The sequence below is a fragment of the Cupressus sempervirens genome, chromosome 6 (assembly GCF_028749045.1).
Source record: "Cupressus sempervirens isolate cs-2001-9-10 chromosome 6, ASM2874904v1, whole genome shotgun sequence".
NCBI lineage: Eukaryota > Viridiplantae > Streptophyta > Pinopsida > Cupressales > Cupressaceae > Cupressus > Cupressus sempervirens.
In genome coordinates this window covers 477,297,206-477,585,563 of record NC_143123.1, presented here as the reverse complement: position 1 = coordinate 477,585,563, position 288,358 = coordinate 477,297,206, and the positions used below count along the sequence as shown (strand labels likewise).

Below are 288,358 nucleotides of genomic sequence, written 5' to 3'. Positions count from 1 at the left end.
CCTCTCAAAGGAGCTTCTCTTAGGTGGTTATAGATGAGGTTTTTGGACCTTATATTGATGCCAATTTGAAGTAGGTATATGGTACAAACATTAGGAATGTTGAGGTTGTTGCTTGTAACTCGATGGTGTCTCATATTTATTGTGATAAAGATCCTATTGATTGTGTTGTTGGTGTTTTCCCTTTGGAAATCACTAGCCTTATTTCCCATGGTAATTCTCTTTCTATTTCCTCTATTGATGGTGTTGTCTCCTTGGAGGTTTTTCTCTTTGTGTCTTTGGCAAATGTTGGTCCTATCTTTGGCTAAACTCAATGTGCCCCCATAGTTGGGTCGTTTGAGTTGGATTCTTTGGATTGGCAAAATGTGACTTCTATAATGGAAGAGGGTTGAATTATAGTGAAATTTAAAAATTCTAAGAGGTCTTCACCATATTTTGACATGACACTTAGATCCCACAATAAAGGGGGTAAATGAAAAATCTTACTGATTATTGTTGGTATGTTTTCTTTTCATGTTGTATTAGTCCCAAGTTAGGGGAGCTTGATACCAAAATCCTCTTTATGGTCTTGGCTTATTTCATGTAGTGGGATTTCTTTGATTATATATAGTGACTTTGGAAAGGCCTTTTGGATCCCTTCAAAACATATTTTCACTTAATCAAAAAATTTGATTATTTTCCTCAAATGCTATCCTAGGTCGATCTCATGCATCTTTGGTTGTGGATGAGTCTAGATAAAATATTAAAGTTCTTAAAATATTCTAAACATGATGCTGAATTTAGTCATTTTGTTAGCTTCATCAAATTTTATTCATCCATCACCACTTTCATCTCACATAGTAGTACAATCACCCACTGCTAAACTTCTTCAAATTCAAAGAATTTTGAACTTGGTTTTTAAAGTGAACTATTTATTCTTATGCAAAAAATTAACATCAAGAAGGAGAAATATTGGAGGATTATTGGTCATTTTATTAACAAATAATTATCCAATTTCTTATAAAGTATGTTTGCAATTTTCCACAAAGGTAAGCATATTTTATGAAAAATAAATTAGAGATATTTGTTTGCAAAATATAATCTTGCAATGACTCATATTGAAGTTTCATGAGCATAGTTTTAAATAGTATTAAGAATAAATTAAAATTAATTCTTTAGAAGGATGTTCCTAATTAAATGCAAGTATGTAGGATTGGGTCATATGTTGGATAAAGCTATATCTCTTGGAGATGATGTCCTCTTAACTTTAGGTTGTGTTTACATGAGAAATAATGACCTTGGAATTTTTTAATTAAAGAAACAAGGTACTACACACTTTAAATAGGGCTCTCATGAAGCCAAAAAGGTCACCAATATTTGTAACCATAATTATTAATTTTTGTCTTCCTGACAATCATATTAACTAATTAATTTTTTCCATCCAATGGTTGTTCCTACAATATAATACTTAGTGCCAAAGGGGTATAGCTTAATTGGTTGGGATAAAAATGATGATGATGCTAATGATGGTACATGATATATAAGCCATTCACCAAGGTTCAAAACTTTAGAGGCCTATTGGGTTTATGTTTGAGCCCTACGTGAATTTGATAGACTAGATCCATGTGCATGTGGCTCCTTAGCCAAAGGAGGTTTGTAGTTTAGATGCATTCTTAATCAAATCATTGAATATGTTATATAAAGGAATATATGCTAACATATATGTATATTGATACATTTTCATTAAAAAATGAATAATTTTTTTATTTGGGTGGAGGGATCTTAAGATTTCTAAGGTACATGCTTTCTTTTCAAGACCAATAGGAATGGATCCTTTTAGACTTTAATTTCTTCAATGTTCAATTTGGTGGGAACCTAACAATCTACCTAGTTTATACTATTTGTTTTCTTTATGTAGGAGTAACAAAGGAATTGAATGCAACCAAATTCTTTTGGTCATCGTATCTAGGAGATGAGAATATGATATATATCATATTCATCAACTCTACAAGAAGAAGATCAATCTCTAAATTCTCTAATATTGTAATAAAAATGATTGCACTATGGATTAGAGGTGTCAATAGACAAATATAATCAAAATAACTCACACAAAACTATCAAAAGTCAAATGAATTCTCACATGACTACATGAAAATTTTAAATAATAAAAATGAAAAATGTACTCTATACCATATTAAACACATAAAACTCAATCAAATAATTTTTCATTCAAAACCTGTGTGTGTGTGTGTGTGTGTGTGTGTGTGTGTGTGTGTGTGTGTGTGTGTGTGTGTGTGTGCGCGCGCGCACATGTACGTGCATGCATGCATGTATATATCTATATCTATATGCATATATGTATATTTCTATATCTATGTGTGTCTATGTTTCTATGCATATACATTTATATAAATAGACAAAATTTACTTTAGTGGTGAATATTTTCCAATCAACAAATTTTACACATTGACCTACGTCGATTTGGAAAATTATTTCCACATGTGTGGTAGGGTGTGTTGCCCCAAATTTACCAAAAATGGGTCACACCCCTAGGCCCATCATCGTACGATTTATGCCATCATCTCTCTTTTTAATGCAATATAGACAATACAATTTTTTTTTGCACAAGACAAATTAAACACATTTGCCTACGATTTTTGAAGGGAAATTTTCAGACGACCTAAATTTGCCCATGATTTTAAAATATTGTGTTAGGAGAGGGACAATATTTGACCCAAAATTATGTGGATGTGTATCCCACACTAATGCAATCTCACCAACTATATTATGCATGGAGATATACTAGACATACCATAATCACCTTGGAAATTATATTAGTCATGTTTATATTACGCAAGCTTCACCAAATATTTTATATGTGCTATAAGATTCCTATCAAATTCAACAAAAAAAGATTGGTATAAATAAATCATAGATCAGTAGGTTTTGTTATTTCCTCAGATTGTCGAGAGCATTAGTGAGTGATGATTGCAATTTAGGAAAAGGTGAGTAACTCATACCCCTATTTGTCTGCAATTTTAGTTCAATCTTATTTAGTTGGTACAATTCAGACTGTTAGTGGTCAATTATCACCTAGGACTAGTGACCTAGTGACTAGGGAGACCTAAACTTCTATATTTTATAGTATAGGTCATATCACCAATGAATCTTATTTAGATAAATATATACAATAGTTGACTACCACTTTTCAACAAGTTAGTTTTTTGGTAGCCAATGAATCCAACAGAACATACTTGTAGAACCTTGTCATCATATTTTAGTGGCAAAAAGGTTGGTGGCCAAAATCAGGAAGCTACAACATCACAAGTACATTTATAATGTTTTAAACCATAAGATTACCTACCAAAAGATTCCCAAAAACTTCTAGTGCCAAAATCACATATTGAAGATGTTGGCGAACCCTTGTCACATTTGAGCAACACAATTTATGGCACTAGTATTTTCGAGATGACTTCCTACTAGCACTAAGTTGCAACACAAATGCAACCCATTTTCCCAACTATACAACATGATCATATAGTATATCCACACACTAACCTTGATTATAGTTTTTTTTTTAAATTCTGGTTTGTGGGGTTTTGATTTATAAAGCTAGGTGGGATTTGTTGAGAAATAGATGGGAATTTTTCAAGGTGGGTAATAATATAAACCAAAACCTCCCCTCTCCCTTCTATAATGGTAATTATATATATATAAATACACTTATGACACCAAGAAAGTCTGTCTAAGGTGATGATTTTCTTACATATGTACACACCAGACTAACGTAATCCATTTCAGACTAGCAATAGGATTCAATTGTATTCATCTTTTATCTGTGCCTCTCCACACATCATATCCCATCCCATTTTCCCACCTCTCCTAATAACCATATAAGAAGTCAATACAAAATCTCCCCATAACCTACATATCATATTTTGTAAAAGGCTAAGTGGGCATTTGGCAAATTGGGCAAGATTGCCTTAACCTATATAGTGGAGGAAAATTAAAACAATCCATTTTTTTCTTGTGTTTCTCTAAGTAGATTAGGAAGAGAATTCAATAATGGAGGCACTTAACTTTGGTTATAGTCATGATAAGGGTGATGTAAACATATCTTCTAGAATCAGGTTCCATCCCACAGATGAAGAGCTCATAACACATTATCTCATTAGAAAGGTTATATATATATATATATATATATATGAGTGACTCAAAGCTACAAACCAACATAACATTGACACTACCCAGGTAAGGACATGTGATGCTTTAAGTTTATGTGATTTAAAATTGTGTAAGAATTTGCCTTAGGGAAAAATCACCCAAGACCAAGAAGCACAATAACTAACACAAAATAGACCAATAGAGTATGATCAGAATAACAATATGATATTCAATTCATTGTATAGTACAGTAATAGTGCCTATATATAAAGGCCTCTAAAATGCTTCTAGAATGTCTAGGAGTTAGCAATATGATAAGTCTCACAACTAAACACATGTCCACCAGGAGTGGATTATCCTCCATTAAGCATAGGAGTTAGTGTGATGATGAGAGGATAAGCCTACAAAGGTGTGTCACATAAAATTATGTTGTAGACACCATGTACTTAATTAAGAGTATGAACAACTATGTTGTCAACATGACAACTCATATAAGTACACCAACTCCTAGGTGTCTAACCTAATAAATACTAAAATAATTCATTTATGCTAAGTAAACTTAAGTAACATGTAAATAATAATTATTTACACTAACACCCCCCCTTAAGTGCAACTTAGGGGAACACACTTAAGCTCACAAAAGCTATGATGAAATGCATAATGGGTCCCGACTTATAGGCCATGTTAGGTACCCAAGTACAAATGCAATGCTAAAATGTAATGAAATTTCTTTGCAAATAGAGAAAGAGGGAAAACCTCATGGGAAAAACCTACCCCCAAAAAGAGAGATATGTACAATATAGAAGAGAAGGATCATGTGACCCCCCTGGTGAAAAATCCCTCACCCCTAAGAGATCTCGTAAATGAAGATACTTGACCTTCATGAAGGGCTTGGTGAAGATGTCGGCTACTTGCTTCTTAGTAGGATAGTATTGCAATGCGATGACCTTCTCATGAATAAGCTCTCTGATGTAGTGCACATGAACCTCAATATGTTTGGTAAACTAATGTTGCATTGGATGTTTTGAAATCTCAATAGCACTCTAGTTATCACAATGGATGATTGTGGGTCTGGGTAGATCAAAACCAAACTCTTTTAGGATCTTTTGTAGCCAAATAGCCTCTGTTGCTACATTCACAGCTCCTCGATACTCAACCTCGATCGATGAGAGAGAAATGGTCTTTTTCTTTTTACTTTGCCAATAAATGGGGCTAGAACCAAGATGAAACATACATCCTAAAGTAGACTTGCAAGAATAAGGTCCCCTGCATAGTTTGAGATTGTATATCCCACTAACTAAAGTTCAATACCATTTGCATAGTGTATCCCATGTGTATGTGTACCCTAGATATAGTGCAAGATTCATTTGGTTGCCTTCCAATGAAGTTCATGTGGCTCTTGCATGAAGTGCGAAACCATGCCAACTACAAATGAGATGTTAGGGTGTGTATGTGTCAAGTATATAAGGCTTCCAACCAATTGTCTATACAAAGTCACATCAACAAGTGGAGTGGAACACTTTGCTTCCAACTTAACACCTAAAAGGAATGGGATAGATGCAACCTTTCAGTCATTCATGCAAAACTAAGCAAGAAGATCAAGAGCATACTTTGGCTATGATAAAGTGATCCTTGATGAAGACTAATATATTTCGATACCAAGGAAATAGTGTAGTAGTCCCAAATATATCATCAAAAACCTATCCTACAAAGTAGCCTTAACGCTATCAATAATGGATGATGTGTTCCCTATAATGATCAAGTCATCAACATAAAGTACAAGAAGAAAATGCAAATCACCCCTCTAAAGAATGTAGACATTTGGATCAGAATGAGATCTGATGAACCCTTTGGAGAGAAGGAAAGAATCCATCTTGGCATACCAAGCTCTTGGAGCTTGTCTAAGTCCATAGATAGACTTTTTCAATTTACAAACCAAGGAAGCATCCTGTATGAACCCCTGTGGTTGCTCCATATATATCTCCTCATGAAGATCCCCATTAAAAAATGCATTTTTCACATTCATCTAATGAACAACCCATTTCTGATTTGTTGCTATAGCTAGTGTCAAATGAATGGAATTTATTTTTGCCACTGGTGCAAAGGTCTCAGTGTAATCAATGCCAGGTACCTAAGAAAACCCTTTTGCAACAAGTCAAGCCTTATGTTTATCAACACTTCCATCCATTACAAATTTGCTCCAATAGATCCACTTACATCAAACCAATTTTCTTCCCGTAGGAAGAGAGACTAAGTCCCATGTATCATTTCTCATAAGAGAGTTATATTCTTCCTCCATTGCTCTATCCCATTATGGAATACCTGACGTTTCTTTAAAGGATTGTAGATCTAAAGCAACTGCAATATACGCATGTGGGAGTGAGTTGTGTTGTGATCTTGTACTCCTATTATCTGAAGGATTCCCTACCAATGGTCTTGTCACATCCAATGTCTACCTAGCCCATCTAGGTATATTGGAAGAAGATGTAGTAGGTGTATCCTCAATCTCAATTAGTTGATGCTTCTATGTTGGTCAGGGATGAACATCTTCCAAGTCATTGGTTTCACTATCACTCTCTTCAATGAAGGAGGAAGAAGGAGGAGTTGAAGAAGTAAAGCTTGGACAACTTTCTTCAAAACATACACTCCTCTCATAGAATATATCATGTGTCTCTAGATCCATCAACTTAGAGGCTTTATGTGAGTCTGAATTTACAAAAAAGATACAAGGTTTTCTTTGTGCTTCTAATGTTTTGCATTTTTGTGGAGGTATTCATGCCCATGTTGGAAAACCAAAGACTTTGAAGTGCTTAACCATAGGTTTCCTGTCTATCAATGCTTCAAAAGGAGTTACACCATCCAAAGCTTTGTGATGACTCCTACTCTGAATATAGTTAGCACAATTCATTGCTTCAACTCAAAAGACTTGATCAAGAGACTTGTTTAGTAGCATGCAAGTGGTCATCTCTTTGAGAGTTCTATTTTTCCTTTCAACAACACCATTTTCCTATGGTTTACATGTGGTATTGAATTCTAAAGGTCAATTCCCTCTTGAGTGCAAAATTCTATTAGTCTTGTGTTCACATACTCCACCCCATTATCTGTTCGAAGAACTTTGATGACTTTTCCTGACTTCTTTTCCACTTGAGCCTCGAAGCTAAGAATTTTTTCAAACACTTCACTCTTATGAGCCATGAAGAACACCCAAGTAAAGTGAGAAAAGTCATCTATGAAGGTGAGTGCATAATGAGAGTTACCAAATGATGGTACTAAAAATGGTCCCGACACATCACTATGAACTAATTCAGGAACACATTGTGCTATTGAAGACTTCCCCTTTTCATACATTTTTTGGGATGTTTTCCAAGTGTGCAACCTAAACAAATTCCTTCTAAAAATTGTACTTGAGGTAGACCATTGACCATTTTGTTTTTGCTAAGCTACTGAAGATATATGTAGTTGAGATGTCCAAATATCTCATGCCACAGTTTACTTTCTACATTTGAATGTAGCAATAAGGCTTGTGCATTTAATTTTGGCATAAAGGAGGAGAAAGTGCAAAGCTTTGAATCATGATTGGTTTCACCTATTGCGATCATATAGTCATCCTTAATGTTTTTCACTACCACTAAATCTAGAAGAAATTCCACTTTTTTTCCACCTACATGGTCCATCCTTTGGTAGACTGAAAGAAGCTAGGAGGTAATATTAGGAACATATAGAACATCCTTGAATGCTCCATTATTCATCTCAACTTCACCTTTACCTTCAACTTCCACCTTAGTACCATCAGCTACAAAGATGTGTGGTACCTCTAAATGTGTCATGGAAGAAAAATCTTGCTTTGACGCACCCATATGATGTGTGGCACTTGAATCAATGATCCATTCTCCCTGACTAACAATGTCTATGAGTAAAGCATGCCCTTTGCCCTTATAATTTGAAGATGAAAATCCTTTCTCCTTATAAGCATTAGGTAGTGGAACATTGTGTTTCTTCATAATGTTCTTCAACTCATCAATCTGCTTATAAAAACATTGATGTTCATCATGACCCATCCTTTTACAATAGGCACACTTTTTCTTGTCCTGATTAGTGTCCCCCTTCATGTTGTTATTTGAGGAAGACTTGCATTGTTGGTTTGATGTTGGTGTTGTCTTTTATGTATCCTCTTGTTTATTTTTCTTCCAATTCTTCTTCTTGCCCTTTCCTTTATTTGAACTTTGAACAACTGAATTTTGAGAACCCTCATTATTAGCCACCAATGCCTTAGACTTTGATGACTTAAGAATCCCCATTGTTTACAACTTAGTTTCTTCATCCTCTAATAGTTGAGTATAATCATCAAATGTTATTTTATTATAGGCATCCCATAATGTAGTATTTGTGATGTTGAAAGAAGAAACAAATGTGGAGTACTCAAATGGTAGCTTATTATGAATGAGATAGATTAACATATCATCTTTCATAGGACTACCACTATCATCAAGCTTTGTTCTTAATTCATTCACCTTAACAATAAAATCATGTATTGAATCAAATGTCTTAGCATCTAGGGAGACAAGCTCATCTTCAATTTTGTAAACATCCTCCTCAATTACTTTACCATATAGGTTTTTGAGGGCATCCCAAGTTTCCTTGGATGTATTATACTTCATCATCTAATAGAAAATATTGTCTACAACCCACATCTTAATATCACTTAGGGATATCCTATCTACCTTTTCCCAAGCATGGATATCACTTTGAAATACTTTATCACCTATTGGTTTAGGAAGGGTACCGTCTACATATTGAGAAACTTCATCATGCATCAATTTACACCATAGTTTAATAGAACATGTGGCATAGTTATGTGGTGTTAATTTTAAAATGTTAAGATTTCCCATGATGCAAGAAATGAAAAATAACAGTAGGAAAAGAGGAACACAACACCAAGAGACATCCCCCTTGTTCACTCAATCAAGAAACCCCCCCAAATGAAAGATTTTGGCACTTTATACTTAGTGCAATTACAATAGCCACTTGCTAATTTTGGCCTTAATGGTCTTCTAATTTGTAGTTTACAACCTCCTTTTGGAGTTCAAATTTGGAACTTTACAATGTATCTCAGATATACAACTATTCTGAAGTTATATCAAAGCATTACAATGAAAAAAAGGACCTAGTTCTAAAAGTGGTATTTCTATCCACACAAGCCTATAATCTAATTGCATATTTGGAAAGTAGATAAAAAATTATTCACTTTCAAAAAATGTGGAACCTAATTTGGAGTCCAGATGAGCCTGTACGGAGCAATTGAAGTTGCAAAATGTAGGATTGGACAGGTACAATCACCAAAAACTACAATTTCTAACAAATATATGCACCAAAACTAGAAAATAATAGTACAAATAATTTTTTTAGGAAATTCTACCCAAAATATTTAAAAAAATTGCACTTGATTTGGAGCCTGGATAACTGAGATATGGCCTCTCAAAGTCAAATTGTCAAATCAAAACTAAATCTAGAGAGGGATCTGATCAACAAACTGTGAGATTAAATTTGACATCCAAATGACTATTATAGAAGTTCAATTTTGCCTCTAGATGATGCTCATATGACCATCAAATTTAATGATGAGGTTCACTAACATCAACAAAAAATTGGCCCTCCTAATGATGTGGTAGTGACATGTTCTATATGGATTGTTGATGTCACTATATGGATCATACAAACATGTGATGTGGCACCTGCATGGGTGTATGGTCATTGTCTGGGACACACGCTAATGTGGTAGCTAAGGTGTCAATGTGGCAGGCTGACTGGGCAAGGTCTGCATGGCAAAAGCTCCATGTGTCATAGTGTAGTGGTGCCATGTGGTGTTGTTGGTGCTGGCGTGGCCATGTTGGAAATCAGCACAGAGGTCAAAATTTTGTTGCTGTCGATGGACTTTAAGCTACCAAATATCCTTTGTCACTGGCAAGGAAATTCAACTTGATCAACAGGGGGTGTTTGTGGGTCGGTGCCAAGAAATTGAGAAGGCAGTGCTAGGATTGGCTTTGCCTCTATGGGTTTAATCCCATATGCACTATGTGATCAAGATGTGGAGTATTTAAAATCAAATTGCTGCAAGAGCTGATCTGAAGTTGAGGCCACTGGAGGTCCAAGCAATTTGGTTGCCAATTGTAGGAAATTTTGTGCTTAGCCAAAAAATGAAATAACCACTAGACTATGTGTGCTATGGCCATAATTTGTAATATGAATGGAATATTTGAAAATTAGAGAGAGTATTCTACCTATGGGGGTTGGGGTTTCACCACTCGATTCTTGCAACAACAAAAAATCTCTGCAACCCCAGTAGGCCTAATTTTTATTTGAAAAAATACTTCAAAAATGCAGAGAAAACAAAATTAATAGATCCAAAATAAATTAAGCAGATCTGAAAATGATCATACCGTACTTGCAAATTGGGCCCTTGGGCGCCAGTTTGCAATAAAAAATTTCCTTAAATTTGACTCTGGCCCAATATATACAAATTTATAGTTAGTTTTTACCAAATCAATGCTTTGGACACAATGGTGAGGTTCACTTTGGCTCTAGACACTCCCAATAGTTATGGATACTCCGGATATGAATCAAGGTGTCCTTAGAAAGGTGAAGCAAAAATGGTCTCCAATGGTTATGAAATGACTCTCCTATGGCTCTGATACCATGTAAGAATTTATCTTAGGGAAAAATCACCCAAGACCAAGAAGCACAATAACTAGCACAAAATAGACCAATAGAATATGATCATAATAACAATATGATATTCAATTCATTATATAGTACACTAAGAGTGTCTGTATATAAAGGCCTCTAGAAGGTTCTAGAATGCCTAGGAGTTAGCAATATGATAAGCCTCACAAATAAGCACATGTCCACCAGGAGTGGATTATCCTCCATTAAGCACACAAGTTAGTGCAATGATGAGAGGATAAGCCTACAAAGGTGTCATGTAAAATTATGTTGTAGACACCATGTGCTTAATTAAGAGTATGAACAATTGTGTTGTCAACATGACAACTCAATTGATTATGAAAAATCCAATGATGTAGACACCATGTGCTAAATTAGAGTTCCTTACTCCTATGTTGTCAACATGATAACTCATATAAGTACACAAAATCCTATGTTTCTAACCTAATAAATAATAAAATAATACATTTATTCTAAGTAAACTTAAGTAAAGTGTAAATAGTAATTATTTACACTAACAAAATGAAGTTTTTTGAAACCTGATTTATGTGATTTGAAAATTAAATTTATTGAAACTACAAGAAAATTGTGCAAAAGAATCATCATGTGCCCTTGATTTATTTTTCACCTATGTTTTACTTTTCAACATTTTGAAATCAATTGCAAACACCTTATAATGAATATACAATAACATAAATGTGTTGGACTTGATTAATGAATTTTCCACGCATTTCCTTCTGGTATCCTAAATTTTCCATGAATTTCCCTTTGTTATTTTGACTACATTGGAATGCCATATAATTTATGTGTCAATGATCTTAGAATCATTTGTCTACAAAGAAATGACAGTCAATTGTACATCAGTATCTCATTTGGTTATTCTACCTTACATTAGCTCAATGGCTTGTAATTTTGGAACACCATAAAATTCATTATCTACTTTTCCTATACTGATCAATGAGTTGTAACAAATGTAGTTTTGATGTTGTAGGGTTGAAGACTTTCATAAATGTTCCAAAATATTGATGTGGTGTTGGCCCATGTTTGTTGCAGACCTCAAACACACATACTAATTCTGGGCATCAATTTTGATGTTTCCTGAATAGGAAAAGGGTTGTTAATATAATTCTTAATTTTTTAAAAAAAATAGAATAATTAGTAATTATTATAGAAGGAACTAAAGAAGATTTGATATTGTAGGGAAATAATGGGTGTGGATACTTTAGTTGAGTTGACAAAGATGCACAATCAACAACTATAACATGTGATGAAGGAATAGAGTGCAAGTGTTTAAGACCTAAGAGGCTGAAATTTTCTTTTTATGATGTCTTCTTTTCATTATATATGCACTTATTTTTTGGGACCATATGTGAAAAAGTGCATAGCTAAAATTGTATAAGGATTGATTTCTTTGTTTGGACCATACCTGTACCATAGTTGGATCATAGTTGAAAATTCTATATACACATACTTTTGAATGCTTATTTTGAAAAGATACATTTCACCATCAAGATGCATGTGTATATAATAACACATTATCTAATGAGAAAGGTCTTTGTCAACAGTCTCGCAAAAGACTTCATTAACTATGCACATCATGAGACTTAAATGTCTTATGTTTAATGGCCTTGTAGTACTAAATAGTCCCAAGGATCTAGACATGGAGATTAGCTCCTCAACACAACATCCCACCACAACCCACATATAAAATTTTGCAAAGGAAAAGTAGATACATACCATATTATATAGTCCTCCTTTTAGAAAACATAAATTTAGAAATTGTAAATACATAAAATTTCAAATGTGAATTAAAGTAAATTAAATAAAATCTATGAAAAGGACATGTACTAGAAAAATATTACACAAATATCAATGCCACAAGTAGCATAAATATATTCTTTTGAGAAAATTAAGAAGATAAGCTCTTTTGTGACCAAAAACTATGATCAATGCAAGATTTTTTTGAATTACACTACTGATTTGAAAACTACAAATGATATGCATAGTGTGGCAATTGATTCAATGATGTAGAGACATACATCTAAACATTGGTAGTGTGGCATATTTTCTATTGAATCCTTGGTATGTCTCGACACATCATTGAATTAGTTGTCGCACTATGCATACCATTTTTAGCATTTTAAAGTAGTAGTGCGAATTTTTAAAAAAGCTTCAAGAGTTCATCTTTATTTTCTTGAAAAAAAATTATTTATTCTACTTGTGACATTGATATTTGTGTCATCATTTTTCTAGTATGTGGTTTTTTGATAGATTTAATTTAATTGACTTTAATTCACATTTTAGATTTTATGTAATTACAATTTCTAAATTTATGTATTAAATGGAGGACTATATATTATGGTTTGAATCATGTTTAGGCTTTAGGATTTTCATCATGGTTCAAAGGTTAAGCCTAGGACCTTATAGAAAAAATTACCTATTGTATGGCACCTTTATGATGTATAAGGAGTCCTAATATATCACATTGGGTCATAATGGATCCTAAGTGGTCCTACTACCCATTAGGACCTCTTACAACCTAGTAAGACCATTATGATAGCTAATGGGTCAGAGTGAAACCTAATGCATAATAGTGGTGCTAAGGACTCCTAATGGGCCCTAAATGATCCTAGGACTCATTAAAAACCATTAAAAAAAATTAAAACCCGATACAAAAAAATAAGAACCATTAAAATTAATTGCAAGAAATTAAGAGTCATTAGGATGCATTAGGTTTGATTAGAACACCATGCAACCCTGTAGAACACATTATTTATTGTATGACATATTTATGATGTATAAGCTATCCTAACATGTCATAAGGGTCATAGTGTGTTCTAATTCCTTCTAAGACCCATTAGGGCCCCTTATGATGCATTGTGGTCCTCTTATGACACCTAACTAGTCCTAATGGAACCTAATGCAAATAAGGGTTGGAGACATTTCAAATCAAAAGACATAGAACAAAAGAATGTTGTGTATATTCCTAATGGGACCTTATTTTAAATGTCCTAAATGAAAAATGGTGCATATTTTTGATGAATATTAATGAATGTAATTGGGAAGAGAATTCAATAATGGAGGCTCTTAACTTTGGTTACATGCATGATAAGGTTGATGCATGACTCCCTCATGGATTTAGATTCCATCACACTGATGAATAGCTCATAACACATTATCTCATGTATATGTGTATGTATATGTATGTGTATATATATGTATGTATATGTATGCATATGCATATGTATATGTACATGTATTGCTTCAATTTTATGTGATTTTAAGAAATTTCATTTTCAAATAAAATCAAGTTTCAAGCTAGATAATTTCATTTTCAAATCACATAAATCATGTTTCAAGAAATATCATTTTCAAATCAAATAAGTTTGAATAATTACATATCCTTACCCAGGTAGTGTCACTAGTGAGTTTGCAACATTCAGTGGTCCTCACATTTTTTTGCTTGAATGAGTATCATGCCTTTCACACATAGTCTTAGGCAAAAATGATTTGGTGTTTTTCTTTTTTTTTTATGATATCTCATATACATATACCTATATGTATCTATATGTATATGTATATTCATATGTACGTAAATTGTTTCAAGTTTATGTTGTTTCAAGCAATTTAATTTTCAAATAAAATTAGGTTTCAAGCTAGGCAATTTTTATTTCAAATCATACAAACTAGGTTTCAAACAATTTCATTTTTCCACCTCTCCTAACACTCATTTAAGAAGTCAATAGAACATCCCCCCACAACCCACTTATTAGATTTTGCAAAAGGCTAAGTGAGCCTCCCATACACATTTTCAATGTGTCTATAATCCCACACGCCCATTTGATCTTGAATGATGATATGTGCATACTGAATGCTGAGTGTCTATTTTGAGTACTCCAAAATAATCCATTTCATACCTTTATCTATACACAATGTCTTTCTAGTTTTTTTGTACTCACACGCCCATTTTATTTCATATGATCATCTAAAAATTGTGTCAATCTAAGCTCTCAACTATTTTCTCTCATTTGATCATATCTTAACTGTTAAATGGTGATGCACTGGTAGATACATATGAAAAATAAAAATGAATAGACAAGGCACATTATTCTTTCACATAATTCTTTAAAGATATTCCATCTCATGGAAATCCACAATTATGGGTTATGAAGTATATATATTATAGTTCATAATAATCTAAATTATACATTAGGCTAAAATTTTATAATTAGAATAGTTCATAAGAAAATTGGGATGAACTTGTATAATTAGAATAGTTCATAATAATTGAAGTACTCTTAGTATGATTTTCAACCTTTAACTATTCCAATTGTGAACTAATAGTTCATAGCACAAGTGCAATGTATGAACAAAAGTATGATTGCCAACCTTTAATTATTCAAATTAAGAACTAACAGTTCATAAAAAAAAATTGTTATTAACTTTTATGGATCTAATGTAATTGGGATGAACTTTATTATAATCTATTATAATAATCAGCTTTATGTAATTGGGTTGAACTTTATTATGAACTATTCTAATCATTCTTTAGTTTGTACATTGCAATATTGTTATGAACTATTTTAATAGTCATCCTAATGTAATTGAGATTATACTGTCTTAAAATTGACCTACATAACCTTGAAGATCTTCTATTGCACATATATATCTTCTTCACTTTTTTCCTTCTATAAATTTAAATCCTTTATTTAGATTGCATAAGGATATAAAGAGGCTTCAACATAGATTATGATGTTATTATCACATAATCTACTGACCCATTGTGTAGTAATGAAATCTTTAATTATAAATAAAGTTTAATAATGGATTTTTTTAATACTCATTTACGCCATTAACTAAAATATGGATGTGTTATTTTTACAACTATTTTTGCGTAATCATGAGCCTTGTCGCCTTGATTGGGATATTTTAGGTGGACCAGGTGATGCCCATGTTCTATCCCCCACTTGTATTTTCCACTAAATATATATGAATGAATGTTAGATGTTAACAAGGAATTTAGACTTATGTTAGGGGGGAGTTGAGCTTTCGCCTTCATGTGGTTGACAATGTTAAGTAGAGAATTGATATAGGAGCATCTTGGATTTACTTGGTGACTACTTTGAAGTTCATGGGAGGAGGCTCAGTAGTTGTTTTGGAGGGTTTTTGGATTGGTACTCGGTCAAAGAAGGATTGGAGCTTGGCATGGTCTTGGTTACTCGACATGGTCTTGGTTACTCAACATGGTCTTTGGTTGCTTGGTATGGTCTATGGGACTCAGCATGGTCTTTGGAGCTCGGCATTGTCTTGGAGCTCAGCATGGTCTTGGTTACTTGGCATGGTCTTTGGTTGCGCGGCATGGTCTGGGAGGATTTTGGCCTTGCTTATAAATTTTATGCTTGTTGCAGGCCAAATAAATAATTTTTTATAATGAAATAAAGGATGAAAATTTTAGGGATTGAAGAGAGCCTAGATTTCTAACTATGGTTCAAAGCACGAGTTCTAATTCATTCAGAGATAGGAGATATCATGATTTTACTAAGACATCAATTTTGGAAATTTAATTGTTGTAGGAGGCCAACTTTGGCATTTAATTTATGTATTTGCATTTAATTTGTGCATTGGGCCGACTTGTGGCTTAGATTGGTATAAGTAGGGGTTGTGGGGAAGTCTTTAGTCATTATTCATTCACTTAGAAGAGGAGTGGGTGTGGGAAGTAGCTAAAGAGCAAGTTTTCCTGAGTCTGTGAATAGAGCGCCGAATGTGAGGCAATTTACAATAGGATTGTGATGGATTTGTGAATGTGTGGACAGAGTGCCGAATGTTCGGTAGTTTACACTTGGATGAAGTTGGAATCGAGCTAGTAGTTGTGGCTTGGAAAATAAGGAGATAGCTTGGTGGACTTGCGAGCACAAGTTGAGATCTTCCTTGTGGATTTCTACCAGAGTGTGGATCTAGACTAGCTAGGGTTTGGGTTTGGATCTTGAGGGATCTTGCAAAACTATTACTTGCTTTATATCTGGCCGTAACCAGGGAGGCCTTACAGCCTAGCACATTGCATGTAATCAGTTATATTTTATGAATATATTATTATTATTTGGTATCAGATCTTGCATTGTTGCTTCTTGTTGTTTTGTTTTCATTACATGGTTTTATAGCAAGGGGCTAGGACATCTCCTTTAGGGATTCTCCTACCTTGCACTATGTCAGGTGGTATCAGAGCAAAGGTTGTTCTTCAGTGTGTAGATAGATCACTGAAGCTGAGGCAATTTATACCAGGACCTTGGGAGGACATGTAAATTGATCGATGGATGTGAAGATGGAAGTTTGATCTTGTTGAGGCATGATCATAGAGAGTTTTTGGATTACAGATCCATGGTCCTAGACTTGTGATGTGGTTCCTGATTGTTCATGCAAGGTGGCAGGTTGTGATCTGACTTGCAAACAATTCAAGGTTGTCACAAGGAGCGTGGGAAGGATTTTTTGCAGAGGGTTTTTGAACATCTTCGGAGATGGCTCTAAGAGGATTGGACCCTAAGATGCTTGCAAATATCTGTCATGTGGTGGAGATGAGGTTTGATGTGGTGGAGAGGAGGTTTTTTGAGATGACTACTCAATTTGAAGCTAGCTTGGTTGATCATATTAAGGATGGGGGTAAGGAAGGAATTTCATAGCTATTTGTGGATTTGGAGTCTACCGATCTGAAAGAGAGTCATTTGGCCAGTTAAGAGACTTGTTTGTGAGAGAAAATGGCATAACAAGTTTGAGGTGGAAGAGTTTGGTTTTGTTGATCAGTTTGTGGAGTCTGATACAAAACCTGCAGAACAACTAGAAGTTGTTGCTGAAGATATTCCTAAACTTGTTGATGCTGGGATAGAGGTTGGTTTTCATGATTAGTTGGTTGAGTCTGACATGGAAATTGTAGAGTACTTGGTTGTGGATGATCTAGTTGTTGTTGGTTGTGAGTTTTATATTGCAGAGCATCTTGTTGTGAGCAATGAGATGGTTGGTGTTGAGAGTTTGGCATGTGTTGATGGAGATCTTCATATTGTCACTGATGTGGAGTTGGTTGTTGTTGGTATGGATTCACTAGTTGTTGATATGGATGGGGGTTCTCTGATGAAGCATTATGTTCAGTTTGTTCCTACGAGTGAGCATGATGATTGGTTGGATGAGATTTTGGTGTTTGATAGAATGATGTGGATGTGGATGATGTGTAGATTGGTTTTCTTATCCTTTTTGGAGTGGAAGCCTTTGGAGAAGATGAACTTGGTTGTTGCTCTTTCTTTGGGCATCAAAGTGTGGGACACACTTTTCTATTTACCTGGGGAGTCTGATGTAGGAGCATCTTGGATTTACTTGGTGACTACTTTGGAGTTCATGGGAGGAGGCTCAGTAGTTGATTTAGAGGGTTTTTGGATTGGTATTCGGTCAAAGAAGGATTGGCGCTCGGCATGGTCTTGGAGCTCGACATGGTCTTGGTTGCTCGACATGGTCTTGGTTACTCAGCATGGTCTTTAGGTATAGTCTCGGCATGGTCTTTGGAGCTTATCATGGTCTTTGGAGCTTGGCATGATCTTGGAGCTTAGCATGGTCTTGGAGCTCGGTATGGTCTTGGTTGCTCGGTATGGTCTTGGTCACTCGGCATGGTCTTTGGTTTCTCAGCATGGTCTAGGAGGAGTTTGGCCTTGCTTAGGATTTTGGTGCTTTTTTTAGGTTAGCCAAATAATTTTCTATAATGAAATAAAGGATTTAAATTTTAGGGATTGAAGAGAGCCTATATTTATAACTATGGTTTGAAGCACGAGTTCTAATTCATCCGGAGCTAGGAGATATCATGATTTTACTAAGACATCAATTTTGGGAATTTAATTGTTGTAGGAGGCTGACTTTGGCATTTAATTTATGTATTTGCATTTAATTTGTGTTTTGGGCCAACTTTTGGATTAGATTGGTATAAGTAGGGGTTGTGGGGAAGTCTTTAGTCATTATTTATTCACTCAGAAGACGAGTGGGTGTGGGAAGTAGCTGAAGAGCGAGTTTTCTTGAGTCTATGAACAGAGCACCGAATGTGAGGTAGTTTATAGCAAGATTGTGATGGAGTTGTGAATGTGTGGATAGAGTGCCAAATGTGAGGCATTTTACACTTGGATGAAGTTGGAGTAGAGCTAGTAGTTGTGGCTTGGAAAATAAGGAGATAGCTTGGTGGGCTTGCGAGCACAAGTTGAGATCTTCCTTGTGGGTTTCTACCAGAGTGTGGATCTAGACTAGCTAGGGTTTAGGTTTGGATCCTTAGGGATCTTGCAGAACTATTACTTGCTTTGTGTCTAGCCGTAACTAGGAAGGCCTTATAGCCTAACACATTGCATGTAATTAGTTATATTTTATGAATATATTATTATTATTTGGTATTAGATCTTGCATTGTTGCTTCTTGTTGTTGTGTTTTCGTTGCATGGTTTTATAGTAGGGGGCTAGGACATCTCCTTCGGGGATTCTCTTGCCTTGTACTGCATCAAGAATAGTAAACTATTCTTGAAACAAAGCAAAGCTCAATACCAATCACCTTCTCAAACTATGATTGTACCAAAAATACTTCACAATCAATAGCCCTATTAATGGTCAAAATCCACCTTGGGATCCAATACTCTCCACATATCTCTTACCTTCAAACTTCCCTTTGTAATCCTATGATTTAATGACTTTGATCAACTTTTCCATCCTCATATCATCCAAATCCATCTCTTCTCTAGGTACCCTTTCCCTTTCTCCTTCAATCTTCACTTCCTACTCTTCATCTTCATTTTGATTCTCTTGATCAATCCCTTGCTTCTTCTAATTTACTTGCTGCAATTGCTTCTCCATTCTTCTCATCTTTTCCATCACCTTCTTTTACTCCTCTACCTATTGTGCCACTCATTTGGAAAGTTTTATGTTGGTCATCCTTAGAAGCATATTTGGAGCCCCTCCAAAGTTCACCCCTTCTAACATGTATACCCTCTCCTTCTCCCCTTGTTTTTTTGGACAAAACCCCTCAACTAGGCTGTTGTACTAGTTCTTAAGCCCAAAATAGATAAATTGTGATTTAATCTATAAATTTCTATTCAATACTTCATTTCCATTGTTTGTGCACCCAAAATTAATTTAAGGTATTTTTATCTCCTCATCATTTCTATTTTACATCTCCTTCTTAGTCATTTTAGACTTTCTTGGTTTATCATTTAATGCAATTTATCTTTTGTATGGATGACTATCATAGAGTAACATTTATGTTGGCTTCAACATTTGCACTATCCTAGTCAATCAATTATTTGTGTCCTTTTTTTGTGCACCCACAATCAAAGATATGTAACTTTATCACCAGTAACTGTAATACACAAACATTATAAACCTCAATAGTTTCTTCTAATTATATGGTTGTCTTTGTAAGTTTATCAAACTGAAGTTTAAAAATTAATTACATTTACGTACATCTTTTTCAAGTTTGATATTTCTCTTTTTTCTAGGTTACAATCTACCAATAATTTTTCAAAGCACATGCTAACTAGTTGGAGATTTTGCCAAAATAATATGAGAAAAATTGTGCCAAAAGAGCATAATAACCAGCAATGCACAATCAACATATTTTTTTGCTTCTTTTGTCACAATTGTTCTTGCATTTTATGATTTCTAGTGAGAACCAAATTCCAAACTAATCAAGTTAATGACATAAAACCGATTAATTGGTTGAGATATATTTAAATGCCTTATTCCACATGTTATTGAATGCTATGTGTTTATGTACCAGTGTTAATGAATGAATGTTACATGTTAGCTTTGGATATTATGATATTACTTTATGAATGGTCATAATTTTTTTTACTCCATGAAATAATAAATGAATGTTATATTTTATTAATGGATGAAAGAATGAAAGAATGTTAGATGTTAATGGGGAATTTAGAGTTATGTTAAAGGGGGAGGTTGGGGTATGGAACCTTATCAGTTTAAGTTATGTTTATCTCCTTTCCATTGATATTTTATATCTATTTGTTATGCATTTTAGACTTTCTTGGTTTATCAATATATATATTCATTCGTTAGTCTTATAAGATATTGTTGTTCTTATCAAATTAGCTTACATATGTTGCTTTACTTGACATAGTGCTCGAAATGAAATAGATGCATAACATGAGATAATAATTTAGAAATTTACATGGAAAGAAACTATTTTAAGAACATCACCTCAAAATTATGTTTATGTTAGAAACCCATTGTGGGAGAAAACTTCCACAAGTGAATTAAGTAAGTATAGTTCAAACTCTCCAATGCCTTGTTATAAGGAAAGCAAGCTTAAAATTCTACTAGTGAAAATATACAATGAAGTAAACTATGAATGCTTCTCCAAGGATCCAAGTTTACTCTTTTTCTATGAATTGGTTTAGATTCCATATTCTAAAACTCTCATAGAACTTATTAGGGGAATTTTTTTTATGCATTATTTTGGCATAGTTATAGTAACTTTGATGAGTACTATATTTTAAGATCGGGAAAATACTTGTTTTAAAGGTTCTATGCAACTTTTGGCAACTGACTAGTTCTTGCGTCAGATTTCTCTTGGGAAACCATTTACATACATCATTGTAGTTGGTAATACAATGTAAATGCTATTATGTCTTATGAAAGCATCACAACTGGAACATAATAGCAACACCTTTTTGGTATATATAACTGGAACATAATTAACATTGACCTCATTTTCTATGATGAAAATGTTAATAAATCATAATGTACTTTCATATTTCTTATTATTCTATATTTGTTGAACTTGCAAATCATGTTAGTGCTCTTTGTTCAAAGTTTGACAACCTATGTTTGCCTAGCTAACGATTTCCATTTTGGTAGTCTTATAATATTCTCCCACAACAAACTTGTTTTTTTACAATTTGACTCAAAAATTGCACAAATATTCTAAAATAATTCATAAATAGACATATGAGGAGTGTTGATTGTACAACTAGTAAATATCAAGCTTAAGGTCCCTTTATTGGAATGAGAAACAACTTAAAGATATTTATTTAAGAGATTGGCAAAATTGCATAAATATCTTTAAGTTGATTTTCCTTCCAATACTGTAACTTTAAGCTTGATATATGCCACTTTTATAATAAACAATCCTCATTTAATCATTTGTGTGTTATTTTAGAATTTTTTTTTACAATTTTTAAGTCAAATTTAAAAAATGGTTTATGGTGAAAAAATAATATATCACTACTAAAATGGAACTTATTAATCAAAAATTATTTTTCCTGACACAATTATCCTATAAGTATATCATTGGATTTGTAATGTCAAACAATTTTTTTTAATGTAATATATGATAAGGATGTCATACATTTGACGACATCCTCATTGTTAAATGTAACTAGATATCGTCTAACAACCATCAACATCACCTTTTACCATCGACGATAATGTTAACAATCAAGTTTCTTTCATGGATTACTTGATTGTAACCTACTAATGACACATGGCATCAATATTGTGATGACTTTTGAGTTTGTCACAAAATTTGATACCTGCTCAACAACAACTTGTTTAGTTGGGTGTCTAACATTTTTCGTCACTTGGTGCAACAAACTAGCATCAGAAAATGAATCCAAATGCAGTAATGTGTGGAGGAGAAAATGTCATAGAAGAGGGTTTGACACTATTTCAAATAATAGAATTAGTAACTCAAGTAATGCTATTACTAGTGTTGATGTTGAAGCTATGTATCTTGACATGTAGAAAAGCAGAGGTATGCAGACTATAGTAAACATAGAGCATAATGAAGGAAACTTTGAACTTTATGGTGAGAAATCAAAAAATTTGAATGAAGATATGTGGCAACTCTGAATTTATTATCTGTATCTCGTCATCTTCATGCATAATAAGTTATATCATATTTTGAATGTCTAATGTCAAACAAACATGTACATTCTATGTTAGATAATGCCATCAATCATTCAACTTCTACCAAAACTATTATTTTTATTTGCATTATTATGCTCATATGTTACATTGTTATGATACAATCCTTGAAGATTATCATTAAATTTAATGAAAATATAACAATTGCTATGATAAAAGTTATATTTATTATCATTACTTTATTTAAACATAATAATTGATACAATTCATTGATTTCATTTTGCTAAAGTTAAATTTCAATGACCAACTTCATAATAATAAGTTTTCAACCATTAGATTTAAAAAATATCCTCAATTCCCTTCTGTGGAAATAAGGGAGCAACAAAAAATTCAGGTCGATTTGCCTCATGAGAAGAGTAGCATCATATTCAATATTAAAAACATTTTTGGCATTTGCATTTGATAGGCCTATTCAACAAATTAGCATTTGGATCCTGTTATGATTATCATGTTCAAGAAACAAAGTACAAAATTTAAACTCATACCAAAACATTAGAAATAGAAATAAAATATACACTATAAAGATAATTAAAAGTAATTTCCAAGTTTCACATAGTTTTATTGATCATTTATGAGATGATTGAAGATCCTCTCATCTTTTTTAGGATGTTCAATTATGCTTCATTTGGAATTTGAAGATTTGTTATGTTATAGTAAATAACCCACAACTTTTTCAAACATCCATATTTGGACAATATACTTGAAATAAATGCTACATCCAATAGTACATTCAAATTGGCCAATGGTTTGATGCAATTCACAATGCGTGGATGAGTTGTGTCTTGAAGAAACTTGACTACTTCAGACCTCATTTTTCCTCCAAATCTTTTAGGTAAGCTTTCTTTCCAAAAAACTTTTTGATGAGTTACTAGGGAAAGGATTCAACAAATTGAGACTTATCATTAATTTATCTTTTTCATTCATCTTGGCAAGATTTGTCACAAAAGAGTTCAAATATTCCTCTCCTTCCTGTTGTGGTCTCACAAAACATACCCCATTTTGAGTCACAAAATGGGGACACCCTAGTTTCAAAATCCTCTAAGAGACACCTAGTTAGGTGCCTTAGTTATCTAAGACCCTCATCTAGGTCTAGGTTAAACTTTGGTCTTCGATCAAGTAGAGTTAGGCAGAAGAAATGGGAAAAAAATCAAGCTTCCAGGATCCTTAGTGCATAAAGTGCACACATGCAGCTAAGTGCATAGATGCACACTTGCCTCTCTCCAAGGATGTGCACATGTGCATGTACGAACCTTCGGAGGTACACACCCATGGAGGTGTGAACTAGGGAAGGTCAGGGCCTATATAAACCCCACCCCTACCCTCTTCTCCTCATCTCCCCCTCACAACCACACATTTGCACCTATTTAAGGTCTGTAGCTTCACATCTGCTCCTCCACAAAGACCAACCTTGTAAAGGTAAAACACCTATAAAGGTGTGCACCCTCAATAGATATGCACCTTAAAATAAATAAATAAACAAACCCTCTAAGAAAAAACCAAGATCTGCATGTGATAGTTGTGCACATTCACACATGTGCAATGTGTGTAACTGCACACATTATTTTCAAGTGCACATCTTAGGCACTTGAGGGGGTTTTAGTCAAATTTTGGTCAATTTAGTTGGTTTTTGCTTAGTTTTTTCATTAGTCTGGGTCCTGACTGAGTGTCATAATGGTCTTCTAACATCAGAATACTAATGTTTCTCCCCTTTTATGCATATATAATGGTATCATCATCATCTTCTATGGCATAAAAGATGGCACCAAATCCTATGGATTTAAAATACCAAGGAGCACTAAGGAAGTCTAGATTCCAAGACAAACACACATAGATTTGAGACATAGAACTAGGCCACATTGATTGGAACATCTTCCTCACCTTGTGCAACAAATTGAAAGAGAGATCAATGATGGTATTAGTTGTGATCTGAAGTGGGTTAGTGAACATATCTTCACACCCTACATCAAAACAATATTTCAATCAAGTTGATCATGACATTATCTCAACACTATGTACGTGAGGAAAAGGTCATGAAGAGTGTGACAAGAGAGATCCTTCTAGATCTCAGGCCATGAAACATTGAAAAGGTCTTCCACCTTCCACATGCAGACCAATACCTCTAGATATCTTATGAAGATGCAAACATGTGGTATAGAGAAAATGAAATAGAGGCCAAGGAATTGGTACAATCTAAGTGCCTAATTGATGGGACACCTTTGGGCCAAAGAGAAAGAAAGGTGGATATGATGCAGGGATATATGATAAATGATATTAGATAATCAATTATTCTCCTCAACCGAGGCATGGGCCTTCCCACAATAAGTCACTGAGAGACATGGATGGTACACTTCATTGAAACCATGAGAACAACAAATATGCCTATTGATTGGGTTACTATCCTTAGTGACAACTTGGATGAGAAATTGATCATGGTGAAGAATGACCCCCCCTTTTACATGACTTCTTATATGGTGTATCTATTTGTAGCAAGGACCATAGACTACCCAGGGTTTAATAAGGGAAGCATGCAAGATTCAAATGCTTAGCCCTATGTAGTATGTCCACATCTTGTGAAGAAGAAGCTCCCACTAAAAAGTGTAGAGTATAGGGTGGTAAATTATGGTTTTATATTTACCACCCTTAGGTTCATCAAGGGGGATTATGAAAAAAGGATCACAATAGAAGCTGCAATGTGGATAACTGAAGTTGCCACTTACTACATCTAGTTTAAGACCTTTACCTATCTCTACATAATTGGTACTCTTTTGTGTCCTAAAAATATCCTAAGCTACCCATCAAACAAGCTCATACTACTTGAGATAGTTCTCTAACTCACTTTTTCATATAACAGAGTGAGAAAATAACAAAATAAAATGTGGGTATGGCCAATAACAATTGGAGTATTCAAAGTAAAGTAGAACCAAGATATTGCTACATTTAACTCATAATGAGATCAATATCCCCTGGAGGATTTTTAGGCTCCACACCCATATTTTGATAATATTGGGATGGTACAACATCTAGTAGGGAAGAAATTTGTACATGAGGAAACATTGAAAGCTCATTGGATGAATGTAGTAGATGACTATGATATCTATATTAGGGATTATTGTAGAATGATTCTACACCTAGAAGAAAAGGTGTTAAACATGGAGATACCCCTAAAGGTCTAAGACAAATATGTAGGAACATGATTAGATCATTATCATGATGATATGTTACATTCATGACTGTGTTTGTCATTGATGTCAACATAGCAGTTTTCTGTGGTATCTAACAAAAGAAAAATGACAAAGATCAAGTCGGTATGGATAGTTCATCGAGTACTTTCACTAGCAAGGTTAAAAGGATATTATTTGTGTCTAGTATATGTAGCTAACTTCGAAAGTATAAGATATTAAGTATAGAAGAAGTTATGCAAGTTTCGGTGAGGATTATTCTGAGATATAGTTTATAGAGGCATATTCTGGTAAGTTGTTATTTTGAGAAGCTAAAGTTAAAAATGTAAAGAAGACATGTTGGTGATGACATGAACAATCTCATTTGTCATAATGTTATGTGTATGAAAAGTTATTCAAGTTGCAAGGGGAAAGATTAATGTTATTGCTAAGTGTAATATGTTCTTAATGTGGTCCTATAATAATTAATTGAGAAGGTGTAGCAACCAACTTAGGGAATTGTTTTATGGATTTGGTATGAAGGAAGGATATTTTCCTTTATCATATATGAGATGGATGAAGTAATTCTAAGTATTACAAAGAGTGGAATGTGAAGTTGAGCAATGTAGAGCAAAAGTGAAGGAACCTTCATTATCGAGGTTTTATTATGTGATCCAAATTTGGATACTTGGATCCAAAGTTTGTGATCTAGTCTAAAAGGTCTGATAGTGATTGGTTTGGTTGACAGGACAAAAGAAAGAAGTTAAAGTATAGTACGCACAATTATTCTGCAAGGAATAGTTGAGAGATTAGTTGGACAGTGAGTTTGATGATCTTGCCCTAGAAGCTATTTGGACAGTGAGTCCTTTCTTCTACAACTCCTAGTAGGGTTGGCACAACTCCTAAAAGGGCTGGAATCTTCTAACGAGGAATCAAAGTCTCCTAATAGGGACTCATATGTACTAAATATTGTAATAGAATCCTAATAAGGTCCATCCTCTAACAAGGAATATTTATATTAGTACATCATCTTGTAGGCATCATTCCACCACTATGGTTTTCCCTCTATATAAGGGTTTCCTAGTTAACATATCTAGTGTAATTGTCTATGTGCATCTTGTTATGGTTTTTGCTTACTTTGGTTGAATGGATAAGATTTTTTAAGGTTGATAGATATTTTAATTATTGGATAACTAATTCTCCCCCCTGCCCCCCCAAGTTATCTTGGTGGACTATTGTTTCTAACAATTGGTATCAGAGCATCAAGTCCTTAAAGATAAAGTTTAACAACTTTGGGAGATCCATGGAAAGCATGTTTAGAAAAGATAGTTCAAAGTTTGATGGAACAAATTATGATAGCTAGAAGGAAAATATGAAAACACATATGTTGTGTATGGGTCCAGGATATTGGATCTTGATGTAAAATAATCAAAGACAATCATTATTAAAAAATATTTGGAAACTTGTACTGAGAAAGAAAGAGATATTTTCATCTGTGACATGAGAGCTAGAGAAGCGCTATTTTCTACACTTCCTAAAATTGAATAAAATCAGGTAAAATCACTTGATATTTCACATTTGATTTGGAAATCTTTGGAAACTAGTTTTGAAGGTGATGAAAATTCTAAGAAATTGAGGTTACAAAATTGGATTTGTGCATTTCAAGATGCTAAAATGATGGAAGATGAAACTATAAGAACATATGTAGGTAGAAGATCAAAAATCACTATAGGCATTAGATCTCAAGGAGGAACCAAAGAAGATGATGAGGTTATATGAAAAATATTAAAGAGCTTAACACCACCATTTAAGTCAGTAGTTCAAATGATATAGTTGTTGATATCTTGTACCAAATATTTCACAAAGGAGACATTGCTTGGGAGATTTGAAGCAGTTGAGAATGAGCTTAGATAGTCTAGAGAATTAACCAGAACATAAACAACTTTCAGTGCCTTGAATATTTGACCTAGTTTATCAAGGAGCACAAGTGCTAAAGGAGACTTTGCTACTAGTAGCAGATCTAATGAGGATATAAAGATTGAGGGAGTAATCCTTTTGGTAAGTGTTGGTGTTTGAAAACGTTACTCATTTCCAATTACCTTGATGAGAAAAAAACATATCTAGGGGCAGCTAACTCCCATTATCAACACATCCATTCAGACACCAGGCCAACTATAAGGCATGACCCTTCTTCTTCTTCAAGCTCTACAAAACCTAGGTGGGTAGACCTAAGATTCAATTCATACCGTACCAGTGCAAAACATATCCCTGAATCTATTTAATGCAAATAAAAACCCTTAATTCTTCTATGCTTAACTAGGAGATCACAAGCATGAAATAGCTAAGGACATGACTCATGAAATTGGAAAGCTAAGTGCAAGTTATACTTTGAATACCTTTCAACATAAAATGAAAATCATTTAATAGATTGATGAAAGAAAGACCTAGGTATGAGCAAAAAAATTTAATGATCCTATCTGTGATCAATGCCTTATCTATTGGGCAATTAAATGAATTATTACCATACATCTCCTGGAAATCTTAGACATATCTCTACATAAAGATCCCTGATCTATCCTTCACTTTGTGAACTGACATCTGCATCAAAATGAATCTCATACTTAGAATATCCCATCATGAAATCAGTAAACCCTGTGATAAACACCAAGTGGTTACATGGCTCTTGGTTCCATAAGCAAGGTATTTCAATCACATACATCACTAAATGAGATGCAACCTAATCTATGGTCTTTGATCATAAACTAGAAAAGATTACAAATCCACAAACAGGAGACAAGATTCAGGCTGAATTTGAAACCATTACCGCTCTTTATTTGCTTTCTTTGAAATCAAATACATGAAATATGTACAAAATACTTCATAAATCACCTAACAGACATGAACTATTTGCATAAAACTCAAAATGTTGTTCAATACAAGAAGAAATGCTGAAGAATGGTTTCTCAGTGCAATAACTAGAACCCCTACTAAGAATGAAAGATAGAAAGATATAGAAGAGAAAGAATTTTTGGATCTGATCTTTACTTGACAAGTGTCCACTTGAAATTCAATCTTCCAGCAACTAAAAACTTATTCCTTCCTTCTCCTATCTGATCTGATTTGATTTCATCATTAATCTGTAACAAACTTGCAAAATATCCTTGCCTAATGATGAAATCCCTTTACTTGCCAAATATCTAAAATCTTCATGAAATGCTAAAGGAATCAAACTTTAACTAATTTGAAATTAATTCAATTCAACCCCGACTGTATTTTTATTGTCTTTTAACCATACCCATGTCATCATTATGTTAGGAATCAATTTTGAACCTCCATACCTGAATATGGTTGAAAAAAATGAACCTGATAGAAAATCTCATACTACTCAAACAGACAAATTCCTGTGTAGAAACTAACCATAGAATCAAAAAATTTAGACTTTCATGATTCTGACGGTATATGATAAGGCATACTTTTCCTTCCAGAAATGCCCAGAATCTCGATTTGAAAAACACTCCTCTGATAGAACACTCAGGGTTTGCACATTTGGATTTTAAATTTCAAAAATTTAAAATATCAAATTTTCAAACTTTATAATATGCATCCTTTTGAATTAAAACTCAATCACGTGCATTAAAAATGATTAAAAATCATTTTGTTTAAAAGCTTTTAGTTTTTTTAGCACCCTTGAATTTTGGGGTCAAACCCTCGTTGACCGAGTGACACGTGTCATTCACTGATTTGTCCACCTTTGATTCACCTGCCACATGTCATCTTCTCGCTACTTCACCATATTATCTTTCCTGCAACTTTTGATTGGCCAAATAGCGAGGACGTGCCACGTGGCACGAACTCGACAACCCTCACCACCTCGTTATGGTGCATCATCATGCAAGTCCCGTTTGGCGAAATGGTGACGACCATCCACATGTCACATTCTCGTTCCTTTTCTTGCACTCAGCTTGTATTCGTCAAATTTTTGAATTTCTTGACAACCTCGCTACTTCGCTAGCCGGAGTTGCCAAGATTTTTTGGCTAGCGAAGTAGTGAGGCACCGAATTTTTGGTTTTTCGGTCGCCTTCTAGCTCGCTGACATTATCAACTTTGACTGCGCACTTGTTCAAAATTCAACCTTTGTCATCATCCAACTGGCTGGATGAATGGGACCCACCTATGAGCTAACAACTTTCCCAAAAGCCTCTAACTTCAATTTGTTTGACTTAAACTATTGTGTTGTATTTAAACAACTCTAAAATAGCATCCGCCAAGAATGTGGGATAATGAGTTTCAATTGTCTTCAGATTTGTTCTCCATTTTTGTGTCGTCTTAGATTGTTTTGTGCACCTATGTGGTGAGCTTGGTGCCTCTGCCCTCTCACTTGACTGCATGGAGCTCTTTGTATGGAGTAGACTTCAAAGTGTAGGTTCCTCCAAGCTTGGGTGCAGGTGTTTTTCTTGTCTTCTACAATGCGCAAGCTTCCTTTTCGGTGTGTGAGCTCTTCTTTATCTAGCGCTTGCTTGCACAGGGTCTCCATTTTAATTTTTTGTAGGGTTCTCTTTGCTAGCATTGACTACCTATGATATTGTATGAGTTCTTCTTGCCTTTTCTTGGCAGCTTTCCTTGTCTCTATGGCTCCTTCCTAATGCTGGATGCTTTGCATTGAGGCATCGGCTTCCTTTGATGCATGGAGGTTCTATTCTTTCTTCAATTACGATAATAAACTGAGTTGTAACTTTTACTTCAACTTCGGCTCCTCCTGTACCTTGGAGGAGTTTTGCCTCGAGGCAGATGTCTATAGTGCCTTTGAGGAGAGTGCTCAGGGTAACTTCGGTAACTTGCATATCTTTCCCTATTTGGAATTCTGGTGGTAAATCGAGACCTTGGAGGAGAACGCTCTGGAGATGGAGTGTGATATCGTCGAGCATAATAATAGTGCTAGCTAAAACCACGACCCCTCCTCACACGTTTAGGTGTTTCCTCTGCACTAGGACTCCTTGTTGTACTCTGACTTCAATTGGGAGGAGGTGTTGTGCTCTTTTCTCCCAAAGGGCTGTGGCTTAGGCCTTTGACAGTCTTCTACTAGGGGTCCTGCTTTGACTTCTCAGAGGATTTAGAGGTGGATTTTGCCTTGAATGTCTGCTCAAACTTCTGGGTGGGCTCTTGCTCTGGCTCCTTCAAGGGCTCGCACTAGGGCTTTTGCTCATACTCCTTAGAGGACCTCTACTAGGGCTCCTACTTGAGCTCCGATGATGTATGATACTTGGACTCCTGCTCAAGTTCCTATGAGGGCTTACACTTGGGCTCCCACTCAGAAGAGGACTTAAGCTCCTACTTAACCTTTTTGGTGGTACAATGTTGGGGCTCCTAGATCTGCTTAGAGTATCACTCTGATCAATCTGAGTTCAAATCATACGTTCTTCAAAAAGGTAAGCCCTCTCAAGTATTCCAATCTTGTGTTTCCAATTTTACATGAATCCAAGTTTAAACTCTCCAAATTTGTCAACCTATTAATTTGAGCATTGCTATACAACCCATAATCTTATGAGATGATGAAATTGCAACATTTGCATCCTCATGTGTCTCTATAAGGAAAAAATCACAAATTTCATCAACCTTGCAAATATCACTTATAACTATTCCATATTTGAAAACATCTGGGAGTCATAACTGCTTGTTGAACTTAGTCGAGCTCCAAATGGGTCTAGCTTAAAAAATTATTTTCAAACAACTGATATGCTGAATTGATCCAATAATCTCCTTGAACTGTTTGGAACCAAATTTGAATACAAACACACCACAAAAACTCATTTTAAATCATTTTCGCATCACTATGAAATCTTTGTCAGGAGGCTTGTTGCCTGGCTTTAAAAACTGATTCAAACACCTGACCAAGTTCTAGAACTCAGGATCTCTGTTCTCTCTGACATGTTCAACAGGCTTGCCAGATCTCGTTCCATGATGACATTAGGGTCAAAAGATATTGATCTCTGAAGTTGCCAACTTAAACTCACCTGCAGATAAACATGTTAGAAAATTGGAAAGTGCGTTTGAAAATGGCCTGGAAAATTGGACATATGGGCACTTGGGGATCTGGAAACTGGGACACTGATTCTATGTCATGAGGACAATGTACTTTTGTGATTTAGGCTCATGAAAAATCATGCGGCGCAAATGGCGATCAGTCAAAGTGGGCTACTCAGAATTCTGCAAACTAGACATGTTGACAGAAAGCATTTTTTGTGAATGGAATTGATCTAGAAAAGTGTGCAAATGGATTCGTCAAGTTCTAAAAATTGGCACACTTGTAATATTTTTAGTGGACAATATAGGGGAACAAACCATTTGACTTGACCAATCACGAGTTAGGAGTTAAGACGCCACAAAGAGGGTTGCTAATCAATCTGCAAATACTGACACCAGCAAAAAGTCAGAAATTCCATTTGGAATCACGCTTGAAAACTGATCAAACTGATTAGTCATGATATGAAACTTGAAATATAACAAGTCTCTGATGCCTACAATGCAATGCAACAGGAATTCAACATTTGGATCAACTGGTCAAAAGTTATTACTTGTCAAACAGGGCCTCCTAGAATTATGCGCAATGTGCATCAGCATGAAAATATTAAATTGTCAACTTTGAGGGATTCAAAACCTAGTCAAATGGACTCAAAATGACTCAAAATCTAAAACATAGGTTCTTAGGTATGGACACTAGATACTCCCAAAGTGGAAAGTCACAAAACCTTTCTGGGTGCGAGATATTCATTGGCAAACATAGCCTCCTATTGTTGTTTGACACTTAGGATAGAATTGCAAATTTGACAAATGCTTGAAACAGGACTTCGCCAAATGGTTTGAAATGTCAGTTTAACTTCATAGAACACAAAGACACACTAAAAGAAAGGTGTTAGAAATATTAAACACCTCTTAGGCCTCAGACCGACAACCAGGTACAATCTCATTTAAAAGCATTTATAGGACCAAACTTTCAATGATGCTCAAAATTAAGGCTACAATTTTGAGTGTCAACAATAAGAAGAGAAAAGGATGGTAAGAAAATCCTTAAATGTTGGACTTGAAATGAATTTGGTCATTATGCATCTAAGTTTCCTAAAAGAGAGAAAAAGTATAAAGGAAATTTCAAACCTAGAAGAGATAAAGAGTGTCTATATGCAAATGAAGAAGATGAGTGTGAAGCAGTATGTGCTAGTGATGATGAAATAGGATTTGTAGTAATCAAAGAAGAAAGTATAGAGAAAGTAGCTTTGGTATCATAGGTTGAAAAGAAATCTGATTGGATAATTGATAGTGGTTTGTTCACATCATATGACTAGTGATATGAACAAGTTTGTTGACTTCAAATTTTAGGATGAAGGCATTGTTAGAGTTGGAAACAATGCAACATGCCATGTTAAAGGTATTGGATCTATAAGTCTTGATGGTAAGACTAACACTGAGGATGTAATGGTTTGAAGCACAATCTCCTAAGTGTTGGACAACTAGTGGATTAAGATTATTAGTTGCAGTTCACAGAAAAGACATGCATGATGAAAGACAAAAATGGAAAGATAATTGGAACAAGAACTAGATCTAGAGGTACTGTATTTCAGTTGAATCATACTGAAATGACATGTTTGGTTATGAAGGTAGATAACAGTTGGTTATGGAATAAGAGATTTTTTCATATAAACTTTGACAACATTGTGAAGACTAGTAGTATGTTTACAGTTAGAGATTTGCCTAAGATTATAAAACCTACTAACACAATGTGCAAGGAGTGTGTTTTGGTAAAGCATAACATAACTTCTTTTCCAAGCAAGAAGTTACTACTACAAAAAAAATGGAGATTGTACACATAGATCTCAGTGGTCCTATGAAGACTAGAGGATTCTATGGTGAAAGGTATTTCATGATTTTAGTTGATGATTTTTCTAGAATGTTGTGGGTTGCATTTCTTAAAGAAAAATTTGAGGCATTTGATAAGTTCCAAATATTCAAGAATAGAGTTGAGAATGAATCGGGCATGAATATTAAATTTTTAAGATCAGATAGAGGAGTTTTTACTTCAAATAAGTTTAACATCTTTTGTGAAGCTAATAGAATCAAAAGATAGTTATCAACTCAAAGAACCCCTAAACAAAATGGTATAGAAGAGAGAAGAAACAAGTCAGTAACAAAAGCAGCAAGAGCTATGTTAGCTGAGAATGATGTATCCAAAATGTTTTAGACAAAAGCTATGAATACAATGGGCATATGCACTGAGTTGTGGTGCCAAAAAGATGACGAGGTTTTTTTTTTTTTTTCTAATTTTCAATAGCGCGTACGCGCTATGGCTTGGGTCACCCAAGCCATAATGCGTACGCGCTATAGTGCGTACGCACTATAGCACATACGCACTATTTTAATATCCAAAAAAGTTATATGATGGGCTGCAAACCCACGACCCATCATTTTATTTTTGCTTTTTGGCTCTCCAACAGCGCGTACGCAGGTTTGATAGCAAAAATTCACCACCATTTGCCAAAATGCCTCCTCGCTGATGAAATCCAAGACAACGAGCACACCGACAATGACGAGGTAAGTGATATAAACTTAACTTTGCATTGTTTAATATGTTTTCCATATTGTTTTATTGGTTTTTGATATTCTTTTGTAGGGTTTTTACAAATTTCATTTAGATTTTTTTATTTAGTTGGATTTCAATTGATTTTTTATTAGGAAATGTCCATAATCAACCAAAAAATTCACAAAACCCTCAAGAACCTCAAAATCAAAACCCTCCTCAAGAAGAACAACAAATTCCACAACCTGAACCAATTGCAAGACCTCCACCAGGTACACAAGAAAATATAAGAAATGAAATACAGAGAGGCAAAACCAAATTAGAAAGACTCATTGCTCGATTGAAAGAATCCAGACAAACCAATCCAATGAGGGCTCAATTGGCATCATCCCTCGAATCCATTAAGACTCAGATCGCCTCAGTTAGTGGTCAGTTAGATATTTGGTGGGCTAAGAGGGATGAACAAAAAAGATTTTATGCAAATAAATTGTCATATGAAGATGTTAAAAAAAAAGAAATATCAAAAGGTAGTATATGTGCATTATTTAGAAAACTTGGTGAGCCAAATACTGTTAGAGAGGGTACTAAATGATTCCCCATCCATTGGTGTATACATGATGCTATTAGAAATAATTTTTGGGATAGATGGTGGATGGTTTTTGATGCCCCTCCTTGCAACAATCACGAGGTCCCCATGTATTTTTTGAAGAAATTATATTGTGAGTTTGTCCTTGGGGAGATCCCCTATTATTTTGATACGTTAGAATCCTAGGGTAGAGGTGGGGGGTCATCATTTGAGAGGCCAGGAGCACATCATGACCCTAATGTAGTTAGGGCACCTGTGGTCCATCCACAGCACGAGCATGTGATTATTCCTTTAGTTGTGAAGGAACATATAGAGGCCAGCACTCTAGGGATCATTAATGCTTTGACGCAAACCCTCATCCATTCCATGAGCCCATTAGTTGAGGGGGAGCCTTCTATGCGTCGTGGTCACATGTGCAATTCATGCGGATCCCTATGCACATTTGGCACTCATGTCGGAGATGCTGCGGATGATGGGCTTGTCATGAATGAGTTCCTGAATGAGACATTTGGCATTGACACATAGGTAAATTACTAATTTGATCACATTTCATATGTATAGTGAATGATTAATTAATTAGCATTTATTGACATTGTTCAAAATTTAGGGTCAAAGTGTTGTTGGGCCTAGCAGCGATCCTTCAGGCCCATTTTTTGTCCCTTCGACGAGTCCTGAGGTATGTATCAATTTAATCATTTTAATTAATACATATATTTATTACGTAATCATATTAAGGATTGAAAAAAAAAATTATGCATGTGCATTAGTTCTCCACGGGACCCTCAACCTTTACCACAGACACAGAGCAGAGACATCATACGAGCTTCACACAGGTACAATTGTTTCATGTTAATTTAATTCATTTGATTATATTTATTCCATGTTTCATGTTAGATATAACGTGTATTGTATGAGATGCAGCTCATGATGTCAAACACACCTCCTCATCTACGACAGTCTGTTGATAGTGGAGTGGCCGTAGCTGTGGCTAGCTCACAGCCACTGACGAAGGTATGAAATAATTTTCTTCATTTTAGTTGTTGTTTATAATAGTTAATCTCAAAATTTCTAATGTTATTTATAATTGATTATATTTATTGAATTGTTGTAGGGTCTTGTCACACCTGATCGTCCACGAGCATTTGAGGTGGACTTATAGAGTAACTATTTGTTGGCGGTAAGAAAATAATTGATTTTGTTTGTACATATATTTGATTTCAACGTATAATAAATATTGATTCATATCTACTTTCTTTGTATCAGTTGGACCTAGAGAAGAGCCTCAACAAGAGGTCAAGTGAGCATGTCAGGAGGGCCCCGTCATCTCCACTGTCTCCCTCCACACAACGGCAGAGGACGTCGAGAGACTTGTTTCCTTCCCCTCATGGGAAGGAAAAGATGTAGTTGAGATATTTGATACATATATATATATATATATATATATATATATATATATATATATATATATATATATATATATATATATATAGACTTTTTTCCTTCCCCATGTATATATAAGCATCAGAGAGACATATTTGACATACATTTGATGTACATATGACATTCTATATTTGATGTATGACATTATTGGTTAATATATGATATGTTTGTTCATATACGACATTATTGGTTATCATAATATATTATGTGTTTGCTAATGCATATTACATTATTGGTTATCATTTTATATTATATGTTTGTTCTTGTATGACGTTAAATTAGATATGTTCGTGTATGACATTAAATTAGATATGTGCATGTATGAAATTAAATTCAATTTCTAGAGAGTTTCCATTATGTCTACCAACTAGTAGATGTTATTTTTTGCTTTATTAGTATTTCTCCAAAACTGCAAAGAAGTTGTTTCTGGTGAATAGTTGTAAACAATTGTGATCATTGACTTCATGTACTCATGGCTTTGGCTGCAAACACTTGTAACTTTGGCTATAAGCATCCATGGCTTTGGCTATGTGCACTAGTAGCTTTGGTTGTGAGCATTTATGGCTTTTGTTGTAGGCACAATATAGCCTTGGCTGTAGGTTGTCTTTCTTGTTGCATGTCAAAGTTACCTTCAAGAATATCATTACTCTAAGATCATTACAATTAAAATACTATGACATAATACCTTGGAAATAATAGTCTTTAACCCATTACTTTATTTGTTAAAACATCATGTAGTATCTACTATAGTGCTTCTACTCAAATATGTTTTCAAAAACACTTAGTATGGCAAAGAAATGTCTATGGAAAGCTTGTCAAATAGGATATTGAAGAACTAAATGTGGACAGTCATTAGTACCCATCAATAAGAACATGGACATCTTTCTCAAGCAAGCCATATGACATTAGCTTAATTTATAAATTTCCTTTGCAAATAACTAGAAGATGCTATGAATCTTAATACAGAGTTAATCACGAACTCATTATTCCATCCAAGAAGCATATATCACCCTAAGCCAATTAACCAACAGGATAAAAATTAATTCAATTTCAACAAAATTTTGAGTATAAAAAGCATCTTAGGGATTCTTACAAGAATTAACACGATGTTCACAAGAGCATTACAAGTTCTCGTAATGCTATTTCACATATTGTAATCATATTCAATTTTGAATGGCCATTTGTGTTACAAGCATAAATTTTCTTTAAGGTCTTGTAATTCTAGACATGAATTTTATTCTGAAGCTTTTCTATGACAACCCACTCAATGCATATATTGTTGTTCCACATTATGCTGATTTGACTTTCATTGGTTGATTTGGGTCTAGACATGACATTATTCACTACCTTTTATATATATTATTTTTTTGTAGTGAGCTTCTAGCCTGAATGAATGTATTAATCATTGAAGTTGTGAACCTTGGTCGAGATCCTTACAAATATATTTTCAAATTGGACCTCAAATAGTTTTCTCAGTCACCCCCTGTACACAGATACTAAAATTGTAGTTAATTACAAAATTAATACTGAATTAACACAAGTTTAATTAAGAAGTATTTTGTACCTCAATAGGCTAGATTATTATTGACTGGGAAGCTTTATCTTAGAGCAGTTGGTTTCCTAAATCTTTAGCGCAATGACACTCTTATGGAATGTGGAATTAGATATGCTAGCTAAGGAACGTTCTTTAAAAAGTAGAGGAAACTCAAGACTCACATGTTTCCAATCAATATAAATGTTTAAATCGCTTCTCTAATTTTTTCTATTTATGATCTTCTTAAAACTTAACTTTCTAAATTCATTGATGGGGAAATAAAGATCTTCTAGGAACTAAAGGCTAATCATGTTTAATACTTACAATTATTTGTTTTTATCTAATAATTTAAAAAAGATTGTACAAGTGTTTTCAAAGAGCAACACTTGTCACTAACATCATAAGAAGGAATATCCAAGGAGAATTACCATTGATCCCCCACCACCAAATTCAAGAGAAAACAAAAATCCACTACTAAAGAGATAGTAACAACGATCATCCCTAGTCTCTCCCTTATCACAAAATGATTACCATCAAAATTTGCATTTCCAATTGAGTCATGTGCGTTGAAGTGATAGTAACATTTTCACTCTCTTACCTAATGTCTGCCATTTCTAAAACTCCTGGGGAAGAGCAAGGCCATCTTCTCAATACTTCAAAATACAACGAGTTCCATTTTTTCCCATATTGATAATCGTTGACTTAAAGTATAGTCAAAGTATTGATAGCCCATAGGAACTCAACCTTTGAACATCCCATCTGTAAATGACCTCATAAAGAAAGTTCAATAAACCCGCATGAAATAGTGAAACAAAAGTTGCATACTTGTGAAGATGATCAAACTGCAGGTGATCAATATGTCTCAAATCTATATTCAGTTCTTTTACTATGCATATAAATGGTTTGTTAAATAAAAGACTTATATCCACCAGATAAATAATCATTTTCTTACTATGTTATCTTTATCCTTTTCTGATCTCTGGTCTCTGCAACATAGTCCTATAGGAATTGGAATCTCATCCATATCTCACACGAGCTCCGAGATATGCCCCATCAAAGATTGTAACCCTATGGCATTTAGTGACCCTTAGGGACATTCTGATTGAGCGTGCCTGAGAACATTCGAGCACTGAAGGGGACAAGATGAGGTTGGGGATAGGGTTTACCTGGCCACCCAGAGCTAATGGAGCAGATAGTTTGATACCATGACGAAAGATGAGAGAGATTTGGCAGTTGGCAACTTTGTACTGGCCAACACTGCAAGTTTCAACATCACCCGAGATGGCATTGTAGAATGAAAATGGAATGTGATCTCCAAAAAGTGAGCGAGGTTATTGTAAGTCTCTACAATACAGTCCTATAGGAACTAGAATCTCATCCATATCTCACACGAGCTTTGAGATATGCCCCGTCAAAGATTGCAGCCCTGTGGCATTTAGTGACCCTTAGGGACATTCCAATTTAGCGTGCCTGAGAACGTTTGAGCACTGAAGGGGACAAGATGAGGTTGGGGATAGGGTTTACCCATCCACCCAGAGCTAATGGAGTAGACAGTTTGATCCCACGATGAAAGATGAGAGAGATTTGGCAGTTGGCAACTTTGTACTGGCCAACACTGCAAGTTTTAGCATCACCCGAGATGGCATTGTAGAATGAAAATGGAATGCGATATCCAAAAAGTGAGAGAGGTTATTGTAGGTCTTTGCAACATGGTCCTGTAAGAATTGGAATCTCATCCATATCTCCCACAAGCTCCGAGATATACCCCATCAAAGATTGCAGCCCTGTGGCATTTAGTGACCCTTAGGGACATTCTGGTTCAGCGTGCCTGAGAACGTTCAAGCACTGAATGGGACAAGATGAGGTTGGGGATAGGGTTTACCCGACCACCTGGAGCTAATGGAGTAGACAGTTTGATCCCACGATGAAAGATGAGAGAGATTTGGCAGTTGGCAACTTTGTACTGACCAACACTACAAGTTTCAACATCACCCGAGATGGCATTATAGAATGAAAATGGAATGTGATCTCCAAAAAGTGAGAGAGGTTATTGTAGTTCTCTACAACATGGTCCTGTAGGAATTGGAATCTCATCCATATCTCGCATGAGCTCCGAGATATGCCCCGTCAAAGATTGCAGCCCTGTGGGATTTAGTGACCCTTAGGGACATTCTGGTTCAGCGTGCCTGAGAACGTTCAAGCACTGAAGGGGACAAGACAAGGTTGGGGATAGGGTTTACCTAGCCACCTGGAGCTAATGGAGCAGACAGTTTGATCCCACGATGAAAGATGAGAGAGATTTGGCAGTTGGCAACTTTGTACTGGTTAACACTGCAAGTTTTAACATCACACGAGATGGCATTGTAGAATGAAAATGGAATGCGATCTCCAAAAAGTGAGAGATTTTGTTGTAGGTATCTATAACATGGTCTTGTAGGAACTAGAATCTCATCCATATCTCACACGAGCTCCGAGATATGCCCCGTCAAAGATTGCAGCCCTGTGGCATTTACTGACCCTTAGGGACATTCTGATTCAGCGTGCCTGAGAATGTTAGAGCACTAAAGGGGACAAGAAGAGGTTGGGGATATTGTTTACCCGGCCACCTGGAGCTAATGGAGTAGACAGTTTGATCCCACGATGAAAGATGAGAGAGATTTGGCAGTTGGCAACTTTGTACTGGCCAACACTGCAAGTTTCAGCATCACCTAAGATGGCGTTGTAGAATGAAAATAGAATGTGATCTCCAAAAAGTGAGAGAGTTTATTGTAGGTCTCTGTAACATGGTCCTGTAGGAACTAAAATCTCATCCATATCTCACATGAGCTCCAAGATATGCCCCGTCAAAGATTGCAGCCCTGTGTCATTTAGTGACCCTTAGGGACATTCTGGTTCAGCATGCCTGAGAACGTTCGAGCACTAAAGGGGACAAGATGAGGTTGAGGATAGGGTTTACCCAGCCACCTAGAGCTAATGGAGTAGATAGTTTGATCTCATGATGAAAGATGAGAGAGATTTGGCAGTTGGCAACTTTGTACTGGCCAACACTGCAAGTTTCAACATCACCCGAGATGGCATTGTAGAATGAAAATGGAATGTGATCTCCAAAAAGTGAGAGAGGTTATTGTAGGTCTCTCCAACACGGTCCTGTAGGAACTAGAAACTCATCCATATCTTGCATGAGCTTCGAGATATGCATTGCCAAAGATATTTGAATTCACAGTGTTTAATGAGAATATAGTTGAGGCTTGCTTTACTTTTCTATGTTAAGTTTGGCTTTCAATTTTGGTTTCCCTACTTATCTATGTGAAAGTTCCACTTTCATAAGTAACATGGATACAATAATACTAAATTAAGTATAGGTCCATGGTTCTAGAAGCTTCACATAGCTTCTCTTCAACTATGGATCTTGTAAGCATTGTACCATGACTATTGGTGTTGTGAGAATATACAAAGCATATATATTGTTTGACCAAATGTCTTCAATGAACATGAACTATATGGAAGAAGAGAAGACATGTTGCAAAGTCTTTGAAAATTTTCTTCAAGAAATGTAAGGAGCCATGGGCGATTCATCCAAATTATTTGGTAAAATAAGAGGAGGAATGAATCAACCTTGATGATAGAGGTAAATGTTGAATAATATTTATTTAATCACATTGTTTGAAAAAAATTGAATAACCTTTAAATACAATTGAAAGAAATGGAATTGATCTCCCTTGCTCATGTAGATGAATAAAATTGGAATTTAAAAAAGAGAGGGAAATCCACCATAAAACCATGCAATCATGCACTTCTTGATGGGAGTATCATAAGTTCATTGTTAGATGGATATGCCAAATGTGGAAGAATTAAAAGGAAAATATGTTGATTGATTGAATACAAGCATCAAACCAATGTGATAACAAAAAATCAAAGTTGATTCCATAAGGTCTAACAATATCATATAATTCATTTATCAATAATTTGAAACATAATAAGCATATGTCTAATAATGTCATACATGAAATATATGTAAAAAATGACATACATAGAAAAAATTATACAAAACATATGCCCAATAATGCCATATAGGTGTAAAATGTACATCATTAGATATATACTCTTTCCAACTAGGGGAACAAAATAAATCCCTAATTGTCTTTAATTGCCAACAAGTGGGAGATGACCAGTGTATATAACAAGGTCTTCCTAACATGCTCACTAGTCCATTAGTCTAGAATCTTCTGTAACTCGACATGTTACAATGAAAATTATATATGAATAAATAACTATTTTATATAAAAAAATAAAATATATTTACACATAAAACTTAATATTTTCTTACAGCTAGTTGATAATTCCTCTATATATAAACCTTAGGGAGACACTGATGGTCAGGAATAATAAGACCCTACAAAAACTATCAAAGTTACCACTCGATTGTGCCTATGAATTTTATATTGAATTTTAATACAAATTAAATTTTAATGTAAACTCTTTCATACCTTAGTCATTGGCTTAGAACTAGTGAGTGCAATAAGGACTCGTTGATCAATACAATGATGAAGATGTAAAGGTATCTCTGATGTCAATAGCTGAAAATGATAATACATGAGACTCAAATGCAGTTATGAAGAATACACATTTTCTTTTTTCTCCATATCAAATAAATTATTTTGGTACCTCTATGAATGTAGTATGACATCCTTCATTTTATAGTGTTGATCCCAAAGCTACAACACTTATTATTTATTACACATGTATGTAAATCTATTAAGCATCAAATTCAACACCTTTGTCTGCAATATAATGTACTATATGTTAGAGTAATAAATTCATTTCCTTAGTAATTAAATTATATTGATATAATTACTAAGTTACTTATTATATTGATATAGTTTACTTATAATTCCTTTTGATTTACAACTAATTGAAATGATTTCCCCAATTTTCCATCTAGTCAGTAGAAAATTGGATTTGTTGTCTCTTTCTCTTAAAGAACTGGATCTACTAGTTCCTTTGGTCTAGAAGCCTTCCATTGAGATTGGGGTTTTGAAATGTTCAAGGGTTGAGGAACTTTTTATAGAATATCTTGAAGAAGGAGAGGTCATGTATAATGGTTTTGAGGAAGGCTAGAGTTCCATCCAGATGGTGTTGCAAAATGGCCAAGTGGAGGAGGAGGTAGAAGAATAAATAGAATAAAAACATGAGAAGGAGGGTCATGGGGGCAATGGATTCAAACCCACAACCAAGCTTTTATACCATTATACAAATTACAAATTATAAGACTATGCCTTTCATGATAGTCGCATTTTCCTATTGGCAAATGAAGAATGACTTTTGGAACAAACATAATAAATACTTCCAAATAAAAATGAAGCCAATGTATTGTATTATACACTCGAATGGTAAAGACCAAGCCCAAACATTTATTAAGGTGTAGCATTTATAATTGCCAGGTTCATGTGAAGAAGTCATCGTTCATATTCTCATTGTTGTGTAATTTGATGATAAGAAGAATACAATGATATAGAGGTTGAGAGTGACTTAAAACTTTACAAAATGCAATCAATGAGAATTTTACATTGAGGGGGGAGTAATAATCAATGTTTCATTCTCATTGTTTGACAAACTCTTATATAAAGAGGGAGTAGATAGATGATATGGTTTAGTCTTCTTTCGAGAATCTTAGTCATATTGGTTCAAAAGGATTCATGATACAACTACTATACTTAGTGTGACCAATTGATGCTAAAAACCTTAGTATTGATGCTACAAACCTTAGTATTGACATAATTTAACCTCTGCAATTCCAAGCATAAGATGATTATCATACAATGGTACTTGAACAAAGAACACTAATAAATATTGAGGATGTGAATTGATAATACCATTTCGCAGATGATTTTGGCATCTCACCCTTTATCACTTGTGCGTCAACTTTATTAGCCCTCTTCTTTGGTGACCTACAAATGAAGAATTAGCACAGTAACAAATCTAAGATAAGATTAAGAAAATGGGTCCTATTAAAGAATCTAATATAAATTCAAATAATGTATCTATATTCTAAACAAATCAAGACTAAATCTCATCACTTACACATCATAACAATACGGTCCACCTTAGTCATGTGATAGTCTTGGGGAAGAGGTTGTAACATTGTATTTGGATCCAATTGATCACTTTTTCTCTCTCTCTCCCAATTCAATCTAATGAGCCAACTGGATCTGCTCGATATTTTAATGTCTCAAGTATTGCCTCATGGTCTGACTCACGAACTTTCCAAAGAATCTTATTATGTGGTTTTCCACCATATTTTATCAAGTGGACATTTGATGCAACAACAAGGTTTGAATAATGAAGAATCTTCCTCTCTATTTTCCAATCCTCAAATAACCACAAGTTAGGATTCTTCATAGGATATCGTCTAAGCCATGTGTCTGTTACAACCACCGCACTGACATGGTACTCTAAACCTTCAAAATCTATAACCGAGTGATCCAATTTTTATTTGGCTTCAACACAGAGACATAAATAATAATTTGTCCCTTCTTCATTGTCTTCAGGTGCAATAACAGCAAAAACATGGCCTACAATGACAAATGTACAAAATGCAGTCATTAATTCAGAAAATACTTGGGTAAAAGCTATAAAGTTACATATTGAAATTACAAAGATATATATATATATATATATATATATATATATATTACCAAGTTGCACTAAATCTGAGAAGTGGTCAAAGTCAATAGATAAATCCATCTCTACCATTTCCAGTGCTTGTGGGGGACAATAGGTGTCAATTGGATCCAAAACCCGTATATCCCATTTGTCCACCCATTCAGTTGACTCACAATCATCCCAATTTTCCTCTGCACATGACGGACAATAGCATGCCATTTTTTGTGTGTGGATACTCCATGAACCTACACCAGGGCTTCTAAAAGAGTGTAACTCACTAGATCCTGTTAGTGTGCAACAATCTTGATATGGTGCAATGTTAGTATTATCTATCAACCAAAAAAATCTATGAACTATAGACTCAACTTCCTTACCTGGACCCATTGTAGCATTAGACCATTGGACGATGGATTTTGCATCTATCAATATTGCTCCATCTTTGTACTTTAGTTCTTCACGAGCCAAGGCTCTTTTAATGCATGTGCTTGCACCATCGTGCTCTCCCTTACCATGACTAGCATCTGTGAAATTCTACATATATTGAATTCTACACAACCTGTGCATCCTGCTCAACCAATAGAACATCCATGCATTCTTGAATTGAGATGCACAATTATCTGACCAAATAATGTGTTGACGATATGATATGCCCCTGTTAGCCAAATCTCCATAAAATAGTTGAAAACAACCATGTACAAACTCTGTAGAATGTTATCGATCATCGCTGATGTAAAAATGGTACTCCCTCAAAATCTTCCTGTCATCCTCTGTACTTGTAGGTGAATGCATGAATGTTATGTGAACAAATATAGAAACCTATTAAGATGTATAATACTTTTCTTGCACCTCATTTTGTGGTTGTAGTGTGTAGTTCTCTACAAAATCTACAACCGAAACAATGGTATCCAATGGAAATGTATCCTTACACAACTTGAATTGCAAATCCAAACATCGAGCTCTATGGGTATGCCTTGCATACTCGTACATAATCTTTTCACAAAAAATCTTCATGAACTCATACACTGGAATCTTTTCAATAACTGGATCACATCTTTTACCATGTTTCCCAACTTTTAGAGCATATGTCACTGTCTTGAATTTTTCATAATCTACTATTTCATTTCCAATTGCATGTGTACTATCCATATGTTGACAAGTTGATAAAAGTTGCAAAGAACCACAAAATAAGCACGTACCATCCAAGCATGATGTCTTGTAAAATTGTTGGCCGTCCCCTATTTCACATAAAATGTTGGATATGAATTCCCTTGAAGATCTTGGTGGCTCTTTTATGTCACAATCCTGCAAAACAAACTGAGAATGCAAAACTATGCATATGTGCCTAAAAACATCAAAATGGTTAGAAAATTCAATATGTATCCTACAACAACAAGTTGTGCATGTGTGATTTATTTTCAGATAAAAAGGTTTACCCATCTCAAAAAATCTTTGACTTATTCGAATTTGAGGATACATACCAATAAATTTTGCAAAAAATTGTGTCTGAGTTGAGTCCTAAAAATGTTTTGCATGTGGCTCGCGATTTCGACTACCAATCCTCCTTCTTACAACATCTCTTTAATTAGGAGAAACACGTGTGTTATTTTTTCAAAAATTTGCGATCAATGATTTCAAGGCTTCACTAATTTCTTTATCCTTTCGTGGTAGTCTACCGCTAAATGTCCATAACTCATTTTTTTTTGGATCTTCTAATCTCCCACGCCTTAGCATGGCTCTCCTTAAGGTACCTCTACCAATTTTTAATGTTTTGCTTGTCTTTCTCATGAGTCGAGCTTTCTTCATTTGGCTACTTACTATTGTCGATGTGATTACTTGTCTTGTGATATTACTATCTTTGGTGCATGATTTAGAAGCCACTTTGTCATAAGCACTCATTAGATTCTTTACAATATTTCTTTCATTTGAATCATCCATCGTTCTTAGCCCAAGAATCTTCATGATAGGCCTAAATTTCAAATTCCTCATCATTTTAACAAATAATTGGCATTGACCTATAATATTTAATTCTTCTAAAAATAATCTCCACATATAATTAATTTTTATTTGACAAGTACGCTTGCTAATCTTGTCAGGCGTTGATTTCAAAATGTTAGTATCAATATCAATCAAATATTTTGGTTTTCTAAAACGAATTCTAGAAGGTGTTTTAATCTCTTCAATTCTCTCAACATTTTGAACATCAATATAAGGTTGAGTGTATTGCGTACCTTGAACTGAAGATGATGTGCCTTGGCAATACGATGTAAAAGATGGAATATCACCTACTTGATGTGTTGATGTTGTGCTTTCAACATGACATGATGGAGTGTGTATATCGTCAGATCTATAAATCAGTGTCTCTTCAACATGAGAGGATGATATGACTTCAACATTGGAAGATGGTGTAGTGGATGATATGACTCCAACATTCGAAGATGGTGTAGTGGATGATATGACTCCAACATTGGAGGATGGTGTAGCTTCACAATTCAATTGTCTTCTTGAGCGTAACAATCTCATTCATTCTCTTTGTCTTTCTAATTCTTCCTCCTTGTTTCTTTGTACTCATGGTTCTTGATCCTCTTCAAAAGTTAATTCTTCATCATTGATTTGCAATTTTCTTTGCTCACATAGTAATTTCATTTTATCTCTTTTAATTGTCAAATCTCTCTCCCTATCTGCATTTGTTTAAATCTTTGGTTTCTTCCTTGGCATGATGATGATTTCTACATGTCAAATTATTCAAACATCTAAATTACTTAAAATGTGTAAATTACAAATTATTCAATTACATATAAAAATTATAATTATTTGAATGAATACACAATATATATCAAATGACTTGTCAAATTTCTAACCATTTCGAAATAACATTTCATTCAAACATACAATTTTTAATGAATTCACTATATATTACATAACATATCAAATTATAATCAAATTTGTATCTATATATCGACAAAAAATATTTAAAATGGATTGCACTAACCTTTTCTATTAAAATAATATTCAAAAATTCTTCAAATCACGTATCCAATGATTGAATTTGGTGTTTGCTAGCTTCCAAAAGTGTTGAAATAGTGTTTGCTAGATGTTGAAACCCATGTTTTCTGTCGATATAACAGAGAGCATAACAGACCAAAAGTTAAAAATGGATGAAATGGGCCCCAAGGTTTGTTTTTGACCATTTTTTGGTGATTTGAGATAGCGCGTATGCACTATAAAGTGCGCACACACTATAAAGCGCATACGCACTATAGTGCGTACGCACTATTTCAAAACACATCACTCCCCATCCTCCCTACTCTCTCTCCCATCCCCTCCCTCTCTCTCTTCCTACTCTCTCCCATCCTTTACTCTCTCTCACCCTCCCTCTCCCACCACCTACTCTCTCTACCTCTCTCACCCCCTCTCCTCTCCTATCCCTGACTCTTTAGATCTCTTACACACACTCTTATCCCCCTATCTCTCTCCCTCTCCCTCTCCTACCACCTAATTTCTCTTCCCCCATCCCCTACTCTCTCTCTTCTCTCCCATCCCCTACTTTGTCTCTCTTACACACATTCCCATTCCCCCTCTCTCTCCCTCTCCCACCACCTACTTTCTCTCCCCCATTGTCATACTCTCTCTACCACCCCCTACTCTCTCTCACCCTCACACTACTACTACCTACTATCTCTCTCTTTCAAGATCTCTCTCTCCCTCTCTACTCTCTCTCCCCCATCTTGTACAAGCTCTCTCTGCCTCTCCCACTCTCTCTCCCATTGCCTACTTTCTCTCCCCCATCTCCTGCTCTCTCTCTCGTCTCCCATCCCCTACTCTCTCACACTCTCACAGTCTCCCCCATCCCCTACTCTCTCTCTTCTCTCCCATACCCTACTCTCTCACACTCTCACTCTCTCCCATCCCCTACTCTATCTCTCTTACACATACACCCCCATCCCCCCTCTCTCTTTCCCTCTCCCATCGCCTACTTTCTCTCCCCCATCGTCGTACTCTCTCTCTCTCTCTTCCACCCCCTACTCTCACACTCTCACACTCTGTCCCATCCCCTGCTCTGTCTCTCTTACACACACACTCCCATCCCCGCTCTCTCTTTTCCTCTCCCACCGCCTACTTTCTCTCCCCCGTCATCGTACTCTCTCTCTGCCACCCCCTACTTTATTAAAACACATCACTCCCCATCCTCTCTACTCTCTATCCTCCCTACTCTCTCTCCCATCCCCTCCCTCTCTCTTCCTACTCTCTCCCATCCTTTACTCTCTCTCACTCTCCCTCTCCCACCACCTACTCTCTCTACCTCTCTCACCCCCTCTCCTCTCCCATCCTCAGCTCTTTAGATCTCCCACACACACTCTTATCCCCCCTATCTCTCTCCCTCTCCTACCACCTAATTTCTCTCCCCCATCCCCTACTCTCTCTCTTCTCTTCCATCCCCTAATTTGTCACTCTTACACACATTCCCATTCCCCCTCTCTCTCCCTCTCTCACTGCCTACTTTCTCTCCCCCATTTTCGTACTCTCTCTACCACCCCGTAATCTCTCTCACACTCACACTACTACTACCTACTATCTCTCTCTCTCAAGTTCTCTCTCTCCCTCTCTACTCTCTCTCTCTCTCACATCTTGTACAAGCTCTCTCTGCCTCTTCCATTCTCTCTCCCACTGCCTACTTTCTCTCCCCCATCCCTTGCTCTCTCTCTCATCTCCCATCCCCTACTCTCTCACACTCTCACACTCTCCCCATCCCCTACTCTCTCTCTCCTCTCCCATCCCCTACTCTCTCACATTCTCACTCTCTCCAATCCCCTACTCTATCTCTCTTACACATACACCCCCATCCCCCCTCTCTCTTTCCCTCTCCCACCGCCTACTTTCTCTCCCCATCGTCGTACTCTCTCTCTCATCCACCCCCTACTCTCACACTCTCACACTCTCTCCCATCACCTTCTCTATCTCTCTTACACACACACACACTCCCATCCCCCCTCTCTCTTTTCCTCTCCCATCACCTACTTTCTCTCCCCCATCATCGTACTCTCTCTCTGCCACCCCCTACTTTCACACTTTCACACTCTCTCCCATCCCCTACTCTCTCACTTTCATAGATACACACACTCTTATCCCCCCACTCTTCTTCTTCTCTACCATCCCCTACTCTCTACATCTATCACACACACTGCCATCCCCCCTATTTCTCTCCCTCTCCCTCTCCCTCTCCCACTCTCTCTCCTACTGCCTACTGTCTATCTCTCTCAAGTTCTCTTTCTTCCTCTCTACTCTCTCTCTCTCTCTCTCTCTCTCTCTCGCTCTCTCTCTCTCTCTCTCTCTCTCTCTCTCTCTCTCTCTCTCTCTCTCTCTCTCTCTCCCTCTCTCCCATCCCTTACTCTCACTCTCTCTCCCATCCCCTACTACTTTCTCTCAAACTCTCACACTCTCTCCCATCCTTTACTCTATCTCTCTTATTCCCATTCCCCCCCTCTCTCTCTCTCGCAGTCCTTGTCCCACTGCCTACTCTCTCCCATCCCCTACTTTATCTCTCTTAAATGCTTCCATTCCACCTCTCTCTCCCTCCCACTCCCTCTCCCACCACCTACTCTCTCTCTCTCCCTCTCTCTCCCATCCCTCTACCATTTCCTACTCTCTTTATCTCTCTCTCCCCTCTCTCATTCTTGACTCTCTCTCTTTGACACACACACACCCATCCCCCTCTCTCCTCTTCCATCCCCTACTTTTTCTCTCACTTGCTCTCCCTCTCCCACTCACTCTCCCACTGCCTACTCTCTCTCTCACTCTTACTCTCTCCCTCTCCACTCTCTCTCTCTCTGCTACCCTCTAGTCTCTCTTAAATTTTCACACTCTCTCCTATCCCCCTCCTCTCTCTCTCTCTCTCTCTCTCTCTCTCTCTCTCTCTCTCTCTCTCTCTCTCTCTCTCTCACACACACACACACACACACACACATTTCTATTCCCCTCTGTCTCCCCCTCTCGCACTCCCTCTCCCATCGCCTACTCTCTCTTCCATCCCATACTCTCTCTTGAGCTACTTTATCTTCCCCCTCTCCCATTCCATACTCTCTCTCTTTCACACACATGCACTCCCATCCTCCTCTCTCTCAAGTTCTTCCTCTCCCATCACCTACTCTCTCTCTCCTCCATCCCCTACTCTTAATCTCTCTCTCCCAACCTGTACTCTCTCACACTTCCTCTCTCTCCCATCCCCTAATTTAAATCTCTTTCCCCCATTCCGCACTCTCTCTTTTCCACCCGTACTCTCTCTCACACTTCCTCTCTTTGCCACCCCTACTCTCTCTCTCTCATCCTATACTCTCTTTTCCACCCCTACTCTTTCTCACTTTCTCTCTCCCATCCTGTACTCTCTCCCCTCTCCTATCCCCTACTTTCTCTCTATCTCTTTCATGCACACACATAGCCATTCCCCTATCCCCCCCACCTAGTTCTCTTTTGCAACTTACATCTTAATAGTGCATGTGCACTATAGTGCTTATGCCCTATAGCGTGCACATGCTATTTAGAGCTGAGGTTTAAATAGCGCGTGCACGCTATAGGGTGCATGCGCTATTTAAACCTTAATCAAACCCAAGCCTAAGGCTTGGTTTTTCCTTGGAGATCCAACCAAAAGGTTTGGATTTGATGAACAGGGCTGAGACATGTTTTCTAGCAAACATACAAAAAATGATTGTTTTTTCTTCTGTGCTCCCCTTCAAGATTTCTCGTGGTTGGGTATCGATAAGATCAGGTTACATAGCATTATAGGTCTCTGTGTTAGCTATCTAACCATATAATTTATTTTTAATTTGAACTATTTCAAGCCTTTCATCTATAATTTCTTTTGAATGTATGTTCATTTTTTGTCAAAAACCACCACATACTAATTGGGCTATAGATTTTAGCTCATTCATCGAATTTTGTAACAACTTAGTTTTTTAGAAACTAGACTCCATTCTACACACTTCAAAAAAAAAAGTTTTGATTTTAGATTAGTTTTCAATTATTTCTAGGGGGAGCACATAGATAATTCACGTTTTTGGGATGTGTCTAGTTAAAAAATTCATTAAAAAAAAATAGACATTATTAAATTATTCGAAAAATCAAGGATAAACTACATAGTGTTAAGTAACTTTTGACTAGAGCGATTAAAAAATTTCAAAAAAAAAGTTAAAATTTTAGGGGGGCCACACATTGTATTGTGCTATGTTTTTTTGGAATAAACAATACCACTTTTTGTGGCCCCCTTTTTTGAGGACCTAAAACTAAACCATTTTGAAAAAAAATTAGTAGTTTAGAAACTAGATTCAAAGGACTACGACTTTTTTTTTTGTCATATCTGAAAATTTTGAGCGTAACTATCTTCAAATATTTGTTGAAGTTCAAAATTTGCAAATTTTAGGAAAAAGGTGTCCACTTATACCCCCCTTTTGGCACCACAACTTTGTGCACTTACCCCAATAGCTTACACTATGAATAGAGTGCAGGTTAGGAAAGACACAAACAATGTTGAAGTTGATGAAAGATGAACCCCACAGCTCCCAAGAATCACCTGCATGCAAACACTTGTTACAAAAAGAGAGAAGCAAAAACTATGGAGGCTGAAATTGTTAGATCCATAGATGAGACATTCTTGATGAGAAAAAAAAGTGATTGCTATTATCAAAATTGAATGAATGAAATTACAAAGAGATCAATCCTTATAAAACGAAATCAAAACCCTAATAGGGTAAAACCTAGGTTGCATGATAATAATTAATAAAAGAATTATTTATTATATACCTAAAGTTTAGCTTAAGTAAAATAGAGATAATAAGTGACATAATAATTAAATCAAAAGGATTTAATTAATAAGAAAATATCTTATTACTCTAACACCCCCCCTTAAGATAAAATTAGGGAGTAGCTAAAAATCTAGAAACTACTGTTGAAAGAAAATTTGGGTCCTGGCAACAAGGCCTGATGAGTATCCAAGCACAACTAAATCTCTGTAAAGAGGAGAAACAAAGAAAACCACATGGAAAAAACCATACTCCAAAAAGAGATCAAAAGAATGTTCTAGAAGATAGGAACAAATGGATGATCATGAAGAACATCACTGAAGCATGAAGCTACAAACACTGCCAAATTGATGATCTGAAAAAACTCCACTATTTAGAATATGACTAGGTAGAGAAGACTAAGTTCGAAGAGATGATCAATATAAGATGAAAGATATCTTCATGGCCTCCAAAAATAGAAAAGAAAGAATGTTTATATGGTAAGTGATCCATCTCACCAAAATGCATAGGTATCCAACCATTGCAATCACCTAGTACATAGGATCAACTACTTAATACATAGCTCATGCCATCAAATCGAGAAAGAAATAGAACCAACATAACCCCCCACTAATGCTGAAAGGTAAGACATGAACACTGAAACTGAATGCAATATCTCCTATAGAAAGAAGAATCAGGAACATCGAGAGTGCAAAAGAAGTACAAACACCTATAATGACACGTGTCATTGACACATCATGAAGCTAATGTCATGAAAGGAACACTCACTTGACAAAGGAAGATGATGAATATGGTCAGCAAAAAACCCACCAAGGAACTTTATAATGTAGTGCTTGTACAACAAAACACAATGATGTGCAGGATCCTTAAATGCAATATAGTGGCACTTTATCTCAGTGCATTTGCAAAAATACTACAAAAGGATGTCAACAAAGATCAAAAGAGACATAAGGCTGATACAATAGATAGTACAACCCATGAAAATTTACCTGAAACAATAAAATTGATCCCTAGACCTTGAGAAACATGCCAAACTATACCAAAATTGTCTCGATTTGCATGCCCCAAAATCTTGATTTTTTGTGTAAAAAATCCTCAATTTTTGTGTCAAAAAATTATAAAATCGTTGTCTCAAGAAACATGCCAAAAAGCTTGATTTTTAAAAATATTGATTTGCATTCCCAAAAATCTCAATTTTTGTGCCAAAAATAACAAAATCAACGTCATAGGAAACATGCCAAAAAATCTTGATTTATGTGCAAAATTTAGAAAATCACCACCTCGAGCATGTACGAAAATTTTCAATTTTGAAATAAAAAATCTCGATTTGCGTGCCAAAAAATTTGAAAATCAATATCTTAAGAAATATGCTAAAAAATTAGAAAATTGTTGCCTCGATAAATGTATCCAATTTGGGGGCAAAATGTTTAGCCTCAAATTCCAACTGTATCCAAATTGGATAAATTTTATATGAATATAGGGGTTTTTGGATGCTCTAAGCTCAACGGTGATGTCCATTTGGGCTCAAATTACACCAAAAATGGTGACCCCTAGATTCAATACAAGAAAACTCTAAAAAATGAAAACCTCTGAAGAAAAAAGCATAGATCTAAAAGCCAAGATAAACTTCTCATAAACAGAACAGGGGCATGAAGATCTGGAGCTCTAATACCATGTTGAAGTTGACAAAAGAACAACCCCATAGCTCTCAATATCACTTGCATGCAAACTCCTATCACAGAAAGAGAGAAGCAAAAGCTATGGAGGCTGAAATAGCCAGATCCGTAGATGAGACATTCTTGATGAGAAGAAAAAGTGATTGCTATTATCAAAAGTGAATGAATAAAATTACAAAGAGATCAATCCTTACAAAAGGAGATCAAAACTCTAACAAGGTAAAACCTAGGTTGCATGATAATAATCAATAAAAGGATCATTTATTATATGTCTAAAGTTTAGCTTAAGTAAACTAGAGATAATAAGTGACTTAATAATTAAATCAAAAGGATTTAATTAATAAGACAATATCTTATTACTCTAACAAACAAAGCCCCTTATGAATTGTGGTTTGATCACTCACCTATAGTTAAGTATTTTGGAATTTTGATAGTAAGTGTTATATCAAAAGAGATAATGATATTGATAAGTTTGATGCTAAAAGTGATGAAGGTATGATTCTTGGTTATTCATTGAAAAGAAAGGCTTATAGATATTATAATCTAAGAACTAAGACTATTATGGAAAGTGCAAATGTGAGAGTTGATGAGAAATTCAAGATACAAGAAAGAGTAGTTGACTACAATTCAAATGATGATGTTGTTACTAAATCAAGGAATGATGAAGTATTTCTTCAGACTAACAATGATTTGCAGAATGAAGGAGAACTAAGATAGGAACATTGCTTGGAACCTTCAACAGACCCAAGAGTTGAGATAACAACTCCTACTTTGGGTAAGAATATGACAAAGAATCATCCACCTGAGAAAATCATCAAAAGTAGAGATAAAGGTGTGATACAAGAAGTGGAATCAATGAAGAACTATATTTGATATCTCAATTCAAACCTAAGTATGTAGATGAAGCATGTAAAAATGACTATTGGAAGCAAGTTATGATAGAGGAATTGGATCAATAGTAAAGAATGAGACATGGGAATTGGTCCCCAAACCAACAACTAAGAATGTGATAGGAAATAAATGGGTTTTCAAGAACAAGATGAATGAACAAGGAAAATTTATAAGGAATAAGGAAAGATTGATATGTAAAGGTTACTCACAACAAGAGGCAAAAGACTATGATGAAACCTATGCTCTTGTGGAAAGAAGTGAAGTAGTAAGGTTACTTTTAGCATATGCAACATATAAGAAATTCAAAGTATATCAGATGGATGTCAAGTCAACATTTCTAAATGGAAAACTTGAAGAAGAGGTGTACATTGAACAAACTAAAGGTTGTCCTTTAATAGATGATAAGGACATAGTATGAAAAATGAAGAAATTATTGTATGGCTTGAAGCAAGCACCAAAAACATGGTATGCAAGGTTAGATAAGCATTTGACAAAGCTTGGATATAGCAAAGGTATGGCAGATAACAATCTCTATTGGAAAGAAATTGATGATGGATTAATGATTTTGGCAATATCTGTTGATGATATCATATTTGGAAGAAACTATGATTAAAGTGACAAATTTGCAGAAGAAATGAAGAAGGAATTTGAAATGAGTATGATAGGAGAAATGAAATTTTTATAGGATTAAAAATTATGCAAGATAAAGAAGGAATCTTTATTTCTCAGACTACATATTTGAAAGATTTACTAAAAGGGTTTGGTTTGGAAACATGTAAACCCGTTGGAACACCTATGATAATTGGACACAAGTTATCTACAAAGGATGAGACACCTAATGTTGAGCAGAAGAAGCACAAATCTATGATAAAAGGTTTGCAACATCTAACTCACACAAGTCTAGATATAGAAAATGTAGTTGGAATTTTTGCAAGATTCCAAGATAATCCTGGAGAAGCACATTATGGAATAGTGAAAAGGATATTTAGATACCTAAAAGGAACACCTAAGTTTGGATTGTGGTATGATAAATCTAATGATTTCACTCTATATGCTTATACTAATGTTGATTTGGTAGGTGGTATGGATGACAAAATGAGCATTAGTGGTGGAGCCTTCTTTCTTGGAGGAAGATTAGTTTCTTAGCTAAGAAAGAAGTAGAATTATACCTCACAAAGTACAGTAGAAGTAGAATATGTTACAATAGCAAACAATTGTAATCAAGTTGTTTGGATGAAGTAGATGCTGAAGGATATAAGGATAGAATTCAGTGAACTTTTTGTCATACATTGTGATGACAAAAGCGTAATAAATGTCTAAGAATCTAGTGTTACATTCTAAGATCAAGCACATTTATATCAAGTATTACATATTCAGAGAGAAATTTTTAGAAAAGAAAATTAGATTGGAGTATGTGAGCACTAAAGAGAATATTGTAGATATTTTCACTAAGCCTATTCTTAAAGAGACTTTTGAGTATTTGTGAGGTATGCTAGAGGTTATGTCTCTTCCTACATCAGAGTAGAAGATGCAAGAATGCATCAGTCCAGTGTAACAAAGAACTACTATTTATCTTGACTGAATGCTGATGCTTCTTGTATGGGGGAGTATCTATGATCGAAAGAGTCAACTATGACTCTTGTTGGACATTTCTTTTGAACAGTGTCTTTGGACACTTGAGCTAAGTTAGAAATAGTTGTTGTAGAGTTTGATGATTTTTGAAACCTTTGACATTGATATCAATGGGGGAGAAGTATTGCATGAAAAAAAATTGAGTACATTGAAGGGAGAATTTTAGCATGGAAAATAGTTTGGGAGAAGTAAAACATGAGAGAATGATTGATGAAGAGGATTTGAAAAGAAATATTAATAAACTTTTGTAGTTGGTATTCTTGGAACTAGATGTTTTTCATCTATATTTCTATCAATGCCAAAGGGGGAGATTGTTGGAAGCATGAATGTTGATGATATTTCTATGGGGGATTATTGTAGAAACATGATTAGATCATTATCATTATGATATGTTACATTCATGAATGTGTTTTTCATTGATGTCAACATAGCAATTTTTTGTGGTATCTGACAAAAGAACAACAACAAAAATCAAGTTGGTATGGACAGTTTATTGAGTAATTTCACTAGTAGGCTTAAAGGGAGAATATTTTATGTGTCTAGTATACATAGCTAACCTCAAAAGCATAAGATATTAAGTCTAGAATAAGTTATGCAAGTTTCAGTGAAGACTATTCTAAGATAGAGTTTACAGAAGCATGTTTTGGTAAACTTGTTATATCTCTTAGCATGGTTGTTATTCTAAGAATTCAAAGTTAAAGATATAAAGAAGACATGTTGGTGATGATGTGGAAATATTTCTCATCATAATGTTATGTGTATGAAAAGTTATTCAAGTTGCAAGGTGAAAGATTAATGTTATCACTAAGTGTAATGTGTTCTTAATGTGGTCCTATAATAATTAGTTGAGAAGGTGTAGCAGACGACTCAGGGAATTGTTTTATGGATTTTCTATAAAGAAAAGATATTTTATTTTATCATATATGATATGGATGAAGTAATTTTAAGCAACATGAAGAGTAGAATGCAAAGTTGAGTAGTGCAGAGCGGAAGTGAAGTAAAATTCATTGCCAAGGTTTTATTGTGTGATCCAAAGTTGGATACTTGGATCCAAGGTTTGTGACCTGGTCTACAAGGTTTGATGGTGATTGGTCCAATTGATAGGATAGAGGAAAGAAGTTAAAGTATAGTACAGACAATTATTCTACAAGGAATGGTTGAGAGATCAGTTGGATAGTGAGTTCGGTGATCTTGCCCCATAAGCTATTTGGAGAGTGGGTCCTTCTATCTTCTACAACTCATAATAGGGTTGGAATCTTCTAACAAGGATTCAAAGTCTCCTAATAGGGACTCATATGTACTAAATGTTGTAATAGACTCCTAACAAGATCTATCCTTTAACAAGGAATATTTATATTAGTACATCATCTTGTGGGCATCATTCCCCCTAAGGTTTTCCCTCTGATCAAGGGTTTCCCTAGTAAACATATCTGGTGTAATCTATGTGCATCTTGTTATGGTTGCTATTTACTTTGGTGTAATGGATAAGATTATTTAAGGTTGATAAAACATTTAATTTTTGGGTAATTGAATCACCACACCCCCCCCCCCCCCCGTTATCTTGATGGACTATTGTTTCTAAAAAATTGGGCATGAGGAGGATGATGATATGGTTCATCGAGGTTTGATATGTGGTAAAAAATATAAGGGAATGGATCAATAAACCTTTTTGAATGTATCCAATTCCCCAGGCCATACCTCTTTAGGGTACAACTATTAGAAATAGTAGTCCACCAAGTTAACAATCTCTCCCTTTAACATCAATGGCAACATAGATGAAAAATATTTAGTTCCAAGAATACCAACTGGAAAAGACTATTAACCTTTCTTTTCAAATCCTCTTCATCAGTCATTCTCCCCCATTTGTATACCTCAATGTACTTTACATGAAACTATTTTTTCATGTTGTACTTCTTTCCAACTAATTTTATGAACATAATATACTTTTTTTCCATGCTTTCCAATTTTTTTTTTCCATGCTATACTTGTTTTTCATGTTGTACTTCTCCCTAATTGACATCAATGTCAAAGGTTTCAGCAACCATCAAACTCTACAATAACTATTTCTGACTAGCTCAAGTGTCCAAAGACACTAATCAAAAACAACATCTAACAAGAGTCTTAGATGACTTTGTTCATCACAAATACTCCCCCTTATAGGAAGCATCATCATTCAATCCAGACAAAATAATAGTGCTCTATTACAGTAGACTAATGCACTCTTGCATCATCTACTCTAATGTAGGAAGGGGCATAAACTTTAGCATTCCTTGCAAATACTCAAAAATCTCTTTGGGAAGAGGCTTAGTGAAAATATCTACAATATTCTCTTTAGTGCTCACATACTACAATCTAATTTCCTTTTTTGCAACTTTCTCTCTCAACATGTGATACTTAATAGAAATGTGCTTGGTTTTAGAATGCAATACTAGATTCTTAGACATATTTACTATGCTTGTGTTGTCACAATGTATGACAACTTGTTTTCTTCTGCAACATATTCTTCTTCCACTGTACTTTTTGAGGTACAATCCTACTTTTTTCTTAGCCAAGAAACCAATCTTCCTTCAAGAAAGAAGGCTCCACCACTAGTGCTCTTTCTGTCATCCATACTACCTACCCAATCAACATTAGTATAAGCATATAGAGTGAAATCATTAGATCTATGATACCATAATCTAAACTCTAGTGTTTCTTTTAGATATCTAATTATACTTTTGACTGTTTCTTAATGTGTTTCTCTAGAACTGGCTTAGAATCTTAAAACCATTCGAACTGCATTTTCTATATCTGGCCTTGTGTGAGTCAAATATTGCAATCCCCCGATCATAGATCTGTACTTCTTCCACTCAACAATAGGTGTCTCATCCTTTGTAGATAACTTGTGTCCAGTTACCATAGGTGTTCCAATGGGTTTACATGTTTCCAAACCAAACCTTTTCATTAAATATTTCAAATACTTAGTCTGGGAAATAAAGATTCCTTCTTTGTTCTACACAATCAGTAATCCTAGAAAATATTTCATTTCTCCTATCATGCTCATTTCAATTTCCTTCTTCATTTCTTCTAAAAACTTATCACTTTCATCACCATTTCCTCCAAATATGATATCATCAACAAATATTACCAAAATAATTAATCCATCATCAATTTCTTTCCAATAGAGATTACTATTAGCCATACCTTTACTATATCCAAGCTTTGTCAAATACTTGTCCAACCTTTCATACCAAGTTCTAGGTGCTTGCTTCAAGCCATACAATACTTTCTTCAATCTGCACTTAGGTTCAATTTGAGATATCATACATAGTGATTTTGCTTCTTATCATCACACCTTTATCTTTGCTTTTGATGATTTGTTCGAGTGGATGATTCTTTGTCATATTCTTACCTAAAGTAGGAGTTGTTATCTCAACTCTTAGCTCTCCTTCATTCTAAAAATCATTATTAGTCTCAAAGAATACTTCATCATTCCTTGGTTTAGTAAAAAAATCATCATCTAAATTGTAATCAACTACTCTTTCTTGTATCCTAAATTTCTCATCAACTCTTACATTTACACTTTCCATAATAGTTACAAAAGTTGTCTCTTCTATTACTTCCTCTTTATTAACCAATCTAGGCTCATTATCATAGTCATTCAAGAATTTTTTCATACTTGCTTTAAATTCTTCAAATTGATTAGAAAGTAAACTCTTTCTAGTTTTCCACAATCTCTTAGGACATCTAGATGAAAAATGACCAAACTCTTTACATTTCCAACAAACAAAAATTTGCATACCTTCTGGCTCTCTTTTTGTAAGTAGATCAATACCTTCCTATATCTTTATGTCTTCTTCAAATTTAGACTTATCCTTTCTTGTGCTTCGATTCTTTTGAATACAACTAAAGGATTCTAGATCTAAAAACTCAATACTCTATTCTTTACACAAATTTGATAACTCACCAAGAATTTCCACCATTTAGGTATCAAAATTTCCTCTACCATACTTAGGACTATCTTTCCTAAACATGTTCACCATGGATCTCCCAAAGTTGTTAAACTTTATCTTCAAGGACCTAAAGTTGTGATACCAATTGTTAAAAATAATAGTAACCAAGATAACTAAGGGGCAGGGGGGTGAATTAGCCATCCAAAAATTAAAAAAATTATCAACCTTAAACAATCTTATCCATTCAACCAAAGTAAAAAACAATCATAACATGATGCACATAGACAATTACACTAGATATGTTAACTAGGGAAACCTTTGATTAGAGGGAAAACCCTAGTGGTAATGATGCCCAGAAGATAATGTACTAACATAAATATTCCTTGTTAGAGGATGGACCCTGTTAGGACTCTATTACAAAATTTAGTACATACGAGTCCCTGTTAGGAGACTTTGAATCCTTGTTAGAGGATTCCAACCCAATTAGAAGAATCTTCTTATCTCCTTCTTTTATTGTTTTAAGAGGCTCATGCACCCTTTAATTGATATAAGCAAGGGTGAATACCTACTTAGCACCATTTATAGAGTTAGTTTGTATGTAAATAGCATTATTTTATTAGTTTTTTAGCATGAGTTTGCATTATTTTAGCTCTCACTCCTAACAAAAAGGAAGGAGATTATTTCTTTAAATACATGGATGTAATATGTACCTCAGGCCATTGTTTTGATGCAATAATATATGCTTTTGGTGCTCTCATTCTGAGTGTAGTTATTCTTTCCGAAGTGTGTTATTTTTGTGAATGCATGCTCATGAATAATAATCGACCTAATGGTTTTATTGTTTTTTTATTATTGTGTGATCTTTTAGTTCTAGTGTTTTCCTTGTGTTAATAAGTTTTGTTGTTGTGACAAATTGGAGAAAGGATCGCTATTGTTCTTACATAGTGTTTTGTCTTGGGTGAGCACACTTTTTGTGGCCTCTTGATTTGATGAAAAGAAAAACATGTTTTGGTTATTATTGAAGTTCCCATTAACAATTGGATCATTCAATTTGAGGAAGCATTGATCCTAATTTCATTGGTTCCCTACCATATCCTTTTGATAATTTAATTCGTAGACGTGTTTTTACTTTGGCGTATGTCTATTAGGAGTTTCTCTTTTAGTAATTTGCTTCAAATCTCTCATTACTCTATCTTTGTTATTTTATTTTTCAACACTTGGTTAAAATAAGAATTCATATAGTTGCATTGATAAATTGCATTCATCATAAAATGAAATACAAAAACAAAAATCTTCCTTTGTGGTTGCATTTTCAACAAAGTTGTGTAGATTGGTTGGTACTAGTAAAAGCCTCCTTGTGAACATACACATTTATATTCAATTGAGTTACACATTAGGTTGAAAAAAAACCATCTAGAACCTTGGAGTTGGTCATTGATAAGTTTTTCAAGAGAGAGATTCAAAAGAATTTCTTCCATCAAGCATCATTCAAAATGACCACTCAAAAGTAACTTCCCTATTTCCTTATATTTCCTTCTATATCCCTTTTTTCTCTTTGCAGGAAAGTCTCATAGTTGAGTGCAAGTCTCACGGTTGAGTGGGAGTGATGACAGATGAGGGTAAGCTAAGGGTTGACAGGTTTAATGGGAAAAAATTTCAGTTATGGAAGATGCAAATGGAAGACTATCTTTATCATAATGATTTATGGAAGTCATTGGAAGGCAAAGCCAAGAATCAGGGATCTATGTCAAATGATGAATGAGATCTTTTAGACAGAAAGACACTTGAACTAATTCAATTATTTCTGGCACCATTGATGGTATTTAATATTACAAAAGAGAAGATAACAGAAGAGTTGATGAAAACCCTAGCGACACTGTATGAAAAGCCCTCAGCTTCAAACAAGGTATTTATCATGAAGCATTTATTTAATATGAAAATGGTAGAAGGTGGATTTGTTGTGGATCATTTAAATGAGTTTAATACTATTACTAGTTAGTTATCTTCTATGGGAATTAATTTTGATGAATAAATTAGGGCTCTTTTGATTTTGTGTTCTTTGCCTGAAAGTTGGAATGGCTTGGTAATGGCTATGAATAATTCTGTTCTTGGATCTAGTACCCTAAAATATGATGATGTGATCAGTGTTATTTTGAGTGAGGAAACTTGTAGGAAATCCTCGGGTGGATCTACATCAGGAAGTGCTTTGAATGCACAAAGTAGGGGTAGAACGACTGAAAGAGGAACTAATTCCAAAAATTGTGAGAAATCAAGAGTCAAAGGGGAGAAGATCTCAATCGAGAGGATCAAATGAATGCTATTATTGTGGGAAACTAGGGCATAAAAAGAAAGATTATTAGAATTGAAAGAAAAAATGAAGGAGATAAACCATATGGAGACAAGGAGGCAAATGTGGTAAGTAATAAATTTGAAGAGGATGCTTTGTTTCTATTTTTAGAAAGTGTTGATGATTCATGGGTTTTAGATTCTGGTACTTCATTTCATGCTACACCTCATAGAGTTTATTTCATTGATTATGTCCAAGGGGATTTTGGACTTGTTTATTTGGGGGATAATAAACCCTATCAAATTGTTGGAAAGGGAAAAGTTAAGATTAAGTTGCAGAATGGGAATCATTGGCTACTACATGAGGTAAGACATGTTCCAAGGCTGAGTAGGAATTTAATTTCAGTAAGGCAACTCAATGATGAGGATTGTGTAGTTACTTTTAATGATAAAAATTGGAAGGTTTCAAAAGGTTCCCTTGTAGTAGTAAAAGCTGTGAAGTAGGCACCTTATATCTTTGTACAGGTCATATTGTTCCTTCTACTTTAATTGTTTCAGAGAAAAATTAATATTCAGAAACAATTGTTGTAGTTTAGCAGGGACAAAAAATAGTTGTTGTAGATTCTAATACAAGACTATGGCACAAAAAACTTGGACACATGAGTGAGAAAGGTATTCAAGTACTTCATTCAAAGAAAGCTTTACCAGGTCTAAAATAAATATGAATATCTATGAAAGTTGTGTGTATGGAAAACAAAAGAGAGTGAGTTTTCTAAAGACTGGGAAGGAAAACAAAAAGGAGAAGTTAGAGCTTGTGTATACAAATGTATGGGAACTAGATTAGGTATCTTCCCTTAGTGGCTATCATTATTATGTTACATTTATTGATGACACAACTAGAAAAGTATGGGTTTATTTCCTTAGACAAAAATCTGATGTATTTCAAACTTTTAAGAAATGGAAATGCTTGGTTGAAAATGAGACTAGTAAGAAATTAAAATGTCTTAGATTTGATAATCGTGGTGAGTATTGTATTCATGAATCTAAAGATTATTGCTCCACTAATGGTATTCATAGATAGAAAACTATTCCAAGGACTCCACTAGAAAATGGTGTGGTTGAACGCATGAACAGGACTATAATGGAGCGCGTAAGGAGCATGAGGTTGCATGTTGGGTTTCCCTTACACATGTGGGTGGAGGTTGTCAATACTACAGTATATTTGATTAATAAAGGTCATTCTACTCCTTTGGGCTATAGTATTCCAGAGGAAGCATGGACTGGTAAGAAGGTGAGTTATTCTTTTCTCAAGACCAAACACATTCAATTGTGGTACCATTTCATTTGGTCAGTTTTGGAGGATGGACATTTAAAGCTAAACAAGATACATACATATGACAATCCAATAGATATGTTTATGAAAGTAGTAACAAGGGATAATTTGAACTCCTCTTCAGCTTTGGTTGATCTTATAGACTGCACATGAATAAAAGAACAACAAAGTCCAAGGTGGTTTGATCCTTGGGAGCCTCATGGAGTAGTGGCACAGCTATAAGATCAGTCTCCAAGTGGGAGATTGTTGTTTAAAGTGGACCTTGATCAGTCCCCAAGTGGGAGATTGTTAGTTTGTGGTGATTGATCAAGAAACTATTGTACATACTTCATAAATTCTTTGGGGCATGGGGCATCACCCCAAAAAATAAAAATTGGGCCCTATTTTATCAAGATTTTGGGTTGACATGTAATTATTAATTATAACACTAAAGCGGTAAAAATAGTTGTATAAAAGGGCTTAGAGTTAGGGATTGTTTCATAAGCTGATGTGAAAATTGGTTCTTGTGACGGTACTGAGCTATAAGGGATTACAAATTGTAATCAAGTTGTAATCACTGGATCAAAAAAATATTGGACTGTTATTTGGTGGATGTAGCCCAGGAATTGGGTGAACCATGTTAAATCTAGGTGCCTTGTGTTCTTTTCTGTGTGATCTATTATTTTTTGATATTGGTTATATTTGCATGTAATTGTTATTTATGTTTGTGGCTTAATCCTAACAATAGAGTTAGTAGTTTTTTTCCATGTTAACTTTGTCCACATTTTAAATTTTGAATAAAGCCATTGATAGGGTGCTAACATGAAAATTTGGAGGATTTATCTCTCTTTGGTGGATTATTATGTATCTTTGGGGTCAAAATAACCATGAACTTTAACATTTTATTATTTGGGCCCAACCCATTATCACCTAAATAACCCATTTTTTCTATTATCACTACCCATTTTCCATAATTTTCCCTTGTATGTTGATTGCATACAAAAAATGGTGAAGGAAATTTACTTGTAGTAGTTTGGAGAGTGGAACTAGTGCCTGTGGATTTAGAAACCTCATAGTGATTATTTTTATCTGCATCATCATGTTGTGATGCTACTTCATCTAGATGCTCATTATTCCATAATTTCTTAAATATTTTGTCCTCATCCAAGTCCTCAAAATCTATAGAGGTATTACACTTGCCAAGATTCTTCCTCATTTCCCAATAACCAATATTTTTTCCTCAAGGCCAATGTCCATCTTCATAGTCTTTATTTATGGCATCTAGAATAGATTTTTTATTTGGACAATCTACTTTCTAGTAGAAATTTTAGGATGTCCTTGGCTACACTTTTTGATTTTGTTTGTGTAGTTGTTTAATTTGTGTTGATAAACCTATTTCTTATTTTTGTGCCCTGCGAAAATTGGAATTTTAAATGCTTACCCGACCTACCCAATGGCTACCTACCAAATTTATGATATTTTAATGCCCAAGGTATTTAATGTTTTGCCTCACCGGTGTACAACTTTCCTCGCCTTCAGGTCTTCCCAGATAAACGGTCGATGCATTCTCACATTATGAAGATGCGAGATGTTTAAATAATGCGAGAATCCCCCTTTCTGACACGTGGACAGGTGACATCACATGAGATCTTCGTCAGGCTTCAATGGCAAAATATGACACTAAAGGGTGCTATGGTGCTATCGAGAAATTGGTTCTTCTTGCCATTAGTGACATAGCGCCCAATCAAAAAATGATACTGCGGCGACATCAGGCAAGTGCAAGACCTGCTTCCCTCAGTGGACCAAAAATGAAGATTTTTTAGATAGCTAGCACATGGTCAATTCTTATTGGTTGGTATGCTGAGAAGTTAGATCCATTTTTCTCACCTTCTAATCTTAGACACATCTATGGTAGGTGTTATGGCACTATCGAGAAATTGGTTCTTCTTGCCCATAGTGACATAATGCCTCGGTGATGCATGGAAAGTGGATCTTTGTTTCTTCTGTGGGTTGTAGGATGAATAGGTGGTGGTTCAGCTGGAAGATTGGTTGGTGCTTGCTTCCCCACATTCTGAGCTTTGTCAGACCTTCTGACAATGCGAGAAAGTGGGCTATGGATGCATGTCCCAAGTGATGTCATGGTAGATGGTCGTGCAGGTCCAAAAGGTACAAGTGATAGGCACCATTAGATCTAAGAAGATCAAGGGTTGGCACTTCCCCGCATTATGGAGATGCAAGGAAGTTTAAAAATGCAGGGAAGCAGTTTGGCGACACCTATCTCATTGACGTCATGGGTCCACTTTCTCATAAGATATCAATAGGTGGCTTGTCTTCTATGGCAGCTGTCAGGCAAGTCACAGTACAAAGGCAAATCTTATTGGCCCGTCCAATTGACCAAACATGCAGTTCTAAAGATCTTTGTGCACTGTCAGATCTTCACAGATCAAGGGTTGAGGCTTTCCCACATTATGGAGGTGAAAAAAAGTTAAATAATGTAGGAAAGTAGGTAGCCACCACATGTCTCTATGGGACCAATTTCTTCGTGAATCGCCAGTTAGATACCAGATGTTGTCCAGTGTGGTACAGTTGCTAAGATGGATGTCAGGTGTTTCATGGGCCCTAAAGGTTAAGGACAAAGTGTAGTATTTTGGTGAGTCCTCACAATCGTCAGATCAATTTAAATCTATGGTGGGCACTATCTTTCTATAGAAAAGTGCCTGAAAGATATGCATAGCGACATAGTGCCTAGGTGACATGTGTCCTAGTGGGTCCAGTACGGACAGTAATAGTTAGCGGCTAGCAGTTAATGTGATTGTTATGGTCAGGGGTTAAGAGGTTGGCACAGTTAGTAAAGGAAGGAGATGGTCAACTCAGAGAGACTTTGCAGGGTGGCAAAAAGATAAAAGGTTGTTGGACTACGTGGCTCATTCTAGTGCCAAGGTTTGGTTGATTGGCTGACCTTGCTGATTCATGAGACAGAAATAGGGGAGATTAGGTTTTGCCATGCATTTTAATCTGTGTAATCAATCCCAACCACCTAGAAGTGGATGCTAAATGCAAAGGAACACTCTACCACCCTGATCCAATCTATCTACTTGGTTAGGGCACAGTTATGGTGTCGTTTCTATCTTCTCAAGGTACTTTTTTACAACAAAGATCAGATTTTCTTCAGATCCCCATTATTGTTCCCCGCAGGACTTGATGGCAGTGGTTGTAGGATAGTTTTGGAGGGAAAATCTTAGTTATGCCTACACTATAAAGGTAAATTTTGTAGATTTTGTTAAGGTCGATCCTTCTCTGACTTTTCTATGCTATTGCTCTGCAATTTCAGTGTACAAAATTCCCTTTGCCTCTGAACTAAATGATATTCTACCTTATCTCCTTCAGCTATTGGTATGAAAGTGCAAGAACTCTTTGCCTCTTACTGGTGTTTTGTGGAAAACAGTAATCTGCATGACTGTATCTCCTTGGATCCATGAATGATAATATAAGTGAATATCCATTTCCTTGTGTCATTCATCTTGGTCTTCTGATCTGCATGTGATTATTTGATTAAAATAAGTCTGAGTGTGTAATATCCTTAGTTTCATTCTGGTTTAATAGTGCATATATGGGCAGGGATTGGTCTGAACACTCTATTTTGGTGTAGCACCTCTTTAGATTAGATTTGGTAGATTTTCTTCTATGCTCTCCTTCTCTCTTTTCCTCTCCAAGAGTAGTTAGGTGCATCTTGATAGTAAGAGGAAGTTAGCCTTCTCCAGAGACTCAACCTCACAGTTCAAGTCCCACATCTTGGAGGTTGTTTCCATGTTTCACTAGGTTGTCCTCGTGCATAAGCTTTGGACAAGGGTGCAATCCTAAGTGACAACAATTTTTGGCACGCCTAGTGGGACAAACTTTTCAGAAAATTCCAAGCCTACTGGTGTCAAAAGGGAATATTTCAAGGTCAATACCGAGGAGATAGTATTGGCTTTGGTATTCAAGCCTTCAAGAGGCTCAATCTTCAAAGTACTTGGTGACTCTAAGCTTCAATACATATCTGGTTCCAGACCAAAGTTGCAGTGATTCATGCCTAGTGCTGAAATAAGGGCATCTTCTAGAGGTAAGTTCCAATATCAAGAGCTATCATTTTCAAACCCTAGAAGAAGGAAGACTAGAATATCTTTATCACTAGTTCGGAATGCAGTAGTAACAAATACACCTACAAGATCTATCTCTACCCCTCCTGCTGTTAGATCTTAGCCTAGACTACCATCAATACATATCAATAGATCACTTGTCTATATGGCATTGCCTAGAGCTCATAATTTTTCCACTTTTAATGGTGGGAGCCTTCTCTTATTAGCCCAAGGACATGACATACCAGTAGATGCCCTCAAAAGTCTACCAAAGTTTACTAGTGAAACTTATATCTCTCCCTCAGAACACATTCAAGAGGTTGTAAATGTCTGTAATATTCATGGTATTATAGAGGATGATGTTGTAGTTAGACTCCTAGCCTCATCCTTGAAAGGAAAAGCACTACAATGGTATAGAGGTTTAGCTCATGGTTCTATAACAGATTGGGATGGATTAGGAGTAGGATTGTGCAAAAATTTTGAGGATAAAAGTGACTATTTGTCACTTCTAGAGCAGTTGACTACTATAAAAAGAGCCCCCCATGAATGTATGACTGATTTTAATTATAGATTTCAAAATACATGGGATAGAATACCTACTTCAGTGAAGCCTACCCCTGGTAATGCCTTCTTGCATTATCTTAGAGCTTTTAACAGTGATATTGCCACTACAATCCAAACTATGGGAGGAGATACCTTGCCTAATGCTTATGACATAGAAATAAAGGCAGAAAATATATTGATACAAGGAGGTAAACTAGCTCCAAGACCTCCTATGCCCTTCTTCCCTGATGTTCCAAACCATCAACCAGCAATGGCTCCCCTTCCCACAACTTCTACATCTCAATCCCTTGTCCCAGTCCCTCAAGCTTCTACATCTTCAAATGGGATAGATGAAGTTAAAGAGATGATGCAATCTCTAATGCAAAACATGGAAAAAAGAGAGAAGAACCTAGAGAAAAAATTGCAAGATCATGCGAAAAGGCTAGAGGATAATTTCTGTATGATGCAAAAAATGAGGAACAAGGTGATGACTTTAGAAAGACAACAAGATCAAGGTAGTAAACCTCATCAATTGCAATATCAAGCTCCCAACAGTGGTAGACCTCCAAATCCTAATCATTGGAACAATTCTTTTGATCAGAGTAGGCAGGGTGGCCATGCTTCGACCTCAAATGTAAATCAAAGTATGGCCATAGTCCCTCAAAACAACATGGCCTAAGATTAGGATTTTGATTGATCCTGCAATTACTCCTATGCCTTTTGCATGTGTCAAAAGGCTAAATCTTTTATGGCTTTGATAGTCCAAGAACTTGCAGCAAAACAATCATACGAGGAGGACCAATTCAGAGATGCCTCAGATATGCAAAGACAAGGTGATTGCTCTTTTATGAATCATCAGATGGAGGAGCATTGTAATGTAAACCAAGATTCCATTTCTCATAACACAAGAAGAAAAAGGAGAGCTATGCAAGATGTTGTCCCTCCTCCTCCCAATTAGGCCTCAACTTCAAATGCAGTATCTCATGAGCAAGCAGTGAATAATCAATCAAGTACCTTTCAGCAGCAAAGACAAAATCATGGTAGAAAGGATGCAAGTGATCCTCAGGCTATTCCATCTCAACCTCATACAATTCAAGCTTCCAAGGTTTCTACCCAAGCACCTGCTATGCCATTTAGTGTGGTAGAGCAAATGAAGAAGACAAATGTGAATATCTTCATGTGGGATGCTATTGCTACTATACCCATGCAAAAGAGGTTGTTGTAGCAAGAATTGGAAAGAATTGAACCAAAGGACCAAACACTCAGCATGGAAAGTGTCGCAAGCCTAGTACAACCGTCAAGGGAGATAAAAACAAGTAAAAAGGTTAGACCTCCTCCATTCTATGTTTCTCTAATTATAGGGGGTAAACTAGTCCATAATTGCATGATTGATTCAGGGGCTAGCAATTCAGTGATGCCTAGGTGTGTTGTTGATGCTTTAGGAATGAAATATAAGCCCATTGTTAGTGATGTATTACAGTTGGATGGTAGTATTGTCAAGACTGTAGTGATCCTTAGGAATGTGGAGATGGCCTTACATGCATGCCCTAGTTGTATTGTAACCCAAGATATCTCCGTTGCTGAGGTCAAGCCATATTTTGCCATCTATCTATCAAGGGACTTCACTACTCAAATAGGTGGTTACATATCCTCTAACTAGTCATATATGTTTTTTAAGATGAGATATGGAGCCAATGCTTCAATTAGAGTAGAGCCTCAAGCCCTCCATCATACTGAAACCTACACCCCTAATTCCATCAACATGAATTGTCCTATCCTAGAGATGAGTGAGAATGACATAATGAATGAGCCCACTACTTCCCTAGCAAAGATACCCAATTTTTTCCTGGATGAATGGGCTAATGCATATCAATTTGACCCTATGTGAGAGGCCCTTGAGATAGGTCTTAGTACATATTGTATATTGGAAAAAGATGCCCTAGTCCCCAATCTTGTGGGTACTAAAGAAGATATAAGTAGGATATGGAGTATCTACTTTGATGGCTCAATGGATCAGGGGCTGGTGTGATGTTAATTTCTCCTGCACAAGTAAGGTACTACTTCTCCTTTAGGCTCTAGTTCAATTGCACTAATAATGTAGCCGAATATGAATCCTTGATTCAAGGTCTCCTACTTGCTCAAAAAAGAGGAATCCAAGCCTTAAGGATGTATGGAGACAGTGAGTTGGTGGTTAATCAAGTGATAAATCAGAATATCACTAAGAATGGTTTGCTCAAGTCTTATAAACATAGAGTATGGGATTTTCTTGAAGGTTTCAATGCATTTAATATTCAAAGCATCCCTAGAAAAGAAAATAGACATGTTGATAGACTTGCAGCAATAGGTGCATCTTATGACATGCCAGGAAATCTTGAGGAGGAGAAGAAGCAACAAATCAGAGTGGTAGTAAGGCCTTCCATCCCTGATAACAACATCCATTGGCAAGTGTTTTGAGTCTGATGAGAAAATTGTGAGCTTCTTGCAGAATGAGGCAGAGTTTTCAAATAGGAACTAGTTGAGACTACAGGATCAGTATGGTGATCAGATTATTCATCTCAGTTCTAACAAGCTGCCTAAGGGTCTCATTACCTTAGAGAGTGGCTTTAATACTAATGACCAAACAAGAGGCAAAGGCATGAACCTAGCTACTAATGAAGATGATCATATTCCAGTCATGGTTGTTGATGGGAAATCCTTAAACATGGGTAAGGTATGTTCTAAAATTGAACAAGAAAATTTTATTCATCTATGTCAAGAATTTAATGATGTTTTTGCTTGGACATATGATTATTTAAAGGGTTTTGACCCAAGGTTATTTCAGCATACTATAGATCTAGTTGATAATGTAAAATCAATAAGACAAAAATAGAGGCTAGTGAATCCCAAAATTGAACCCTTAATGAGAAAGGAGCTATCCAAATTGATTGAGGCCAATATAATTTTTCCCATCAAGCATTCATCATGGGTAGAAAACCTTGTCCCTGTTAGGAAGAAGAATGGAGAAATTAGATTGTGTGTGGACTTTAGGGACCTTAACCAAGCTTCCCTTAAAGATCACCATCCTTTCCCTTCTATGGAGCAGATTTTGTCCAAGGTCAGTGGTTCAAAGACGTTTTCATTTCTTGATGGATTCTCTGGTTAAAAGAGTCTGATAGATACAAGACTACATTTACCACTAAATGGGGTACCTATGCTTATTGTAAGATGCCATTTGGGCTAACCAATGCAGGTGCTACATTTCAGAAGGCAATGGAGATGGCCTTCAAAAAATTGATTGACAAGTTTGTCTTGGTTTACCTTGATGATATCACTATGTATTCAAAGAATGTAGATCATTTTGATCATCTAAGGAAAGTATTCCTAAGATGTAGAGAGTTTGGGGTTTCCCTTAACCCAAGAAAGTGTGTATTTGCTACTAACCAAGGAAAATTATTAGGACATATTGTATCTGATGATGGCTTAACTATTGATCCAGAGAGAACAAAAGCAATACTTGCCCTCCCCCTTCCTAAACACAAGAAAGGGTTGCAAATTTTCTTAGGTCGGATAAATTTTGTGAGAAGATTTATTCCAAATCTTGCTACCATGGTGAAACCCCTTACAGCTATGCTAAAGAAGGGTATGGCCTTTGCATGGACCAAGGAAGGGAAGGAAAGTTTTGAAAAAATCAAGGCAACCATAGCCTTAGCCCCTACTCTCATGAATCCAAATTTTGAGAAGGATTTTATTCTTTATACCTTAGGTGGTGAGTCAATTATCTCTGCTGTCCTGACTCAAGAAAATGACAAGAGTGAAGAGTAGCCCATAGCCTTCTTTAGTGAAGGGCTTAAGGAATATGAAGATAAATATAGCTATGTAGAGAAGCAAGCCCTTGTAGTCATCAAGGCTTGGAATAAATTCAAACACCTCTTGTCTCATAATAAGATTCATTTGTTAGTACCCCATGCCAGTGTGAAGGATTTCCTTTTGAGTAAATATGTTAGTGAGAAAAGAGCTGGCTGGATTACTAAGGTAATGGAATATGATGTTGACATTCAGATTACCAAGCTGGTAAGAGGGAGGGGGTTGTGTAAATAGATGTTATCATCTCAGGAACCTGATGAGGAGGCTACTATGATACTGATAGAGCAACAAGAGGTGAGAAATGGTGACCCAAGGAATTGGATGGATGACATGAAGAATTTCTTATTAGGCAATGGATGCCCTCAAGGATTGGATAGAACTAAAAGGAGATAGTATAGATTATAGTCAATCCCTTATGTTATAGTTGATGGTATCCTTTTTAGAAAATATTTTAATGGAGCCCTATTAAGATGCCTTGATACAGACCAGGCTAAAAGAATGATCAAAGAACTTCATGATGGTCCTGATGGTGGCCACTTCTCAGCTAAAACAACTACAATGAAGATCATGAGGGCAGGTTATTACTAGCCATCTCTGTTCCATGACTATCATAGGTATGCAAGGAAGTGTAAAAAATGTGCCTTCTTCTCTGGAAAATAAAGACTTGTAGCCCTTCCCCTTCATTCTATTCAGGTGGACCAGCCTTTTGCTCAATGGGGATTGGATTTTATAGGCCCCATTAATCCTCCTTCTAGTTCAGGTCACAAATGGATTCTAGTTGCTATAGATTAATTTACTAGATGGACAGAGGATGTTACATTGAAGGATGCCACTGAATCTTCAGTTGTTGAGTTGCTTGATGGAATTGTGACTAGGTTTGGTGCCCCTTCAACCATTATTTTAGATAATGCAAAGTCTTTTGTTGGAGCTCAGATTTGTGCATGGGTAGTTGATCATAATATCTATTTAAGCACATCCTCAAATTATTATCCTCAGGGTAATGGCTTGGTTGAGTCCTCCAACAAGAACCTGATCAGAATCATGAAAAGGACAATAGAGGATAACCAAAGGTGTTAGCATAAAAGGCTAAGGACAACACTGTGGGCTGATAGGATAACACCTAAGAGATCATTAGGGAACTCTCCATTCATGTTAGTATATGGTAGAGAGGCAAGGCTTCCAATTTCATTGGAATTCCCATCCCTAGAGCTACCTCATCGATTGGAACTAATTGAAGATGATGCCATGATAGTGAGAGTGGCAGAGCTGATGGAGCTGGAAGAGAAGAGGAATAAAGCCATGCAGACCCTAGAGACACACCAGCAATAGGTGAAAAGGAGCTTTGACAAAAGGGCTAGGGTCAGGATCTTCAGGGAGGGATATTTGGTTCTAAAATGGGTTGCAGATAGGGCAAACCCAGGAAGAAACTCAAAGTTTGATGCATTATGAAGTGGTCCCTATCTAATTGTTAGTTGCAAGCAGGCCAATCCTTTCCAGCTAAGCAGGCCTGATGGTGAAATTCTGCCTATCCTAGTCAATGGGATTTATCTTAAGCCATGTTTCTGATAGGGTTTGAGGTTCCATGTATATAGTTAGTTTAGTTTTTTTTTCCCATTTTTTCTCTATTTTTTCCAAGAAGTGCATGAGCACAGGCTGTCTCTCTATTAGATAGCCAATTTTTGAAATTTTGAAGGTTGCAAAAGGAAGTTTTGGTCTCTGATTCCAGTTGCAGAGATAGGGTTTCTAGGTTTTTCTCCTCAAAGGTAGGGTTAGGGTTTCATAGTACACTAATTCACATTTTATGACTATATAGCCCAATAGATTCTTTAGGCCACTGGTCATATGCGTAGCAAGCTCACATCCCCTGTGAGTTGTCAGAAATGTTGCTTATTTTTGTGCCTCGCCAAAATTTGAATTTTAAATGCTTACCCAGCCTACCCAATAGCTACCTGCCAAATTTATGATATTTTAATGCCCAAGGTATTTAATTTTTTTCCTCATCAGTGTGCACTTTCCTCACCTTCAGATCTTCCCAGATCGACGGTCGACGCATTCTTGAATTATCAAGATGCCAGATGTTTAAATAATTTATAAATCCCCCTTTCTGATGCATGGACAGGTGACATCACACAAGATCTTCATCAGGCCTCAACAAAAAAATACGACACTGGAGGGTGCTATGGAACTATTAGGAAATTGGTTCTTCTCACCATTAGCGACATAGCACCCAATCAAAAAATGATACTATGGTGACATCAGGTAAGTGTGGGTCCTACTTCCCTTGGTGGACCACAAAAAAACATTTGTCAGATAGTTGGCATGTGGTCAGTTCTTATTGGTTGGTACGCTAAGAAGTTAGATCCATTTTTCTCGTTGTCTGATCTCAGACACATCTACGGTAGGTGCTATGGCACTATCGAGAAATTGGTTCTTCTCGCCCATAGTGACATAATGCCTCGGTGATGCATGATAGGTGGGTCTGTGTTTCTTCTATGGACCGCAAGATGAACAGGTGGTGGCTGAGCTGGTAGATCGGTTGGTGTTTGCTTCCCTGCATTCTGAGCTTTGTTAGACCTTCTAACAATGTAGGAAAGCGGGTTGTTGACGCGTGTCCCAGGTGATGTCACAGTAGATGGTTGTGCAGGTCCAGAAGGTACAAGTGACAAGCACTGCCAAATCTAAGAAGATCAAGGGTTGGTGCTTCCCTACGTCATGGAGATGTAAGGAAGCTAAAAATTGCGGGGAAGTGATTTGGCGACACCTATCTCATTGACATCATGGGCCCACTTTCTCATAAGATATCAACAGGTGGCTTGTCTTCCGTGGTAGCTGTCAAGTAGGTTAGAGTAGAAAGGTGAATCTTATTGGCCCATCCAATTGACTAGACATGTAGTTCTATAGATCTCTGTGCACCGTCAGATCTTCACAGATCAAGGGTTGAGGCTTTCCCACATTATGGAGGTGCAATGAAGTTAAATAATGGGGGAAAGCAAGTAGCCACCACGTGTCTCTGCAGGACCAGTTTCTTCATGAATTGCCAGTTAGATGCCAGATGTTGCCCAGTGTGGTACGATTACTGAGATGGATGCCAAGTGTTTCATGGGCCCTAAAGGTTAAGGACAAAGTGCAATATTTTGGCAAGTCCTCATGATTGTCAGATCAATTTAAATCTATAGTGGGTGCTATCTTGCTATGGGAAAGTTCTTGGAAGATACACATAGCGACATAGCACCTAGGTGATATGTGTCCCAGTGGCTCTGGTGCAGGCAGTAACAGTTAGTGGCTGGCAATTAATGTGACCATCACAGTCAGGGGTTAAGAGGTTGGCGCAGTTAGTAAAGGAAGGAGATGGTCAACTCAAAGAGACTTTGCAGGGTGGCGAAAAGATAAAAGGCTGTTGGACCACGTGGCTCATTCTGGTGCCAAGGTTTGGTTGATTTGTTGACCTTGCTGATTCATGAGACAGAAACTGGGGAGATTAGGTTTTTTTGCTCGTTTTAATCTCTGTAATCAATCCCAACCACCCAAAAGTGAATGCTAAACACGGAGGAACACTCTACCACCCTGATCCAATCTATCTACCTTGTCAGGGCACAGTTATGGCACTGTTTCTATCTTCTCAAGGCACTTTTTTGCAACAAAGATTAGATTTTCTTCAGATCCTCGTGATTATTCCCTGCAGGACTTGATGGTAGTGGTTGAAGGATAGTTTTGGAGGGAAAATCTCAGTTATGCCTACACTATAAAGGCAAATTTTGTAGATTTTGTTAAGGTTGATCCTTCTCTGACTTTCCTCTACTGTTGCTCTAAAATTTTAGTGTAAAAAAATTCCTTTGCCTCTGAACTGAATGATATTCTACCTTATCTCCTTCAACCATTGGTATGAAAGTGCAAGAACTCTTTGCCACTTACTGGTGTTTTGTGGAAATCAGTAATCTACATGACTATATCTCATTGGATCCATGAATGATAATATAAGTGAATATATGTTTACTTATGTCATTCATCTTGGTCTTCTGATTGACATGTGATTATTTGATTGAAATAAGTCTAAGTGTGTAATATCCTTAGTTTCATTCTGGTTCAATAGTGCATATATGGGCAGGGATTGGTCTGAACACTCTATTTTGGTGCATCACCTCTTTAGATTAGATTAAGTGGATTTTCTTTCATGCTCTCCTTCTCCCTTTTCCTCTCCAAGAGTAGTTAGGTGCATCCTGATAGTAAGAGGAAGCCAACCTTCTCCGGAGACTCAACCTCACAGTTCAAGTCCCACAGCTTGGAGGTTGTTTCCATGTTTCACTAGGTTATCCTCATGCATAGGCTTTGGAAAATGGTGCAAACCTAAGTGAAAACAAAACCCTCTATTGAAATATTTTTTTCACTAGCACATTTCTCCATCTCTATTTTGATCACTTCGCAAGAGTTTGTGTTTTTAAATTTTTCAATCATTGGCATACTCTCATGTTGACATTTTCTTGTAGGGTTCCCATTTTGTATAAACTTTCTACTAATTTTTTTAGTTGATAATACTTCTAGTGCTTGGCAACATCAAATTTAAAAACTATAAAAAAATCCTATTCCACTTTAAATTTTTTTCTCTCAAATGTAAACCATCCATGTGAGAAAGTCAAGGAACGAAGTATGGTTTTCATTTTCTAGCCATGAAAGAGTACATTTGTGCTCTTCATATGTCATACATATTCCAATGCAAAATCCCTCTATGTCACATTATTGGAAGTTTGTAGGGTTCTACCATTGAATCATAAAACCTTAATACAATGTAATCTTTCATGAAGTACCATTCAGTCAATTGAATTTCACTTTCCAATTAAATGCAATCTTCATAAGGTACAACCAATATAGGCATTGAAGTGTTTATAATTTTATGATACATGTGTGCCAAAAAGAAGTCTACAAAGTGGTTGTAGTACCTTTCATTATCACACATCCTTACTAGAAGTGTCCATTCATTTATTGTTTTCTGAAAATTAAGTTGAAGCTTGTTTGTTTCAAATATTTGACAACTCTTTCATAACAAAAGAAAGCGCAATTAGGTCGTGAATCTAAATATTTTTTTTGAACCTATTTTAATCATTAATAAAAAAAATTGCATGATATGAACAATGTGCTCAATAAAATCATATCTTACTAGTTTTTTTTTAATAATGAATATTAAAAATCATTTCCAGAATGTTGGCACCCAATTTTTTGTTACTTTCCAATCCCAAACACATTGATAGCGAGGATATACTATACCTAAACCCATTGAAAAAATATATATAAATTATAAGGAGGTTTATGATCACAAGTAAGATTGCATTTATCTACTAATCCTCTAATATATGAGCCTTTTCTATCTTCTTGTAAGTTTTTATATGTTTCTACTAGGTTTCTTAGGTCAATGTGGCTTTAATTTTGTGCTTCGTGCCCTAGGTTCAATATACTAGCATATTTACTATGTGTTATCAACATAATTACCTCTTGTGTGTTTTAATTACAATTGCCTTTCTAATTTCATCATAGTTTTTGGTACAAACCATTACAATAACCCCATGCAGGTTGTTCAAGCAATCTACATTGCAAAATTTATTTACATAGGACCCTATCATGGTGTTAAATTTAACATTTTTTGACTCCTTTTGTGGATTACTCCACTTATTTTCAACTCTAAATCTAATTCCTTGATACTCCTTCCATAGATAATAGTATCATAAATATTGCTGAATTCATTAGTGAAACATGACATCTTAACCAGTTCGTGGAAGTTTATTATCGATTTCCTAGTCCCCTATATTTTAATTTAGGATGCACTAATTGTGCTACTCCTCTTGTATGTTTTCGTCATCATTGAAAATTTAAAATAACTATACACAGTCACAAATTATAATTTATAGGCATGATTAAAATTAAACCCTAAATTGTAATTCTATTATTTTATTTAGCAAGTTAGCTAGCTACTAGAATGTAACAATTTAGGCTTACAATGCATGAGTGATTCAAAATTAAACCCTAAATTCTTCAACCAATAATGCACTTACAATTATAACATACGGTGAGAAAAATGTGTTCAAGATTTTATCCAAAAAGTTGCAACTCAAATTAAGAACCATGAGTTTTCCAAGAAGATTGGGATTATGTTGCAACTTGCAAATTGTAACCTCTTTCTAATGCTTCAATACTTTTACTAAATTTTGGTAGGACAAAAACACATAGATCTAAAATTGAACAATGAAAACAAAACCTTATGGCCTACATAAAGGGAAATTATTACAAATTATAGAATTGGGAGAATCAGAGATTATGTTCGATATTAATTTTTGTTACTTTTACAATTGTACATTGTATAACTTGTATTATTCTAAAATGTATGACATATAATTTAGTATTAACTTTTATAATTATTTCTACTTTCTGAAGAGTCAAAGACTTCTTTCTGAAGACTTATTTTCTAGGGGAATTTGGAAAAAAAGTTGAGTGTTGCCACAATCAGCCTAAAATACATCTAGAGTCATTGATCTTTGTTGATCTAATGGTGGTCGACATTTTGATCATTGCCTCTATTGTAGACAATATGATATAGATATCATGATACTGAACCATGTCATAATCAATAGTGATTAGTCACACTTCATAAGTGTAGGCCACATTTCTTCTCTTTTGGGGCATTTGGGAGAAAATTTGAGTGCTACCAAAATTAGCCTGAAATTCATCTCGAATCATTGATCTTTAATAATCCAACGATGGTTGGTGTGTCCCCTTTTTGGTACATTGCAAATGATGCACATGCCATGTCATCACAGGTCCCTATTATTTTTACCATGTCAATCTCAATATGGATAGTAATTAGTCACACTCAGATTGGTGACTAGATATGTGTGATATTTCTAGAAGGGTTTTAAAAAATTCCTATTTATTTTACCCAGATAAATTGTATGTCATTGATCTATTGTGATCTAATGGTTGTCATGTTAAAAATAAATCTAATATAATAATAGATATTAAGATGAATAAGTATAAAATTAGAAAATCATCCATAAGAGGGATCAAATTTATTATGAATATTAACAACTAACAAGTGTCATAGCATGTAATGGCTTTGTACTTACTACTTGCCTTTGTAATAATAACTAGCAGTTGCACCTAAACGAGCAAGAGGTACGTCGATAGTGACAAAATGTACAGGTTTATATAATATCATTACCTACATATATTATTTTTATTAGAAATTTAATATAATGTGAAAGGAAACTTAAAAGATCAAAAAATAAATTAAATATTATTTATTTTTCTTTCTTGAATATTGATCAAAGGAAAATGGCAGCTATGTATGAAATTTGTCTAGTGATTTAGGTCTTGATATAGTTGTAAAAGTCAAACCTTGTAACCAAACTTGTGATATTGTATTGTGATAACACAAGTGCTATAAACATATCCAAAAATCTAGTAATGCATGCAAAAACCAAGCATATTGCAATCAAGTATCACTATGTCAGAGAATTGGTAGAAGACAAACAAGTGAAGTTGGAGTACATTCATACAAAGGAACAAACTGCAGATATCTTCACCAAACCATTGCCCAAGGATGCTTATGAATACCTTAGAGGAAAGTTGGGAGTAATACCCCTAACTCAAGCAATTTAAAGCAATAAGGTAGCTACCCTGCATCAACTGGAACAAATCATTGAAATATCAGAAGAATGATGCAGAGGATGACAGTAGGAGCAGAAACTCCAAATCAGTCACAAGTATGGTGACAGAGGGAGAAAAACATAAGAGCCAAAGCTGATATTTCACATGATAAAGATGCTACATTCTAGTGTGGTCCTTGTCTAGGCTTTTTCTTTTTGTCATTGTCTATGACTATTGCAACAATGACTAGAAACATGTTTCATCCCCATAGAATTAGATGAGGTAGAGATGAGGGTCATAATCACAAAAAACATCACTTCCCAGTATACACAGTATGAATCTAGTGAAGAATCTTTATGATCTTTCTCACCTATTAGACCACCTCATGTTCAAAGAACATTCTCCATCAACTTACAGCAAACTAGGAATCCCTTATATCAAGAGGATCTTGAAACTAGAAAAGCACATACATCTCCAAACAACATAGTTGAATTCTTATTTCGGAGGCCTTTTCAACCAACATACACTGAAACTTATCATATTCCTAGAATGGTTGATCAAGACCAAGAAAATGGAGAACATTGTAGAGAACAAGATCACTAAAGGAATGAAAAACATAAATAACCTTTCACTCACTAGAATCATGAAGCTAAAGAAATACTTCCTAAAGACATCAAAAAATGTTGTAAGGATAAACACTTCTAGAAAGTCATCGAAATATTTCTTAATGAAGAGAAAGAGAAATACTTTCTCAAGCTCACTCACTTTAATGTTGAAACAATCATTACACTTGAAGAGGAAACTAAAACGTATAAGTTGCAAAAACAACTAAAGATCATGCAAGAACAATTAGACCAAATGATGCATGATAAGGACAAACCTACAAAAAAATACACCTTGGACACTCTTTGTCCATTTCCTTTTGATAAGAGTATAGACATGCCTCCTTTTTCAAAAGGAGTTGAGCTACCCAAGTATGATAAATACATCGGAACTTCTAATCCCCAAGATTATTTATAGGAATTTAATGCTTTGTCTATGGAATTTATGCATAATTAGACATATCTCATGCATCTATTCCCATAGAGTATGAATTCAACTCTTTATCAAAAGAAACTATAGACAAAGACATAGATCAAGTTCATGTTTATGAAAATAAGGTCGAAGTAGGTGAATCATCTAGGATTAGGTTGGATGAGTCTCATCCAACTAGTATCATTTAGTCCTCGATTAATGATGTTAGAACTCAAAGGCATTTGAATAGACTTGTGGATGAAGTTGTTCTAGGTCTTGAATTGCTTGTCCAAGCATTTGATGACTATAATGTGAATGCCATGAAACCTGCCATATCTCTTTGACTCACCTATCCCGAGCTCATAGACTAGAATTCCAATGCATCTAGTAAAGTCCCTACATTCTAGAATGACTATGAAAAAGTCTTGGAAAAGGACAAGTTGGGATTGATAAGCTGACTTGATGATGAACATGTTCTGTGTGTTTGGTTAAGGTGATGAGGTAGAGGAGTATTCTCTTTCCCCTTGTGGGAAATCAAAAATTTAGACCCTTGAATTTGAGCCACCAGTCTGAGTCAACCTATAGAGGGCTTGTTGGAGCGATCAAACCTTCAGGAATGACCCAAGTGAGCATACACCTTTCACTGGTGATTCCAACTCACTATAATAAAGAAGCTTTATAGAGTGAAAGACTCCAAAGCAATGTTAATTTCTTCCTCTTGTTTCCTAGTTTCGCATATTAAGAGGAGGCTTTGTCTATTGCACTGGCCAGCGCCAACCCCAATCTTACTAATCAAGTGTGTGCACTTTTAGATGTTGATGTGCACTACTAGCCTTAACTTTTTTTGCGAAGCCACCAGGGATTAATGTGAATAGAAGCTAAGTAAAAAATTTTAGATAGTTGCTTCACGGTTCACCTCTGAAAAGGGTCATAATCTTTGTGCAAGGAGGGGGAAGAATCTCTCGTGTAGGTACTCACCATAGGCATGTACCTAGACACTAGAAGGTGGTATACACACTTGACCCTTGCCACAAGGGTGCTCATTCAATGTATATGTTATTGAGTCCTTGGAATACACCAAAAATACAGGCATCCTCCAATGGCATGACATGGTTGTGTGAGGTGAAAACATGTGCATAAGTTGTAAGATGAAGGTTTTGCTTTGTCTACCATTTTTGGTTATATGGATAATGCATATCTTTTTTGAGCCTTTAAACTTGTCCAAATCTATCAAAAAAATAAAAGGTCAAGACTCCCCTGTCCCTCTAAGTTGCTTTGTCCTCAATTCGATTATTTGTGACTATTTCTTGCTTCATGTGTCTGAAAACAACTATCTACCAATAAACCAAAATGATGTCCAAAACTTGAAAACTATAATGATATATGCCTGAAATTTGTAAACACAGTTAGTCTTCTATTCATAACTATCAAAACCATTAAAAATCTCTTTGAGTTCAATAAAAAATTGTTAGTTTGTCCCTTTTCTCACATCCAGTTCTGTGCAATTTCGCATGAGAAAATCCTCTGTTCCTCATGAGATTCTTTCTAGTTTCTCGTGCAAGTGTATATGAATCTCAACACAAGATTTTGCTAAACACTATATTTTATGCCAAAAAAATTTCCTTTTTTAGTCACATTGTCGAATCCTCACGCAACTCTGTGCAAGTCCTTGCATGAGAAAGCTAGTCCAAATTTTTTGTTCTAAAACTTTTCCTGGTTCTTTGTACTTTCTCACATTATTCTGTATAAATATTCACATGGGATCTTGTCCTAACACTATCAAAATTTCTTTATCAATTATGTCTACTCACCTAGTTGTCTAGATTTCCTCACCCTAGAGTCATTTCCTTGTGTGAATCTATTAAAAACAATGAGCTATTTTGAGCCCCCTCTTCAAAATTTGATCCAAGTTTGATCTGTGTCTAGAATACTTGATCACTCCTCTATCTGCAATAATGTCCAACACTGACTTCTTGCTTGCTGACAACTTGTGATCTACACATGAACTAGTCTCCTCACTTAGTTATCTTATTTTATCCTTTTGTGTTTGTCATACCTTGTGTCACGATAGTCATAACTCTTGGTTGTTCCAACCATTACTCAGATGACTTGTACTTAGGTATACAACACTCTTATCTCACTTTGAGGCTAAATTCTAGTGTTGTCCTTGTCTAGGCTTTTTCTTTTTGTCATTGTCTATGACTATTGCAACAATCAGTAGAAACATGTTTCATCCCCATAGAATTAGATGAGGTAGAGATGAGGGTCATAATCACAAAAAAGGTCACTTCCCAGTTTATACACGGTATGAATCTAGTGAAGAATCTTTATGATCTTTCTCACCTATTAGACCACCTCATGTTCAAAGAACATTCTCCATAAACTTACAGCAAACTAGGAATCCCTTATATCAAGAGGATCTTGAAACTAGAAAAGCAGATACATCTCCAAACAACATAGTTGAATTCTCATTTGGGATGCCTTTTCAACCAACATAAACTAAAACTTATCATATTCCTAGAATGGTTGATCAAGACCAAGAAAATGGAGAACATTGTAGAGAACAAGATCACTAAAGGAATGAAAAACATAAATAACCTTTCACTCACTAGAATCATGAAGCTAAAGAAATACTTCCTAAAGACATCAAAAAATTTTGTAAGGATAAACACTTCTAGAAAGTCATGGAAATATTTCTTAATGAAGAGAAAGAGAAATACTTTCTCAAGCTCACTCACTTTAATGTTGAAACAATCATTACACTTGAAGAGGAAACTAAAACGTATAAGTTGCAAAAACAACTAAAGATCATGCAAGAACAATTAGACCAAATGATGCATGATAAGGACAAACCTACAAAAAAATACACCTTGGACACTCTTTGTCCATTTCCTTTTGATAAGAGTATAGACATGCCTCCTTTTTCAAAAGGAGTTGAGCTACCCAAGTATGATAAATACATCGGAACTTCTAATCCCCAAGATTATTTATAGGAATTTAATGCTTTGTCTATGGAATTTATGCATAATTAGACATATCTCATGCATCTATTCCCATAGAGTATGAATTCAACTCTTTATCAAAAGAAACTATAGACAAAGACATAGATCAAGTTCATGTTTATGAAAATAAGGTCGAAGTAGGTGAATCATCTAGGATTAGGTTGGATGAGTCTCATCCAACTAGTATCATTTAGTCCTCGATTAATGATGTTAGAACTCAAAGGCATTTGAATAGACTTGTGGATGAAGTTGTTCTAGGTCTTGAATTGCTTGTCCAAGCATTTGATGACTATAATGTGAATGCCATCAAACCTGCCATATCTCTTTGACTCACCTATCCCGAGCTCATAGACTAGAATTCCAATGCATCTAGTAAAGTCCCTACATTCTAGAATGACTATGTTCTTGCTTGATACTTGAACATTGTTGAACCTGTAACATCCTCCACTAGCGAATGAAACATCAACATGACTCAAGTTGACATCAAATATATCAGTCACACAATAAAAAAGAAAAGAAATAGAAGGTCCAATGGTGAAAACCACATTGTGACAGTATTGAAACCAAAAATAGTAAAAATAAAAGATGTATCCAAAGGTGAAAACCTCTTTGAGGTGCCTAAGAATGAGATATTTGATCCACTTCCTAGTCATTTTTAGGAAAGATCATTAGTGTTGGTAAAACCAACATAGTCAATGAACTTGGGAATAGAGGAATAGTCTCACATGATACATCTTGCACAGTCATTGTCTCCAAAAGAAAAAGAGGAATTTATTGCCTTCTTCCAAGAGAAAAAGATAAATTTTGTGGACATACTTAGACATGCTAGGCTTGGATCTTGATCTCATAAGGCAACATTTATCTATTGCATTAGGAGTTAAACTAGTCAAACAAAAACTTAGGAAAATGCATCCTCATGTTGCATTACTTGTTAAAGCTAAACTTGAAAAGCTTCTAAAAGTGGGTTTCAAATATGCTATTAATTACACTAAATGGATATCAAACATTGTTCCTGTCTCCAAGCATGACAAATCTATCAGAGTATGTACATATTTCCAAGATCTGAATTTAGCATGTCTAAAGGATGATTTTCCACTCCCCAAAATTGATATGATAGTGGATATGATAGTAGGATATGAAATGTACTAACTTATGGATGGTTGTTCTAGTTATAACTAGATCAAAATTACACCAAAAGATCAGGAAAAGACTACTTTCACATGTGCATGGGAAACCTTCTGTTTGAATATGATGCCAATTGGTCTGAAAAATGTTGGTGCCACATATCAAAGGGCAATTAATATTATTTTCCACAATATGATGCATAAGAAAATGGAGGACTATATCGATGATACCCTGGTTAAGAGCACAAAATTCAACACTCACCTTCAAGATTTGGGACCCATCCTGGATCATATGGAGAAATTCAATCTAAGACTCAACCCCAAGAAATGTGCATTTGGCATAACTTCTAGGAAACTACTTGGCTATATTATCTCTGTAGAAGGAATCGAGGTTGATCCAAAGAAATTTCAAGCAATCATCTACATGCCTCCACCCTGTGATATCTGTCAAATGAGCGGCTTATAGGGAAGACTTCAACCCATTCATAGGCTCATCTCTTAGCTGGTGAATAGATCACAACCTTTTACAAACACTCTACATAAAGGTGTAAAATATGCCTGGAACAAGGATTGTGATCAAAGTCTAACAAAAATAAAATAATACCTTGCTAATCCATCAATTTTGATGCCTCCTATCTATGGGAAGCCTCTCATTTTGTACATCTTAGCAATAGAGTCATCTCTTGGTATCTTACTCACCTAGGATGACAATGATAACAAGGAAAGAGCTATCTATTATCTAAGTTGCACATTGATTTCTTATGAAATGAATTATAGTATCATTGAGAAAGCTTTCTTGATAGTCATCTTTGCTTCCCAAAAGTGAGACACTACATGCTTGTTGATACTAAGCGACTGGTTGCTAAAATTGATCCACTAAAATACTTACTCGGCAAGGCAACTCTAACAGGAAGGTTAGCTAAGTGAATCATTATACTAAATGAGTTTGAAATTTAGTATGTTAAGAGAAAGGCTATCAAAGGATAGGTGATCAATGATCAATTAGCTGATGCACCAATGCAAAATCTTCTTCTACTAAGCATTGACTTCTATGATGAATCAATTCTAATGCTAACATAACAAACTTGGGTGATGTTCTTTGATGGTTCCTTCACACAACAAGGATCTGGTGTTGGGATATTGTTCATAACACCATAGAGGTATTCGATGCCTAAGGCATACAAGATTTTGTTTCCTTGTACAAATAATATTGCAGAATATGAAGCCCTAATTAATGGCATGAAAATTGTAGTTGAATGGAGAGTGGATGAATTAAACATCTTTGGTGATTCACAGCTCATAATCAACCAGGTCAATGATGTGTATTAGATGAAGGATGAGAAATCGATACCTTATAAATGCATGGTGGATGACTGGAAGAAATACTTTGTGCATATCACTTTTTAACAAATTCCTCGGGAAAACAACAAAGAGGTTGACACAATGGCTACTCCTACTTCCATGTTTCAAATTCAAAAGAATGATCTTCGACACGAGTTCTTGGTGGAGATGATACTCTACCCTACCTATGGTTCCCTTGAATCTTAGATGATCTATTCTATTATAAGACAGGACTCATCCTGCTACCACCATATATAATCTTATTTGTGTGACCAAACAATTCCAGACAATCTAACCCAAAATAAAAAATGTCATCTTATTCGCAATGCTTCATGCTATGTTATTATTGATATCGACTTATTTAGGAGAGGTCTCAATGGAACACTCCTTAGGTGTCTAGAACCTGATGAATCCAAAAGTGTATTGATCGATGTACGTGAGCTGGTTACTATTGGTTGAATATGGAGCAAGAGGCAATCAAATATGCCAAGTCATGCAAACAATGCCAACTCCATGGAAATTTGAGTCATGCTCCAGCTAGGGAGTTAATTCCATCTATCACACTATGGCCATTCCAAGAATGGGCCTTTGATCTCATGGGTTAGACTCACCCATCCTCTTCAAATGGACACAAGTTCATCATTACAACTACAGAATACTTCACTAAATGGGTAGAGGCAGTTCCTCTCTCTATAGAAAATGGAAAAAATTGTAGCTCTTTTCATTATGAATTACATCATATGTAGGTATGATGTACCTTCCTCTGTCATTATTGACAATGGAGGATAGTTTAAAAATAAGAATCTCAAAGAGTTGTGCAAAAAGTTCAAAATCATGCAACATTGGTCTTCTATTTATTATCCTGAGGGTAATGGTCAAGAAGAGGCATCCAAAAAGGTGATCCTTAATATCTTACATTGCACAATTAATAAATTTGGAAGGGACTGGCACCTTCAAATTAATCCAACTTTATGGGCTTACAGAACAAGTATGAAAACTCCAATGAGTACAACACCCTTTGCTTTACTATATGGAGTAGCTGTTGTGCTTCTAATTGAAGTTGAGATTCCTACTTTGAGAATCTCTGTGAAGTGCCTCATTACTAATGATGACTACAGAATATATTTGTCTTCAAGAGCTGGAATTGTTAGATGAACGTTAACAAGTGGTGTGCGATCATCTTCAAGCTTATCAACAACATATATCTAGAAGCTACAACAAGAAAGTTAAGCCACAAGAATTCCAACTAGGTGATCTTCTTTTGAGAGAAAATAGTAAGAATCATCAACAATAGGTACAAAAAGGGAAGTTCAAACCCAATTGGCTTGGTCCATATATAGTTACTATAGTATTTGGATCTGGTGCTTACCAACTTTCTACAGTCAAGGGAGAGACATTGAAGAAGCCCATCAACACTCTCCATCTGAAGTGGTTCTATAGTTGACCTAATTTAAAAAGATCTTCGTCTATACTTAAAAGTACTAAAGAAATCATCATCTTGGTGAAAACTTAGAAATAGGCACCTTGGTAATATAAAAAATTTGTAAAATTCAAAAAATACAAGAAAAATCAAAAAGAGAAAAAATACAAAAGAATTGAAAAACAAAAGAAGTGCCATTGATGAAAACCTGACAAATGGGCATCATGGTAACAAAAATTGAATCTCTTCCAAGAAGGTGAAAACTTGGTAAATAAATGCATCTTGTTTCAAATGCTATATCTTGTAGCACATCTTCTGGCTCTTGTACAATTGCTTTCCTTCTTTAGTTTGTTGCTTTCGCTCATGCATCCATGGATTGAATCTTGTCATAGTCTCGAGGGAAACACCTTACACTCTCACGGAAGATCTCTTTTGTGCCAATCATGAGTTGTTCTAACTACATATTCCTACTATTGCTCATGTCACTATTGAGATTCCTCTCAAGGAAGATCTCTTTCATGTCAATCACCAATTGTTCTAACTACGTCTGTCTACTATCACTCTTGTCATTATTGAGATTCATCTCATGGAAGATCTCTTTCACATCAGCCACTAGTTATTCTAACTACGGTTTCCTATTGTCGCTTACTTCACTATTAAGATTTCTCTCATGAAAAATCTCTTTCACATCAGTCACTAGTTGTCCTAACTGTGTCTGCCTATTGTCGCTCAATTCCCTATGAAGGTTCTTCTTACTAAAGATTCCTCTTTAACTTAAGTCACCAATTGTTCTAATTGTGTATGTCTACTATCATCACCCTACTGAAGAGATTTCTTACACATGTTCTGAACATCGACACTTGACATCAATCCATTGAAACAGAAAATGAATTGAAAATGTTGAACATGTTTGAGATATGTTGAGCTTTTCTTTTTTTGTTTTGCTTTCACTTTATCATTTCCCTTTGAGTGACTTGAGGATGTCTCTTTTGAGTAGAGAAGCGAGGATTGGGGGCATGATATTTTCTTTTCTTTTGTTCATTGGTCTAGTTCCAATGATCTGAAGAATCCATATAAAAGGGGTGTCCACTATAAGAACCCCTATCTCGTGTCGGATGGCCATGTATACCTCAACTCATTTTATATGGACTCTTCATTGAGGTTGGTTATTTTCCCTGCTTACTTGAGTGAATTCGCTATGCTGCAAAAAATGCTGATACTCATCCTGCTAAGTGAACATATGGGTCACTGCGAGTATACTTAGGAAACTTCTATCTTAGGTTACGAATGCAAGGGTTGTTGTGAATAGAATACTTACTATTTAAAGGATCTCTCATGTGTCTAGTGTATCTGCACACAAGAAACATTTTAGTCATCCTAGTGCTTATGCTCTAATGCTTATGTTCACTTGCTATATCAAAAGGAACAAATATTCTGGTCATTATGGATTCTTGTGCCTTGAATGCTTACATTTAATCTTGATAAAACTAGAACATGTGTCATATTCATATTCCCATGATTGCAATGTCAGTGGGATTGCATGACATTTGGGATTTAGCTACACACTCAGTGATGATAATTTTATGAGCTCGGTAACCAAACTTACGGTTGCATCTAGCATAGGACTGCATTGCGTAAGCACATGGTTTGATCACTAATTTACTTGCATCCTTTGTGATGAGGGATTGTTGGTTTCTTCAAAGTGTCACATTTCTTCATGACTGCACAAGCGTTTGGTTCTTTGGTTCATTCTCTCAAGATACCTGCCACTATCAACAAAATGGAACACTACATGAGATGTTAGTTCATTTACATTTTACATTTCATAGACATACTTTCGTGATTCATCTCATCTACACTACATTTATACATCATATCAAATTTGCATTCATAATCATATCTCAAACATCTCATGTATGACAAACTACAAAAGAGAGAAAGTGACACATGCAAAGATACTTGAATCAAAATCTCATATATACATGGAGTTAAGGGTTCATCAATACAAAATTGAATGCTACTCAAGTATTGTGGATCTCAAAATGATACAAATAGCATTGGCACATCTATCAATACATAGCCAAAGAAAAATTGGAACAAAATAAGCTAACTCTATCCCTCTCCCTCAGCCCTGGGTGGAGGAGGAGGAGGCATCTCTCATCTAGTCAAAGGTCATGCACCTACCAACTCTCTAGCATACTATGAGAATTGTGGAACCTACTCTACCTCAGATGGCACCATTGCAACATGCACTACATAGTAATACACCACTCTCACTGACTAGAGCTAAATCTCATCCTATTGTTGCTTTGACTACTTGCATGATGTGTGAGTCTTTCGCTGTAGTTGCTCTCATGATGTGTGCATCTATCACTCCATTTTCTCTTGTAACTCACAGATCTCTAAATCCTACTCTTATATCTGAGTATTTCTAATAGAAATTTGTATCTATAGCTCTCCCACCTTCCATTCGAGCTTGTTCTCGAGATCTCCTAAGGGCATCCTGGGTTTGTGCCAGGATATCTCCACCTTGTGGCTCAGGACCAGGATGATCTTGCATATCCTCATCACCCATCCTATGCTCTACCTCTTGAGTCGGTTGCTCCTCTATATGAGGCCTCTATATGGCACCCAAGATACCCATCTCACCCCGTGGATTTCTATGTCCTATACCACTATCGCTAGCATCTGGATCCAACCCCATCTAGTGAGGAGGAATAGGCACCTAACATGTCCTCTATTTGGTTCTCTCCTACTAGGGCTACTGTAGTGGCTACTATGGCAGTGGTTATGGTGCCCACACAAGCTGCACTGGTTTTGTCATCACTACTGGGTCTGTGAATCGAGGGAAAGGATGACTCACAAAATATGCCTGGTATGTTGGAGTCATCCCCCCATCTGTACTCCTACCATATAATCCCACTATATCACAACAAGGGTATGCACATTGATCATTGACCTACCCTGGTCTAATCCGACAAACCACCCATGATTAAGGTCTGTAGCAAAGTGTGCATATGTACAATACTCCTATGGGATGTCTTGGGCTTGACCATACTATCGCTAGACATGAGTTAGCAAGAATCTCTCAATCACCTGCATAGAGTGACCAATCAATGGTCAAGAAAAAAACATATACCCTAGCTCCATTGGTGCATCATCTCATGCTTTAGTCTCTCTCCATGGTCTCCATATCACTACTACTAGGTCATCCAATTGACCTCTCCACTGCTCAGTCTTCCCCAAAGCTATCTGGTTCAACTATAACTAACACTTGCATATGTATGGCTCTAGATCCTATCTCTCATCAACAAAGATGGGCCTCATAATGGGCAAGTGCTACCATGCCCACACCTAAAGAACATAGACCCCTATTGCCATGCTCTTCCTCTAATGGTAAAAAAATTCATGCATCTCATGGAACATATGTGTGAGCATGCACTGACCCCATCCATAATGCACTGGCTCGTCCAACATCTACTATAAGATCCTACCCCATCCGCACTCAAGTCTATGCTAGCCTCTATCAGGCATTAGAAAATAGCTAATAAATATACCTAGTACCATTGCCAACTTGTGGGTGGGACCATACGTATGTACTAGCTCATCCTGTGATGAGGTCCTCCTGGAAAATGGCCCTCAGTGTTGTTGTACCTATCTGTGGCATTGTGTCATATACTACTCATGGCCTATGGAATGGAATCCATAGAATCTTGTAGATGTCCTCTAGAGTGATGGTCATCTCTCCTTGGGGCAAGTGAAATGTGTTCGTCTCCAAATGAAAATGCTCAACTAATGTCATCAGTAAATTGTGATTCCCTAGCAATGCAAGAATCTAGCAAAGGTATGATAGGCCGAGGGCATCGATGTGTTCCATTTCAACATCATCCAACTATCGAATCAAGGTTCTATAGGGAGGATAATGTGATCTAAACCCGATGTCAAGAAAGCTAACCTACAAACACGTAAACAACATACAAATGATCAGTCTCAGTTGGGTGAAAACAATGAATGTAAGTACAAAACATCAACACAAAATCAAATTTTCAAAATCAAATTTTGCACAAAACACTAGTTTTCCACGCGAGAATTCAAGTCCTCGCGCGAGATCACACTTTTTCACATGAGATGTTAACTCTTTGCACGAGTTCAATCACTGTGAAAAGAAAAATTTCAAGATAAACTAGGGTTTCTAGGGTGAGAGATGGGTATATCCTATGTGAAGAAACTCAACACACCTAGCAAAGAAGTATCGATTTTGTACTTCCTCATGCGAAGGGTTATCTGGAAGTGTGTAAAGAACAACATCCTCATGCGAGATCTAACATTGGTAAACTTCAAAAACCTTTAAAAAAATGCTTAAAATGACTGAAATGCAAAGTGAGATTATTGATGACTCACTAGATGTTCGTAGTCCATCGATCACCTGTGTCGCCTGGAACGCTTGAATCGATGCATACACATGGGGACCACTATCTTTCTCCTTAAAGCTCTCTTCTTCACAAAAGACAAAAGCACAAATCAATTAAAAATGACCCTTTGGGCCCTTATATAGGTTTTGACCTAATTTTTCAAAGTGCTCCGATTGGTGTGAAAATCACCCTGGCTAATTTGGTTGTTTTGAACCCATTTTTAGGATTAAATTTGAAATATAGCACACTTAAACAACTCAAAATCGCACTTTAAATTATTGGGACCGACACAATTGAATGCTTGTGCAATCCATTTTTTGATACTTTGTGAATCTTGGAATCTTTTTAAATCATATTTTCCTCAAAATTTCCAAATTTTTTGGAAAAGTCAACTCTGGTCAAATTAGGTAAACTTTGGTCAAATCTTGTTTTTTGGACCTCGAAATCACTTCAAATCAAATTCAAATTCTCTTTAGACTCTTCTGATATGATCTACATTCTCTGAATCTTTGATCACATCTTTATCTTTGCATATACTACTCTGCATCACTATACTGGTGTGTCATCTTTCGATTTCACTCTCGTGGGGGCACGATGATTACATCATTAAATCTTTCAAAACTGGCTTCAAATCAATTTGAATCTTATGTTCTCATCACTCAAGGCATGTTGTCCCCTTATATCTAGCATCTATGTCATCTATCTCATCTTTTGATTAGTTGATCAATCTGTTGGTGTTTGAAAACGTTACCCGTTTCCAACTACCCTAATGAAAAAAAAACATATCTAGGGGCAGCTAACTCCCATTATCAACACATCCATTCAAACACCAGGCCAACTGTAAGGCATGACCCTTCTTCTTCTTCAGGCTCTGCAAAACCTAGGCGGGTGGACCTACAGATTCTTTATATGGTACCAGTTGTCAAAGCATACACTGAATCTAATATGAAGCAGATAAAACCCTTATTTCTCCGGATAACTCATGAAATGATATCCATCTACAGTAGCTAAATGCAGATCTAGGAATCTCATGAGCTGAGTGAGGGCATTCTGTTTATAGCTCTTCAACATGAAAGGAAAATTCATTTGATTAAAGATGTTGATTCAACAAAACCTCAAAAATGCAACAGTATAACCAGTGATCCTATAACAGATCAGTGCCTGATCCATTAGGCAATTCCATGAATTCAAAACATACATATGTGACATTAGGACGTATCTCATATACCCAGACATCAAATCTATCCAACCACCTTGTGATTCAGACATCAGTGTTCATTCAGGTCTCATTCTCACAAAATATCCTTCTCAAATAACTAGTAACCTTGTTTAAACATATCGAGCATTTACTTGGCCCTTTGGTCCAACAGCAAAATACATCAAACATACAACCTGAAAGGAATGCAAATGGGTCTCAAATCTTTGTTCCAAAACCACATAAGACTTACAGATTGTTGAGACAAGAGACAAGAACCAGAACAAAACTAGTGAAATTGTTGCTCATATGTATTCATTTCCTTGAAACTATACATTCATATGCATAAAATTAAAACATGAAACAACCTAATATCTCAGAACTATCTATATTATCTCTACAATGCTGTTCATATGAGAGTTCTGCTGAAGAAAGTGGTGTCACAGTCATGGAAACATGTCAAAATACTAGAACCAATGGTCTCACAGTGCAAAAACTGGAATCCCTAATGGTATCACAGAAATGAACTTTTTCTTCCCAAAAATTGGAACCCTTACAATGACAGAAAGAAAGAATGATATAGCCCAGATGAACTCCCGGATCTGATTTTAGAATGACAAGTGTCCACTTGAAAATCAATCTTCTGGCAACTGAAAACTTCTTCTTTCCTTATCCCATCTTGATCTGATTTTGTTTCATCATTTTTTGCAACTGATTTGCACAATATCTCTGTTGAAATGATGAAACATTGCTAAGTCACCACAATATCTGATTTACGCATTGAAATGCTTGGCAAAAATTGGGTTAAATTGAGTGAATGTGAGAAACGTGAACTCCAACCGCATTCTTACCAAGTTTCACTGATCCCCTAACTAGATTTTCAATTTTTAACCCATTCCATTGAGGAAGCCCCAAAATTCATGTTTCTGGCTATAGCTCAAACTAGAAAGTACCTATGCAAAAACTAACTTCAGAAATGGAAAATTTGGATTCTCACGATTCCAACGGTATATGATAAGGCATATCTAGCCTCTAAGAAACACTTGAAATCTTTGTTTGAAAAACAGTCCCCTGGTTAAGATTGTTCAGGTCTGTATTTAAAATAATTTCAAAAAGTTTAAAGTTTAAACTTTAGGAAATAAAAATTTCAACTTAAAAAACCCTGCATGTCAGTTTCTTGGAAAAATAATTTTTAAATGAAAATTTTAAAATCATTTTATTTTTCCTAGCCTATTTAATTTCAGGTCAACTCCAGGTTTGACCAATGCCACGTGTCACTTTTTGATTGGTTGTTGACTCTTGCCGGATTCCTGAGTTTTTTGGCAACCTCGCTATGTCGCTAGCCGAATTTTTCAAGATTTTTTGGCTAGCGAGGTAGCGCCCGCCGGATTTTTGGACTTTTCCAGTCGAATTTGAATTTTTCGGCAAACTTGAATTTTCTGGCAACGTTTTTGAATTTTGCTTCAAAATTTAACATAGGCGTCCTGCTAGCTGGCCGACCACAGGCCCATGCACATGAGCTAGCTTTCACAAAAGCCTCTTGTCTTTTAGACATTATAAGATGTGTAAGCCTTTGTATTTAAAGACATAAGAAAATCATTTCCCACTCAATGTGGGATAATACTTGCTGCATTTTCCTCAACTCCCTTGTAGATGTTGATTTCTACACAATGAAGAGCTATATCCAACTCCTTTGGCATGAGTTGCTTATTCTAAATGTGGAGCTCCATCTTGCTGGTCATTTTTTGCTATGAATCTACGAACTTTTCATGGTAATAGTCATTTCTTATGCACATGGGCATTTATAATGTTGTTGCCCCCTTCAAAAACATGGATGCACCTTTGGAGAAGCCATGGGCTTGAAAAATGTGGGTTGTTTGCTTCCTTTTATATGCACATATGGTCTTTTATTCATTGCTTGCTGCAAAAATGTGAATCACATGCTGCCTTGAGCTTGTTTCAGCAGCAAATCTGTTCATTTTTCTAAAAAAAACGTGGATGCTCCTTTGGAGAAGCCATGGGCTTGAAAAATGTGGGTTGTTTGCTTCCTTTTTTATGCACATATGGTCTTTTATTCATTGCTTGCTGCAAAAACGTGAATCACATGCTGCCTTGAGCTTTGTTTTAGCAGCAAATCTGTTCATTTTTCTAAAAAAACGTGGATGCTTCTTCCTCTGTGGACGCTTGCTGCTGTACTCTTTATTTTCTCCAGACATGGAGCACATCTTCCTTGCTGAAAACTACCTCTCAGCTACAACTTTCAAATTGAGACTACAATGTGAGAGAGAGCAGCCTTTATGCAATCTTTTCCGTAATTCAATGTGCAAACTCACAACAAAAAGCTTCATTGTGCTTGTGGATTTTAATATCATTTACCAAAATGTGGATTGCCCAATGGTGGGTATTTCAAATCATCTGCAAGTTTCCTCTCCTTTTAAGAACTATGATCATGCATTCAAATAATTTGAATCATGATAACATTTATTTGATATTAACAATAACCCATGCTTGAAGAATTTAGTCGGATCCCAAAGCGGGTTCGGCTAAAAATTTTGCCTGCATCCTCTTATTTATCCCATGATTGCAATGTAATGACCGGAATTAGAACAATCACTGGAACATCACTTTAAAATTCCAATTTAATCATTTTCGCACTAGTGTGAAATTTGTGTCTGGAGGCTCGCCAGGTGGCCGTAAAAACTAACTCAATCAAGTAACCAGGTCATAAAAATCGGCATGAGTGTTCAATCCTACACACTCTATCACACTGCAAATTCTTAGCCCATGATGATTTCCCAATAAAAAGATTTTAATTGCCGAACATCCATACTTCAATTACCCTGCAGGCAAACAATGTTAAAAAACATAAACTGGGCTCGGGTTTGGCATTATAAACTAGGTTATTGATCACTTGGGGTTTTGAAAACTAGGATATAAGTTCTTTGCCATGAAGAGAATATAATTCCACGTTTTGGGCTCATGACGAGTCACAGGGCACATTTGACGAATTTTTGAAAACAGGCACTTGGAAATTTTAACTAGCAAATGTGTCAAAAAGTGATTTTTGGCAAATGTATGGACATATGAAAGTATGCAGATGGATTCATCATGACTTAAGAACTGACATACTTCAAGGATTTCTAGGACACAACACAATGGTACATTCCATTTAGGTTAGCCAATCACAAGATCAAAGTTATAACATGCCAAATAGGGGTACGGATCAATCTGGATACCTTAGCCGTAACAAAACAATGCAAACTGGGTTTTTAATCATGTTAGCAAACTGATCAAATGGATTCGACATGATCTCAAAATTGGAACATATGAAGTGTCTTACCCCTAGAACACAATGCAAAAATAATTTTTCCATTTGGGTCAACTGGGTCAAAGATATGATTGGTCGAATAGGGCTTCCCAAAATTGTGAACAACTAGTCAAATGCACAAAACAGTAAATGACCAACTTTGGGGGGTGCAAAACCCAGTCAAACGGATTTGAAATGACTTGAAAATTGAAAAATAGGTTCTTTGTTATGCATAATAAACATCCCCAAAGTGGCAGGTCATGAAACATTCCTGGGTAAAAGATATTCAAATGCAAACTGGGCCTCTAGTCGCTATTTGACACTTGGGCAGAATTGCAAATTTTGACACTAGCTCAAAATGGGACTTCGCAGAATGGTTCGAAATGTCAGTTTAACTTCATAGAAAATATAGACACACTAAATGAAAGGTGTTAGAGGCATTAAACACCTCTTAGGCCTCAAACTGACAACCGGGTACAATCTCATCAAAAGGGCATTTATGGGCCTTGATTTTTTCAATGGTTCTCAAAATTGACCATGCAATTTTTAGTCCCAACACAATCTTATAACAATCTTGTCAAAGTTCGTTGGACAAGTATCAGGACAATCTAACCTTGACTCCTAAGGATCAAGCCTCATTCTGGGGATGATTCTACGACTCATGATAGGTCTTGTTATCTCTTTCATGGACCAGTATTCAGGTGTTCTAACTAGACTCTAGGGGATTAAGCTACATTCTGGAGATAATTCCAAATTATTGCTAGGGATTAAGCTTCATTTTGGAGATAATTCCAAATTATTACTGGGGATTAAGCTCTGTTCTGGAGATAATTCAAAATTATTGATGTGGATTAAGCTCTGTTATGGAGATAATTCCAAATTCTTGCTAAAGGTTAAGCTCAGTTCTAGAGGTAGTTCTAATTCTTGTTGAGATTTAAGCCTCATTCTAGGGATAATTCCAAGTTCTTGCTTTCAATCACTATTTAATGGACAGGTATCCGGACAATCTAACCTTGACTCCTAAGAATTAAGACTCATTCTGGGTATAATTCTATGAATCATGATTAATCTTATCATCTACTAATGGACAGGTATCGGGACAGTCTAACCCTGACTACTAAGAATTGAGTTTCATTTTGGGAACAATTTTGTGAAGTTTGATAATCTTTGTTCTTTCATATTTGTATCTAAATGTTTTATCTAGATTTCCTAAGGTTAAGCTTCATTCTAGAGATAACCTTAAAAAGCTTATCAATTTTGGTATCTAGGTGTTCTATCTAGATTCCCTAAGTTTAAGCTTCATTCTGGAGATAACCTTAAAAAGCTTATCAATTTTGGTAGCTAGGTGTTCTATCTGGATTCCCTTTGGTATCTACGTGTTCTATCAATTGGTCTCTACATCATCAATTTTGGAACCAATCTCTCTTCTTGATATATGCTTCATACTTCGGATTTCCTTGAATCAATGTGGTGCTTGCACATTTATTCAAAGAGGGGCAAATGTAATACCCTAAAATTGGCATATTGCCATGCTAAACCAATTCTTGTCTATTTTATCAATCCTAAGTCCTATTTTACTAGGCAATTCTAGATTCTGACAACCTCTACTTGACCTAAGTGTCAAATGCAGAAAATCATTAATCTACATATCACAAACTTTATTTAATTCCTAAATACTAATTGAATCGGCTAAATTAAACCTATTAATTGAATTAATTTAATTATAAGTCCTAGTACTTTAATTTAATTAAATTCACCCCTTTTAGCTAATATACATGAGGAATTAAATATATTTGATTTAATTAAATATCTGCATTCTAATTATTGAGTTTAATTATGCAATTAATTAGAATATTCAATTATGAGGTCAAATTCTATTTTATTAAATCAAATATATTCTCCAAATCCTCTCTCCAATTCAAAAATGGAAACTCTGAGTGGACTAAAATTAGGAAAGGAATTAAATCAGTTATCTCCTTATTCCACTCAAAAGCAAATCAGTTAGCTTCCTTTTCACAAGGAAACTTTCTATTCTGACTAAATCTTCTTCAAATCTCGACCGTTCATTCAATTTGATCTTGACCATTGATCAAGTTCTTGGATTCTATCTAAGAAGCCCTCAATTCCTCATTCCGGGGGTTGAAAGTGAATTATATTGAACTTATACTGGAATAATCACTCACTTCTTATATTCCTAGCTTTGATTTTCTTGCATTGTAATCTCATTCTAGCTTTAAAATGCATTCATTTAGATTAAAATGTTCTCTTTATTTCTAGATTAAATGCATACATCTAGCATAAATATTGCATATCATATAGCTTAAAAGTCTTCATTCTAGATGTCTAGTTGCTAGCTTCTCGATCTGAGAGCAAATAACATAATCATTCTAATTAGGAGGCAACAAATCAGCTTGTTGAATTGTTTCGGATGAATGAACAATCCAATGTCCATTCTAAAATGATTCTTCATATAATGATCATGTTGAAGTGTGTGTGAATACAAAGGCCCACATTTTGCACATACACAACTAGGTCAGCACACAATGTCTACACCTCCCCAAGTGATCCATTTACAATACCTATTTGAATCCATAGGTTTTTTGTTAATATTTTTCATTGGCCTCTACATAGAAATATTTCTTTTAGTAGTTTTTCAACATCACTATCAATGCTTGGTTGTACAAGTGTGTTTTTCTTGCAGTACTAAATAAAACAAGAAAATTTGATTAATTTAAGCATTTTCCTATTGTGTAGCCCAACTAGATTGTTTGTAGAATAAAGGTACATTGACTTGTCAAATTCTCTTTGTTCAAAAATACATAATTTTTTATTTGTATGTTCCATTAGTAATTCCCAATGTTTCATTGATTCTTCATTGTGCATTTTGCAACATGTGACGAAAGTCAATTTGAATTTTAGTGTCATCTTTTTGGTGAAATATGATTGTTAATGTGATAATTTTTGTGAGTTTCTCCCAAAGGTATCTGATATTTTAGTGTGATTTATATATTGATTTATCCATAAAAAAGAGTAGTTTTGCTAAGTCACCAACAAGAATTATAGATGTACCTTCAAAGAACATTTGTTGTTTGAAAGGTAGTTTTGGTCTGATGAAGCTAATTTCATTAATAAGGAGATATTTCACATGTCTCATCTCTTCCTGAAAGACTAATAGAGATTTTCCATGTAGTGGGTACATCTCTCATATTGGTATTCTAAGGTTAGCATGTATAGTTGAGGGGTGTATGTTGACTATTACAATCCTCATAGGAGCAACTACAAGAAGTGTATTATTATTTTTTATGCTAAGACACAAAGTGCACATATGATATAATTTATCTTGTATGATTTCCTTGTTCTTATTATTCCTTGTATGATCATGTGCAAGGGTTGTTTAGAGAAAGTATCATTATAATTTTCTTTAACAGTGGCAAGTGCTAGTTCTTTTTTGGGAGATAATGGATACAGTGGAGCATGCTCTTGTAATATGGAGTGTCCATCTATTTAGGATATTTTTATTCTACTTATTAAATGCTCTATATTGTTGTGCAAATATAGAGGTACAGAAAATTCATCCCATTTGTTGATATTATCAAAGTTGTGTCAACCAAGCATTTCAATGAAATTAAAGTTCTCACCACCAACAAGTTGCATTTGTGATAGAAAATCCCATTCATTCATTTGATTTGTATTTCTGAAATCCACTTCACTTTTATCAACTAGATCCTCTTCAGCTCAACCTCTTTCTCAACTAGGTGGTCCACTTGCAAAACATAGTAGTTATTTAATTTTTATTGTTTCTAATTTGCAATAATGTCAGCTTTAGTGAGACCAATATGTATACAGATGCTATGGTAATTCTTGTATAAAAGAAGCTCACTCTAGAAAAACATCTCAAATTGTTCATAATCCTCATTAGGTATATTATAGAAACATGGGATAATATTAAAAATTGCCTTATATTTTCTACCTTTCAACTTGCATGTTTTGTGATATGAAATCCCCAAAATAAAAATTCTCAGACTTGAAACACCAAGCTTTTGTAGAAAACAAAAACTTTGATTTCTTTGAATTCCTTTCCCATTTTGTAATGTCCACACTCTTTTGATGGTTTATGTCTTCCTTTTCTTCTTCTATCAAACTTGGTTCATGGTCCTCTGAAACCTTGAGGATCTAATTACAACTTGGAACAAAACATTTTTGGTTCTACATCTCTCACCTCCGTAGAGTAAATTCTAAACATGGCACATTTGTAACATCATTTACTAACACCAAATTGATGGGTTGTGTTACATTTTCTCATACTCTTCTACCTCTTTATTACCTTAACTTTCCAAGTGTTTTGCTCTATATTTATGCTTCAAAGTTTAACAATGTCGCCTTAGTTCATTTCTTACTTCACTTCTATGATAAGGTCCTCACTAGACCACATACTTTATATTTTTCAAAGATGATTATATCATTATCATGATTTTGTGCATATTTTTGTTCTCTTTACTAATTTATATTGCTTAGTATTCTTTCTATGATTCTTGTCATTCCAATCTTATGAGATTTTGTACCATGTACAGTGTAACTCTAAGTTGTATTCTCACTTAGAGTGTTTAAATGATCTTTGTGTCCAATGTGAATTCATTTTGGTTTGCAATAGAACCAATCATTTTTTCACATCTTTCTAGCAATTCTACATGTTTGACTTATTACACAACTTTGATACATGACCACAAGAATCACCGATGTGTTAGAGATAATGTGTGCAAATAAATATTTCAAAAGATTTGAATAATAGGCTTGGGGAGAAATGAAGTTTAAGCCATTTTTTAGATACTAAGGGGATGTTGCATATTATGTCATGTAATGTATAGAGTGTATATCTTCACTTCTAATTGTATATAGTGTCTCTTACATTTGAATATTATTTTAACTTGACTATATGAAGCACAAATAGGTGAGAGAATGAGAATTTGATTTGAGGTTCTACTTGAACTTGGAAAAAAAAATTCTACCTACTAGCACAAGTTAAGACTGATATTATTTAAATATTTCAACTTTTTCAACCTATTTGAAGTATGGTGTGGAATGCATTGGCGGAGTGGGCATATAGATGTGATACTTCTAATAATGGTTTTTATTTTGAGTGTGTTGGTATCTTTCAAGATAGTTGGTGAGTGTCTCAATAGTTAGATTAGCTTTTAGATATCATCTTAATTTACTAATCAATATGTTACATGGTGTGCTTTTACACTATCCATTGAAATCATCATAGCTTCTATCTAGCAATATGGAACCATCAAGATTTATCAATATTAATATTAGGAAATCAATTAAGAATTTAAGAGAGAGAATGTTGAAGCTGGTTAGTAATAAAAAACTTGTATCTATTTAAGAAAAACATAAATATTACAAACAAAACATTAATGAATATAATAGTCTGATAAATTAATACAACATACCATTAGAAAATATAATAGTTAGATAGAGTAGTAAAATACAGAGACAAAAAAAATAGACAAATGTTGTCCAACTCTTTTATAGATATCAAGGGCTTTGATGGCTTCATGCCATGACATCTCAAAAAACTAGAGTGATATAGGTAAAAAAATAAATATTAAAACAAGAATATCAACTATATTTTTGATATATAATGTCTAAAATCCTATCAATTATTCCTTTTCCACCAAATTAATGATGTCATCATTGATAGCACAATATATCTTAAAGCTTTCCTTCAAGACCAAAAGCCAAATATAAGAGAAATTTAAAATCATTACTAACCTACAAGAGAATAAAAATTCATGCTCTAACTCTCTTTCCTTTTGATTAATTTCATTATTAGCCCCATACAAGATGCCTTTCATTGTAATGTAGACTTCCCAAGTTTTCTATTACTTAAAGAACAACAACAAATTCAAAGAAAGCTAAAACTTTTAGCATATCAATATTTCTTTTCATTACACTCTATTCTAATGTCTCTGATATAATGGATATCTTTAGAAAATGCAAATTTATATCCTATTACCAAAGAAATAAAGATGCCCTAAAGTCTTAACAAGGTTGGAGCATATTAAATAAAAAAGTTGCCAACATTGGCTACCTCAGGCTAGGAATGATCGTGTGTATGTAATAAAATATATGAGAACAAACATGGAGAAAGTGAAACTGATGGGTCAAAATACAAATGACCATTAGAAAAAGGATAGGATGGGCACATGAGAAAGAATATAATAACTACTATATTTGACTATTTGTATACAGCTTAAATATGATCAAACGAATACATGGCACTCAACAAGGTGATAGAGTAGTTATTGCAAGACAAACAACTATTCTAAATGGCTCTCATTATCCAAGCCTTGTGTCCTATTATGAACCTAAAAATAATGAAAAATAAAAGCAATTAGAAAGGGTATTACAAAGACTAGATTAAATGTTTTGCAATTTTATCACCATAGATTTTGTTGCAATTCCCACTTGCTTTGGCATGATCCAATTCCCATCCAAAGCTATACATGTCAAGTAGATTAATGTCAATTGAAATGCTCAAAATTGTTTTTTGGTTTTTACATTTTTTTTGAAAGAGGCATATGTGTGTGTTATGTTTTTAAAACTACAAACAAATTACTAGTATTGGTGTTAGATAGAGAAACAATTCCTTTTATCTACATGTCATAATAATTAGTTTTCTATGTGTATGCAAAATCAATAATTGATATGTTAAAATTATTGGTAAAAATAGCATAATATCGTTGTTACTTTTCCTCACAAAGAGGCTTATATAATGGAAAGTAGGTGTGTTTCAAATGTTTGATCATAAGAAATAAGTAGGCATAAGCTAAAATAATAAAAGATTTATATTAATAAGAGCATAGGCTAAGAAAATATTAGTGTTCATCCAATAATCTAATTTAAGTTCATTTTCATACTTGCATTGCAATAAGGCATTCAAAGGTACACGTGTACATTTAAAAAAAATATCTAGTGAAATGCTACTACATTTTAGAATTGACATACATGAAAGCATTTTTTTTATATCTATTCTAAAACATAACTCATATGAGGTTAAGTGTTAGAATCCTAATATGTTAAACAAAAAGAATTTGGTTGAAATATATTTTCTCCTAGCGTTCACTTGGTTAATTTACTATTAAAATAAATATCAACTCCAACCACAAACAACGGTCTTAACCAAGATCTTGAAATGTAAATCAAATTACCAATAAAATATTAAATAGTAATTTAAGAAAAGGTCCTCACCATAATCTAATCTAAATTAAAATAAATTAAACAAATTATGGTGGTAAGAGAAAGCATGGAAAAAGATACGTCTTATATGAGACTTAAAATAATGAATGAAATTATTTTTGTAATGTTATAAGTTTTAATTATAATGTCATAAATGGATGCCTCAAAAAGGTTAATTGCCTTGCATCATAATTTTTATTCTCATTCCTCTTCAATGTCTTTTTGAAATTACTATCTTTAGAACTTTCAATTACAACCCATGTGTAGATACTAGTGCTTGCTAATTTTAAAGCTGTCCATTTCAATTCAAGTATTTCAGATAGCTTTTATTGTGAAAATTATAAAATCAACAATTTTATGTAGAGAGATATAAAGGGAGAGAAACTCTAAAGGTAGAGAACCAATTATTAGAAAAATAAATAAAATGTTTTAAACTAATCTTCAAATATAGATGATACATAAATTTGCGCAATTATTTATTCCTGTAGATTGAATATTGAAGAATACATTGAAGTTTTATTTGATTCAACAAAATCTAAAGAAAAATGTTAATATGATTATGATTTGTGTGAAATGAAATTTTATCAGGTAGTCAATGTAACTAAAATTGAATTGTACCTACAATTGACAAAAACTATGTGTTTTATAAATATATAATAAGTTTCTGTATAATTATAACATGAAACAAAGTTGAACCAATTTATGGTAGGGAGAAGAAGAGTGGTGGGACATTGGTGTTAATGACGAGAGTGTGAACATAGAAACTATTGATGTGTATAAATTTGATTCTCCTACCAAACATCCAAACAATCATAAAAGAACATGGATAGTTGTCTTGCTGAGATTGGGATTTAACATTGTTTAATCAAGCTAAATGGGCATTATTTAACAATACAATTATTAGTCACACCTTTCTCCTGCTTTCTGTTTGCCTCCTTCACTTGGCCACACTTTTGTTTGAAGCCCCAAAAACTTTTTTGTATGTGTTTTCAAACTTTTAATTTTCTAGTCAAAAGCGATGAACATCAGAGAGCTCATGTTTGACGCCGAAGCTAAACACAACCCAAACCTTGTTACAAGTGATTGCAAGTCCCAATCCAACTATAGCTTCTTTTGGTTGTTAGAGATTAGAAGTGTAAATTTGCCTCACACAATATATAAATTTTCCATTGTAAGGGAAAAATTGCCTCATACAATTTTATTTTTTTTCCATTAAATGGGAAAAATTGCCTCATACATTATATATTTTTTCCATTGCAATGGACAAAATTGCCTCTTACATTATATTATTTTCCTATCACAAGGGAAAAAATCACCTCAATTTTATGAATTTTACTATGGTCAAAGTAAAATCACCCCTAAATTAAACTTTTCCCCACATTGGAAAAAAAATACCAAAAGATTTTAATTTTTTCTCCAAAAATAATATTAGATTCACCACAATTTTTCTTTCATAAGGGGGTTTCTTAAAGTTATTCCTGCACATGCGCACGCGCGCGCGCACACACACACACACACCTAAAGACATATATGCATGTGTGTCTAACTACATTTGTACTTTTAGCTTCCATAAGTTAGCCTTCTATATCAGCTAGAACTTTACCTTTAATTATCTTTACATATCATCATATTTCCTTTGGCATATCTTCTTAAAAATAAATGAATGTATCCATCACAAATTGAATTTCTTTACCAACCATAACAAGAAAAAATTTCCTTATATCTTTCGGCGCTGTTGTGGGATTAAAAAACTCCTTCCTTGTAGGTCCTTCCTATGAGATTCTTGTATTGATTTGAGGGCATTTCCTTACTTCAATTGAGCTCAAGAATTGATCCTTCCCCTTCTATGGAGATCCTCTCACAAATGTCCAATTGAATGACAATGTTGACATTCAATTTTAATCCCTATCTCTTTTATCACGGGGGTTGCACAAGTTGATGGATGTAAATTCTTGTAGACATTTTGAATTCACATTATATTAGTTATTTGTCTACCTTAAAAAAATCACAAAAGTATAATATATTCTTTATTAAAATATAATATTTTTATAAAAGTATATTATATACTTTTATCAATGAAGATAAATAAGGTAGACCATTATTTAATATTATAAACTTATGTTTATTATATTTCTTCTATTAATAAATTCAAAATATATTTAAATAATAAAAAGTAATACTAAAAAAATTGGTCAAAATATATCTTTAATATTTTATAATATTGAAAAAGTTATCTTATAAATTTTGAAGAATACAAAGCACATTTTGCCCAATCTATATAAGATTTTATAAATTAGACATACAGTACCTAATATTTCAAAAATGAAAATAAATGCATTGAAATTAAACAAAGTAAAGTTTAGGAAAAAAACACTACACACATATTGGTGGCACATCATAAGAATAAAACAATATATCTACAAAATTGTTATAATAGCTTTATTTTAATCACTTAATTAATGTTAAAAATGTTTACTTTTATGATTCCAAACCATAATCTGATGACTTATCACTATTTAGTAAAATATATATTATGTTTTTCAAGAATAAACAACCATCAAAAGAAATCCATTATTATCATTATTTATAAAAATATAAATATATTTTTATTAGGAATGTATACTCTAATAAGAAAGATATTGTTTTTGAACCAAATATGTCCTTGTTTAAAATTAAAACATTTTTTAATAATCATAATGAGAGATTGTTTCTAGAAGGCAAGAGAAATAGAACAAGACTTCAAAATTAGAAACCAATTTGCATCTTCAAAATGCTAAGTGCTAATTTTATTAGCCCTGTCATTAATTTGATTTAGAAATGTCAATTTATACATTTTATATTGCTATCCAATATCAAACAATAGTAAACACCATAGTTGTGAAACTTGTCGAGTAGTTCTAAGAAAGGACATTTTCAATAACTAGCCTTTCATCTGGTATACTCAAGGGCTTTGACACAAACTTCGTTATTTCCTAAATCACAACAAAAATTGTTGCATTAAACTTTCAAGCACGACATTTTTTTTTTTCACATCTTCATTGAATTTATTTGGTGTATCCCAACTTGATTGTAGCTGTGAGAAATGGCGGTTGTATTTGAGCACAGTAAATTCGGCAGACAAAAATACCAAAGGCACCCATTTATATCCATTTCATGCTCCCATAATATCAGTTTAATGTGGCCATGTGCTTGCATCTATACCATTTAATGTCTATTTTTATTCTCATAAATGTATTGGGTGGCATCTATATCTTTTAATGTCTATTTTTACTGAGAGATGTCATTGCTTTATTTCTTCAGAACGAATAGAATTGTCAATAAATGGTATTATTCAAAAGTGTAAAATTTGTTAAAGATATAGAACTTTAAAAAAATATAAATTAACTACAAAAATATCTTTAAGTTTGATGGGTCTATTTAAAATTAGAATGCTATTGAAAAAATAGAACAGGAGAAACAAAGAGGAGAAAGAAAGAACTTCCAGCTTATTTTTTATTGAATGATAGATGCCAATTTATACTATAGCTTGACTCAACAACATTCCTAAATGACTCTTAATTAAATTGTCAACAAACTGCTTTATGATTGACAACACTCATAAACTTAACACTAACTTAAACTTATAGACACCTAACTTAACACATCTACGATAAAAACTTGATTTAAACTAAAACTCTTTGACTCAATCCTAAACTATATTTGTGTTCCCAGCAACTCAACAAGACTTCCACATAGACAACAATTATTATTGACCAAGGCTAGAACATTAACTTCAACAAATACATTTAACAAGCGGCTAATAAGGAAAAGCTTCAATTACACACTGCAACGCTGGCAACGCAATGACATTGAACCGTGGAAATCCTGCTTCCACCAACACATTCTTCCACTCCTCCTCACTTCTCTCTTTCCCTCCTGAGCTGAGCGCAAGCATGAGCAAATCAAACGCAAGACCAAAAGTAGGATCCATCGCCGTCTTCTCTCGGGCATTCAGAACCGCATCCACAATTATCACCTTCCCATTCTCTGGAATCGCCTTTCTGCATTGCTTCAGAATCTTCACGCAGTCATCGTGCGACCAATCATGCAATGTCCACTGTAATATTTCAAGAAAACAAAGGAGAAGATCCAGATTTAAAAAAACACCATAAAAAAAAACTCCACTTTAATTGTACAAAACCAAGCGAAGCAGCGACCTTCATGAATACAGCGTCTGCGAATGGCACATCTTTGAACATGTCGCCTCCCACATGCTTCACCCCTGCAAGTTAAAAAATGATTACATTTTGAGGCCATGAAAGAGAAGGCGAGTCAGTTGTATAGTAAAACGTATCATACCCGGGAAGTGTGGAGCCGTAGCTATGACGTGGGGGAGATCGTAGTTGATGCCATTTATACTCGGATATGCCTTCACGATCTGTGCGAGAGTGACTCCGATGCCGCCCCCCACGTCGACCAGGGATTTCAAGCCGTGGAAACCGTCGTACTTAGACAAGATGGCTTTCATCGCAATGTTGGCGTTGCAGGCCATGGCTTCGTTGAGCTGATCGTTGTACGCCGGGTGCGCCGCAGCGTAGTCAAAGACGTTGACGCCGTGAGCCTTCTCGAAAGGCACGCCACCTTCCAAAACGCACTCGTTCAGATGGTGCCACGGCGCCGCATTCTGCACGTCGTTCAGCATGAGTAGCATGGCACTAATCGTGACCGACGGCGCCGCGGCGCCGCCTTTCACGAACCACTTAGAAGCCGGCGTTAACCCGTATTTCAACTCCACGCCCACTTCGGCCCTGAAGAAATTCTTGGCGACGAGGAAGCGCAGGATTCTGAAGAGGCAATCGATGTCGGGCTTTTCGCTGGGAAGCTCCGCCGCGATTTGGGAGAGAGAGAGCGTTGCTTTGGGGCCGTAGCGCGCAATGATGTCGGGGATTCCCAGCAAAACGACGGCTTTCACTGCCAATGAGTCGACAAACGCCAATGTGTATCTCCATGCCTCCGCTTGCCCGGCGAGCTGTTCTTCCTCGCTCTCGAACATTTCTTCACTCATGCTTCCAACTTCGATCAACTCTCAATCGTTGAGATATAATGGGCTTTAAGGCCCGAGGCTTACAGTATAAATACTAGTTTGTCACGTGCTACAGTTTCCAATAGTGTCTGCTGTTTAAGGGCGGCTCAAGAATTCTAGAACATTTTATTTGTCATGTATCTGCTGTTTAAGGGCGGCTCATGAATTCCACAATTAAGGTATAAAATGATGCAATTCCACAATTACTCTATTGTCTAGGTTTCAATAAGATATAAAATGATGGGTGGTCCAAGAATTTCACAATTAGTATATTATCTACGTTTGAAAATGATGGATGGGTGGGACAAGAATTCCACAATTAGTCTCTTATCTACAACGTATAAAATGATGCAATTCCACACTTACTCTATTGTCTATGTTTCAATAAGATATAAAATGATGGGTGGCACAAGAATTTCACAATTAGTATATTATCTACGTTTGAAAATGATGGATGGATGGAACAAGAATTCCACAATTAGTCTCTTATCTATGTTTAAATAAGATATAAAATAATGCAAGATAATCTACCATTGTCATCAATCACAATCAAATGATGCACGGTAGACAAGCATTGTTATCAAAATTACTTATTTTTTTCATGTCTAAGAGTGATTGATTTAAACATGAAAACAATTAATGTTCAACGGTCGTCTCACATGGGAAAGGGGTCGTTTCAGCGTGTTCAGTGGTCGTTTCACGTGGGATAGTGGTCGTATGCTGTTTAATCAAGGTAAATGGGCATTATTTAACAATGCAATTATTAGTCACACCTTTCTCCTGCTTTCTGTTCGCCTCCTTCACTTGGCCACACTTTTGTTTGAAACCCCAAAAACTTTTTCGTATGTGTTTTCAAACTTTTAATTTTCTAGTCAAAAGCGATGGACATCAGAGAGCTCGTGTTTGACGCCGAAGCCGAACACAACCCAAACCTTGTTACAAGTGATGCTATAGCTTGTTCTGGTTGCTAGAGATATGAGGCTTGACAGGAACTGTAGGGGAATCTCTTGGAGTCATTGCAGGTGGAGAATGTAGGCGCCGCCCCTTCCCTTATAAATCGCTTGGGCATCACTGTGAAAAATGAAGCTCAGAGAGTCATCTCGATTCCTCAAGCCACCTATGATGTCGCCCTACTTTCTCTCGTCTGCCTAGATATTATAGTGATTGGTAAATCTGATTTGATTTGAGATATTATTTGTAAATCTAATTTGATTTTTAGAAGTCGAAACCACCTCCATTAACTAACAAGTTGTTTTTTGTAGTTAATAAATGCATAATTGATATTATCATAAGATAAATAATATTATAGATATTTAAACTTAATATATTATTTAAGATATATATAAGAAAATAAATAATATTAATAATTATAGATATTTGATATATCACATAGTTTCTTTGTACAGATTTAAGATATTTAATTATCATATTTTAAATCAAAGTAATAAACACAAAAAATAACCCTTAAAAATGTAAGCATTTAATTCAAAAAGAATTATATAATAATAACATCTTCTTAGTTCTATGTAATTTTCAAAAAAAAATCAAGATAATATTTTTTATAATAGAATAATAGAATAGTTCTTATTACTTAAATGCAATAAAAACATAAAATGAATGCAATACTATTGCCTAAAAGGCAAGTACTAATAACTCATTACTTTTAAGTAATAATAATTGCAATAGTGAATATTAGTTATTACAGTTGACACGTGACTTCTTTCCGGGTGACATTTACAAAATTGCTTGAGCGTTCCCCAAATCTACCCAAAATTCATCTTGGGTCATTGATCTAAGTTGAACGAACAATGATCATTTTGGTTTCTTACAAGTAATCATCATTAGCAATTAGTGATGGGACTCATTAGCAATTAGTGATGGGACTCGTGTATATGTTCTAGAAGTTTTTTGAGAATATAGGTTCTGTATTTCCCCTCTGGTCTGAAATAGAACTAGTGTTGTTGATCTATGGTGATCTAATAGTTTTCGGGCCTCAATGATATTACAATAAACTAATAATAACATGAATCCAAAGCTTCATTTGTTAAATTAAATATTAATTACAAGTCAAATGTTAAACCTCAATTATTTAGTTTTAATTTAATGTTAAATAATATATTTTGCTTCTTACAAATTTACAGGAAAAGTTTCAAAAAAGCCAAATCACTAAACAGGTCAGCAAAACAATAAAACCAAAATTATAAATGGGACCATGAAATTTCCATTGATATATATATATATATATATATATATATATATATATATATATATATATATATATATATATATATACATACAATCTATAGCCAAATGTATGTACAACGATTGTAATAGGATATAACAAAATAGAAACCAAACAAAAATGTCAATAGGGATAACGAGCCCTAGGAAAACCCTAGTGATTTTCCCCTGCATCTATGTACAAATCATAAAAAATGATTAAGTCTATAAATTCTTGAATCCAGAAATTTCCCTCCACCTCATCTAGATAAACCCATTTTTTAAAGAAAATCCCTTTCAATTCGTGCACATTTTCTATGGCGCTTCAACTGTCCAGCATTCAAGCTAAGATGAAATGGTTGCATGGCCACATTCTAACCAAGTTGTAGAAGTTTGTGGAGTTCACTTTCCTAAGAGATCCAACCCGTAATTCTACATGAACAACATCCTCAACATCGTTGCCTAGGTTGTCTACTTTAAAGGTCTTCCTCAACATCATCACAATGTTGACCCTTTTTCCTCTAAGGTCGAAGAGAGAGGCTAGAAAATGAGATGTAATGTTTGTGTTGACACAATACTTGTTAACATTTTCCAGAAACTCGTGGTTGAGCACCATTTTCACAACATGAAAGATGAAAGGCCCAACCTCATTGCAAATTGACTCAAGGTTTTTATTAAGGATGTTGTCTAAAAAGGCCTTTTGTGCCTCTTCCAAGTTGCATGACAAATGAATTGGACTATCCATCTTGATTCTTAATTTAAGTAATAATAATTGCAATAGTGAATACTAGTTATTACAGTTGACACGTGACTTCTTTCCGGGTGACATTTACAAAATTGGTTGAGCGTTCCCCAAATCTACCCAAAATTCATCTTGGGTCATTGATCTAAGTTGAACGAACAATGATCATTTTGGTTTCTTACAAGCAATCATCATTAGCAATTAGTGATGGGACTCGTGTATATGTTCTAGAAGTTTTTTGAGAATATGGGTTTTGTATTTCCCCTCTGGTCTGAAATAGAACTAGTGTTTTTGATCTATGGTGATCTAATAGTTTTCAGGCCTCAATGATATTACAATAAACTAATAATAAGATGAATCCAAAGATTCATTTGTTAAATTAAATGTTAATTACAAGTCAAATGTTAAACCTCAATTATTTAGTTTTAATTTAATGTTAAATAATATATTTTGCTTCTTACAAATTTACAGGAAAAGTTTCAAAAAAGCCAAATCACTAAACAGGTAAGCAAAACAATAAAACCAAAATTATAAATGGGACCGTGAAATTTCCATTGATATATATATATATATATATATATATATATATATATATATATATATATATATATATATATATATATATATATATATATATATATATATATATATATATATATATATATATATATATATATATATATATATATATATATATATATTACAATCTATAGCCAAATGTATGTACAACAATTGTAATAGGATATAACAAAATAGAAACCAAACAAAAATGTCAATAGGGATAACGAGCCCTAGGAAAACCCTAGTGATTTTCCCCTGCATCTATGTAGAAATCATAAAAAATGATTAAGTCTATAAATTCTTGAATCTAGACATTTCCCTCCACCTCATCTAGATAAACCCATTTTTTAAAGAAAATCCCTTTCAATTCATGCACATTTTCTATGGCGCTTCAACTGCCCAGCATTTAGGCTAAGATGAAATGGTTGCATGGCCACATTCTGGCCAAGTTGTAGAAGTTTGTGGAGTTCACTTTCCTAAGAGATCCAACCCCTAATTCTACATGAACAACAACCTCAACATCGTTGCCTAGGTTGTCTACTTTAAAGGTCTTCCTCAACATCATCACAATGTTGACCCTTTTTCCTCTAAGGTCGAAGAGAGAGGCTAGAAAATGAGATGTAATGTTTGTGTTGACACAATACTTGTTAACATTTTCCAGAAACTCGTGGTTGAGCACCATTTTCACAACATGAAAGATGAAAGGCCCAACCTCATTGCAAATTGACTCAAGGTTTTTATTAAGGATGTCGTCTAAAAAGGCCTTTTGTGCCTCTTCCAAGTTGCATGACAAATGAATTGGACTATCCATCTTGATTCTTAATTTACAAAAACAAGAGAAAATAATTAAATATTGATACATGAACTAAACTAGAGTAATTGAAGGCAAATTAAATAACCTATAGAGAAATGACTACCATACCAATTAACTAAATTAGACTAGAATTTATTGATTGATACCACTACCAGACTAGTGACTACCAAAGGCAAGATGAGAAATGATGAAGAAAGAAGCTCGATTGCCTATAAATAAGCTCGGGTGCCTAGAAATTTATTAACCCTAACCATTTGTCCTTCTAGTTCAATTGTTTTAAATGATTAAATCTTTGGAAATCTTCCTCATAAATGCAGATTTGTGCCAAAAAAGACATAATGCATGTAGAGCCGATGGAAGAGGCAATGTCACCAAAAGTGAAGAGATCTATTTAATGTCCATTGCAAGTGGTATGGGGTGGAAGGACACATGTCACCATTCTAGAGAATTCAAAAGGTTGAGGTTTCACTTGAGATGTTGGACCCGAAATAAACATTCAATCGTTGATATATAATTATTGAACGATTCAAGGATGTTTGATGCAGGTTGGAGAGGTGACATGTAATATATATTAGTGTTGGATCAAATACCAATACGAACAAGTTTAAAACATTTTCCAAAAATCCATCGCTTTAAAGATGCAACGTAAGCCAACGACCAGGTTTGAATCTTTACCCAAAAGATAACACAACCTCACTCTAATCTTAATAAAATACTTACTAACTAGAATATTAAATTAAGAATCTAAAAACTTGATTTGTATATTTACACAACTATTGAAAGTAAGAGTCAAATACATAAATGATTACTATAAAAGACTTGAGTTGAAAAGAAAACATCATGCCACAAAAAATTGAAATATCAAAAAGGGGTATGCTTCTCATTATATTCTTTGTATTTTCTTTACATTTCATCTTCATATTTATATATACTATACCAAAAATAGTTGTGGTTTCCCTAAAAAAGGGAAGCAACAAGCCCCCAGCAATCAACTACATTTCTAATGATGTTAAGCAATATGTCTGCATGTTAAAGAATGTTTTTTTACCAGTTGTCATTCTGCCATAAATGCAACAATATATTCCATATATGTGTAATCCTTTTGATATCTCATTTTCTTATCAATCCTTGACTTAATATTGATAATGATCTTTTGATAGTTTGACAATTGATTTGATAACCATACAATCAATTTCTAGCCTTTCATTCATTTAGTAATCACATATCGTTTGTAGATGATATGACCTTATTTGTTGTCTCGTGGTGCACATTTGCCAACACATTATATATTTTTTTCATTAGAAGTGTAAATTTTCCTCACACAATATATAAATTTTCCATTATAAGGGAAAAATTGTCTCATACAGTTTTTTTTTTTTTCCATTAAATGGGAAAAATTACCTCATACATTATATATATTTTCCATTGCAATGGACAAAATCGCCTCTTACATTATATTATTTTCCTATCACAAGGAAAAAAATCACCTCAATTTTATGAATTTTACTATGGTCAGAGTAAAATCACCCCTAAATTAAACTTTTCCCCACATTGGAAACAAAATTGCCAAAAGATTTTAATTTTTTCCCCAAAAATAATGTTAGATTCACCACGATTTTTTTTTTTTTTTTTTCAGAAGGGGGTTTCTTAAAGTTATTCCTGCACACACACACACACCCCTAAAGACATATATATGCATGTGTGTCTAACTGCATTTGTACTTTGAGCTTCCATAAGTTAGCCTTCTATATCAGCTAGAACTTTACCTTTAATTATTTTTACATATCATCATATTTTCTTTGGCATATCTTCCTAAAAAGAAATGAATGTGTCCATCACAAATTGAAATTTCTTTACCAACCATAACAAGAAAAAACTTCCTTACATCTTTCGGCATTGTTGTGGGATTAAAAAAATGCTTCCTTGTAGGTCCTTCCTATGAGATTCTTGTATTGATTTGAGGGCATTTCCTTACTTCAATTGAGCTCAAGAATTGATCCTTCCCCTTCTATGGAGATCCTCTCACAAATGTCCAATTGAATGACAATGTTGACATTTAATTTTAATCCCTATCTCTTTTATCACGAGGGTTGCACAAGTTGATGGATGCAAATTCTTGTAGACATTTTGAATTCACATTCTATTAGTTATTTGTCTACCTTAAAAAATCACAAAAATATAATATATTCTTTATAAAAATATAATATATACTTTTATCAATGAAGATAAATAAGGTAGACCATTATTTAATATTATAAACTTATGTTTATTATATTTCTTCTATTAATAAATTCAAAATATATTTAAATAATAAAAAGTAATAATTAAACATTTGGTCAAAATATATCTTTAATATTTTATAATATTGAAAAAGTTATCTTATAAATTTTGAAGAATACAAAGCACATTTTGCCCAATCTATATAAGATCTTATAAATTAGACATAGAGCACCTAATATTTCAAAAATGAAAATAAATGCATTGAAATTAAACAAAGTAAAGTTTAGGAAAAAAACACTACGCACATATTGGTGGCACATCATAAGAATAAAACAATATATCTACAAAATTGTTATAATAGCTTTATTTTAATCACTTAATTAATGTTAAAATTGTTTACTTTTATGATTCCAAACCATAATCTGATGACTTATCACTATTTAGTAAAATATATATTATGTTTTTCAAGAATAAACAACCATCAAAAGAAATCTATTATTATCATTATTTATAAAAATATAAATATATTTTTATTAGGAATGTATACTCTAATAAGAAAGATATTGTTTTTGAACAAAATATGTCCTTGTTTAAAATTAAAACATTTTTTAATAATCATAATGAGAGATTGTTTCTAGAAGGCAAGAGAAATAGAAAAAGACTTCAAAATTAGAAACCAATTTCCATCTTCAAAATGCTAAGTGTTAATTTTATTAGCCCCATCATTAATTTGATTCAAAAATGTCATTTTATACATTTTATATTGCTATCCAATATCAAACAATAGCAAACACCACAATTGTGAAACTTGTCGAGTAGTTCTAATTCAAGTTGCTAGGTGAGTTACCCAATAACTCACAAACTATTTTTTGTAAAACTCGTGTCAAATTTTCATTATAAATCTTCGAGTCATTGCAAAAAAGTCATTCTTTGTCAATAACTTGTCCAAATTGATATAATAACTCTCTCTTTCTTGTTAAAAAATGTCATTTTCATGTGTTTGGTGATCTAAGGCACATAGCAACACAACAAATGGCACATAAGGCGTTTATGGTTTCAAATGCCTTATTTTGGACTTGGCAAGGGGGCTCCACCCTCAACCCCACCTTATATCATGATAGGGAGCACACTTGCAGCATTGCCCCTAAGCCCCATACGTGGCACTACCCCTTGATCCTTATAAATCATGGAGTCATTGCAAAATAATCACAATTCCTTTGTCACTAGAAACTTGTTCAAATCCATACAAAAAAAAAAATCTTGCTTGTTAAAAAATACATTTCTATTTCATTTTCATACGTGTTTGGTGATCTAGGGTTCATAACACAACAAATAGCATTAAAGGCTTATGTGGTTTTGAAGACCTCGTGTTGGGTTAACAAGGGGGGGCTCCACCCCTCAACCCCTCCTTGTAACATGTCAAAGAGCACACTAGGTGCATGTTCCCGAACCCCATAACTTACCCATATCAATTGTGGATTCATTGCAAAATAATCACAATTTCTTTGTCAATAATTTTATAAGCTCCATATATTTTTTTTTTGTCTTGCTTGTTAACAAAACATGCTTTTCATTTCATTTTCACATGCATTTGGTGATCTAAGGCACATAGCAGTACAACAAATAGCACTAAAGGCTTGGTGACACTCAAACCATTATCCATGTAAATTGCTTTAATAAGAATATGACCTAATTAGTAATGCTTAAAAATATGCTATTTCTTTTCTTTATCCATGTATATCGGATATTTATGTCCTATTTGCAATTGCTTTTAAGGCAATTATGTTTAGATTGATATTTGATGTTATTTATGAATCTAAAACTCAATAAAAATGTGTTTTTTTTTTTTTTCCAAAATATATAAAGGGCATAAGCCGATAAGAAAAACAATGGTTGCAGCATGCATACCATATTGTAGCTTCGGAAAAGTAATAGAATAGGGCTTTCATACCTCATTGTAGCTTTCTTAATATGCCTGCTTCTTTTACAGCATCTGTAGTTACTTTCTGCGTCTTTCTTCCAAATGCAGATTACAGATATTTAAAATAACATTTTAAAATTTATATTGCCCTAAATCATTCCTGGAGAAGCCTATATAGCCAATTATTGCTACGAAAATTAAATACCTTAATTCAAGATCAACTGGGCCGCTTATTCTCTTTATACTTGTTATCCATCAGATTGTCATTTACTGCACTCGATCAATTCCGTATAATGCACTCTACTGAGATTAAATTATTAGAAATGGCAAACCATGTTATTGTTAATGTCCCGGTCTTATAGCTATAACCACAGCCATGCACTTATATTTATTTCCAAGATTGATTGCACATTACCATTTTTCATTTTCACGTATTCATTACTAGTAGATTTAGATGCTATGTCCTCTGCCATCAGCTAATCATCCCAATCAATATTAGATTTTGTTATATTTTACTGTTGCCTCCTTGTCCCCGTAGACAAATTTCATAAAGTATAAATGTAGTTAAATGAATATAGTGAAAGAATATTATTTGCACGTTTGAAAAAGACAATCCCCCCGTTTTTGCAACTGAAACTTCAAATGAAAATAAGCCCGCAATGCAAATTAGAAAAAAAAAATCACAAGAAAGAATTTATAGACCTTGACAAGCTAGATTCGCCATTTTGTAAAATAAGAAAACAGTTTACATACACAATCAACTTATCTTTACAAAAGGGCAGTAGATCATATATATGTCCTTTGCTATTCGTGTTTTAGTTGTTTCTTTACTTGAAACAGCCAAGCCTAAACTGTATTTTAAGCAAAATATCAGCCTTCAATCAGTGACAAAAAACTGAGTTTGTCAAAGCACGATGCAGCCCCAGAGCATCTCCACAAAAGGGGAAAGATTTAAACTTGAAAACAACAGCCATGTATAGAAGTTACCTCATTGCATTTTACAAAAAAGAAGTCTACCACCAGATATATATTGACCAGCAAAAGGAAGCTCCTTAAAGCAACTTTTACAAGAAGCCTCCCACCTACCAAGAATTTCTTCTGGGTCATCATTTGAGAATACCATAGAGTAATTACCTATTTTGTTGTGAAATCTGGACGGAAACCTACATCTTTGTAGATTCAAAGTTCCAATTCAAGTCCTTGGACTTTTGAGCAAAAGAACATAAATAATTTACATCATTGCATACCATTTGCTAACAATTTTAAAACTATAAATGAAATTCATCAGCTAAATACTAAGCAGCCATATAAAGTTCTTTGACATGAAAATTACTTTTATCCAGAATTCTCCCACCCACCAAGCCGATCTTCTGGGTCATAATTTGTGAAAAGCACAAACTCATTGCCTAACTTGTTATGATGTGTGGGCCGGAATCCACATGGCTGGAGATTCAAAAATTTTAGTGCAAGTTGTTCTTGAACTTTACCTGAAATGCAAATCAATCAGTTTTAATGAAAAGAATATTTACCTTGATTAAAACTAAACATCCAGTTCATTCTCGGAATAAAAATAATGCTAGTTCTAGCACTAAATTCCAACATTTATCTCTAAATTAAAAATAAAATGACAACTTAGAAATGGATTCAATGAGAATATTATATGTAAATAAAAGTATCACCATTAATTATGATTAATTCTCTGGTAGATGAAAAGAAAAATTTATTATAATATCAAGAATAACCAATATGGCTTTGATTCTTATTTAAATTCGCTGTTAGGCAATACTATTGCACCAGTGAAACTTAAGTGGTTATTAAAAATTTGTTGGTCAACCAGTTACAACTAATCACTTTTATTGACAAAAAGAGTTATTTTATTAAAAGTGAAAGATTTTTAACTTTTATAAATCAGGGCAAGCAGATCTCCACAATCCATGAGATCATCTGAAGTTGCTTCTCGCTTTGATTGTATAGATGTTCTTGCATCAACAATCCGCATCACACTCTATGATCCATCATCAGGACAAACATGAAAGAGAGCATATTCTCTCTCTCTCTCTCTCTCTCTCTCTCTCTCTCTCTCACACACACACACACACACTCACATGGTCATTCTGATTTTTATTAATCATCGAGACTATTTTTGCTGAAGGGAAAATGTGTGAATTAAATGATTAAAAAAAGTTATGCACACAAAACAACTTAAATTCTTAGTTCCAAATTTAACATCTATTTTCAAGCTACTTGTCGCCCAAGCCACAAGCGATCTAGTAACTAAATGAAAAGTACAAGATGAGTTAAACATATGTGCATCTAAGCAAACTAAACATACGAGTATGTTACACATGTACTACTACATATGAATTACCTGACCAGCATGTACCTCAACTATACTGAAAATTAAGAGATTGGCTATTAAAATATAATTAATAAATTAAAGTTTTAGTGTGTCCCCAATTTCGTGAGCATCAGTGTTTTAAGGATTGGCCTACTAGCTGACCCTTGTAAGCTAGTATGGTGAATTAAAGGGTGTCCAGTTTAGGTATCACAGAACGTTTCTGGTGGCAGATGTCAGGGCTTGCTCAGGATTGTTCCTCATTTGAGTCAAAATGGAACACTTACTATTTATAGTAAGTATCTATTTCAGGGTGGTCGGGATTTGCCTTTGGTAGGGGACCTGAGAAGCTTGGTGGTAGTGTTAGAGTCTTGATAGCTTCAACAAAGCTTCTTTCCAGGGACTTGCTATTTATAGTAAGTCAAGTTCATGCAGTTGCTATTTTTGGCAAGGCACTTGGTTGTTTGACATTGTTGATACCTGGATTATCATTGGTACCTTGGAGAAGCATTTTTGGCCAGCGTGCAAGATTATTTTATTATTAATAAAGTGGTACTTTATTAATAATATATATTTAAGGGGAATCATAAAAGTCATTAAGTGCATGGGCTAAGTTATTTGGTTAAAGAGCATTTAATGATCTTTTTATAATTAATTCATGTATTGGCACGAACTTTGAGGAAGGGGAAATAAATATTATAATTCAAATGCAATCAAGATAAGAACTTAATTTCATGTGAGGTGTGAAGAAGCTCCAGGGGCGAATTGTAGTGAGGAATTATATATTCCATCTAATGCAAAAATTGAACCATCCATTTGTGCTTTTGATTTTGGTAATTTGGTGTGAAGTTCAGAACCAAGGGTTTCAGCTTTTTTAATCTAAAGAATTGTGAATTCTTTCAGATGTCATTGCACTCTGAATCAGCGATTTTGGGCTGGTGAATTGTGCCTGAGAGTGGCTTAATCCAGAGTTACTATTAGTATTTGTTTCAAATGGTGATCAAACCACAAGGAAGAATCCAGCGTTTTTGACAGAGATTTCATACAGGGCGTAAGTAGTATTTTAATGCAGATATTCCATGCTATATCACTGTGTGCTTAGCAGGGCTGGGCCACATTGTGATGACAGATCGCAGAAATAATTCATAGGCTGCATATGGAACCCTTTAATGTCTTCCGTGGCTCTTTGGAGCAGCTTCCAGGCAGCAATGAACATATTTGTAGGGCTGCAATTCAGTTAGACAAGGCTTTTTGACATAGAGTGCCTACCTCATCATTCCCGAGCTTCAATGTTAGATAGTTTCAACGAGTGGTGTCTTCAATGATTGGATGACACTGGTGCATGATGGCAGTTACAGGTTCTCATTAATAATCTCAGATATATATTTAACAGCATTCCATGCATATTTGTAATTCTGGTTTTGTAATAGAATGAATAAGTTGTAGGGAGAATTGCTTAGTGATGAGAAAGATGGTGGCTCAAAGGATAGTTTACATAACTTCCATGCATTTGTTTATGTTTCGAATTGCAAGAATTAATAAAACAAATAAAGCAAAGCATACTCATTCAGAAATCAAAACTTCTTCATTGCATGCCAACTATTTGACAAAATGTCAAACATCTGGAAAGTATAGCAATTCAATGATTGTCAGAGTTAGAACCACTTGCGTTTCTTACAGTGGTATCAGAGCTTGCATGCAAAGTGAACATCCAGAATCGAAGTTCTACCCTGTTGGAATCATTACATTTAGGCCTTTCACTCGTTACTTTCCCTTTTTGAGTCTCTTATACATTCTTTCTACTTTTCTATTTTTGCCGAAAATTCCATTTACCTTCATCTTAGCTTTGTAGTTTTTGTCAGACCCACTACCCATTCTTTGCACCTGCGGTATTAACTTATTTGTACCTAACTAAATTACTATTAGGTATCGAAGCCCTTGTTTAGAAAAACAGTACAAAAACTTAAATATGAAACATAAGCAAGATAAAAGCATGCCCCTTAATAAATCAACTAATTAAACACCATATACCAGAAAAGCTTCACAAATTAGAATTAATGGATCTTGAAAAAAATACCTGTTAATAAAAGCAAATAAGAATTCTTCTGATTTGCAAGCAATTCCATTGTCTTACACATCTTCAAGAGGCATTCTTCACTCTGTAATTCCAATGAGGGAAATACATTCAAAATGCATTCTACAAAATTTATTAATTAAATAATCTTTTGAATAAACCAAGAAAATTCAGGCACTCCAGATATTCAGCATCAAGATAAAAGCCATAAAGTTCAGACGAGAAATTGGCTTTAGCCATCAGGTAAACAGAAAAAATCCACAACTTGCAGCTTCTTGAAGAAAAAGGAATTTAATTTATTCTAACCTTGAAATATCTTCACAATCAAAAGAATTATATGCAGTACAATTACAGCCTCTTATGGACATCATATTATATATATAAATGCACAAAATAAAGGAAAACACTATCAACTTAAGAAAGACTCTGCAAGCTAAGAAAGACTTCTGCTCTTTATAAAAAATGCCTCCCTCATATTATTATGGCTGATGTATATCATGCAGGAAAATGCTAGGACTCAAAGGAATTAACTGTGCGACCCATTGACAAATGCCACTCAATGATCACAAGACAAAACAAATTTAATTTGGACAGTCAGCTTAGTATTAGAGCATAGATATTTAAAATAATTAGTGATCAGTTGTACATTTATGTTGTGGAATCAGTTAAAAGCAGGCATAACCACTACCCAGATTCAGAGGTGTAAAAAATGTAAAACATTAAATAATGCTCTCTAATTATTAGCACACCCTATCATAATTTTCAGTTGTATCAGAGCCCTGGGAGCCCAAGGTACATAATGATATTCCCAAATACATTATATGCATCAATGAGGTAAATATAACAATCAATTGAAAAATATTTGATATAAAGTTAATCTATTTACTAAAATTATATAGAAAAGTAGATATAAAGTTAAACCATGAATTATTATTTATAGCCTACTTTCGAATTAAAAATTGGGCATCAAGGTGTCCTCGGGGGCTCTGCAACTTGGTGGCACGACACCCACCAAGCGTATGAGCCCTAAAGCATTTAATGCAAAAGTTGGTGAACGCAATTTACAATGCATTCAAAATCGCCAGGTCTGCATCATTCATACTTTGTTGTTAAGCAACCGCCTTCCACATGCTTGGAGAAACCAATGACCAACCCTAGGGTGGGAAAAACCTCCGTGCAAGCATTGAAGAATGACCCAGTCATTCTAGATGGAGCCAAGCTCGAGCAGAGGAAAGGAGAAAGCTTTGGAGGAAACCAGTCACGAGATTCAAGTAAGAACCCATTGTCCTCTTCTTGTATCCTCGTTCCAAATTCGCAAATGCAGTCTTCTCTTAAAGAGATCTTTAAACTCCACAATACTGCTATTTTCTTAGCCGCCCAAGACCCTGACAAACTACCCTCAAGAGCCTTCTTGAATGAATGGCTTCACAATGTTTGGAGTAGGAAACTTGGCTTCCATTTCTCCTTCCTTCAAACAATCCAAAAAGGACTTTTCATTGTCTTCTTTAACAACCCAAATTCCTAGAAGCATGTGGTTGAAAAACAATTATGGAGAATTGGATACTCTATCTTTAGAGTTATTCCCTGGTTGCCAAAGGCAGTTACGGCTGAAGTATTAGCACTCTCCACCCCTAGATGGGTCTCTATAGGAAACTTCCCACCTTTCCTTTGGAACTTGATTCCTTAGGCACTAGAACCCCTTGGCAAGGTCATCAAAATTGACAAATCTTCCTCTCTGATACCACACTCCAATGCCAGAATTCTGATTGCTATCAACCCCAGTAAAGAATTTCCCAATGAAGTGGTTTTTGATATCTAGGTGATGGAGCCCTATTTTTGCAAAAATCAAGGCTTTCATTTACGATGTTGGAAAGTTGAAAAAGGATAATCATTAACGTCAAATCAAAGCTGGGCACGAAACAAAACTAATAATGCCAGCATTATTAAAGACAATACAAGATGCTCATTATTGATAAAGATATATGTCATGTCCTGAAAAGAACTTTTGCTTGGTGACAGGGATATTTAAGTGACTAATGCAAACATGATAGTGTTTTATTGCAAACAATTATCTAAATAATCAAATCCGTAATCAATGTTCTTATTTTCTGTGAAGATTCAAAGAGATACAATCTGATTGGATAGGTATGAACTTTAGCCTCTGATATCAAGTTCAGTGGATGGCATGGACGTTGGTGACTTGCAGTCCCATATTCATTACGCTGGAGGTTATAGCGAGGAAAATCCTGTCATACAAATGTTCTTGAGAGCTATTAAGAAATTTCAATCTGTAGCAGCAGAAAAGGTTTTGAAATTTGTAACTGGCTGATCAAGAGGATCAGTGATGGGTTCCATACATTTGGAGCCTCCATTCTGTATCCAAGGATCTTCTTCTGATAAACTTCTTGGTAGCTTCAGCAACATGTGTAACTCTTCTGAAACTCCCTCCATACAAAAGTAATGAAGTTCTGGAAAATAATTTGCTCTGTGCAATAATTGCTGAAACATGATTTAATCGAAGCTAAACAGTATCTCAGAACTATCAGAGTGATGACCCTTCATGTAGGCAATTGAAATATATACACATCCATTCTATATCATGTCCACAATATACGGGGTCTTGTCCCAAGTGATATGATGGCGGGACCAGAACATGGAAAGAGGGCATGATTCTCTGCAATAGCACCTTTGAAAATGTGTTTATCATTAAAAAAGAATTGTGCAATAGATATGTCCACAGCAAGAGTTCCAATACCACAATTCTGTCATGAATTATGAGCATTCACGAAGCTTCTAATATGTTGTGAATAATCTCTGGCACCCACTCTAATATACACAGCTGTAAATTACAAAGCGTGCAGACAAAGATATAAAAGTTGAGATGAGATATTTGCCCCCACGTTTGGGCTTACATATAACCTTGTCATATCATCAAAAAAGTCTAGAATCACTGCTCAGATTGAAGAATACAAATGTTATAAGGAATCATGTATGAATGAAGACCAATATCGAGATGAACATATTTCCTCAAGAGACCCTATTCTGATAAGCTCCATCACTCCTCCGCGATATGTAATGAAAGGAAGACTGAGAAACATATTTGGAAGAATATAATGCCCACATACTCCAAAACGAAGCCAGACTATTGAATGGAATGTGTTGAATGAAGAGAAGAAGATAAGGCTTGTCTTGTACATCTGGCAATAACCGAACAAAAACCACTAATCATAATGTGATGATTCATATCTAACAATTCGTTGTGTTATTATTGCAGGTGAGCAGGTGGTTCTCACCAGGATGTAATGAGTCTATAATAAAGTGCGTCGGTGACAAGAGGATCTAAACAATCAACCATGGAAAAGTATTGAATGAAGCGTAATATGCATCCCAAGAGCCCACGCAGATTCAGAATGCGAAGATTGCAACCATAACAATAACGTCTCCTGAAGAAAAAAAATACACGACAGGTGATGAAGTTTGAGTATATTGAGAGAGATGCGATGATAGTATATTGAATGTTATCGGCCAAGCCCATGTTTATGCGCTCAAACAAATAGTTACATTTCCTTTAAGCCGAATTATATTATAAGTTACATTAGAAGATCACAACATTTAGTCATTTGTTATGGAAGGGTGCGGTGCTTGAAAATGCAACCAACATCTTTTAGCCATTTATAAATAGGAGATTCAAAATCAAAACAAGACGATTCAATTTCATATTAAAAAATTTATATTTTCTTATGCAATTTTATATATTATATTCCTTCATTGGTAAAGGAATGAATTTTTGAACTAAGCTCCTGGATTCTGGATTACCAAGCAAATTTATATGCGATTCCGAAATTGAAATGCAGTAGGTAGATCATCTGTAAGGAATGTCTTTATTGCAATTTCATTTCCGGAATTGACTTTGATTGCCCATTTAATCAAGCACTAGTCTTTTACTCTTGATTCACAATCCATATGCTGGCAACTGTTTCATTTCTTTCCATTGAGGAATTAATATATTCATTTGTTGCATTCATTCTCTATTTAAAACATTATCACATTTATACAATCATTTACTTTTATTCTTAATTCATAAATCGCAACTTAGAAGTTTTCTATAACACTTGTCGTTTTGGGAAACTTCCAATACATTTGCGTTCTAATCAATCTGCTATAAGCATCCCGGGCTCAAGTGTTTTGTTCAGGATTAGGTACACCTGCCTTGGTTTTGCAGAGCCAAAAGTGCAGGGGATTTGGATCGCATCGATCAATCCCGTCAAATTGGCCTTAATCGGTTGGATATCCCAACATCGAGCAGGCAAGGCTCATAGGATTCCAATCTGCGATTTTGGGAACCAACACCAGAAACACAAATACATCTGTCCTATTACCTGTTGTTCTACATTTGGCCACCACAAAATGCAGGTAATAGTATGAAATTTTTTCAAACTAGTTTCGCATTTCTCTAAGTTGAATTTGTTATTTGATTGCTTAATGTTGATCAATCAATCAACTCCAATTCACGTAGAAAATTCTTTATCAAAGGTTTTCATCAAGTCTTTTTCTTTTTTTTGACTGTCAAGCCTATGCTTGATTTTTGAGGCCTTCATCATTATTTTCTTCATTTTTTAGTGTGTTTATTGGTTTTTAGTCCTTTGGTTTTGCTCAAATCATTTCTTTTGGTTTCCCCTTCGATTTGATCTAACTTGGGGCTTAATCGGAGTTGTCAATCAAAAGATATGACCAATTTCATGCCCAAAAAGTGGACCTTTTTGATGCAGCTGCACAAATTAAAAATATCATGTTTTATTTTTCATTTGACATTTACTTTTTGAAAAATATAACTTAAATTCACTTTATGTTATGTTTTTAAATTACTTTATCAATTAAATTTTCACTTAAAGTAACTATAGTGCACTTTATGTTATATTTTTAAGTTGAATTTACTTTTTGATTTTTCACTTAAGTGACTATATTAACTATATAGTTCAATTTAATTTTTGATATTTAAATCAAATGTTGTAGCAAATATTACTTACTAAATGATATTTACATATTATATTGTTAATATGATAATGTAAATATAATTTATGTCCAACTTAAGTAATATTTTATCAAAATTTAATTGACATGTGCTTATAAAAATCACTTGAATGTGTAAAATCACTTAAAAGTGGAGCTTTTTCGTGCCATTGCATATAAAATCACTTAAAAGTGAAGCTTTTTGATGCCATTGTATGTAAACTCACTTAAAATGTGCAATGACATCAAAAAGTTAAGCTGCATGTGTTATATGCATATGCACCAAAAAGGTGAGCTTTGCCTTGAGTTGCATATGCATGTAACTTAAAGATGTCTTTATAATCAAAAAGGTGTGTTTTGCACCAAAGGCATGTAATTGCACTTCCCTAACCCGTTTTTGGGCAAAAAAACATATTTTTAAAACATGCATATGCACCAAAAAGGTGTGTTTTTGCCTTGGGAGAGCCCATTATAAAACATGTAATGGCCTTTAAAAGGTGTGTTTTGCTCTATGTTGCATTTTTAAAACATGCAAACACCTCTAAAAGGTGTGTTTTTCTCTCAAACACAATGCATTTGATCTTCATGAACCCATTTTTTAAAAAACTCCATGCGTGTGCCCTCCAAGATCTTGCTTTTGCTTGGAATTTGCAAATCTCTCCATTCCATGGTATAAAATTTGTTCCATAAGGGGTGTTTTGCTTTTTCTAAGTTTTTCCAAACACTAAATGTCGAGATCTCATGCAAAAAACATCATTTTTGACTCCATTCAAGAGTACGTTTTTGGCAAAAAACCCTGAAAATTGTCATTTTAGCTCATGTTTTTGCTTGGAAAAGAGGCATTTTGGCTTGTTCATCTATTTTCTGTTAAAATAGTGGCTCTCTGATAGATAAACAATTACAAATAATGCTTGTTGGTAAGTTCTAAATTTAAATTATGCAGAATATAAGTACTTATCTCTAACAGTGACTTGTAGCAAAATCTTTGACAATCTTCCTCCTTCAGCAATGGTTAAAGCTCTGGATCATTGTATAACAAAATGGTGAAGGTGATAACAATAATATTAAACAATACTGATATTTTCCTACAGGTACTCGAGTGCCTTCAATCGATGCTTTTCCCTGCGGCAGTGAATGAGTATATATATATATGCGGTGAGAAACATGACGCCAAAGAGTCATGTCTCTACGTGGCCCAAAAGCCACGTAGGGACATGCCTCTTCAGAGGCATGTTAGTTAATAACAACTGTCAAAAACATTGTTATAAGTCGTCGCCCAATAACAACTCAAGGGCCCAATAATGATCAATATATAATAAAGGCAAAGCACGGGGTATGAAACCCGATACAAGCAATATAATAAGTCGCTGATAATATGAAGTTGGTCAACAATATGCTTACTTAACTGTCAATAATTCAGATGTAGGACAGAGATATATGTAATAGATTGAAGAACTCTATCTCCTTGAAGAACTCTATAGTTAGAACAACTCTATATTGAAGAACTCTATCTATAGTTAGAACAATCCTAGCTATTGCAGCATCTAATGGAGCTATTGCAGCATCTAATATTGAAGAACTCTATCTCCTTGAAGAACTCTATCTCCTTAAATAACTCTATAGTTATAAACTTGTTCAACATAAACTTTCCATCCTTTAGATGTTGCAATAGCTAGAATTGTTCTAACTAAAGTATACCTGGCAACAGGGGCAAAAGTTTCATCATAATCAATACCTTCCTTTCGAGAGAAACCTCGGGCTACAAATCTTGCCTTGTATTTTTCAATACTACCATCTGCAGCATGTTTAATCTTGAACAACTATTTGGAAGAAACAACTGATTTATTTTTGGGTCTTGGTACAATGTCCCATACATCATTTTTCAATATAGAGTTATATTCTTTAATCATAGCTTCCTTCCAAGATTGATGTGAAAGTGCTTTTTTAACATTAGTAGGTTCAGATTTTATGAGTTCAGATAGCAGTACAACATAACAGGATTGATTTCTAGTCCTTTTGCTTTCTAGAATTACATCATCTAGTTCAACTTAATTTTCTACTAACATTTTTCTGGCCCAAAAGGGTCTCTTCTTATTGGTATGGTTGAAATTTTCTGATTCTGTATGATTAGATATGGAAGAGATGTCAGAATTATCTTCCCTCTCAATTTCTATAGTTTGATCTTCTTCTGAAATGGATTCATCACTATTCTTAGAAATTTTAAAAGTGGTATCTTCTTCAAATATTACATCTCTGCTAATCTCAATTGTTCTTTGCCCAGGAATGTAGATCCTATACCCTTTTGAAGTTTCACTATAACCAATGAATATTCCCTTTTTCCCGGAAGGCTCCAATTTGGTTCTCTTTTCTTTTGGTATGTTAATATAAATTAGAGATTTGAATATTCTCAGGTGGCTTAAATCTGGTTTAACACCGGAAAATACTTTTGAAGTGGTGTTTTCTAATATGGAGTGAGGGCAACGATTTTGAATGTAGACAGCAGTATTGGATGCTTCAGCCCAAAAGGAGTAATGAAGATTTTGATCATGTAACATCGCTCTGGCTGATTCAACAATCGATCTATTTTTTCTTTCAACTATTCCATTCTTTTGAAGATTATACGGTACAAAAAACTCTCTCTTAATCCCAACAGAAATACAGAAGCTTTTAAAGATATTAGATGTGAATTCACCCCCATTGTCAAACCTTAGGGTTTTGATCTTTTGTCTTGATTGATTTTCAACTAAGGCTTTAAACTCTTTAAACTTGGATAACACCTCAGATGACTCCTTTTGTTTTAGAAAATAAATCCATGTTCTCCTAGAGTAATCATCAATGAAAATTAGATAAAAATGACATCCATTAAGGGAGGGGACTGACATAGGACCATAAAAATCTGTATGAATCAATTCAAAAATGCTTTTAGATTTATGATCACTTTTGGGAAAGGAATGTTTAGTATTTTTACCTAAAGCACACCCTTTACAAATACTTGAATGATTTCTTTTTAGATTTGGTAGGCCTTTTACAATTTTACTTATAGATGATAAGGCTCGAAAGTTAAGGTGACCCTGTCTTCTATGCCAAATTTTAGTGGAATTTGACTTATCATTACTAAGGGTTAAGTTTAACTTTGGATTTTGATTATTACAAAGCTTATAAAAACTTCCATCCCTGACTCCTATGGAGATGGCTTTCTTAATAGATGAGTTTTTAGTCCAAGATAGAACTCTATCTCCTTGAAATGCAATTTTGTACCCTTGATCAGCAAGTCCGGCGATGGAGACAAGATTTATTTTAATCCCTAGCACATATAGGACATTCTTGAGTTGAAGTGTGATTTCAGCATTCAGTTGAATAGAACAAGCACCAATTCCTTTAATAGGGTGAGAGGAATTATCTCCAATAGTTACTTGTTTTGATTCATGATTTGAGAAGGTTTCAAACTTATCCTTAAATCCGGTGATATGACAAGAAGCTCCACTATCTATGATCCAGGTGTTGTGATTAGTGCTTAATTCGCTTAAGAGAGCTACTATAAATGCATAATTTTTTTTATCTATTTTCTCATTATTTTTTTCTTTAACTTCTACTAAAGCTGCTTGGATTTTCTGTTTTTCTGGACATGCATAATAGGAATGACCAAGCTTATCACATTTAAAGCATCTTACTTTGGACCAGTCATGTTGTTTGTGAGTTTTGTGATTTTGTTGAAATCCTTCTTGTTATTCTTGAACTTTCTTTTCTTATTTGATTTGGAATATAATGCTTGGATGTCACCTTCTTGGTTTTAAATTAGACCTCTGGAAGCTAGTCTAGACTCCTCTTGAGTGCATTCATTCTTTAGTTGATCAAATTTTAGAAGTTCAGGGTGTGAACTTAAACCTCATATGAAGGTTTCCCATGACAGAGGAAGACATCTAAGAGCAATCATGCTTAGTTCCTTATCATCCATTTGACTTTGCATAGTAGCAAGCTGATCCTTTAATTCAGTAATTTTAAGGAAGTAAGAGGTAATGGATTCTCCATTTTTCATTTTTATGTAAAGTAGATCTTGTTTCAGAGTTAATAATCTACTTGTATTGTTAATTTCAAATGTATTTTGAATGGTGGAGAACATTTCAAATGCGGTCTTAAGATTGGCTATAGATGAAAGTATATGATCCTTTATTGAATCTATGATTATTTTCATTGCTTTATTATTATGCCTTTTCCATGATGTTTTCTCGAATTCATTTTCAGGCATGGGTAAATTTGTTTCAATGTGATTTTCTAATTCCATCTCTCTTAGAACTATTAATAGTCTGGTTTTCCAAGATGAGAAGTTTGATGCTCCATCTAGCTTGTCTTCTATTCTTACGTGATTCACCATTTTAATGCTTGATAAAAATATTTTCCTTCCTTTACTTTGACTCAATTTTAGAATGAGTTTTTTGTAAGAGTTTTCTTATGAGTACTGCTCTGATACCATGTTAAAATAGTGGATCTCTGATAGATAAACAATTATAAATAATGCTTGTTGATAAGTTTTGAATTTAAATTATGCAGAATATAAGTACTTATCTCTGACTGTGACTTGCAGCAAAATCTTTGACAGTCTTCCTCCTTCAGCAATGGTTAAAGCTTTGGATCACTGTATAACAAAATGGTGAAGGTGATAACAATAATATTAAACAATACTGATATTTTCCTGCAGGTACTCGGATGCCTTGAATCGATGCTTTTCCCAACTGCAGTGAATGAGTATATATATATATATATGCAGTGAGAGACATGACTCCGAAGAGTCATGTCTCTACGTGGCCGAAAAGCCACGTAGGGACATGCCTCTTCGGAGGCATGTTAGTTAATAACAACAGCCCAAAACATGTTTATAAGTCGTCACCCGATAACAACTCAAGGGCCCGATAATGATCAATACATAATAAAGGCAAAGCACGGGGTATGAAACCCGATACAAGCAATATAATAAGTCGCTAATAATATGAAGCCCAACCAATATAAGTTGGTCAACAATATGCTTACTTAACTATCAATAATTCAAATGTATGACAAAGATATATGTATATGTATATGTATATGTATATGTATATGTATATGTATGCATACGTCAGTATGGATATATATAAATATGCATATATCTTCGTGATGCATATCAGACAGTGGTAGCATAATTCTGATGTTTATATCTCTGTAATATATAGCAGATAGCAGTAACAAAATACAAATGCTTATATCTTTGTGATGCATAGCAAACAGTGGTAGCATAAGAGATTCATGTTTTGCTTCTTCTGACACTAAACATTAACATTTTCAATATACCAAGGGTCACATTTTTGCATTTGAAAGTGAAAAACAGAAAATAGAATGCACTTGGAAATCTACGTTTTTGGGCAAAAATGTCTCATGAACATGCATTTGCTAAAAACATTCGAAGTTTGAGGGATTCTAGGGCACCTTTTTGGCATTGTGCATCAAAAATGCCTCATTTGCTGCCCCTTGCGAATTTCTCTTCCAAAGTTTGAAAAGATCTAAGTTTGTTGGAAAATTGTTCAATATTGGAGCTTTTCCCTCCTTCATTTTTGGCACATAATAATCATGTAAGTGGACATTTTCCTTCTTGTTAATTAATTTGTGTTTATCTTGTTGATTTTATGCACATTTTAGCTTGATGATTTACACTTGTTGATTTTGTTGCCGTGGAAAGTGTAATTTTCCTTTAAAAATGATGAAATGGTTCATTTTCACGTTTTTGGTTTTTTACCAAACTCCAAATTCGAAATTGCATATTGAAGTGCTTTTCTTGTTGACATGTTTGAGTTTTTTGCCAAAGGTACGTTCTTCTTTTGAAGTTTGTTTTTGTGTTTTGTGTGCTTGCTTTCATTTTTCTTCATTTTTGGAGAAGTTGCAAGTTCTTTCCCAAGAACTTGGTCATGTTTCATTTCACTCCATCTTCCATTTCATGCAAGAGCACCATCACATTCCATTTCTATTTTTTCATTTCTCTTTTTCCATGTCACAATACTTCGCATCTCATTCGTCAAATGCGATTACATGTATTTCATCTCATTCATCATCCGCACGTACATGTAATCTCAGTTTCCATTTCCATTTCCACTCATCTCACTTTCCACATCCACGCGCACGACATGATTACATGAAAACTCTTACATGTAATTGCATCTCTAAAACCCGTTTTTGACTTAAAGTCACTTTTTGAAAGACCAAAAATGTCATATGTATGTTTTCCCATGTACTTTGACTTCACATTTCCACAAAGATGACTATAAAGTTCATTTCACCTCAAGTTACATTCAATTTCCATCTTTTCGTATGCACTTCCGCCTCCATTAGCAAATACATGTTATTCCATTTCCCGTGTCATTACACACTTCGCATCTCATCCGTTATCCGCACTTACATGTAAGCTCATTTTGCATTTGCATCCGCATGTCATCTCACTTTCCATCCCTCATTACATGTTGCACTTATATGTAATCCATTTTCCATGCAATAACATCTTGAAAACCTAAGTCACTTTTTGAAAATCAGCAATCTCCATTCACACACATTCCTATGCGTTCCGTTGTCACACATTCATATCGTTCCATTTACACTTTCATAATATTTCACTCCACCTTCCATTTTCATCCACTACATATGTATGATGTCTCTTTTTGTGATCATCTCATCAGATCTACAAAGTATCTAATCCATACTCGAACCTTTATTGCTGATCAAGAATCAACCTCTATGGTGATTTCCTCTGATGATGTGTTTATGTTTTGGGATTCTTGTGTTACGGCATAAGCGCAAGAGATGCCCTCCCCATCTAAATCTAAAGGCAAAATCAAATACCAGTTTGATAAAGAGTTGGCTCATGCAACTCCATCTCAAGTCAAATTCATTCTTGACAACATGTTAGACGCAAAGATCAGACACATGGACATGATTGGTTTTCTATGGAGAATAGAAACTCTTGTTGGTCACGAAATGAAACATGTCAAGAGAAGTCATATTCACGTGGTATCTACGTTTTGCATGGCTGCCATGGAGCCTGAGTTTGTTCTCGGAAGCGCAAAACGCTTCTACCCAAAGTCAAAGACGATCAAAGATGCTGATGGCAGAGTTATTATTAGTCTTGATCCAAAAGTTATCGAACAAATCTTCAAAGTGTTGCATAATGCAGAATGCGTAGATTTGACCAAAGAATCGTCTTTGGAAATATGGAATGAGAAAAAGGGAGATTATCAGAAGCATGTAAATCAATATTGGTTGGATACGAAGAGAAACAACTTTTCGAGATGGCCAAAGACCGTTCACAGGTCTAATTTCAAATAGGAGTACAAAGATCTTATCATTCTTCTCAGCAGGGTTTGTGGTCTTAAAAATTCCACCGATTTTGAACTATGGATGTACAAATTCATCTTCTAGATCATGGAGAATAAATAACATATCCTTTGGGAAGAATTGATTAGTACTGCACTCTGTCAACAGTTGCTCAATGTAGGAACTTCAGTGCCTTTTTACATGAATTCCTACCTTCTTTATATTGTTGCTGCCATGGCATCTTTCTTTGGACTCAACCAAAGGAGATCGTCTTTAATTCCAGTTTGGGATTACTATGATCAGATCACTCTGGCTAATAGTAAGTTTCATTTCAGAAGAGTTTAGGAAGCTTTCTTTGGGCATCTCTGGTGTCTGTTTGATAGACAATTATCCATCAAACGGGTATCTAATGAAGCTTGGGAAAAGGTAAATCAATACAGTTGTATCTTTATCCACTTTCCAACTTTGACTTACTTGAGGGTTGGATGCTTTAAAGATGGGTCGTGTACCCTACCTAGGTATGCTACCGATAGGATCATTTTGGTAGAATTAGCCAGATAATTCATGGAAGTTCAATTTGATCAGCATGCTTTACATAGACCTAGTTTTGGTATTTCTTCTGCCAAACCCTTGGTAATTGGTAATGATTTGATCAATTTTGTACATAAAGCAAAAAAAATGGAAGCAGAACTGCAATTGGTCACTTTGAAGAAATTCAAAAGCCAAATTTGACTTTGATTATCTAGAAATGAATTCTCAAATCAAGAGGACTTTTACACATGTTCATCGCATCGAGGATGTTTGGAATGACATGCGAACAAAACTGGATATAATGAAGATGGATTACTACAGATTAACTTTGCAACAAATCACTGATCTTAACATGCTTGAGATCCCATTAGATTTCCAAATCGAAAATGATGGCAATATTCTTGATCCTAAATATCATCAAGCAGATTTTGACAAAAGGGGCCCTTTTCCCATTCAATGGCACCAGAAGGAAGGTACATCCATCCTTGATAGATTTCAATCCATTTTAGCAAACACCAACAAGTGGTTGAAAATTAAAAGTCTAAAAAGGGTTAATTCGAAATTGGGTTTGGATTGTGGAAGCTTTGGTCCTCCTGGAAGGAAGTCGCAGTTGGAAATAACAGGTAAAGATGGAGCTTCTTCTTCTGATGCAAAGAAGTCTCTTAAATTCAAGCTAAAGGGCAGAAAGGAATCCAAATCATCCCAGAGTCAGAAGAAGAGTCAAAGGAGTCTGATGAACAATCAAGGAAGAATCAAAGGAAGAAGATGCGAAGGAAGAGGGGGAAGTTATGATCATATCTCCCGTAAGACCTACACAAACTCATGCACCATCCATGCATGAAGCACCATTTCTAGATGAGATAGATGATGATGTAGATTCATTTTCCATTGTTTTCACACCTTCTATTCCAGTTTTAGAAGTCAATAAATTGGCTCTTCCTATTTCTTCAGTCGCTCCTCTCATTTTAGTAAATGAACAATATGAACATTTGGGAAGTGTGTTCGAAGATTTTCCAACTCTTACAAAGGGTCAAGTTTCTCAACTTGATACATCTCTGACAAGTTTTGAGATATTCATGACAAAATCCTCTTACCATGCACCTATGAATTCAGCTGTACAAACTGAGTCTTGCTTAGTTACAACAGAGATACAATTGGGATCAATGTCAATGGTCTCCACTGTACCTGCTTCCACAGATGAAGGTTTCAACTTGCCTGCATGGTTGAACAGGATCACAACGAAGAGAAGAAAAGTTGTTGCACCTCTGGATAACCTTCCTGTAAAGAAAACTAAGTCCAAATCTTTAAAAGATAAAAAAATTTCAAAGATCTTAGTTGATTCGAAGCAAAACCAAGTTTGTAAAGTTGTTGAGCCACTGGTGGACAAACCTGTTGAATAACTTACCCATAGAAATTGTGAAGCAGTCGTGTTTGAGTTGCTTGCAAGACACTCAAAATGCATTAGCTAATGTGTCAAAAAGTAACCATGAATTATGGGAAAAGAAGAATCAACTCAAACAGGAGGTTACTCGCTTAAATGAAGTCATTCTGCAACAATCTTCTCAGAGTGTTGTTATTGTGTCTCAGACATCCAAGGAAAGAAAGTTGATTAAAGCCACCAAGTCTTGGATAGAAGTCATTTCTGAAGGAGTTTGAGTCATTGTAGAAACTTTTAAAGTTCTTAAGCATATCAAAGATATAAATGAAATGGAGCAAGGCTTGATTTCCTCCTTGACTCAAGTAGCGGATGATTTGAAGGAGATTCTCAATGATTGGGATGAGATTGCTCACTTTGATTTAGATGTCATGGTTTCATATGACATTCTTCCATCCTATGAAATGTTCTTCAGGTATCAAGGGCTTATGGGTTATAAAGAAGAAACATTGAGAAAACTAGTTACGAAGTTGCAGAGAGCTCTTGGAGATTGTCAGATGATAAAAACAGGGATCACATGTGATTTAGAGCAAATGGGATGTCAGATTCTTGATGAGCATGGTAACCTGATTGCAGTTGAAAGAGCGAGTTCAGAACATACAATCAGGATCAATGCTGATTTAGATTCTGAAGATTTTGCTTCTCACACAATGACCAAAATTGTCCTATATAAATCTTTGACAAAACACTTGCTAGATTCTTTGGCGGCAAATTCTAAGGTTGTGCAATCAGCATATGAAGATGCAATAAGGATAGAGGCAATATCAAAGACAATGGAGATTTCTGATCTTCCTACAGTGCGTGATGATATCATCAAGTGCAAGGTACCAAAGAACAATCTTTAAGATTGTTATTTTGTTTTTATTTTTGTTTGTAGATCAAAGAGGATGCATTGCATGAAAAGATGTAATTACATATAATGCGAGTTGCATGTGCAGTTGCATGTAACCCAATAATTTCTCTTCTAGTTAGACTTGGTCAAAGTTGTTTGAGTTGCTCCCACTTTTTCCTCCATCTTTTTCTCAACTCTTGTGCCTATATAAAGGAGTGCCCCTTCATTGTAAAATCATTTTTTATTGTATACAAGAGAGGTCTAGAGAAATTGTGCAAGCATAACTTTGATTGTGTAGTGCCTTTTTGAAAGAAAGTGAATACAAAGAATCAATTGAGACTTGACTTTGATTGAGTGAAATTGTTACTTGTGCGAATTAGAAGCTTTGTTTGTGATCTGCATATATTATCTTTGATTTGTGTAATCTTGTGTTCTTGATAATTGACTATAAAACGAGTTAAGAAGCAATTGGAGCCTGAGCTTTGATTAGGAGAAATTGTGGAGATATATAGTAAGAGGCTTTGTTTGTAGCTTATACCTCTTTCTTGATTCACAAAATAGTTATTTTTACTTTTGGAAGTCTTTGTCCCTTATTAGTAAAGCTTATTCATATGGAATTACGACCGGACTTAGAGCCAGATCGGTACACTTTCAGCTAGCCTTTGACTTAGTGTTGGTTTATCAGTATCACTGTTTCAGCTTTATAGATAGAAGTGTAGTTAGAGATTTCACCCTGCCCATTACTCGCTCCACGAATAAATGGATTCTTTTCTGAAAGTTAAGAGGAAACAATATTGGTAACACCCTTTTACAAAATCTCACAATTTTTTGCATACCTTGAGTTGATCCAAGGAACTGTGAGAAGGGGGAGCCTTCCCTTTAAGATAGGAGAGACTCTGTCTCACATGCTATGGCTGGTCATCATATTTTGTGACTGGATGTAGACATTGCATGTGCTGAATTTTAGTACTTCAACAACATCTCTTTCAATGACATAGACAATCCATATTGACTTACTTTGGTTAATACATTGGACAACTTTGGGAAAAGGCTAGAAGGCAATTTCTCGTGAAGACTTGAGTGGACATTAATCCAATTATTTTATTTCTTAAATATTTTAGTTTTAGTTTTTGTAATATCCCTTGCTAGTTCTGACCTCAAGCTGCTGATTCGAGGTTCAAGGAATATCATCAAACACTTTGCATGCAATCTTTATGCTTGATTGGAATGATGTTTTTAAATGCTTTAAATAATGCAGGATGAGTTGACAATAAAATAGAAATTTTATTTCAACTGTTTTTGACCTTTCTCATGTATACGAGTGACTGAAATCAACTTGTACAGAAAGTTGACTATTGTCAAACACTTTCCATGCATCTTGGGAAAACCAATATTCATCTACAGCAAAGAGACATTTCTACAACTTATTCAAGACTGAAATATACATCAACAGAAAAGGATAATTTATCAAACAATTAGAATACAAATTATCTCTTTAAAGTTGTTACAATACCAAAACATGCCCGGAGTTTAGAAGATAACAAGATTGCCAAAATTATGGAAATCAAACAACAGAGTAGATAACTGATAAACCATCTGATCTACTATTCTTATTAATGTCTCCACCTGAATATTGTACCACAAGAAGACTCCCACATGCCAAAGTAGGAGCAAGCATGAACCAACATCAAATGAATTCAATAATTATTTGTCTTCAGACTTCTGATATGCAAAGAATAAACTTCAAAAATACTTGTGAAATTATGATTTTTCCTGCAATAAAACTCAGATGTGACCACTCTATGAAGCCACTAGTACAATCAAAGAGAGGCTACGCTCCCCAAGATTGAATTAATAGTGAAAACCTAGGTTTCTTCTTCGAAGCCAAAGCTTCTGCAGAAAAGACAAATGTTGAATGATTCAAGAATGAATGAGATGAAATCCAAATCCCCTTTCATAATGTTTAATTTGCATTTTCTTCATCTCCTTTAATTTACTTTAATTTCATTTCTTTTTTCTCTCCTTTTGGTGCATAACAACATTAAAATATAAACTATGCTTTATTAAACACTTATATCTCCCTTTTAAATAATGTCCACTTAAACCATAAAGTTATATTATATCACTGCAATGCACTTTAACAAAAAGTGAAAATATTACTTTATAATTATGTGCCTCGATACCTTGTATTGGGGTAACCTGTGTGCTTGTTCAAAAGTTTGGCAGATCGCCTTGATTTTCGGCAAAATCTCTCTACAACCTTTTACCCTCCACTCAACGAAGAGTTGGCTTCTCGAATCCTATAGGTTGTCTAGCAAGACGCAATAAGTGTCTCCCACTCGTTGGACTTTCCATAGAGGTAGTCGCTACCTCCCGAGAGAAACTTTGGGAGTCAACAATTTCTTTTCTGTCATGCCCGGTGGGCCTTTGATCTTAATAACTGAATATCTGATACAATCTTCAGCTTTTGCCTAATCCGAGGCATTTTTGTCAAAGCACCAAACGATTTGATTGGTTTTCGATGATGCACAACTACTCTTTGATCTAAAGGGCTTTTGTGCCTTTTGACAAATCACACCCTCTTATCTGCAAGCCTCTCTAATGGAGATACCCTATGGGCAACTTCCTTTTGCCTATCCTTTCCATGGAAATCCGGAGGTTTTTCCTCCCTACCGGCAATATTAAGATCTCAACCTTGCCTCGAGTGCCTATATAATGCCCAACTATGGGCAGAGCCTGAGCACATCTTTTCCTCCCACCCAACACCAAGATGAGATTAGCTACAAAGAAATTCTCTAAAATCTTCAAGAGGAGTTGAAGCCATCAAGGAGGAAAACACATACAGTTGCCGACGAGAAGAACTCAAATCCAAAGTTTTGTGGATGATTCAGCAAGTCAAGATCTTGGGATACCAACATGAGTAGCTCCTCCCTTCGCAAGTGGTTGCTACAGATAAAAGAACCAAGCGATTGGTTGGGAACCCAAAAGATTGTGTATGGTACGTGAGTGGATAGCAAACATTTCAAAGGGATTGGTAAAAACAAGGGCGCCTGCATGGTGGAGGCCAAAGGAGGATATCAAGACACATAATCCTAAAGAACCCCTCCTCACCAAGAGGAAACAAGAAGATGGAGTCAAATGCAAACAGTTTGACAAGGGAACTTTCCAAGGGAGATGACCATGCAGACTTCCCTGGTGTCCCAATTCTAGAAGGAGTCCTGAAGAACGATAGGGAGAATGGCTTCTTTGATGTTTTCAATGCCATTTGTGCATCAATCAAACTCCACCCGGAAAATCCAAAGCCTAAAGATCCTAAGTGCGGGCAAAGGGAAGCAATCTCCCTTGCAATAAAGAAGCCACCAGACTCTGTTTTGATGGCTATCTTTTTGTGCAAGGATCCACGAGCCTCATCAGAGGATGCTATATCAAACATCCAACCCTGGATCATAGATCACCCCTCATCATACTCACTATAGAACATGACAATGAGCCTAAAGTGGAGGAGGAAGACCTCACATGCGCACTTCTAGAAGGTGGTATTCAAATGTGTGTGAGCTTTTTCTTCTCAACTCTAGGGAGACATCCTGCTAGTGGAGATGCCTTCCTCAAATTTTATTTTAGCAAGCCCGTAAATGGCTTCGTTTAGTAGCTTTGTAATGTAATTCTCTGTACATAGTAGAGTAGGTTTCTTGCTTTCCAAGAAGTGCCTATGTGCACAACCGCATGTTCCTTAAGAAATGCATCTCTTAGCTAGTTTTTCCTAAGTGTATTTTCACACGTCTTCAAGGCAGTTTGCAAAGTGAATGATTTTCCTTTGCCCTTAGAATAAGGATGGTGTCCCCAAGAGTCGCCAAAACTACGAAGTAAAAAACTCACAATGTCGCAAAGTAGATTCACAACAACCAAAGTTTCATTTCCGAACTACGACAATTGAAAGGGTTGCAACAGACATGGCCACTTGTCAATATAGTGCACTCCTGCGTGATCATTCTTCCTGCAAATTTGTGGGAGACCCATTGAAGTGCTAGGTGTCCATGCAATCTACCTCTCTTAGAACTGTGGGCCCTAGCTTCCTCCACACGAAACATCGACGGACATTTCAAAGTGGGTCCAATCTCTGAATGCATTTTCACACGTGGCAATGACCGTGGATGGGAACATTTGCCTTGCAAGTTTTCGTGCACCTCCAGATTCAAATGTCAGCCACCTCTTGCAGAGGAATGACAAAGTACTCATGACCTATGTGATGTACCACCGCTACGGCTAGGAGGTCGTTCAACAAAAGTCCAATGTCCAAACAATGGACAAGGGTTGATAGAAACCAAATAAACGCAAGATACAACTAACCTATTCCACGCCACCTACGATCACGAAGGGGCCTTTAAAATGGGAAGGGAAAAGCATTGTAAAGAGAGCCCAAACTAGGAATTACTATTGAGATCGAGAAGATTCCTCTCTATGGTAAATATAATCAAGTTTTCGGATTGTTAATATAATCAATCATACCTTAGGCCCTTTGGCCTCTGTGGTAAATCACATTGTCTTTATGAATGTCTTCTATGCAAACTCAGACTTTAATAGGTTCATATGGATAGCTATTGATGAGACTATGCATTGTGCTTTTCCATTTATAGTTATTATCACATGTCATGTTCTTTGTTTAAGGGTTTTGTCCTTTAGAGATCAATGATTATTTTTCAATCGAAGGGATCCATTATGTGCCTCGATACCTCATATTGGGTTAGCTTGTACGCCCGGTCAGAAGTTTGGTACATCGCCCTAATTTTCCTCAAAATCTCTCTACGTCCTTTTCCCCTCCACTCAACAAAGAACCAACTTCTCAAATCCCAAAGGCCATCTAGCGAGATGCAATAAGTGTCTCCCGCTCACTCGACAACTTTGGGAGTCAAGAAGTCCTCTTTGATTTCTTTGATTCCTTCTCAAGTAACAGGTTCGATCTACATATACACAGTCACCATGGGAGAGTTGATGCACCTCGAAACCCCAAGCAACCCTCTTATACCCTTGAGCTTGAACCCACTTGAGTTTTCTTCTTTTTTTCCCCTCTTTTGAGCCCTAATAGGCTTCTAAATTATTATCACCTCCTTCGAGCCCTCTAAATCACTTACATTCCTGGACATGGGTTTGAAGCCTTATGCAATGAGGTATTCCTTCCACTAGTCTACATTTGTCATAGCTTTCCTTCCCAACCACTTTTGTAGATGCTATATGTTCCACCTTATGGATGGCTTTCTGGCTTCAAAGGCTACTTCATCCATGAGAGAATATTGGCCTTTTCAGCACCATGTCTTCCATGTCACGTACCGCTCTTGGTCCGTTTCTGGCATAATAGTCCTCAAGACAAGGCACCATTATATTATCATCCACATTATCCATCATTAAATTCAAATCATTCAGCAATTTCTTGTTGAAGACCACACAACATTGCTCGATGGCCATAAATTTTGATTCCCCCATCACCAATATGATAGAAACAAATGTGGTTGGAATCTCTACATTGACTCTATATCGGTAGCTTGCTTTGATACATTCTTCACCCAATATCTACTTCACATCTTGAATGATTAGATCATCCTTCGGAATTCGAATCCTACACCACCTCTCTTGTTTTATTTCTCCACAAAATGCCATCTAACATTTGTCAGAGGTCAGGGCAAGACCAGACTCCATCCTTCGTAAAACCCTATATATTGCTTGTTTCAAAAGCTTCAAGAAAGAAACAGTTACTCCGACCATAGATACAATAACATCAACACTCCCTCTTAGCTAGGGAGGAATTCTTAAATGATTTACTTTAAGTATATATATATGTACAAGTCATAATAAAATTACTTAATTAATGTCTCAAATAACACTTCCTATTATTTGAGACATCATTGTGAATCAGATATGTAAGCCTCCTAAGGCTATCTTCAACACTCCCTCTTAGTTGGGGAGGAATTAATTTCAAGTTATGGTACAGTGACTCATTATTTTTACCATTATGGCTATCACATCAAGTGATATCCACCAATATTGGATTTAGAAAGTTACCTTTATGGCATATCCTCGGATACCATCATATGCGTTATCCACCATAAAGGATTTTATATCTACCATTATGGCATGTCCTCGAATACCACCACATGCGCTATCCACCATAATGGATTTCAAGATATCTGCCATTATGTCCTTGGATACCACCACATGCGCTATCCTCCATCATGGATTTAGGAAATTACCTTTATGGCATGTCTTTGAATACCACCACATGCACTATCCATCATAAAGGATTTCGTGATACCTACACATGTAATGGTTATCCATTACTTCATAAGATATCAACAATCATTGTGAGATCGTCACCTCACAATGAAGGTAACAGTGTATAATTGTCTTATCTTTGTGAGATCGTCACTTCACAAAGATCTTCATTTCATACGTACAAGGAAAATCACCACAGATTCTCTCACATGGAGTAGGCATGATGTCACACAAATGACATCCAGCATGAACCATATCACAGGGTGGATTAAGGGCTTTCACCTCAAACTTCTCTCTCACAAAGAAGAATGCATTACAAGGGATTGCACCTCAAACTTCTCCCTCACAAAGATGAACTCATTAACGAAGGATTGTACCTCGAACTTCTCCCTTACGAAGAACTCATTAAGAAGATATTAACCTTTTGACCTTCTCGTCCGAGGTCAATTCTGATGAACCATCAAATTCCCTTTGACTCTGACATCAACCTTCTAACCTCATGGCAGCAAGTTGTGTCTTTATTCTTTAGCCTACATCAAGCTCTTTTCTTGAATGCTCCTTGATCCAACAAATATTCATCTGTCTAGAAATATCATGACCACGATATCCACATAAAGGTCTTCTAACCTACATACATGGAACTTCATCATATGAATCATAGTCCTCTGATTGCTGTAGTTTCCTACTCACTAGAGAAAGCATCTCGACGTGGTTTGTTCCCTCTAAACCAATATGATCAAGATACTTGACAGTCAGTAGAAGAAAATCCTCTAATTGTTCCCTTTGTCATTGAAGGTTACCCTACTCGCATAGTCCCAATCATCAAAGATATCTTGCTTCAAGAGTCTCTTATTATGTGACATGATTCACATACAGATGAAGGTGCTAGAACCAAGACCACTTTGGAGTGACTACCATGAGTCCTATACAAATGCCTCGGCAATATACCTAATGCACCATTTTTCTTTTCCTACAAGAACATCCTCAAACCAAGGAAAAGAGTAAGAGCATAACAAAACAAATGACTCTTATAGTACATACAGGGATACAAATAAGAGACTAACTGCAAAATACAAAATGGTACTCAAGAAATAATAATTATCTTACTATTCTGGAGCAAATAAACATCCTTCTTGATGTAATCATGTTTATACATACCCTCCAATCCCTATATTCTAAGAGATTGCATTTCGTTCAGGCATTCCATCAAAGAATTCATAAGAATCTACCAGACTCCCACATGTGGTGTACATGTCAACAAGAGCAGTTCTGACTACTACACATGACTTAAATCCGACTTTGATGAAATATGCATGAACCCACTTGTCATCTTCTAGAGTTGCTTAAGTAGTACATGTTGTGAGCACATTGGTGAATGATAATAAGTGAAAATTTCTTTAATGGGCTCCTTTGGTGCATGCTAATGGCAATATTGTTTAACCACTTTCCTGAGAATAATTGACAGTAGCACCATTATAAAGACTCACATTTGCACCATCAATTACAACATCAATGGTGCATATTTTTCCAACCATTCCTCAAAACTTCTATATTCTTCTCATATTCATCAAGCAAGATAAATATTTGATATAATCCATCCCTTTGAAAGGCACCAAATTCTTTGAACAGACTCCAAGCGAGAAATTTGGACATATTGATTTTTATTCTAGGATAACTCTAGATGTCAATTTTCTCATAATCATATGTGTCGAGACATATGCCAACTTTCTCGTTGGAATTTCTAAATCTTGATAAAGACTAGGAAAATTGTGGATCTTACAATGAGTAAATAGCATCTACTAGTTCCGAAACTCCATTGATAAATTAAAAGTGCAGCACCAAAGTCCGAAATCATTATAATTGCCAAGGTCAACTAGAACATTGACTATCCTTTGACTTTGCAATGAGTTCAAAATGAAGTATCAGAATACAATAATGAATTTAGAATTCTTCACTTTCTCTCTTTAGTTTGAGGCATGGTGTTGGGGTTCGACATCTAACCTAGAACTCTTTATTTTATGGTCATTCACAAGTCTGATTTGTAACAATAATGCCGGATACAATATATATATTGAATGACTATAGAGATTGATATTAATCAGCCTTTAATAATCGATATGCCTCTGTATGATGATCTGCCTTGATGTATATGCCGCGACTGGATTACACGCCAAGTTCAAATTCTTTAAAAAATATCATTTCTTCTATTGTCTTCACACAATATTAAGCCTCAGAAGATATAAATTTTATTACGCCCAATTTATAGTATACTCTCGTTTAGTTGGTGCAGATGCATGTTGTTGTGTGTATCAATACAAATAAATACTTGCCACATGTTCAAAGTACTTAGAACTTTTCTTTTGTTATAATTATTATAATTACTACTGTCGTGTTTGCTATTGGAAGTGTTATTGGTAGACAGTGGTTGAGGCTTCAAAGGAGTTTCTACTTTAGCGTGAATCTCTTTGGGAGGAGTCCGGGGTTGTTTTTCAGATTTTACGTGTGTTCTGCAATATATTTTAATCTACAATGTATTTTGGTGTATATTCTTTTATTTCACTCAACTATAGTGGAGCCAGCATACTTCTAAGGCATAATTCAATTCATCATTTCTTCATTATGCTATCGCTGCTTTAAAAAAACTCCAATTGCTCGCTTTTCTTCATCCATACTAGGCAATACAATTTGCTATGTATCTCATGTAAACAATAAAGTCATTTTCCATCTTATTTATCCACATGTATTATATAATCACTGGCTTTGTATATGCTTACACCATTGTTTTATGTATTCATTCATAGTGCCACCTATGATACATAGCATTGCCGCAAAGTGGAAACTTCAGTCAAATACATATATGATATATCATTCTCACAATCATTATTATATTTGTTTGCATTCTTTACAAATTGGACTTCCCTCAAACACATCAATGTTTCCACATCTCTTATGTTGCCTGTGAACTCCAGCCAGCAACCTTAAACTTTCAAATTCATTAATTCATGATGACTTTGCTATTAGTTAATTCTTTCTCCTTTAATATTTGGATCTGACTTCATTATTGCTGAGTTATCACAACCGTTGCTTTAGTCAAATTGGTATTACTTATGTGAATATCCCAAGTCCAATCTGAACCCTTCAAAAATCCTATATACGATTGTCAATAAAACTTCAATAATAACATAGTGATAAATTAATATCACCAAAGACTTCCGCAGCATATAAATGAAGTGTCAGCCGACTGGATGGTCCCGACGGTGTTTCTATAGCCGACGGAATGATTGCCGTCAATGTTTTGTATTTTGTAGCCAACGGGTAAATAGTTTGTAGCCGACATAATGTTTGTGGCCGACGGACTCCTTCGGGAAGGTTCGGCGGATAGTATTTATATCTCGTCTGGGATCATTGCAAATCATCTTTTATTATTCATTTGATGAAGCATAATGTATGTCTGGCATGAGCGAATATAATTCTGCTATTCTGTTCCATTGTCTGTATGCGTTCATTTATTTTACCTGTACAGTAAACATTTATTTTGTAATTGTCGTTCGGAGACGACTTTTCTTTTTTTTTGGGGGGGGGGGGGGCGGGTTGGTGTTAGCCGACTGGATGGTCCCGGCAGTGTTTCTGTAGCTGACGGAATGATTGTCGTCGATGTTTTGTATTTTGTAGCCGACGAGTAAATAGTTTGTAGCCGACATAATGTTTGTGGCTGACGGACTCCGAGAAGGTTCAGCGGATAGTATTTATATCCCATCTGGGATCATTGTAAATCATCTTCTATTATTCATCTGATGAAGCATAATGTATGTCTGGCATGTGCGAATATAATTTTGCTATTCTGTTCCATTGTCTGTATGCGTTCATTTATTTTACTTGTACGGTAAACATTTGGCGCCGTTGCCTTATGAATCTAGAAGGTGGGAGGAATGAAGATTAATGCCAAATCAGCTTAACAAAGATCAGAATAAGGTCAAGGGAAAAGATGGAATCCGTACTGCGCAAGAGAATTTAACTCTGGCACAGCAAGCCAAACGCCAACGGAGATTTCAAAAGATTGCCGACGGAAATCAGAGCGCCGAAGAATTGTTGGAGGAGACTCAGCAGCGGGTGGAATTGGTGGAAGAAGCACGGGAGGAGTTCTTGAATTTGTGTTCGCCAAGGGAAGAAAATTCAGATGGAAGAGCATCAACTTGCACGGCTCGCAATGCTGAGGGAGCACGAGCATGGAGTGACCTCTTCGTCCGAGATAGACTTCCGCAAGAAACAACTTAAGAAGATCCTTCTTCTTCAGCAAGGTTCGCAGCTGTCGACACCTCCGGTGTGGGAGTGCAGACCGCCGGTGTGGGAGTTCAAACTGCCAATGTGGGAGTGCAGACCGCCAGTGTGGGAGTGCAGACCTCCGGTGTGGGAGTACAGACCTCCGGTGTTGGAGTAAACAGCGCCAGTGTTGCAGGACCCAGTAACGCCTCTCTACCAAATTCAGTTGTGATGGCGGGACCCAAAGAAAAGCTGTCGAAGTTTGAGGGCGATGGTACAGCCGACCCCATCCAACATTGTAAGACATGTGAGACGATCTGGTGGGCAAATGGAATCACAAATGCCAACGAATGGGTCAGGCAATTTTCGGCAACCCTACGGGGTGTGGTGATTGATTGGTTTTCGAATACGGATCCACAAAAGCTAAATAGCTGGGATAACATTAAAAAGGAGTTCTGGGCGAAATTTAAACTCTTGCGAGATGATAATAAAATCGTAGCAGAGATTTTCAATACCAAACAAGGGAAGCACGAAACTGTCCGCGTCTATGCTAGGAGATTAAAAGACTTAATAAACAAAAAGGAAAACAAAACTGATAGTGTTGTATGCTTATGAAGATTGCAAGAGGAACTATGTGAGTTTGGTTGGCGGCATCGGATCTTTCTCTTGCGCAGGCGTGAGCTTTCATTCGGCGGAATCAAGGAGCTCACCAATCGCGGAGGCGAGAAAATATCTCCCGTGGAAGAAGACGCAATTTTTCCGGCTGTTGATTCCGCGACAGACAAATGAAAGGCTGGCCAGTGAAGAATTTTCCGCGTCGCCCACGAGCGGTTTTGATTCTCTGATTGCGGGAGTTTGTATGAAGGCGTGTCTGCGGAAGTTGGTCGAAACCGCAACGAGCAAGGGAGTAATTTGCGGGTTGTAGATGGTCACATGGTTGACGGCCAAGCAATTTGCGGATTGTAGAGGCCAAGTTTCTCAGAAGTCTCAAGAGATTTGATTTCTTGCTGTGTTCTTTTGCATCGCTGGTTGGAAGGACAAAGATTTGATTTCGTGGCGTAAGAGCCAATCCTCCATTACAGAGCCTTGATTCCTTGGAATTCTTGACGTCAAATAGAAAAGGTTGTGCTGAACGAGGGATTTAGTCCTCTTTTGATTTCCACTGGGGGAAGAAAAAATCTGGAGGATAACATAACTTTGGCGTTGTAGAAATTGATTCAACGTGGAAACCTTTGAAGTAGGGCAGTAAAGGTCAGCGCTCTACGTGATTGGATGCCGATTCCATGGGATGAAGAGTATCAAAATCATTCCTGGGGTTACCCCTTCTCTTCTGCAAAGGGGATTTTTTTTTTCCCACAAACGGTAATTTAGCGGCACTTCATTTGTCTGCCCCGGGAGTAAGGGGGAACTTTATAAGAAAGAAGACGCCATTTTTGCATGGAATCGGCAGGCAAACGGAAGCAGTGGCATTGTTGTGCTGAACTGAGGTGATGTGGTTTTGGTTGAAAAGGAAGGTGTTTTGGTTGGGGAATGATAAGGCGAGGGGTTGAGGTTTTCTAAAAAAAAAAAAAAAAAAAAAAACGACAACAAATCAAGAATGCTCCGAATAAGTAACGGAGGATGCCCAACAAGAAGGGGAAGTATCAGTGGTTGCCAAAAAGAGTGTAGAATCAGTAGTAAATGACAGACATGGTGTGTTCCGTGCAGTTTTGTGTGGGTTTCGAAGTGCTAATTTGGTCTTGGCGGTGAGGGGCGCTGCCCCTCGACCCCGTCGGGAGCGTTGCCCCCTGGACCCCCAGTCGTTGCGAATATCAATCATGGGAGTTTGACCAATTGAGAAGAGTTGAAGTTGCTGCAGGGATGGACTTTCTATGTACCAGAGGCACTGGGAGTAGGTGTTGGCCGGGAGGCTGTCTTGGTGGATGCGTAGAGAGCTCGGGAGGAGCTAATCATCCAGTTGGAGGCAGTGCAGCAACACTTGGCTCAGGGTACCGAGGAATTGAAAACAAAGAAAGCAGCACAGGTGGCTATCAAGGTCAACTTCATTAAGGAGGCAGTGTTGTGTTAGCAGAGGCTACAGGTACGGGATGAATGTGAAAGTGATGGGACAAAAGCGGATTTATCTTGTTGTAATTAGTTCGTTAATGTATTTTGTTTGTTAATTGGTCTCAGATATTTTGTTAGTCGTCAGGAGACAACTTTTCTTTTTGGGGGGGATGGTGTCAACCGACTGGATGGTCCCAGCGGTGTTTCTGTAGCCGACGGAATGATTGTTGTCGGTGTTTTGTATTTTGTAGCCGACAGGTAAATAGTTTGTAGCCGACATAATGTTTGTGGCCGACGGACTCCTCCGGGAAGGTTCGGCGGATAGTATTTATATCCCGTCTGGGATCATTGTAAATCATCTTCTATTATTCATCTGATGAAGCATAATGTATGTCTGGCATGTGCGAATATAATTCTGCTATTCTGTTCCATTGTCTGTATGCGTTCATTTATTTTACCTGTACGGTAAACATGAAGGCACAAGTAGCCTCGATAATGGTGGAAGATAATCATTCTGGCCCGCATGAATCTTTGACAGAAACCAAGTGCATACAACTCACTATTCTTTATCGTGCATCTGGACAGAATCTTAAGACTTCTGCTATTCACTAACCTGTACATGGCGAATGTTTCTCATCCGTATCATTGTCTTTTGTGTTCCATTGATATATCAGATTCAGCTGGAACAGCAGCACCAGCACTGGATCATTCTCTTTGTTTTCTCAGATAATGAGAATCGATTATTTTTAGTGACAGCATAGTGATGTTCAGCTATCTGGAGGGCCTTGCACATATCAAATCACAACAACCTCATTAGCGATCTGCAGAGAGCGTGAAGAATCCCATTTCTCTGATAGGCTTACATAGTCTTCTACCATTCAAAGCATCGAGAGATAAATGCTCTTTCCTTCCATTGCAAATGACTAAGAGCACTCTGATCTTATTCACAGGTGCATGTAGCTCTCTCATTCTATCGCATATAACCTCCACACATGCACAGGAAAATAATATGCTCTGATACCATGTTGAAATTTTCAGAATATATTTTTTTATTCATAATTCCTCCTTAGAGTAAAAGTCAATCTTCCTACTTATATGTTGGTGGTGTCCTCAAGGGACGCCACCTTTCATTATAGTATAATTATAATTAATAAATATATTATTATAATAATTATATTATATGTCCCTTAATGGAAACCATAATCAAACTCCACGGGCCTCTTCTTCAACAGCCTTTCGACAGCCCTCTCATAGCTCACCATATTAGGGAGATCTGATCATCCACAAATTTTTTGGTAGTCAAGGCAGTATATCACATTCTCTGTGGAGAATTCATCATGAATACAGATAAGTATCGGGTTAACAGTGATAACATGTCAATGTTTGTAGCCATGATGAATATGGTAGAATTGGATAAATACTGTATTTCCACTCTATGCAGAAGGCTCTTTAAACAAGACTATCTAGGCAATCTGGAAAAAGTTTTAGCCAGTATAAGTGAGGACCATTCCATTCCTAGACCTTGCTATTATTACAACAATCTGAACAGTGAGAGAATTGTCCCATTACATCCTATTCTTACTACTCTGAATCTGCAAAGACTCTAGAAAGGGCTACCGACATCAGTTCGTTCATGTGCGCTATCCTCCGTCCATTGACTGGATCGATTGCTTCATTGAAGCTGACCAGGTAGGGGTATGAGAAAATATAGACAAAAGTCTGGAATTGTGCTGAAACCTTGTGACCCCTACTATGATATCTCTGACTCTGATAATGCTCCGTCTCCTTAATTCTGATTTATTACTTGTCAACTCATGGGCATTTTGACAATTAGAAGTTTTCATAACCCTATATGGACATATGATTAAATTAAATATATTCAAAACATTATTTTTTTAAATATAAATATATGCATTTAATCAAATATTATACATAAATATGTACAACCAATGTAAGGCTTAGAATTTATTACCTAGGATGACTTAGTCAGTTCTTGAACAAATGAATAAACTTAAAGCACCACATATCCTTCTAGCAACTACCTTTGTGAAGTAATATTTTTTTAATTTAGGTAACATAATCTTGCAACCTCCATAAATATATATGCTTCTCAAGTCATCATGTACAGCAATCATCTCCACAAAGAACAATTGTCGATGATCAAGACAACAACATGAGAATACAACATGTCACTGATGCATATTACAAATATGAACTCTAAATAGAGAAAGGAATAGGATAAAACAATAACTCAATGTCACTACTTGATAACTAGATAAGATAAGATAATGATATTAATGTCCAACAAAAGACCACCAAAAGGTCTATGGGACTGGAGGGTTACAGCAATGAGGCTGACAAAAGCAGGAGCACTGAAAGGTGTCCGAAAATAAAAGCAAACAACAAAACAAGAAAATAAACAGAGAGAGGCCAAGAGAAACAACTAGGAATCCTTTCTAGGCAGAAAGAAATCAGTCACAGATGGATAAGCCTGCCCGTGGGTAGAAGCTCTGCTCTGTCTCTGAGAACTCGTAGAGGAGTTTTGCTGCTGCAAATAGCCGGTACATAAAGATACATAAATTTCTATTTATAATTGACAAAGAAAATAAGAGATTATAACATAGACGTCTCATTAATAATCTCATAACTCTTCAGATGTCAGAACCATTGCTAACAATTAGTCAACAAGAAATATTGCCAATTATAATAATCATTAATCCATGCAACTTTAAAAGAAATCAGTTGTTAATTATGTATGAACAAACCTGCACCGATTAATCTGTAACAAGGTGTGATTTTAATGGGCAGGAGACATGCCTAGTAGCTTATGCCATGTAATACATATAAGTAGACAATGCCAAGGAGAAGGGAACGGGGATTTATGGGAAGGAAGGAAAAAAATGATAATCAGGGAGCACAGATAAACACAAAAGAAGAATTGACATAAGAATCTGAAATCTTCAAAGGCAAGTGAAAGAATAACTATGAAATACACAATTAATAGGGAAGGCATGATAAAGAATCACATGCCAAGTTGGATAGTGTCATTTCCATGTGATTATTTCTGGAATCAACGATGGCTTAAAAAATGGCGAGACACATCCATCTTTATATAATCTATTCAATCATAGTGCTGCAAATAAATGATATGGGCCACAAAATTCAGTAACAAAGAAAATATCATCCACACTACATAATAAAATATGGGAATAGTTGTGGATATTAAACTTCGAATTGATGTTGATTACAATTTGTATGTGCAAGTATTTGAGTTCATAGAGATACATAATGTACCAAAGAACAAAGATATATTTATCTTCCTAAATAGGAAAGCGAGGAATTGGGTTTGCAATAAATAACAAGAAGATATCTATATCTCAGTTGACAATCAAACATAAATATCAAAAGATTAAAACTCTTCTTTGAGTGTAAGAAAATACAATGAAATATATGAGACTTGGATGAGGCGTCGACACCATGCTTAAAGGTAAGCATAAGGTGTGTTATATTTATCCATTTCTAGCTAAAGTGGTATATTATAAACATGTGTGGTTATATGTGTATGTTGTTTTCATTCATTTATATAAATGTACATATATAGAACATTTGAAATGAATATTTTATTGATGTTATTATGTTCATTTAAAATATTTGAAATCAATATAGTTGCTTATGGAGGAATATATTGATCTTAAACTTTATAGTGTTAGTATGAGAGATTGACATAATCTTCATCTGACTAACACGACTATGATTTCTATAATCTCTATGATGTTGGTATGTGAGATTAATATTCTCCATCTGACTGACATGCCTGAGATTATCATCATCTCTATAATGCAAGTGTGTGAGATTGATATAATCTCCATCTGACTGACATACCTAAGATTGATGTGCCAGAATATTCAGATAATGTTAACATATGCATATGTGATTGGCCTTGGATAGAGGATGTCCCGTCCAAGAAGAATCTTAAGGGGTGCGCTCCTGGGAAGACAGTGAGGTAGCTATGAGCTAGAAAGCCCGATCTAGAGATGTCCTTAAGATTGGTTTTAGGATTGTTTGTTCCCAAAACCGCGAATTGGAAATCCAAGAGGCTGCCACTTCTCAGATAGGACTTTTCGATCAATTCTGACCAACGAACAGGAATACTTCTCAATTCTCCTACACTTTAGGCTCCACTACACCTAGGCGGGTAGACCTTCTCCTCGAACCTGATCACTTGGTTCAGAGCTTTTCTAAAGTGAATTTAAGTGTCCTTGAACTCGATCAAAATGAAACTAAATACTAAAAAATGGTTGGATGTTTTGTATACTGTTTGAATAATAATAAATTGATGCTTGTAGGAAGGAAGTTATAGATTTTCTGAATTCAATAATAAAAAGATCAATGCCTTTGCTCATCCAGGCAATAGAGTCAACTTCAGTGAATTTCACATACAACTTCATAAGTTCTTATGCACTTTACTGCCAACAATTAAATAATCAAGATGCAACAGATCAAATATTACGCAATCTTAAATTAGTCCAAATTGAACTTTAACTCCTCTGGTAGGGAGACAAACTGGACACAGATGGGGAAACAATTAAATATTTCACACTATCTATGATGATCGAATTTCAAATGCTAAATGACCATGTCCACTTATCCAACATTTAATTTGTATACAAAATTTCAAATAATAATTACAAAGGATGATTCATCTGCAGTTTAAATCTCCATGCCTTTAATAACAAACAAAAAACAAAATAAAATAATAGAATTTATATTACAAAGTCATAATGTTGCTCCTTATCCCTCCATACAATAATAAATATAAAATACTTTCTCCTAAGAATATAGATGTGAATGTCCGAATATGTTTTATCTCAATGTTGTCTCTCTTATTTATGTCAATAATAAGAGAGTATAACTGTTCAAATTCAATAGTCACTTATCTTCGATAAATAAATCATACTCCCTTTAATATTAATCATGTTTCTTAAATAATTGATATTTTCCTAACCATATTCTTTTATTTTACCAATATTGTCTTAGTTTTCATGATGACTTTAATTGGTGGTAAGGTTATAAGTATTTTCATGCAATATTATTATATAATCGCTAACCATTATTTCTTTTATTTGCACTTTAGAATTGCACATACAGAGCCATGGAAGGTTTTGCTTGAGCTTTGGTTCGGGTATGGTTATCGAACATTTGATGCAATAAACTTTTAAAACTTTGATACTCCATCACTTGCGAGCGTCTGTGTAAGGAAGGATGTGAATGCTCACTACCACAAATAGAAATAATGATCAACTGTAATGTTAGTTTGAAATATGTGATTGAAATCATCAACTTTGTCTTCACTTATTTCTATCTGAAAATGCGTGCTCCAAGGTTATTGGTTATGCCCTGTGCGAATGAGATGTCTGGAGGTGTTCAGCGTTTTCTTCTTGCTACGAATCTCCATGGCATAACACTATCTCATTCTGATCTGGACAACATCTCTATTTGTGTGGCTTAGTGCTTTCTTTGGCTCCTGTCTCGGATTTTACCATCCAACTCCTAAAGCAATTCGTGTGCTTGTTTCCAGCATGTTGTCTCTGCATATTTATTAGCAATGAAGACCTCCGGTGACTAACATATTTCTGGCGCATACTCAAAACATTCATTGTTTGAAAGATACCATCGAGATTTCATAGATTCAACGGGCCTTTAGAAGTGATGTGTGTATTCTATTGCCTCTTAATTGATCTTTAATGCATACTCCATAAAATTTGATTGCTGCACGATATGGTTGAAATCTAAGACGCCCTTGTCGTGGTGGCTTTCAGTATACCATCACTATCAATTTGCTTGGTTTCATTTGTTGTACAGGTCTCACCATTTGACATTTCATTAATGCCTTGGGTTTCATTAATAATCTGAACCTCTATACCCTTCCATCAAACTAGTTTATCCACTTCATACAAAAGAATCCATTGTTTATTTGTTTTTGTTATAATCGTCTAAAAATGAAACAGAAATGGAAGCCTTAAATTGCAAAATTTTAGACCTCCATCGGTGGCTCTTGTTGGGAACATATGCCCCCTGTGGACATAATGAGTATCCCAGCTATCTCTGGGTGAAGCAGACCGAGCATCCATGCTTTGCATGATGTAAGGTGAGATTGGGTGGCCCCATGCCCCCCAAAAGTGAACATTGTGTCTTTCCTCTATCGAACACCCAACTTTGATCATGTAGCAACCTACTCCTTCTGATTATGGCATGCTTTCCCTTCATCATTTCAGTCCTCTGCCCATATTTCAAACTTACATTACCTGAAATATACTCGTTGATAATACTAATTGCTTCCACTTGATGAATGAAATCTATGGTATCTTCCTTATGTTTAGCCTTTGAGAAATAAATAGGTACAGTACATTCTTTGCTGAATGGAAGATTCTTTTGCATTTGATCAGCCCTACAGGTGGCTAAATGAAGCTCTATTGCTTGGATGTCTTCATGTACACAATCTGACCTATCTATATATTCAAGACATCGCATATCTCCACAATAAGATTTTGAAGAAATGTTACCTCTCCCTCATCAAGAACTCCATCAAATGTGATACTTGGAAAATTTTCAGAACTATTCTCCAACATATCCTCCCCATTATGCATGGCTGATTCCACCTCACCTTGACATGTTTGATGTACCTCCTGCTCATAGGATGGACCGAAAAATGTTTCACCTTCTGAATACACTTCATGAGTTTCATCAATTTCAAAATCAGACCTACTATCTTCATCATGATAATGATGGATTTGGCTGCATGGAAGATCTTCCTCAAATAAAGGATTCAAGAACATAGAAAATTCAGACCTATCTTCTATTACTTCTTTGAACAATGGGTTCAAGAATATAGAGAATTCAGCCATACTATCATGAGAGCTTTCATCCAGATCAACAAATGTTTCATCAAACAGTGTACCAAATCCATCCTTCTAGGAATCATCATGTTCTTAACCAGTAAGATGGATATCTTCATCAACAATTTATCCTAAGACTTCTTCATGTTCCATATGATATTCTACATCATCTTCACTATATGTATCCTAGGAATTGTTATCTCCTTCATCCAATACCTCTTTAGAATGCACTAATCCATCACCTTGCTCACCATGGTGATTTGAGAAAAAATTTGGCCCATTTCTTTCAATATGTTTCTGATATTCCAAATCTAACGAGGCTGAAATTTCTTCCACGATTAGAAAATCCTCTTCCTCATTTTCACATTCACTATCATCTGTAGGCGTATAAGTATCATCATGGGCTGATTCTCCTTTAGAATGTTCAAAATTTTAATCTCTATTTGAATCTAAAACTTCATTTGACTGATATGTTACTTCAATCTCGCATTCATTTTCCTCTGCAACTAGTTCATGATCCATGAGTTTGAGAAAGTTAAAAAACTGATGATCATATAAGAGGCCCAATTCCCGCATCCTGTAGAGAAGATCAGATGATGGAGGTCTATATTCTAAAGGTATTTCTTGATAAGCATTAAACATTTTCATGAAGAATTATGTTGCATTCATCTTCTTCCTTTTTTAAATTCAAATATGTATCTAAAGGAGATATAATTCGGACTATCATCCAATATTTGGAAGAGAAACATCAAATCAAGATCTTTTGGTGAGATTCCCAACTAACGAAATTTTCTTATCAATTCCTTACGTGGAGGCATGATGTGTAAAGGTACTTCCTGAAAAATATCCACCATCCTTACAAACAAATGTGTCGATGTCTCACCTTCATATCTTTCCAGATTGAAGAATGCATCTAGGGGGTGTATGTCTACTTCCTCCATGGTGTAACATAGATCCGTTTCCTAATTATAGTACATAGTCTCCATAGTACACGATCAAATCACTTCCTTCTGGGTCTTCTCCCTCAGCAGAGTAACCAACTGAAATTTTGTTGAATAGAGTCGCCACCTCTTTCAAGGAATGTGTTGAACATTCGAGTTCTTACTTCCAGCAGAGTATGCTTCCAATCAAACTGATAGAACTATTTTATGATTCTAGTCTTACGAAATCTTAAACTTTGGGTAACTATAGAACACTTGCTGCAAGCAACTCTCCCCAATAGAATCGCCAATCTATTGGTTCTCAAAACCGCAGATTGGAAATCCAAGAGCCTGATGCTTCTCTGATAGGACTTCTCAATCGATTCTGGCCAACGAACGGGAATACTTCTTAATTCCCTTGCACTTCAGGCTCCGCTACACCCAAGCGGGTAGACCTTCTCCTCGAACTTGATCACTTGGTTCAGAGCTTTTCTAAAGCAAATTTAAGCTTTGGAATTCTCTGGCTAGCAAAGTCCTTGAACTCAATCAAAATGAAATTGAACACTGAGTAATGGTTGGATGTTTTGTATAATGTTTGAATAATAATGAATTGATGCTTGTAGGAAGGAAGTTATAAATTTTCTGACTTCAATAATAAAAAGACCACTGCCTCTGCTCACCCAGGCAATAGAGTCAACTTCAGTGAATTTCATGTACAACTTCATAAAGTTCTTATGCACTCTACTACCAACAATTAAATAATCAAGATGCGACAGATCAAATATTACGCAATCTTAAATTAGTCCAGATTGAACTTTAACTCCTCTGGTAGGGAGACAAACTGGACACGGATGGAGAAACAATTAAATTTTTCACACTATCTGTGATGATCGAATTTAAAATGCTAAATGACCATGTCCACTTATACGACATTTAAATTGTATACAGAATTCCAAATAATAATTACAAAGGACGATTCATTTGCAGTTCAAATCTCCATGCCTTTAACAATAAACAAAAAACATTTTACTTTATTATAAAAGTAGAATAATAGAATTTATATTACAAAGTCATAATGTTGCTTCTTATTCCTCCATACAATAATAAATATAAAATACTTTCTCCTAAGAATATGGATGTGAATGTCCAAATATGTTTTATCTCAATGTTGTCTCTCTTATTTATATGTCAATAATAAGAGAGTGCAACTATTCAAATTCAACACTCACTTCTCTTCGATAAATAAATCATACTCCCTTTAATATTAATCATGTTTCTTAAATAATTGTTATTTTCCTTAACCGTATTCTTCTATTTTACCAATATTGTCTTAGTTTTCATGATGACTTTAATTGGTGGTAAGGTTTCAAGCGATATTATTATATAATCGCTAACCATTATTTCTTTTATTTGCACTTTAGAATTGCACATATGAAGCCATGGAAGGTTTTGCCTGAGCTTTGGTTCAAGTATGGTTATTGAACATTTGATGCAATAAACTTTTGAAACTTTGATACTCCGTCACTCGCGAGCATTTGTGTAAGAAAGGATGTGAATGCTCACTGCCACAAATAGAAATAATGATCAACTGCAATGTTAGTTTGAAAAATGCGATTGAAATCATCAACTTCATCTTCACTTATTTCTATCTGAAGATGCGTGCTCCAAGGTTATTGGTTGTGCCCTATGCGAATGAGATGTCTGGAGTTGTTCAGCATTTTCTTCTTGCCGCGAATCTCCATGGCATAACAATATCTCATTCTGATGTGGATGACATCTCTATGTACTTTCTTTGGCTCTTGTCTATGATTTTACCATCCAACTCTTGAAGCAATTTGTGTGCTTGTTTCCAGCATGCCGTCTCTGCTTATTTATTAGCAATGAAGACCTCCGGTGACTAACATATTTTTGGCGCATACTCAAAACATTCATTGTTTGAAAGCTACCATCGAGATTTCATAGATTCAACGGGCCTTTAGAATTGACGTGTGTATTATTTTGCCTCTTAATTTATCTTCAATGCATACTCCATATAATTTTATTGCTGCACGATATGGTTGAAATCTAAGACACCCTTGTCATGGTGGCTTTCAGTATACCATCACTACCGGTTTGCTTGGTTTCATTTGCTGTACAGATGCCACTACTTAAAACACGTCTCATCATTTGACATTCCATTAATGTCTTGGGTTTTATTAATAATTTGAACTTCCATACCCTTCCATCAGACTAGTTTATCCACTTCATACAAAAGAATCCATTGTTTGTTTGTTTTTGTCATAATCATCTAAAAATAAAACAGAGATGGAAGCATTAAATTGCAAAATTTTAAAGCTCAATCAAGGATAAAGGGTAGAATAATATATATTTTGTTGTATTATTGTTTAGTTCTAACATTTATTTTGCAGGAAATAATTGTCCTAAGATGACCCAAATAGTGGGGACATTACAAAAGTATTTATGCTTCTATTAATGATAAGACATTCTGTTAGACTTTCTTATGAGTGTATGTACTAATCTTTCGTATTTCCATTATTTAATCGCAGAATATGATTAGTTGGATATTATAATTGTCTGAAATAAGTTCTCTTTGATTCATTAATGGGTGTTATTGAGAGTATCATATTATTTAAGTAAACTTGTTCAAAAATATCTAGCTCAATCATTTTAATTTTATCCAATGATAGTGTAAAGTTGATTTATCCTACCAAAGTAAATAAAACAATTATTCATTTGTTGGACTTACATATACTAATTTCTCTCCCAAGACTCTATGTTTTATGTGCGGATTAGATGCGTCTGAAACAGACATTAGTCATTTAACATAATAAGGTTCGGTACTTTAACTTGTATAAAAAAGAATAAAATTCAAGATGTAAAATATCCAAACCAAAGGTACTTCTCCGTTGATCCTCTGGTGCTAGCGAAACAGAGAGGTAAAATATTTATCAGGGCTTCGACCTTTTATCTATCCAAATATATATATATATATAGATAATTATTAATTATATTTTCAATTTCATATAATATATATGATATAATTACTATTAATATAATAATATATTATCATGACCTTTATGTTATCTATGTCAGCCTGAAGGAATCCAACCATAGCTACAATAACATCAACAGTTTGCCCAACATAATTTAATGGGAAGATCGTATTTGAGATTGGAGTTCTCATTATATATAATTCAAAATCCACCATTCGAATTATAATGTCCTTTCTTCGAACCAGTCTAGACCAATTTGTTAGGGCCAGTTTTGAATGGGATGATTCTTTCTGCTAATATATCATTTAGCATCTTTGTGTCAGCATCATATAATACTATTTAAAAATCCTTACATCTCCATCCCAGAGCTAAACGACATTGATTCAAATCCACATAGTGTCTTACATACCTTCCCCATCTTTGACAAAATGTATCCTCAAAGGCCTGGACCTGTATGAGTTTTTCAATTGGAGGACTTCCTCCCCATGAGTCTTCCCAGAGAAGGGAAGACCTGCCATGTGATATGTCCCAGGAGATGTATTTGGGAGTTATCTTTCTGCTTTTTAAGATGAAGTTCCAGATTCTTGAGCCCTTTGGAGGATCAACATTCCTAAAAATGCACTCCACATTCCCAGAGTTTAAATACTTTTAACTAGATAATCTTAACCCACTTCAATTGTGGTTGAGGGTATATTCTCCAAGAAAATTTCGTCCTTGAAGTATGGTTTTGCCAATTCAAGTTTCTAATGTCAGAACCACCATCTTCTTTGGATCTGCAGATTGTATCCCATGATATCATTGCAATCGTCTTCTCGGCTAGTCCCTCCTAGTAGAAACTTCTCATAGTCTGTAAAATTTGTGTTAGCCCCAACTGAGAGTCTTAGGCATGAGAGGAAGTATAATGGCATGGCTGAAAGGACTGTTTTGATCGTGACCAATCTCCCTGTTGGTGTTTTAAAACATTATAGGTTTTAAATTACCCCGATGAGAATATGGTACATCTAGCGGCAGCTAACTCCCATCTTCAACATACTATTTCAGACATAGGGCCAACTATAAGGCTAGACCCTTCTTCTACTTCAAGCTCTACAAAACCTAGGCAGGTGAACCTCAGATCCAATTAATATGATACCAGTGCAAAACATATTCCTAAATCTATCAATGCAGATTTAACCCTTGTATCTCCTAATAACTCATGCAATGACACAAATCTGCAGTAGCTAAATGCGAATCTATGAAATTCACAAGCTGAGTGAGGGCATTCTATTGTAGCTCTTCAACATGAAAGGGGAAAAGCATTTGATTAATGATGTTGAATTCAACAAAACATTAGATATGTAGCAGTAAGACCTAATGATCCTGTAACTGATCAGTCCTTAACCATTGGGCAATTCCACGAATCAAGCACACATATGGATATCTGAGACATATTCGTATCTTCAAATATTTGATCTATCCATTCAACTTGTAAATAGACATCCGTGTTCAATTTAAATCCCATTCTTACATGATATCCCCATCAGTAAACTTGCAACCCTGTTGATTTCCCTGAAGCATTTACATAACCCCTTGAGTTATAAGCAACAATGAAATAACATACAGCCTTAAGGGACTACAACTACGACCTAGGCTCTTTGTTCAAAGATCATAGAACACTAAAGATTACTGATAAAGGAGACAACATTCAAGATAAAAATCAACTTGCTATTCTTTGTATTAATTTTCTTGAAACAATACATTCATATGCATGAAATGAAAACATAAAACACCCAATAGATCTGAACTTATTCTATAATTTGCACTACTGATGTTCATACAAGAGAATTATGCTGAAAAATGGTGTCACAGTATTGGGAATACATCAAGACTGGAACCAAACCCTAGTATCATAGGAATGAGCAATTTTTCTCCAAAAAACTGGAAACCTTACAATGAGAAAGAATGAGAAAGATATACAGGAAAGAATTCCCGGATCTGCTCTGCATCTGACATGTTCCAAATGAAATTCCCTCTCTTTGCCATGAAAAGACTCTATCTAATCTCTCTCTTCCATGGGTGAATCAAAATCTTTTTCATTTTGGCTTTTAGAGGCATCAAATATCTCAAAAACTTGATGATGAAAGAACATAACTGATTTTGACATTAAAATGCACTCAAGGTAAAAAGTGAAAATCAGTTAAAATGGCCTCTAGAAAGCAAGAAAACCACTTAAAGTCGATTTTCTTCACTTTTCACATTTCACCAAGCCTTTATATCTGCCTCATGACCAATTCTGATGATCAATGACGAATTTTGCCCATTCTACTGAGAATGCCCTGGGAATCACAAATTGGCTTATAGCGCGAATCGGTGAGCACCTATGTAAAAACCGACTTCATATTTGGAAAGTTTGTCTCTTCTTGGTTCCGATGGTATACTGGAGCGCCTATTTTGAGCAAAAATTGCCCATATTATGCCTCTTTGAAGATCAAGCCTATGTTCTCAAGTTTGCATTAAAAAACCAAAAAATTTGAAAAATTAAAAAAAGTTCTATAGTCAGAACTATAGAATATTCACTTTTTAAACACTAAATTTTCAAATCTTGCATGAACGCTGAAGTAAAAGAGGATATTATTTTATTTGTTTGAAAGGGTCCTCATATCCTCTCAACCAATTGAATAGCACCATGTGTCATCATCCTACTGGCCATCTATCTGTACCCGAACGGGCCCCACATTCCTTCTCAACTCTTCGCCGGATTCTTGAATTTTCCGACAAGTCACCATGTCGCTTGCCGAAAATTCTTCATTTTTCCGGTGGCGACATGGCGACCACCGGATTTCGGTCACATTTTTTGGCATACTGCTCTACTGTTGTCACCGCGTCATTGTTACCTGGTGCCACGTGTCGTCACCACCTCAATAGTCACCATGTCACTTTGCTTAACCGGTGAGCAACTCCACTTGGCGACATAGCGACATCCACACAATCCACCACATGTCGCAATCTCGTGCACCGTCCTTTGAACTCGCCACGTCATCGCATGCATTGGTTTGTTCAAAATTATGCTTTGAGCGACCCGCCAACTATCTTCCACGTCCGGCATGCAGGGGGCCCACCTCTTCCTTCGCTGCCTTTAAAAGGCGTGTCTCTTAGGACATGTAACATGCCAAGCGCTATTGTATTTAAGAATTAAAAACTCCCCCCCCCCCCCCCCCCACAACGAATGTGGGACATATGCCTTTGACTGTATTTTCTCCTTCTTTGTGCAGGGTCTTTCTAAAAGTATTTTAATATGCCTTTGATGACTTGTGTGGGTGCTTTCATTTCCTGATCTAGTGACTCCCCAACGTTTCTTGCTTTTATGGCGACTTTTATGGTGTTGCCTCTCTTCCAAAATGTGGATTCTTTCCAGCTTGGGCGGCTTCTTCTGTGTTAACCGGCTTCCATCTTTCAATGCGTGGTCTTTAATATTCAAAACTGCCTTTTACTGCTCTTTATGCCGCCTTCCTCTGTTTTAACATCATGGCTTTGGCACTCTATTTATGCCGTGAGCTGCTCCTCCTTGAATGTGTGGTCTTCTTTATATGAAACGTGCTTCCCTACTCCCCTGTTGATGTCGTCGTTCTCTTCTTCTGACGCCTAGCTGCTTCCTCCATTTTGTCTTTTCTTGCCTCTCATGCAAGCATCCCCTGTTTGCAATGCGTTGACTATTTTTATTGCTTTCCCTTGTGCTTTTTTAAAAGCATGAACATTGACCCTTTTTGCTTGGGTTTTGTTTCCTCAACGTGTCGACTTGTTAAATATAAGGTGCCTTTTCCTCTGCTCACGCATTGAGTGGCCTTGCATTTAACATGGGGATCCCTCTGCATGTTGCTACGGCTTGCAAACTATCGTAGCTCCTCTGTGTGAGTTTGGTTTTTATTTACTAATATATTCTGCCCTTCCACATGCATAGCAATCCCCTGCCTGTGCTTTTTACCTGGGGCTTTAAACTCTTCCTCCAGCTCTATTCCCATACAATTAGCGGCTTTAGCAAGGCAAATTCACGCCTTTCTACTTCAATCTGCCACTTTCTTCTTTCCATTGCGTGGGGCTTCATCACTTTCAGCGGCTTCTTTGCCTTGTGTTATCCCAATCGTGGGCTTTGGTCTTGGTTGGCATTGCCTCTTCTCTGTCTTTTCTCTACACTGAGCTATTCTTTCTCATGCTCGGCTTCCATTTTTATATTGTGGAGTACTTCTCAGCCGCAAAAGTGTGCCAAAAGTCGATGGCAAAATGGACATCTTGTATGATTTAAGATGCAGAATTTCTAATGAAGACAACTCTCCAATAGGTTGTGGTAGAGGACAACTACCTGCTTTTAGATTCTTTAAGGAAGTCAGTCTTGAAAAGCTAGGTGGAAGAATAAATAGGTTGTAGGTTTCTTCCATTTCTAGAGTCTTTGGGCAAGAAAGCTTCCAATGCTCTGTGGAAGCTCGCATAGATTGTAACATTCAGTGAGAGACAACACCTCTAAACAGGCCAGATTTCCCAAATCCTCTAGCAAGCAAAACAAAGAAGTGTAGTGATTCAGGTTCAGATGTTGTAAACAATTAAGTTGACCTATTGATATAGGCAATCTCCATATTGTTGTAGAGTTACTTAGAACCAACCTTTCCAGACAAAGAAGGTCCCCTATCTCTGCTCCTACGCTGATTCTTTATAATTTGCTTCCACTGGTCAAATCCTTTGTCTCGTGAACCCACACTCTGCGTAGGAGAGGACTTGACCTCTCTCCACTATTCTGGTAATTCCCTTGGGAAAATAGCATTTCTTAGGGCCATTACTGAATCTGCCTAAAGTTCCATCTAAACTCCTTGCTTGCTTGCCTTGAGCCATTAAAAATTTAGCATGCCTTTTTATACTGTTGCTTTTACCTAAGCTTCCTTCTGAGCCTCTTCCATGCTGTATTTGTGTCATTGCAAAGTTTCCTTGAAAGTTAGTGCCCTCAAAAATTCAATACTAGCTTCCAAACATCTCAGAAGCCCGTCCTTATGATAATCGGATATAGGTTCTGCTTTTGAAAGCTTGTTCTTTGCTCTTTCCCATATTGGTCAGGGTTCATCATGCAAGGAGCTATCAATCACCTTCAGAGCAAGTGGTAATCCATTTCAAATTCTTAGAAAGTCCTCAACCAAGCACCATGTCCTCTGTAGCAACATTTATCACAATCTAGGATGAAATGGCTCTTGATCATTTTCTTATTTGAGAAGGGACATAATGCTTCACCAATAGTCCACATAACTTTGGCTTTTAGTCATGGGTGTGTAATCTCATTCTTTATTGTCTATTATATCTTTACACATTCATAACAAAAATGGCTAATGAAAAACCCATCCCCATTATTACTATAATAAAACTCAAGAAGGGGTCAGAAGAAAAGCTACATGGAATGGGTTCTAGGGAATGCCAGCTCAAGTGCTTTCTTGGACATTCAAGCATTTCCCTTTATGTTCATTATCTAAGCAATCTCATATGCACCTTTAATCTTGAATGATGATCTTCGTATTGAATGCTCTAAATAATCATGACCATTGTGTCTTATTAAGATATTTTCTTTTACTCCACGAATGTTGCTTCACACTTTGATGAAAATAGTCGGGCCCCAGAGTAAGTCCGACTAAAAAAAATTTCAAATTCAAACACCTGAACCCCTGAATTGTTCCAAAGAAATTATCTCACTAACTGGAAACAATTCACAATACTGATTTAACCTTTAAAGCTCATTTTTACCCTTTCTTGCAACTTGTCAATTTTGCGTCGGAAGGTCCGCTGACTGGCCCTAAAAATTGACCTGAACATCTAACTGGGCTCTAAAATCAGACACACTGATTCTCCGTACCACACACTTTTGCCCCGTCGAATCTCGTCTCATGACGAATTCTTAGTCAAAAGATATTCGCTATCAAAGTTGACCTCTCAGAACTACCTGCAAGAAAACATGTCAGAAAACAATAAATTGCATTCGGATTTGGCTTCGAAAACTAGGTAAACTGACACTTGGGAAAACAAAAACTGGGACATTGGTTCACTGTCACGAGGAGAGTATGGATGTGTGATTTGGGCTCATGATGAATAACTGGGTGCAAATGGCGAGCAGTCAAAGTAGGCTACTTGGATTTTGCAGATTGAAACAATGACAGAAAAACATTTTTTACAAATAGAATTGACCTGGGAAAGTGTGCAAATGGATTCATCAAGATGTAAAAATTGGCACACTTAAAGTATTTTCAGAGTACAACACAGTGGTACAATCCGTTCAATCTCACCTATCACGGATTCAAATATATGACATCATGAACAGGGGTTCCGACAAATCTGCAAATGCTGACACCAGTAAAAAGCTAGAAATTGCATTTGGAATCGCATTTGCAAATTGATCAAACGGATTCGTCATAAGCTCAAACTTGAAACATAACAAGTCTCTGACCTCTAAAATGCAATGCAAAGGAATTTTAACATTTCGATCAACTGGGTCAAAGTTATAACACGTCAAACAGGGCCTTCCAAAATTCTGAGCAATTCATATCAGCATGACAACATTAAGAGACCGACTTTGAGGGATTCAAAACCTAGTCAAACGGACTCACTCGAAATCTGAAACATAGGCTCTCTAGTATGGACACTAGACATTCCCAAAGCAGCGAGTCATGAAACATTACTAGGTGCGAGATATTCACTTGCAAACATGGCCTCTTGTCACTGTTTGACACAAGTGAAAATGCAGATTTGGAGATCGCTTAAAACAGGGCTTCACGAAATGACTCAGAATGGCGATTTAACTTCATGGAACACTTAGACACACTGAAAGAAAGGCATTAGAAACATTAAACACCTCATAGGGCTCAACAGTACAGCCGGGTACATATGCATTTATGGGCGTTCAAAAGGCTTGATTTCTTCAATATTACTCAAAATCAGGGCTGCGATTTTGAGTGCCAACACTCCCAACCCATGAAAACCATTTGCCTTTCCATAATACAACCTTTTTTACATTTCTTTCTCTAAGAGGATCCTAGAGTTTGTTTGAGCACCTTAATCAAGGTGCAAGTTAGTGTTCTAGAAATGAAGCTTAGTTTATTAATGATCTCAGCAACCTTAGTTGGGTCCATATTGAAGATGAATATTTTTTACTTGTCATTGCTGACAATCTGGCCCAAGCCTTCCCATATATTCTAAGAATCTTCTTGTATTATGTAGCTTCTTTTCTACCTGCTCCAAAGAGAACAATATAATTGACAAACTGCTGATGTGTGCATCCTTCAACGCTACTAGTAATCTGGATTCCTCTAATCGTTCCACTCCTCCTTGAAGCATTGATACTTCTCCCAAGCGCTTTTTCCATTATGATAAATAGGAATGGAGAGAAGGGATCACCTTGCCTTGGCCCTCTTAACACTTAAAGAAACCCATTGACCAGAATAAAGAACCGATGGCTTGAGATGTGGTAGAAGATCTAACTAATTCATTTTGTGCAGAACCCAAATGCTTCCAGACATTTGCATAAAAAGCACTAGGCCTTCTTTATGCAAAACTTGATGATCACGCTAGGCAGTCTCTTATTTTGGATGTATGAATTTCTTGTGCTTTGATGACAAAATCTAAAATAGATCTGTTAAGGACAAACCCAGATTGTTCATCTAAAATAATGAATGGGAAAAGAGTTTTCAGCCTACTGGCCATGATCTTGGTCGAGAGTTTGTATAGCATGTTGCATAAGGATATTGGGCTAAATTCTTCCCGTGTTAATGAATTTTCCTTTTTTGTTACTAGGATTATCAATGTGTTACTTATTTCCTTGAGAAATCTTCTAGAGTGCCTAGCTGCTTCCAAGGCTTTTACCACATCGTTGCCCATGGTTTCCCAGCAGTTTTAAAAGAAGCATAAGGATGTTGGCCTAAATTCTTCCCATTTTGATGCATTTTCCTTTTTTGGTATTAGGGCTATGAATGTGTCGTTTATTTCCTTGAGAAATATTCCAAAGTTCCTAGCTTCTTCCAAGGCTTCTAGCACATTGTTGCCCATTGTTTCACAATATTTTTTAAAGAAGCCAACAGGGCACCTTATTAGCTTGAAATTGTTTAAGGGCCATTTCCATCTCCTCCCTTGCAATACTTGTGTTGAGCATCCTATTTTGCTCCTATTTGATCAGCTTTGGTATGTTTTTAAGGCATTTGACCATAGTTGGAAAACTCGCACTCGGCAACAACTCGCCAAGCCCCTAAAAGTTTACTCGAGAAAAACTCAGGAACCTAAAAAACCACTAAAATTCAATTAAAAATACATTTTTTTGCAAATATCAATGAGAAGATACATTTAATGAGTTAATTAAAGAGAACACATAAGAAACAAGTAGATTTTCACTATATATGAATGCATAGTGGGTACAAAATAGCATTCTCATGCGGAATGCTGATGGCCAAAAGCAAGATAGTAAATAGTTTATGTCAAATTATAAGTCTATAAGTAAATAATAAATAGTAAATACATCACTACAATCACATCTTCCTCTTTCCAGCTCTATTAGCAAAAAAAAGAGGGGGTCTAGTCCTCGAAGAGGTGCCCCGCACTGGGACTGGGCATGAGCTATGTGACTGTAAAGTTTGTGGCTGTGCCTCCTCACTCGACATCCTTATTTATTGGCTCTGCGTCCTAGAAGTGAATGTATCTCCTATATGTGGCGTCGGCAATGCCTCTGAATCTGAATCTAAATCCTCATCATCCTTGTCCTCAATGTCATCCATTGTGAAATAAAAATCTGTTCTAGCACCCCCCTCCATGGCTTGCCTCTCCGAATCAGTAACTTCCTCTGCTGAAAACAATGGACCTAGCTCTGGTGTCATCCAATCAAAATAAGGATCTATCTCATCCAAATCAAGTGGACCAGATACTGCTGAACTCTGTGCCCTTTTTATGCAGAACTTAAGATTATAGTGCACATAAAAGGAGACGATGAGATGAAGGTAGGGCATCGAAAAGGAGACACATCAATCCCCTCAACACACATCAACATTCTGAAAAGTATTGTGGGTATGAATATGACAAAAAACAGTGGAAGCTTACCTGTAAAGCCATAGATGCCACGTTTTGAACACCTACGGACAATGAATACGAAGACTAAGAGGAGCAGGTGTCGTATAGGAAGACAATCACGACAACATAAAGGTGGGCCATAACCAGGGTTTAAGACATTGGGTCCCATACGCCCAATAAAGGTAAGGTTAAGGTATGCTTAATGACTAAGACTATTTTATAAATATTATTTTCCAAATTTAATAAATAAGATATGTTATATGTGATTATATCTTAGTTATCGGATTCCCGAATCGGACCCCTGATCCGGATTCGGGTCCAATCTAGGTCCGGATCTGCACGTGGATCCGTGAGGATCCGCAATCCTACTTGTGGATCTGTCAGGATCCGTGGCCCAAGGATCCTAATGGATCCACAGGTAGAATCAAGGATCCTACTTGGATCCTCTAATCCTAAGGATCCAACACAAATCCGTGGCAATACAAGGCACAAAAACATAAAATCATGAATGTGAATGTTCTGGTTTTCTTTATAATCATGAAAATAGATCAATTATCAAGTATACTAGATTCATAGATGCATACTAGAATCATAGATTCACACTATGAAATGATTTCTCTTAGTTTTTAGTGTGTATATATATATATATATACACAAATCCTCCACGGATCATTATTGGAAAAAAAAAATCCCAAATCCACAGATCCAATTCGCATACCCGAATCAGATTCGTTTCACGAATCGACAACTATGGATTATATATATATATGTGTGTGTGTGTGTGTGTGTGTATAGATATCATGGATATTAATGATTATTTAGAGTTATAAATCATAATGGAAACATCTACAGTAAACTAGATAGATATAATCATTAAGCACATGAACCCATTATAATCTGGTGGAGGGTATTCTATAGAAATGTCATGGTATGAGCTAGGTATGACCTAATGGAGGACATTTGTTATGAAGGTCATGTTATGATCCAAGTGCACTAGGTGGAGAATGATCCAAGTACAACTTGGTGGAGGGCATTCATTGTGAATGTCTTGGAACGATCCAAGTATAACTTGGTGGAAGGCATTCATAATGAATGTCATAAGTACAATCCAATAATTTGGTGGAGAACATTCATTATGAATAATAATCATTTCAAACTAAGATAGATTACTAAAGATATGATATATTTAATTAGATTTATTGTAAATTACCTATTTACTTGCAGTCATTATGGTCCCAAACTAACCCTAAAAGTAGGGATATTACAATGGTATCAGAGCATAATCCTATCATCCTGTGGAATTTTGGTTAGTTTACACATCTAACGAACAATGGCCAAACAACTACCCCAAGAATTAAGAAGCTTTATGGAACAAACCAATTTAAGAATTGAAAGCTCCAATAAAATACTACTTGAAGCTATACAAAAGTTAAGCCACAATAACAATCAAAATGAAATACCTAACCCACTAAGAGATTGTCATTCTAATCATGAGGAAAATGAGCCCTCATCACAAAGTTCAATTCCACGAGATACCTTTCCTTCATTTATTCCAAGAGGAGAATTTGTTGTAGAAAAAGAGACAACCACAAATAGTGTAGATAAAATTGCACAAATGTATGTGAACTTGGATCCAAACCTTTGACGACTTATTTCTTTTGAAGAATACTACAAAACCAAAATCATGGAAAATTTTTTAAAAATTCATGTAAATGAAGTACTTCAGGAGAAAGTAGATAAAGTAAAGCTACCATGTTTTGATGGGTTAGGAGAGGAAACTACTCAAGCATGGATACAGAAGTTAGATACATATCTATCATACAGTCCTATGATGGAAAAAGGTGCTATTAAGCTTGTCATACTTCATTTAAGGGGATCAGCCCACAAATGGTAGCACTATGGCCAAAATTCCTTAGGGCTCAAAAAAATCACCACCTATAATGAGTTTACTCAAAAGCTAATGAATAGGTTTGACCAAAAAGACTTTGAATGTTACTTCCAAGAGCTAACTCACCTCAAACAATCAAGGATGGCTGAAGAATTTGCTAGTCAATTTCAAGATCTATCTGCAATGGTCCCAAATCTATCTCTGAGTCAACTAACTCATCTATTCATAGAAGGACTTAAAGCCACCATCAAAACCCATGTAAAACCTCTTGAACCCCAGAGCTTAGAGGAAGCCATCCAGAAAGCAAAGAAGGTTGAATCTAATGGGCCCAAGAATCCTAACAAGAAAGAACAATCAAGAAAATAAATGTTGCATGTGCCATGAACCATGGGATGTGGCTCATAGGTGTCCAAGGAGAGACAATCTACTAAAACAACGATTATGTTTCAAATGTAAAGAACCTTGGGAGAGTAACCATCGATGTAAGAGAGGGCAAATGAATAAGATAACATGTAACAAAGAAAACTCCAACAAAAAGACAAGATCTGACGAACAAGAAAATGCAATGTTAGTAGTTGTTACTCAAGAGAATGAGGACAATCCTTTCCGAGTAAAGGGTTCACTTTTAAGGAAAAAGAGTCATTTAGAAGAAATTGTATTGCTTGAGGACAAGCAAATTTGAGAGAGGCAGACTGTCTCAACCCCCAATGGTATGTTCAATTTACTCTTAATAAATATTTTGAACCATAAAACATTATAAGATTGACCAATTACATCAACACAATAAAAATTTAACATAATAGGAATTAACCAATATGGTATCACTATCAAATTATAAAGAAATTATAACAATAATTGATCATATTTAATGATATGAAGTAATATATTCTATATTCTATATTAGTTATGTCAAAAAATATACACTACTATAATTTGAAAAGGGCAAATTAAACAATTAAATAACAACTAAAGAGATTAAGTGTAGGTGGAACCCACTATCCTAAGTCCTAAGAAGGGCGCAACTCCTATGACCCATACCTACAAATGAGGGGAGGACGAGATGAAGGTAGGACATCAAAAAGGAGACACACCAATCCCCTCAACACACGCCAACATTCCCTAAAGTACTATGGGTACGAATAGGACAAAAAACTGTAGAAGCTTACCTGCGAAGCCACGTTTGCCATGTTTTGAACACCAACGGTCAAAGAAAACGAAGACTAATAGGAGCAGGTGTCATATAGGAAGACAATAACAACAACATAAAGGTGGGCCATAACCAGCATTTAAGACATTGGGTCCCATACGCCCAATAAATATAAGGTTAAGGTATGCTTAATGACTAAGCCTATTCTATAAATATTCTTTTCTTTATAGTTATAAATCATAATGGAAAAATCTATAGTAAACTAGATAGGTATAATCATTAAGCGTATGAACCCATTATAACCTGGTGGAGGGCATTCTATACATATGCGATGGTATGAGATAGGTATGACCTAATGGAGGACATTTGTTATGAATGTCATGTTATGATCCAAGTGCACTTGGTGGAGAACGATCCAAGTACAACTTGGTGGAGAATGATCATTGTGAATGTCATGGAACGATCCAACTATAGCTTCATGGAGGGCATTCATAATGAACGTCATAAGTATGATCCAATAAATTGGAAGAGAACATTCATTATGAATGATAATTATTTCAAACTAAGATAGCTTACTAAACATAAGATATATTTAACTAGATTTATTGTGAATTACCTATTTTCTTGCAGTCATTATGGTCCCAGCCTAACCCTAAAAGTGGGGTATTACAATGGTATCAAAGCATAATCCTCTCATCTAGTGGAATTTTGGTTAGTTTACACATCTAACAAACAATGGCCAAACAACTAGCCCAAAAATTAAGAGGCTTTATAGAACAAACTAATGAAAGAATTGATAGCTCCAATAAAATACTACTTGAAGTTATAAAAAAGTTAAGCAACAATAACAATCAAAATGAAAGACCTAACCCACTAAGAGATTGTCATTCTAATCATGAGGAAATCAGCCCTCATCACAAAATTCAGCTCCACGAGATACCTTTCCTTCATTTATTCCAAGAGGAGAACCTATTGTAGAAAAAGAGACAGCCACAAATAGTGTAGAAGAAATTGCACAAATGTATGCGAACTTGGATCCAAACCTTCGGCGACTTATTTCTTTCAAAGAATACTACAAAACCAAAATCATGGAAAATAAAAAGAAAAATCATGTAGATGAAGACATTCAGGAGAAAGTAAATAAAGTGAAGCTACCTTGTTTTGATGGGTCAAGAGAGGAACAAGCATGGGTACAAAAGTTAGTCCTCAAAAGAATTACCACCTATAATGAGTTTACTCAAAAGCTAATGAATAGGTTTGACCAAAGAGACTCTAAATGATACTTCCAAGAGATAACTCACCTCAAACAATCAAGGACGAATGAAGAATTTGCTAATCAGTTTCAAGACCTATCTATAATGGTCCCAAATCTATCTCAGAGTCAACTCACTCATCTATTCATAGAAGGACTTAAAGACACCATCAATACCCATGTAAAACCTCTTGAACCCCAGAGCTTAGAAGAAGCCATCTGGAAAGCAAAGAAGGTTGAATCTAATGGGCCCAAGAATCCTAACAAGAAAGGACAATCAGGAAAAGAAATGTTGCCTATGCCATGAACCATGGGATGGGGGTCATAGGTGTCCAAAGAGAGACAGTCTACTAAAGAAAGGATTATGTTTCAAATGTAAAGAACCTTGGGAGAGTAATCATCAATGTAAGAGAGGACAAATGAATAAGATAACATGTTAAAATTTCATAATTAGATTTATATTAATCCTTTTATTTATCTATATATAAATATATAAAAGATCTTTCAAATATATTATATATAAATAAAAGGTCTTGCAAATATATTTATATATATTCTGTATTATTTTAAATAAGCCTTGAATTATATAATACTTTGCTTCCACACCTTTTAATCGATGATGGGATTATTTCTCTCTTATTCTCTTATTCTCTCTTATTTCCCAAATACAAGTGATGACCATTTGGAAGTTGTCACTTCCTCATGATGTACACAAGGGTTAGGCCCATATAAAAGTCACATGGTCATAGTCCTCTTGACTATGATAACTTAAGATCATTAGAGAAACCATCTCAACATGGTTTACTCCCTCTTAATCAATAAGATCAAGTTTCCTGAGGTTAACCAAATAGCATCCTCAGTCTTCTCCCTCTGAATGATAAATAGGACTCCTCATTTAATTCCCTCTTCCTGTAGTACATTTCAAAACAGAAAGGTCAAAGCACATAGCTTACATGAGAAGCAAATATTGCATATAAAAGTATAGTAATTTATTTCATATTCTAAGACTCTATCTTAGAATTATAACAACTAAATTTACTTTTGAGAAGTATTTAACATTTATTTACATTACATTAATATAATAAAGAACTCCCTCTTAATTCAATTTTTCACTCATGTTAAGGATACTTAGAAGTTCCTTTTAGAATGGTTATTTCTCTGACTCTATATCATAATCATTGACTTTGGCGAAAGTTGCTTGATGTTTCAATCTATCAGGACATTTAAAGGCAGAGTGGCCATAGTTGTCACATCTAAAAAATTGCATCTTAGAGTAATCTACATGCATTCTTTTCCTTTTGAAATTTGGTTTCTTCCTTTTATCAACATGAGTTGAGAGAGCATGAAGATCACTTCCAATCAAAGTATCATCTTGTAATATTAACATACTTTCCTCTTGACTACAATCATCTTTTAGTCGACCAAGCTTGGGAAGTTTGGATCGAGCACATACTCCTTGACAGAAGGTTTCCCATGATTGTGGCAATCCTCTTAGAGCTATCATGGTTAATTCTTTTTCATCATAATTGTGACCATTTTTAGAAAGCTGGTTCCTTAGTTCAGTTATCCTCATGAAATAGGATGCAATAGTTTCTCCTTTGTTCATCTTAATGTTGGAGAGACTGTCTTTCAAATTTAGGATTCTCGTTGTATTGTTTATCTCAAACATTTCTTCAAGTGTTTGGAGCATTTCGTGTGCAGTGTCTAGTTCAGAAATAATAGGGAATAGATGATCCTTAACTCCATCCACAATCAATTTCATAGCTCTAGCATTGTCTTTTTCCCACTTATTCAATTCATCATTTCCTTTTGGTGGTTGGTCAGATTTTTCCATGAATTGTTTGAGATCATTATCTTTTAAAGTTACCTTCATTCGTAATTCCCATGTTGTATAATTGGAGTCACCTTCGAGTCTATCTTCAACTTTGATACCACTAACCATTTTGATTGGTAAAGATTTTAGTGCACAAAATAAATAAATATAAATCTAATCAAGATCTACCTTCCAGCTGTTTAGGCTTTATAGAAGAGACTTGGCTCTAATACCATGTTAAAATTTCATAATTAGATTTATATTAATCCTTTTATTTATCTATATATAAATATATAAAAGATCTTTCAAATATATTATATATAAATAAAAGGTCTTGCAAATATATTTATATATATTCTGTATTATTTTAAATAAGCCTTGAATTATATAATACTTTGCTGCCACCCCTTTTAATCGGTGATGGGATTATTTCTCTCTTATTTTGTTCGCTTTGACTGTAGCAAAACGAAGGAACATAAATATAAGAAATGAGGGGCGGCAGGCAGAAGACATGACCCTCCACGTGCGTCGGTCAAAGACAAAAGGCTGCAAACGCGATCCTAAACCCATCGGTCAAAACAATAAGACAAAAGACAGGCGATGGACATTTAAGTAATTAATATGGGTCACGATGAAGATGACTGTACATTAAACCTTGCGATGAGGAACCAAATTACGAGCATCATGCAAGGATAAAGGTGATATAAATAAGAATATAATAAATTTAATTTTATGATAAAGATACACAATCATTTATATAATAATATTTAATCAATGAATTTAAAAATAAAACTTTGATTTATTATATATAATAAAGATATGGAAATATAATATATATAAATACATATATATAATTAATAACCAAAGAGATTGATCTTTAAGGTTTATTCGACTGAAGCGATAAACATTAACACATGTAACAAAGAAAACCCCAACAAAAAGACAAGATCTGATGAACAAGAAAATGTGATGTTCGCTGTTGTTACTCAAGAGAATGGGACAATCCTTTTCGAGTAAAGGGTTCACTTTAAGGAAAAAGAGTCAATTGGAAGAAATTGTATTGCTCGAGGACGAGAAAATTTGAGAGAGGCGGACTATCTTAACCCCCCAAACGATATGTTCAATTTACAATTAATAAATATTTTAAACCATAAACCATTATAAGATCGACCAATTACATAAACCAAATAGAAATTTAACATAATAAATATTAACCAATATTGTATCATTATCAAATAATAAAGAAATTATTACAATAATTCATCATATTTAATGATATGAAGTAATATATTCCATATTCTATATTAATCATGTCAACAAATATAACTACTATAATTTGCAAAGGGCAAATTAAACAACGAAATAACAACTAAAGAGATTAAGTCTAGGTGGACCCCACTATCCTAAGGAGGACACAACTCCTTTGACCCATACCTAAAAATGAGGGGAGGACGAGATGAAGGTAGGGGATCAAAAAGGAGACACATCAACCCCCTCAACACACGTCAACATTCCCTGAAGTATTGTGGGTACGAATTGGATAGAAAACGGTGGAAGCTTACTTGCAAAGCCACAGATGCCAAGTTCATAACACCAACAATCAAAGCAAACGAAGACTAAGAGGAGCAGGTGCCATATAGGAAGACATTCAAGACAACATAAACATGGGCCATAACTAGGGTTTAAGATATCAAATCCCATATGCCCAATAAAGGTAAGGTTAAGGTATGCTTAATGACTAAGACTATTTTATAAATATTCTTTTCCAAATTTAATAAATAAGATATGGGATATGTGATTATATATATATATATACATTCTTCATGAAATCAATGATTATTTATAGTTATAAATCATAATGGAAAAATCTATAGTAAACTAGATAGATATAATCATGAAGTGTATGAAAGTTTACGATGTCTCTTATGGTTGTATAATGCTCCTTTATATGCATTGTTATAAGAAAACGTGTCTTTTTGCTAATTAATTTTAATATTATTATATATAATTATACATACTTCAATTTGATTAAAAAAATATTTAATTATTCTATATAATAATATTTAGTTATTATTTAGTTTATTTTAATTCATTAATATTATTATTATAATATTATATATTGACATATATATATATATATATATTACATTATATTATATTGATATATAGTATTATATATTCATTTATTTTTATATCAATATTCAATAATAATATATTTAATAATGTATATTAGGATCATTTATTTAATTCAATAACATTACTATGTGACAATATAATATGGTTATAGTTATATCATTACTAGGGCTCATGACAGAACCTGTTATAATTTGGTCAAGGGCATTCTATAGAAATGCCATAGTATGAGCTAGGTATAACTTGGTGGAGGACATTTGTTATGTATGTAATGTTATGATCCAAGTGCACTTGGTGGAGAATGATCGAGGTATAATTTGGTGGAAGGCATTCATTGTGAATGTCATGGAACGATCCAAGTGTAACATGGTGAAGGGCATCCATAATGGATGTCATAAGTGTTGGGTGGATATTTTGCAATTGACAGTTTTGTGAAAATCCAATCGCAAAATAGGTAAACTAGCCACAGTAAATGACACAGAGTCTCTCCTACCTTAAAGAGAAGGCTCCCCCTTCTCATTGTTCCTTGGATCAACTCAAGGTTAAGTAAGAAGTTGAGAGATTCGTAAGGGGTGTTACCAATATTCTTTCCTCTTAACTTTTTAGGAAAGAATCCACTTACCCGCAGAGCAAGTAATGGACAAGATGAAATCTCTAACTACACTTCTATCTAGTAGCTGGAAACAGTGATACCGATAAACCAACACCAACTCAAAGGCTGATTGAAAGCGTGTTGGTCTGGCTCTAAGTCCTGCTTGTCTAATTTATAAGAAAAATCTCTACCATTGGGGCACAAAGACTTCCAAAAGTAGATGATCTCTATTCCATAGCATATTTTTAGTTTTAGTCTATTCTATAAGAAAAACCTCTACCATTGGGGCAGAAAGACTTCCAGAAGTAAGGAAATTTTAACTATTTTCCGTGAATTTGAGATGGTAACACAAGCTACAATCAAAGCTTCTAGTCTAAGTATTACCACAACCGTTCCTAGTCAAAGCTTCAGCTCCGATTGCTTCTTAACTCATTATGCTCTATTATTTATAACACAATAATAACATGAATCAAGGACAAAATGCACAAATTACAGTTAAAGCTTCTAATTTGCTCTATCACAATTGCTTCCAGTCAAAGCTTGGAATCCAATTGCTTCTTTTATTCACTTTTCTCCCAAATTGGTACTACACAATCAAAGTTATACTTGCACAAGTTTGGCAGAGCTTTCTTGCATACAAATACAAGATGATTTTTATAATGAGGGGCACTCCTTTATATAGGCAAAGGAGTTGAGAAAAAAGGGGAGGAAAAAGTGGGAGCAACTCAACTAACTTTGTCTCGATCAAACTAGGTGAGAGAAATTATTAGATTACATGTCATAAGGACATGCAATCAAATTACATGTAATTACATAATTTCATGCAATTCATTCTCCCCAACTATAAATATAAAAACACTTGAAGAAAAAGTTGAGGGTGTTGATTCTGAATGAATCAATCCTGTAGATTGTCGGAAAAGGCCTTGTACTTGATAATGCAATCCTAGATGACTACAATATCAAGAGTTCCTATATTTCGTACCACTATAATCACCTTGATAATCATGGTGTTGTGTCTTTTGATAGCCTATGACTCTCTTTAATGAATTGCCCGTTGTCATTTGGAAACTTGATGTGACCAAGCTTTTTCTCATTCGAGGAGTTGTGAATTCTCCTTTGCAGATTGGCAAATTCTGGAGTCTCTGATACTTTGAAAACTTTCACGATGGTGTCCGGATGTAAACTCGAAACAACTTTCCATTAGCACCTTTAACTTCTTTTTTGAACCAAAATGCTTAGCGCATTCCCACACAAACTCGGGTTCTCAGACATCCATTGGGAAAATGGACACCAAATCACTTACTACTTCTTTTGATTTGAAGCACACCTTCTTTACTGGATGTCTTCATTCTTTGTTGAAATTTTGGTATATCTTGACTTGCTACAACATGAAAGTTTCAATGGGATTGAATCCATGAAAGCTTTGAGATTTTCAAGTGTGAATGATGAAAAAGTGTTCGAAGTATGGATTAGATACTTACCAAACACATATGATGGCTGGAAATGAACCAAAAAGCATATGTATTTGGGCGAAAAGGGTCAAAATCAGACTCTCAAGGGTGATTGCATGTGGGCAAACATGGGCTTTTGGGGGTATGGCCAAGAATGCAAGTTGGAAGGAATATGGATGTGTGCAAATAGTGACTTTGGTGTTTAAAAGTGACATTTTAAATGTAATTATTACTTGCTGTAAACATGTAATTAGGTTCGAAGGATGTAATTACATGTAATTGGGTTTGGGTTTGAAGGATGGAATTACATGCAAATGCAGATGGAGGATGGATTTACATGTAATTGCTCTTGGAATGTAATTGCATATATTAGGAAATGAATATAATATGCTTTGACATGTGTTGGTGAAATATGGAAAGAGGTGATGCATTTGCATGGAAAGGTGGAAAGTGAAAAGGTGTGATATGCTCTTGCATTCTTGGGAAAGAATCCTTAATCTTTCCAAAAAAAGGAAATCAAAACAGCAAGCAAACAACAAGCAAAAAAATGCACAAACAAAAACATATTTTTGGTTTTTGACTCAAACATGACAAAATATCAAGTTGCTCTCAATTTAAGAAAATACCAAGCATTTGAAAATAGAAGCTTTCATCTTATTTAAAGGAAACTTGCAAAATATATGATATATTTTTGAACAAGTGTACAATGATAAGCCAAAATATGCACAAAATAGTAAAGACTTGAAAACTTCAACTAACTTGGAGATCAAAGAGCCAAATGTGGAAGATTGAAGTTTGAAAGAATGTTTCTCCTTCAATTTGGAATTTCCAACAACGCCCTTGACCTTTTCAAAACTTTCAAATGCAAAATTATATGCTCAAACACTTGTTTTTGCATGTAATGGGCAAAATACAAGTCACAAATCCTTTAAAAAGCAAAACATTTTCGCATGGAATGTGTTCATGAGGCATTTTAAATTAAAAACGTGCCTTCTTTTTGCTCATACATGTGTTGTTTTTGGAGAAATTAAGCACAAACGTCAACTTGTGATGGCAAATCATGCATCCAAAACCAAAAAAGTCTCTTCCAAATTCATATACATGGGATGGAAACATTAATTTCTCGGCTTTTTTAACAAAAACGTGCCCTTTTCAAGCAAACATTTGGGTCATTTTTGGCTTGTATATGCAAAATCAAGAGCCTCAAATGCATGTGTAAGTATTAAATCTCAAAAATGCCCCCCATGTGATAGATTTCATAGCTTAAAATGGAGAAATTTGGGTGTTTTTCTTCAAAAATGTGCCCTTTCCTTGCATGAGCATGGGCGTTTTTGGCCTTGGAGGAAAAACGGGGTCTCCCATAACAAAAGCATGTTTTGAAATGTCAAATTGCACTCTCTTGGAGCCTTACATGTTTTAAAATGGATGCATTCTTGGGAAAGAAAGGAAATTGCATTCTCCATGTGCTATTGCATAATTTAAAATGCATACATATAACAACAATGCAAATTGCATTCTCCAGGCTCCATTACATATTTTAAAAACATGTAATATGAAATATGCTTTGAGAAATTTTGGCCTTGGAAGGCAAGATCGTGGACTCTAAATGCATTTACATGTTTTAAAAAGTCAAATCGCACTCTCCCAAGGGCATTACATATTTCAAATAACATATAATTAGCCATTTTCATGTAAATTGCACTCTTGGATGGGCATGATATGTTTTAAAAACTTAGCTTTTATTTGCCTAAGTCCATAAAAGTGCCTTCCTAGTGCAAAATGCACTCTCAAGTGGCAATTACATGTAAAGTGATTTACATGTAATGAGATTTTTCATGGAAAGTGGACTCTTGGAGCCCATTACATGTACTTCTAGTGCAAATCGCACTCTAGGAAGGCATTTACATGTAAACATGTAAAAGACATGTAAGTTGAGTTTGCACAACTTAAAAGACTAATTAAGCATATGTTTAATTGAATTTTGAGGAAATATCACTTAATTGGGTCAAAAATAGTATTTACACTATATAGTTTAATTCATTATGCGCAAATATTATTCAAAAAGCAATATTTAACTTAGATGTTTTCAAATTAAACATAAAGTAACTCAAAAATTAATCAAACTATATAGTTTAATAAAGTCACGTGAAAAATTAAAAAGCAACTCAACTTAAAAATATAACATAAAGTGCTCTATAGTTACTTAAATGATAAAATTAAGTGATAGAGTAACTTTAAAACATAACATAAAGTGAACTTATGTTATATTTTTCAAAAAGTGAATGTCAATATTAAAATATAATATGATATTTTAAATTATACAATTGCATCTGGAGATTCCACCTTTTGGGCACTTAAATGATCATATCTTTTGACTACCAAGTCTGATTAAGCCCTAAGATATACCGAATCAAAGGGAAAACCGAAAGTAATGATTTGAACAAAACCAACCAATAAACACACACTCAACAACGAGAAAAAAGAACGTTAAAGGCTTTAAAAATCAAGCATAGGCTTAAGAAAGAAAAAACAAAAAAGACTTGACGAAAGCCTTCAGTAAAAGAGTTCATTATGTAGATTGGGGTTGATTGATTGATCAATACTAACCAATTAAATAATGAACTAATCTCAGAGAAATGTGAAACTAAGTTGAAAAAGTTTCGTACTATTAGCTGCATTTTGTCACCCAACAATTAGAACGATCGAATAGCTTCATGGAGAACATTCATTATGAATGTTAATCATTTCAAACTAAGATAGCTTACTAAAGACATGAAATATTTAATTAGATTTATTGTGAACTTACCTATTTTCTTGCAATCATTATGGTCCCAAACTAACCCTAAAAGTGGGGATATTACAAAATGGCCGAAACTATCAACCAAATTAGATTCACTTATGGTAAATGCATCAACATTCAGGCAACTAGTAGGTAGCCTCATCTATCCCACTGTCATTAGACCTTACCTCAATTATGTTGTGAGCTACATCTCTTATTGCATGATAGCCCCAAAAGTTGAGCATTGGGTTGCAACAAAGCATGTGCTAATATATGTGAACAAAGATACTAGGCTCATTGGTTACACAGACTTAGATTGCACAAGTTATGTTGATGACAAGATGTTTTCAGTTTGGGAACAAGTGCGGTCAAATGGACCAGCAAGAAATAGCATGTAATGGCTCTTTTCTTGACTGAGGCAGAATATCAAGGAACTATCAAGGCAAACTTGTGAGACAGTTTAGCTTCGAAAAATACTTTCTAACGTGCAAATAATCTGAGTAGGTTGTTCACCCTTGTACTATGACAACCAAAGGGTGTGGAAACTTGACAAAAATCCAATCTTCCATTAGTGCACCAAACATGTTGAGCTTCATATTTCATCCGCAAGCTTGTAGAAAATGGATTTGCTTAGTTGTAGTGTGTTCCAATTGAGGATCAGACTGTAGACATCCTCACCAAGTCTCTAAGCCTGAGCAAGTTCGTATGCTTTAGGGGGCAATTTGGTGTAGTTGATAGAATGACCATTAAGGGAGGGCAATAAAGTAATACTTAATTATTTAAATATCATTCACTGAATCTTAGTAAGTTCAGTTTTCTTTCGGTTGTTTCTATCGTTTGTTTAGATTACGATTGTTTCTTTTCGAAACATCGTCATGTAATTGGCCATAAGTGTAAACCTCAAGTTTCAATAATAAATCACGCAGTTACCTGAACACTCCCGAGAACAATTAGATAATATTATTTTTTAGTTTCTTCAGTTCTCGAGCAGTTGTTAGTTGATAGTAACTTATAGTCTGAAGTCACAAATATCAATTAGATTTTTTACCATTTAAGCTTCAAAATAAAGCGGGACATCACAAAGGGCAAATTTCCTCAATTCACTAACCAAAAAGAAAGTACTGGAAAGCAAAACATATTAGAGTAAATATTTAGATTAATTTGTGTCTAACTGTTTGAGTCTGTGGGGTAGTCAGTTGAGAAGGTAGATCTAAACACACACCATAAGAATAAATGTATAAATAATGTAAAATAAAAATGTTTCCCTTGTATCTTTATTTTTTATCTTCATCCCAACCATGTTTTCAAATTATTGCTAAATTCCAAAAAATATATACATATGAAGATGTTATTAGTTTTCAGTATCAACACTTGCTTTAACTCAACAATTTACAAGAATAAAAGAAAGAGAGAAAAAATTGATGAACTGCACTTTACCAAATAAGGTGGATCTGCCACCACGACTTGATACTTGTGCTGGTAAGTTGAAGGGAAGTCTTCAGGGTGGTTGTAGTCATAAAATATGAAATCTGTTCCATATCTTTCAAATCTTTTGTCAAATTCAAATATGTGTGCCTCAAAATCTGGATTCATCCTCTGCAGTTCATGAGAAGAGCATATCAAAATTCATAAAAATCTGTCAAAATGAATGAAAGAGGCAGACAATAGGCGCGCAAAAAGAAATATAATTGCATCACAATAAAAGTAAAAGTGAAAAAACTAAGGAACACAAGGTCAAAATCTGTTTATAAAAGACTAAATAAATTTAAGACTCTCCAAATAAAAATTAGCCCACAAAAGTATTGGTTCCTGATCATTCTGAATGGCAAAAAGCATTATCCTATGCTTTGTATCCAGTATCCCAACAATAGATTGCAAAGCACTAAACTATAGACATAAACTATCCATTCTGGTATAGGATATATGATACACTTCGACATAGTGATCTTGGATGGATAAAAAACTGAATGATAAGGAGGAAATTTTAACACAATAAACTTTGCTTCATAAAAATTTCCTTTTACAATGATAATGACTAAGATGCTGTTTTACCCATCTGATCTTTACTACAAACATATGACAGTAGCCTCTTTGTTGTCTCCAGCTCTCATCTTGATCAGCTCCATAATTCACCAAAAGGTCCTTCTGTCACAGCTTATTGTACTTAATTCTTAAATTAATAGTTTAACGATAACCACTTTAGCTTTACCCTCCTCTAATTTTACTTTTATTTCTTTGATGATAGATAGGTAGTTGTTTTTCATAACATAAAACACCTTTTTACCCTAGCACTTCTCTAATGTGATTGAGTGTGCAGTTTAGTTCAATTGATCTAGTTTGATCATTAGTGGACACTTATAATTAAATTTTTTTTTTTCCTATTGTAGCTGAAAGTACTTTCTCAGTCTCATAGATGTGCTTTGTCATTTACTGCCATTACTAAAATTTCTATATTCAAAACATCAAACTAGTTCATATTCTATGTGGAAATTACAAGAATACAAAACTAATGCTAGTATTAATTAGTGACAATAAATTAAAAAATAAATGAGCTAAATATGTTACCTGCAACACCCAAATACCATGTCAATAAATAAAACAAAAGGAAACAACAAAGTGCTTAGATTGGTGTGATGTTGAAAAAGAGCTTAGCATATATAGGACAGAGTTCCAGCAGCCTATAGAAACAACACTTCCTCTTTGGCCCTGCTCTCTTTACAAACATTTTCCATTTAACAACAAAACATTCTCTGCTCCAACATTTGAGATGTGTGACAATCCAGATTTATTTCTACAGCAGCATCTGACGAAAGCACATTGCCTCACTAGCTGCCTTAACAGCGCCTCGATACTTTGCTTTTGTGGAGGAGAGTGAGACTGCATGTTGCTTCCTACTAGTTCGGGTGACTGCACCAGATCCCAAACTGAACACATATCCAAAAGTTGATATCTTATCATCAACCAAACCTGCCCGATCTGAATCTGTGAACCCATTGAGTTTGGAATCGTGACTCCTAGTGTAAAGAAGTCCATAATCAGAGGTGCCATTCACATAACGCAGCACATGCTTTGTTGCTACCCAATCATCAACCTTGGGGATTGTCGTGAGTGTGGAATGTAGCTCACTGCAAAACTGAGATCTGGTCTAATGGCACTGAGGTAGATGAGATTGTCCACCAATTGTCTGTAAGTGGTTTCATCAGCAGGAGGAGAATCAGACTTAGCTGACAACATCAGTCCTTTATTCATAGGTGTGGAAGCAAGTTTACAATCCTGCATACAAAACCTGTCAAGCAAGCTCCTGCCGTACTTAGACTGAGAATAAAGATGCTACCATCACTCTGCCAAACCTCAACACCTAAACAATAATGGAGAAGCCCTGAACCTGACATATCAAAATCCTTGCACATATCTTGTTTGATTTCTACAATCAAATGTGTTGAACTGCCAATAATGATCATGTCATCCACATAGACAACAAGAAAGAGAATATCATCACTAGAGCGTATGATATACAGATTATTGTCAGAAGTACAACCCTAAAAACCATGAGCAACCAAATACTAATCATTTTTGATGTAGCACACTCGAGGGGCCTGTTTGAGTCCATAGAGTGCTTTCTTGAGTCTACATACTTAAATGTTCTTTGCCGGGAACCTTGAAACCAAGAGGTTGCATAACATAGACTTCTTTCAAAAACTCACATTGAGGAAGACATTCTTAACATCCATCTGTTGGACTTTCCATCCAAATTGACCTGCAATAGCAAGAAGACAAATTGTACTCATCTTGGCAGTAGGAACAAGTATCCTCATAATCAATGCCTTCTCGGTGTGAACCCTCGAGCACCTAATTTGGCCTTGTATTTATCTAAGGTACCATTTGCACGATACATGACCTTATAGACCCATTTGCAGCTAATGGGTTTCTTCCCTGGGGGAATATCAGAGAGGATCCAAGAGTGATTCTTCATAAGACTCTAGCATTCCGCATCCATAGCATATTCCCACTCTGGAATCCCTTTGGCTTCTTTAAATGTCTGAGGCTCATAAATATCATAAAGGTTAGCCATGGGAGCAAAATTAACTGCATCTGACTGCTTACCCTTATAGATCTACCCTTAATGAGCTCATCAAGACAAAGATCACTGATAGTCTTAGCCCACCATTTAGGCCGAAAAAGTAGATGTGCCAACATCATGAGAAGGAATAACTAGAGCTGGAAGAACTAATGGTGGAGCAAGATCTGCAACAGGTGGAAGATTCACATCATCAGAATACATCACTAAATTCAGATTTTGCATCATCCCTCCCATTAGGTCGACCTAACAAAGGACAAACACCCAAATCAAAGGCCTTCAAAGGTTGATCCTCAAAATTCTGCTTAGACGAGGAAGAGATAAATGCTCCTCCTTCAGCAAAGACAACATCATGACTAGAGATAAGATGATCAATGTCTACATCAATTAGTCGGTAAGCCTTAGGTTGTCACTGTAACCTGTGAACATGAGATTCTGACTCTTGGGATCCATCTTGAAGCGTTGGGCATCTAGAATCCAAACATATGCTAAAGAGCCAAAAACTTTTATATGGTTGATCCTAGGTTTGTGATTAGTCCAACCTTCCTCGGGAGTCTTTCCCTTAGCAACATGTATGGGAGACCTCTTAAGGAGATAGACCACAATAAATTCTGCTTCTCCCCAATATTTCTTAGGAACATAGTATACATTGAGGAAAATAAGACTCCTCCCACTAGACTGTACCTATATGTTGCCCCTACCAATAAAAGTATACTCTTCACCTCTTCCAAAAATTACTGAATCAGCAAAGGGAGAACACTCATTAAACCAATCACGCCTATGAATGAAATGCCCAGAAGCACTAGAATCTATATACCAAGCAAAAGATTTCACATGGTCTGCAGACCTTTTAGCCATGAAGGTATAAAAGGCAGACTCTTTCTACTTTGTGTGCTCAACAATATTGGCTTTAGGTTCAAACTATCCTTGCTTCTGTTGTTCAAAAGCCAACTGATTGAGACAATCCATGAGCAAATGTCCATATTTGTGATAGTAATTACACTGCACCTTCTTCTTAGAAGCATCCTATGACTAATTTTTGCCCTTGTGCTGAGGTAGCTAAGAGTGTTGAGGTTTGCCTTTATCCTTGTGAAAGGACTTTGTTGAAAAGGCATGCTCTGAGGAGGAGGTGGCATTGCTACCAATTTGTTGTCTCCAACGATCCAGTTGCACAAGTTTGGTGCATAACATTGGAAATTTCATATCAACATTAGTAGAAGTAATGTTGAAAGTCTCTATAAAGTGCTCATAAGATTTTGATAGACTCTTTAAGGTGATGACTATCATATCTTCTTTCTCCATTTTTTGACCAATAGCTTCGAGTTGATCCCAAATGTCCTTAATCTTTGTGAGACGCTCTTGTAAAGATATGCATTCATCCATCATAATTGAGAGCAACTAGCTTTTCAGGAAGAAGAGCTCGGCTTTTGTTGGATGTTTCATGCAACTCCTTCAAATGCTGCCATATGTCTATTGCAAACTTCCCAAAAGGGATCTAAGGCAACTGATCATCTATGACAGAGTGCTTGAGAAGCCTGACAACTTCTCAATTCCGATCATCGAACTTATCTATATCTACTTGGACTGTAGTAGGACGAGTCTCTATGCCCAAAACAATTGTCTCAAGTCGATGATATTCAAAGATTGTTAGCATGCACTGCTTCTAAGTGGTATAATTCTTGTCATTGAATCTCTGATTGCCCTCCAACATCAAGTTGGTCTATGATATCATCTTGAATGTTTCCCAATGCTTGAAAAACGGGAAATAAAGAGGCGATAACTCGGGTTCAGAAAAAATACTAATCCCAATGTAGAAACAGAGGCAAATGTAGGTACAGAGTTGACAAAAATGACAAAGTACGACTGGCATGAATTTTGAGAAACTTTATTGGCTAACCTAGAAAAATCTGAAGACAACCAAAAATCCTTGCGGAAAACCCAAAAAGAATTTGAAGGTGAAATTTAAATCCACTAGGACAAAAATTGAGGCCCCAAAAAATGAGGTGCCCAAAAAAATTGCGATTGAACCAATTGAGCTCTTGAGAAACCCACCAAGAATCTACAAATTTCTTTCAAACCAATACGAAAAAAGAGGGTTTCAATTGAAACCCTAATTGGCTGAAAAAGATTGTATGAAGTGTGCAAAAATGGTGGATTTCTATTAAAACGAATAAATCCTAGCTGCAAAAGATCTCAGAGGATTGTATATAAACACTAAGAGGCGTTAAAAATCAACCAAAAATGGGTCAAAGAACTCAGAGGAATCTCCTCCAAAAGAAATATCATTGCAGGAAAAAAACAATTGCAGGGAATTTTAATGGCATTGCATCAACTGACGAAAGCCAAATAGCATGAGTTGCAAGGAAGAGAGACATAGATTGCAAAAAAGGTTCTGCCCAGTAAAGACTGGAGTCCCAATAGCAACGACTAACTTCGCAAGACCCGAAATACAAGAATAAAAATATACAAATTGCAAAGGAAAGGCCACCTGTGCAACGGGCAAAGGTTCTGTAAAAAAATTCTCCATGGTCCTTAAAAGAAAAATGGCACCTTGCATAAAACAAATGCATGTGCCCTCGAAACGCCACTTGCAGATAAAAATGGCCACAAGATTTTTAGAAGAAAACTCTAGTCCGGTTTTAATGGAGAGCAAGATCCCAAAAGAAATTCAAAAAAATTTAATGAGCAAAACCTTTTAAATGAAATTGTTAAAAATTGAAAAAAGACTATGCTCTAATACCATATTACGAAAAGTACTTGGTAAAAAAATTGATGTATTCACAATGGATCAAAGAGGTAATTATAAAGAATTTATAAATGTACAAAATAGAAAGTTTCTAATAAGTAACTTAGGAAGATCGTAGAAACAATCTTATCTACAAATAATTGAATATATTACATAATTGACCATTAAAGTAATATTAATATTCTAATATATATTAATTGATTGTCACTCAGGAGCAACTTCTTTGCATAAAACAATAGGGATATATGCTTTATTGTCTAAGATCCTTGTACGCCTCCCTCAATGCTTCTTATCTCAATATCCCAAAGAGAAAGAATAACAAGGTTATGAAAGATCAAACAAACGCAGCCTATCTTTTACTGAAAGTGCTCTATATGGATTCCAAAATGACTACTCAATTGTTATTGTCATGTACAAAATAGAAATGTGAACAAAAAATTAGATTAAGATGTAGGTATAGTTGAGGAATCAAGTTCTGAACAACCAAGGCAAGGAAAATGCATAGCAGTGAAAGCTTTTTGGGGAAAAAATCCGCAAAGCAAAAGTATGTGATTTTTTGAAAAAATCAAGAAAAAATGGGGAAATTTTTAGAATTTTAAAAGACCGCAAAAAGTGTAAAAAAAAGAGATAAAATTACTTTTTTATTTAAAGGCATTTCCATAACATAGATGTATAGAAATATAGAGTTTGAACCAATCAATTGTCGAAAAATAGACTCTTTTTGTTTATATTCATATCATTGATTACATCGCATTGCACAAAGCATACTTCATAGTGCATAAAATGATAACTTGATGGTAATAGTAAGTACAAAGTTCCAAAAACTCAAATGCAGCCAATAACTACTGCGACTAAAGTTAGGCTATGTTAGAGGGTGGAGGCCCTAATGATGAAGCTCCTAGACAAGAGCCTCTCCTAACTCATTCAAACTCAAATGCAGCCAATAACTGTTGCAACTAAAAATAGGCTATGCTAGAGGGTGGAGGCCCTAATGATGAAGCTCCTAGACAAGAGCCTCTCCTAACTCATTCAAGATCATGAGGATTCATGTTGTCCTTTTAGAATCTCAAAATCTTTAGGCTCAAAAAGTTCATCAACAACAACAATCCGCTCAAACTTTATAACGATCTCATCTTGGTCAATTTGCTTGTCATCCTCAATAGTTCCTATTTTGCCATAAGTAGAAATTAGTCTTTGCCTTACAAGTGAAAAACATAATGAATATGATTTTAATTGATAGCAAGTATATAAAAATTCTAACCATGAGCTTTCTTTAGCTTTAAGAAGAGATTGTGGTGAACAAACACCAACTTGTTATCCCATAGTTCAAAATATCATTATCGGCAACTTATTGCCAAGGGTGAAAAAAAGATATCAGCAAATATCAAAGACAAGTCAAAAACTTCTCGAGAAAATATCGGAATTACAAAAAATTGATTAAATTTAATTAGAAATGCTTCTTCTTTTTTTCAAAATTCAATAAGGAAATGCATCTAATGAGTTGGTAAATGAGTAAACAAACCAAACAAGCTGATCTAGATATATATAAACGCAAATAGGATACAAAATTGCTTCCCCATGTGGAATGTTGATGGCTCGTAGCCATAGTCTGATAGTCTAAACTCTAAAGCAAACTAAAAATAGAAAATTGTCTTTGTAAAACTATAAGCAAATGTAAGTGTCAAGTACAATATCACAATAGTCTACATCTTCCTCTTCTCCTTCCCAGCAGCTCTAGTAAAAACTATTGGAGTGGGAGGGGCTCTAGCCCTAGAAGTCCATTGTGGTTGTGGTTGCGGTTGTGGTTGTGGCTAATAGCTATGGCTTTGGTTGTGGTTGTGGATGTGGCTATGACTTGACTTCCATCCTAGATGTAGATGTTGTTGACAGTGGCAATGACTAGTTGGTCCTAACTCTACCATTCTTATGAACAACTTAAGGGTATGACAAGGTCATGGAGGTGTTTTTTTGCTAACTTGTTCCTCTTCTTTGTGTGAATGGCCTCGAATAAGCTCCAATTACGCTCACGAATTGATTGAGCTATAAGGCTGACAGAGATGCAAAGAGCAAGTTTTTGCAGAATTTAGGACATTCCACCCAAATTTTGCCACCAAGCGTCTACAAGATAAATATTAAAGAGTTAGAACGCAAGGTGAAAACATAATTTATTCACTTAGTTTTTATCTGCTTATCATGCATGTGAAAGACTAACAATCCAAATATTGTACCTCAAAGGTGAAAACATTATTTACTAACTTAGTTTTTATCTGCTTATCATGCATGTGAAAGACTCCAACAATCCAAATATTGTACTTGGGGTGTTAGAGTGTTCCTTCCTCTCCTTGATAAGTCTGAGGACAATAGCTTGCCCATTGTATTTTGGTACACTTCCATCTTGACCACAATGAGGTCTCTCACAACCTCGGGTACCATCCTCTACATGCAACTAGTAAGGCCCTCCATGACCTCTCTATTAGGATCCCTATAGGACGGAGAGAAGTGGAAACAAGGGCTAAGGAAGTACGCCGCCGCATGAATGGGTTAGTGGTGTCGATTGTTCCACCTCCTATAAATAATAACCAGTATGGGGCCAAATTTGAGGTTGTTGCCCTTGTAGTAATTTTTGGTAGCCTCTTTGCCCCTATCGATGGCATCATAAAGATACCCCATTGAGGTTTGATCCCCATCTACCAAGCGTAGAACACTAACCAAGGGCTTTGTTACCTACAATTCAAAAGTAGGAAAAGTGTTATTGTTTTTAGTAGCTTCAGTCAAATAAACCTATGAGCCTAAACTATTGAAGATATTATATATATTTAATTAATATCATGTAAGATGTAATAAATACATATAGAGAGAGAGAGAGAGAGAGAGAAATTAATATAATAAAGATTCATAGAAATTAGTTATACAAATATATATATATATATATATATATATATATATATATTACTATAAAATTATAATTATCATTATATTAATTACATAATAATGAATAGACATCGTTGCCTTTGGAAAACACAATAGACATGTCCCATGAAGGGACATGTCTCTTCTTGGCTCGTTCTCAATATTAATACAAGAGATCGTTGCCTTTGGAAAACACATACTTTACAAGCAACCCATGAAGGGACATGTCTCTTCTTGACTCATTCTCAATATTAATACAAGAGATCGTTGCCTTTGGAAAACACATGCTTTACAAGCAGTGCTAATACAATTGGAGCAATCCTAAAATTCAACATGGTATCAAAGCCAGGCTTCAAATGGAGAATAGAGAACATCATAGACGTCTGAAATATCAATTGACTAAATTTAACAGAGTTCAAGCAAGTCTTTACTAAGGCCTCATGCGAAATGGACGGTGTAGATGATTCAATCATTGAGGAATTCCTTAGCAAGTTGGAATTGATAGAAGCCCAATAGCTTCTGGCAATGACATGGAGCATCCGCAACAAAAGGTGAGATAAGTAGTTGTCCTTGATCAAACGTCTAGGATGGAGCCAAGCACGGCTAGTACCATTGCAATCGTTGGTGTCGTTCATGACAAAGTGGTAACTGCATAGCACGTTGATGTGCCAATTTTCTTACTACAGTGCCCATGGAGTTTTTCTGCTGCTAGGTAATACAGGATATGACAAATGTATTGTTCCTACTGACATGAACCTTATCATAGATGATGCTTTTCGTGAGTTCATTGAGAAGTAAGATGCTCAAGATTTTTAGGCTAGACAAATAATGATTGTGTCTTAATGAAATGGTTTTGAAGTGGAGATAATGTTGAAGGAGCACACCAAAGAAGTTGCTTTTGTGGATTTCCCTGATCATGTCAATTATGAAGAGCCTCGCAGGCAGTAGAAAGAGTTATTCATTGTTGTCAAAGATGTGGCGATGATGAGAATAGCGACTGCATTTGGAGCAGTGGCAGAATTGCAAAAGCATTGTGAATGCAATAGCACAAGTAGTCACACAAGAGGGCATCAATTTTCTGTAGGCTAGATCGGCTTTTAAATTGCAAAGGATATTGTGAATACTGAAAATGTATATTGAAACAATCATATTAAAAGGCGCAAGCTCAGTGATTGGACTGATTGAATAAATAAATAGAACAATGTGAAAGGAACACCGAAATGGGAAATCACATGGGCTGACTTGTTAATGCCTATCACAAAATTCATGGGTCAAATATAATAAAAGGGTGACAGAATTCTATATTACCAAAGCTGGCAACTTTATACACATTTTATTAAAAGGGGACCCAGCGCAAGAGCAAAGTATTAATGGAAAGAGGATTGAATATATAAAGAAGGGGTCATCCAACATGAACAATTAAAGAAGACTTTCCTCGATAGTTCCCATATCAAGCAAATAAAGATGGACCCACCACAAGCATGATGCAGTAATAAGATGGGATTAAGAAATATGAAAGAACATGGCCTCTATCATTGAGGAAATAAGTGTCATATCCCCATTTTAAGATATAATTTTAATAATTATTAGATAATACAACATTATTAAATAAATAATAAAGTTATATTAAAACTAATATTAAAATATAAAACAAGAAAATAATATTTATTTAATCTATATTATTAATAAAATAATATTTAGTATGATATTTTAAATAATTAAAAAATAATAAAATTTCAATGAGTAAAGAAATAAATAAAATTAAATACAGGAGACAATATTGTAGAAAGTATGTTAACTTTCTAAATATAATTTAATAATAAATAAAATAAACACAAATAAGTAAGTAAATAAATAATATAACATAGAATAATATAAATTAACTAAATCTAATAAAAAGTCAAGAGATGTTTAACATATAGACATGACTCCTTAAAATTAAGATATAAAAGAGAGGAGAGTTTCTTTTAGAGAGGAAAAAAAAGAAAAAGGAAGAGAAGAGGAGAGGAGTTCAAAAAGGAAAAATGGAATAGGAAAGTACTATGAAGAAAATAAGGAAGATAAGATAAGATAAGATAAGATAATGATATTAATGTCCAACAAAAGACCAAAAAGAGGTCTATGGGACTGAAAAATCACAACAAAGCAAGGCTGAAACCAGCAGGAGCACACAAAGGTGTCTGAAGAAAAGCAACAACAACAAACAAATACAAGCAACAGAAAGCACTAGGAGTCTTTCTTGGGTGAGAAGAAATCAGTCATAGAATGATACACGTGTCGATGCGTAGAGGTACTACACTGTCTCCGACCTGTCCCAGAAGAGTGTTGCTGGTGCCTATAAGCAGAACGGGATCTGACGCATTTAGAAAGATCACTAGGCCGAATAGAGCTAGAGGGCCTTTTCACACCACGCAAAGGTGTAAAAAAGGCAGTAATGAGCTGAGTAGATGAGTGCTGGTGTGGAAATAGAGTCTGAATCATGTTATCCTGGAGCATAGTGGCCTCACGCAGATACAGTGCAAGGCATCTCTGATCATAATAGCTGAAGAAATCATAGAGAGAGAAGCACTCTCTGAACAAACAAAAGAACCTCCTTCTGATCTCATAATAAATAGGGCATCGAAAAAGAAGTGAGCCTCATCCTCCACCTCCCCTAAAGAACAAAACAAACAAGTCCGCTCCTCCCTGTCAATATGATGATCCAACTGAGCCCGAAGACGGTGGGAACCAACTCTGAAAGAACCTAAAGAGATCCGCAGGGCATGAGACCAGCGCCGTGAAAAATAGCTAGGTCGGGCAATAATCCCATCTGAGATCTCCAAAAAGTGTCGCATAAAACGACATCCGTGGGCGTAATCCACCAGGAGGGTTAACCCAGGTAGCAGTAATGTAACATCTATAAATATCAAGACGAACATGCTCATTCAACTCCTGCCGAGAAGGGAGAAGATGAGCACGGGCATCTAAAGAAAACTGAAAAGGGGGGAGACGATCAATATCAATCCCAATCGAACGAAGCAAAGAAGAGACTTGTGCATACCAACACCGCGCACGAGCACCAGACTCAGCAGCCGCCATGGAAACCGAAAAGCAATAAGCTAAATAGGAGTAACGATCACGGTCTCCAACCATATCAGCAAACCCACGAAGGCGATGAAGAAACCAAACTAAGTCAAAAATGGCTGCAAGTCTAAAAGGATGAGCCCCGAACTCAGCAAGAATGATACCATGAGGAGTAGATCTATGACATCTGATAATGCGCCGCAAGAACAAAGTTTGGACCCGCTCAATCGAGGCCCAATCAGAGCTAAGGAGAGGACCCCAAACCACAGAACCATAAAGAACAGACGGTCGAACAAGAGAATCTAGGAGAGATAGCTTAGACGAAGTATCCTGAAAATGATGTCTGAAGCACTGTTTCTCAAGCAAAGCAAGAGAACCCATGCCCTTATTCACTCTGGGCTAAATAGCAGGTCTCATGCTAAAACGCGGTTCGGAAAACATTACACCTAGATACAAATAAGATGAAGTAATCTCAATCTCTTGGGCCCGAAATGTGAAGTGAAGATGAGAGGTCTTTAAACAATTAAAGACCATGATCCGAGTCTTACCCAAGTTAACCACCAACTGTCTCTGATCACAAAATAAAGCCAATCTATCAAGAAGTCTTTATAACCTGTCAGGAGAGGAAGCAAGGAGAACAATATCATCCGCAAAGAGAAGGATCGAGATCAGAGCCTGATGAAGATAACAACCTTCACCCGAGAGCGAAGACTCCAAGAGGAAGTTCTCCAGCTCATCAATATATAACCCAAATAAAGTAGGAGAGAGAGGACAACCCTGCTTAACCCCAATAGTACAATGGATCGGATCTGAGAAGCCAACAGGAGTCTGAAATCTGCCGACCACAGTCTCATATAATCTCATAATAGCAATACGTATCATCTCGGAAATACCGATCTCCCTAAGTCTCTCAAACAGAGCCACCCTAGGAACAGAATCAAAAGCTTTGCAAAAATCAACAAAGCAACAGTATACCTTTTTCGATCTGTATCTGGCCTCCTCAATAATAGCCCGTAGCGTGAAAATGTGGTCCATAGTCTGATAATCCGTCCGAAAGCCCGCCTGTCCTCTAGCCCTACAACCAATCCTGTCAAGCTCTGCTAATAGCATAGTATTAAAAGCAGTAGCATACAGTTTGGCAAAAGTGTGCCCAATCATGATGGTTCTGTAGTTCCTCGGATCAGAGACAGGCCCGGTCTTGTGAATGGGATGAATCAAGTGCCTAGACCAGGAAGCCGGAAACCCAGTGTGAATCACTCTATTAAAAAGAATAGAGAGATAGGGACCCAGAATTGAGGCACCGAACTTGAAAAGCTCAGCCTAAAAACCTTCCTCATCAGCAGCTCTACTACATTTCATGGATCTGATAGCCTCATAAATGTGGGAAGGGGTGAAAAGGCGAACGAAAGGAGGCGAGGGGGGGTGAATGGAAAGTTGCCCAGGAATATCATAAAGAGCCATGGTATGCAACGCAAGGGAGTGAAAGTCAAGGGTGGAAGGCAAAGGGGGATGACGGGGGAAAAGAGTACGCCAAAAGAGTTGGGGATTGCTAACCAATGTGGAACAAAGTGACTTACACTTTGAGGCAGTGAAGTTACGCTTCTTACTCCGAAGCAAGCGGAGATAAGACGAGCGAATACTGGCCAAGTCAGTGGAGTGAGCCTCAAAAGCAGAGCGCATAGCACGATGAAAGGATTTGCAATCTGAATCAAACCACTGGTTCATGGGGCAAGTATTACGACGCTTGCTACAAAGGAGCAAGGGAGGGCGGTGAGGGATGGAAAGGGTGGCAGACTTAAGAATAGCTGATGCGAGTAAGTCAAACATGGGGGTGGCCTCGAACGAGTCAGAGAACCCCGAAGGACTGAGGAGTTTGGAAAGATGAGCGGAGAAGAGGTCACAGTCACCATCAATGAAATGGAAGCGAATGGGCAAGTGAGCGGTAATAGAAGAATGATGAGGTGACATGAGTGAGGGCGCAGAAAAAGGAGAGAGGCTACAATGAATGCTAAGGAGAGAGTGATCTGCAAGAGGAAGGCGCAAGATGGTGAAATTACGAAAACACGGGATGGAGGAGGGATAGGCAAGAACATAATCCACGACACTAGCACCACCACCATGAGGCCAACAAGTGAAGATCTCAGAACCAGGGAAGCAAGAGAGGCCATTCAGGATCACCAAACCAGAAGACTCACAAAACCGCAGCAAATGTCTACCATACACGGATAACGGCCCAAGAGCATCCTCAGAAAGTCTATGAAGCCCTAAAGAAGTAGGATCAATCTCAGTGGAGCACAAGGGGTCAGAGCGACGATCGTAAAGTGGAGTCTGTAGTGCTTTGGTTCTCGCATTGAAATCCCCAAGAATAATAATGTCCCCTAAAGCAATAAACTGAGAGATAGTCTCGCAAAGATCAATAAAAGGATCACCGTCATCGGTACCATGAATAGCATAGTGAGATACAACCAGTGGAAAGTAGTAAGCAGCCAAGTAGATATCCCTCTGATGATAACACTTACGATCAATACGGACCCACATAAATCTGGCAAACAAATCTGAGTGTACGATAGAAGTGCTACTGAAAATATCATCCTTAATCAAACAGGCCACACCCCCTGAACCCTGCACACCACCTGAAACACGAACCTCCTCCCTAAAAACGGATAACCACTGGAAACCTGTGACACCTAGCAGAGGACGCACAGGACTCTCGTGAGTCTCTGATATGACAAGAATATTGGCGGAGCCCACAGCATCAAGAAGAAGACCAGGTAAGGACCATAAAGATCCATTACCATTCCAGCAGTTAACAAGAAGGGAGCAAGTGGGGGCCTCACTCTTGTTCGACTGCTGGTGGGACCATCATTTGGCCTTGGGGGCCTGCCTCTTTTCCCAACCACTTGGGGAGGAATCTCTAATAACAGCTCTCAAATTTCTGATAACAGCCCATTTACCATCCTGCCTAACTTTAGCAACAATACCACGAGCATGTTTGAGCTCTGCAACCTGGGACTTCGTGAGATCTTCATCCAAGAAGATCTTCGAAGGAAGGGAAAACAACTTCCTCTTAGCACGAAGAGTCTGAAGCCTGTCTGCAAGTGAAAAGAATCTGATAAAAAGGACCTCGCCCTGTCCAAACCAACACCTATCCAACGTAATCTCGGTAAGACCAAGTTGATCACAGAGGAAAGAGCGTCCCGCTGCGAGAGGATCATGGGTAGAGGGGAGTCCACGAACCCGTAGATTGAGCTCACGGACCCGCCTCACACGCTCATCCTCAATCTTACCTTGCACCATTTTATCAATATTGGCCAGAGGTTGAGAAGTTGTGTTACTACAAAGAGAGGCCCATGTCTTGACTTTTTGTTCCGTATCAGAAATAAGAGAGGAGTGTTTAGCTGCTATGATGGATTGTTGTTCTTTAATGGCATCAAGACCCTCCAATTGTGTGATGATAGAACTGATATTAACTTGCAAACCTGTTGTCTCCTTAGCAAAAGTATCTGAGAAACATTGAAACCGAGCCGTATTAGAGGTGGTGGCACCCTTAAGTTCGGAAATGGTAATACTAAGGGAGGAAACCTGTTCTCTCAACTTAACATTGTCGGATTCAAGTTTTGCAATTCTGTCACACAACCTCCTTTGGTAAGTGTTGATCTGCTGGCTCTGAGTTGAGTCTGATTCCATACAGTCTGCCATAATAGACAAGGAGCAGAATCACAGCCAATTGCCAGTATTTTGGAAATGTGCATTGAATGCTGAAGTGGTTCGAACTGGATTCACACTGTATGCAGACCCGAAGTCCTCTATATTCAACTCAGACTTGGTAAATAAGCTCAGTAACTAGTGACTTTCTGAAAAGGATTTGTATTATGAAAGGGTGCGACTCTTGAAAAAAAAAAAGGTAAGAAAGGTATGTTTATGAATTATATTTGTTTAATTATCTTTATAAATTTATTTATGAACCATACTTGTGGATAATATTGTGTTAGCTCATGGGGTTAACACCATGGATATTAATGAGACTCGAAGCATGGAGCATGTGAAATATTTAAGATCTCCATTGTCCGCCATGGCCAAGAATTAATGTTACTCGTAGCATGGAGCATGCAAGATATTTAAAATCTACATTGTCTGCCATGGCCGAGAATCAATGTTACTTGTAGCATGGAGCATGCGAGATATTTAAGATCTCCATTGTCTGACATGGTCGAGTGTCAATATCGTAGCATGGAGCATGTGAGATATTTAAGATCTCCATAGTCTGCCATGGCCGATAATCGACCTACCAGAATATTTTGAAGTTGTCAACATATGCATATGTGAGTAGCCTTGGATAAAAGATGCCAATCCGAGAAGAATCTTAAGGGGTGCGCTCCCGAGAAGACGGCAAGGTAGCTATGAGCTAGGAAGCCCGACTTGGAGACGTCCTTAAGATTGGGGTTAAATTAGAGGGTAGAGTAATATAGTTAGTTTTATTATTATTGTGATTCTAACATTTATTTTGCACGTATTACTTGTCCCTAACCCACCCTATTAGTAAGGACATTACAATAAGGGAGCACTAACAAGGGGAGCTGAACTAGTATTCGCTCGAGAATGGATTTTCTTTGAACTTCTTGAGTTATTGAAAGCACATAAGAAGAGTATTCAAAGGGCAAATGATGGATCAATACAAGAATTCAAAGAGTAAATGTACACAAGAACTTGAACTTTAGAGGGAGTATTGATATTAGCATCAAGAGGACAAACCAACATGTATAAAAGATTGCATCAAGGATGTTGTTGTGCAGATAAGTATTTTTCTTAAGTGTTACATTTATCTACTCATTGTGTTCTCTCTCTTATTCTTATTTCTATACGTACTATAAGAGATATTTTCCTTGATCTTTTCCTTTCTCTCCGAGGATATTCTTGCAAGAGAACGAAAATTGTTATCAAATTCAGAGGGAGTCTGACACTTCATCAAAAGTAACATTTGATGAGGTTCTTAGAAGATTGATATTTAGAGGGAGTCTAAAAATCCATATGTGTAACTGCATGATTTTAATGGGCCTGTGTTGTGTGAACATCATGAGGAAGTGACGACTTCCAAATGATAATCACTTGTATTTGTAGAAGTCATTGAAAGGTGACAATCTTACAATAACTTAATCTTCTCTTATGATGGATATCTTATGATATCTAAGCAGATGATAGATTATATCTCACATGGTGTATTAAGTTCCTTAAACAAACCATGAATGTTCCTATGGTAAGTATCGTTGAGGATATAAATGCACATACCTTATGAACATTTTTTGAATACTTAGTGAATGTCATGCAACTTGATGTTCAGAGGGTCATTACTTAGAGTACTTGGTGAATATCATGTGACTTGATGTTCAGGAGGCCATTACTTAGAGTATTGGTGAATATCTTGCAACTCGACATTTAGGAGACCATTACTCAGATATTTGGTGAATATCATGTGACTTGATATTCTGAGGCCATTGCTCAAAGTACTTGGTGAATATCATACAGCTTGATATTTTGAGGCCACTACTCCGGATATCATGAGATGATATCTAATGGTGAGTATCTTCTAATCAAAGATATTCTTAAACATGTCATCTTTGATATTACACTAAGGTAATATAAAATTTATGTTTTTATCCTCCCTAGCTAAGAGGGAGTGATATTCTTTTTGGTAGCTTCAGTCGGATAAACCTATTACGATAATAGATAGTTTCTATTATTTATTATTTAATGGTTATCTTTTGTAATCTCATGTAAATATTAGAATGTTTCTATTATTTAGGTTCCTGTATTTAGAATAGAATGTTTCTATTATTTACGATTATTTCCTAAGGAAACATCGTTCGTTGTTTTGTATATATTGACCTCTCGATCTTTGTTAATAACAAGCAAATATTTTTCAATTACTTCGTAATATGGTATTAGAGTCAGTTCTTTGAATTTTTTAAAGAAATATTATAATTGCTTGTTCGAAATTATCGGAGCAAAAAATTTCGAAATTATTTTTTGTGATATTTGTTTTGTCTAAGGCGTTTTTTGTTTGCAACTTACGGCCATTTTTCTGCAACTGCCGTCTATAATTTACTGGTAAAATCGCGCCCAGTTTTCATGCGTTTTTACAACCTATTCGTGGTCATTTTTTCCTACAAAAACAGTGGTCATTTTTACCTGTTTTATGGTTGCTTTTGCTCTATTTAGTGATGCATAGGGTTTTTCAAACCCTTAATCTCAAATCCATGCCCAAAAACTATGTTTTTTCTACACACTTCCACCATTTTTTTGGAGTTTTTTGCAGCCAAGGCCGTTTTTGGTCGAAACCCTAATATTCTGTATGGGATCAAAAAAAATTACAAAATCTTGATGGCTTTTCAAGATCTCAACTAGGTTGTCGCCCTTTTTTGAGTGCCTCAATTGTCAAGCCACCGGATTCAAAATCCGACAACATATTCTTTTTGGGTTTTTCGAGCTCTCTTCTAGGTACCTCTTCATTTTTCTCAGTGTTTCACTTTTTTGCCTTAGAGTTTGTGCCTTAACAGATTTTCAAGCTTTTCACTAAAAAATGTGCCATGGCATCTTTGACTAATGTTTTGCTCGAGGGAAATCAGAAGTTCAACAGTCGCAATTATGGCACGTGGAAACAACGGATGCTAACCATCTTCGAATATTGTAGCAGCAATCAAGTGAAAAGGGTACTACAACTCAACCTACTCAAGCTGGTCCTAATCAAATTGCAAAATAATTGGGAGGTAGTGATGCTTCTCAAATTATCTGTAGCTAATGTCAACTCCCCAGATTCCATCTCGAAAAATACATGCCGAGATATAGGAGCATCTCAACAAACTTCATGAGACTTCAAACAAAACCAAAGCCTTCTTTCTCTAGAACACTTTGTTTTCTATTATCATGGATGAGCAGAAATCGCTCTAGGAACACCTGAATAGGACTCAAGAAATCCGTGATCAGTTGGTTGTCATTGGACGCAAGATGGGGGAAGAGGACATTGTCATCATAATTCTCACAAGAGTTTACCCAAGTCCTACGAGCATTTTATCGAGACTCTAAACATCACTTCTATTGGTGTTGATCTGAAGTTCACAGATCTCTGCACACTTCCAAAATCATCCAAAATCTCCCAAAAAAAAAACTCACACATCCATGCATCACCATCAGAATCTAGCATTGGTAACTTAGGAAAACACATAATTTACAGGCAATGTGAATATAGTTGCAACAATTCTAAATGTAATGTCCCCGTTTTTAGCAGGTTGCTGCAGTTGGCCAGGTCAGCTCACCATCGTGACCCTTATGAGATGACAGTAGGATTTAAGGGTCTTAGTTGTGCAGTTATAGGCTTTCCAACAGCCTATGGTGTGTTTTGGCTTCGTTTGATGGACTTACTATTTATAGTAAGTCAATCTGTTGGTTCCGATGAGCTCAGTTGAGTCAGAGGGGTTGGAGGATGCTCTCAATTTTTATTTCGGGCTTCCGGTTTGGGCTCCAAGAATCTTGGAGGGAGCGTCTATTTATAATAAGTCACCCCGTCAGGTTCATTCATCATCTTTCATCATCAAGATCACTTTGGTGTTGTCAAATTTCGATTATGGTGCTTCTTCGGTTGTTTTCGCAAGACAAGTGAATTATTATTATTCATCTAAATACGTTGAGGTTGTTATTTTTGTTGGTAATGTCGGTTGGTCACCTCAGTATCATAGCTTGATGGAACCTGGACGAAAAGATTTAAATCTTGGGAACAAGAAATAGTGGCCTTACGTGTCAGAATTTGAAGTTATGATGGAAAAGGTCATTTTTGGAGCCAAAAGCAATTAACAAATTAGTTTATGATGACACTTTATTATATTTTAATATTGTGTGTGGGAAGCTCCTTAAGGGAAATTCATTTGGGAAACTTTGTGTCATTTGGAGATTATAAATATGAGCCCATTTGATGAGTTAAGCATGCTTGATTATACATTTGATTTTGTGCCTTTGTGGCTTTTTCTTGGGTTCTTAACTGTATGTCATTGCTGATGTATAAGGGTTTGGAAGTTCTTTTGCAACTTAGTTGTTGGGTATAAGAGGAGGCCTCTCTCCCATTTCTTCATCACTTCTCACTTCTCCTTCTCAAAGCGTTGGTGATTTTGCAAGAGCAGATCTGCACTTTTCTTGCTTGGTGAAATTTGTGGAGGCCGAATTTTGTGGGAGCCGAAATTTGTGGGAGCCAAAATTGTGGGAGATAAAATTCTGATTTTTGCAAGTGGCTACGATTTTTGCCCTAGGTTGGGAAATTTTATTTGGAGGTGAATTGCATGATAAATTTCAAATTTGCAAAGGGATTTGAACTTCTTGAAAGTCATATCCTAGGTTCCAAAAAGTCACTGTAAGTTTACTGGTTAAGGTGAATTTTCATCATCTAGAGTTGCAAGGAGTGCTTAAGCTGACATCCATCTTTCGTTCTAGTCTAAGGATTGCTCCGCTTGGTTCTTCTTGCCTTTTGGTCCACCACTCTACCATCCCGTAATAGGGCGACAAGCATGGAGGATGATAATGCAAGTAAGAATCCCAAGCGGGTGAACACTAAGAAAGACAAAGAGGATATGATGCCCAAAACTTCCTTCTCGAAAATGAAGAGAATAACCGACACCAATATCTATACAGTGGACATGATACGGATGAGGGATAGACTGAAGGAAGGACAATCCCCCTTAGCTACAGGTAGAGGTAATTTCAAATCATTTAGAGTTGCAAGGGGTCCTTAAGCTAACATCCATCTTTCGCTCTAGTCTAAGGATTGCTCCTCTTGGTTCTTCTTGCCTTCTGGTCCACTCTACCATCCCGTAATAGGGCGACGAGCATGGAGGATGGTAGTGCAAGTAAGAATCCCAAGCGGGCAAACACTGAGAAAGACAAAGAGGATATGATGCTCAAAACTCCCTTCTTGAAAATGAGGCGAATAACCGATACCAATGGTGGTACAATAAAAAGATATACAAAAAGGAGTTGCACATCACAACCCAAGCGTCAACACTTCTATTTCAACCATGATGAGCTACAACGGAGCAGCCCTTTATTTTGAAGACATCAGAGAAGAGGATATCAATGAGATAAGACTTGGATCGAGATTGGATGAGCTAGAAAAGGTTGCTATCAAGAAAAAGCATTTGGGCACCCTTTCCTCTCTCAATGCTTTTATTGGATTTGCAAAGGAATATGAGAAGGATCACGAATAAATACTACAAGCAGCAAATACAGTGGAACTCAAGGCGAAGCACACACCTTGTCCTCCTATGGAAGAAGTTAACGAAAGGCTAGCTAAGTTCATTGCCTTAGCTAAGAAAATGAAAGAAAAGGGAAAATTTATATTAGAAGATCATTTGATATAAGCCCAAGTGGCAATTTCCCTTTCTTCTAGAATAGGACAAATGTCTATTTCTGATTGGCCACCATTTTGGTGCCTTCTCATTGGTTGCCACTTTTTGCACTTTTTTCATTGGTCCATTGATGAGGTGGCAGCTTCTCATTGGCCGATGGGGTGGCAACCCTAATTAAGGTTTTGAGGATCCAATCTGGATCGTTGATCTTGTTTTGATCTCCACTGTCCGTTGTATTTTTTGCCCCTATAAAAGGCCATTTGCTCTCATTTGTAAAGTGTTGGAAAAATTGTTGCGAAGATAATACCAAAATGCTCTCTTTTTCATTGTTGCGATTGGCATGTTGATCAAGAACATTGGGTGTTATTGCATGTTTTCTACTTTCACTTAGTTAGATTTCATTTCAAGTTGTTTAAGTTGTCCAAGTGAAAGTAAAGTAGGTGGATAGTTGTGTGGTAGCATTGGTAAATGTTTGATAGGGATCAATACTAGACCACTAGCATCCTAGCGGCTGGTTGGGAAGCCTGGTGTGGTAAACTAGTCTATTATTCCTTTGAATCATTGCACCTATGGAAGTGAGGCCGCTGGTCAGCTCTCATTAGTCAGCTCTCATTAGATTCGATCCCCGTCCATTTGCTAACCTTCCATTCATAGGTAGGAGTAGAATAGTGAGTAGTTGGGTAGTCGAAGCTTAGAGAAGTAAGTTAAGTGATAGAACTCATCCATTCACCTTCCACAACCATCGCTTTCCCATCAACATCATCACTGGCAGACACATCCTCCATCCCCACCATCATCAACATTATCTGCCTCTGCACATTTCACAAACCGAGTCACCATCACCTTCATTCCACCAAAGTCCAAGTCATCCTTGAATGAATAGCAAGTATCCAACGGTGTAAGGAACATTGGAGCTATTGCTTATGTCTTCATGAGTAATAACTTTTCAAGAGAGTAGTTGCATGTTTGATATCCCATATTGAATATTCAAATCCTAATATGTTATGTAAGTGATACAAAACTCACATCAACAGAACACGTGAGCAACAAGGGGGATATTTCATGGTACGGCTTAGCAAGTTACTTACAGCTCAGGTGCCATTAATAAATATATATATTCCTGATTTGTGGTTCTTCATATTAAATGCCAAAAAAATCTATTTCCAGTTATAATCTGAATTCATTATATCATTTCAAACTTCTTGTAATTGTTATCACTTATCAACTGGAGAAAATTCAATATAAATTGGAAACAATTACATATTGCAAATAAAAGTTTGTGCATTCATTTATTAAATTCGGAGCCGGCTAGGGGTTTTTACACTAAAATTCGACAAAAAAATTATCATTAATTATTAGAGAGTAGAGTTACAAATTAACAATGGAATATTTGATTCTTGAATACAAAATAAATATTTAATTTTTTAAGTTTCCAAATTACCTTTACAATTTCTATAGCAGCTTCTAAAAAGTGGATGTCAAAGATTATGTATGCAACTCTCTCTCCATCATGTTTCTTTGAATAACTTGAATCTGACCATGGTTGACTCACAAACAATTTCTTCAAAGAGGTCAAAGAAGCAATAACACTTTGCAACATTATGAAAATCGTTGCAAACCTTGTGACTATGTCATGTCCCCATTTTGGCTGACATTGTTTAGCATGCCGAATCAGTCTATCACAGGCTCTCGTAGATTGGTGGTGATGTGGAGAGAGTTGACCAACGACTATTTGGCAGTATTTTGTCCTTACAGTTGATTAGTGATTTGGGCCTACGTTTGTTATAAAGCAAAGTTACTTTATTTGGGCCCAGTTTTATAATTTGATGTTGAGATGTACTTTTTATTATAAAGTAATATTTTATAAAAGTGCACTTTATTTCATAAGAATATTTGGATGCTTCTAGAATGTTTAAATGACTTCTAGAGGAAGCTACTGAAAAGTGAATAAATAGACCCTATGGGTCTTGCATTTGATCATCCAGTTTGTATTTCTCTCTTGACATCAAATTGTGCTTCAATCACATAGTCTATTGTGGAGCCAAGTTGGTCTTCAGATAGTCTATTGGTCTTTGGGAACAGAGTCTCCCTTAGATTTGCATAACTGAGGAAGTGGAATATCTTCTGAAAGGTTGCACATTTGGAGGTGATACTACAGTCACTTCAACTAGGGCATCATTGGGCCTAAGGCCATTTTCAGCATTTCAACATTTCAAGAGGCATTTTTAGCAGGGCCAAAATTATAGGAGGCTGTTTTTAGCAAGTCCAAAATTATAGGAAGCCATTTTAGAAGGGCCGAAATTATAGGAGGCCGTTTTTAGCAAGTCTGAAATTATAGGAGGCTTCTTTCAGCAGACCTGAAATTATAGGAGGGCATTTTCTAAGGACTATTCATTTTCAGTCATGGATTGATTGCAGGACATCTTTAGAAGGCTTAATTGTGGTGGAGGAAAGATTTATAGCTGTTGGTTCGTTTTTGCTACAAGTCTGATCCAATTTTCAGAATTTCAAGATAGAGCTTTGGAACCACATTTTTGTTCATATCTTCCTCATTACTCAACATATCATTCTAGGTATTTTTGCATCGGATTTCTATCGTCGAGGAGATAAAGATAAGTGCACTTTGGAGTTCCAAAATGCCATGATTTATTTTTATGGAATTTTTCAGAACTTCTAGACATTTTCGAAAATTTGCAGGGAAGTACATTTTCAGATTTGGGGTGACTTTGTCTTGGGTGTTGGCATCTTCAGCATTGGTAATAATTATTACAGCCATCTACAATTAGGTTCTTCACTTCTCATTTGGCATTTGGCATATTTTTTGAGAAATGTATGTTTTCAACTGAGTACAAAATATAGCTTCAGCACTTTACTATTTTACATTGTACTTGTCTTTGTTTGCCATTTGGCATTATTGGTATCAAAGGAAGGCTAGGATTTTGCAAGTGAAAGAGTATTGTAATTTTTAGATTATCTATATTGCCAACCTAGGGTTTGACTATCATATTTTGTAATCCATGTAAATGCCAAGAGTCTTGGTCATATTTCATGAGCATTGTATTAGAAATTTCATTGCAATTAAGGAGATAATAGTTCCTAGTGTCATTTGAGCAATTCAATATCATTTATTATCAGCTAGTTAGTTTGCATACCAACTGTTTGTAAAAATGCCAGTTGGTTGTAGGTGTTCATTTCTCATGCTTAGATCATATATATGGATTGAATATTGCCAAAATTAGTTACACATTCATGTAAGGTCATTGTTTAGACAATCTAGAGTTTTCTTGCAAGCATTCTTATTGATGCAAATTGAAGAAAAGAGTCATTTTAGCAAATTAAAAAGCTATATCAGTCATATGACCCCTTGTATGCAAAATGTTTGACACAATTCTTCGAGCCTTCAATCAACATTTTAAGGTCAGATTTGAGCAGGGTCATTACAGACTACACGCTTAACCAACCCTTTTCCATGTGTGTGTTATCTTATCAAGCGGAAAACCCAAGGGTGATTGTAGATATATTTTGTTATTTTCTTACATCCTCTAAAATCAGTATCACCAAATCCAATTTTCCTATGTCCTTCAAAAGAAGGTCAAGGACATGCGTTGCACAATGAGACCAAAAAAGTGTGCTACACTTATCTTGGAGGATCCTACCCGCTGCTACATGTGTCGCTTGCACTGTCAGTTATGATTTCCGCCACATTATTAACCCCCCAGCTCTATTGCAACTTGGTCTAACATTAGAGCCAAAGTTTCAGTTGCCTTTACCTTGTCCGAGGCATCCAAGGATTTCATAAAGACCACTTGACCCTTGCAAGAAACCAAAAAATTGATTATGATAGGGTTTCTTCCACCTGTCCATCCATCTGAAAGTATAGTGCAGCCAAATTCTTTCCATTGTGATCTTTGTTCTTCTACGACATCTATGGCCCTAAAAATAACATCTTTGAGCAACCTACAAGCACAAAGTAAAATTAAGTATATTGTAAAACTACAAAACATTTAAAAAATAAAACAAGTGAACTAACCTCCCACTTAAGTCTGCAAGAGTCGACACTTTGTAGCCCTTTCTCGCCACAATAGTTCCCACCACAAGATTCAGCCAATAGGAACTTGGTCCAACATTGAAGGGGATGTTAAAATACTATAAATCAGCACATTAAAATGTCAACTTGTCAATACACATACTTGTTCCACCCAGTACCCTCTAGTGATGGTTGTGCTTCAGATATGTTTTTGTGCACAAAAAAATAATCTATAGAAGATGTGTCTAGCACAAATAGTAATGGTCTACGAGAACCAGTGGAAGTGGAAGCAAGCGGATTGTAGATTTGTAGATTTGTGGGCCACGAAAAGAGTCCACTATGCACTCTAGTGCTTCTTCTTCAAGGGTGGTTGGGAACGACCCAAATTATTTCATTATGATCATTGTTCTAGCAAAATCTAAACTAATAATGGTGATTAGAAAATAATAAATGACTCTTAAAAAGGAGATAGTGTGAGATACCTCGCGATTCAAAAATGGCTGCCCTCATGGCCAATTTTGCCCTCTCTTCGCAACTTTTTCTCTTCTTGGGCAGTGAACAAGGCATTCATCTTTATTTATTTCATTCGTGGTGAACTCGCAAACCCTTGTGTCATGCTTTTTGATCCCTCCAAGGTGGTATTTCAAACAAGATATGATTCCAATTATTAATTTTCCACATTTTATGCATATCACAATATTATTTTCGTGTCCTTCAAAAGAATATATCAATACCTTGTCTCTAGCCCCTTTGGGGCATGTGGCTACATATCCATATAGACATGTGACTACATATCCATATAGACATGCGTCTACTAGGGGATTGGCAAACCCTATACCTAACCCAATAAAGGTATCCCTATTTGCCATTTTAATGAAAAATCAATCTACACATACAAATTGAAGGCACAAAACATAGAAATTTAACAACAAAATAAGAAACAAACTAAGTTAGTTTAAAACTTTAAATAAGTTTGAACAGCTGAAATTAGGGGAAAAAAAAAGAGTGTTATGAGAAAATATGAAATTCTTGAAAAAACTACTGAAAATTTGCAAAATATACTAAAAAATAAATGGTGTTAGATCTTGTTCACGCTCTAAAATGAGTTAGAGTAAATTGGAAATGGTATTATAGAATTTGTATAAACTTAAATGAAACTAATTCAAGACAAAACAATTTAAAAAGAAAATTGAAAACTTCCTTATAAATCCAAATTCGTTTAAAATTCACAATTTATAGCTCTAGAATGCTGCAAATGACTTTCTTTATCCTCCAAGCCCTCTCTCCTCTCCAAACCTGTTCTTCCAAACAAAAAAATATGTTTTGCCCTTTACTGGGGCGTAACAGTCTATACTAGAACCATGGGCGATAAATTGGCAATTTATCTCGATAACTTGGCAATTTATTGTGGATAACTTCCAAAAATATAGGCGATATTTTCAAACTTCTCTATGCGCAAACTTAACACAATTTGTTGGCACATGAAACTTCATGCAATAAGTTGAAATATCCCAGATATATCTGTGATATTTCAATCTATGCTTCATCTATTATTGTTTAGGCAATTGTGTTTCTTAGAATGTATGTGTTCAAAAACACTCCGAGTACACTCACAAGTGGATAAGCTACATGCTTTGCTCATAATGGATCTTTCCATCCATCTAAATTTTGGTTTCATGACCAAAAAAACCCACCATTGCATCGAAACACACATTATATGGAGTGATATTATACAAGAATATCTTAAAATCTTACCACATCTATTGATCATGTCCACAAACCAAAAAGGTTGTCCAAATTTTATTCTACCTAGTTGGAAGGTCAAAAGCTTAGATGAGAGAAAACCCCTAGATTGCACATTGACAACTCTACCATACCCACATGCAATTTTTCTAAGGTTTTAAACATTTTCTCTATCCATATGAACAAGGTTGGATTGTGATAGCATTCTGCAACATGGAAAGATGTGTGCATCTGTTGATCTCATCTTCTGTCAAATATGTCCCATAATAGCATATATTTGTCCCTGTTACTTTCATCCTACTACTCGTCACCTTTTTAGCCCTATCCATGGCCTCGTACAAATATCGCGTGGCAGATTTATCCCCATTGTTAAAATGTTACTGCTGCAAATGTGACTGTCTGAATGTATGTAAGGTAAATCCAATATTAACATATACTGAATATCAAAGTATAGTTTGAGATTTCCAAATAAGGCAGAGCATTTATTAATTTCGATGCTTTGTCCCTTGGATTCAATCCATACAAGTATTCATACTAAGAGCCACATAATGAGCGGACTTGACTGTTCATTATGTGTCTCTTGGTGAAGAGGCATGAAGTCGCATAATCAACACTCCAATAGACCCATTTCTAATCAGGCGTGTTTACTAAATAAACAAGTCTTATTGTGACCTCCAATTTACATAGGATGATGGATCATAAACTCAGTACAATACATGATCGATATTTCACAAGGAAGTATTGCACGATCTCCAACAGAGGTATAATCTGAATGTACAGATTTGAATACTCAGTTTGATATAATAGTTTCAGATAATCAGAAGGATAATCGCTTGTGATATTAATGGTAAGATAAATGCATGCACAGTTTGCATAGTCAGTATCTGACCAACACTATCATATCTCAACACCCATTCAATAGTCTCAAGACTTTTGCTAGAGGCTCTAATAATTCCACTTATTTGATCGGATCCCAAAAACTAGAAGAATACATGTACTCTGCCAGTACTATGCCATCTACTCATTTTGTAAAGCTAGACTCCATCTACTCATTTGAAACAAACAATTGTTTCAGATTCATTTTTGTTGACAAAGAATCCGTAATGCAAGCATGTGTGTTGCAAATATAGTCACCCCTATTCGAACTAGCTCCTTGCCCTCTATGAAAGAGCACATCATACACAAAATCTCCATGCAAGTATAAATGAATTTGATAAGTATGTGAGCCTTCTGCTATAACTCCTTAACCCATTCAAGTTTTCCAATGCCCTACAGGGTTAAATCAAGGCAATGTGTTGTATGTAAGGTAAAATATATAGAGGTATTTGTTCGTTGGAGTCTCATAGCAGAAACATAAGCAGCGGCATTGGTTGTAATAAATTGTTGGCCCTACATCCATGACCACTGGGTCAAACATCTTGAACACAATTGCAAATTTGGTTGTATCGAAGAAATCTAAAGATTTGAAAAAAATCCTGTCAATATCACAAGAAACAAGTTTATGAGGGTCTCATTCATTGTATATCTATCCATCCAACATAATGATGAAACCATTATTATCCCACTCTAATCAATCAATACTTATTAACAACATTTTTAACATCTTGTAATAAATCATTGAGCACATCAAACCATGATGTTTCATAAGATGGAGCTTGAAACACGAGACCTGAAACTTTAATAGCATCCACCATGCCTTGACAATATGGAGATATGGCAACATGGAATGGCAAGCTTGAGGGGTACAAAAATATTTGCAATTGCCTTCTTTGCTTGTTCATAGACATTCTTCCTCCATCCCAAACTCCCCAAAGTGGTCATGATCCAGTGGTAGTGTGAAGTGAAAAAACAAGCATTTATTTTTCCTCCACCCATGTTGGGCCACATGTGTAAAAGGTGTTATCCTAGATTCTTGGAAAACCCTTGTACACCATATTCCTTGTTGAAGTGATTCCTCCAACAATCTATACAATTAGAACATATTTCAACCCTAGTTATTGCCTTTTTTGCCTCACCTTAAAAAATCATGTCAAGATCTTGTTTTGCTTGATATGTGACAACTGTAGGGCATTTTGTGCAAAGGCTGGTGATATTTCCTGCTCCTTCTGTCAAATGCCTTTTGAAGCAATAAACTCCACCACAGGTTTCACTCTAGCACCAGTGCCATTTAACTTCATGCTACCCAAGATTGGCGTGCAATGTGTCCAAGCAAAGTCTTCCTGATATGGCATAATGATCAAATCTGCAAAAGCATTTAATTCGATCTGACATGGCTTGAGGCTTAGAGCTACCTAATTCAAATGGTTTTATAGTAAAGTTTGACATCAGAGGCAGCAAGAGATTTGAAGGCATGAATACCTTTCTCACTCATATATTGAGTTCTAAACTTTATTTTGTACAGAAAGAACGTAGGCATATTGTACAGAAAGACCAAACATAGGCTTTTATTCAATAAATATTTTTTACAAGGGCAGTCACTAAATTATTGTCTAAATCTGAGATAAAATATTAACTAATTCTGGGAAGTAATTGATATCAAAATTTAGCTCAGCATGTGAGTTAACAAATTCAAGATGTGACTTTAATGTAATGCCAAATTCAAAACAAAGTGCTCTCTAAATAGATTGTTGTTCTCAAACATGTATGTTACATTTGTAAAAAAATTCAAAAGACAACAAATTTTTATTTGAATAGTGCAAAATCTGTTTTGTTTTAATTCACAGAAGTATTCAAGTAAATTATTTGCAAGGAGTCGTGCTCAATTTCAAGGAACATCTAGGTGTGAATTTTAAAATCTGTGTTGTAAGAAAGGAATCAACATTTTATAATGAATCACTGTGACTATTTGCTAAGCCTTTTATTACATGATGAGGTAACTGGTTTGCCTCATTCAATTACTGCAAGTTAGTATATCAGGAGAATCATACTCGGCCAACAGATATTAAAAATTTGGAATGGTAGCCTAAGGATGTGTAATAAAAACCTCAGCCACGGGGACCACTGGATAGGAAGGGCAGATTTATATAAGTTGATTTATCATGGGGAGATCACCTTGCTTTGAAAAAGCTCACAAACAATCTGTTTAGAGACTTTAAACTTCTGCACTCTATGTAAAAAGAGAAAAAATAGTTGCCGAACAACTTCGTACGTGCATGAAGAAAATCCTTGTTTTTCTAAGGCTCTAAGCTTTTAGAATTTTTTTCACAAAGGCAATGGAAGTTTCTAATTGCCAAGCTTATAACTGATCAATTTTTATTCTTCAATCATTTGTTTAAAGTCAAAGAACATCAATTACATGTATATAACACACACAATTGGCTGCCAAAAGTGAAGAGACCATAAATATGTCACAAACGTTTTACTAAGCACTTAAAGATAAAGTTTCTGTTAAAAAAAAACTTCATTTACAGGAAAAGTGAGCATGTGTTTCTAGCAAATTGAAGCTGCCACTGTCTATATTATCTGGAAATATATTTTTCATGCAAAAACACCATTTAACTGTCTCTATGCTATGATATAAAGCAAATTTAAGTTGCTAATTTCTATAACATCTGGAAATGGATTCTTAATGCAAAACAATCAGCTATCATATAAACAGTATTAATCACAAAATGCATTTAATGTATTTTAAAATGCCAGCATGCCTTCTTCTCACATCACGCCTCTACCCCTGAAGATTTTTCTATAAAGCCTTTTCCTCACATTGCACCTTTTCCTTCTGTCAGATGAGTGTGAGCTGAAGAAACTGCTGCGCAACTACGTTTAATGCATTTTTGCTGTGTTTTTGCAATGTTCCGTGCATTGTTTTGAGCTGAGTGGATGTTTTTAAGTGTTTCTTTTTTATTGCATTTTTTTTGGAGATTTTTTGCAGATTAAAATGTGATTTAACTGTGAAAAAGTCATTGAAATTCATTGACCTGACTTTCTGTAATGTCCCCTTTTGGTGATATACCTGATTTTGCCCAAAATAACAATTTGCACAATATAAATTATTTACAAATAGTACTAGGGTACATAATTGCAAAAGAAAATTGTAATCAATTAATATTGAGGCTCTATCATTAACAGAAAAAATCCTATTGAAAAACATAATATACTAAATGCATTAAATCCAATTCTAAGCATATTTCCAACAGCCAACCTTATTAGGAATTTAATGGGAAGGCCCAGCAGAATGGCCGAGAGACTGTTCCTCACAATTAAGCCCAAGAGTGCGGAAGGACCAACCAAGTCAATTCAATCCCTTGGCCCATACTTAACCGGAGAGCACCAGGATACTAGTCCCTCACAACTAAGCACAATAGTGCAGAGTGACCAACCAATTCAATGCGACCTCTTGTCCCACAAGCTAGCCAGCTTGAGGGAGGCTAACTAATTGGGGAAAAAACAGTACTGCTGCACCACCATACCAAGTTTCCTCACCAATCCAGACATGATTGCTTCAAAGAAAAATTAAATGAATAATTACCAATGTTTCTTGATGGATTGGCAATCCAATTCAACAAATAAATTAAGGGTTCATAAGAAATTTCATAATAAACTATAGATTCAACCATATTGCATACCAATCACTTTTGATAAAAACAAATCATTACCTTTACTGAATTTTATTTAGACCTCAGAATTCTGATCTTGATCAATGCCTTTCTCCAAGTGACAAACAGCCTCTATGATGATCTAGACTCAATGCCTAAGAAGATCTAGCAAATTGTAAATGAAAAAGATCAAGATTTTCAAGAGACCACCTTCAAACAATTGCAAGCAATTGTTGTAAAACAACAGAACAAAATGACAACTCCTCTACATTTTCTTGCCTATGCATTGACGCACAAATACTATAGCACCCAATATACTAATTTGCTAAGAAAGCTACTACCTGTTAATTGTTGGTTTTTGTACCACTACATAACATATAGCAATTGAACCCCTGATATGGAATATCAAATCCTCAATTCCTCTCTTGAAAAGTTTATACTAATGAAGACATAAGCAAAACTCCAATGTTCCTTAAACCTATGGATGCTAACTCAGTATATCAATGTGATTTGCTAGTAATCACGTAGGCAGCCTTACACTATTTGTTTGAGGACAACTTGGCCTTTTGGTGGGATGATGGTGACAATGGCTTTTTATGAGTTCCAGATGATGTTGATCGAGATGGTGATGGTGATGGAGGGTAAATGTTCTAATGACTTACGCCTTCCTAACTTTCTTCTTCAAAACTCCAACTGCTAAACTACTTGTTATTCTACTCCTACTCCTATGAATGGAAAGATTAGCAAATGGACGGAGATTGAATCTAATGAAAGCTAACTAGTGGCTCCAGCTCCATAGATGCAATGATTCAAGGGAAAGGAACTAGTTTACCACGCAAGGCTTCCCAACAAGCCACTAGGATGCTAGTGGCCTAGTTATAGATCCCTATCAAACATCCACTAATACTACCATGCAACTATCCATCTACTTTTCTCTCTACTTAACAACTTGAAATGAAATCTATTTTAACAATTTCAAAGAAAATCTAATTTTAACTATTGGACGTAGAAACCATGCAACAATACGAAAAGTTCTTAATCACCATGCAAGTCACAACAATGAGAAAGAAAAGCAATTTTGGCATTATCTTATCAACAATTTTCTCCCACCTTTTACAAATGAGAGCAAATGGCCTTATATAGAGGCCAAAATTTACAACCAACAGTAGAGATAAAGAGGCAAAACCAACGATCCAGATTGGATCCTATAAACCCTAATTAGGGTTGCCACCCCATCGGCCAATGAGAAGACGCCACCTCATCAATGGACCAATGAAAAAAAAAGGAAAAGTGGCAACCAATGAGAAGGCACCAAAATGATGGCCAATCAAAATCAGACACCTACCCCATCCTAGAAGAAAGAGAAATTGCCACTTGGGCTTACATCAAATGGTCTTCTAATATAAATCTACCCTTTTCTTTCATCTTTTTAGCCAAGGCAATGAACTTGGCTAGCCTTTCGTTGACTTCCTTCATGGGAGGACAAGGTGTATGTTTCGTCTTGAGCTCAGCTAAATTCACCATGCTGCTTGTTGCTTGCAGTGTCTTCTCATGGTCCTTCTCATACTCTTTTGCGTATCCGATAATGGCATTGAGGGAGGCAAGGGTGCCCAAATGTTTCTTCTTGATAGCAACCTTCCCCAACTCATCCAATCTCGATCCGAAATCTGTCTCATTGATGTTCTCCTCTTTGATATCTTCAAAATCAAGCGTAGCCCCAACGTTGCTCATCATGGTTGAAATGGAAGTGTCAACGCCTGGGTTGTGCTGTGCAATCTCGCTCTGTACCTCTTCAGGTATTCTCAATCTAATAGTCAAGGCAACAAACCAAGACTCCACCGTACTCAATCCTCATTCATCAATTAGCTTGGCCCTTTCCAAATATTTCTGTGGTAGCTCAATGAATGCCTGTAGTCTGGGAATAGCTAAATCCTTTACTAGAAGGAAATCCTTCCATTCACCTTCAAATGTTCTGAATTTATCTCTAATAGCCACTAATGACCTGAATGTGGAGACAAAGGAAGGCAAGAAGTTTCGCCCGTTTTGGATTGTATCATGGATCCAATCCTTGACTTCATGCAACTGAGCCGATATCTCTTCTATGTTGCTCCCACTGTCTTGAGGAAGGGCTGCCTAGTGCAATTGTTGGATAGGCTGGCAATCTCTCTAATACTTGTTCTTGGCTTCCAACTTTATGATCCTTTCATTTGCCTTCCTCAACCTTTCTCTGATTGAAACTATGCCCTCCTGGATATCCTCACATTCCATGTCATCCGTGTTTCTTCCCAAGTTATGCTCTATTATCTTGTATTCCTGAGCTGCAATCTCATCCAATGCCTTGTTAACCGTTGGTATAGCAATTTGAACCTTTCGATGACCATCACTGTCGCTCCTAATCACCTTTGCCACTATTTTTGCCATTTGTTTCTGGTTCTCGCTATCACCCTTTTCCATTAATCCTTGGATGTATTCAATTGTTCGTGCAGTTACTACCTCGCCTCTTGGCATAAGCATTTGCCTTAACCATAGGGGTGCGGTGCATCTCCCCAAATCTAGATTTGGTTCAACTAGCCAATCATCACCAATGGCCACAGGCGCCTAGCTTACTTCCTCAATATCAATTGACCCATCTTCTTCTCCACTAGAACTGCCATGTCGTCTCCATGTTGATTCTCTGAGAGAAGAGAGTACTCAGTGCTGTCATTGTAACCACTTGATTCTGAATCGAAACTCACCTCTACCATGGCCCCTTGTTCACTTGTGTTATCTTCTTGACCTCTAGCCTCAATTATACTTTCCCTTGATGGCACTACATTCTATCTCTTTGCTGGAGGTTCCTGATGTTCTTTACCCTTTTCAACCTCCAAACCTCTCTTCTTCCTTCTAATTGTTCCTTGCTGCTGGCTACCTCCTTCACCCTTCTGTCCAACTAATTCCGCTGGACCTTCCTTTGGCTTCATCTTCTCATAAGTAAGGTGTACCCTTTGACTCTGTAATTTTCTCAACTTCCCATTGTCCCACGTCTCGGTGTACAAATCAATTGCCCTTGTAACTACCTCCAAGGAAGGATCCTGATGATTCGTTCCAATCCACTGGACTCAACTCTATCCCCTCCACTGTATCATAATCTTCTCTTAACACATTTTCATCATCCTCCAATTGATCAAGAATATCAAGGCCTCTCCACCTGATTGCCCTCATCATGTTTACTGACAATCTTGAGAAAGCTAGCTTCCTCACGTGAAAGTCATCCTGTGCATTGGCCCAAAAATCTTCTATAGTAGGGACATGTTTGAATGTATTTCCATGAGATGCCTTGATAAGACCATTAGGATCAAATCCCCGCCTTGCTCTATACCATGCTAGATGATACCATTCCAATTCTTTCTTTGTAGCTGCAAAGGCAATAGGATTGGGACAACTATCATTACCAATTCCAAATGAGAAGGTAATGCCTATCTCACCTTTGAGTTTCATCATTCTGTCATAATGCTCAAGTTGCCTAGCCAATTCCATCAAAACTACCTTGTCAGGTGGGTACCTTGGAAGTCTCTTGGGACAAACTGTACTTCTTGCTACTCTAATATATGTGAATTGCGAAAATTGGATGAACCAACTCCCATATTTCTTAATCTTTGCTTCTGCTTCCGATGAGAGCCTCTTAGCAAGTGTCCCTTGTAATACCCCTATTGTCTTCATGGCAAACGCGTCACAGAATATTTTATAGTCTTTGTTGTTGTGCAAGTGAAGTTGTGGATAGCATTCATGCACCAAACATTGCCTCGACCCATTGCCAATTACTCCTAAGGCCTTAAGCCTAGATTTTCATACAACCTCACAATCAAATAGAAAAGATAGGACGCCATATAGAATTGCTTTTGGTTTTGCACGGTCCTAAGTTGCAATTCTAGATTCTCCCTTATGATCCTAGCCCAATCAAATCTTCTTTTTCCTTTTTCAATTTTATCAATAAAGAAGTACATCCAGTTTTCGAATTGCATACCTTGAGCTAGGCCCATGATCCGACTGAAAAGCACAATGAGATCGCCATACTCTGATTTGAAATCTAATACAGTGAGCCTTGATGACCTGGTAACTCCCTTCTTGCCTTCATGTAGCCAATCTTGCTTTAGATGAATGAAATAAGCCTCCTAGTTATCTTGGAATAACTTAGCTACCTGATCCATCATTACCACTGTCATGCTTTTGTACTGGGGGATATTGAATGCTTCTTCGATCACTTGTCAGCCAATGTTGGCTAACACTCTCTTCCCTTCATCAAAAATGATGGATTTACTAACCAAATCAAACTGGGATGCACATTCCATTAACAATTCTAAACAAGGCAAGGTAGGAGGAAAGGTCGCCACGTGTACAATTTCGCTCCTGTATATCTTCTTTGCCATGGGGGATTGTCCTTCCTTCAGTCTGTCCTTTAGCTGTATCATGTTCACTGTACCGATATTGGTATCGGTTATTTGCCTCACTTTCGAGAAAGAGGTGGTCTTAGGCATCATGTTTTCCTTGTTTTTTTTAGTATTCATTCCCTTAGGGTTCTTGCTTGCACTAACATCTACCATCCTAAACACTTATTTCTGCCCCTTCGTTCTAAGTGATATGGACTATCCTTATCGATCTCCAACCTTCTTTCTATCAATTGATTCTAACTTATTTCTGCCTCGCCCATTCCTATCACTACACTTATCAATCTCCAATCTTCAACTTAGAGGTGGGACTACCACTTATTTTTGCCCCTTCATTACCTTGGGATAGACTACACTTATATCTCTCAACTTCATTCCTAGGGTGGTCTAGCTTATTTCTGCCTCACCAAGTATCCTGTCATGAAGTCTACACTTATCTCTCCAAACTTCAGCCTATAGATGGGATGATGAAGTGGTGGATGATGAATGCAAGAAGAACATAAGGGAAACAAAACCAAGCACAAACAAGGAATGGAATCCACCTTTAAACCAACCTTCAGCTCTAAAATGAATTGAATTTTACCTTTACCAATAGTCGGGCTTTCTTTGAATTCGGATCAAACCTAAGAAAATTCAAATCTCCTTGCAAAATCAGAATTTTAAGCTCTTTGAAACTGCCCACACTTTGCCAAAAATCAAACTTCAATCAAGCATCCTCTACCAAATACAAATTGCCCAAATCTGATGCATAATTGCAGCCCCTTAAAAAAAAAATCAGTCCTCCACCAAATCACCAAGGCAAGAGGAAGTACAGATCTGTCCTATTAAAATCGCTAAGCAAAAAGAAATGCCTCTTGAAAAAAATCACCAAAGTCTTCTAAGCTGCTTCTCCAAAAAAAAATCGATAAACACTTGAGAAGGCTGCCTTCCAAAAAATCGTCCAAGACACAAAATCTGATCCTCCAAAAGAAAATCGCCAAGGCACAAAGAAGATCTGCTCCAAAATAATTCGTCCAAGGCAAGAGAAAATCTGCTCCAAGCTAGGAAAAAAATCGGCAAGTAGAGAGAGCTGCTTGAGAAATCACCAAGGCAAGAAAGGAAGGCTTGATGGAATGAGAAATGAAAGAGGGGAGAAGCCCTCTTATACCAAACTTCACACACTCCTCCAAGCTGGTCAACTCCCCTTGGGAGAGACAAAAAATTAAATTAGGCCACCATTCATGGTCCAAATTTAAATGCCAAGCTAAAAATTTATTTTGCCTTAGTGAAATTTGCATTTTTAATTGTCGGTTAAGACCAAAATTGCAAAATAAAATTAAGAAAACCTTGGACATGTTAAACATTTCATTCAATAACATTTTAAGTAATTAAAATATCATTTAAAATTGCATTTAGCAAGCCAAAATCAATTTTTCAATTTTAATTTACCAATCTCTTTAAATATTTTTAAAATTTTCAAGGCAATTTTAACCAATTTAATGCAAAATTTTGCAATTAAGTCCATTTCGATTTTGCAATGCAATTTCAACCATTTTTCTAGCATTCAAAATCGATTTTCCAATTTTAATTTCACTACCAAAACGTTTCTTTTTTCACCGAAAAATTCAAGATTTTCCAAAACAATTAAATCTAAAAAATTTCATTTTGAAAATGTTCAAGTCTATACAATTATATCCAATTTTCAAAATAAATCGTCTAAATCCGAAAAATATGTAAATTTATCCTGTCAGGTATTGTTCTAACCATTGAAAAAATGTTGTCTTTGAAATTTGTTTGGCCTAAGGATAAAATTACAGGTTCTGAAAAATCAAGCTAAGACCAAGTGAAAACCAAATCTAACCACGTCTCTTTTCACCCGAAGGCGTACAAGGCATAAAATTTTCAAAATCAAAATTTTTGGACAACTTCAAAAAAATTTATCAACGCAATTGAAAAAGGGGGGTCCCCAAAATTTTGGGGCGATGGTGTGAGGACCTCACAACACCAGCCTATAGAGATTTAGAAGTGTCTAATGGATAGAAGGCAGCATTTGAAAGACTCTTTCCTAATGATGATATGCAAGATTTGATTATGGATGAGTTCATATAGTTTGTGGATGCAAAATGTCAAAGTAATAATGTTCTTCGTCATCGATTAAGGAAGGATGATCATAGTTGGTGGTAGCTCCGTGGCCAAAGATTCCAAACATTGCAGCCCCGTGCAATCAAAGTTATATCACATGTTTAACTTTTTTTTTAAATAACTATTAGTTTACTTTGTCTTCATGCATTACTAGAAATTATAAGAAGCAAGATTAATAATTTTATTTTAATTGTTTACATTGTCATATCTTCATAGGTTGCTAGTTTATCTGCATCGGAAAGAAATTGGAGCACATATTCATCCACTCAGTGAAGTGCAAATAGGTTGCAATGAAAAAGAGCGGACAGCTTGGTATTTGTGCATTACAACATGTGTCTCCTCTCACACAAGAGTAAAGAATAAAAAGAAGGGGAGATAATGAGGTGGGAAGTAAATGCAGAGATTGCAGACTTCGATGCTTTCACTTCTCAGCTTGCAATTGAAGATTTTGACACCAATACTATTACCGCTGCTGCTGATCCCATTGGCCTTAGCTCTATTGCTGAGTCAACTAATGTTGAAGAAGAAGAAGAAGAATATTAATAAATTTTTAATCCATTAGTTGAACTTGAAATAATGATACTTGAACTTGCTGTTATTTAATTTTAATGTTTTGAATCTTTGATGTTGAACTTGAAATATATGATGGTGTGATTGCAATTCGTGATGCTATGATTACAGCTTTTTGGTATATGGTGTTTTTGTTGTTTAAATCATATGATCTTATGATACTATGTGACATTCTAATTTTAACTCACGCTTCTAGGCTTCATAAATATGCATATATATATTTTTACATGTTTTTGTGTGAATGAACCCAAACCCCTTTCCAAAATTTTGCCGTATCTATGAACCAGTTCTTCGAACTCAAAATTGAACCACGAACTTAGAATAATATTGCATTAACAATGAACCCTTAAATAGAGTTTATAGATGCTAATTAAAGCGTAGTCTAAGAATAGACTTAATTGAGAGAAACAAAAAGGAAAGCCTAAATGACCATCAACTAAGGTTTTAGAAGAATAGGCTAACTATAGCAAGAACCTAAGATACTAAAAATTATCTAATACCCTCCCTTAATAGTCACTCTATCAACTACCCTACACAAGAAAAATACATGTCTTGTAGATACAAATACATCAGAACATTTTGTTGTTGTTGAGACCCCCATATTACAGAATGCCAATGACCAAGAGTAGCCTAGAAAAAAAATAGAGTTGGCACTCCCCTTCTTTAGAATGATTTGTGATAAGAGAGTAGAGCCTACCACTAACTCTTGACTAACCCTTCAAGAATCTGCAAGATCGTTGACCAAAAACCATTAGAGAAACATCCAACCTGATGTTGGATAACAAAATTGTCCTTTCCTGGAAATAGAGATACGCTAGGAACAAATGCAGAACCCTCCAAACTATTGCAAATGAGCAAGATGCACAAAACGGACTACAAAATACTATGATTTGAAGAGTACAAAGCATCACTTTTTTAGGAAAAATGGTAAAAACCCTAAAATAACATCCCACACAAACGTCGCATATTACAGAAACCAAAAACAGAATTTGAGGAGAATAATCAACCAAAACCAAACACAATTTGTGAGGTGAAAATTTGATCAAAACCAAACATGAATATTGAGGTGAAAAATCAATCAAAACCAAACAAAAGCAGAGATACGAATGAAAGAATATGGAACTTCGTTTTTAAGAAAATACAATAAAATCCAATTAATTTTTTTTCAAGGGAAAAAATAATGAAAAACACACCAAATAATTTTTGAGGAAAATTTATTAAAACCATAGTTACACCACCCTACAGGATGGAGGGACGGGGGGAGTAGGGGTGTGTATAGTATACATATGGTACTTAAAATGCTAGTTATGAAAAGATGTACTACAATTATACAATATAAGATATAAAGATGTAAAAAACTCAAACATTGAACACTGCATTGAAATTTTGAACTGGAACATCATAATTCATGATCAGATGACAAACAATGAACATTGAACATCAACAAATGAGAGAGTGTCAAATTATATAATTTTAAATTTATAATATATATATCAGTCTTCAGCTATAGAAATGCAAATGTGAATAAAAATGAAGAATAGAAGGCTTTTGAACAAAGGAGGAAGGAATGGGCCCCACATCCCATTATAACAAAAATAGAACTAAAAAATATTAAAATAATGCCTTATTTTTTTTAATTTTTTCATGTCCCCCATCTTGTTGCCGTGATAGACCTCCCAGCATCCCCCACACCCATAGGAGACGTCTCGCCATCTCGAAGATGTCTCCAACGGAGATGGTGCTGCCCGAGACACCGAGACTCCATCTCAAGTGCGGCCCGATTTTGGTGGGGGGACACATCCCCGTATTACACTGATTAAAACCTTCCCATAATAAGAGCTTATCAGAATGCATAGAAGGCGAACTCCTCATCTAACTACGGAGCAACTAAGTCCCTTTGTGTGAAGACTACACAACTGCCAACCATTCCCTATAATATTTCTTCGTGTGACCAAGCTAGTGACAATAATTGCACTCCACACTCTTCTTCTTTGAAGATGTCGCAGGTTCAGCTAATCATTACTACTAAGAGAACTGAGAGGTACCTGTGTTCTTTTTTTAGGATTGCAATAGAAAGGCCACCTATTTAGAAGAGCAAGAACATTGTTGCTTCCATCTATCCTGATTCATAAGCTTGTTGCAGAGATAAAAGAATGTCAAGGCAACAATAGTAGAAGTGATATTGAACGTCTCTATGAAGTGCTTGTAGGATAGGGGGAGCCTTTCAACGTGATCACTACCATATCTTCTTCCTTCATATTATGGCCAATAGCTTCTAGCAAGTCATGCAAATCCTTGATTTTCAGCAAATGTGCCTAGAGAGTTGTCATCTCATCCATCATGATAGAAACCAACAAATTCTTCAAGAAGAAAGTGCGACTCTTGTCGAACATCTCCTAAAGATCCTTCAAGATGTCCCAGATTTCTTTAGTTGTTTTACCGGAAAGCACCTAAGGGAGACAAACATCTGCAATTGAAAGTTTGAATAGCATAACAACTTCTCGATTACATTCATCTCATTTATCCTGATCTGCCTATACTTGAGTAGGATGAACTTTTTTGCCCAAAATGATCTTATCAAGACAACGATATTCAAATATCAACATCTACTACTTCTAGGTGTTGTAACTATGGCCATTAAACCACTAACTGCCCTCCAACATAATGTTGGTCAAAGATGCCATCATTGAAATGGAGGTTGTTGGTCAACCTAGTAAAGACAAAAATTAAGGAAGAGCACGCTGAAAAACTAAAACTTAATAAGAAAAGAAACTAGATGAATGTCAAAAAAATTGTAAGAAAAAAATCTTTTTTTTAATTTGAATATCAGAAAACCCCAATCAATTTTAGCAGTTAAAAAACTAGAAACAGAAAAGTCGAAATAAACGGATTAGGGTTGGGAGAAATATTGAAAAAAAAAAACCATAAGGCGCGGTTGTGAAGAATGCTAAAAGAAATTGCCAAAGAAAACCTAAAAATAGCCAAACAATGGGCACAGGCTACATGTCTAAAACATTGGTTGTCTTGTATTGGCGTCAAAATCTTCAATTGCAGAAAACACTGAGTTTAGGATCAGTAATAGTATTGGCGTCAAAATCTTGCAATGCTAAGTCTAAAACATTGGGACAACCAATGTTTTATACTAACTTTAGACTTTCTGGTGTTTTCTGCAATGCTGAGTCTAAAACATTGGTTGTCCCAATCTGAATCTATGAACCACTGAGTTTAGGATTAGAACTTCGAGAGTACAGAAGTCCATAATCTGGAGTGCCCTTCACATAACGAAGCACATGCTTCGCTGCCATCCAATGATTAGCCTTAGGAGCTGTCATAAAGCGTGAACTATGGCTAAGTGCAAAGCTGATATCAGTCCTGGTAGTGGAGAGGTAGATGAGACTGCCTACTAGTTGCCTGTATGTAGTATCATCAACGAAAGGAGAATAAGACTTTGTTAGTAACTTGAGACCTTCCTCCATACGTGTAGATGCAAGTTTGTAATAATGCATTCGGAATTTGTCTAACAAGGCGCTGGCATATTTGGACTAAGAGATGAATATACCAGAAGACTGTTGCCAAACTTCAACACCTAAGCAATAATGCATGAGCCCAAGGTCAATCATATCAAAAGACTAACATAAATTCTGTTTGCTCCCTGAATCAAAGATGTTGAACTATATGATGATCAAATCATCCACATAGATAATCAAAAGGATGATGTCACTATCAGTAGTCTTGATGTACAGATTTGAGTCGGAAGAACTCCTCTTGAAGCCTTGATCACTGAGGTACTTATCAATCTTTATGTACCATGCCCGAGGGGCCTGCTTCAAGCCATAGAGAGCTTTTATCAATCGGAGAACCTAATGGTCTTTACCAGCAACCTTGAAACCAAGAGGCTACGTCATGTAGACCTCTTCATGGAGATCACCATTCAGGAAAGCACTCTTGACGTCCATCTGATGGACTTTCCAGCCAAATAGTACTACCATGGCTAGGACTAATCTGATGGTGCTCATCTTTGCAATAGGAGCAAATTTCTCCTCATAATCAATGCCCTGACAATGAGAAGAGCCCTTCGCCACTAAACAAGCTTTGAACTTGTCCAAAGTACCATCTGATTTGTATTTGATTTTGTAGACCCATTTGCAGCCAATGGGTTTCTTCCCTTGTGGAAGATTAGAAAGGACCCAAGTGTTGTTCTTCAGCAGGCTCTGGTGTTTAGACATCATGGCTTGTTCCCACTCTGGAATTCCTTTAGCCTCGGAATATGTTTGAGGTTCAAACACACTATGAATGTTGGCCATAAGAGCAAAGTTAACAGAATTTGTAGTTTTGCTCTTTTTCCGAGCAATTCTCCCATCAATGAGCTCATCATCACGAAGATCAGCAAGTGTCATAGCCCACCACTTAGGCCAAATAAGAGAATGACCAATAGTAGTACTAGGAGATGCTTGATCAGCAGGATCCTCATTAGAAGAAGCGGGATCAAACTCAGGTGAAGCATCTACAAAGCGAGGTGAACCTCCAAGAGAAGCCAGAGGAGTCTGTACAGGTATCACTAGAATAACTAGCGCTACAAGAGCTACTGGAGCCCTCCCATCAGGTGGACCTAATGGAAGCCGAACTCCCAAATCATGAGCCATCATAGGCCGGTCTGTTAGATCAGGAACAGGACAAATAGGCATTAATGGTCCTCGCTGCTCATCAAAGACTACATCACGACTGTATATGAGACGAGATGTCAACATCAATTAGGCGGTAGGCTTTGTGAAGACTCCTATATCCAGCAAGCATCAGTTTCTGACTCTTAGCATCCAACTTGGTGCATGACGCATCAGGGATCCAAACAAGAGCAAGGGAGCCAAAAACCTTCAAGTGACTAATTCTAGGCTTGCGACCTAACCAGGCCTCTTCCGGAGTTTTACCTTTGACCGCCATTGTGGGTGACTGGTTCAACAGATAAACTGCAGTGTTAACTGCTTCTAACCAAAACTTCTTCGGAACATGTCTGTGTCTGAGCATGGAACGAACCATCTTGGTGATTGTCCTGTTCCGACGTTTAACTACATTGTTCTATTGTGGCATGTGGGGTGTGGTTAACTGCCGTTTGATGTCATGTGTATCCAAGAAGCTGGAGAAAACATTAGAACAAAATTCCCCCCCATTGTCTGATCTAAGAGTAATAATACATTTCCTAGACTCTTTTCAAACTAAGGGTTTAAACTTCTGAAATACAGTAAATGCATCTGATTTCTTTTTAAAAAAATACACCCACATTTTTCTACTGAAATCATCAACAAACAACAGAAAATACCTGGACCCAAGAATAGAAGGAGTGGCCATAGGGCCGCAGATATCAGCATGAACAAGCTGAAGTACCTGAGAAGCTCGCCAAGAATCGCCACTAGTGAAAGGTATGCAATGTTGCTTCCCAGCCTGGCATGCGTCACAAACTCCAAGCTGTTGAGTCTAAATCTCTGGCAATCCAAGAACAAGCTCTTCCAGAGCAAGCTAGGAGAGATAATGCACAGTTAAGTGCCCATATCACTGATGCCAAAGTGTGCTGACAGAAGATCACCGAGCAGCCATAGCTAAGTCCTGAGAATCACCAGAATCAGAAAGTTTGAAAAGACCATGATCCTCAAGACCCACTGCAACTATAGACTTAGTCGCCCAATCAATGATGGTGCACTGATGTGAACTGAAGGTGACTACCAAGTATGGAAAATGTCGCAACAACTGACTGACTGAGAGTAGATTTAGTTCCATCCCTAGAACGTAGTACACATCAAGGAATATGAGATTCCTCCCAACAGACTGAATCTAAATGTTGCCTTTACCGACAACCATGTACTCTTCTCTGCCACCAAAAATAACAAAGTCTAAACAAGGCTGGTAGTCAGTAAACCAGTCTCTGCGGTGAGTGAAATGTCAAGAGAAACCTGAATCAATGTACCAGGCAGACGACTTCACATGATCTGCAGGTCTTTTAGCCATGAAGGCGTAAAAGGCAGATTCCACCTGCTCAGTGTGCTCTGCACTGTTCGCTTTGGGCTGCGAACCTGATTGCTTAGACTGTGCAGCTAAGCGTTTCCGACATTCAATCTTCATGTGTCCAAACTTGTGGTAGTAGTTGCATTGAATGTTCTTTCTGGAACCATCTGGTGCTGGAGCAGAAGACTTCTGTTGAGATGGTTGCTGAAACTTGCCTTTACCCTTCTGAAAGGATTTCGCAACAAAGGCTTGCTCGGTAGAGGTGAAAGTGGAGCTACTACCGAACTATTTTTCCCACCGATCTTGCTGAAGCAGTAGTGTGCAGAGTTCAATGAACTTCAAATCAACACTAGTAGATGTGATGTTGAGAGTGTTGATAAAATGCTCATAGGATTTTGGTAAACTCCGAAGAGTGATAACCACAATATCCTCTTCATCCATCTTGCGACCGATGACAAGTAGTTGATCACGAATTTTTTGAATCTAATTCAGGTGTACCTAGAGTGAGGTGCACTCATCCACGATAATAGAAAACAGAGTGTTTTTTCAAAAAGAAGGCTTTGTTTTTGTCAAAAGTCTCATGAAGACCTTTGAGATGTGTCCAAATCTCGGCAGTTGTCTTGTCGGATGGAATCTGAGAAAGTTGATCATCAGCCACGAATAATTTGAGAAGCATCATTGCCTCTCGATTATTCAGATCCCATGTATCTTGATTAGGACCCGAAGAAGTCGAACACTTCGTAACACCCAGAACAAGTTGATCGGTGTTTCGATATTCAAAAATTGCAATGATGCGCTGCTTCCAGATGCCATAATTGCGACCATTGAATTTGGAGTTATGCTCGAGCAGAATATTTGTCAGAGATGCCATGGCACGTTTTCCAATGAAAATTGTGAAAATCTGTGAAGGCATGTTCTTTGAGACAAAAATCCAAAAAACCCAAAAGAATCAGAGAGTAACCTAGAAGAGAGCTCAAAAACCCAAAAGGAATATGTTGTTAGTTTCTAGATCCGCTGGCTCAAAAATCAAGGCACCCAGAAAAAAGGACAACCCAATTGAGCTCTCAAAAAACCCACCAAGAATCTGCAATCAAAAAAAGAGTTGACCCCAAAAATTAGGGTTTTGAGCCAAAAAACTAGTTGACAAACATGGAGGTCAAAACAACATAAAAAAATGGTGTTTGCAGGTCTGAAAATGCCCAATATGTTTCAAAACACGGGCATTTTGGCTATGACGGCAGAGAGTGAAGATTTGTGGTAAAACGAACTCTGTTTGCTCCCTTAAAAATGCGGGCTATGACCTAAGAAAAAAAGGTGATCCCTCTTTAACTGAGCAAAGGTAAAAACGAGCACCAAACACAAGAAAACCATCATTATTACAGGCTATGGATCTCCCATTGTGGCCACAATTTTTCAAAGAAAAAACACACGTTTTTCCAAAGAAAAACTAAAGATATGCAGGCCACGGATTGCAAAATCGGACGCCAAACAAACCCACGATTTTCAGAGAGGATTTGTAGAAAATGAGCTGTGATTGGATGTCAGAACGGAAACCCCAACCGGGTTGTTTGTGAAAGATCAGTAATAATTTTGAAAAATTTTAACAAATAATTTCAATAGAAATTATAAATTTTTAAAAAAAGTTTGAAGGATTTGCTCAGATACCATATTACGAGGTAATTGGTAAAATACTTGCTTGTTATTAATAAAGACCGAAAGGTCAATATATACAAAAGAATGAGCCGATGTTTCCTTAGGAAACGATCGTACAGAATAGAAACATTCTATTCTAGAGAAAGCAAAAAACGAAAGCAAACTAAAGCTTAAGATATTTACAGTAGATAACCATTCACTAATAATAGACGACTTATCTATTATTGTAATAGAACAAGCACCTCAAGGCGACAAGTCGTCTATTATTGTAATAGAACAAGCACCTCAAGGCGACAATATTTGAAGATCGTCATCATTCTTTGCTTCCAAGTGTAGTAGTTCTTTCCATTGAATCTCTGACTGCCTTCTAAGAGAAGATTGGTGAGAGATGCCATGACACGTTTTTTATGCAAAAAAGTGAATATCTGAAAAGGCACGAACTTCAAGGCTGACTGACGCAAGACCTGGAAAAAATAAAAGTACACCCAGAAGAGAGCTTGAAAAACCCAGAAAGAATCTAATATTATATTTCGATCCATTGGCTCGAAAATCGAGGCACAAAAAAATGATGCACCTAGAAAAACAAAGACTGACCCAATTGAGTTCTACAAAAATCCACAAAGAATCTACCAAATAATTTTAAAACGACACAGAAAAAGAGAGTTTCGAATGAAACCCAATCCATTTGTGGAAAACCAAAAAAATGGCCGATTTGACTGGAAATCAAATGGTGGAAAGCAAAATTGTTGGACAAAAACCAAAGATAGAGAATTTAAAACACCCTAGATGCCACCCTTTGCAACAGGGTGTGTCGAAAAATGCCCAAAAGGAAGGCCATGAAATTGTAGGAAAATAGGCTCACCAAAAAAAACATCAAATGCAAGCCAAAAATGCCAAAAAATAGTCATTTTCCAAAGGAAGTTGGTTGCGCAGGCAGGGGAAACGCAGATGAAGCACGAGTTGCAAAAGAAAAGACACCTAGAGAAAATATATATACAAAAACCCTAGACGGATTTTTAGAAATAAACCCTCCAAACAAAATTTCTGAGCACATCCAGGCAAAGGATGTTGAAAACCTTATGAGTCTAAAATTTTCATGAAGAAATTAAAGATTTTCAAAACCCATTTCGAAAAATTGAAAATCTTACAAGTCTAAAAATTTCAAGTAGAAATTAAAGATTTTCAAAACCCATTTCAAGAAACAATTCAAAAAATTTCAATAATGAAATTATTATTTTTCGAAAAAAATAGCTTTGAAACCATAGTATGGTAAAATAGTGTGTTATTAAACAAAGATCATAAATGATCTATATATACAAGTATACAAAACAATATTTCTATAACGAATAAAGACAGAGAAATAGAAACATTAAGAGAGAGAAAATTTGCATATTGAACAGAGAGAATATGGAAACATAGAAGAAGAGTGACCATTAGAAATAGATGTAAATCTACGAGAGAGAGAGAGAGAGAACATTGACAACATTGCAATTTTTAATCCATAAGTTGAACTTGAAACAATGATACTTGAACTTGCTGGTATGATTTAATTTTAATGTTTTGAATCTTTGATGTTGAACTTAAATGTTTATGGTGTTTTTGTTGTTTAAATCATATGAGTTTATGATTCTACATGACATTTTAATTTTAACTCATGTTTCTAGGCTTCATAAATATGTACATATGTTTTTTATAATTTTCGCATGTTTTTGTATGAACGAACCCAAACCCCTTTCCAAAATTTTGTCATACTGGCGAACCAATTCTTCGAACTCAGATTTCGAATCGATCTCGAACTGGTAACCTAGTCTGATACCATGAAATTGTTAAAAAAAAATGAACGGAAAACACGGAATAATAGTGCATTAACAATGAACTTTTAAATAGAGTTTACAGACACTAAACATAGCATCATCTAAAACTAGACTTAACTAAGAAAACCTAAAAGGAAAGCCTAAATGACCATTAACTAAGGTTCTAGAAGAATGGGCTACATATAGCAAGAACCTAAGATACTTAAAATAATCTAATAGTAGCAACGCCAACTAAAATAGTGAGGAGATGTAGTGGACTGCTGCAATTTTCCTGGAACACATGGTGGTCTGTTTGCACATACTTCCTTGCATCAAAATCCTGGAGGAATGTGTTCGAGTATTTTTTTTTAAACTCATGCCACACCTACTTTATTACAGTGGTTGATTTGTTTTATGGTGGAACAATTCTGTGCAGTATGAATTCTACAGAATTGGCCTCCAAAAATTGGAGATACAAGGCATGAGAAATAGAACGTTTATCAATAGCCAAGCTATAAAAAACATAAATCATGTCAGAATGGGCTGAGGCCCAATAGACGTTGTTTCAAGCATTTTTGCACCCATGATGGCCCTACAAGGCCCTTTCCTGCCGTTTGAGAACTCCCTCAGACCCTGTCATTAACATATGACACAGTTCATTGCAGAACTATTATTTAGTAATTCATTATAAGTTCAGATATCACTGAAACTCTCCCATCATTGGTTGCTCTCATTACCATAGTTGGCTTGTATTATGTTGAAACTGATGAACTCCCTCGTCGCGTATGAATGACAGCAAAAATGATGAACATTAGATATAAAGGTAGGACGTGAACCCCGGATATTAAAGCAATGTCTTGGACTGTTATCTCAAACTAATAAAATATTTAAATGTTTATCTAGAACCAATATAACAAGGAGGTCATATCAGGACACCGCTGTCACTTAAAAGGATCCAGATCAATCATCGATGTAAAAATATGTTCGGTGCAATTATTGTAGCTACAATTCCATTTCTAAATGGCTAGGTCATTGGTCTTTATGATTTTTAGTTAAAAGTTGTTTCCGATGTTTTACTTCGAGACATTAATGCTCTTGATTTCATGATTAGGGGAATGCGAATACAAACCCTAAGGTATGGACTCCACAATCATTACGTGCAGATTATTGTTGTACTCTGCTCTGGTTATTTAAATGTTCCCAAGATTAAGATACTGCAATTTAAACTTCCTAAAGTATCGTCTCCAGGGTGCAATGGCAACTACAGTTACCCTATCTGAACGAACCAATCTCACGTCTCCAACATTTACCGACATTTAGCAAGGATGTGATATTGTAGTGGAACAATAATGAGTTACATGTCAGTATAGCGTTTTTTAGTAGTTAGTCCATATACTATAAGTCAGTTGTAGACTCAAAAAGAGATCAATTGTGATCATAGACTGTAAAACAGAATTAACTACTAATTTAAATCTTCAAATAGACTGCAAACTTACTTCAAATTCAATCTCAAACAAAAACAGCAAGTAAATGACTCAAACAAAAACAGCCAGTAAATGATAAGTTTGTCAGGCTATGGTGTAAAGATGATGAATCCAGTTTACCATGACCATTTTTAACAAATCTTAAGAATGAAATCAAGGGTAATTTAAACCCGAGACAAATTAATTTTGACATCCTTTCAGCCATATTCACTCGTTTGGCCTATCAAGTATTTATTTGTTGCAAAGAATGTTTCTAGGGTGTCCAGTTTAGAATAAATTTCTTCCAGTAACGTAATTTAAACCCTCACAAATTAAGTCGTAAGTGTCCTGGTTCTTAATAACTATTTCTGAGACAGAAAACCCAAAAACCCAAAAATCAGAGAAATTTTAATATAAGAATTAAGGACTAACCTTGAGCTGTACATATAGAGTTGGGCAAGCAATGCAGGCAACAGGGGACCCACTTATACAACTGAGGTGTTTTAGCTCGTCTGCGACTGTTTGGGCAGTGGATGAGTCATACCAAAACTGACTCAGCCTCCAATCCTCTGTTAACAATTGCACTTGCAAGCTTGCATTTGCATTATTATCATCATCGTTTTGAGGCTGTTTCTTTTGAAGCAAAAAATCCTGCAGAGCTGCAAGTGCATGTGAACTCAGGCATGGTCGACCGTCGTCGTCGTCATCTTCGTCTACATTTACCCCCGTAAAGTCTATGGGCACCGCATCGCTGAGCTCTTCTTCATTCTCTTTATATTCCATAGCTTCCATGCCCAAACCTTCTCTCTTCTCTTGAATTCACTGTATCTGTTTTTCAAATGGTTTGAAAGCAACCCAACCCAAGATTACAGCGGGCTGTAGAACCATAAAGCAGCTCCCTCGGAAATATATTTTATTAGTTAGTCCCCAAAATTAATTTATGTCACATGAGTAAGTCACATATTTGAAAGTTTTTAACGGTTTGATTTAATAAATCAACTATTAATTTTATTTTTCTGATTGGTTCGTGGGTTTATATTATTATTTAAGAAAAAAAAAAAAAATTTAAAAAGTGGCTTTATCGAAAGTAGACAAGATGGAATATAATTCCTCGAAAGATACAACACAAATAGATATAATTATAACAAGAGATCATTGCATCAAAGTTCCTCTTACTCAATAATTAGGAAAGGAAGAAATTAGAAAATAAACTATATGAAGAGAGAGTTAAAAAGATATATTCTTTGTAATAGTTGGAAAAGAAGGAAAATGAAGATTTATATATATGAAGACAGATTTAAAACAGAGATAATGATGATAGAAATTTATAGATAGAAATGAAGGATCTGAAGAGATTTAAAAGGGAGAGAATTATAAGTTATCATAGGGATTAATAGAGATAGTTGGAAGAGAGAAAACTTTTTTTTAAATTAAGGATTATGTTATTTTAAGAAATATTTAAATAACAATTATAAATTTGAGTTAAATCAATAAAGTGTTTATTTCTACCTTTTCCAATATAAATTTAAATATTTAATTTTAAAAAATTAGTTGTTGACTACTTCATCCAAACCAAGTAAAGATATAGTAAGTTTGAAGAATAATATTAGTTTTACAAATTTAAAATGTGAAAAAGAATTAAAACGAGATTGAAACAAAATAATTAGTTAAACATAGTGTGAAAAAAGTTAGCATTTTACGACTGACAAAAGTAAGTGACAATGTAAAAAATATATATATATATAAAATATAAAATATAAAACATTAAAAATTAAATTTAAATTGTATTTAACAAAATTTATAAAAAAAATTATAAAAATTTATCAAATAATTATATTCTTAAAATATCTTTTGTTATTCATTAATTTAATTATAATTTAGAATAAAAAAAATTAATTTAAAAATAGAATAAAATAATTTCAAATTATTATGAAGAAAAAATTAAATAAATGTATCTTTAAATGATGTGATAATTAAGTAAAATTTTAAATAAACTTAAATTTACAAATGTTAAAAAATATACATTTTAATGTTTACAATCTTTGGTAAGGAAAATGATTTAGTTATTACTGATTAGACATGCATTTGTGTTTTAGGTAGTGAGGTGGAAGTTAAAACAAGGGACGAAAGTTCATGCCTATAATGTGAATAAGATAGTATATGGTGAAATTAGAGTATGATTAGGCGACATACATTTTTTGAATATATTTTGTAGTAGAATGAGAAAATTTAAGTTCATTTATCAAGATCAAAGCAAATAGTACATTGAGTGTTTTATAAATAGAGAATCATACATCTTTAGAGAGAAATATAAGTACATATCTAGCAACTATTGCTATAGTTGTATTACTTTTGTAGCTTAATAAAAATATTAAAAGTTAGAATATGTTGTTATATCTTTGAAATGGACTAAGTACTATGACATAGTATGAAAGATAAATTGATTAAACACTTATGGCATTGATGCAGTCTTGTATAAAATATTTAATCTGTTCAAGAATTTCTCATATTCATAATTAACAAGTGTCACATAGTGGCTTAGTACTTGCCTTTAGTTTTTATATAAATATAGTTTCAATTTAATAAATTTATTATAGTTTATAAAATATTTTAATTAATAAAAATATTATATAATTATATTTTCTATAATGATATTAATTATAATTTAAATTTATATATTATTTATTAAATAATTATTTATGTATATGTTTTATTACATATATATCATGTGATATTATTATATTATAAATAAATTATAATATCTTTACAATAATAATATTTCTTAGATGATTATATAATATAAGAAATATTTGTTTTAGTATTTTTAATTGAATGAAAAAAATTATATCATAAAAATATATAATATTAAAATAAAAAATATAAACCAACTTACACTAACATGACCAATATAAGAGCTAAATGAATTCACCAATCAAATCTTAGCAAAATATTTTCTAAAAATTGTAAAGTTAAAAATCTTGCATCTATGTTATGCAACATATTAGGTTGATAACAAAAGTTAAAATCAATTAATTATGAGTTGTAGAAACTAAAAAAATTTAATCACTAGTTAAAGTCTAAAATTTAAAATGTGTCACAATAGTACTTAGCCTACCGATAAGTACTAATTAGCCAACCAGCAAGTACTAATAAGTCCACATTAAAAGTTGTAATAAATTGTGATTCCTTCAAAAGCTATGGCATTATCAAAGAAGATGAACTACTTGACTCCCTCAACATACTACATAAATTAGATATAATAATTACAAAATTAACAATAAAGATATTAAATTAATAAATAATTAAATAAAACTAAAATTCATTGTTGAATTTATTAGATATAATAATTACAAAATTAACAATAAAGATATTAAATTAATAAATAATTAAATAAAATTGAAACTCATTGTTGAATTTATTAGAGTTGATATGTGAAGAAAAATTTAAAATGCAATTAACATTAGACACTAGTAAAATCAATTGAAAAAAAATATATTAAAAAAATTAAAACTAAGAAAATTAATGACTTCAATTTTTGCCCTTCTTTTGAAATTTGTTATTTGTTTAGATAGTTTAATATTTATTTTTTGTTTTACTTGTACATTTTTATTTTAACTATAATACAATATATAATGTATTATTATATTGTATTGTTTTTTTTTAATGCAATAAATAGATTTTATAGTATTATTTAAAATACAATTACAATCAATAATTTTATTTAATAATCATTTATTCTTAGAATTTAACAAAGTAAAGAATAAATATTTAATATATTATTTCAGGACATATATATTATTTTATATTTAAAATATAAAAGATAAAAAAATTCCTAAACAAATCATAATTTTTATTTGACATAATTAAAAAATTAAATAATTATTCTATATAATTTTAAATGATCTAAAATTGATTTTCTTTCTTTCTCTAGTAAAATTTTAAAAACAATAATATAATCCATAAACATTTTCTACAATTTATGAATTGCAAAAAAAAAAAAAATTTAAATTTATTATCTATCTAATCATTGCTAACTAGAAATAAATTTATTATAAAGTACAATTTATAAATTAATATTTAATTAAAAATTATTAATTGTACGACATAATTGAAATAAAAATAAATAGAAAGCAAAATTAAATATAAATTTAATATGAACAAAGTTATACTCAAGCTTCCTTTCCAATGTCATGTCAATGAACGGATTTGAATGTAAGGGTCTTTTAGTTTTCCATTACATTGTGAATAGAAGGCCTCTTTGTTGAAAGTAGTTTTCATGCTTATGTTGGAGAAAATGAAAAGTGAAATCAAATTCACTCACCTATGGCAATGGTGAAAATAGTGTGCGGCATGCAACCCACAATAACACAAATATGGCTCCCTGCCAGACTGTTCCAGTGAAACATCAGATTTTGACTATGTAAAACTTAGAAAACTGATCAATTAAATGTTTTGAACATAAATAAAATGCAAATAACATCCCTCTTTGTGGCCAAGTTAAGGTGGATTACAACATGCATGTCAATCTAGATTTAACCCATCTCTCGACTCTTCCTTTGAGCCCTCTACTACTGTGATGAAAAATTAGATGTTTTTTGAGGGCATCTGTTTGAGGATGGTCGCCCATGGAGGGTCATTCATATTCTATAACAAATTCATGGCAGCCTCAAGAAATATCAAGAATCTCCAAAATTTTTGAGGGAAGTTTCTAGATTTATTGTAATGCCCCGCCCGGAGATCCTTGGAAACAAGGATGAAATACAAGCCAAGAATTATTTTTTACAAGTATGAATGCACAAGACATCATACAGGGATCACAAAGATCGCAACGGAAGACTTCACCACAATCTCGACAACCAATGAATCTCCGAACGCAACTACCAAACTGACACACACAAACAAAGCCAACAATGACCATGCACATGATGAGGGCTCGAAGAAATGACCACACATCAACAAAACACCTAGCTGGGGTAAAATGCATAATCCTAAAATTTGGCTAATCTTGAAATCCTGAAACCCTAAAAATTTCCTAGAATCTTTATCTTATCTCCGAGAGGTTTGAAACCTATCTCAAAAGATTCGTCGCATATATTAAAATATATCTTAAATATAACGAATTAAATATGCATCAACTTATAGTTAAATGATATATTTTAAACCCTAGAGGACTACAACAGAAACACACAAAAAGGATTTGAAAGAAAACAACTTGAATCCAAAAAGCAACAACATAGGGTCGAAGAACACCGAAAAGGGTATCCAAAACAACTCTCAAAAAGTTCGGATCAAATCGAAAAGTTCCCACTGCCGGCCTGTGTAGGTTTTTACAAAACCCGTGCGATACTTTAATACAGTACTAAAAAGTATCAAGCAACATTTCTAAAGGAGGGCGACACTTTCAAAGTTTGAGCAATACTTTTCTCAAGGGCATGTGATACTTTTAGGGTATCGTACAACATTTCTCCAAAGGAGGTGCAATACTTTCTAGTATCGCACGACATTTCTCCAAGAGGCGTGCGATACTTTCCAGAATCATACGACACAATTTCTATGGGTGTGCGATACATTTTTATGTCACACCATGCTGATAAAATGTCGCCCATAGAAACACAAAAACACTTAAGAAAAACAAAAAAGGGGAAAAACTAAGAAAAACTGAGTTCAGAACCTCCACACAAGGTAGTATCGGATCCGCATAGATCGAGGAGCAAACACTCGAGTGCATAATCAACAAGATGCCAAGATCAAGAAGGAGATACATCTACCATCTAAAACTATAGCAGAAAAGAACGTACTGAAATAAACATCGCAATGAACAAAACAACCAAATTAAGTACGCATTTCTTTCCAACCGTCAATAGCATCATAAGACCATCATGGATCCTAGCCATCCCAAGCCACTGATTGGATCGTTGGTACTGTCGTAATAGGGACATCACTACTAAAACATGCAACAATATAAGCATAAGGAATCTAACATGCTAGTAGAAAAGCATAAGATAATCCTACAGTAGATAACATCACCTATCACATGCTAAACATCAATAAGCAATAGATATGCTGCTACAACAATTCACATCATCTAATCATATGCTAAACATCATAATATGGGAATGCGTCAAATAAACTAACATCATCTAAACATGATATCCAAGCATTCCAATGAAAGCATAAATCACAAGAAAGCATACTCTGGAACCCAAAGTACCAAGTGAAAACATCTAGCAATGATCACACTAGGACAAAAGATCATCTTTGTACACCGATCCCTAGTAGTGGTGAAGGTAGCTATGCCTCCCAACCACGTGGCACCCGTAGGTCCACACCCGCCATGCTAATGGAGATAATGATCCAACCACACACATGCAAAACAAACATCCATGGCTAACACTCACACTAGGCAGTATGATGACTGAATCCAAGACACCGACAATGCATAACTATGGGTCTTGGTCAGACATCTCAAAGGCTACTATGTATGGACTAACATCATGGAGAGTCGCTTGGCATCAAAAGCCCAAGCTAGGACTTGTGCAGATTCAACATCCCTCAACAAAAAGGCTCTAGCACCTCAAACATTTTATCATCTTAAGATTATTACAACCCAGTATTTTATTTAATTATCACGTAATTAAAGCTTCATTCGCCAACCCTCGGGGCACAATGATCACCAAGCTGCGAGGTAGAAGCCCCCTCCATATGCTACCCTACCCTACCCATGCTCATCCAACGATGAGTGCTCGTAGGCATGCAAATTCCCAACCCATCCCAAATGATCACAACTTTCGAAAGTACCACGAAAGATCAGGCCCCACAGGTCACCTAAAAAATGTACTCGTGTGTGGCACACCACCATCACGAAGATTATACCAAAGGACTGGATGAGAACACAAAGTAGAAAATCCCTTAATCGAAACAGAATGAAGAGGATGGGTGCATTACGCATCCCAATGCAACAAAAAGTGCAATAGTGGTCTAACTGATATCCAAATGGATCATCCAGGTCCACGACCCACATTGTGCCAATAAAACTTGAGAAAATAGGGTGGCACGCAAAATGAGGTAAAATTTTCAAAATTTGGAAAATTTTGAAATTAAAACCCATTTGACCTTTGGGCACAAAAACCCCAAAAATCCAAAAATAAATGGAATCAGACACCGTATGCAAAAACGGCCAACATAACAGTGCAAAATCTCAAACCCTCATCCTAAAAAATAGGGAAATGTTTGTACCTACCCAATTGGGTAGAACGAACATACAGAAACGGAGGGGAACACTAGTTCTTAGCCTCCAAACAAACGACTACCAAAAATAGAAGCAGAAACAGAACAGAAACAATAAAACGGGAAAGCCCTACCTCACAGCCAAAAGGGCAAAATAAGAATCTGAACCAAAAAATAAAACGCCCGCAGAAGTGGCCAAAAATCATGGCAATCCAAGGTTTTCCCGAGCTAGATCTAATGAGTTCAACCTTGCAACCATCCCACCCTCGTAGCTCCCACAATGAACAAAACAATAAATCTTCATGAAGAGGATTTTGGGTTTCACTCTCCAACTTTCTAATTTAAAAGTGAGAAGTGAAGAATTAAATTCTTTTTTGGATATTTATTCACTTTTCGAGTGAATAATCGGTTAGGGCAAATAACCAGCCAACCTAGTTAAACCCCGAATCAACCCAAACGAAAATAGGCTATTCCTATAAATAGGAATTCATCTATGGAAAAGCTACCAGAAATTAAAATAAATCAATTAAAAAGCTCGAAAACCCAAAAACACATAAATTTCCTTAATAACTTTCGTGACAATGCGAACCTCTAAATGCACAGACACACTCACTGGTCAAATCACATAATGCAAATGAGTTCGAATTTAATAATCACCAAAAGGTTTAAATTAAACATTTAATTAAGGATACGTCAACCATATAAGGACGACATTGGTAAAATATGAATGGTTGAATCACTAACTCCATGTGTCACTGCCAGGGATATAAATCCTGCACACTAAACAACACGATCAAGTGCAATTGCATATAATAACATAGCCAAAGCAATAAATGCATTAAAAATCACCTAATTTAACCATTTATTTAATTATATTAAAATAATCTATTTACATCACTCACGTTCGCATAAAGCATAACAATGCAGGAATGAAGTAAATAACCATAGCATTAAATCCATCACCTAACATAATCAGAGGTATGTCCAAATACTAGATAACTAGATATCATCATAAAAATACACTGTCATCTCAAAATGGCATCATCATGCAATATGATTAACTGAACAGCAGAGAAGTCTAATATCTATGATACTGAAATCAAGGTATAACATCTGACCCTTGGGTTGTCTCAAATGTAAATCATCACAAAGTAACAAATATTTCTCAGATCAAAATATAGCAAGGTAAATTTCGTAGTGCACATAATCGAATAATCCAACCTGAACAATCTATTTCTAATTACTTAAGCATTAAATAATGATTGTTTAAAGAATCAATAAAAAGGCACTTAAAACACATAAGCGAACATAGTCATAAACATGACTACCCACTGCTATAGGAACCTAGTCCAGTGTAGCATGGTAATAGTACACAGTGCAATCTCTGCACACATCTCAGGATAATCACAGAACAACCTCATGATACCACATAGATCCTGGTAAGCACTGGCACAAACCTCAATGAACCATAAATCAAATCATAATCTCATAAATCAGTCAAAGCATAATCAAAGCAATTGATACAGAAATATAAATCCAATCACCTCAATGGTGTAGACCACTCGTGGTCACAATCATGACCCATCACAACAAAAGATCAACAAGGTTGCATCCATCAAGATGACTTACAGAAGTCAAATGGGAGAGGCACTACATTTATCTTTCAACCTTTTGAGTAAAGTTTCCAGAATTCTATGAGATCACAAATTTTGTAATTTTTATAAGACAAAATGATTTTTCTCATTGCTCAAACCAATGAGAATTCAAAAAAAAACACATTTTTAAATTACTAAAAATTAATATTAATGATCAATTATTATATTTCAATCCATTAAATTTAATTATTTACTTTGATTGGCTCATTGACTTTGTCAAATAGGATTGAATGAATCCCCAAACTAATAATTACTTTTTGGACACTCTAATAATTTGTCACAATTGTGAAAAAGATAAAGTTGTCTTTAATGCATGACAATATTGTTGTTGGAAAATAATGTGTATTTTTGTTAAGGAAAATTAAATTTTCTCCCTACTAAAAATAGTATGGTCCAATAGAATGAACACAAAATGTCATTTATAAAATAAGGGAAAATGAAAAATAGATATATACATTGTAAGTTCCATATAAACTTTTAAATTCTTTGATTTGATTGGTTAATCTAATTGCAAAATCGCATTAAACTAATAATAATAGACAAGTTTTAAAATTGCATTAATCTTTTATTCTCCTCTTTAAAATTTGGACCTCTCACTTTTCAAAGGAATACATTACAAGACAAGAGCAAAATGTGCATGCTAAATAACTAATTATTTGGTAGAATTGAAAGGAGTTTTTAAATTTTTCTTTGATTAAAATTAAATTTATATATTTACTAAATAAATGAATAATGTTGATTTTATATTTCTAATTGTTGTTTTAATTTTTGTTATTAGGTTTTTAATTTAGTATTTAATAATAACCTTCCAAATTAAGATATCTAAAAACGTTCAAATTATGACAAACAACAATTATAAAAAGTCAAATTTAAAATTATAAAAAATAATATTATACAAAATTATTATTATTAATCCATTTTTGTTATTGTTTTGTTAAGTTAATTTCATTTTACATTGTTAAGACATTAATATTTTGGTTTAACCTTATCAAGAATTGGTTAATAAATAATATATTTAATTTATGAAAAAAAATCAAATGTAAAGACTATTATTTGTTATATTATAATTCTAAAAACTATGACTTAACAATGTAATTTTCAAACTAAATTATTTTTAAAATGTAGTCAAATTACTTTTCTTCTTCCATAATGTTCAAAATACAATTTTTTAAATTATATGGGTAAATTTTGCACCTACTTCATCTACTTTGTAAGAAAAATTCATCTTCATCTATTTTACCATTTTGTTTGTTAAAAAGAATTTTTAGCACAAGAATAATATCATTAAGAATATAATTGATACCCTTGAAATATATTGTTATTTGAAGCTATAATTTTTAAAACAATATTAAAAAATACAATGCATGGTAAATGCATTATCTTAGTTTGTTTTACTTTTACTTAATCAATAGGCAAGGACTCTAGCTCTACCAGAGCTCTTGTTGTCTCAATCGAACTATTTGCTCTTGGTCTTTTTTCCTTTTTCTTTTTCCTTTTTTTCATTTTTTCTTTTCTTTATAAGATGAGCAATTAGCAATGGCACTTTGATTTGTAATTGGTAGCACCTAAAGTGGTAAAGTCAATACAAGTATTTTGTTAGACTTATTTTCACACATTTGTGTAATAGATGAGGTCATTGGATATGCTATTTAACAAGTGATATAGTTTGTGTAACATAAGTTTAAATGGAAAAGTGATAGTTTCAAATGTAAGCATTTATTTATAGTTATTTATACATGATTGAAATAAAAATATAAATCAATAAGATAGTCATGCTCTATTAACATAGTATCATGTTGTGTTTAAATAGGGAGAAAATGCATACAGTGGGAGAGATAGTGATAGAACGAGGGAGAGAGAGTAGAAGAGTGAGAGAAGTCAAAAGATTGAGATAGGAGATAGAGATAGTGAGGGAGAAAGAGATCCAGCAGGAATTGGAGAGGAGAAGGATAGATAAAGAATAAGAGGATAGATGGATAGACAAACAAAGAGATATAGGAGTAGAGATGGAGGGAGACATAGAAGAAGAAATATTAAGAGATGTATAAGGTGCAGTGATATAGATATAGAGGGCTAAGAAGAGGGAGATAAAGAGAGAGATGAATGGATTAAGAGGGGGCATGTGTTTAGAGACAAAGGGGAAGAGATGGATATAGAGGGAGAAAGGGAGAGGGTGAAAATAGGGGAGAGAGGGGCAGGGGAGACACAAACCCTGGGCATACGTGTTTGTGCACATGCACACACACAAACAAATCACACTTTAGTGTACAAATGGTACACCAAAGGGGTGTGGTAGGTCAATTAGGAAACATATAGTCTATATACTATATAAGTTAGCTTAATGATAACTAGCATAATAAAAAATTAATTTTACAAACATGTATGTATAAAATTAATTATAATCACTATAAATAGTAAAAATTGTTTAAAATTAAATTTTTAAGTTGAAACAACCAAGTCAAAATATTTCAATATTCTAGAATACACTTTTATTTATAAATAACTAATTTTAAAATATTAAGATCTTGTTTATTATTTTAAAAAAGAGGAGCAAATAAATATTAATTCGCAAAAATTATTATACAAGGCAATCTTAGCCAAGAAACATGGAAACATGCATTAAGGCTAAATAACCATCAAACAATCAAATATCTCCCATAAAGATCCTTTAAATTTCTAGAGTACTCGACAGACAAGTGCCCCTAGAGCTCCTTTACATTTCTACTTAGAGGTATATTGTGCCAAACAATCTACTACTCAATTCCATTCTTGTGGGATGTGATAGAAAAATATAGAGTATATAGATCTACACAGCTACATAATCTAATTGACTATTAAGGCCAATTGTTAATTATTCCTACCCATTTGTCTCTTATTCAACTTATCCACCACCACATGTGAATCTAATTTGTATATAATCCTTCATCATCCAAGGGCCTAACATCTCTGGATAACATTAAGAATAGCAAGGGACTCCATAAGATAATTAGTATGGTGTCCTTTATAAATAGAGAAGATGAAATAAACAGCTCCAAAGTTGTCACCACCAGCGCCTCTAATTCCAATATGTCAATGGTTCCACGTGAACAAACAATCTACATTTATCTTCAAGTAATCATAAGGAAGGAGTGTGTAGCATCCATCCAAACAAATATTTCTCATATCATATCAAACAACCCTACAAGGGGTGTGCCTTATCCAACAACTCTCCAAGCCCAATCTTTGAATGATAGCCAAATTACCCAAACCCACACTTCTAGACAAATCAAATTTTTCTATTAAGTTTTCCAGTAAACTATTAATAATTTGTATCCAAAGCTAATGACTCATCAATTTATTCTCTTAAAAAATTATTCAATTCCTCTCTAGCCAAATTTTCTAAAGAGTAAATGAGGGGCCAATGTTCTAAGCAATGAGGATAAAGAAGACTGAGTTGGGGAAATCCTCAACATATTTGACAACTCCACCAAGGAGGAGGCATGAAAATAGGCCTTGTTCCAAATACTCCAACAATAATGCCCAATTTCCTTTGAGAATGTACACATGAATAAAATATGAGAAGAATGTTCCCTACTATTATTACGCATGGAAAACATAGAGGGACCCTAGAATCCTCTTTTTTGTCAAATTATCTCAAGTTAGGCATATATTTTGAAAAAATCAACTATAAAAGAAATTGCACTTAGGAAAGGAAAAATTTCTCTAGACTTGTTTCCACCATGAAACAATATCTCTCCCATGCATTTTCCTATTTAATACTTGGTTTCCCAAAGCAACTATTAATTTACCTTTCAAGTTAGAGCCCCAAGGTGAGCATGTCTTTCTCCTCCAAGTAGATACAAACTTTATATGCCAAAATCTTAGTTGGTTCCTAGATAGCCTCTAGGAGGTCACTTATGAAGATCCTTCCATTGATAAATTTTGACCTACCCCAAAAGAATATAGAATTTGTAATCTTCCACACTACTCCATCCTACCTCAAGAAAAATACTAATCAAAGAGCGCATACGTGCATACAATGATAAGCATGAAGTGAACACATCCCAAGAACAAATCCAAAGGAAAGTTTTTAGATCCTTGTTATAAATCAAAAAAACACCTTTCTTAGTTAAATTATCCCTTCACTTAAGAGTGCTCTAAATTATAGATCATTTAGCTCCAAGGTTATAGTGAGGAATATCCTTCATCTCCACCCTACTCAAGTACATCACAATGAGGATCTTATCTCAATCCTAATCTTTATGGAAATGTCATATCTATAAAATTTAATCTTGCAAAGTGTGGCAATTAAAACTAGCCTATCAAATAGAATCTTAGCCAAGAAATATGACAACATACGCTAAGGATAAATAACCAACAAACAATCAAATATATCCCAATAACTCCCAAATAACCTCTCAAGTTTTTCACAATAAACTCCTTTAAATTTATTTAGTACTCAATGGATAGGTGCCCCTAGAGATTGATGTTTCACTCATCCACATGCCTAGAGGTCCATTTTTTCAAACATTATCCTACTCAATTTCATCCTTGTGGGATGTGATCAAAAAATAGAGAAAATATAGATCTATACATCTACACAATCTAAATGAATATTAAGGTTAATTACTAATTATTCCTATCTATTCTTCTCTTATTTAGCTTATACACCACCATGTGCAAATCTAATTCATAAATAATCCTTCATCATCAAAGGGCCTAACATCTCTCAATAACATTAAGAATATCAAGGGATTCCATAAGGTAATTAGTATGGTTCCCATTATAAATAGAGAAGATGAAATAAACAACTCCAAAGTTATCACTACTATCTCCTTGAATTTCAATATGTCCATGGTTCCCCCTCAAAAAAAATCTAAATTTATCTTCAAAGCATCATGAGGAGGGAGTGTCTAACATCCATCCAAACAAATATTTCTCTTATCCTATCAAAAAACCCTACAAGGGGTGTGTCTTATCCAACAACTCTCCAAGCCCAATCATTGAATGGTAGCCAAATTACCCAAACCCACACTTCTAGACATGAACATTTTTCTATTAAGGTTTCCAATGAACCATTAATAATTTATATTGAAAGCTAATGACTCATCAATTTCTTCTCTTAAAATATTATTCAATTCCTCTCTAGCCAAATTTTATAAAGAGTAAATGAGGGGCCAGTGTTCCAAGTAATGAGAATAAAGAAGATTGAGTTGGGGAAATCCCCAACATATTCCAAATCAATGGCTAAGATAAAAAAACCAACTTAACAACCCTAAAGAACTTGGTCTCTAGTCGCTTCTAAAAGTGGCCAATTAATTAATAAATAATTGTCCCTGCTCTAACTAATTAGTTAGGAAAACTATTATTTACTAAATAATAGCATGTGGACAAATATGTGTCCAAATATAACAAACTAACACTCCCTCTTAGCGAGGAAGTTATTCTACATGACACCCAACTTATCTTTGAAGAAGACGAATTTTGCCTTCCCCAATGCCTTAGTCAGAATGTCTGCTACCTACTCCTATGTAAGTATGTATTGTAGCCTGAACAACCCCCCATTATACACAATCTTTGATGTAAATATGTTTAGAACCATCATGAAACATTGGATTCTCAAACAACTTGATACAACTCTGATTGTCATAGTGTATCATGGTAGTCTCAACCTTTTGACCAAATAAGGCACTAACAACTTTAAACTCCATATAGCTTCACATGTCGCCATGCTAGATGTTATGTATTATGCTTCTGCTAAACTCAAAGCCACAGACTTCTACTTCCTCTTAAACCAAGATACAACTCCTGATCCCAAATTGAAACAACATTGTGAAGCATTCATTTTGTCTGTTTTACTGCCTATCTATCAACCTGATACCTTCACCTCATACATATCTGATCCCATACTCAACTATGCCACATAAGTAACACAATACATGCTTAGCCGATGTCCAATGCATTCTCTTTGGTTCAACTACAAACTAACTAAGAGAGTTTACTATAAATGCTATATTTGGCCTAGTGTGACCAAATGCATAAGCCCAAACTCCAAGTAGTAGAGGTCAGCATCTACTTCACTCTTCACAAAGCCCATTTCCTACAAGTATGTATCAATGTGCTCATACCATGCTCTGGAAGCTTGCTTGAGTTCGTACAAGGCTCTTTTCAATCTGCACACATGGTTCTCCTTGTTGTGTGCTACAAAACCTTCCAGTTGCTCTATGTATACCTCCTCCTTCAACTCATCATTAAGGAATGTTGTCTTGAAATCCATTTGATGGATCTACCATCTCATTTATGTTTCAAATGAGATTATATCTTGTATAGAAGTATACCTAGCCATAGGAGCAAATTTCTCCTCCTAGTTTATTCCCTCCTTCTAAGAGAACCCCTTAGCCACAAACCTTGCCTTATATTTCTCAAGATGCTATCATATGCATCATTCTTTATCTTATAGATCTAGCATGAACAAACTACTATTCTATCTATTGGTCTAGGCACTACCTCCCACACATCATTCTATATTATTGAGGAATATTCCTCAACCATAGCATCTTTCCATACCTGATACTCTACAGCCTTCTGATAGCTAGAAGGTTCACTATCTACAAACTGACTAACTAATGCCACATAGTCATTGAACTTGGTTGGTTATCTCCATTGTCTAGTACTCTTCCTAGGAGCTCCCACAAACTCCCGAGTATCCGTTCATGTATCTTGAACCTCACAGTTCCTACTGCCAACTGTAGAGGATGAAATGCCAACCTCTATGTTTTCTTGATGCATTTCCTATTGCACTAGTTGCTCCATATTTAGTGAATATTCATCACCTAAGCCTACACTTGTACTAGTAACTGTACTTGAGCTTTGTTACCCTTGACTTGGCCTTGGAGCTTTTGTTGGTTTCTTACTTTGATCATCTACTAGCAAATCTCTAGAGCTTCTAAATGCCTTGTCTTCCATGAACTTAACATCATGTCTGACAATAATTATTCTGATCCTAGGGATAAAAATCCTATAGGCCTTTGAGGTTTCACTATACCCAACAAGGTTCCCTCTCTATGTAGTTTGATCTATCTTCATACATGTATCAACTAGAATATGATAATATGCCAAAATCCCAAATATTCTGAAATGACTAACATTAGGCTTCTTACCTATGAAAGCTTCCTTTGTTGTTATCTTCCCTAGTACCTTGTGTAGAACCATATTCTGAATGTGAACTATTATACTACACACCTCTATCCATAAGTACTAGGGCATGTCCTGGTCATGTAGCATAGCTCTTGCTACCTCTGATATAGAATGCTTCTTCCTCTCAATTACTCTATTTTATTGTGGATTGTAAGGAATAGTCCTCTCTCTCTTGATTCCTTATCTAGTACAAAACTCTTGGAAGATGTTTCCTTTGTACTCACTTCTATCGTCTGACCAATGAACCATTATCTTCATTCTTGTCAAGTTCTCTACAAGATCCTTGAACTATTGGAAGCCACTAAAAACCTCATCCTTGGTTTTCAAGAAGTATATCTAGGTCTTTCTAGAGAAATCATCAATAAAAGTAATGTAGTACTTATATCCTCTAAGAGATTTCATTGACATTGGTCCACAAACATCTAAATATACTAGATCAAGAACACCCTCAGATCTAGTGTCACTCCTTGAAAAAGATGCTTTCACAAACTTCCCCAATACACATCCCTTACATACATCATCATGCTGCATGCTCAGCTCTAGAACACCTATCACTATCTCACGAAGAAATTTGAGTGCTCCATGATGAATATGACCCATCCTCTTATGCCATAGCTCTCCAAGATCTCTAGGATTACTAATGCTTATGAGTTCCTTAGGAGTATCAAATTGTAACCTATAAAGGTGACCACTCCTAACTCCAATAGTTATGGGTGACTTCCAATCCTTATGCTTGATTAACACATGTGTCCCTCTAAAGAGTACATTATACCCCCTATCCTAAAGAATAGATACTAAAATCAAATTCATACCTAAGCTTGGCACATGCAACACATCATGAAGTAAAATTATCTTTCCATTCTCCCTCTGAAACAAAATAGTCCCTTTCCCAACTATGTTGAGTTTGGACAAGTTTCCCATAGAGATTTGGATATTGGTGTTCTCCTCCTTATAATTGGAGAAGTGCTCTCTAACTCCTCTCATATGAAATGATACCCCACTATCTATATACCAAACACATTATGAGGTTTAGATAACCATACAAGCCATGAGTGCAAACTCATCTTTCATTCTAATAGTGAGTTATTTTACACTTGTTGAAGCTTGCATCTGCTTCTTTCCATTCTTCCTTTCTAAGCAATCACTGACATAGTGATCATACTCTTGACAACCAAATCAATTGACTTTAGAAAGGTCTTTCTTCTTCTTCTTCTTCTTCTTCCTCTTCCTCTTCCTCTTTTTCTTCTTCTTCTTATTCTTCTCACTTTGTGAATTTAATCTTTTGCTATACCCCTTCTTTGTTTTTCCTTTGCCCACTAGGGCAACATTTTCTTATTCTACCTCACTTTTCTAATTCTTGTTGGTCTGATTGATGAGACTTAGTCTAAACTCCTCCTGAGTGAAATGACTCCATAGTCGATCCCAACTCAATAAGGTGTCTCACCCACTGAAAACTTGAACAAAGATACTCCACTACTTAGTAAACCTATTTAGGGTCATTCTCACTAGCTCATCATCATTAGGGCTATCTCCAACAACTGCTAACTCATCCTTGACAAGTCTAAGCCTTGTAAGGTAACCTATGACGTCTTCTCCCTAGTTCATCTAGGTATTCTTCAACTTTTCTCTGAGAATCATCTTCCAATTTGTGGTAGCATTCTAGTACAAATTCAAAATGGCATCCCACATCTTCTTTGTTGTATCTAGCTCTAAGATATGTGGAACAATATGGTCCTTGACACCATCAAGGATTATCCTTATGGCCTTGGCATAATCTTTCTTATATGTCCCAAGCTGTTTCACATTTGTAGGTATAGTTAAAACATTGGTAACATAATCCTTGATACCATTCTCTTCCAACAATAAAGAAAGTCTGGCCTTCCAGACACCAAAATTTGAGGTACCATCCAATCTTTCCTGATAACACAATTGCAACTTCACCAATAAAATATAGAAAGAAATAAGAAACACAATCAACATAATATTTTTGGAGAAATTGTCCATGGAAAAAACCCTAAGGGAAAACCAATTCTACATATGAGGAATTATATTAACTTCAGCAAATCAAGAGATACAAAATTCCTTACCTCTTATTGGCAGAACTCTGACAACCTCCCAACTTCTCCTGCTAATATTCCTCTGCTACTATCCCCAACATTATCATTGTGTCCTTGCTAACACTACAAGACTATTTTCTATCACTACAAATTCATTTGAAAACACTACAAATGCTTCTCCAACTTATGTTCTCCAAATGCCCCCTGACCCCCTTTTATACTACTCCTGTTGGAAAACCAACGGTTGAGATCAATTCTCAATTGACGGCTGAATAAAAAAAAACTTAACAACCATAACCAAGTTGGTTTCTAGTTGCTTCTAAAAGTGGCCAATTAATTAATAAATAATTTTCCCTACTCTAACTAATTAGTTTGGAAAACTATTATTTACTAAATAATAGCATGTGGACAAACAATTGTCCAAAGCTAACAAACTAACATAGGGCATCAAAATCATGAATAAAACTAGAATGAGCTAGTAACACAAATAATTTATATAAAGGAAGATCTTAAATCAATGGCTTCAAGAGATCCACCTTCCCAACTAAAAAGACCACCAACACATATCCAATGGGAAAAGTTCTTGGGAAACTTATCTAGAATTTCCTAGCAAAACCTTCTAGCCACTAAACCTATAGAATAAGATTAATATGATTATAAGATATACAAAGTGAAGAGACCCAATATGGAAATAAAGAATCCTAGAAATCATATTATAATAGGCATATAAGTACTAAAGAAGAAGACAAAAGTATTATCTTCATTAATCCTTTGTTAAGTTGTTTCTAACTAAATATATAAAGCTCTTCTTAGATTACAAATTTATTTACTTCTGCTAAATTGATCAAATAGTATCATCCACAAATTGTAAGTAATAGTGGGGAGGAACTTTCTCTCCCATCTTTATCAACAAATTTGGTCATGCCTCTCATATGACTATGGATCTCTCTAAGCCTTTAACTATCAAGATAAACAAATAAGGTGAGAGCATATCTCATTGTCTAAAGCATCGAGCAACCCCAAAGAGATTAGAAGGATCACTTTTTATGATAACAAAAAAGGGGGGTCTTAAAAAAACTCTTGAATTAATCAATGTATTTATCTCTAAATACACAGGCTTTCAGAAATTAAGGTAAAAAAATGTAGCAATTGACATGTCATAGACTTTTTTCATGTCAAGCTTGATAAATATTATTTTCTCTTTGTATGTTGTTATAGTCTGAATAGCCTCGAATAGCCTTTGTAGCCACGAAAACACCATCTAGAATTTGTCTGCCAACCACAAAACCCCTTTTCTCCTCTAAAACAAGAGATATAATCAAAGACTTAAGTATCACTATAATCAAATTAGTAATAATCATGTATGCAATATTGCACAAGGACATGAGCTAAAAAGACTTAAAGAGTTATCTCCCTCTCTTTTAGGAATAAGAGACACAAAATTGGCATTCATGACTTTTAAAATATATTTATCCCTTTTAGACTTTAATACTACTTCCAAAAGATCTAACTTAACAATATCCCATCACTTTTTATAAAACTCAATTGGAAAGTCATCAAGACCAAGGGCCTTAACTTTATTCATTTGGAAAACATTTCCCTCTAATTCCTCCAAAGTGATGGATGGTAATGATGCAACATTCATCTCATTGGGAAAAAAAGAAGGGAGACACTCAATAATGAATCCCTCTTCCTCTCTAGCTATAGGATTATCCTTAATAAATAAAGTAGAATAAAAATAAAAAACCTCTCTACAAACCATCTTGGAAGACAAGAGATAAAGCCCTTCAAAATAGTTGAGAGAAGTAACAAAATTCTCTTGTACTAGTATGTGGGAACTAATAATTTTTTGATGTTTAAATTTTGGTGATTTTGTCAATCATATTTTCTCCCTAAATCCATTAAAAAGAGAGTACAAGGGGAAGAGCCTCACTTGCACTCAACACAACTAGTTAGGGTTTTTTGGGGCAACACACTTGAACCATAATATTTCTATTATTTAATAAAGGAATAAACTATTATTTTTTCATAGACATCAACATCTTTAAACTATGTAAAAGACCTATAAAAAGTGGTTGCAACATGTGAAATATATCATATTGTAATGTGTTCTTCATCAGATAATAAAACGAAGTGGATGACTATTTCTCTTGTGGATGTAGCTCATATGGGGAGAGCTACATTAAATCTTTATGTTATTGTGCCTTTTTTACCGCTCTTATTTTACTTTATATTTTGTTATTGTTTATTTATCTAATTTTCCTTAAAATTGTAACACCTTGCCTCTTATCCATAATAGAGTTGTGAAAAAAGTAGCATTTCTATCTCCTTGTAACAAAGAAATGAAAGGATCTTGCCTCCTTAAATTTTCTCATATAACTATAGTTCTTCCATATCTTTGATAAATTTTTATGTTAATAAAAAAATTTCTCTAAGTAAACCATAATCTTTAATCTAGTGAGTGATTTTGTCTAGGTTAGATTGGGAAACCACCTTGGTTCTAAAGGCACTGCATGAACATTGTTTGTTTCATGTTTTCAACATATACTTAACAAGTGAAGTATCTTGGTGAAAGAGAACATAGTGGCTCCAAACATCAATTTCCCTCTATTCCACCAATGCGAAATATATAGAAGAGTCTCAAAGTTGCATAAAGTGGAATTTCAAGGAAGTATATTAGAAATCCTAAAGTAAGTTTCTAAAAGTTCGATTACTGAGTGATCTAAGCCTTTTTAGTGAAGGTTCTTTGAAGTAATACTATAATTGTTATCAATCCAATAATTAGACACCAAAAACTAGGGATAACTCTAAGAAACCCCCACCTAGGAAAAGGTGTTAAATCCAAGTGAATCCTACATTATTTTTGAGGGATGAGTTGACATTACTAATAAAAAAAAAAAATTTGGAAGGAAAGTATATTGGTTTATACTATTTTTTCTTCTAATACATGTATTTTATAAAATCTTAGCGAATTTTTTATTATTGAAGAAAATCATGGGCATGCATACAATACTTGGCAACCATCATTTCACTAGTATCATTATATAGATCCTAATCAATTATCAAACTAGAAAGTTAATCTCCCCCACTTTTGTCAATATAATTTTCCCCAAAATTATTCAACAAGGCTTTGGGGGTAGCACCATTTGTGGGGTTAACGGGTAGTGCGCTCCCTATTGTAGTACATGATAGTGTCAAGAGACAATGCCCCTACAAATGTTTTTTTATGGGAAATACACCTAGAAGCTCATACAACCTATAAATATTTTATTAAGGTGTCCTGAGTTCATTTTATATCATCTAACATATACTAACCCTTTTTTGTAACTGTTGAATGATCCTAGCTCAATGACATAAATTTTGTTTCAAATGAAATTTTGAATAACGCAAAGTTCCATAGAAAGTCTTCAAAAGAGAGATACATGTCCATTACGAAATCTATTTTGAGTCAAAAATTTAAAGTACAAAAAGTTTCATAGAAAGTCTTTAGAATAAAGACACATATCAAATATATATACTTAACCTACATCTTAACCTTAATTTTTGACCATATATTGGTGAATATGGTTGTTAATTAAGATAAAATTCAAGAATCACAAATAAAAAATTAATTAAATCATTTTGAGAATATAGATTCTATTGGTAAAATCCTTAAAATAGATTAAATTAATTATAAAAATGACGGACAATTAAATTGCACTTGAACAAATTTTTTTTTAAGACAATCTAGCCACCCCATTCAGTCCCACTTTTTCACCAATTTTAAAATTATAGTTATTAAATATTCACCAATTGGTGAATATTTTTCACTAAAGTTATCCCAACCAAAAACTTGTCAAAAATCTCAGAGATAGCCAAATTTAAGAGGGTCATATTATACCTTAAGTTCATGGATGCTTGCTCAAGCCTACTAGCTACAACCCACTTTTTATCTAAACTTAAAACTACATTAAAAAAACCTAAATTAATCCAAGAAAGAAAAAGGGGCAATGTATATAACCATCCCAAGATGTAACCTAAGCTTTGTCTTTCCAAAGTGATCAGTCAAAGAAAAAAACATTAGTAAGAAGTATACTCACGTAAAGTTGGGCTATTATTCTCAAATAGTCTAAATTAATTAGATCTAATCAAATTTGCCCTAAAATCCTAGTCAATGCATCGTATCAGTTAATCACATAATTATGTTAGTAAATGGAATTGCTTTACTTACATAATTCATCTTAAACCAACAAGTTACTAATCAAGCTTCAAAGAAACCAATCAATTAATTAATCCACTTAGCCTCATTATTTAAGTCAAAGATGGAAATTTCATGGATAGAGTAACTAATTAAAAGTAATCAAATAAATTATCTTACTATCCCACACACCACTAAAGGATAATTAACTTAATTCCTTCCAATGGAACTTGATCACATAGATCACTTGCAAATCAATCCTAATCATCCCTCAAGAATGCATCTCAAACGTTTAAATTTATTTCAATCCTATAAAAGCAACTCTCAAGGCTCATTAGAGCTATCAAATTAATTATGTTAGAACACAAAATTGCATTTGGATTTTCTTTATCTTTTTGTATAATTTTAGATTTTTTTTGCATGCTTATGATATTTTTGGTATTTGCCCAATTGGATTGATGTCATTTGTGTTTGATACAAGAATGGTTATTATAGTTTGTATTCATGTGCAAGAGTGGAATGGTATGAAAACCTAAGAAGATATTGGGTTTACATATGGGGAAACCCTAAAGGTTCATCCCATCTAAGCAATGACATGGAACTTAGGCATTATAATTAACAACTTTTATCTTTAAATCAAAACACAAGTAGTTCTCTTTAGTTATACCAATGTAGTTCTCAATATCAATGACACATATCTTGATAATATGTAGCTTGACCAAGGTAAAATAAAATGAGAATGACATAGTTTGAAAAGTTGCACATAAGCAAGAAATGGAAAATATTTGGAAGACATACATCAATGTTAGAATGAACATTCAAAAGATTGACATAGGAATGACATACCCTGATAGAATCATTAAAATAGCATACACTATTATAGAAACAAAGTTGGAGTTACACCTACACCTCATGAAGTCACTCAGGATATTCTATACCAATGGATATCCCAAAAGAAGAGAGTAAGACCATCAAAGAAAGTTTCCCCGACAAAAGTTATCTAAATAGCTAGCAAAGTTGGTGAAATGAAATAAAAATTTCTTTGATGCTTGATAGGATTATTAGAATAACATATGACTATATGGTGGTATACAAACAATGAAATTTGATCAAAATATCTCTTAGTGATGATAAAAATAGCTTTACACTACGAGGAGACAAAATTAAACCTATTTTGACACTCAATAAAAGTATTGGAACAAGTTATGTTGATATGTAGAGAGAAAGAAGAATAGGTATGTAATGTCGATAGTAATGCTGAATGCATATGAGTAAAACCATTAGAAAGACATGTTTATTTTATAGATTAAATATCAAAATGAGCTATACTGATGCAAGAGCATTAGAGTAAGGTTACGCAAATGGGATAGCATTTTAGAAACTATACTGACACCCAATGAGGTGATAGATAGTCATAGGAACACTAAAGGAGTTTTAAGAAAGGCTATACCAATGGTGCCAAAAGGAGTTAATTTTACAAGAGGTCTTGTGTCCATGTGTGACCATTTCCATATCAACCTAATTTGCAAGGAATTTTCAATATACACACACATCAGACATACATAAGGGCCTGTAGGAAAAGAGAATTAATAGCTACACCATGTTAGGAGGTATCATTTCAATTGATAAATTATATAAATCACTGACACAACATGTTGTACCATTAAGTGAGCATAAAAGAGCATTGATAATTTGTAGAAAAGTATTTGAATTCAAAGAAGAGAAAATTTAGTAATTTTGGGTTTGAAAGAAAGGAATCCTTGAGTACAACCAACAATAAAAGACCTACTAAACGTATGAAATCCAAGGGAAAAAGGTAAAGGATGGAGAAAAGAACCAGAGTAAAATATTGAACCAAGACATGATTGACCAAATATAAGCTCTTGGCCCTAGGTTAGAGGTCTAAACAACATTTTCTAGAAAGGAACAAAGTGGACGATAAATAGAAATTTGTAGATGATGTGTGGATAAAGGTAAAAGGATATGGATTATTTATGATCCAATATTTGATAAGATATAAGCATTCCCCTCTCAACAACACTTGGACTATGAATTTGGGGATGTTAGCAATGTCAAATGTGTTTGTTAACGTTGAATTTTTGAAACCATTATTGACACACTAAGATAGTGAAAAGAAATGTATACTAGATGAAGAAAGGAAATTTATGCATTGTTATTTTAGATGATACATTAGATGATGTTTTCAAATTGGACAAAACATGTAATATGCCCAATCATTACAAAAATTGGAGGAAGAATATTACCAAATAGATACTACCTATAAGGGTTGGAAATTACCTTTGTAATGGGAAAGAATTGATGATAAGGGTAATCGGGTTTTAGATGAGGAGGGTCCTCCTTTTAACATGAATGTGATTAGATCATATTTTTAGTATACATAGTAGTAATGTGGGTAGGTGACTAGCAGGGAGGTGCCAAACTTGATGAATATATGGCTAATGGTGCTAGCCACAGACATACAAATGTACCAACCTAGGTTATTTGATTATGCTACATACATTGTTCAAGATTTGAATGAGGGATTATTGTCTCTACAGAAGGATGAAATCCCTAGGTTTATGCATATGGTTTATTTTATGGTTATAAAAGGGTTATGGTCATCAAAATTTAAGTTCAACATTGAGGATAAGGACAAAAGTTAGTAGTCAGTGCACTATGGACATTAGTTTGGGACACTAAGTATGCAAGGTCAAATTACATAAAATTTAAAGAATAGTTTGTAAAGCCCTTTTTCAAAATGTAAAACATTCCATCTGCACCTTATATGAGAATGTAAATTAAGAAATTTCTTAGATTGAGATAGTTTGATGAGAGAAAAATTATTGATCACAATTGGGGAGATTGGTATTTGCATTTAGATTTTACTTGTTTTAGAATTTATGAATTTAAAGGAGCCCCATATATACTTCTAGAAAGTGTTCCAAATAGAATTTCATATTTGGAAATCATGAGGCAATTGTGCAATACAAACTGTATACACTTTGAGAAACATCATAAATAGGCTATTCTACTAGGAACTCTTACATTTTGTGACTTCATTGTTGTGTCAACCAAAGCATATGGAATGATAAACAATAAATTGTAGGAGTACAATTTGTCTAAGAATGTGGCAAGAAAACATTATGACCTTGAATAATATATTCATTCTTGTAATAAAAATTAGAGTTTGAGAGATTATATTCAATGCCCTATAGAAACTGAAGATATATTCATAAACCTGGAAGAAGAATAGGCTCAAGAGGTCATTGATCAATATAATGAAAATTTGAATAAAAAAGAAAGTAGTTATGAGACATGAGTTTGGAAGAAATAGAGGATGATGATCCCAATGAGCAAGATGTTTGAATTTTATGGAATTTCAAGATGAATTTGACATTAATGAGAAAATTATTACTAGACTAAATATTCATGAGGACAAGTTGATTCAATATAATGCTTTTGTGGAAGATGAAATATTTGTAAAGTCAAAAGAATTTAATTCCTTTCAATTTAGTTACAAATGTAAGAAATCAAGGGAAAGTATTCCAAATATTACCCCTAATGATGAAGTAGATCTATTAAAATAAATGAAGGAGGACATCAATGCAAAAGTGAAGAATATGACTCCTCAAAGAGGAAAATAGTCATTGATATAAGTTGGTGTGATACTTTTCCCTAATTGGGATTTGAATGCCCCACTTATTTTTGATAGTTTCTTATGATTAGAAAATAAAGAGTTTAATTTAAACTTTGAAGGAGCTCATGATGTTTTCATTAGTTCAAGATGTGATCTAAGTGAGAAATCCTTGTTACTCTAGGTGTTATATCCACCCACATAGAAGTCCAAGATTATAAATGTTGACAAGGAATTTAGACATGAGATGAAGCTAAAAGTAGGGTAGATTGATCAAATGATTTTAGTAGACATGGGGGTCAACTTTTCTATTTAAAACAAGAGTCAACTATCAAGGCTAATGAAAGAGGAGTAGTACGAGTCTCTTTATGAAGAGATTTTTAGGAGAATTGGAAAATCCATCCCAACTTTACCCTCAAGTGATGACGAATAGTGGAAAGTAAAATATAATGAATTTCATAAGGAAAACTAGAATTTGATGAAGTGATCAGAGTGTTAGGGTTGATACTAATTCTCACATGTTAAACAAAATGTTTGAGGATATGTCTAGTTTCTTTGATAGATTCTCAAAGGCTTATGGGAAAAATATTAAGAATTTGATTCAAGTAACAAGACTATAAAAAATTAGACATGCTGATATGTGACAAGAGTTTAAAAAATGATAACACTTAAGAGAATGGGACCATTTAGAAATTCATTGACAAGAAAGAGAAATTATCGAAGGATTTGAATTCAAAAATTGATGAATTAGTAACCGTAGTGCCTACCCCTAGTTTACTTTCTAGTTATTTTTGCCAAACTCTTTTAGGCTAGCTTTATGATTATGCTTGATGATTAGTGACATTGTTTTCCAGATTGTTGGATATTATTTCATATTTAGTATATATATATATATATATATAGAGTTACTTAGTTATTTTAATTATCTCATGATTGTTTGATGATGATATATATGTTCATATATTGACTTTCAATTATTTAATGATGTTAGTTAGATGAATGATTTATATGCATTTTTATGGATACTTACCCCATACTTGCATGTGTATGGTGTACGTGTATGTTTTCTTTAAAATTTTTTTTGTCAAACTTAGTAAAACTTAGGTTAACTCCTTTTGGGGTTCCCTAGTGGGGCGTTATAAAGGTCACTTGTAGCTACTCAGATGAAGGACCTTTAGAGGTCCAAGGTCAAACCCTTTAATGGGTTGGGTTCAGGTTATGTGGACGAGCAGTGGCTTATTGCTCTAGATAGGGTTTTTGCTATAGAGGACTTTGACTCTAACATCAAAGCAAGGTTTTTTATCACCAACTTGGAACTCTTTGGAGCCACATGGTGGACTATTGAAGAGAATAAGTTGGGTATAAACATGAATGTTGTCACATGGGAGTTATTTTTGGAGAACTTTTGTGAGCGATTTCTACTAGAGTAATAGAATCAATAGAGAACAGATGAATTCCACAACTTGACACAATTCACTATGACTGTAGTAGAGTATGAGCATAAATTCTATGAGCTCATGCCCTATGCAAGAATTAGTGATAACCCAATATAGTTGGCACAACATTTTTTCAAAGGTTTGAACAATTGTCTAGTTGGGGGTGCTAAGGTATTTGAACCTAAAACCCTCAAAAATGTAGTACATCAAGCCATACTTGTAGAGCAGAGTGTTAATCTAGGACATGGTGGCTTTGTGGGAGAACCTACAGTATTAGGATCCAAGGGTAACCACAAATTAGGTGGGAATAGGAAACCCCCTTATCTTAAGGGAAATCAAAACCAACAACAACCTCAACAATAGTAGCTACAAAAAGGATCATACCCCTGACACAGAGTGGTGTTGGTGGTTCCAATGCGAGGAACTACCATAACTCTTAGCGCAACAAGTGAAACCAAAACACTCAGCCTGCGTAGAATAACCAATATTTTTCTAGTAGGGGTAGCCACTAGTAGTCGACTACACCTGCAATAGGGAGGGGATCTGGCAGAGGCACAAGATGTTATTATTATGGATAATTTGGACACATTGTAGCCAACTGCTCATAGTGTACATCTCACTATTTAGGTTCTAGGCCAGCAACATCTGAGCCTACAGTTGGAGATGTAGGTAAAGCTCACAGAGTATTTGCAGCGGTTTACCACCATTAGGCAGATCATCAGGGAATTGTGGTTGAGACTATGAGAGCTATCAAAGATACACCTCTCTCTATCTTGTTCAATTTAAGTGCTAGGAACTCTTTTATTTTACCATCCATAGTTGCTAAATGTAAGCTAGAGGCAGTAAAGCAAGATCTAGGTTGGCAAGTGGAACTAGCTTCTGGAGCTAGGGTTTCTATAGATTCCTTAGAACAATAGTGTGAATGAAACCTAGGAGCGTTTGTTATGTCAGTAGACCTTCGGTTCATTCCTCTTGGCTCTTATGATGTGGTTTTAGGTATGGATTGGCTTGGCTCTCATACGACTAGTATTGATTGCAAAAAGAAGACCATTTTGTGTAAAGATGATTAGGGGAAGGACTTAGAGATTATGGGTATCTAGAGACCTATATCTCTATGGATGATATTCTCTATGCAATTAAAGCAAAGCTTTCATAAGGGATGTCAGGTGTTTACCATTACGGTGAAAAAACTAGAAGAAGAAGACTCTATAGGGAAGACTTTAGACCATCCCATTCTATAGGAATATGTGGATGTCTTTCCTAGCGAGATTCTGGGTATACCTCTGAAGAGGGATATTGATTTCAACATTGATCTTATTCTAGGAGTGGAGCTTATTTCTAGAGCCCCTTATTGGATGACCACTCAAGAATTGAGTGAGTTGTGCCTACAACTTGAGGAACTTCTAGCCAAGGGTAGTATTTGACCAATTGTATCTCCATGGGGAGCACCAGTGCTCTTTGTGAAGAAGAAGGATGGTTCATTGCGCTTGTGTATTGACTATAGACAGTTGAACAAAGTGACGATAAAGAACATGTGTCCTTTACCAAGGATTGATGATTTATTTGATCAGATCAAGGGAGCCACAGTGTTCTCCAAGATTGATCTAAAGTTAGGATACCATCATCTTCACATTCAGGATGCTAACATTTTCAAGATCACCTTCTGAACTTGCTATGGGCACTACAAGTTCACAGTAGTCCCATCTGGGTTGATGAATGTTCCATCATTTTCATGTGTCTAATGAATGGAGTGTTCTATTTCTATCTTGATCGATTTTTTCTTGTGTTCCTAGATGATATTTTGATATATTCTAGATCCTAGAAGGAGCATGAGGAACATCTGCAATTGGTTTTGTAGTGCTTGAGAGATAATCAACTTTATGCCAACTTGGCGAAGTGTGATTTATTTCAATTAGAGATATAGTATTTAGGACATATCATATCATGTGATGGTATATCTATAGACCCTATGAAGATTCAAGCAATGGTAGATTGGTCTGCACCCACTACCATGTCAAAAATTTGTAGCTTCATGGATCTAGCTAGTTATTATCGTAGGTTTGTCCAAAAAAATTTCAGAGTAGCACATCCTATCATGGAAAGGAAAGAAGTTTATATGTATAGAGAAATGCGAGGAATCATTTTAGAAGCTCAAGGAGCTTTTGACTAGTGCACCAACACCTGATCCAACAGGTGACTTCATGGTGTGTATAGATGCTTCCCTAGAGGGGATTAGAGTAGTATTAATGTAGGATGGATAGGTGACTACTTATGAATCATACAAACTCAAGGATCACGAGTTGAATTACCCTACGCATGATCTTGAGTTAGCTACGATAGTTCATGCCCTAGTGAGATGGAGACACTTCTTGCTGGGACATTGATTTGAACTTCATAGTGATCATCGTAGTCTACAATACATTTTCAATGTAGCCTAATCTAAATGCTAGGCAAAGGCGTTGGATGGAGTTCCTTTGTGAGTATGACTTCAAGGTGAAGTATATTTAGGGAAAGGAGAATGTGGTAGCTGATGTTTTAAGTCATAGGAGACATGTGACACTATCTTTGACTCTTAGTGTGGATTTGAGGAGCCATATACTTTAGGCACTTCCTACAGATACTTGGTATCAGGAGGTGAGCATGGAGATATATTTAGGGAGACCATTGGAGGGTAGGTGTTTAGGTTATATTTTGGAGTCAGATGGCCTTTTGCACTATTTAGGGAAGATCTATGTACCACTACTAGCTGAGCTTCATAAAGTGATGCTATCAGAAGCTTATCATGCACCTTACTTGGCACATCCAGGTGTCAAGAAGATGCATGCAGATTTGTGACATCTATACTATTGGATAGGGATGAAGTGTGATATCATTGATTTTGTAGCTAGGTGTCTTGAGTGTCAAAGAGTCAAAGCATGACACTAACACCCAATAGGGCTTTTACAACCTTGTCTTGTTCCTTCATGGAAGTGGGATATCATCTCTATGGATTTCATTGTAGGATTACCTTTAACTGCTCATCATGATGATGCTATCATGGTCACCATTGATCGATTGACTAGGCACACTTTTCACTGATGAGGTCATCCTACATAGTAGCTTTAGTAGCTAATGTCTTCGTACGTGATATCGTGAGATTGCATGGTATTCCTTGAAAGAACATTTCGAGTATGGATCCTATATTCACATCCACATTTTGGATATCCTTGCAACATGATCTTGGAGTGCAGATGAAATTCAACTCGACTTATCACCCAGAGACAGATGGTTAGATTGAGACAATGAATCAGGTTCTGGAGGATATGTTGAGGATGTATGTGATGGATAGATAAACTCTATGGGAGGACTATCTTTACCTAGTGGAGTTTTCTTATAATACTGGGTATTAGAGTTCTATTGAGATGACACCATATCAAGCTTTATATGGTCATCTTTTTCATACACCTTTGAGTTAATCTTGAGGATCACATCCTGTTGGGTCTTGAGATGCTTCAAGATATGGAGTAACAAGTAGCACACATCTGTGAGCACATGTCTACATCACGTGATAGATAGAAGAAGTATGCCGATGCTCATTCGACAAATAAGAAGTTTGTAGTGGGTGAGAAATTTTTCTTGAGAATGTGTCCATGGAAGAGTCTGACCTATTATGGAAAGGGTTCAAAGCTAATACCTTGCTTTGTGGGACTGTTTGAGATTCTTGAGGGGATAGGTCCAATTGCCTACCATTTTGCATTGTCACCTAGCTTAGCTCATGTTCATGATGTTTTCCATGTTTCTGTACTTAGACAATATATTCCTAACGTGATACATGTTCTTGATTGGAATGCATTACTGGTAGAGAACGAGCAACTAGCTTTGGAGTTGATTCAAATTTTGCAGCAGCGGGATTTGACCCTGAGAATAGAGCAAGTAAAGGTCTAATGGGACCCTCTAACGAGTCATTAGTTACATGGGAGGATGGATCTAGTTTACATGATTTATACCCCTACTTGTTTATGGGCTTTCAAGAGTAAGCCTAAGTCTGGGGGGTGGATGTAGTACCTAACCCCAGTTTACTTTTCAGTTATTACTGTCAATTTATTTTAGGCTAGCTTTATGACTATGCTTGATGACCAGTGGCATTGTTTTCTAGATTGTTGGATATTGTTTCATAGTCAGTTGATATATATATTGAGTTACTTTGTTATTTTAGTTATCTCATGATCATTTGATGATGATATATATGTTCATGTAGCAACTTTTAGTTATTTAATGACGTTAGTTAGATAAATGATTTATATGTGTTTCTATGGATACTTACCCCATACTTGCATGTGTATGGTGTACGTGTATGTTTTCTTTATGTTTGACATTTCTGATGTGGTTGAGGAAGGGAGTCGTAGTCACCTACTAGTTAGGATCTACACAATGCACCACTTCCCACCATTGCTTGTTTAATTTAGAATATATGTGTATGTACATGCATGGATTTTATGCAGATTGCAGGTACTAGGTATTGACTTCCCTGAATTTCCAGTATGAGCATACCCTATCACAATATCTTAGTGGTAAGAGAGGGGAAATAAATTCCTGAGTTCAAATCCCGACTTTAAGTTAATTGTCCTAGAAATTAGGACAAGTATCTGAGATGTTTACCCTTTTGAATTTGTCATGTGACATAAATTCATGATTATAACCCTTGAGTTTGATCTAGTTGTTTGTATTTTATTATGGGTTTTCATTTTTAGTCTTGTGGGTTTATGGTGTTTTTCTGTTAATTAAATCAAATTAAAAAGATATTTAATGATTTGATTTAATGGAAAATTATTAAGATAATTCAATATTTAATCATATTTAATTAATTAAGAAATTAATTAAGTAAAAGAATTAAATTTAAAGATAAAGTTATAGTTCTAATTTTGGGGCGTAATAATATTAATTTAATTTAATAATAATATATTTAGGAGATCATTTTTAAATAAATGCTAAATATTATTATTACTTAAGTTAATAAATATTTTTATCAAAAACGCTTTGAAAATTAATTAAAGAGAGAAAGAGAAATTAATTTAATAAAGATATTTTATATTTCAAAAAGTGTGCATGAATATTTTAAAAAGTAATAAAATATTAAAAGATATTGATCAATGAGTTCCCTCTCGTGATTGCATAATCAGAGCGCCCAATTTAGGGGAGAGCTCTTTATTAGAGAGGGGGAGTTCATTTTTCAATGACCAAGTTTTGATGGAGCAATTTTCGGGAAGAAGGGTTTCAAAAGAAAGAGGATTTCTTGTGTGCTTCGTGCATTTGCATATTAGCATCAGATTCAAGTAGAATCTTGTGGTTTATTCGCACAATGATTTATGTTCTTCAAATTCTTGTCTTCTTCGTGTCTGATAAATATCTTTTCAGAGTTTTATTTAAGATGAATCTTTTGTTGTAAATTTTATTATTATATGTATCAAATTTATCTGTATTCAAGAAATTGAGTTTTAAAACCCTCGTTCTATGAATTTTAAATAGTTGGGTATTTTAATCAGAAAGAGTTTTGAATAGAAATTGAATTATAGAATGCAAAAATTGATTGGTTTATTGGATTTTTCTTATCAGATTAAATTCGAAATATTTTATAAAATAATAATAATAATATCAATTTTTATTAGGGGAGGGGTACATTTGTTTTGTTTATATAAAAACAAACAAAAAAAAAAAAAAAAAAAAAAATATATATATATATATATATATATATATATATATATATATATATATATATATATATATATATATATATATATATATACACCAACGCCCCACCCACCCTTTCTCCCTACCCCTGTGTATGAGATCACAATAGAGTCTACTGTGGCAGCTGCCCATAGGGCAGGCTAGCGAGCCTTAAATGCTAGGTTAGTTTTTAATTTTTAATTTTATTTTATAAAATTTAATTATTTATTATTCTTTATCAATAGTTTTTTTATTAATTAATAATTAATTAATATTTTTTTTTATAATTATTAATTAAATAAAGTTTAATTAAATTTTAATTAGTGATGAATATTATTTAATAAGGTTTAAATATATTTATTGTTATTATTTAATGATTTTTATTATTAATAAAATTGTAATCATTTTTATTGAATAATCAATCATTATTGTTTTAATAATTTAATAAATAATTATTCTTAAATCATTTTATGGTATTTATATGTAATCCTTTGTATTTTCGTAAGTTAATGGTAACTGTGCGATTTTTTTAAAAATGGGAAATGGGTTAAGTTGTAAGGAGAAATTCATAAACCTTATCAGTTCAAAAAATTACATTGAAACGAAAACTTGAACCTTACTATAAACTCAAACTGTGTGTTTTCAAAATCAAATAAAACTATGAAACTACATTGTTGATTGTATGTTTTCTTATGTTTTAGGTTTGGGGTTAACTTAGAGTGTTGACCAGTTTAGGACATCTACCAGAGACTAGGAGCTATTGTTTTGATGATCATATATGATGACATGATTTGGTTTATGTATATTTTCTTGTATCAGTCCTGTTAGAATGATTGTATTAGTAATGTTTGTACTTTGACCAATGATTTCAGTACTTGTCAGTTGCTTGTTTAAGAACTAGTGTATGGTATGTGGTCTTTTGAGATCTTTTTGCTTTACTAAGATTAGGGTGGGTTATCTATATGTAATGTCGGAAAGTGGCTTATAATGGAGGCTGGAGCCCAAAGAGGCTGCCTGGGTAACCCATTGTAGGTTGTTTAAATAAGTGATAACATTACATTAAATGAGAGTAAAATGGATTAAGAAGAGTCATTTCTTTTTTCCTCACCCATGCCTCAAGTGCTAGTATAGACTAGGATGGGAGTAGAGAGGATGCTTGGTTGCGACCTTGCTTCGTTAGTATGCCTTGTTAGTACGAAAGGATACTAATGCCACATAGGGTCACTAGGGGGCCAGAGTCCACTGAAGCTGCCAGGGTAACCTTAGAGTTGATTCGTGCGATGACACTTGCCCACTTACATAGTAGGTATCCTACAAGTCATTGTTGCCTCTGGGTTTAGATGTTACTTGTGTCTTGGTACCCTGAGTTAGACTGCTTTCAGGTTTTCACTTGACCTAGATATTACTTTTAACTTTAGAGTTTGATATCCTATTTGGGACTTGAGACTATCTCCTCAATGCAGTGGGAGTGGACCTTTTTGGGTTTTACAAGGTTGGGTGGTAGTGCTTTTTACTTTTACCATTGAGATACGACAATTCTATGTCGTAGCTGGAGTTCCTCGTTCTGTACTTTCTTTCATTCTATCTTTGTGTACTTTGATGGATGGTTATACCTATTAAATGTATTTTATTTCATGGATCTTAAAGAGATTATGTAATATATTTTATGATGTATATTCTTTCAGCCTTTCTTACCCTGTGACTAGTATAGTGGATGATTGTGCATTTCGATTATTGCCAAGTGGCATTTGGGACAATTGTATACTATTTAAATGGATTTGAACTTGTAGTTAATCTTTAATATGGATTTGTTATATATAATGTCTTTAGTATTAATTAAACTTAAATGTGATTCAACATCATGGGACTCTTAAGGAATGTAATTTGTTTATGTGTTGCTCATGTATGAATGTATGTTATTACTTCTATTGTTTTATAACTTTTTTTTTTGATCGGTTAATGATCGAAGCCTTGATTATAATAAATTGATAATAAATAACAAAATAAAGTATTTATTATAATAAATAACAAAATAAAGTATTTATTATAATAAATAACAAAATAAAGTATCTCTGTTCAAATGGGCACTGGTAGGGAAGAACGGAGAAGAAAACCTCTAGTCTTGCCTGAGACCGAAGTCCTATTTATTATATTATTAAAAGGGGCATACCCCAGTTGTCAATATTCAAGGTTTATTACATACAGAATGAAGAATATAGTCCCTTTTTCACTTTTGGAATATCTAGTGATCCCTATATCGATCTTTGCTAGATCTTGTCTAAGGATTGCATGACAAATTTAGCCAAGTCTTTGTGTGCTTCAAATGTGCTTCTTATTTAGACTACATAAAGTATTGATACCTTCAACCTGCTGATCAATATTATCACTTAAAAAAGAGCATTAGCGAAGTTAGTAAAAATCCCTTAAATAAAAGATCAATCGGTTCCAAGCCTGGTATTCATGAATTTCTCTACTTAGTCAAATCTAAAGATAGGTCTGATTTTAGGATGATATCTCTTTATTCTACTCAATTAATAACTAATAGTATATACTTGATCTTGCCCTTGGAACACTATTGAAAGCTTAGTTAAGAGTATACCTCAGAGTCCTACTTTATCTAAGATTAACTTAAATTTTTTCATTTAGTAATTTAATACAAAATTAGATGTTTGACGTAACTTTTTAATATAATATCTTCTTTAAATATCTTAATCTAATTTAGTTCTTATTAGAGATTCCTTTGAAAGATGCCATGTGCAAAGTTCAATTAGACTTAACTAGAGTGAGTTAGGTACTTCGCATCTACTCAATTTGCTTTCATTTCCAGTTATTAATATATTTAAAAAAAGTAGAAACCACTTCCCCTGTTTCTGCTAAAAAAGAAAGAAACTAAGCATGACTTGAAATGGCAATAAGAATATTATTTTAGTCCTAACAAGCATCAATGCTCAAAAAAGATAAAGAGCATGAAATAATCAAAGCAAATAAATGAAGATATAACATTCATATATATTAAGAAGGTAAGATTTACATATTTGACAACTTGGGAGATTAATAAACAACCATGTTTATAGACCACCTTCTAGATGGGGGACGAGGATATAATATATTCTTGTATCTACTATCCTTTCATAAACTTTAGAAATTACAGAAGTCAAAATTAGGATTGACTACATGTGATCCTAGACTGAGATAAATGACTAAAACATATTTAATATTTACATATGACCTATATGACCTGAAAGACAAAAAAAGGCCTACAAAGATAAAAGGAGGGAACATGGCCATAAGGGAAAAACCAACACGAGAATCCAAAAATAAGGGAGGGGGAACAAAATTAGGGGATTCCCCTAACCAACCATCTAGGGAGCTTATTCGGAAGCAAACCAACAACATAGCGAGAGAAAGACCTCTAGAGCGGATGCCTACTTCTAGTATACCATCATAATCTCTACAATGTCATTGGGCTTCTCTAGCTAGAAATTTGGTAGGAATTCAAATGCATTCTTCTCCCTGCTGGATTTCTCCATGTTAGGGGTGCAAAAATTCAATGCCTCAAGATTGTCTAGCTCCACACCCAAATGGACATATGACTTAAGAATGCTTAGATAGTTTTTAAGCCAATCCTTACTTTTGTCTTCAACGACCCCTCTTCATTAGAGGAGGAATTGGATGTTGGCCTCCATTTTCAACCATTCCTTGAAAAAAGCCACAATCTCACAAATAACCAAGGAAAGGGGGTGAATCACAACAACCAATTCAAAACTACCAGGTGGGTATGCCATATACATTTTAGGAAGAGGAATCCTGAGCTTCTCATCAATGCTTTTAATGGCTTCTTCTAGACCCACATGCCAAACTAGGTCAAAGATGTTGTAGTAAAGCCTAATCATAGCCCATTGCTCCACCTTAGCTTTGGCCAAACAACCTATAAATCTCTGTATAATGTCATTGTTGGTCTGCCAAGGTGCCTTCTCCAATGGCCTGACTCACCGTAATCCTACTCATATCATCTACTGGTTTCAACACATGACTCTTTCTTTCAAGTTTCACATTTCCCCAGAATGCCATAGTCTACACCTCTGTGGCATGAAAAAGGCTGATGTTTGAATCCATCTTGGAGTTTAAACTTGCTCAAACTGATAGCGATGAAACTAGGTATATATGGGAAAATTATTATCGACGAAGGATCTAGAGAAACCTAGAGACAACGATGTCAATTGTTGATGATGCTAGCTTAGGATGCAGCTAAATGAAGCCTAGTGTCATCTTATGATGGGGAAACCAGAGAGGAAGGAGGGTGAGCTATAAAGTGATGGCAAAATGACACTACCAAGAAATGATTGGTCATACTAAAAACTTGCCTAGTATCTGTCTAAGAGATAAAGAGAATACACGAGGCCTATCATTTAAGAGAAAGTAATAAGAAAGAAAACAATAAGGGAATCCTACTAAATTTGAGTATTAAATCATGTTTTTGAATTATTTGTTTTGAGAGCCTAGCTGCTAATACTCTATCTCCCCCAATAATTAATAAGTAGACTAAAATAACATATTTATGCATATAGAAAAATTGTTAGTCTAGACTAGGGAATAAAACTAGAATAAGAGATGCCATAGATTCGAGTCCTAATACCCAAAATTGTTCTTACTAGGCAATTTAAGAAGACTTTTCCAATTTTTTTGGGACTGTATTTGGTTATTGATTGGATTGTTTTAGATTAAGTATGAGGACTGTACTTGTATACCCTAAGTACCTAATAAAAAATAAATTATTGATAATTAAAAAATCTTCGCTATCAACACCTTATTAGCTAGTTGATCTACCTTCTTGTTACCTTTCCAATAAATATGTAGTATTTGAGTGTCTGTGAAACAATCTAGGATGCTAAGGACTTCACCCGTTTTGAATTTAGGACCTAGTTTGGTGTAGAGTGTTTCCTAATGGTGTTAAGGATGATCTAAGAATCACCTTCAATAATAATCTTTGATACACCAAAATCTAGACATATTTGGAGTCCTTTTTGCAAGGCTTCTAGTTCAACAAGGTTATTAGTTGTAGGGTCTATGGATTTAACTCTTCTAGCTATCCATTTACCTGATGCATTATTAATGATACACTTAATACCAAAAATATTGGGATTACCTCTTGAGGCACCTTCAAAATTTAACTTGGTCCACCCTGATGGTGGGGGGGTCCATCTGCAATTTTCCCTTGCTAATTTATTTTTCTTATTATATGTGAGCAGGGGGTTGATTAGGTTTTTCCATTTCTTCTTCATTAACCTATCCTAGCTCGAAAATGATCCCTCCTCTGTCTGGGATTTTCTAAGATGAGAATTTAAGGTCTCAACTATGCATGCTTCAATTTTTTAAATGATTATATCTGGTGGCATATCTTGATTTCAAAAAATTCTTCTATTCCTTTCTTTCCATATTTCCCACATAAGGACAGATGGACTGATGTTCCAAATTTTATCGTATACACCTTTACAACTTCCTATTGGCCACCCCTTAAGGAATTCAATAAGGGATATTAGCACGGGAGCTGTCCAACCTAACATATGTCTGAGCAATTCCCAACAAATTTGTGTATATGAGCATTTATAAAGGATGTGATTGGTATCTTCACACTCTTGCCTACAAAGCATGCATCTTGAAGGGCCTTCAACACCTATCTTTCTTAATCTATTGGCTGTAGGGATCCTATTCTGAAATGCTATCCATAAAAAGAAACTTGCCTTAGGTAAGCGGGACACATCCCAACAAAGAGGAATGTCTACCTCTCCCTACTCATGGGAATGAGTGATAGCTCTATATCCATTTTTGATACTATATCTCCCATCTTTTGATGTAGCCCATATGAGTTTATCATTTCTATCTAAATGCTTGATTTTCCTATTCTAAATTAGATTTTAAAATACCTTTTTTGCAGCTATATCTATATTCAAATTTTCCATTGATTTCCATACTCATCTTGTAATTTCATTAGTACAAGTTTTAGTTTTATAATCACTGACCTTGCACCCCCAAGGTATTAGTAATTTCTTTTTGAGACTTTCTGGGATCCCCATACTGTCTACTAGGGGGTGCCCATCCCAAGAATCTTCCCAAAATAGAGCCTCATTCCCCTTACCAACATCCCAAGTGAGATATTTACTAATGAGTGCTCTACTTTTAACTATAAAGTTCCAACTCTCAAATCCTTTAAGTAGGGACTTCATCCTAAAAATAGAATATGGGTATGCTAGATTAAGTTATTTATTATACAAAATTTTGGCCCATTTTTGATCTCTTTCTACAAACAGAGGCCAACCAAGTTTAGCCCCAAGTGCTTCATTCTGCCAGCTTAAGTCTTTTATGCCTAATCCTTCTAAATCCTTTGGTTTACACATGTTGTCCCACTTAATGAGAGCCAATTTATTAGAATCAACCAAGTTGTTCCAAAGAAAATTTATAAATTTGGCCTCGAATTGCTTTTATTATGTTTAACTAAAGGAAGACAAGAAAGTGGATAAGTAGGGAGAGCAGATAGAACTGCTCTAATTTTGGTGACTTTACCCATTTTCCTAAGCTATTTATCTTTCCAACCTCCTATTCGAGTATCCAATTTATTAGAAATATTGTGCCATGCCTTGTTAGATTTACTACCTTTTTCTAGTTCAGTTCCTAAGTATTTTCATGGAAATGTACCTTTTTTTTAGCCCATGATGTTACAGATCTCTATTTCCTTTTTAGGCTTGGTGTTGATGAAAAAGATTTCTGATTTTGTAGCATTCACTTTTTGACCAGAGGCTTCCACATACTATCGGATGATAGATTTGATATTTAGGGCCTTGTTTGTTAAACTTTCACTTGGTAGGATGGTATCATCTGCATGCTATTGATGTGTAATGTTAGGAACATTTCCAGCAACTCTGATACCATTTATTTTCCCTTCTATATGAGCTTTGGTTAATGCCCTTCAAAAATCTTCTACCATAATAATATATAGGAATGGAGAAAGTGGGTCTCCTTGTCTGATACCTCTTGAGGTATCAAAGAAACCTTTGGGGGTTCTATTGATAAGAACTAAGATCTTAGTTGTAGAAATACATTGGTAGACAAAATTAATCCATTGGAGAGAAATCCAAAGGCTTCTAAAACTTTACATAAAAATCTAATCAACCATGTCATAAGCTTTTTGGATGTCCAATTTCATGAACATACTTGCCAATTTTTTTTTGTTAGTTGAATGAAGCATTTCTTGAATTATGAGTAAGCCATCTATGATTGATTTGCCTAGAACAAAGCTGGTTTGTTCTTCTGATATTATATTGGGAAGAATTGGTTTAAGACAATTTGCTAGAATTTTATACAATACTTTATAAATGGTATTAAAAAGTGCTATAGGTTTGAAATCTCCTAGAGTTTCAGGATCCTCTTTTTTGGGTATCAAAGTGAGAAAGGTGTTATTAATTTTGGATAAAATAGATCCACCATTCCTTGATGCTTCGATGGCTTTCCACATGTCAAAACCAATAATGTCCTAGCATTTTTGATAGAAGAAAGCTTGGAATCCATCTAGACCAAGGGATTTATTCGGGTTCATGTCAAAAACTGTATGTCTAACTTCTTCTAGGGAAATAGGGCTATTTAATATTTTATTGTCTTCAGAGGAGACCACTCTAGGAATGGCTTCAAGTATTTTTGTTTGTGCTACCATATTCGAGAAATCGTAGTTATTTAAAATGTTATGAAAGTGACTAAAAAAGATCTCAGCTATTTTATTAGAACTATCTATGATGGTGCCTAGAGGGTCTTTGATTTTTTTTATTTTGCTTTTGGCTCTGTTCTCCAAGGTACTATTATGAAAAAAAATTGTGTTTCAGTCTCCTTCATCCAACCATTTTTCTTGACTTTTGTCTCCAAAAAACTTCTTCTTTGGCTAGGATGGATTGCTACTTGGCAAGTAAATCTTTTTCTAGATTGTAGCTGTCATTATTCATCCCTTTTAATTACTCCTATGTTTAATTCCTTTAATCTTTCTTGTATTTCTAGTTTATTTTAAAATATATTATTGAAGTGTTCATTATTCCACTTAAGTATCTCTTCTTAATCATTTTCATTTTTGAGACAAAAATGTACATTTTAGAACCTTTAAAATTTCCTTGCATCCACCATTCTTTTATAAGTTCCATAAAGTTGTTGTCTAAAAACCACATTTTTTCACACTTAAAAGGATTTCTAACCAGTTTATTGGGTTTAGAGAATTCAATACGAATAGGATAGTGATCAAATCCTGCTATTGGAGGAATTGAGGCTTGAATCTTGGAGTTTAGTTCACTTAATTCTCTTTTGAGAAAAAACCTATCCAATTTCTCAGCTATATATGTAAAAAAAATTTCTTTTATTATTCAACATATACTTCCCATTGTTGAATGGAATATCTATCAAATTGTTAAGGTCTGCCCAAATCTTAAAAACCTTAGTTGCTTGAGAGGTTTACAGGATGCCTCCAAATTTCTCATCTATATTTAAAATATTATTAAAATCACCTCCAAGAAGAATGAGTTCATTGCTATGGTTATTAATGAATATACTTATGTCATCCCATAGACATTTTTTGTCAATGTTAGAGGTTGGACCATATATGTTTACTAAGATAAATCGTAAGTTAGTTTTGATACTATTGACTTTGCTGCTCAACCATGAATTGTTTGAGTCTAAAATATTCAAAGTAACTTTCCTAGGGTTCTTGATCATACCTAGACTTCCTGAGGCTCCTCTATATTCATGTAGGTAACTGTTCTAGCTACCCAATTTCTTTTCTAGGTTAAATCCTTCTTCTTTGTTCAATTTTGTTTCTTGTAATATGATAATTTTGGATTCAAATTATTTTAGGTTCTGTTTTAATAAACATTTTTTGCTAGGGGCATTTAGGCCCCTAGCATTCCACATTGTGATCTTCATGCTACCTTGGGAAGGATCTTTTGCTTCCCTACATTGAGTAGATGATTGATCTTTTGCTATTCCTTTGCCTACCCATCAGCTTCTCTAAGTTCCTTAAGAGATTTCCTTCCTCTTTTACCTTTAACTTTACCATAATTTGGTGAGTCTATCCCTTTTGGTTCCTCAGAATTCCCAGCTGATCTATGTTTTCAAGTGTGTTTAAAGTAGTTTTAGATTGTTTGCCTTCTATTTCATCTTTATCTTCATTAACTAGTTCTTGCAAAAATTTTGCTACCGTAACTGACTGATCCTTTGAAAGACTATCATCTTCCAGAGAATTCTTGAAATAAATAACCTCATTAGAGCTATAATCCAATGATGTGGTTACTTTATATTCTGTTCTCAAAGGGATTATCCTATTTTTTTCACCATTCTCAAATGATAGCAGATCTCTTTTTAGGTCTTCATAAGTGTAGTTGTTTCCACCTAACTTTAATACTTGCTGCATAAGATCCTCTTTTTCTAATCTACTGCTCTTATCTAAATTCTTATAATCAAATACTTGGATCAGTTCATCAAATAAAAGATCCAAGTTTTCTTTCTTAGACTCATTTAATATTAGCCTTTCTTGATCTTCATCCCTTCCCAAATCCTTATTCAAAAAATCCTAAAAATCTTGAATTAAGGTTTCTTTTATCTTACTCAGTTCATTTTCCTTTGCTCTATACTCATCAAGGTTGTAGTCTAGAGATACTTTCCAAGTGGGAGGCACTTGCCAAAATTTGGTGAACAAATTTATTGCCTTGCTCTCTGAGATTCTGGTTTTCTTCATAGTTTTTTCTAACTGTTGCTACGGGGTCTCCAATTTATCCTCTATGTGGTTAGTCTTTTCATAATCCAAGACTTCAACAGAGAATAGTTGAATATTTTCAATCTCTTCTAGATTGATGAGCATGTTACTTGGAGTCTCTTTATCCTAGATCCTTGGCTTTAAAAAAAATGTTTGGCAAACTTAGTGAAACTTTAGGTTAGTTCTTTTGGATCCCTTGGCAAGGTGTTATAGTAACCATAAAGGAAAAAGGTATCTTGATCCTAAGTAATAATAAAGGAGGATTGAAGGAGAAAAGCCAGTAGATGAATGAGTGCCAAGGGATCCTCACGAGGCCTTACATGTTACAAATACCAATGGGCAGGAACTTTAAGGTGCCACAATACACATGGAGCTCCTTTTCAGACTGGAGATCATCATCAAGGATACATGTATGATGCAAATACTTATGAATCAAGGAGCTATTTAGAGTATGTCCAAAGATGTGGCATCTTTCTTGTAGATTTATTCTAATATATCTTTATTTTTATAATGATGTGTTCTAAATTATTGTTCATGTAATTAGGATAATATTTATTAGTTGGGAACAATTGTGTTCTAAAAGGGTGTGTTTTTTGTTCTGTAACTATATCCTTGTCTATAAGTAGAGGATCATTTTGTCTAAAGAGATATACAATTGTACATAATCAGAATTCATATAGTCCTTTTTAAAATGATATTCCCAAATGTGCTACATTAAAAACTTATTTTTATATTTACTAACTAGTGGACGAGATCATCTTTCTATCAATATAAATCACTTGTTTCTTTATTGTTACATCCCAATTTTTGCTTAAATTTTAAACTTGTCGTATCGAAGTCAGTTGATAGTTAAAATCGGTTATGATCATGTGAAATAGTAAGATGGTTAATAATTAGGATTTGATGTTAAAATGACATGTTAGTTATCATTTAAGATGTTATATTGCTATTTTGAAACATTGGGAAGTTGGTTATTCTTTCACGAGAAGTAAAATGGTAGTTAGCCATTATGATTTATAATTAAAAGCTTGTTAAAATAATTTTGAATATTTTGAAGAATATGATATTATTGTGGAGGATTTTCTTTTTGTAGGAGCATGTCAAAGGGGGTAAACATTTCCAAGAAAGGAGTTGGACCAAGGACACCACTTCATCTAGGAGTTTACATGTATGAAACCTAACCACCAAGGCTAAGGGATAAAATGACTAGAAAAACTAGAGTATGTTAAGGACAACCATGAATTACTTAGTAAATAATTGTGTACTAATAAGAAAACACTAAGTATTCAATTAAAATGAAATACCTTTGTTATGTGATGATCTCAGAACTTCACATGATGTTGCCATGCCATAGTACATTAGTGTCACATCATTTACCTATACTTGCACACACACAACACACACACACACACACACACACACACACACACACACACACACACACACACACACACACACACACACACACACACAGACATGTATACATGGTATATTAATAGTGTATTCAAAATATATGTCATATATAACATGGAAACATACATACGTCTAATTCATGCATACATACATACATGTATATATAAATGCATATGTGTGTGTGTGTGTGTGTGTATAGATGTATATGTATATATATATGTCCATATACATGTATATATATATATGTGTGTGTGTGTATATACATATACATATATAGATATATACATATATACATATATACATACATACATACATACATACATACATATAGTTTGAAATATTCAGGATAAGATAGGTTACTGAGAGGGGAGGGGTGAATCAGTAACTTATAAAACTTTTAAACAATTCAGCATTTTAACCATTCATCATTCATTCATCTAATCTACTACATAAATGAAAGATCAAACATTCATTGCACATGTACACAGAGATTTGGTGACCCAGAAACCTTCCAAATAGAAAGTAAAACTGGAGTGGGGATGATGCCCACAAAACTTTAATACTGTAGCATAAAGTTGGCCTGTTAAGGCTTAAAATGATCACTTCTGGTGATCTGCCCTGTTAGGAGCAAGTAGGATTGCTAGATCCACCTTGTTAGAGGATTTACAAACATACAGTGAAGTATGCACTCTATTAGGAGATTTACAAAAAGACTATTAAGTCTACCCTGTTAAAGGATTTATAAATTGATTCACCTATTGGGATGAAGCAATGGATCTGCTTACAATTGTTTGCTGATAAGATCCTTTTTGCATTGATCACCTGATGTGATAGATATAACTTTTCTGCTCCTATGTTGACCTTGCTGTATTACTTTTTACTCTGTTGCTGATTCACTTTTTCTCAAAATATAGCAATATCTTCTTCACATGCGAACATCACTCTCTTCATATTTTCCTACACCTCATACTACAAATGATATCATACATTACATATATACCATTCCAATATTTACAATTGCAAGGTCGGCCAAAACACAAGTGAATAAACCATTACTAAGTCAACCCAATAGTAAATAACTCGGGTTCACTAAACTGACTCGGTGACCTTCTGATACTCGACATCCACTACATTACTCGACATCATCATGCACTCGGTAGGAGTAGAGGCTTAGTTCATACTAGCCACACATCATTGCTTGGAACTTAGTAACCATTGGTGACTTGGTGGATATAGTGTCACTCGATAGAAACTAACTTCTTCGTTTACCTTGCTTTACTCGGTAAACACTGAGTCCTTCATTTACCTTTTTCACTCGGTAAACACTGAGTCCTTCGTTTACCTTTTTCACTAGGTAAACACTAAGTCCTTTGTTTACCTTTTTCACTCGGTAAACACTGAGTCCTTTGTTTACCTTTTTCACTCGGTAAACACTGTTGAACCTCTCATTCACTCAGTATCCTCTGGAATGCTCGGTGAGAACTATTTACCTACTAAACTTATAAGGTAACCACTAAATGCTCGGTATACACTGTAGACTAAGTGATGAGCTAGATAAGCATTCAGAATTGAATAAGTGTTTGCACTAATGACAAATATATCATAATTCCAAAAATCTCCCCCTTTGGCATTAGTGACAAAAACACTTATGAGCCAAAACTTATGTGCAAAATTTGACGCACTGATTTACATAAATCTCCCCCATACAATATGCACAGAGTATTTTACAAATATCTCTATCTTTACACATGGCTTCCTTATTTACATATATCTCCCCCTTTTTGACAATAATGCCAAATTACACAATATGTATTTACACAGAGACACCAAAATGAGAGATAATCTTAGAGTGTACCTTGAGAATAAGAGCCAAAGTCTTATCCCAATTTTCTTGCAAAATTGTGCAGGTGGAGAGTGCTATTTGAACTTCAGCCAAAAGTTCAATCACATGATTTGCAACTGAAAAATTGTTGTCATGGATCAATGTTTTGGAGTAGACAATGTGTTTCTACATTGTGTCCATGATAGGAAGGATCATATTCTAAATGTTAATCAAGGTAGACCTGATCCTTGCTTCCTCTCTCAACAATTCTGCCTACTTTTCTGACAAAAATCCAATTCTAAAATGATGGGATGAACTTGAATTGGGGTCAAGTTGTAGCATTTGGGCACTAACCTTCATATCCTCATCAATTTTATTCAATTTTTCTTTGATCTCCTTGGTGTACTTGGTAACATCACAAAGTTTGGCAAAAAGTGAAGTTACATTATTAAAGGAATTTTCAAGATTGGCCAAAATTGTGGACAATTCTGCCTATTTTATTGCAATGTACTGAGCAATGTGCTCAAGCACCTTATTATCAAATTTCCTTTTAGCCTTTTCAATCAATTTTTCTTGACCAGAGGTGTCCTCATTGAATTTATTTACAGCCTCTTCTAACTAAATCAAAATGTGTTGAGTAGAATCTACTTCAACACCTATAGCATCTGTAATTATATTCTTGGCGTTCTCAATTATTTTGTATTCCTTATCCCTTTCAGACCTTAACTGCTTCTGCGTAGCTTTCATCTCTATTAGTTGACTAGCAAACCTCATCTCTTCAATGGTAGCATTTTCATAGTCAATCTTTGGAATCACTACCTCTCTGTCTAAGTCAATATCTTCTAGAATTTCCTTTCCAGTGATCAGAAGTCTTAATGGATGCTTTTGTTTGAATTCTGTGATGATTGGTTTGATTTTAGGAATGGACACAATAGAAGAGATGGAAGGACTAGCAGTAAAAACTGGGATAGGACTTGAGGATTGAATGCTAATAGAAGTATTTACCGGATCAAAAATTGGAATACTTCCCAAAAATGATGATACACTCGGTATAGCAGTATCTGAACTAATTGGATTTGAAGTAGATGCAGATAATACTGACAAAATTGTAGAACAAGATGGAACTGACAAAATTATGGAACTTACTGTTATATTGACTGATGATGATGATGGAGCTGAGGAGGCGGGCTTGGTAGCTGAAGAAGAGGGCTACAGCTCTGTAGATGAAGTGGTAGACACTTCCAACGATGATACCTGGAGCTATGATGTGGCAGGTGTAGATGATAAATCTGATGTAGATGCTATCAAACCTGTTGAAGCTGACTCCAACCTTGATGATGTGATAGTTTTAGGTGGAGAATGAGGAAGGGATGCAATAAATGCTGCTGCAATTTTTACTGGATCATCTTCCTCCTTATCTTCCTCTTTAGCTTCTTCCTCCATTCCTTCTTCCTCCTTGTCTTCTTCCATTAGTGCATTTAGCTCTCCTGGTGAGACTGTGATGGATGGAGTGCCATTAATATCATCACTGTCACTGTTATCATCATCCTTGATTTCTATTGGGTCTTTACTGGGCTTATGCAGATGATAGATTTTTTCCACATGTTTGTTGCATCATTTACAACATGCTCAATGTTTTTGATTAAAATCAAACAGGTGTGAAATCTAATCATCATTTTACCTTCATGATTTTTCATTTTAGTCTTTATTTCTACTCCAGTGAGACTTGGTCTAAGATTTTTCAGAGATTGCTCATAGATTTCTTTTACCATTTGGGTGATTGACTCCCATCTCGATTGCAATCTCTCTAGCAGTTCTTTGGAGATTTGAGAGGCAAGCTAGTTCGAGGAGTATTTCCATTTACCCATCTTGGAGAGTACCAGTTCCTCAATCTACATTCTCTCAACATCTGTTCTTGTTTTAGATTTTAATGCCTTGAAATTTGTGATGCCTGCTCCTTCTTCCAATTGTTTGAGCCTTTCCTCAAATGTGGGTGGAGGCCTGACCAGTATAGGTTCCTGTTTGCCTTTTCGAGTTCTTTTGGTGAATACTACAGTAGGCTTCTTTTTAGGTTTGATAATGATTGCCTTACCTTTCTCCTTTGGAGGTTCTTCTTCATATTCTTGTTCTTCTTTTTCTTCTTCTCCTCCTTCTTCATCATCTTCTTCGTCCTCACCTTTTCCTTCTGTTAGCATGAGAGGACTGGTTGCAATTTTCAATTTAGCTATCTTTTTGTTGCCTTTGCTTATGGCCTATGGTAGCTTGATTTCAAGATCAATTCTGGCCTTTGCTTCATCATAAGTTCCAAAGGCAGGGATGTTAGGAATAGCTGGTTCATTCACCAGTGCCTCAATGATGTCTCTTGCTTCATCAATATTTAATTTATAAGGCAATGGTTTTACCCATGCCACTTGAGGTATGACTGCCTATATGTACACTTTATCACAGTCAACCATGAAATATATATCATCTTTATAATCCTCAACAAGCTTAGGAGGAATTCTGAACCTGTTATTCATCCTTTCCTTGAAGTCTCCAAAATAGTTATCCATGACTTTGTCAAAATTTTCACCCATTTCTGCTATAAACTCATTTAATCTGATATAGAATTGGAATGTCTTTTCTCCATACTATTGTTCCTTTTGATGGAAATAATTTTTGCACATAAAAGAACAAGCAAATTAACAATGAGCCAAATTTACAAGGGTTATTCTTTGAAGTCCTAATACTTTTCATATTCTTGTTTAACTATTTCAACAGTAAGTCTGCCAAGTCATATTCTAGATTTTTATTTACTATCTTAAATGCTAAATCCACAGCCTCACATGGTACACTATTCAATCTGCTGGAACTATATAGTTTATATGCAATTACATGAATGCCAAACCTGAATTCCATGTCAGATATATTGTTAAGCTTCAGTCCTCTTTCGTTCCATTCTGCTAGGGTTTTCTTCTGCAGCTCATCCCGACCTAGGGTTTTAGTGGTTTTGGTTTTGCTGAGCATAGGCAAACCCGTGATCTTATGAACCATCTTCTTGGTTATCAATACGGGTTGCTCCAACCACAACTAACCATTGTGTACACGGCTCAAAACATATCTCACCCATTTAACTTGGAAATTCCTTGGTAGGTGCGGAATGTGGGTTAAGCCTTTTTCTTCTAAGTGTTTATGCTTAGGTTTTAGGGCTCCATCAACACATAATTTTCCTAGGGCATTGTCCATATCTAATGTACCAATTTCTTGAATAGTGCATTTGAAATGAGCACAAATATCATTAATAAGAAGTACCTTAGGTGGAATTTGCGATTGAGCTCCATGTGGGTCAAGTGATTCAGCAATTGCAGGCACTAGTTTGAATTTTGGGGCTTTCCATTCCACTCCTTTCATGAGCATTTCAGAACCCCTTTTTGCCTTGCTTCTGTTGGTGCTTGCAGATGCCATTGCTGCTCGGTGGATGATAAATTCTTCAAACAAATTCTTCGCAGGAAATTCGCTTCAAATCGCTTGGAATCACTAACGTGCAACTAGAAATCTTTTAGCTATGAGTATTCTTAAGTCTTGGTGAAAAATGAAATTGAATTTTGCCCTTTTGATGGAAATATTGTCATTAATGCTTGGTACAAAGGTAGCTGAGATGACATAGTGCTTGCCAGTCTGTCATTGATTTACTCAGTAACCTCTTGCAACTTGGTGGTTGAACAAAATCTTTGATACTCCCAACCTAGCTCGGTAAGGTCTTTAGCCAACCTTTCTCGGTAGATGCAACACGATGAATGATAACTTTTCTTTGATCCTTGTATCTGAAATACTCATTTTATCATTTGCACTCTTTGACTCTAGAACTGCTTAAGATATGGCTAGAAGATGCAGTTCTTGATTCTTTTAAATCTAATTGGAAATGGTGAAGTCACCCATTTCTTGAGTGACATGACCATCATTTGAACTGTCTTGCTCGGTAGATTTAGGAATCCACTATTGTCTCATCTGCTTCCAAATGTTATCAGCTTTAGCTTTCTTTTCATCTTCAATTCTTCCAATATTCATGCAATTCTTGGTTGTATGACCAAGTTCAGTACATGTGTAACATCTTATGGTTGTATCCTTCTTTCTTAGGTGATGTCTTGCACAGTTTATCCCAATGTGTCCATATTCTCCACAATAGTGACACCTGCACCAAGTATTTTAGTCCCAACCAAATATTGCTTTGATAATTTGTTCTACTGGATTGAATGTTTTTGATTTGCATTCAGATGCCTTGTGACCTTGTTTCTTGCATGTGTGACATTTTCCTTCAAATTTTGGTTTTTCTTTGCATTCATTAGCTTTTTGACCATGCTGATTGCAGTCGAAGCATTTAGCATTGAATTTTGCCTTTCCATTACTCCAACATTTGTTTGATGTATGACCTATCTTGCCATAGTGATTGCAAGTGGGTCTTTGATTCCTTTGTGCACCTTGTTTGGAGGTTTCACCTTCTTCCTTATATCCAAGACCAACTTTACGTTTTTGTTTATGAAGATTCTGCTAATTTTGTTGATTCAATTGATTCATGTCTGCTTGAGATATCATCATCCTTTCATTGACTTACTTTTCAACATTTAGGTCATTTTCCAAACTTTCATTGATTTGTCTTTCAGATCTCAGATCACTTTGTAAGCTTGCATTGATTTGTCTTTCAATGATTAAATCATTTCTCAAACTTTCATTCTCAGATCTTAAATTCATAATTTCTTCATTTGCATTAGATAGTTGACCTACAAGATCTTCATGCTGGAGGGATTGCTTATTTCTTGCCTCTAAGTCTTTATTTGCCTTGTTTCTCTGTTCCAAAACTTCACATAGTCTGATTAATTGGATTTATTGTTCTCTTTTAAGCTTTCTTACTTCTTCCTACAGAGAACCATTCTTTGCTAGGAGTTCCTTGATTGCTTCATTAGCTTCATTTGAACTGCTTGATGGTAAAAGGTCTTCAATCTTTTCTTCAACATACTGATGATCATTCATTTGTCTTGCAAGTTTCTTCCTTCTTTTTAGAGATTGAGAAAGATGCTCCTTTGCTTCTTTGAGTTGAGCCATGGCCATTTCCAAATCTAGCTTTTCATTTTCAATAGATTTGTTAAGTCTGAATATCTTTATTGTCCTTGATCTTTGCTCAAGCTGTTAAACTTTATCCTGAGAACCACAAAGCTTTGATACCAATTGTTGGAAATATTCAAGATAAGATAGGTTACTGAGAGGGGAGGGGTGAATCAGTAACTTATAAAACTTTTAAACAATTTAGTATTTTAACCATTCATCATTCATTCATCTAATCTACTACATAAATGAAAGATCAAACATTCATTGCACATGTACATAGAGATTTGGTGACCTAGAAACCTTCCAAATAGAAAGTAAAACTGGGGTGGGGATAATGCCCACAAAACTTCAATACTGCAGCATAAAGTTGGCCTGTTAAGGCTTACAATGATCACTTCTAGTGATCTTCCCTATTAGGAGCAAGTAGGACTACTAGATCCACCTTGTTAGAGGATTTACAAACATACAGTGAAGTATGCACTCTGTTAGGAGATTTACAAAAAGACTGTTAAGTCTACCCTATTAAAGGATTTATAAACTGATTCACCTATTAGGATGAAGCAGTGGATCTTCTTACAACTATTTGCTGATAAGATCCTTTTTGCATTGATCACCTAATGTGATAGATATAACTTTTTTGCTCCTATGTTGACCTTGCTATATTCCTTTTTACTCTGTTGCTGATTCACTTTTTCTCAAAATATAGCAATACCTTCTTCACATGCAAACATCACTCTCTTCATATTTTCCTACACCTCATACTACAAATGATATCATACATTACATATATACCATTCCAATATTTACAATTGCAAGGTCGGCCAAAACATAAGTGAACAAACCATTACTGAGTCGGCCCAATAGTAAATAACTCAGATTCACTGAACTGACTCAGTGACCTTTTGATACTCGACATCCACTACATTACTCGGCATCAGCATGCACTTGGTAGGAGTAGAGGCTCGGTTCATACTAGCTACACATCATTTCTTGGACCTCGGTAACCATTCGTGACTTGGTAGATATAGTGTCACTCAGTAGAAACTAGCTTCTTCATCTACCTTGCTTTACTCAGTAAACATTGAGTCCTTCATTTACCTTTTTCACTCGATAAACACTAAGTCCTTCGTTTACCTTTTTGACTCGGTAAACACTAAGTCCTTCATTTACCTTTTTCACTCAGTAAACATTGAGTCCTTTGTTTACCTTTTTCACTCGGTAAACATTGCTGAACTTCTCATTCACTCGGTATCCTCTGGAGTGCTCGGTGAGAACTGTTTACCTACTGAACTTATAAGGTAACCACTGAATGCTCGATATACACTGTAGACTAAGTGATGAGCTAGATAAGCATTCAGAATTGAATAAGTGTTTGCACTAATGACAAATATATCATAATTCCAACAATATATATATATATATATATATATATATATACATATACATATATATATATATATATATATATATACATATACATATATATATATATATATATATATACATATACATATATATATATATATATATATATATACATATACATATATATATATATATACATATACATATACATATACATATATATACATATATACATATATATATACACATATATATACATATATATATATATATATGTATATGTATATATATATATATACATATACATATACATATACATATACACACACACATATATCTATATATCACTAGTAGAATTTTGGTAAATAAATGACTACATGACTAAAACTTTTAGTCATGTGACTAAAAATGATCAAATTATACTATTTGTTATCAATTTAGAAGTATAAATAACTAAATATATGACTAATTTGGTCATTGAATAAAAGAATAATTAAACAATTGATCAGATAATTGAATGTGCTTAAATAACCGACTAATATTGTTCTATTCTTATTTCTTATAAACTGAAAATGAAAGACCCAAACCACAAGGAGAATTGATCCTCAATTGAACTTAAACTAAAAGAATACCATTCTCTCTCTCTTCAAATCTATAAAAAAATCTACTTTTGGTTAAAATTTAAGGGAAACATATATAAGAAGGAGGTAAACTAAAGTCAAATTCAAATTGGAGTAATATAAATTTAAAGTCCTATATAACTAATGTGTGACCCTAAAGGACTCAAAAAATGTCACATGACTACTATAAACCCTTTAAAAAGCATGTTGATCCCCACTCGATCGTATTAACTTGACTCATAACCCAAATTGTCTTATTATTTTTACATTAAAAATAAATTTTAATAAAAATATTTTATATAATATCATTTAATTAAGTACTTCCTATTTAAAAATAGGAAAAATAACAAAACCTAAACCCCAATTTTGCATACAATTTTTCTTGAGTGATTATAAGATCATAACTACGAGTTTCATTTATATCTAATGCAAACTAAAATACTTAATAAAGATGAACAAGCGCTTAATTAAATTGAACATATAACAAAGGTTAAAAAAGGTTAGTTTATATAACTCTTTTGGCTCATTTATTTAACCCTAAAATCGTGTGACCATAATCGACATTCATTTGTGCTCATGTCTCTCTCAAAACATCGACCTCAAGGTATTTCTTTTTTGCCTTTTCATTTTTGTATGTTTATTGGCATTGCCTAAATTTTCCCACCATGGATCCTATGGTTTGATGAAGTTTCATGTCAAAATTCGTTCTGGTAGTTTTTAGTGCTGACCATGGCCATCACGGGTAAGTTTCCCTATCAACGCTCCACTGAAATGTCCCTATGCTTTATTATTTGATAACTGATGCAAAGAACGCGGTTGTAAAAATATTATAATGTGGTTTAACTCTTAAACATATTTTATATTTATAACCATCTAAACAATAAGACATTGAACTGTTGATTATAGGGTGAAGCAGTGTCGGTTCTCCATACTCCAGTGTTAGTTATCCAGGTGGATCTAGTTATCATGATTAAAGAATTGACCTTAGAGCCTAACATCCCCTAATGGGATTTAAACATCGGCTGGTGACAGTATTCAACCCAACTTATCATTTTGAATTTATATACCATTTATCCAAATTTAACCTAATATTTAACAAAGAAATTTCACCTTGATAACCACTTATATTACTTAGATACATAATCTTCATACTTCCAATTTTTAATATGTTATATGTTCTTTTAGTTGTCATCATGAAATTATATAAGAAAACACAAAAAGTAGAGAAAATAGAAAGACTTCCACCAAAATTGACTTCTCTATACTTTGTATTAGCATAATGTAGGTAGATGTGAAAATATGAGACTATACGTTATCAGGTCAAGAAAATTTGCATGCAAGGAGAGATAAGAAATCAAAATAGAAATATATTGAAGAGTTCATTATTATTCATTTCCTCTTCACTGAGAGGGTTGCTTCTCTAACTACAATAGAAGAGGTTTTGATAAAGGAGAATAATTTGAACTGTGTTAGCAACCTTACCATTGCAGTTGATCAAGTAGTGGGGTTTGTTTCATTCAATCAATTGTTTTTCTAGACATGAATTTTTTAAAAAAAAATTGCAACAATTCTTAAAATATATAGAATACTAATGTTGGGATAAATGATCGAAACCTTCACAATGAGATGCTTGTGATGTATTAAACTAGCTCACACTT

The 288,358-nt window shown here is 35.1% G+C and overlaps 2 protein-coding genes and 1 pseudogene across 2 annotated transcripts; 1 reads left to right on the top strand and 2 right to left on the bottom strand.

Moving 5' to 3' along the window:
* Positions 1-107,935: 107,935 nt before the first annotated feature.
* On the bottom strand, positions 107,936-109,563 carry LOC149553116 ((R,S)-reticuline 7-O-methyltransferase-like). The gene is made up of 3 exons (XM_089788631.1): positions 108,808-109,563; positions 108,666-108,730; positions 107,936-108,565 (listed from the first exon to the last, which is right to left on the bottom strand). Exons 1-3 carry the CDS (start codon positions 109,511-109,513, stop codon positions 108,266-108,268), a joined length of 1,071 nt encoding a protein of 356 aa, XP_089644757.1. The 5' UTR covers positions 109,514-109,563; the 3' UTR covers positions 107,936-108,265.
* A 9,396-nt stretch (positions 109,564-118,959) lies between these two features.
* On the bottom strand, positions 118,960-234,476 carry LOC149553115 (nucleic acid binding / methyltransferase). The gene is made up of 4 exons (XM_089788630.1): positions 233,982-234,476; positions 184,481-184,639; positions 122,422-122,503; positions 118,960-119,496 (listed from the first exon to the last, which is right to left on the bottom strand). Exons 1-4 carry the CDS (start codon positions 234,339-234,341, stop codon positions 119,345-119,347), a joined length of 753 nt encoding a protein of 250 aa, XP_089644756.1. The 5' UTR covers positions 234,342-234,476; the 3' UTR covers positions 118,960-119,344.
* A 46,292-nt stretch (positions 234,477-280,768) lies between these two features.
* LOC149553114 (kinesin-like protein KIN-14R) overlaps positions 280,769-288,358 on the top strand; it is a 10,936-nt pseudogene continuing 3,346 nt past the window's right edge.

Coding starts and splice junctions, on each gene's coding strand:
- LOC149553116 (XM_089788631.1), bottom strand. CDS start 109,513: ATGAGTGAAGAAATGTTCGAGAGCGAGGAAGAACAGCTCGCCGGGCAA. Junction 108,731..108,807: donor TACGGCTCCACACTTCCCGG/GTATGATACGTT, acceptor TTTAACTTGCAG/GGGTGAAGCATGTGGGAGGC. Junction 108,566..108,665: donor CAGACGCTGTATTCATGAAG/GTCGCTGCTTCG, acceptor GAAATATTACAG/TGGACATTGCATGATTGGTC.
- LOC149553115 (XM_089788630.1), bottom strand. CDS start 234,341: ATGGAAGCTATGGAATATAAAGAGAATGAAGAAGAGCTCAGCGATGCG. Junction 184,640..233,981: donor CTCTATATGTACAGCTCAAG/GTTAGTCCTTAA, acceptor CATGAACTGCAG/AGGATGAATCCAGATTTTGA. Junction 119,497..122,421: donor TTATTTGCTTTTATTAACAG/GTATTTTTTTCA, acceptor TTTGCATTTCAG/GTAAAGTTCAAGAACAACTT.